This window comes from Gorilla gorilla, chromosome 5 (assembly GCF_029281585.2).
Source record: "Gorilla gorilla gorilla isolate KB3781 chromosome 5, NHGRI_mGorGor1-v2.1_pri, whole genome shotgun sequence".
NCBI classification, from domain to species: domain Eukaryota; kingdom Metazoa; phylum Chordata; class Mammalia; order Primates; family Hominidae; genus Gorilla; species Gorilla gorilla.
The window spans coordinates 132,459,837-132,728,126 of NC_073229.2; the positions used below are offsets into that span (position 1 = coordinate 132,459,837).

At 40.0% G+C, this 268,290-nt stretch overlaps 1 protein-coding gene, 1 non-coding gene and 1 pseudogene across 4 annotated transcripts; 2 read left to right on the forward strand and 1 right to left on the reverse strand.

Annotated features, from left to right (window-relative positions):
- Positions 1-2,126: 2,126 nt before the first annotated feature.
- AFG1L (AFG1 like ATPase) lies at positions 2,127-240,798 on the forward strand. Of its 3 annotated transcripts, XR_010134338.1 has the most exons (16): positions 2,157-2,484; positions 32,467-32,690; positions 55,118-55,169; positions 63,758-63,859; positions 64,794-64,924; positions 74,352-74,451; positions 111,693-111,751; positions 156,870-156,952; positions 186,674-186,744; positions 187,001-187,101; positions 220,027-220,167; positions 229,583-229,696; positions 232,186-232,310; positions 233,195-233,446; positions 235,717-235,855; positions 236,535-240,798. XR_010134338.1 is itself a non-coding variant. In XM_055390724.2 (14 exons), exons 1-14 carry the CDS (start codon positions 2,346-2,348, stop codon positions 233,229-233,231), a joined length of 1,479 nt encoding a protein of 492 aa, XP_055246699.1. In that variant the 5' UTR covers positions 2,141-2,345; the 3' UTR covers positions 233,232-233,348. The 3 variants fall into 3 exon arrangements, 2 of the variants coding, with proteins under 2 accessions (XP_004044542.1, XP_055246699.1); XM_055390724.2 differs by lacking the exons at positions 235,717-235,855; positions 236,535-240,798 and having other exon boundaries at positions 2,141-2,484; positions 233,195-233,348; XM_004044494.4 differs by having other exon boundaries at positions 2,127-2,484; positions 232,186-240,798.
- On the reverse strand, positions 80,899-81,054 carry LOC109027416 (mitochondrial import receptor subunit TOM5 homolog; annotated as a pseudogene).
- LOC115935073 (U6 spliceosomal RNA) lies at positions 102,039-102,143 on the forward strand. The gene has a single exon (XR_004070788.1). It is a non-coding gene; the product is annotated as a U6 spliceosomal RNA (small nuclear RNA).
- Positions 240,799-268,290: the final 27,492 nt, after the last annotated feature.

Below are 268,290 nucleotides of genomic sequence, written 5' to 3' on the forward strand. Positions count from 1 at the left end.
TCCCCCTCCTCTCCCCTCCCTCTCCCCTCCTCTCCCCCCCCCTCTCCCCTCCCCTCCCCCCCTCTCCCCTCCCCTCCCCCCTCCCCTCCCCTCCCCCCCTCCCCTCCCCTCCCCCCCTCCCCTCCCCTCCCCCTCCCCTCCCCTCCCCTCCCCCTCCCCTCCCCTCCCCTCCCCCCCTCCCTCCCTCCCCTCCTCTCCCCTCCCCTCCCCCCTCCTCTCCCCTCCCCCCTCCTCTCCCCTCCCCCCTCCCCCCTCCCCTCCCCCTCCCCTCCCCCCTCCTCTCCCCTCCCCTCCCCCCTCCTCTCCCCTCCCCTCCCCCTCCTCTCCCCTCCCCTCCCCCCCTCCTCTCCCCTCCCCTCCCCCCTCCTCTCCCCTCCCCTCCCCCGCCCTCCCCCCTCCCCTCCCCCCCTCCTCTCCCCTCCCCTCCCCCTCCTCTCCCCTCCCCGCCCTCCCCCCTCCCCCCCCCTCCCCCCCTCCCCTCCCCTCCCCCCTCCCCTCCCCTCCCCCCTCCCCTCCCCCTCCCCCTCCCCTCCCCTCCCCTCCCCCTCCCCTCCCCCTCCCCTCCCCTCCCCCCTCCCCTCCCCTCCCCTCCCCTCCCCTCCCCTCCCCTCCCCCTCCCCTCCCCTCCCCTCCCCTCCCCCCCTCCCCTCCCCTCCCCTCCCCTCCCCCCCTCCCCTCCCCTCCCCTCCCCCTCCCCTCCCCTCCCCCCCCTCCCCTCCCCCCCCTCCCCTCCCCTCCCCTCCCCCCTCCTCTCCCCTCCCTCTCCCCTCCCCTCCCCCTCCCCTCCCCTCCCCTCCCCCTCCCCTCCCCTCCCCTTCCCCTTCCCCCTCCTTCCTCCTTCCCCTTCCCTCCCCCTTCCCCTCCCCACCCCCTTCCCCTCCCCTCCCCTTCCCTCCCCCTTCCCCTCCCCTCCTCTTCTCTTTTCTTTTTCTTTTTTTGAGACAGAGTCTCACTCAGCCGCCCAGGCTGGGGTGCAGTGGCACGATCTCCACTCACTGCAGCCACCCTCTCCCGGATTCAAGCGATTCTCCCTGCCTCCGCCTCCCAAGTAGCTGGGATTATAGGCACCTGCCATCATGCCGGCTAATTTTTGTATTTTAGTAGAGAGGGGGTTTCACCATGTTGGCTAGGCTGGTCTTGAACTCCTGACCTCAGGTGATACGCCTGCCTCAGCCTCCTAAAGTGCTAGGATTACAGGCGTGAGCCACCGCGCCGGGCCTTCTCCTTTCTTTTTTTTTTTTGAGACAGGGACTCACTCTGTCTCCCAGGCAGGAGTGCAGTGGCACAATCCCAGCTCACTGCAGCCTCCACCTCCTGGACGCAACCCCCACCTCGGCCTCCCTAGTAACTAGGACTACAGGGCACAGGCCACCATGCCCAGTTTTGTATTTTTTGCAGAGACAGGATCTCGCTATGTTGCCCAGACTGGTCTCAAACTCCTGGGCTCAAGCGATTCTCCTGCCTGGGCCTCCCAGGCATGAGCCACCTAGCCCGGCCTGTATTATCTTTTCTGGAATTCATCTCGCTTACTGGATTGCCAGCCTCTTCTGGACAGCAATTTGTACTCCTAATTCGCTTATTATAGTATGTCAAAGCATTTATTGTTTAATCAAATTAGGGCAGATCAATGAGAAGTTACCCTTCGGATACACTGTCCCATGACTTCTCCGTCCACCGACAGTCCTTCTTAGGCCCTTGGCTTTCCCATGCCACTTATACAATCTTTCAAAACATTTGAGTGCGTACCATTTATATTATTCAAATACGAAAAGGGAAAGCGGTAGGCGCACATTTCAGGTACTCGTCAAAGATGAGTTGGACGCTGGAGATAAAATAAAAAATGGGCCTACCATTTAGGGAGGTGTGACGAAGTGACACCACTCTTCCGTCAAAACCCGAGGGCCCATTGGGTCACCTCCATTTTATTCAGGTTTCGGAATCTCGGTCATGTGAGCTAACTTAAAGGGCTCAAGAGTGGTTACCTGCCTACCCGTCATAATCACTTCCCAATTCCTTGAAAACTTCGGGTTCCTCGGCCGGCCGCCAGCGCCGGGCGGAGAATCGCCCTCCCTCCCACTGCCCAGACTGGAGCTGCCTGTTCCGTTCCGCCCCGCCCCACCCCACTGCATGCTGGGAGTCGTAGTCCCGGCTGGCAGCGTCCGGAAGGACGGGAGGGCACGGAGTGCAGCCCGCCCATGTGGCTACGGGAGGTCACGTTCCGTAACTGATCCCTTGGTTCTCTCGGGTGGAGCCTTCAGCGTGCACGGCGGGATTTGACTTTGCCACCGTCTCTCTTCTGGGTTTCAATAAAGTTTTCCTCTTCCTCTCCTCGTACGGAGTTCAAGATGGCGGCCTCCTGGTCGCTCTTGGTTACCCTGCGCCCCTTAGCACAGAGCCCGCTGAGAGGGAGATGTGTTGGGTGCGGGGCCTGGGCCGCCGCTCTCGCTCCTCTGGCCACCGCCCCTGGGAAGCCCCTTTGGAAAGGTCAGTGACTGTGCCATGAGTAGTCCGAGCCGACTGCATATGACTGGAGAAGGCTCTGGGGTTACCCTCCCTGTCCGATCTACCCCAGGTGTCTCCTGCTTTCGCGAAGCTGAGGGCTCCTGGAGAGGAGTTTCCATTTCTCTTGACCTTTTATACTGTCTGTGAATGAGCCCTGAGCACTGAGGGAAATGACCCTGAGTGACTTTCATTTTGAGGGTCAGAGGTCGACTCAGAGTTTGTTCCCTCCGGGACGTTTAGAGAGCTGAGCCTAGTGGGAGTGCCTGGCTTGAAGAGATGCAGGTGTGGGGTTGGGGCCTGGGGACCCCTACCCTCTGCGTTTTCCAGGCTCTCGGGGCTGGTGACTGACGGGCACTGGAGGAAGAGCCGCGCCTGGGACCTCTGCAGGCCCTGATGTCTCTCGTGATTCTAGGAAGGAAGGTCCACACACATTCTCAGATTGAGGGATCGATTCTTGGTGTTCTTTTCAAGTCACTAGAGGCTTCAGTGGAATTATTTTGTCACCGGGCTTTCTTTCTCCCTGGCTTCCTTCATTCAGTTATATGTTCATGAATGAATGAATGAATGTATATTCTGAGTGACGAAGTCAAGAGTGCCAGTTTTACTGCTCTATTCATATATTCGCACTAAACTGCACGTTTTTCAAAGACAAGGACATTGTGTCATTGTTTCCTAAGCACTTAGCGCAATGATTGGTACTTGATGTGCAAATATGATTTTTGAGTGAATGAGTGAGTGAAATTATTCTCATTGTCTCCCTCATCCACATACTCGTTTTCCTTTTTCTCAAATCCAAGCAACCCCTGTAATATACCTTAATAGATAGATAGACCTTAATAAAGTATATACCTTAATAGATTCTTATTTATTAATTTAGCTAAAAATATGACAATCTTTGACCCTTATCATCAGTGCGGTTGAAATTAATACTAGAACTTTGATTAGGTGACCTTAAACGTTTTTCTCCAAAGATTAGCATAATGCATTTAGTATAATGGAATAGGCTCCACACACTGCCTGGGGGTAGCCCTGATCTGCTGGAGTAGTCGTTAAAAGTAAATAAATAAATAAAGATATAATGGAATATTCTGGTAGTGTAAGCTGTGGATTATAATATAAATTTTATTTTTCATTTTTGGTAGTCAGTAAAAGCAAATGCTATAAATTTCAACAGGTGCAAGAAAGAATATGGCAAAATGTAAGGCTTTTTTCTATCCCTATCCCTTAGCTGCTTAGTTTTTCTCCTCAGAGGCAATCTGTGATACTAGTTTCTTATGTATTCTTCCAGATATATTCTGTGTATGTACAAGCATATACATATATAGATAACGGTATTAAAAAAATAGAAGTAGTAACATGCTGTACACATTGTTTTGTGTGTACAGCAGTTAATTCTGTTAATTGTTAATTTCTTTTTAAATTTAGTAGCTTGGAGATCATTCCATATCAATACCATATCAATTTCATATGAATAGAACTGCCTCGTGTTTTAAGTTTTAAAAATAGTATTCCATTCTATGTATATACCATGATTTATGAACATTAAAGATTTAAGGAGCATCATTATAACATATAAAATTCACTGAATGCTTATTCTGTGTCATACAATATACTAAGTACTTTCTACATACATTGTCTTATTATTCCTCATTATCCTCATTTTGGAGATCATGAATCCAAGGTTGCTGAAGATACATGGCTAGTAAGTGTCAGAACTGGATTCAAGTAAAGGCTGTGCTATTAATCTATACTCACACTTTCTCCAATACACAAAATTTAGCCAATTCTGGGTGTGAAGATTTGATGAAAATGCAGTTAGGTTAGAGGTCCATTTAATTGTATCTAAGGACGCTCCCTTCCCGTCTTTATTTTTATTTTGTTTATTTATTTTTTTGAGATAGAGCCTTGCTCTGTCTCCCAGACTGGAGTGCAATGGCACAATCTCGGCTCACTGCAACCTCCACCTCCTGGATTCAAGCAATTGTCCCTGCCTCAGCCTCCCTAGTAGCTGAGATCACAGGCGCCCACCACCACGCCTGGCTAGTTTTTGTATTTTTAGTAGAGATGGGGTTTCACCATGTTGGGCAGGCTGGTCTCAAACTCCTGACCTCAGGTGATCCGGAGCCTCGGCCCCCCAAAATGCTGGGATTACAGGCGTGAGCCACGGTGCCCTGCCCCCATCTTTAAATAAAAGGAAAATTTTAGTTGAAATTTTGTTCAGTATTCAGAGTCTGATTTACAAATCGATTTTCTATCCCTTTCCTGTTTTTTTGGGGGGGGGTACATTTCTGTTTTATCTTCATTTTTCATCTTGTGAAGTCTACTATTTAGTACAGTGTAATGTAGCTGGGTGTGGTGGTTCACACCTGTAATCCTGGCACTTTGGAAGCCTGAGGGAGTAGGATCACTTGAGCTCAGGAGTTTGAGACCAGCCTGGGCAACATGGCAAAACCCCCTCTCTATAAAAAATACAAAACTTAGCGGGGTGTGGTGGTGCACGCCTGTAGTCCCAGCTACTTGGGAGGCTGAGGTGGGAGGATCACTTGAGCCCAGGAAGTCGAGGCTGCAGTGAGCTGAGAGAGATGGCGTCACTGCACTGCAGGCTGGGTGACAGAGTGAGAACCTGTCTCAAAAAAAAAAAAAAAAAAAAAATGGAAAAGTGAATGAACCTGAGTTCTAGCCCTTGAATAGCCCATAGTCTTGAGAGGCATATGGAATTATGGTAGCCAGCATTTGATGAGCCCCTTCTGTGTTCTAGGCACTTTGCTAGCAGTTTCTGTTTCATAATTTAATCTTCATAAAACTCTATAAAAATTGTTGTCTTTATTTTATAGATGAATAAACAAGGATGGTCACCCAACTTGGATTTTAAACCCAGGTGTTTTTGCTTCAGAGTCACAAACTTAACTGCTATTTGTACTAGCTTTTTAATGTAACAGCGAACATTAATAACATATTGTACCATGATTTAAGCCTGTTTGAAGTGTTATAAGACTGCAGAGGAGGAAGCAGCTCTGCTTGGAGAGGGGAAGCATTTTTTTTTTTTTTTTTGAGACAGAGTCTCGCTCTGTCACCCAGGCTGTAGTGCAATGGTGTGATCTCTGCTCACTGCAACCTCTGCCTCCTGGGTTCAAGCGATTTTCCTGCCTCAGCCTCCTGAGTAGCTGGAATTACAGGCACCCGCCACCACACCCAACTAATTTTCGTATTTTTAGTAGAGAGGGGGTTTCAACATGTTGGTCAGGCTGGTCTTGAACTCCTGACCTCAGGTGATCCACCCATCTTGGCTTCCCAAAGTGTTGGTATTACAGGTGTGAGCCACTGTGCCTGGCCAGATTTTTTATTTTTAGCAAAAGTGTGGATGTGAGCTGTACATGGCCCTTATTGGTTTATGGTCTCTGAGAGAGCAGCTAGAGATGAAGCTGTAAAGGTGGGCTGATGTAGTTGAGAAGAGTCTCTTACAGTATGTTAAGATGTCTAAGTTCAGTGGGACACTAGTGGAAGTTTCTCAGGAATAGAAGTGATCAGATCTGTTTTAGCATGATTGTTCTTGTGGCCACCTGAAAAACAGACCAGAAATGCCTGGATGGGAGAATACTGGAAGCTGGGTGATTATTTAGGAGGAAGTTGAAGTAGATAGAGTGTTAGGGAGTGGTTTAGGGGCTGAATTACTGCTGTGGTGAAGGAGAGCAGGGCAGCTGAGGGAGGGAATTCAGAGACACTTCTTTGATAGAATTAACATACTTGGCCAGGCACAGTGGCTCATGCCTGTAATCCCAGCACTTTGGGAGGCTGAGGCTGGCGGATCACCTGAGGTCAGGAGTTTGAGACCAGCCTGGCCAACATGGTGAAACCTCGTCTCTACTAAAAATAAAAAAATTAGCTGGGCGTGGTGTTGCATGCCTGTAATCCCAGCTACTTGGGAGGCTGAGGCAGGAGAATCGCTTGAACCCAGGAGGCGGAGGTTACAGTGAGCCAAGATCACACCACTGCGCTCCAGCCTGGGGGACAGAGCAAGACTCCATCTCAAAAAAGAAAAAAAAAAAAAAATTAACATACTTGGACATACTTGGAGGAGACAAGGAAAGGGAGGAGTGAAGGTAAATTTAGGTTTCCTATTGCAGGTGAAATAATGACATAATAAGTAAAAAGTAAAACAATAAAAAAGCAATTTAGGTTTCTGAGTTTGGGCAATTTAATCAAAAGAAACAAAACAAAAACGAAACAAAATGATAGGGCCAAAGGATTTTAGAGGGAGATTCAATTTGGGGCTTGTTAAATTTGAGGCATTTATTATAGTTCCAGGTAAATAAGTCTAGTTAGTTGTAGGACACTTGGGGATCTGAGACTAAGAAAGAAAATATGAGGTATTGGGAGCCATGAGAATAGAAGAATGAGCCTGGGAATATATGTGTAGGGTGAAAAGAGCCTGTGGCTTGTGCCTGAAATCCCAGCTACTCATGAGGCCAAAGCAGGAGGATTGCTTGCGGCCAGGAGTTTGAGACAAGCCTGGGCAGCATAATGAGACCCTGTCTCTAAAAATAGAAGAGAAAAGAAAAGAAAAAGCAAAAGCTGAGGGCTAGTGCTTGAGGAAACTTGACATTCTGTGAGCAGAAGAAGGGGGCCTCATAGAGTGGTCTTAGGAGACTAGGAGAGAAGCCAGGGAGGGAAATGTTTATAGGTTTTCTAAAACCTAAAAAATTAGCATATCCGAAATTCCATTTTCTTTAAGCTAGCCTTAGAAATTAAATGTATTTCATAGAAGCAAGGTAATATGAGGATCACATCTTATGATTTCTTTTTATTATGCTGACAATATCACAATATTATATTTTTAGGTGCCTCTATTAAATGATGATTCATATTTAACTCCACAATCTCTTTAGTATACATACATAGGAGTTTATTCCCTATTAGGGTTTTTTTTTTTTTTTTTTGAGATGGAGTTTTGCTCTTGTCGCCCAGGCTAGAATGCAATGGTGCGATCTTGGCTCACTGCAACCTCTGCCTCCTGGGTTCAAGCGATTCTCCTGTCTCAGCTTCCTAAGTAGCTGAGACTACAGGCATGTGCCACCACTGCCCAGCTAATTTTTTTGTATTTTTAGTAGAGACAGGGTTTCGCCATGTTGGCCAGGCTAGTCTGGAACTCCTGACCTCAGGTGATCTGCCCAACTTGGACCCCCAAAGTGCAGGGATTACAGGTGTGAGCCACCAGGCCCATCCCCTGATTAGGTATTAATGTGAGTAGAACTAACCCTCCTATATATGAATTGGTATAGTTTATTTTTTATTTATTTGTTTATTTATTTATTTATACATATTTTGTTTCTCTTTTACATGTTACTTGCCAAGGTACAATTTATTAGTAGTACATATTACTAGTTAAGAAAATAGTCTTTGGACTTACTGTCTGTTTCCCTTAATACTCACTGGTTATAGCATTTGAACTTACTTTTTTTTTTTTTGAGACGGAATATCACTCTGTCATCCAGGCTGGAGTGCAGTGGAGCGATGTCGGCTCACTGCAACCTCCGTCTCCCAGGTTCAAGCAATTCTCCTGCCTCAGCCTCCTGAGCAGCTGGGACTACAGGTGCATGCCATCACGCCTGGCTAATTTTTTGTATTTTTAGTAGAGATGGGGTTTCACCGTATTAGCCAGGATGGTCTCGATCTCCTGACCTTGTGATCCGCCCGCCTTGACCTCCCAAAATGCTGGAATTATAGGCGTGAGCCACCACGCCCGGCCTGAACTTACTTTTTGTTATCCAATTAGATGAATATCTTTATGTGAACTTATTTCATGTTTCTTGGATTTTTGTTAATATTTATTATATTAGAAAAGATGTCATGCCTATCCCTGAGACTGATTATCTTTATGATAATGGAGGATTTTGTGGTGCTGGTGGGAGTATAGCAGTAAGGCCAACCAGGGGTCACTCTCATCGCCATCTTGGTTTTGCCTGGCTTCTTTACTGCAAGTTGTTTTATCAGCAAGGTCTTTATGACTTGTATCTTGTGCCAACCTCCTATCTCATCCTGTGACTAATAATGCCTTAGCCTCCTGGGAATGCAGCCCACCAAGTCTCAGACTTATTTTACCCAGCCCTTATTTAAAATGGAGTTGCTCGAGTTCAAATGCCTCTGACATTTCCCCCCACTCCCTTTTACAAGGGAACCCTTAATAAGTGTTGAAGAGAAACAAAGATCTATCTTCTGCAACTTCTTCAGGCTGAATAGGGGCAATGCTATTCCTGCCTAACTATTAGGGTCTCTTGTATTCAGGGTAGAAAGGAGCTCAGTCAGAAAGCATTGGTATGGCAAGGGCCATTCATAACTCTTGAGTTCTGACAAAAGGTGATATCTGGAAGATTAATAACTGTTCAGTTTAAGAGAACATTGAGTAAGCTTATCCTGCATTCCTTCACGAAGAGTACAATAGCGATATATTCCACAACAGTAAGGTAAAATAAATAAAATTATCCCAAGTAAATGAACTTAGAAGGCTTTCCATGAACTGGGCAACTGTTGGAACCAAGCTGATGTGGGGTTGCTAGGTGATTGCAATATGTGCCCAGGATTAGAATATTGATCCAGATTTTTACATTACCCATCCCTCTTGTTTCTTCTGAGTAGCAACAAGAGATCACTGATTGATTTACAAGAATAAGCAGAGCCAGTCTAAATTGCAGAAAAACCTTAAAAACAACTGATGAGACTAGATTTTTTTTTTTTTTTTTGAGACAGAATCTTGTTCTGTTGCCCAGGCTGGAGTGCAATTGGCATGATTTCAGCTCACTGCAACCTCCGTCTCCCGGGTTCAAGTGACTCTCCTGCCTCAGCCTCCTGAGTAGCTGGGATTTCAGGTGTCCACCACCATGCCCTGCTAATTTTTGTATTTTTAGTAGAGGCGGGGTTTCACCATGTTGGCCAGGCTGGTCTCGAACTCTTGCAGGTGATCTGCCCTCCTTGGCCTCCCAAAGTGCTGGGATTACAGGCGTGAGCCATCGCTCCCAGCCCGAGACTAGAATTTAATAAGAGGTGTACCACAGTTCTTGAAACACAATTTTTCTCTCCGGTCTCCCATTTTTACTAAAGACAAATCATGGTAAGACTGATTTGCTTTATTATACTTGGCCTGACATTTGTATAAAGTGCAGGAAAAATAATTATTTTTCACATAGGCTTTTAAAATTGACTTTGATGGAACTCTGTTCCATAGAAGGAATCTCAGATAAGACTTTTTTTTTTAAAGCTGAGCCCAGCCATGGGTTTGTACCCTCAAATACCTATGAGTTGAGTAAATACCTGTGAGTTGAGTAAATACCTCTTCTCTTGAGGTTCCGAGATAACTTGGGGCTCCTGGGCCTGTACTTTACTTATTTACTTACTACAGGTCAGGAACCCTGGGCAGGGACTGTGTAGACAAGATACGAGGCCAGTTTCCAAAGGAGCTTTTATTGGCGCTATAAGTCAAGTTTGATTCCTTAAAGGAAAGCACAGCACTCCAGTCAAAACCTTGGTAAAATAACCAATTTCTCCAATTGTGCCCTGTTACAAATGAAAACAGATTTTTATTGCACTTATGCAAATAACTATTGCCGTAAGTTAAGATACTCACTAATAGTTTTCAAGTTCTGGAGAAATCAGGTAGAGAGAAACAATTATGCTCCAAATTTTGTTTATAGGAGTATACTTTGCTTAATTGTTAAAATCTGTCAATAGCTCAAAAAAAAAAAGTTTCCTTGACTCTGGAAATCGGAGTTTCGCTCTGTCACCCACTGCAAACTCTGCCTCCCAGGTTCATGCGATTCTTGTGTTTCAGCCTCCTGAGTAGCTGCGATTACAGGTGTGAGCTGCCACACCCGGCTAATTTTTGTATTTTTAGTAGAGATGGGTTTTCCCACGTTGGCCAGGCTGGTCTTGAACTCCTAATCTCAAGTGATCTGTCTGCCTCAGCCTTCCAAAATGTTGGGATTACAGGCATGAGCCACCATGCCTGGCCTTTTTATTTTTTTAAATTAGAGACACAGTCTCACTATATTGCTTTCCCTGGTCTGGAACTCCTGGGCTCAAGCTATCCTCCTGCCTTGGCCTCCCAAAGTGTTAGGATTACAGGCGTGAGCCAACATGCCCAGCCTGGTCTCTAATTTGAGCTCAAGTGATCCTCCAACCCCAGTCTCCAGTAGTAGACTTTAGGTGTGCTAGCTCTATCTTCTCTCCTAAAAGCGTTATGGATGCTAGCTCTTCCTGGTGTCTTTTGCCTTTCTTGCCCAAGTTCTCTGTTGAGGACCATTTCTACTCCTTGCCTGGAGATACCTGATACTTCAATTTCCAGAATCTCTTTCATAACCTCTTTTTACCATCCTGCTTATCTTTCTTATTTCTTCTCTTCATTGCTCCCATCCCAGAAGCTACTCTATAAACATGTTATCTATCCATACTCTTGACCAGGTGGCAGTTTTCAACAAGTTTTTAAGCCTGAGCATGTAATTCTTTATAGTCGTTCCTCCATTTCTTCATAATATCATTTAAATGCAACTCCTGTAGATTCCATTTTGAAATTCTCATTTGTATATTTGTGTGTATAAAATTTAAACTAACATAACAAATGAATGGGTTTAAAAATCTTTTGAAAAAAATTAGATCCCTTAGATGTCTTTATTAAATACTATGTGAACAGGGTGAATATTAAGGAGTTACTCAGTATGCTGGGCCATGCCTGTAATTACTTCAGAATAGCTTTATTCAGATTTTTAGGCATTATTTCACTGATTTGTTATCATGAAATTTAAAGTACAATTTTTTTTCCTTTTGTAAAGTTATACACATTGGCACATTTAAGATTAACTAGCTTCTGAAGGAAAAGAATGATAACCACCAAGCATTTAGTTTTAATTTTCATAATTTTTCTATTTAAATCAAAAGCACCCTTTTAAAGCCCCTAACTAAGCCTTTTATAAATAAAGTAAATCATCTTGCAGTGCATTCCTTGATGATGGCTTATGTTGTTTTTCTAAAGAAAGTTTAATTAAGATTTGATTTTCTTCTGTACTTTGTTTATTCATCACAGAATGAAACATAGGTCTTTAATGTCAATGGTAAGTCTGACTTTTTGGGTCATTGATGACCATTGCAGTTTTCAAAAAAGCAGCTGAATATTTATCTTTTGGGTATGATTAGAACATAATAGAGCATAAAATGGGCTGCCTATGACCTTAGCATGGGCTTCTGTCATTGCAGGAGAACATTTCTGGTCAGTGGCCACTGTTTACAGTTTGTTAAAATCAGCACAAATGTACAAATAACTCATGAATAATTGTGAACACAGTATTTAAATGGATGTTTAATAAATATGCATTAAAAAATCTCATTACAGTAATGAAGTTTACAGCTGAAATTTTAATCCAGCCCTTTAGAAATATTAGAGTGCTTTTACTGATTGTGCATTTTTCTCACAGCAGTTGGGTAAACATTTTAAACTGGAAATCTGAATTCCTTATATAGTTTTGATTTCATTTAACTAAGCATGTGTTCTTTTTGGCAACCCTCTTCTTTCTCTTTGTGAAGAAGTGAAACTCCTTTATTCCATAACTGTTACTTTGAAGCATTTTGATCAGTTCTGTTTTAGGAATGGTGAACATATGGGATACCAGATGACTAATAAAACCTGATCTGGAAAAGACTAGATTGCGATTTTGGTTTCATTCTGCAGTGCTGGATCAATCATTTGATTTGGTATTTCCATTTGTCATCTGTAGAATGCAATGCATTTTCCTAACTCTACCTTCCTTGCAGGTAATTTATGAGACTCAAATAGGTTATTATGTGAGAAAGTCTTTTGAAAACTGTAAGAAACATTACATAAATGTATGTAATTGAAATATTAACAATGACATGCCAGAGGTGGTGGATTCTAGTCAGTGAGTAGAAATGGAATGTACTCAACTTTATGCAGCAGAATTTCTAGAGCCATTTTAATTCTGGAGAGGCTCATTATATTAACAATGGCCAAGGGCCTAGTCTGAATTCAGTGCTTTGAATTCCAGAAAATGCAGTTTTGATTTTTCTGAGATTGTGCAAAGGGCCTCTGTAAATAACCGGGGGTGGTTTTTGTTCTCCTGGACTTCACTACCTTTCCTCTGGATACTCTGAACACCTAGAGGTTCTTAGAAATTATGAATTACCTCTTTTTTGAGACAGAGTCTTGCTCTGTTACCCAGGCTGGAGTGCAGTGGCATGATCACAGCTCACTGCAGCCTCAACCTTCTGGGCTCATGTGAGCCTCCTGACAGGCTCTCGAGTAGCTGGGACCACAGCCACAAGCCACCACCAGTACGCCCGGCTAATGTTTGTATTTTTTTTTCTTGAAACTCTAAGTCTACTTTATAATTTTTTTGGGGGGAGGTAGAGACAGGGTTTCAGCATATTGCCCAGGCTGGTCTTGAACTTCTGGGCTCAAGCAGTGCGCCCGCCTCAGCCTCCCAAATTGCTGGGATTACAGTTGTGAGCTACCACACCAGGCTATGAATTACTTCTTTTGCCATTATGTTTCAAAGAAAGCTGTTGAAATTTGATTTATACTGTGCAGGTAAACTATCTTCATTTAGTAGGAAATGGATGCTGGTTTCAAAAGGAACTGGAGTGATTGTGAATTATTTGCTGTACAGTGAGATCTAAAGATAGCTTTTTTTTTGTTTGTTTTTTTGTTTTGTTTTGAGAGTTGTGCTCTGTTGCCCAGGTTGGAATGCAGTGGTGCGATCTTGGCTTACTGCATCCTCTACCTCCCAGGTTCAAGTGATTCTCCTGCCTCAGCCTCTTGAGTAGCTGGGACTACAGGCGCCTGTCACCACGCCTGGCTAATTTTTGTATTTTTAGTAGAGATGGGGTTTTGCCATATTGGCCAGGCTAGCCTTGAACTCCTGACTTTAGGTTATCCACCCATCTCATCCTCCCAAAGTGCTAGGATTACAGATGTGAGCCACTGTGCCCAGCCTCAAGATGGCATTTCACAGAAGCATAGAGTATTAGTGCTGCAGAGGGCCTCTGGGCCATATAGTCAAACAATGTTAGACATGTAGCTTCTGCCTTAACTGCTCTTTTTGAGGCTTCCTATTGATTTTTGGATTGCCTTAATTTTGAAAAAACTCTAAAGTAGGATGAAATTTGAGCATTTATGTAACTTCTCCCCATTCATCTTGAATCTTTCCTCAGGTGCGGTATATATAACACTAATACTGATTCCATGTGTGACCGCTCTTTTAACATATCAAGACTGATAATATTTCATTCATTTATTTATTCATTTACTTATTCATTTTTCAAAGTATTGGGTGCCACCTTGTCCCAATTCCATTTAATCACCTTTAAACATTAAAGGCTTATTATATCTCTCCCATTCATTCATTCATTTCCCAAGCACTTCTTGCTGCCATCCATATGCTACATGCAGGATGCTGGGATGTATGCTAAGTGTCTTGTTAATGTCAGCAGTCTTTTGTGCTGTCAGTCAAGTCTCACAACATAGTTTCTAGATCCTTGAACTCCTTCCCTTCTTGAGATTACTATCTACTTTCTGAATGACACTCTGAAAATGTGGCCCCCATATCACAATATATTCCTTCAAGTATGGTCAGCCTAGAGCCTTGTTTAGGTTACCTTTTCTGTGTCCTGTGGCATTAGCTTTTGGTGGTCAGGTCACATTCATATCTCACTTGCGACCCTTAGAGTTATTAAAACAGGTCTCTCCTGTTTGTATTTGATTTATTATTTTTTCTGTTTAAACATAAATTACTTTTTTTTTCTTTCTTTTTTTTTGAGATGGAGTCTTGCTCTGTCACCCAGGCTGGAGTGCAATGGCATGATCTCAGCTCACTGCCATCTCCGTTTCCTGGGTTCAGGAGATTCTCCTGCCTCAGTCTCCTGAGTAGCTGGGATTACAGGTGCATGCTACCATGCCTGGCTAATTTTTGCATTTTTAGTAGAGACGGGGTTTCACAATGTTGGCCAGGCTGGTCTAGAACTCCTGACGTCGTGATTTGCCCAACTTGGCCTCCCAAAGTGCTAGGATTACGGGCGTGAGCCAATGCACACGGCCTAAAAATAAATTACTTTTAATTATAAAAATACTACATCATGTTTACAGTAGAAAATATAGAAAAGACAACTGCTGTTAACTTAAATTTTTCTTTCCTCTTATTTTTTTTTTTTTTGGAAACAGGGTTTTGCCCAGTCGCCTAGGCTGGAGTACAGTGGTGTGATCACAGCTCACTGCCGCCTAAACCTCCCAGGTCCAAGTAATCCTCCCATCTCAGTCTCCTGAGTAACTGAGACTACAGGCGAGCACCACCACGCCTGGCTAATTTTTGTATTTTTGTAGAGATGGGGTCTTGCCATATTGCCCAGGCCTATATAGTACTGCTATGAATATGTTTGTACATATATTTGGTGCATATATGTATGCTTTCTGTTGGGCAGATACCAAATAATAGAATTGCTGGCTCATATTTTATACATATGTTCAGCTTTAGTAGACAAGGCCAGTTTTCTAAAATGGTTATATCAATGTATCTTTCCATTAGCAGTGTGTGAGATTTCAGTTACTATGCATCCTCACTAACAGCTGGTATTCTTTTTAATTTTAGTCACTCTAATAAGTGTGTACTGATATCTCATTATGATTTTATTTTGCTTTTCCCTGATACATTTTAAGGTTGAATACTTTTTTATATATTTACTGGACATTTGGATAGGCTCTTTTGTGACATGCACATTGTCTGTTTCTTAATGAGTTGTAGTTCTTTATATAATCTTGATGTAAGTCCTTTGTCAGATACATAGATTGCAAGTATTTTCTCCCAGTCTGTAGCTTGCTTTTTAATTTTATTTTTTCATTTATCTCTTATCTTATAAGTGGTGTAAGGCTAGCTTTTTCATTAAAAACATTTTTTTTTGAGACTAGATCTCTCTGTGTCATCAAGGCTGGAGTGCAGTGGTACAATCATGGTTCACTGCAGCCTGGACCTCCTGGGCTGAAGCAGTCCTCTCACCTCAGTCTCCCGAGTAGCTGGGATGACAGGCATGCACCACCACACCCAGGTAATTGTTAAAATTTTTTATAGAGACAGCATCTCTCTATGTTGCCCAGGTTGTTCTCAGACTCCTGGCCTCAAGCTATCCTCCCACCTTGGCCCCTCAAAGTGTTGGGATTACCAGCATAAGCCACTGTGTCCAATTTAGCTTTTTCATTGCTAATGGAGTCTTTTCATGAACAGAAGCTCCAAATTTTATTTTACTTATTTAATTTTAATTTTTTTAGAGATGGGGTTTTGCTCTGTTGCCCAGGCCAGAGTGCAGTGATGCAAACATAGCTCACTGCAGCCTCAAACTCCTGGGTCCAAGTGATCCTCCTATTTTAGCTTTCCAAGTAGCTAGGACTCTAGGGTTGTGCCCAGATGAAGAAGTTCTAAATTTTATTTATTTTATTATTTATTTATTTATTTATTTTGAGACAGAGTCTCACTCTGTCATCCAGGCTGGAGTACAGTGGCGCAATCTCGGCTCACTGCAACCTCTCCACCTCCCAGGTTCAAGTGATTCTTCTGCCTCAGCTTCCTGAGTAGCTGGGACCACCAGCGTGTGCCACCACGCCCAGCTGCTTTTTTGTATTTTTAGTAGAGATGGGGTTTCACCGTGTTGGCCCCGCTAGTCTCGAACTCCTAACCTCAGGTGATCTGCCCACCTCAGCCTCCCAAAGTGCTGTGATTACAGGTGTGAGCCACTGCGCCTGGCCAAGAAGTTCTAAATTTTAATGTAGTCCAATTTAGCAATCTTTTTGTGTGTGTCCTATTTAAGAAATCTTTGCTTACCTCAAGGTCACGAAGGTATTTTCGTATGTTCTTTTAGAAGCTTTATTGTTTTACCTTTCATGTTTAGATCTATGATACCTCTGGAATTAAGTTTTGTGTATGACATTAGGTTAGGGTCAAGATTTATTTTTCTTTGTATGGATATCCAGTTGATCCAGCAACATTTTTTATATAGAGCATCTTTTTTTTCTGGGCTACTGCAGTGCTGCTTTTGACATAAATCAAGTGACCGTGTATGTGTGGGCTTCTATTTTGTTCCATTGGTCTATTCTTGTACCAGTATCATACTGTCCTAACTCTGTAGCTTTATAATAAGTTTTAATATCTGGTTGTGTAAGTCCTCCAACTTTGTTCTTTTTCAAGATTGACCAGATCTGAGCTTTGATACCATCGCCATTAGCCACATGTGGACACTGAGCACTTGAAATGTGTAATATGACTGGGGAACTAAATTTTTAATTTCATTTAATTTTAGTTAAATATAAAATTTAAAAACGATATTTGATTCTGCTATTGGAAAACTGGTCAGCTATTGGAAAACTTTTAAATATTCTTGGAACATCTTGGGAAAGTGAATCTACTTTTTCTCAACTGTAGATTTTATGAAGTCTAAATACAGATTAAATATTTCCAATGAAAATTTAGCTTCCAAATTGAGATGTGTTGCAGGTGTCAAATACTTTAAGACCTAATAGAAAAAAGAACACAAAATATCTTATTAATAATTTAAAATTTTTTATTTTTATTATTTTTTTATTATACTTTAAGCTTTAGGGTACATGTGCACATTGTGCAGGTTAGTTACATATGTATACATGTGCCATGCTGGTGCGCTGCACCCACTAACTCGTCATCTAGCATTAGGTATATCTCCCAATGCTATCCCTCCCCCCTCCCCCCACCCCACCACAGTCCCCAGAGTGTGATATTCCCCTTCCTGTGTCCATGTGATCTCATTGTTCAATTCCCACCTATGAGTGAGAATATGCTGTGTTTGGTTTTTTGTTCTTGCGATAGTTTACTGAGAATGATGATTTCCAATTTCATCCATGTCCCTACAAAGGACATGAACTCATCATTTTTTATGGCTGCATAGTATTCCATGGTGTATATGTGCCACATTTTCTTAATCCAGTCTATCATTGTTGGACATTTGGGTTGGTTCCAAGTCTTTGCTATTGTGAATAATGCCACAATAAACATACGTGTGCATGTGTCTTTATAGCAGCATGATTTATAGTCTTTTGGGTATATACCCAGTAATGGGATGGCTGGGTCAAATGGTATTTCTAGTTCTAGATCCCTGAGGAATCGCCACACTGACTTCCACAATGGTTGAACTAGTTTACACTCCCACCAACAGTGTAAAAGCATTCCTATTTCTCCACATCCTCTCCAGCACCTGTTGTTTCCTGACTTTTTAATGATCGCTATTCTAACTGGTGTGAGATGGTATCTCATTGTGGTTTTGATTTGCATTTCTCTGATGGCCAGTGATGATGAGCATTTTTTCATGTGTTTTTTGGCTGCATAAATGTCTTCTTTTGAGAAGTGTCTGTTCATGTCCTTTGCCCACTTTTTGATGGGGTTGTTTGTTTTTTTCTTGTAAATTTGTTTGAGTTCATTGTAGATTCTGGATATTAGCCCTTTGTCAGATGAGTAGGTTGCGAAAATTTTCTCCCATTTTGTGGGTTGCCTGTTCACTGTGATGGTAGTTTCTTTTGCTGTGCAGAAGCTCTTTAGTTTAATTAGATCCCATTTGTCAATTTTGTCTTTTGTTGCCATTGCTTTTGGTGTTTTGGACATGAAGTCCTTGCCCATGCCTATGTCCTGAATGGTAATGCCTAGGTTTTCTTCTAGGGTTTTTATGGTTTTAGGTCTAACATTTAAGTCTTTAATCCATCTTGAATTGATTTTTGTATAAGGTGTAAGGAAGGGATCCAGTTTCAGCTTTCTACATATGGATGGGACGTATTTCAAAATAATAAGAGCTATCTATGACAAACCCACAGCCAATATCATACTGAATGGGCAAAAACTGGAAGCATTCCCTTTGAAAACTGGCACAAGACGGGGATGCCCTCTCACCACTCCTATTCAACATAATGTTGGAAGTTATGGCTAGGGCAATTAGGCAGGAGAAGGAAATAAAGGGTATTCAATTAGGAAAAGAGGAAGTCAAATTGTCCCTTTTTGCAGACGACATGATTGTATATCTAGAAAACCCCATTGTCTCAGCCCAAAATCTCCTTAAGCTGATAAGCAACTTCAGCAAAGTCTCAGGATACAAGATCAATGTACAAAAATCACAAGCATTCTTGTACACCAACAACAGACAAACAGAAAGCCAAATCATGAGTGAACTCCCATTCACAATTGCTTCAAAGAGAATAAAATACCTAGGAATCCAACTTACAAGGGATGTAAAAATTTTTATTATATGTTGATTACATGCCAATTACAATTCTTGATGTCAACATCTCTCAGGGGTCTGAGATTTTTACCCAGCTTACAAGACAACACTTTAGCCTGTTACTGTTTCATGGATGTTGGAAAAAGACATGGAACTCCTGGATCAGAGATAAAGAACTTTATCATGGACTAGCAGGCAACGTGAGCTTTATGTGTGCCTCAGTTCCCCTTGTTCCTCAAGTCCCATGGGGCTATTCAGAGATCGGTCCAGGTGGGTGATGTATACTCAGCAGGTTTGTGTCACAGTTTAGGAACCCCAAGCTTAGGAAACCTCATCTTTTATAAGGGTTGCAAACAAGCCTTCCCGGCTTTTGACCTGGGGGAGACGTTATTACACTAGACAGCAAACAAGCCTGCAGCATTTACATTTCCATCAGCAGTGTCTGAGGTTCTAATTTCTCTGCATCTTCTCTAACACTAGTTATTGTCTGTCTTTCTTATCATTGCGATCCTAGTAGATGTGAAATGGTATCTCATTTTAGTTTTGATTTATATTTCCCGGATGACTAATGATATTGAGTATCATTTCATGTGTTTATTGACCATTTATATATCTTTGGAGAAATGTTTACTTAAATCCTTTGTCCATTTAAAAATTGCATTTGTCTTTTTACTGTTGAATTGTAAAAGTTCTTTATATATTCTGGATACAGATTCCTTATCAGAGATATGATTTGCAAATATTTTCTCCCATTCTGTGGGTTGTATTTTCACCTTCTTTTTTTTTTTTTTTGAGACAGAGTCTTGCTCTGTCACCTAGGCTGGATTACAGTGGGGTGATCTCAGCTCACTGCAACCTCCACCTCCCGGGCTCAAGTGATTCTTGTGCCTCAGCCTCCGGGGTAGCTGGGAGTACAGGCGTGTGCCACCGCACCCGGCTAATTTTTGTATTTTTATTGGAGACGGGGTTTCGCCATGTTGGCCAGGCTGGTCTCAAACTCCTCGGCTCTGAAGCAATCCTCCCACTTAAACCCCTTGAGTAGCTGAAGGTACAGGCAAGTGTGTCATTGTGCCTGGAAGTTAATATTATTTTTATTCTAGAATTCTTATTGTAATTGTGAATGGGATCCTTTTTTTTCTATTGTATTTTCCAACTGGTTATCTATGGTATGCTGAAAGATAAAGATAGTAAAATGTGTTTTTCTGTTTCCAGTATCCTTCTTTTTGGCTTAAGAGAAGGCATAAGCCACTGCATTCTTTAAAACTTTTAAGTGGCTCCTGTGGCCTTTAAGGGTTAAATTCAAACTGCTTATCATTGCAATGCTCTGCCTCACCGGGCTCCCTTGTACTCCTCCAGTAGTTCATCTCTTACCTCTCTCCGCCTTTCACTTCACGTCTCAGCCAAACTGAACTTGTTCTGTTTTTTCTAGTGTTCCACACTGTCGTGTTTCTGGGCCTTCTTTCAGGCTAGTACATCTCCCTCCTTCCTTCCCTCCCTTTCCGTGGCACACTTCTGTCTGCCCTTCTGATCTCAATGGAAACATCATTTCCTCTGAGTACCCTTCCTAAACTCCCTAACCTAGATTACTAGCTTTGGCCCTGTGATCTTACAGCATCTGCCCGTTCCCCTTATGACATACCATACACTTTATTAGAGTTGTTTATCCACTTATTTGTGTCTACCTTTTTTTGTTTTGTTTTCTTTTTTTGTTTGTTTTGTTTTTGTTTTTCTTTTTTTTGAGATGGATGTGTTGGTGTGTTGCCCAGGCTGGTCTTAAACTCCGGGGCTCAAGCGATCCTCCCACCTCAGCCTCCTGAGTAGCTGGGATTACAGATGCACTCCATCAAGCCCAGCTGTCACTGCTTTGAGTGCAGTTAACAGCATCCATCCAGCTCGCCACTGATTGTATTTGCAGTTTCTAGCACAGAGCTTTGTACACTATAGACGCTTTATCATTATTTTTGAACCATTTATTACTTCACTAAACTCTCTATTTTATACTTTTTAAAACTGATTCTTTCCAGGATAATTAAGTTACTTATTTATTTATGTATTTTATTTTATTTTTTTTCAGACAGCGTCTTGCTCTGTTGCCCAGGCTTGAGTAAAGTGGTACGATCTCTGCTCACTGCAACCTATGCCTCCTGGGTTCAAGTGATTCTCATGCCTCAGCCTCCCGAGTAGCTGGGATTACAGGCATGTGCCATCATGCCCGACTAATTTTTGTATTTTTAGTAGAGATGGGGTTTCACCATGTTGGCCAGGCTGATCTTGAACTCCTAACCTCAGAGGATCCGCCCGCCTTGGCCTCCCAAAGTGTTGGGATTACAGGCGTGAGCCACCGTGCCCGGCCTAAAATATAATTTTAAAAAGAAAATGTTTACTTTCTGTTGAAAGATTCTGGTCCCTCATTTTTCCTAAGTTTCTAAAGCGTATCAAATATAGAGGCCAGGCAAGTGGCTCATACCTGTGATCCCAGCACTTTGGGAGCCGGAGGCAGGAGGATCACTTGAGGCTAGAAGTTCAAGACCAGCTTGGGCAACATAGTGAGAACCTGTCTCTACAAAAAAGTAAAAAAAATAAAAAATTACCCAGGCATGTAGTGCGTAACTGTAGTCCCAGCTACTGGGGAGACTGAGTTGAGAGAATCACTTGAACCCAGGAGTTGAGCCCAGGAATTTGAGGCTGCAGTGCTATGCTTGAGCCACTGCACTCTAGCCTGGACGAAGAGAGAGACCTTGTCTCTAAAATAAAGTAATAATAATAAAAAAGAATATCAATACAATAAAGATATTGAATCCAGTCCAACTTAAAGCACCAAAGAACACATAGGCCCCATACTCCCTTTGCTATTATCACCCTAGCTATGTGGAAACAGTGTCAATACAATTAAGCTTTATGACATATGTCAAGATTAAGATTATCTTGCCTGTGTCAACAATGTTTCCCCTTATGTTCTTTTTTTGGTTGTGAGATAGAGTCTCGCTCTGTTGCCCAGGCTACAGTGCAGTGGTGCGATCATAGATCATAGTTCACTGTGGCCTTGAACTCCTGTGCTCTAGTGATCCTCCCACCTTGGCTTCCTAAAGTGCTGGGATTACAGGTATGAGCCACTGCACCCAGCCTTCCTCTCATGTTCTTAAGATGCAGCAGTCCAGGTATCCTGATTTCACAGGTAGAAGTACAAAGGCAGGAAGGAGCGCGTCCCTGTCCTGGTCTCCTTTTGAAGAGCATCGGGGAAGACTTTGCCAGAAGCTAACTTCCCCATTAGGCATCACTGGCCAGGGTGGTGATCACATGCTCAGTCCACCATGGAGAACAACGTTATCATGATTTAGAGCTGAAACGGTGGAGTCAGGTGAGGAATCTGGAGGTTATTATTCCAGAGCCCACATTCCTTCCACTACTATAACATCCTGCCTTCCTGCTATACTGGGGGCCACAGATGCCACTTCCTGGCTTTGGGAACATGGACAAGTTACTTTGCCTCTCTGTGCCTCAGTTTCTTCATCTTTAAAGTAGGGATAATATTAGTACCTACCTCAAGGGGTAGTTGTGAACATCGAATCAGTTAATGTACAGACATTCCTTAGAAAAGTAACCTGGTACTTAGTAAATACTCAGTAAAGGTTAGCAATTGCTACTGTTAGTAACTACATGATCTTAGTCTATTAACCTACAATGCTAACTCCCTGGCCCAAATCATAGACATTGCTTTCTCTCTTTCTTTTATTTATTTTCTTTAAGACAGGGTCTCACTCTGTTGCCCAGGCTGGAGTGCAGTGACATAATCACGGCTTACTGCAGCCTTAACCTTCCTGGGCTCAAGTGATTCTCCCATCTCAGTCTCCTGTGTAGCTGGTACAAAGGTGTGCACCACCACACCTGGCTAAGTTTTGTATTTTTTGTAAAGACGGGGTTTCACCATGTTGCCTGGGCTGGTCCTGAACTCCTGGACTCCAGTGATCTGCCTGCTTCGGCCTCCCAAATTGCTATGATTACAGGCATGATCCACTGAGTCCAGCCCATAGATATCTCTTAACTCAACTATTTGAATAGTCTCCTAATTTCTACTTCCACATAAAAAAATACATAGTAGTTTTATTGAAAATAATTCACAGCTGGGTGCAGTGGCTCATGCCTGTAATCTGAGCACTTTGGGAGGCCAAGGCGGGTGGATCACCTGAGGTCAGGAGTTTGAGACCAGCTTGGCCAACATGGTGAAACCCCATCTCTACTAAAAATACAAAAAATTAGCCAGGCATGGTGGCGGGTGCCTGTAATCCCAGCTACTTGGGAGGCTGAGGCAGGAAAATTGCTTGAACCCGGAAGGTGGAGGTTGCAGTCAGCTGAGATCGCTCCATTGTACTGCAATCTGGGCAACAAGGGCGGAACTCCATCTCAAAAAAAGAAAAAAAAAGATAAGAAAATAATTCACATACTATATAATTCACACATTCTGCTTCCACTTTGCATTCCTAGTCTTATTTTCTAAAGCAATCTTTTATTATCAAGCTTTATTATCTTCAGTAATATCTTGTACCCTGATCAAAACCTTCTGCTGCTTTTTTTTTTTTTAACAGATAGAGTCTCGCTCTGTCGCCCAGGCTGGAGTGCTGTGGTGCGATCTCGGCTCACTGCAACCTCCACCTCCCAGGTTCAAGCAATTCTCCTACATCAGCCTCCCGAGTAGCTGCGACTACAGGCACATGCCGCCATGCCCGGCTAATTTCTTTTGTGTTTTAGTAGAAACGGGGTTTCACCGTGTTGCCTAGGCTGGTCTCAAACTCCTGAGCTCATCCATCCGCCTGCCTCGGCCTCCCAAAATTGCTTGGATTATAGGTGTGAGCCACCACTCCAAGCCCCTTCTGCTTCTTAGAGCGGTTAAGTTTAATAATAATAAAAAAAGGAAACAAAAACAAAACAAAACAGAAAAACCTCCTTGTTCTCAATCCTATTTACAAAATCTGCCTTACTTACCATGGCTTTTAAGGCCCTACATCATTTAGTGCTTGTATTTTTTTTTTTTTTTTTTGAGACAGTGTCTTGCTCTGTCACCCAGGCTGGAGTGCAGTGGGGTGATCTTGGCTCATGCAAACTTTGCCTCCTGGGTTCAAGTGATTCTCGTGCTGCAGCCACATGAGTAGATGGGGTTACAGGCATGCACTAGCATGCCCAGCTAATTTTTGTATTTTTAGTAGAGACGAGGTTTCACCATGTTGGCCAGGCTGGCTTCAAGTGATCACCGCCCGCCTCAAGTGATCTGCCTGCCTCGAACTCCTGGCCTCAAGTGATCTGCTGGCCTTAGCCTCCCAAAGTATTGGGATTACAGGTGTGAGCCACTGTGCTGGGCCTCTTATTGTCCTTTCCAACCTCTTCTTGTAGCATATACTCTACCTTGCTCATTTGCATCAACCATATAAACTTCCTTTCTCTTCCCTCGAAAATGTGAAGCTTATTTCCATTTCTACTTTGCCTCATCTATAACCTTAGGCTGGGATGTTATTGATATTTCTCATGGGTGACTCCCTTTGGCATTCAGGTGTCAACTTAATGTGTTTTTTCACAGAAAGGCTTTTTCCTGATGATCTGTAGGAGTCTCTGGTCATTCCCTGGCACAGTGCCTCTCAACCTTTAATGTGCATGTAAAACACCTAAGTATTTTGTTGAAAATGCAAATTTTGATTCAGAGGGCTGGGGTAGGGCCTCAGATTCTGTATGCCTGCCTTCCTTCCTTGTTCTCTTTTCTTTCCTTCCTTTTTTGTCGCTTTTTTAGAGATAGGGGCTTCCTTTGTTGCCCAGGCTGGAGTGCAGTGTTATAATCATAACTCACTGTAACCTCAAACTCCTGGTCTCAAGTGATCAGCCTCCCACAGTGCTGAGATTACAGGCATGAGCCACTGTGCCCAGCCCAACAGTTCTTTTTTAAACAGTGGTTCTTGGGCTGGATGTGGTAGCTCATGCCTGTAATTCCAGATCTTTGGGAGGCCAAGGCTGAAGGATCGTTTGAGCCCAGGAGTTTAAGACCAGCCTGGGCAACACAGGGAGAACCCCTCTCTACAAAAAATGAAACATGAGCCAGGAATGGTGGTGTGCACCTGTAGTCCCAGCTACTCAGGAGAATGGAGGGGAAGGATAGCTTGAGCCAAGAAGGTTGAGGCTGCAGTGAGCCATGATCATGCCACTGCACTCCAGCATGGGCCACAGAATGAGAGACCCTGCTTAAAAAAAAATTATAAAACATTGGTTCTTATCTTGTTTAAAAATCGGAAAGTTGTATATTTAGAGGACTTGCCTCAGATTAAACATACTCACACATAATTTTCTTTCTTTTATAGAACTCATAAATTAATTGACAAATAATTGTATATATTTATGAGGTACACTCTGATTTTTTCTTTTTTTGAGATGGAGTCTCACTCTGTTGCCCAGGCTGGAGTGCAGTGGTGCGATCTCGGCTCACTGCAAGCTCCGCCTCCCAGGTTCACGCCCTTCTCCTGCCTCAGCCTCCGAGTAGCTGGGACTACAGTCACCTGCCACCATGCCTGGCTAATTTTTTGTATTTTTAGTACAGACGGGGTTTCACTGTGTTAGCCGGGATGGTCTCAATCTCCTGACCTCGTAATCTGCCCGCCTTGGCCTCCCAAAGTCCTGGGATTACAAGCATGAGCCACCGCACTCGGCCCACTCTGATGTTTTAACAGATATATATGTTCTAGAAAGATTAAATCAAGTTAATAACATCCATCACCTCAACTCCTTATCATATGTTTGTGATGAGACCATTTAAAATCCATTATTAATTTTGAAATATACAATATACAATTTTCTTTTAATTTCAAGAGGCTCCAAGATACCTACCTCTCCTTAAGTCTGTCTTGGATGCCAACTCAGACCTTGTTAAGAAAAAAAGCCCTATATTTATTATATAACAATTCTTGTAAGGATATCAGTGACAGTTTGGATTGCCTCTTCTTTTTGGATGGTGCTATTAAGAAGAACATGATTATGAATTTGTAATTACCTGTTTACTACACAGACAAAATCAATCCCCTGAGACCGTGGCATTGCAGTAGAGAAAAGAGTTTAACTGATGCAAGGCAGTCCCACATAGGAGAACTGGAGTTGTCCCTCAAATCAGTCTCTCTGCAGGCTTCGAGCTGAGGGTTTTTATGGACAATTTCACGGGCAGGGGGCTAGGGAATGGCACTGTTGATTGGTTGGGGATGAAATAATAGGGGTGTGGAAATCGATCCCCATGCACTGAGTCCAACTGTGGGTGGGACAACAGGACCAGTTGAGTCATGAGTCATGAGTCCAGGTGGGGTCAGTCTGAAAGACATTTCAGCAAAACCAATCTTAGGTTCTATAACAGTGATATTATTTGTAGAAGCAGTTGGAGAAGTCACAAATCTTGTGACCTCTGGCCATATGACCCCTGAGCAGTAAGGGATTGTAGAAACTTGGCCTACATTTTAGCAGAGTTCAGGCTCCTCCCATAATTTTATTCTTGTAGGCTTTCATTAGTCTTACAAAGGTGGCTTTTGGTTTTTGAGAAAGGGTGGGGTTAGCCTAAGGGAGGGAGCAATAATATTGTCGTCATTATTTTAAAGTTAAACTGTAAACTAAATTCATCCTAAAGTTAGCTTGGCCTGTGCCCAGGAATGATCAGGGAGAGCTTGGAGGTCAGAAGCAAGGTGGAATCAACTATGTCAGATTTCTCTTGCTGTCATAGTTTTGTAAAGACAGTTTCAGTTTATTATATATTATTTGTTTAATGTAGTAAGATTAGTTAAGGGGAGCATATTAGCATAAACTTGGGACTCCACAGCTTCAGGAGAATTTTATTTGTTCCAAACTTATATTTTAAAGTGAAAATGGAAAAATTGAAGGAAATCATGTGTTTTCTTGTAGATAGCATTCCCATAAACATGGTGAATGTCTCTAAAACCCTCTAGACTTTCTGTAACATGTGTGGCATGTGCCAAGTACCAACTTCACGCCAAGATCAGGATAAGAAGGGCAAGGATTCTCTGTGTGCCCAAGGAAAGTGGCGTTATGATAGGAAGCAGAGTGGCTATCATCATCATAGGCAGACTAAGCTGATTTTCCAGAAAAAGGCTAAAACACAAAGAAGACTGTGCTGAGACTTGAATGCGTTGAGCCCAACTGCAGATCTAAGAGAATGCTGGCCATAAGAGATGCAAGCATTTTGAACTGGGAAGAGATAAGAGAAAGGCCAAGTGTTGATCTAGTTTCTAAGTATCATCTTTTGTTTTATTATGCAGATAATAAAATCTTGAGGTTACATTTACTTAAAAAAGTTGGAGAAAATAAAAGTAATTACGACTATACACAAAGCCTGAGGAAACTCATTTTTTCCCTGGGGAAAGTAAAACTAAATAGGAGTAATTTTTACCATAACAAGGAAGTTTTAATAGGTTATTCAGATGTAGGACACAAGATATTGATTAAATCTTTTAGAAAGTGGGCTGTGGAGTATAGAAGGGTCTTCCTCAAACTTAGTTTAGGAGAATATAGTGAAATAAGGTACAAAATTGAAGTATTCGAAAGAATAGCGCAGACTTTTTGGGTTCCTAAAATCTTTCATTTATGTTTGTAAATTAGTGTGTGGAACTTCCGAATGGCATTTTCCCACTGTCCATTTGGAGTACAATAAGACAAATTAATACAAATCAAAATAATATGGCAGCAGCATCACATAATTTGTGTACACTGATGTAGTAACAGATTTAATTTAATGCAGCTTTTGAGAAGTCTTTTGTATTTCAGTTTATACAGCTGCTATCCAGGGCTAAGCTGGCCAGTCTGTCAGCCTTGAGTATCTTGCCTGACTGATTCTCTTTTTATCTCTGCTGACTAGCTGAATTTATGCCTCATCTTCACTGTACCTTGGTTTTCTTTTCCAAAAACTGGGAATGAAGTCTACACTATTAAATCAAGATGTTAGGCTAGTGAAAATAAAAGTAGAAGGACTTTAAGCCTCTCCAAAGGCAGATGCCAAGATAAACAGTATGTTTTGCCCACAATACTGATATTTCCTATGAATAACTTTTAAACACTTTTTAATTAATTAATTAATTAATTTGTTTAGACAGGGTCTCGTTCTGTCACCCAGGCAGGAGTGCAGTGGCACGATCTCCACTCACTGCAGCCTCAACCTCCCAGGCTCAAGTTATCCTCCCACCTTAGCCCTCTGAGTAGCAATAGTTCCTAGTAGTAGTAATCCCTATAGGACTAGAGGCATATACCATTATGCCTGGCTAATTAAATTTTTTTTTTTTTCCATCTGTAAAGACAGAGGTTTCACTATGTTTCCCAGGCTGGTCTCGAGCTCCTGGGCTCAAGAGATCTTTTCACCTCAGCTTCCCAAAGTGCTGGGATTATAGGCGTGAGCCACTGTGCTTGGCCAAAACAATTTTTATTTATCTTATTTTTATTTTTTTTAGAGATGAGGTCTTGCTATGTTGCCAAGGCTGGAGTGCAGTGGCCATTCACAGGTATGATCATGGTGCTCTGCAGCCTCCAACTTTTGATTTCAAGGGATCCTCCTGCCTCAGCCTCCCAAGTAGCTGGGACTACAGATGTGTGCCACTCCACCCGGCCTCAACTTTAAGAAAATTAGGTTTTATTTATTTATTTATTTATTTTGAGACATAAGTAAATATGCTCTGTGGATGGTAGTCTCAGGCCTGTTGTGTTAACCCTTTTCTGCACATTATTTGTACTAAATATAATCCTCTGAAGTGAGGCTGTTGGGAAATAGGGGTGGTGTGGGTATGTGAATGAGGGGGATATGAAAAGGGTGGGACTTTGTGCCCCCCTTCCCACTTTTCTCTTTAATAAATTGAGGATTCTATGGAAGATTTTGTATGTAAAAAAGGTACAGCTATTAAAAAATAAAGTTGGAAAACCACTCCTTTAAACAGTGAGACGAATTTCAAGCCAAAGATTGATAAAATCACATTTGGATTTTAGTAAGATCAGCCCTGGAGTTGGCAGAAGATATTTGACAGATCGTGGTAGTGGTAAATTTGGCACAGTGGTGGTGATCAGAGTCATACATCAGTACATGGAGGCTATGCATTGATTTGACCTAAAGTAGTGGGACATCTTGAAGGGAGTGGCCCGCTGGTCAAAGCTGGATTAAAAGATTTTCTGATTTGCAATTGGTTAAGGAAACAAAGCTTTGTCTAAAAATTTTGGGTCAACAGAAAAGAATGTTAGCTCTGGCTGGTGAGCATAACCTCCTCCAGGCCCCTCAGGAAGAAATTTAGAACAAAGAATAATGGTCAGAATTCAGTCCTCTGTTCCCCCTTTTCTGAGGTCTGTGTGCCAGTGGATCCATTTGGTAGGGGTTGGAGTTTCTGAAAAACAACTCAGTGACGTGTATTAAGATGTTATCTTTAGTTTCTATAGGGTACATCTCTAACCTCTTTGGCCGTGATTTTGAGCTTCTATTATCTTCTTGCTTATCAAGTGGCTCATTTACTTCTCAGGGCTAGCTAGGTGTCTGGAATTTCCCTTGAAGAAATTCCAGATTTTTCTTTATTTCCACGTTGCGGGGGGCATGGCAGGCCCTAAGAGAGACCCCTGCTTCCTTTAAAGGGCTCAAGCTGGGGTGGTAGGATGAGGAAGGAGAGGAGGGAATGAATTAGAGAGTATTTCACATACAAAATTGAGTAGCATTGATGATTGATTGGCTGAGAACCTGGTTGAGGAGTAGAGAACAGGATTGTGGGAGGAAGAGGAATATATCAGTAATCACCCTGAAGTTTCTTACTTGGTTGACTCCAGAAGCCTAAAAGAGGGGGTAGAGAAGAGCGTTTTTCTCTTGTGAGATTCTGAAATCCTGTAACACTAACTGGGTATTCAACAGTTCAGTTTGATTCTGGCACTCTTTATTTGAAGTGAGCATCAGATCCCACAAGTAAAAGGGCTCAGTCCCACAGAATGCCCCCACTTCACATGCCAGCTGCAAATGGGGTATACAGGCTACCCATATATCTACCTGGCAACTACAAATTTGGGAATTCCCATAGCCTTCCTCCCCTTTAGATTTGATAATTTGCTAGAATAGCTCACAGAACTCAGGGGAAAATTTTGCTTATGTTTACTGGTTTATGATAAAGGATACAATTCAGGGAGCCCAGTAGAAGAGATGCCTAGGGGGATACCTAGAGGTTGAACGCACCTAGATGTGTTCACCAACCCAGAAGCTCTCCAAGTCTCCTTGAGTGTTTACAGAGCTCAATCTCTAACCCCACCTTCATGGGGTCAGTGCTTGGGGCTGAAAGTTCCAACCTTCTACCCACTTGGTCCTTCTGGCTACCAGCCTCACCCTAGAGTCACCTCCTTAACATAAACTCAGGTGTGATGCAATGAATAACAGAAAACACTCCTATTACTCAGGAAATTCCAAGGGTTTTAGGAACTCTGTGCCAAGGACCAGGGACAAAGATCAAATATATTTCTTATTATGCCACACTGGCAAATATCTCAAATTGCCGGGAACATTTAGGAACTCTCAACCTGCATCTCCAGCTTCAACATTGAACCCAAACCTTATCCTGGTACTGTGAGGCCCAGTGTTCCAGGATACCCTTAGATTCTGTTTTACAGGCCTTAAGCAACTATATCAGTTAGGGTACAACTTAGGCTTCTGTAACAGAGACCCCAATTATACAGTACTTTAAAAGCAAGATAGAAGTTTATTACTCCCTTTTAATTTCTTTTGGAGAGAGAGTCTCACTCTGTTGCCCGGGCTGGAGTGCAGTGGTGTAGGTCATAGCTCACTGCAGCCTCAAACTCCTGGGCTTAAGCCATCCTCCCACCTCAGCCTCCCCAAGTAGCTGGGACTACAGGCACATGCTAATTTTAAGCCTGGCTAATTAAAAACGAATTTTTTTTAAAATTTGTTATTTTTAGTAGAGATGAGGTCCTACTATGTTGCCCAGGCTGGTCTCGAACTCCTGAGCTCAAGTGATCTGCCTGTCTCAGCCTCCCAAAGTGCTAGGATTACAGGTGTGAGCCACTGTGCCTGGCCAGAAGTTTATTATTCTTTTACATAAAAATCCAGGTAGGCAATCCAAAGCTGGTTTGGCAGCTCAGCATTGTTGGAGAACCAGGCTTTGTGAATCTTGTTGCTCTGCTTCATTCAACATTCTGTGTGCATCTCATTGCCTCTTCCAGCTGCAGTCATTACACTTTCACTCCAGTTAGAGAGAAGGGAGGAAAAGGGAGCCAGGAGGATATGCCCTTTTCCTTTAATGGGGTATGTCAGAACTACACACATTTCTGCTCATATCCCATTGTTAGAACCTGCTCACATGGCCATACCTGACTGCAGGAGAGGCCAGGAGATGTAATATGTGTCTGGGCAGCCATGCATCCAGCTAAAACTTCTATTTAGAAAGGTGGAACAAATAATGGAAGACAGCCGTCCCTATCTCCAACATTCATGGTATATTTAAGGACTTTTCCCCCTCTTTTGGGGAAAACATGGACCTAACATTGTGATTGTTAATTCTTTTTGCTAAAGTAATTTTTATGTTATTGTGACAAAGGAAACATGATGTTCAATGAAATGAATAAAACGCTGGCAGAGTACCTTTGGGAAATCTTGTTCTGAAAAATGTGCCAGGTTGCTGCTGTTTATTGTTGCTTCTAAACAGTAGAGAAGGAGTTAGCTGCTTATTAAACCTGCCCCACATAAGGAATGGAATTATGGTTGGACCTCGCCACAATCATTTCTCTCCCAGGAGAGGCCAAAAATAGGATCAGAACACCACCCTGCTTTGAAGCAGACACTCTTGCTGTGTCTCAACTCCATGTCCAACTCCCTAAAGGTTATGGAAAACAGAAAAAGATCTTAGAAGCAGAGGGCTGAAATCGATGTGGTAATATCTGAATGTTGTGTTGTCTTTGGGTAGAGAATTAAGGAACAGTGGAAAACCCTTGGGACTAGTCTTCACGTCTTTGTCTTGGTGCTTAAGAACCAGAATTAGGGTTTACTCAAAGAAAGGCAACTCTCTTGCTTTGGGAAGGAGATGAGGAACCCCAGTGTCTCCTTTAGTGGACTGGAAGCAAAGCAGAAGCTGTAGTAGGAATAGGCCTTCTGGAAGAGAGCTTACAATTATAGTTTATGGGTTTGGGGTTTGTTTCCTTTTGTTAAAATAAAACAATTAGAAATATATTCATTGTTTAATTTTTTTTTTTTTTTGAGACCGAGTGTCACTCTGTCACCCAGGCTGGAGTACAGTGGCACAATCTCTGCTCACTTCAACCGCTGCCTCCCAGGTTTAAGCAATTCGTGCCTCAGCCCCCCAAGTAGCTGGGATTACAAGCATGCACCACCATGCCCGGCTAATTTTTGTGTTTTTAGTAGAGATGTGGTTTCACCATTTGGCCAGGATGATCTTGAACTCCTGACCTCAAGCGATCTGCCTGCCTTGGTCTCCCAAAGTGCTGGAATTACAGGCGTGAGCCACCATGCCTGGCTGAAAATGTATTTTATATTATTTTTATCAAAATGACATTTACAAAAACTGCTCCAATAGATATACTTGTAACTAGTTAAAAGTTTGAATTTGACCCTTAAGAAACATGTAGAGCACTGTGAAAATGTATTTAAGAAAGTCTAAAATTTTATGTTTTTGTTTATAGCCTATACGGTTCAGACATCCGAGAGCATGACCCCAACTGCCACTTCAGAGACTTATTTGAAAGCTTTGGCCGTTTGCCATGGACCTCTGGACCACTATGATTTTCTGATCAAAGCTCATGAGCTAAAGGATGATGAACATCAAAGAAGAGTCATACAGTGTTTGCAGAAATTACACGAGGACCTTAAAGGATACAATATAGAGGCAGAAGGCCTTTTTTCAAAGGTGAGGCTTGTGTGATATGAAAGATTAAACAGTTAAAAGTGTAAGCATTTTCTAAAATGGATGCAATGCAGTAGGACACAATCATGAAACATCTTGAAAAATTTTCACCAGTTCCTTTACACAAATTCTGTTGGATCCCCATTCCTGGCCTTTTGATGTTCCGTAGCTTTCTTTTGCCTTCAGGGGTTTGAATAGCTTCATATTTAGGTATTTAAAAAACGCAGTCCAGTCTAAATAAAAACTTCTATGGAAATCAAAGCTTTCCCTTTCCTCTAGCTCAGGCCTCATCCAGGGATCAGCAGTGGAAAAGGAGGAGTGATGTGTTCTTTCCCTTTTCTTCCTCCTTCTTTCTCTGTTTGCCTGACATCTCTAGGGTCAGAATGAGAAGAATGAAAGATTAGAGTGAAACAGCAGCCTTAAGTGACCAGTTAGTTATTGGGGCCTTTGTATGGCAGATGCTGACATGCTAGCTCTTTGTTGAGGGTCTTATTGGTGGGTTCTTCAAGACTCCCATGGGGACCTCCACACTTCTCCAGTCTTTGACTAACCTCTTATCACTCTGGGGAAGCAACTCACAACCCTGCATTCTGCCGACACCGCCTTGCCCTTGCCCTTAGCCTTCTTGGGTGGGGTCTTTTCAGGACTTTTTTTTTTTTTGAGACAGAGTCTCGCTCTTTCACCTAGGCTGGAGTGCAGTGGCGCAATATATTGGCTCCTGGCAACCTTTGCCTCCTGGGTTCAAGCGATCGTCCTGCCTCAGCCTCCCAAGTAACTGGGTTACAAGCATGGACCACCACACTCAGCTAATTTTTGTATTTTTAGTAGAGATGGGGTTTCACCATGTTGGCCAGGCTGGTCTTCAACTCCTGACCTCAAGTGATCCACCTGTCTCGGCCACCCAAAGTGCTGGGATTACAGGTGTGAGCCACTGTGCCTGGCCTGGGACATTTCTTGTTGGGTCATCTTTTATGGTGTCCGTGCAGGCCACAGGAAACATAACATCTCCTTTCGCCACCCCTTGCTGCATGGGCGGCCTCAGTCAGCCTCCTGTCCTCAGACTTCTGCAAGCAAGAAGCAGGCACTGGTTTCTGTCTTTGTCATGCATACCCCTTTCTCCTGGGGACTTATATCAAGCTCTCCCATGAACTCTTCCACACTCTGCTCTGGCAGCTCCTTGTGCATTTCCTTACCTAGGCAAGCATCCAGCTGGGGAGAGCGATGTCCATCTCAATTTATATTCAATCCTCATCTCTTTGGATGCTTCTCTTGGGAACCGCTCGTATTTGTTACGAGATATCTGAAGGGCACACCATGGCACTCTACCCAGCTAACAACTTTCTACCTTGATCACTTTCTTCAGTTTCACTTTGGTTTTAGGGCTGTTTTGCCTTTTTTTTTTTTTAAACCTAATTCCTGCATGGATGTGACTAGTGTGTATTTATTTATTTATTTATAGATGGATTTTTGCTCTATTGCCCAGGCTAGAGTGCAGTGCTGTGATCTTGGCTCACTGCAACCTCCACCTCCCAGGTTCAAGCAGTCCTCCTGCTTCAGCCTCCTGAGTAGCTGGGATTACAGGCACACACCACCACACCTAGCTAATTTTTGTGCTTTTAGTAGAGATGGGGTTTCACCATGTTTGTCAGGCTGGTCTCGAACTCCTGACCTCAGGTGGTCCGCCCACCTCGGCCTCCCAAAGTGCTGGGATTACAGGCATAAGCCACCACACCTGACCTATTTATTTATTTGAGACAGAGTGTTACTCTGTCGCCCGGGCTGAAGTGCAGTAGCGTGATATCTTGGCTCACTGTAGCCTCCGCCTCCCAGGTTCAAACGATTCTCCTGCCTCCCAAATAGCTGGGATTACAGGCACCTGCCACCATGCCTGGCTAATTTTTGTATTTTTAGTGGAGATGGGGTTTTGCCATACTGGCCAGGCTTGTCTTGAACTCCTGATCTCAAATGATCCCCCTGCTTCGGCCTCCCAAAGTGCTGGGATTACGGATATGAGCCACTGTGCCTGGCCTATTTATTTTTGGAGATACTGTCTCATTCTGTCACCCAGGTGGGGTGCAGTAGCACAATCATAGCTCACTAGTAGCCTTGAAGTCCTGGGCCCAAGTGATTCTCCTCCCGCAGCCCCCTGAGTAGGCTAGGGCTACAGGCATGCACCACTATGCTCCACTAATTTTTAAATTTTTTTGTAGAGAGAGGACCTTACTATGTTGCCAGGCTGGTCTTGAACTTCTGGTCTTAAGCAATCCTCCTGCCTCAGCCTCTAAAGCACTGGGATAATTGGTGTGAGTCACCACACTCAGCCTATGTCTTTCTTTAGAGTGAGTGGGGGCTTATTTTCCCTGGTCATCAGCTTTGAGCTTTTGTTGAAATTCTATGACAACAGGAAAACTCCTGTTCCTTATCGAATATAGAAGCCAATAGTCTCATCTTTAAATTGTGGAGGAAACATTAATAGTAGTAAGAGTTAAAATATGGTCCAACCTAAGAAACTAGTTTTCCTTTAATTGACTTTCCCCACCCCCTGCCAAATATGCTTTTACTGTAAAGTCTTTAGAAGAAAGGCACCATAGAACAACCATTAGTAGTACTTTATTTAAAAATGAATGAGGGGCCAGACGCAGTGGCTCACGCCTGTAATCCCAGCACTTTGGGAAGCCGAGGTGGGCAGATCACCTGAGGTCAGGAGTTCGAGACCAGCCTGGCCAACATGAGGAAACCCTGTCTCTACTAAAAATACAAAAATTAGCCAGGCGTGGTGGCAGGTGCCTGTAATCTCAGTTGCTCAGGAGGCTGAGGCAGGAGAATCGCTTGAATCCAGGAGGCAGAGGTTGCAGTGAGCCAAGATCACTTCAGCCTGGGTGACAGTGAGACTCCGTCTCAAAAAAAAAAAAAAAAAAGAATAAGGGCCAGGTGTGGTGGCTGAACCTATCTATAATCCTAGCACTTTGGGAGGCCAGGGTGGAAGGATAGCTTGAAGCCAGAAGTTTGAGATCAGCCTGGATGATATAGGGAGACCCTATCTCTACAATACAAATAAAAAACAAACAAACAAAAAATGAATGAAAGTAATTTTACTTTTTAATAAAGCTCCTGAGAGTATAGTTTTATTTTTATGTAAAGAAAATGTCTTCCCATTGTGTTAACACTATTAGTTGAAAGAAATAGAGATTCATTTAGATTGCAGAAAGAAATGGAGATTTAGAATAAGATTATATAAGAACATAGCAATGAAAGGCATCTCCATGACACAGCTAGGCCTTACAGTGCTCTGCCATTCATGTCATTCATTGTCTTGGTCCACTTGGGCTTCTATAACAAAATACCATAAACTGGGTAGCTTATAAACAACAGAAAAAGATTTCTTGTAGTTCTGGGTGCTGGGAAGGCCAAGATCAAAGTGCTGGCAAATTCAGTGTCTGGTGAGGGCCTGCTTAACTATTCTTGGACAGCTGTCTTTTCACTGTGTCCTCACATGGCTGAAGGGACAAATGAGCTCCCTCAGGCCTCTTTTGTAAGGGCACTAATCCAACTGAGGAGGGCCCCACTCTCATGACCTCATCACCTTCCAAAGATCCTACCTCCTAAGAGCCTCACTTTGGGGGTTAGAACTTCAACATATGAATTTTGGGGTGATGCAAGCATTGAGACCATAGCACCCACTTATTTTGTTGTTCCTTTTCTCTCATGTCTGCTTCCACTTCTGTTCACTCTACCAACTTCTCAATTCTCTCTGTGTGTCTGTAGTTTGAATTCCTGAGTAAGGATCTCATAGGCCAACCAATAACTTCATCCCTGTTTGGGTAGAGCTTTCACATTGGGTTTCTTAGAGGCCGTTAACCAGCGTAAAGATTGGCTTACCTATGGTCCCATGCAGGGCTGCTCCTGTGAGCATGGCAGTTGCTCTCAGAAGGGGACTGTGAGTGTGGTGGGCACCATGAGTGACCAGTCCAGCACAATGGTTATAGGTAATGATGAATTATTTCTTTTGATGACCAACCTCTTTTTCCCATATTTCTCAGTTTATAGTTGAGTAAAGAACCAAAAAGTTTGAAAAATATAGACTGCTTATGTACTGCATATCTAGTTATATGTGATATATATATAGGGATATATTTGCATATAGTATATAAACTATAACATATAAAACTATGTAATTATATAGTTTGTGATACAGGTGGGCATCCAAGTAAAATAACAATTTGGTTATGTGGCCTAGCCAGGAAACAACATGTTGTACTCAACTGGATATTTTGGTTATCTGAGACTTGAATTGCTTTCCTGAATTTTACATCTTGTTCCCTTTCTAGTCCTCTTCCTTTTGGAAATATATTCCTTTTGTTTTGTTTTGTTTTGAGACAGGGTCTCACTCTATTGCCTAGCTGGAATGCAGTGGCACAATCATGGCTCACTGCGGCCTTGACCTCCCGGGCTCCAGCAAGCCTCACACCTCAGCCTCCCCAGTAACTGGGACTACAGGTGCGTGCTACCACACCCAGCTAATTTTTTGTATTTTTTTTTTTAATAGAGATGGGGTTTTGCCATGTTGCCCAGGCTGGTCTTGATCTCTGGGCTCAAGCAATCCTCCCATCTTGGCCTCACAAAGTGCTGGGATTACAGGCATGAGCCACTGCTCTTGGCCCTTATAGTTTCCTAAACCCACTAAATATTTTAAATAAAGATTTTACTTAAAAATTTTATTGTTTATTTTTTTTGAGACAGAGTCTAACTCTGTCACCCAGGCTGGAGTGCAATGGTGCGATCTTGGCTCACTGCAACCTCTGCCTCCTGGATTAAAGTGATTCTCCTGTCTCAGCCTCCCGAGTAGCTGGGATTACAGGCGCCCACCACCACGCCTGGCTAATTTTTGCATTTTTAGTAGAGACGGGGTTTCACCATGTTGGTCAGGCTGTTCTCGAACTCCTGACCTCAAGTGATCTGCCCGCCTTGGCCTCCCAAAGTGCTGGGATTACAGATGTGAGCCACTGCACCTGGCCCCACTAAATCTTTAAAATACTGAAAGAGATCTAAACATCTAACATAATTTGAAAAAAAGTATATAAAACTTTAGTTTTTAAAGAGTATAAAGATGACATAGACCTATTTTTTTCTAAAAACAAACACTGATATGCCAATTATCAGAAAAGGAAACTTTGGGCTATTAGGTTTTCCAGTGATGGAAAAACTTTATTTGGAGAGTTCTTTATTCTGGTGCTATGGTTCGAATATTTGTCTCTTTCAGAACTCATGTTGACGTTTAATCCCCAGTGTGGCAGTATTGAAAGGTGAATTCTTTCAGAGGTGACTGGGTCATGAGATCTCTGCTGTCATGAATGGATTAGTCCATTCGTGGAGTAATGGGTTAATGGATAATGGATTATCATGGAAGTGGGACTGGTGGCTTTATAAGGGGAAGAGAGTCTTGAGCTAGCATGCTCAGCCCCCTTGCCATGTGATGCCCCTGTGTCATCTGGGGCTCTGCAGAGAGTCTTCACCAGCAAGAAGGCCCTCACTAGGTGGGGTCCCTCAAACATGGACTTCTCAGCCTCCATCACTGTAAGAAATAAATTCCTTTTTTTTTTTGCGACTGAGTCTCACTCTGTTGCCAGGCTGGAGTACAGTGGTGTGATCTCAGCTCATGGCAACCTCCCCCGGGTTCAAGCGATTCTCTTGCCTCAGCTTCCTGAGTAGCTGGGACTACAGGTGCATGCCACCACGCCCAGCTAAATTTTGTATTTTTAGTAGAGACCAGGTTTCACCATGTTGGCCAGGCTGGTCTTGAACTCCTGACCTCGTGCTCTACCTGCCTGGGCCTCCCAAAGTGTTGGGATTACAGGTGTGAGCCACTGCGCCTGACCCATAAATTCCTTTTCTTTATAAATTACTCAGTTTCTGAAGATAAAACTCTGACTTTGGACTGTAGACCTTTGTCTTGGGTATGAAACCTTGACATTGTTGAAAGAATAGTGGAAACTAAGGGACAACAAGTTTCACCACAGCACAGTCTTCTTTCTCTGATAGGCCATCCGAACAGCTAAGGAGAAGACAGATCACTCAAGAACTTAAGTTGTTTATTAGCTACAGCATGTTTGCTGCTTTGATACACATTCAGCCATTTTGGAGGAAAGCTAAGCAGTACTGACTGCCCATTTTCGTGAACTTTAAATAACAAATACTATTTCTCAAGGTCTTCATTTTATCATTAAATTCAGCTAATTACTACCTGTTTAAAAATAAATAAATAAATAAATTTCAGAATATCTGAAACTCAGTTTCAGATATTCTGTTATAAGCAACAGAAAATGAACTAAGACATGTGCTAAGTAGGATTTATGATTTTATGAACTTTGGATTTTGTTTTCAATACAGTTGTTTAAACTTCATTATAGGCTGGGTGTGGTGGCTCATGCCTGTAATTCCGGCATTTTGAGAGGCTGAGATGGGAGGATTGCTTGAGGCCAGGAGTTTGAGACCAGCCTGTCCAACATAGGGAGACCCCATCTCCACCAAAAAAAAAAAAATTAGCTAGGCATGGTGGTACATGCCTGTGGTCCACCTAATTGGGAGGCTGAGGTGGGAGGATCACTTGAGCCCAGAAGGTTGAGGCTGCAGTAAGCCGAGATCGTGCCACTGCACTCCAGCCTGGGCAACAGAGAGAGACTGTCTCAAAAAACAAAACAAAACAGAACAAAACAAAACACAAATAGACTTCATTATGGTGGACTTATTTTTTTTCCCTCATTATACTCCTAAGAAACTTTCTGTAAGTCTATGCTATAATATTAAAATAAAGTATACCTTCTTCATAAGATACCAAATTTATTAACCAAGGTGATAAAATTGGTGACAAACTACCAGGCTTCTTTCACCTACCTATGTAACAATGTTTTCTCTAGTAAATTAACATTTGAAGATGTTATGAACAGATGACCATGCCATATGGGCAACAAACTATGAAGAATGAACATTTATAAACACTTTACTTTTGTTATTGAATAAAATTTACAACCAGGTTAATCTGACACTTTTAATGTATGCATAATTGTTATTGTGCTGTGAGGTAATTAGGCATAAATGGTAAGTAGTTCATGTAAATCACTATAATTAGAATTACTTTTACACAGCCAAATCAAGCATTTCCAGAGTCAGGGAGGGAGAGAATTAAATAGAGTATGGAGCTACTCTGAAAATCTCTATTTCCATTAATCGGGGGTCTATAGGCAGCCAGGTTTTTTCATCTCTTGGGAGGAGACATCGTAGCCCAAGAGACCTGAGAATTGGGAGCCACAGAACTCCTTTCCTTTTTCTCCTGCCCTCTACCAGATAATTTTCAGTTTTTCCCTAATGAGAACTTATTTCCAACTCCCTCTTATATCCTACCATCTTTTATTTGGATATCCCCTCCTCACCCTTCCAAGAACAATGCATGAGGCAGATGGAAAAGAACTACTCAATTCTACCATTGCACTCAGAGCAGCCACAGGCAATACATAAATAACTGTATTCCAATAAATCTTTATTTAGAAAAACAAGTGTCATGCTGGATTTAGCCCATGGCCATAATTTGCTGGCCTTTGCTCTAGATGACTGCTACCTGACTAGATATGAGGGCTGGTAGATCATTAATTGTATTCAAAGTCCTGCTTGAACTTTACCTAGTCTAGCTTTCAAGTTTAATATTCCATTACTATATTGTATTCCTGCCTCTATTCAACAGGAACTATTCACTATTCCATTAAATAGACAAACAGACAAATATAACAAAATAGAAAGTTCAGAATATACATGGGAAGTTGATATATGATTGAGTTGACATTGTGAATTAGTAGGAAAAGGATTGTCTATTCACTAAATTAGCATGGGATCATTGGTTATCTATGTGAAGATTAAAATAAAATTAAGTACTTACCTCTAGAAATAAATGCCCTAAATTTAAAGTGAAAACTTTAGAACTTCTTAAAGAAAATATAGAGGAGTAACTTTGTGAACTTGGGAAAAGGAATAATTTCTTTTCTTTTTTTCGAGGTAGAGTTTTGCTGTGTTGCCCAGGCTGGAGTGCAGTCATGGCTCACTGCAGCCTTGACCTCCCAGGCTCAAGCAATCCTCTCAGCTTAGCCTCCCCAGTAGCTGGGACTACATGTGCATACCACCATGCCTGGCTAATTTTTTGTATTTTGTAGAGATGTGGTCTCACCATGTTGCCCCGGCTGGTCTTAAACTACTGGCCTCAAGCAATTCACCTGCCTCAGTCTTCCAAAGTGCTGGGGTTACAGGCTGAGCCATCATGCCCAGCCAGAAGAATTTCTTATACAAGATATGAAAGTCCAATATATATGTTCATGTTGTCCTGTAAATTAAAAAAAAAAAATAAAGTCCAACTTATAAAGGTAAGCACTGATACATTTGACTATGTTAAAATTTAAAACTTATAGTTAACAAAAGGTACCATAGAAAAAGTGAAAAGGTAGACGACAGACTGGGAGAAAAGATTTTTCATCAAAAATAATTGACTACTGGCTGGGCGCGGTGGCTCACGCCTGTAATCCCAGCACTTTGGGAGGCCGAGGCAGGTGGATCACCTGAGGTCAGGAGTTCGAGACCAACCTGGCCAACATGGTGAAACCCCGTCTGTACTAAAAATACAAAAATTAGCCAGGTGTGGTGGCGGGCACCTGTAATTCCAGCTACTCAAAAGGCTGAGGCATGAGAATCGCTTGAACTTGGGAGGCGGAGGTTGCAGTGAGGTGATATCCGCCACTGCACTCCAGCCTGGGTGACAGAGCGAGACTCCATCTCAAAAAAAAAAAAAAATTGATTATGGATCGCTCTCTAGAATACATAAAGAACCCTGACCAGGTACAATGGCTCACGCCTGTAATCTCAACACTATGAGAGGCTGAGGGTTGGGAGGATCGCTTGAGGCCAGGAGTTTGAAACCAGCCTGAGCAACATAGCAAGACCTAATCTCTGCAAATAATAATAATAATAAAGAATATATAAATAACATCTACCATATAATAGAAAAACAGACAACCCAGTAGAAAAATAGACAAAAGAGAGTATTTTTTTTCAGAAATAACTAGCAGATGCCACAAGACTGGATAAACAAATCAGAATGTATTTATAAAATGGAATGTTGCTTAGCATGGGGATGATTATATATTCAGGTGGCTAATACTGAGGAGGAAGGGGACAAGGGAGGCTTCAACTATACTTAATGGTTTATTACTTAAATTTGAAATAAATGTCAACATAGAAAGATTTGATAAAGCTGGAGGGTGGGTAACGAGGTGTTCCATATAGTCTTCAATTTTGCCTGTTTGTAATATTCCATTGTGAAAATATTTTACATGTGATTGCAAGATATTTCAACAGGTTAGTTTTGTTTTTGTTTTGTTTTGTTTTGTTTTGTTTTGTTTTGTTTTTGAGACAGAGTCTTGATCTGTCACACAGGCTGGAGTTCAGTGGTGCGATCTCGGCTCACTGCAACCTCTGCCTCCTGGGTTCAAGCAATTCTCGTGCCTCAGCCTCCTGAGTAGGTAGGGCTACAGGCATGTGCCACCACGCCTGGCTAATTTTTGTATTTGTAGTAGATGCTGTGTTTCACCATGTTGGCCAGGCTGGTCTCAAACTCCTGGCCTCAAATGATTGCCCACCTCAGCCTCCCAAAGTGCTGGGATTACAGGTGTGAGCCACTGTGCCTGGCAGGGTTAATTGATTTTTTTTTTCATTTTGAAAAAATTACAACTTTTCTTGAAAATATAATTTTAGAGTCTACTAGTTCAGCCTTTCCTTCTTACAAATAGACTGAGGGGCCGGGTGTGGTGCGTCATGCCTGTAATCCCAGCACTTTGGGAGGTTGAGGCAGGTGGATCAGTTGAGCCCAGGAGTTTGAGATGAGCCTGGGCATCATGGCAAGACTTCATCTCTAAAAAATAAAAATAAAAAAAATTAAAAAAAAACAAATAGACGGTGGAAGGGGAATTATTAGCACAGTCCTCAGGCATATGAAATATGTTTATAAGAGGGTTTTAGCAATGCAATGTTTTCCTCTTTCTGAAATTTCATAAACTGAATACTTATAAATCTGATCACACTCTTCTCCTGCTTAAAGCTTTCAGCCCCCTCAGGATAAACTACAAACTCAGCGTGTCCTTCAAAGTTCTTGAGAGCCTAGTCCCTGCATCTTGCCAGCCTCCTCTGCCATTGTTCTCTGCTGGCAATAAAAGCCCCAGCTATGATGACCTGCTTAAAGATCCTTGGACGAGGCTGAGACCTTATTTTGTCTCTGGGTCTTTGCTAAAGCTGCCCACCCTCCATCCTTTCGTTATGGCTCACCTCACATTGCCTGCTTGGTGACCACATGCTCCTCTGGTAGATATTGTATTTCTTTCTTTCTTTTTTTTTTTTGAGATGGAGTCTCACTCTGTCACCCAGGCTGGAGTGTAGTGGCACGATCTCAGCTCGTGGCAACCTCCGCCTCCCAAGTTAAAGCGATTTTCATGCCTCAGCCTCCAAAGCAGCTGGGATTATAGGCATTTGCCACCGTGCTTGGCTAATTTTTAGTAGAGATGAGCCAGGCTGGTCTTGAATTCCTGACCTGAAGTGATCTTCCTACCTTGGCCTCTGAAAGTGTTGGGATTACAGGTGCGAGCCACTGCCCCTGGCCGGTTTTTCTTTTCTTGGTCTTCTGGGCCTGAAGATCCCAGCCCACTGCCTAGCACAAAGTAGCTGCTCAATACTCAATTCATGTTTGTGGAATGAATGAAATGTGAATGAGTAACAAAGCCATCACTAAAGAGTCACAGAGCCTATCCATGTATCTGTGTGAGAGTGTAGGTGTCTCCATTGTGTGCCTATATCCACGTATGTCTCTGTGAATATGTCCTCTTCTCATTCCCTCCTTAACATCAGTTTTTAGCTAACCCTGAAATGCCTGGAAGGCCAGTTTAATTTCTCAGATTCAGAACAACAACAGCATTCAGAACAAGGGATATTTTCCACATCTTTCTTTTGATGAAGCCCAGATTGGCTTGAGAGTAATGCTCGTATCTCAGTAGTGGACTGAACTAGTAGAGGACTGGAATAGACCAGACCTAGCAGAGCTTCACCTAAGCTGGCCAAAAGCAGAGTATCAGGTAGGAGCAAAGTGAACATGGAAGGATTTGCCAGAAAACTAGCCTGCTGTCATTTGTCTCCCAGTGGTGCACACGGGAACTTATAAATGTTTGTGACTTGAATGCATGAGACGTCAAAAAGTCATTTGCATCTTTAAATTGTATTATAATCAGAAATTGAGCCATTTCTTACACTAGTAGTTTTAGAGTTTTAAGCACACCCCCAACTTATTTAGATACTTAAATAGGCTTAATTATGCTAGTAAACCGAGCAAGTTGGTGTATTATACTTTAGGCTGCCGAGATTCTTTTGCAAATCAGCTAAAGACATTTCAAAAACCATTTTCATTTAAAGAGAATTTATGGGTGCTAATATATAGTTCAGTTTTTTAGTTTTTAAAGATCTTCTTAGAAACCTGAAATGATCTACTTTTATCAAAAAGTGGTCCATGTTGAGAATGCTGTAATGCCAGTTTTTAAAAGATGTAATTATGCTCAGCATTCCAGCTGGAATCATTGTTTCTGATTCTATCATTTTGGGAGATAATAATGCAATGGTGGGGGGAATGGAGAGAAACAGGAAAAGTAGTATTCCTGCATTTTAAACAAATTGAAAACAACACTTTTTATTTTAACAGCACCACCCTTATTATCTAATTGTCCTAGTGGAAATGATGCCAGAGTAGCAGGTGGATAGTGACCCAGAAAGGCAGAGGACGTGCTATTTCAATGTATAACTTTGATGAGAATCACCTTGGATCATTTTTTAATGCTAGAATTTTAATATCATAGGGAACAAAGGATAATATTAAAATCATTAAATCAAAATATTTGGAATGATGGATGACATACATTCTTTTAGTTTGCAGTAAAGGAATAGTTTTGATAACAGTTTTGAAAGCAAATGTCTACAATACAAATATGCAGATTTTTTTGAATAATTTTAGACTTATTTCAAAAGTAAAAGTAATACAGTAGTCACCTTACCAAATTTTGTTCTGTTTTTTTCCAACTTTTCATTTTGAAAAATTTCAACAATATACTTAGATCCACTAATGGTTAATATTTTGCCACATTTGTTTAATTTTCTCTCTAAATATCTTATTTTCTAGAACCATCTACAAGTAAGTTGCATCATAACACTTGACCCCTAAATATATCACATATAACGCCTAACAAGGACCTTTTCCTGCATAACTATATTATCATCATCACATTCCAGAAATTTAACACTCATTTAGTAATGTTATCTAAAGTAGGGTTGGCAGATTTAGCAAATAAAAATACGGGCTGCCCAGATAAATGTGAATTGTATGTATGTATGTAAGAGATGGGGTCTTGCTATAGCCCAGGCTAGTCTCTAACTCCTGGGCTCATGTGATCCTCCTGCCTTGGCCTCCTGGGTAGCTAGATTACAAGTGCAAGATATGACATTTTTGAAAGGAATGTAGCATGATCTAACCTTGAAGATACGAACTACCTCAAGCTAATAGTTTACCTGATATACGAGAGATGTTGCTGTATCTTCCTGAAACATTTAAAATAGCCCTTAGGGCTCCTTCGAGTTTGCTGCAGTGCCCTGGGTGCCTCAATTTGAGAACTTCAATTCTTTGCAATGTGTTGTATTGACTTTTTAGTACATGCGAGCACTGTGTGTTCACTACACATGCAGTATATATTATGTTATATGCTCTGCGTGTTTTATTATTTGTGTTTTGTCCCCCCTTCTATTCCGTGAGTTCCTTGGAAACAAGGATTGTTTTCTACACATTATTGTATCCTCAGCACATAGCACAGTACATGCAGAGTACAGAGTACATGCCCATAAATGCTGGTTGAATTGTATGAAATTGAATCTAGGTTAATCTCCTAATTTTATTAATGAGACACAAAGGCCTAAGGTTAGCAGAAATATCTCGTGTTCAGAAATGTTTGTTAGTGATAAAGAGATCTTAGTTCTCAAATACGACCCTGACTTGAGCCTCTGCTTTTCAGTTAAGTAGAAACCTAAACTGGACATATATCATATATTATGGGTAGTAACAATGAGGTATATTGAAATAAATAATCAAAAAATTCCGAAGCTAAATATTATAATGTTCATCTTGGGATTGGTGCATGGTGGTTACATGAAAGACAGGGCTTTTACTAAAGCTTTTCTGTTTTTGTTACTAAATCCTCAGGGAGATGGTGTAATGAAAACATTTCACTGCAGTGGCTCATGCCTGTAATCCCAGCAATTTGGGAGGCTGAGGCGGGAGAATTGCTTGAGCCCAGGAGTTTGAAACCAGCTTGTGCAACATAGGGAGATCTCATCTCTACAAAAAATGTAAAAATTAGCTGGGCATGGTGGTGGGCACCTGTGGTCCCAGTTACTTGGGAGGCTAGGGTGGGAGGATCTCTTTAGCCCAGGAGGTCAAACCTGAAGTGAGCTGTGATGGTGCCACTGGACTCCAGCCTGGGTAACAGAGCGACACCTTGTCTCAAAAAAACAAAAGAATCATTTTGGACTTTGGAGTCAGATTTGAAGTGCATTTCCATTTTGGCTCTGACACTATCTTCATCTTTGTCTTAGTTTTGCCATCTAATTCATAAGTCATTTGCTAAGAGTGGGAATATTTATCTCTGAGAAAACTTTTTCCTCTATGATTACAAAATGTGAAATATTTAAGAAAGAGCTCTGTGATCAAATAAGTTTAGGAAATGCTATGTGAATAACTCTCAGAGAATCACAATGCCGTTAGTATATCAAAGACTCTGAGAAATTCTGCAGTAAACAAACTTTTTTTTGTTGTTTTTTATTTTTTATTTTTTTGTAGAGATGAGATCTCTCTATGTTGTCCAGGTTGGTCTTGAACTCCTGGGCTCAGGCATTCTTTCTGCCTCAGCTTCCTAAAGTGTTGGGATTACAGGAGTGAGCTACCATGCCTAGTCAAAGAAACTTTTAAACTTTGGTCCTGTAATTCAGTGTTTCTCCAACTTGAACACATGGCTTCTTTTAAAATGAACACCCATAAACATAATGCAGAAGTAATGCTTTATGCAATAAACTTTAGAAAACCCTACTTGCTTCATAGGAATTGTTTGATGTGTCTGACATGTAGTGAGATCTCAACAAAAGATGTGAGACCCCGTTACCAAGACACACATCCTGGATTCTGGCTTTAAGACATTCAATGCTTATTTATTTATTTATCCAGACAGAGTAGTCTTGCTGTGTCGCCCAGGTTGGAGTGCAGCGGCATGATCTCAGCTCGCCTGTCCCCCTACATCTTCGTTAATACAGTGTCCTCTCAAACTTTCAGATTTTTGCCATGATGGTATTTCATTAATATTTTAAATCTTACCTCTTGTATTGTGAATGAGAGTATTCTTTCAACGTTAAAGCCATTTGCATTTGTTTTTGTTACTGATTGATTTATAAAAGCTCTTTGTTTATTAAGAAAATAAACTCTTTTTTTTTTTTTGAGACAGAGTCTTGCTCTTTGGCCCAGGCTGGAGTGCAGTGGTGTAATCTCAGCTCACTGCAATCTCTGCCAAATGATTCTTGTGCCTCAGCCTCTCGAGTAGCTGGGACTACAGGCACGTGCCACCACATCCGACTAATTTTTGTATTTTTAGTATAGATGGAGTTTCACCATGTTGGCCAGGGTGGTCTCAAACTCTTGGCCTCAAGTGATCTGCTCATGTTGGCCTTCCAAGGTGCTTGGATTACAGGTGTGAGCCACTGCACCCAGGCAGAAAATAAATTCTTTAAATTTTTTTTTTTTTTTTGGAGACAGTCTTGCTCTGTTGCCCAGCCTGGAGTGCAGTGGCATGATCTCTGCTCACTGCAACCTCCATCTACCAGGTTCAAGTGATTCTCCCACCTCAGTCTCCCATGTAGCTGGGATTACAGGTGTGTGCCACCATGCCTGGCTAATTTTTGTATTTTTAGTAGAAACGGGGTTTCACCATGTTGGCTAGGCTGGTTTCGAACTCCTGACCTCCCGCCTTGGCCTCCCAAAGTGCTGGATTACAGGTGTGAACTACTGAAATTCTTTTAAATTATTTTTTAATTTTTAATTTTTGTGGGTATATAGTAGGTGTATATATTTATGGGGTACATGAAATGTTTTGATACAGGCTTGCAATGTGAAATAATCACATCATGGAGAATGGGATATCCGGCCTCTCAAACATTTATCCTTTGTGTTACAATCAAATTATATACTCTTTTAGTTATTTAAAAATCTACAATTATTGACTATAGTCATTCTGTTGTGCTATCAAATAGTAGGACTTATTCTTTCTGGTTTTTTTTGTACCCGTTAACCATCCCCACCTCCCCCTCCACCCCAGCCTCCCACTACCCTTCCCAGTCTCTGGTAACCATCCTTCTACTCTCTATGTTCACGAGTTCAACTGCTTTGATTTTTGGATCCTACAAATAAGTGAGAATATGTGGTGTTTGTCTTTCTGTGCCTGGCTTATTTCACTTAATGTAATGACCTCCAGTTTCATTCATGTTGTTGCAAATAACAATATCTCATTCTTTTTTTATGGCTGAATAGGACTCCTGTGTATTCTTGTCCATAATAACTGATGCAATTTTTTTTTTGCAGTTTATTTGCTGTTTTTCCTTCCTTAGGATTTTTTCTAACAGAAAGTTATAATTTCAGTGTTTTTTTTTTTTTTTTGAGATGGAGTCTCGCTCTGTTGTCCAGGCTGGAGTGCAGTGGTGTGATCTAAGCTCACTGCAACCTCCATCTCCCAAGTTCAAGCGATTCTCCTCCTCAGCCTCTCCCAAGTAGCTGGGATTACAGGCATGTGCCACCACAGCCAGCTAATATTTGTATTTTTAGTAGAGACAGGGTCTCACCATGTTGGTCAGGCTGGTCTCGAACTCCTGACCTCAAGTGATCTGCCCGCCTCAGCCTCCCAAAGTGCTGGGATTACAGGTGTGAGCTTTATAAGCTGTTGATAAGGATTACAAGAGAAGAGGAATTTGATTTGATGGGCCCTGGTTCCTGAGAAGGTAGATGGGGTATAAAATCAAACACTGATAGAAGGTTGGAAGAAGGACAGGAAGAGGAATCGTTTTCCTTTGTAACAGGAGGAATGTCACAGGAGGAGGGAATGGATGGGTGCAGACGTGGGTGGGATTGCAGTTTCACATAGGAAGTTGAAGGACTTTCAACCCAATGCCTTCTGTTCTCTTTATGAAGAAGTAGGAGACATCTTCTGAAAGTGATGAGTGAAATGTAGTTTTGCTTAATGGGAAGTAAGAAGGTTTCAGAGATTCTTTGTAGAGACACAGTGAACTCACCAGGAAAACAGAATTGTTGACAATATGGAGGGCCCAGAGAGAGGGTCCTCTCTGCATGACTGTCAGACTTTTTTCAGCAATCCTCAGCAATCTGGGTGAAGTTCATGGAAGGGTATATATTTTAGTATGAGATTTTTCTATTTTTAGCTATCTTTTTATCATTTATATATGATTTTATTAAATTATGGTTAGAGTACATTTGATTCTTTGGAATTTATTGAAGTTTTCTTTCTGGCTTAGCATATGGACTATATTTGAAATTATGCTGCTAGTTTTTGAATGTATTCTTGGTTTGTTGGGTTTAGAGTTTATATGGATGTAAATTGCTTGAACTTACTAATTGTATTGTTCAGATCTTTGAGAGGGATGTGTCAAAGGGTATGATGTTTCTTTTTTCACGAATTACAGGTCTGAGTATAAACAGGTATTGGTAAGCACATTATGCTTGCAGTCTTTGGCGTGATTACACATGCAAAGGTGAGCAGTGATGGGGAATTTCCCTGTGCTGGGCCCTGCACCCAACAGATAAGGAGACAGCAGGTTGGAGAGTTGAGAGGGCTTACCCAGGGTCACCTAGCTAATAAATAGCCAGCCAGGATTTGTACCTAGATCTTTTGGGTTCAACTCTAATACTCTTCTGCCATATCTCTTATGCTTGGTGGAGGTAGGTGGTAGGTTATCACTGTCTTCCAACATCATCCTTAAGCTTATGAGCTTATGATCTATCTGCACAATCTAAAAGGTGATGTCACTGGATCCTCATCAAAAGCCCATTAGAGAAGGTGTCATCATCCTACTTTACAAACTCCCTAAGATACAGGTAACTTGTGGCAAATCTTATAACTGGTCACTAGAGAAACTTAGTCATTTCAGATTTTGAAGTCTGAGTCTAATGTTACGTGTGTGCATTTTGGGAGTCCGGGATGTATCAGAGTCCTGGCAGAAAACAATTCACAGCAGATGTTTCAATAAAGACCAAATTTAGAGACTACTTAGAGAGGCATGGGCAGGCTTAAGGCAGCAAACAAGGGATGGAAGGGCAAAGGAGGAGACTGGTGAGAGCTGGAGCTGTGGCCTGAGGGATGGGTCGCTTGTTGGTCTGGAGGGATGCAGCTCTACTGGGACACAGCTCTGAAGCAGGGAGGGATGGGAGAGAACGACCCATCCCTTTCTATGCCCTCTGTCCTGTTTCCTGCAAGGAATGCCTCCCACGGGCTGAACCAGCCAGGAGCCAGCCAGAAAGGGCAGTCGCTTGGGGTACAGACAGGACAGAGAAGGCATCAGGGGAGGGGAGCACATGGAGAATGACCAGCACCAAGAAACAGTGTAAGGGTGGAGTTCACTGTGATTTCTGAGACATAAGGACAAGTTATAGGGAATTAAATTTAAGGAAGGAAATTTAATAGGATAGAAAAATAGCATTAAGTTGTGAGAAAATGTAAATTAGGAGCATGCAAATGATGTGGGTTCCTAAGGGACAGCCATTTTGAAGAAAACCGTGTAACCCTTCCTCTCCCTGAAATCACTACTATTAATAAATAATTCAAAAACTTCTTTAGGACCCATTTTATATCCTTCTGATTAGTCTTACTGTTCTCCATTTGATCCTCTGATTTTTCCCTTAAGACATAGATTTTTAAGCCCCTTAAAATAATTTCAATAATTATTAGAAAACTGAAATTTTTATTAGGAGAAGATTAGCTTGTTTCCCCAAGTAAAAATACGTGGAGTATATAATATTGTTTAGATAGACTATGTCTATGTCTAATGATTCTCGTTAGGAGGGTATTCATTTTGTTGATCAATTTACTTACATTAAAATCTCCGTCTTATACAGTATTCATGTGATATGAGGTATTTGTGATCTTAGATGTTTGAGGATCTTTTCTTTGGCACAGCAGTATCTCTTTGTCGTCTTCTGAATATTACTATAAAATATAATACAACATAACAGATTATATATGTAATATATAATGTAGTATTTGCTAAAGTGCTCTTTCTAAAATATATTGAGTTGAGAGGGAAAAATAGAAGAGAGGACCGTGAGTGCAACTTTTTCTTTTTCTTTTTTTTTTTTGAGATGGAGTCTTCCTCTGTTGCCCAGGCTGGAGTGCAATGGTGCGATCTCGGCTTACTGCAACTTCTGCCTCCCGGGTTCAAGTGATTCTCCTGCCTCAGCCTCCTGAGTAGCCTGCCACCATGCCTGGCAAATTTTTGTATTTTTAGTAGAGACGGGGTTTCACCATGTTGGCCACTGGTCTTGAACTCCTGACCTCAAATGATCTGCCCACTGGGGCCTCCCAAAGTATTAGGATTACAGGTGTGAGCCACCATGCCCGGCCAACCTTTTTGTTTTTTTTAGCAGCATTCAGCTCTCTCCATGCAATCTTTCCCCCCATCTTTCTTCATTCCTTTTCCCTGAACTTCATTTATTCAGCCTATCTTGAGTATATAATGTAGCAGTATTAGAATAGGCCTTAAACTATTCCCACAAAATGTATTGTGAAGAATTATGAATTGCTATGACACTCTCAGTTACCTAATAGAAAATGCTGCTTTCAAAAGATTTCACATACATAGAATATACTTAGAGATTATTAGGTTTTATGCAAGTTTTCCAATTTGAAGCTGTTCTAAAATTAAGAGCATAATGCTTTTTCTGGCAAGTTGAAAATAGAATAACCATTGCATGATAATGGTTCATATAAGAAACAAAAAACCAAGAAAAATTAAGAAGTTTTGGCAGGAGTAGAAAACTGTTTTGAGTGGAGATTTAAGAATAGATGGAGAGTTAACACGCAGAGAGATACCAGGAAGCCATCCAGATGGCAGAGTCAAAGCAAAGAAGATCCTTTTGTCTGGCCTAGACCATGAGTTAGGTCTAGAAGGCACAAGCTACATTTAGTAGAGAAAGAAAGCAAAAAGGAATAGGAAAGCAAGAGAGGTTTCTGAGGCAGGTTGGAATGAACCCATAAATTATAAAACAAAAACAGGCCAGGTATGGTGGCTCATGCCTACAATCCCAGCGCTTTGGGAGGCCTAGGCAGCAGTTTAAGACCAGACTGGGCAACATAGTGAGACCCCATCTCTACAGGATAGTTTGTTTGTTTGTTTGTTTGTTTTTTGAGATGGACTCTCGTTCTGTTGCCCAGGCTGGGTGCAGTGGTGTGATCTCGGCTCACTGCAACCTCCGCCTCCCGGTTCAAGTGATTCTCCCACCTCAGCCTCCCAAGTAGCTGAGATTATAGGCATGTACCACAGCGCCCAGCTAATTTTTGTATTTTCAGAAGAGACAGGGTTTGACCATGTTGGCCAGGCTGGTCTCGAACTCCTGACCTCAAGTGATCTGCCTGCCTTGGCCTCCCAAAGTGCTAGGATTACAGGCATGAGCCATCGCACCCAGCCTACAGGATAGTTTTTTTCATAAAAAATTAGCTGGATGTAGTGGTGTCCACCTGCCCCAGCTACTCAGGAGGCTGAGGCAAGAGGATTGCTTGAGTCCAGGAGTTCAAGGCTGTAGTATGCTATGATCATGCCACTGCACTCCAGCCTGGATGACAGAGTGAGACCCTGTCTCTAAAATAAATAAAATAAGACAAAGCCAAAAGCCTTATGGATGAGACCCTGAAAGCTAGGTTTTGAGAATGTTCTCTGCCAAATTATTGACCACTCTGGTTGATGCGAAGTGGCATAATCTTCACTTTTTTCTGTTTTACCCTCCCTTTCTGAACTCACTCCACCCTATCATACCTTGTTTTTTGCACAGGTGTTAGGAACTGCTGCAGAGTATGAAGGTTACTCGTCTAAGTGTAACAAAATTCAAGATGGTTATTTGGGTTGATAATAGCATTAGGTAAGATAAGTTCTATTTTGCTTCATCTCCAGAGCTCTTCAGTTTCCAGTTTTGCTCTGGACCTGACTGCTTTCCTGACCTGCAGTGCCACTGTGGTCCTGGAAGCAGGCCTCCCTCTGACAAGCTTTTTTCCCTCCCAGGGGCCCTCTACATTTCCCAGAGCCTATGTTTTCTTCTTGCTGAGTAGGAAGTTTTGTTCATACCCTGAATTTATGAAAGGACAATTATCCATTTTCACACTTGATGAATAGATTGGATGGATTGGTAGGAAATCATTTTTCCTCAATTGAAACAATTTCTTTTTTGTAAAAATGGTGTCTTGCATTGTTGCCCAGGCTAGTCTCAAACTCTGGGGCTCAAGCAATCCTAATGCCTCAGCCTCCCAAACATCATTTGTTGAAGAGACGATTTCTTTCTCCCACTATTCTTTATATAGTTTTAGTAGCTACTCTTATTTTTCTTCAGTATATTATTATATTGACTTCACTTTTATTTTTATTGATTGATTGATTGAGTGAGACAGGGTCTTGCTCTGTTGTCCAGGCTGGAGTGCAGTGATGTGATCTTGATTCACTGTAGTCTCCGCCTCCCGGGCTCAAGCAATCCTTCCACCTCAGCCTCCCAAGTAGCTGGGACTGCGGGAGTACATCACCATGCCGGCTGATTTTTGTAGAGATGGGGTTTTGCTATGTTGCCCAGGCTAGTCTCAAACTCCTGAGCTCAAACAGTCTGGCCACCTTGGCCTCCCAAAGTGCTGGAATTGTAGATGTGAGCCACCATGCCTGGCCCACTTTTATTTTTGAGGTTTTTTTGTTTTTGATGTCTGAATAGTCCTCTGTTTCCTCTGAGTTTATTCCCCTCTGCATATTTGTTCTGGTCTCTAACTTTTATGTTGGAAGTTTTTTCCAAATATCCATTGACCATTGGTACTAACAAGCTGATAGAAGCTCCAGCTTGAGAGGTTTGGTGACTGGTGTGCTTTACCAGAAGGTAATCTGGTAGGGATCTAGGTCTTTCTTTGGGAGAAACTTAACCAATGTAAGTGCCTTCTGGCCTTTTTATCTGGAGATCATTCAGTTTCTCCAGAAAAATTCTTCTGCTCTATTAATTGCTGAGAATGAACCTAGCTGCCATTGTTTGGGGAGCCCATCTGGGAAAGAAGGGAAAGACTACATGGCTGGTAAATGGTAGAGGGGATGTACATTCAAGTTGTGTGACTGTGAACCCCTCGCTGTGGGCTACTATGGTTATTGCCTCCTGTGTTGAATCCTAAGAGGGGCTTCACAGCATTTTTTCCAATTTTCTTTTGTGGTAAATACACACATAAGATTTACCATCTTAATCATTTTTTAAGAGTACAGTTCAGTGGTATTAAATACATTCTTAATGTCATGCAACCATCACTACCATTTATCTCCAGAACTACTTTCATCTTGTAAAACTGAAACTCTGAACCCATTAAACAATAATTCCCCATTCCTTCCTCCCTCCAGCCCCTGGCAACCCCTTTTTCTACTTTTTTTTTTTAATTGAGATGGGGTCTTGCTCTGTTGTCTAGGCTGCAGTACAGTGGTGTGAACATGGCTCACTGTAGCCTTGACCTCCTGAGTTCAAGCAATCCTTCAACTTCAGCCCCCCGAGTAACTGGGACCACAGGCACATGCCACCATGCCTGGCTAATTCTTTTTAACTATTTGCAGAGATGAGGTCTCCCTATATTGCCCAGGCTGGTCTTGAACTCTTGGTCTCAAGTGATCCTCCCACCTCAGCCTCCCAAAGTGCTCAGATTATAGGTGTGAGCCACAGCACCTGACTTCTACTTTCTGTCTCTTTAATTGTTCGCTGTTCTAAGTACCTCATGTAAGTGGAATGAGAATATTTGTCTTTTTGTGACTGGTTTATGTCACCTAGCATAATGTCCCCAATGTTCATTCATGTATACGTTAGAGTTTTTTCCCTTTTTAAGGCTGCATAATATTTCAGCTTTACACACTTTTATATCAAGTTTTTTTCTTACTTATTGTATATAATAGCCCCTCTTGGTTCTGTATATAGGACAGTTAGGAAGACTATGTATATGATTATATTTAATTATTTGCATGGTAGAGATTTATAATTTGTTCTTAATTTGCAGCTTTTTTCAAGGAGCAAACCTCCAAGGGGCCTGTATGTTTATGGAGATGTTGGTAAGTGTGTTAAAATAAGTTTTGGGTGGGCAAAACAGAAAGTTTCTCAGCTTTCTCTCAGGGATGATTTCTATTTCTATCCCTCAATCTGTTACCAGCAAGGGAATAGGATGAGGCAGGGTAAGGTAGGGAGAGAAGAAAAGGGAGAGAGGGCAGTTATCTCAGCTTTTACTTTACTTCTCACAGGATACAGCTGTAGTCTAGGGCAGAATTAGTCACCATGTTAGGGTGCAAACATTATTTAATGTATAAAGTAATTAATATCAGGGAAGGAAATCAACTACAGATAGGTTATTAGACAAATCAGGATTCCATGACTCATTAACTCAGCTTAATACTTTTTTAAAAAATAAGCTGTTCTTTTTTACTTTTAATTTCAATTAATATTTCTAGTCATAACCTAAGCCCTTAGATGAATAATTTAGTCATTATTATCTTTAATGTAGTTGATAGTAGATACTCTTAATGCATAAGTGGTAACATTTCCTTCGTCTCCCAGTTCTAGACATTGGGCAGAAAGACTCACCTATTGCTGGAAACCTGAGTGGTCACTTCTTTCTAGGTTTTCCTAATCATGTAGTGTCTTGCTTATGAAGTCTTCCCTGACCTCATTCTTACTGAAATATTCTGTTTTGTGGTTTCTATTTTCTTCAAACAAATCCTTTTCTCTTAGTCTTAAACCTCTCCTTGGCCACCCTCAGCCACTAATATCATGAAGGAGTTTCTACTTGGCTTTTTTGCCTCCTTGCTTTCAATTATTTCTTTGATGTCTTTTTTAATTTTTTAATTTTAATTTTTTCTAATCCCTCAGTTTACTGTCAATCAATTATTTCTTCTACTGGCATACTCAAACCTCACATTCACATGTAACGAGATCAGTTTTGGACCTAGACTAATATTCACACTCTAGGCTCCCCTATAGCCACAACACATTTGCGTTATGAGGGAGTGATGGCAGGGAATATTATCTTAGTAACATTTTTAGGAAAAGAAAAAAAAAGGGCATTGAATAAGTAGGTTTTGTTTTGTTTTTGTTTTGTTTTTTGTTTTTGTTTTTTGAGATGGAGTCTCTCTCTGTCACCCAGGCTGGTGCGGTGGCGCGATCTCGGCTCACTGCAAGCTCCGCCTCCCGGGTTCACGCCATTCTCCTGCCTCAGCCTCCCAAGTAGCTGGGACGACAGGTGTCTGCCACCATGCCCGGCTAATTTTTTGTATTTTTAGTAGAGATGGGGTTTCACCGTGTTAGCCAGGATGGCCTCGATCTCCTGACCTCGTGATCCGCTCTCCTCGGCCTTCCAAAGTGCTGGGATTACAGGCATGAGCCATGGCGCCCAGCCGAATAAGTAGTTTTAATGCCTTAAAGATTAAACTGTTCCTTTCTAAACTGTTCCTTCTTTTTCTAATTTGTTTACTGTTGCCTTGCATTGAATGTCCGTTTTGTATTTCCAGATTTAGCTAATCTAATAAGACAGAATAATTTAGTTCACAAAAGTGAACATTAGAGATTGCCCCTTAAAATTCTTCAGGTTCTTGAAATTACAGAAAAGAAGGTCAAACTATTCTTTTTCTTAGTTCATTGGCTAATTGGTACTTTTGAGACCAATGTATACTTACTTCTTATTTTGAAAGCAGTTATAACAGACACTTGATCAATTTTATGTTCCTGCACTTTGGGCACCATTAATGATTCTCATCTTGTCAGGTCTCATTCTTTGCCTCCTGAGAACATCGACTTCCAGTACCTTCACTTTCATATTAAGTCATCGCTAAAATCAACAACTTTGTTCCTCCTGTTACCTTAACCACCTGACCATAAATGGAGATGGTTAAAAAAGCGTAACTGCTTCCACTTCTGTAAAAGCACTTTTTTTTAAAACCCTATGAATGTTGTTGGATTTTAGTTTAGAAAATACAGCCATATGGTAACTAATTGAAGGGAAGCACATTACAAGTTATTCATCTGAGTGTTTGAAAGCAATAGAAAAGATGTGATGGTATGGGATGTTCATATAGTTTGGGTATGTGGCAACCTTTGTTTGGAAACATCCTTATAATATAGAGAGGGGAAGAGAAAGGAATTCTGAAATGGGAAGTGAGACGAACATTTTGGTGGCTATAATAAGTTTAGTTCAGACCACTTATAAAATATGTAATCGGCCAGGCATGGTGGCTCATACCTGTAATCCCAGCACTTTGGGAGGCCGAAGCGAGTGGATTGCCTAAGCCCAGGAGTTCAAGACCAGCCTGGGCAACATGGCAAAACCCTGTCTCCACAAAAAATACAAAAATTAGCCTGGCGTGGTGGCATGTGCTTATAGTCCCAACTACTCGAGAGGCTAAGGTGGGAGGATCACTTGAGCCTAGGAGGTCAAGGCTGCAGTGAGCCATGATTATGCCACTGCACTCCAGTCTGGGCAACAGAGTGAGACCCCCATCTCAAAAATGAAATAAAATAGGTAATAAAAGATCAAGTTTTCATTTGAGGGGCTCTCTGTATGGGAGAGTAGCCTCAAAATGCCGCCATAAGCTCTTATTCTTTATTCTTTTCCTTTGTTGGACTTGGGAAACAGGTATTAAATTTTAACAAGGCTGGGCATGCTGGCCCATGCCTGTAATCTCAGCACTTTGGGAGGCTGAGGCAGGATGATTGCTTAAGACCAGGAGTTTGAGACTAGCCTGGACAACCAGGTGAGACCCCGTCTCTACAAAAAAATTAAAAAATTAGCTGAGCATGGTGGTGTGTGCCTGTGGTTCCAGCTACTCAGTAGGATGAGGTGGGAGGGTCACTTGAGCCTGGGAGATCAAGGTTGCAGTGAGTTGAGATTGCACCACTGCACTCCAGCCTGGGCTACAGAGTGAGGCCCTATCTTAAAAATAAATAAATAAGTAAATTGGGCTAGGTGCAGTGGCCCACGCCTATAATGCCAGTAACTTTGGGGGGCTGAGGGGGGCGGATCATTGAGGTCAGGATTTCAGACCAGCCTGGCCAAAATGGCGGAACCCCGCCTCTACTAAAAGTACAAAAATTAGCCGGGTGTGGTGGTGGGTGCCTGTAGTCACAGCTACTCAGGAGGCTGAGGCAGAGGTTGCAGTGAGCTGAGATTGCACCACTGCACTCCAGCCTGGGCAACAGAGCAAGACTCTGTCTCAAAATAAATAAATAAATAAACATGCTTGAGCTCAGGAGTTCGAGACCAGCCTGGGCAACATAGGGAGACCTCATCTCTTATGTTTTTTTTTTTTTTTTAAGAAAAATTTAAATAAATAATTTTTAAGGAGACTTCATGGGATAGAGACTACCTACCTGGTAGCACTCCCTTCCCACTTTTCATTCTTGCACTCTATTTGGGCTTTGTCCTGCTCACTTCACCTCTTTCTTCGCAGATGTGTTGAGATGATTGACTCAGATGGACCCTAAATCCTGGGAACTGCAGTAGGGTTGATGTATGAGTTGGAGGGATTATTATCATGGTTCAATCTTGAAATGAATGATTTTTGTTATAAAATGTTTATCACATCTCATATAGAAGCCAAAAGCTGTGGTAGTAGTATTTTGTGACTTCATTCATACCCTACAGCTGGCTTTCTCACAACAGAGCCTCAGCTCTTGACCAGCTGACTGCAGTGGTGATGGCAGGGTTAATGATTTCTCTGGTACACTAGAAGAGAATAAAAGTACATTTTGCTTATCAGCCCCTTTTCTGCTGCCTCCTGGTTTCACCTCACCTGTTTCACATTGATTCAGATTCTAATTTCACCAGGTGAAAGGTAGGCTGGTTTTAAGGTTAGGAGTTAGGAAGCATAGTTCTCCCTGGCTTGGATGCAGGGATACATGTGCCTACTACACACCTAGGCTGTATTATAGAACCTATTGCTCCTGTGCTACAAACCTGTACAGCATGTTACTGTATTGAATACTGTAGGCAGTTGTAACGCTGTGGTATTTGTTTATCTAAACAGAGAAGGTGCAGTAATAATACAGTATAATAGATAAAATATGGGATGCCTGTTTGACCATGAATGGACTGGAAGTTGCTCTGAATGAATCAGTGAGTGAGTGGTGAGTGGATGTGAAGGCTGAGGACATTTCTGTATACTACTTTATACAAGATGTTATCAGTGCTGTGTACTTGGGCTACACTAAATTTATAAAAAAAAATTAATTGTACTTTCATGTTAGGATAGCTATGACATCACTAAGTGATAGAAGTTTTTCAGCTTCTTTATAATCTTTTGGGACCACCATTGTATATGTGGTCCATTGTTGACCAAAATGTCATTATATGCGTTACTGTTTATAGAAATACAGTGGATTTTTTGATGACCTTGTATCCTGTGATCTTGCTAAATTTAATTATTAACTCTAGTGGTGATTTGGTAGATTCTTTAGGATTTTTTTTTGTGTGTATACAATTAGGTCATCTGCCAATAAAGATAATTTTACTTCTTTAAATTTTTATGCCTTTTATTTCTTTTTGCTGCCTCCTTGCGCCAGCTAGGACCTGAGTACAATGTTGAATAGAAGTAGTGCATGTAGACATCCTTGCCTGTGTCAAATTGTAGGGGAGAAGTGTGCAGTCTTTTACAAATAAGCATATTAACTATATGTTTTTAAAAATGTATTCAATTGTTTTTATTATGGTAAAACACATAACATAAAATTTTCCCTTTTAAACATTTCCAGTGTATGATTCAGTATCATTAAGTCTATTCACATTGTTGTACAACTATTACCACCATCCATTTTCAGAACATGAGTGTAGACATCCTTGCCTTTGTCAAATTGTAGGGGAAAAGTGTTCAGTCTTTTACCAATAAGCATATTAACTAAAGGTTTTTAAAAATGTATTTAATTGTTTTTATTATGGTAAAACACATTACATAAAATTTACCCTTTTAAACATTTTCAGTGTATAATTCAGTAGTATTGTCTGTTCACATTGTTGTACAACTATTACCACCATCTATCTTCAGAACATTTTTATCTTCCCAAACTGAAACTCTGTGTCCATTAAACAACAACATCCTATTCTACCTCTCTCCCACGTTTTCCACATCCCACTGCCTGACTCCCCTGGCCTGGCAACCACCATTCTACTTTCTGTCTTTATGAATTTGATTATTCTTCAGTACCTTATATAAACGGAATCATATAGTATTTGTCGTTTTGGGTCTGGATTATTTTACTTAGCAAAATATCTTCAAGATTCATCCATATTATTGTGTATTGCATATGAGTTGGATTCCTTTTTAAGGCTGAATAATATACTTGGTATTCATGGGGGATTGGTTTCAGGATGCCCTTGGATACTAAAATTTGAGGATGCTCAAGTCCCTTATGTAAAATGGTGTAGCATTTGCATATAAACTTTGTGTGTTGTCCTGTACACTTTAAATCCTCTAGATTACTTATAACAATGTAAATGGTACATAAATGCTATAATAGTTGTTATACTATATTGTTTTTTGTTTATGATGATGATTATTATTATTTTGAAGCAGGGTCTCGCTCTGTCGCCCAGGTCCTGAAGTGTAGTGGCGTGATCTCAGCACACTGCAACCTCCACCTTCTGGGCTTAAGCGATCCTCCTGTCTCAGCTTTTCGAGTAGCTGGGACTACAGGCATGCACCACAATGCCCAACTAATTTTTATATTTTTTTGTAGAGATGGGATTTTGCCATATCACCCAGGCTGGTCTCGAACACCTGGACTCAAGTAATCTGCCTGCCTTGGACTCCCAAATTGCTGGGATTATAGGCGTGAGCCACTCCACCTGTTCCTTATATTATTTTTTATTTTAAAAAATATTTTTGATCCACTATTGGTTGAATCTGGGGATGTAGAAACTAGATACAGAGGGCCAACTGTAACATTTTATGTATACACCACTTTTTGTTTATCCATTCATCCATTAATGGATGTTTGGGTTGTTCCATCTTTTGACTATTGTGAATAATTCTGCTGTGAATATTGAAGTGTAAATATTTGTTTGAATCCCTGCTTTCGGTTGTTTTGTGCATATACTCAGAAGTGGAATTGCTGGATCCTATGGTCACACAATGTTTAATTTTTTTTTTTTTTTTTTTTTTTGGACACAAAGTCTCTCTCTGTTGCCTAGGCTGGAGTGCAGTAGCACGATCATAGCTCACTGCAACCTTGAACTCCTGGGCTCAAGCAATCCTCCCATTTCAGCATCCTGAGTAGCTGGGACTACAGGCATGCACCACCAAACCTGGCTAATATTTAAAATTTTTAGTAGAGATGAGATCTCACTATGTTGCCCAGGCTGGTCTTGAACTCCTAGGCTCAAGCAATTCTCCCTCCTCGGCCTCCCAAAGTGCTGAAATTATAGGCGTGAACCACTGCACTTGGCCTGTGTTTAATTTTTTTGAAGAACTGCCATACTGTTTTCCACAGTGACAGTACCATTGTTATTCTCACCAGCAATGCACAGGTTCCAATTTTTATACATCCTTGCTAACACTTGTTCTTTTGTTTTGTTTTTTTTAATAGTCGTTCTAATGTATGTGAAGTGGTATCTTGTAGTTTTGATTTGCTTTACCCTAATGATTAGTGAATGCATTTTTGGTTAGATAATTCATGACTTTATTCTGAATCTATAAGTATACTACACTGCATGCAGCAGAATTTGAAACTTTATTAACTTTTCTGGGTAAATATAATTATTTAAAATCTACTGCTAATCACTATATCAAGAGATACTGTACTGAATATTTTTGCAATGAATGACTTTCCATCAAAGTGACTTCTTTATTAAAAAAATGTTTGGTGGATTGTTTTTTCATATACAAAAGCACTCTGACATTCAAATGGCATGGGCCCAGTGTCATCTTGTGGCATGAAGGAAACCCAAAAGATAAGACTTAGATCTTCTTACTTTCTGAAGTGCCTTTGGATTCTAGTAATTGCAAAGGAATTACTAGACAGGAAGTAATCTTGTGGTGGTGGGAGACGGGGAAGCAGGGAGGATGTGAGACTGGACTAGCACATGCTAGCATGGCTTACTGAGGAATGCCAGGTACAAACTGAGCTTGGGCCACTGACCCGAAAGCCCTAGGCTTTCTGAGAGGGAATAAGGCATTTTATGCTACCTGCATTAAATGCTCAGGCTGTTGGATATTCAATTACAGTAGTTTCCCCTTATTCACAGAGGATAGTTCCAGTGGATGCCTGAAACCTCACATAGTACTGAACCCTATGTTTTTTTTTGTTGTTGTCTTTTTGTTTTTTTGTTTTTTAAGATGGAGTCTCTCTCTTGTCGCCCAGGCTGGAGTGCAGTGGCACGATCTCACTGCAACCTCCGCCTCCCAGGTTCAAGCTATTCTTCTGCCTCAGCCTCCTGAGTAGTTGGGATTACAGGCACCCACCACCATGCCCAGCTAATTTTTGTACTTTTAGTAGAGACAGGGTTTTGCCGTGTTGACCAGGCCTGTCTCAAACTCCTGACCTTAGGTGATCCACCCACCTTGGCCTCCCAAAGTGCTGGGATTACAGGTGTGAGCCACCACGTCTGGCCTATATACTATGTTTTTAACAGAGAAGGCCACTAAGTGACCAACGAGAGGGCAGTGAATACAGTGTGGATATGCTAGACAAAGGGATGATTTACGTCCTGGGTGGGATGGAACGGGGTGACATGAGGCCTCTTCATGCTACTCAGGATAGCCACACAATTTATTATTTATGAATTGTTTATTTTTGGAGTTTTCCATTTAATATTTTTAGACTATGGTTGATTGTGGGCCTTGAGTAACTGAATTCTCAGATAAGAGGGTTCTACTACTAATGCGATTGTAGTCATTAAAAGTTTTAGAGTGTTGAAAATTAGATAATTTAATTACAAGGATTGACTGTATCAGAATTTCCTCAAGTAGGCTTTATTTTGAGAGACCTATATTCTCAGCTTTTTAAAAATAGAAGTGTTACAATTGACAGTTCTCTAGCTCTAATCTACATATATGATTCATGTTCAATATTTATGTTAGATACTAATCTTTACATTTCATCTTTCTTCTCTTTTTTTTTTTTTTGTTTTGAGATGGGCGGTCTCGCTATGTTTCCCAGGCTGGTCTTGAACTCTTGGGCTCAGGCAATTCTCCCATCTTGGCCTCCCAAAGCACTGGGATTTTAGGCATGAGCCACTGTGCCCAGCCTCTTATTTTTCATTTTTGAATTTTCCCATAGTGCCTAAAACAGTTCCTTATGCATAGTAATGACCCAATAAATCTTTAATTAAGTTATTTTATTTATGCTAGTGTCTTTTGGAAGAGAAGACTGTAAATCTTGCCAGTTTATGCACATAGTTTTCAGGGGGAAATAGCCCCTGTAATGTTAACTAAATGTTGTATTTCCTATAAACAGGATTTTAACAGAAAAGAGCAATATTAACATTTTATTTTTAGCTAGTTTAACATACAAAGTAAGCTCCCCCTTCTAAAGAAGTGACATAGTCTTCAGCTTCCTAGCGGAAGAGTATGGTTTCATTATCTCAAAGCTAATGAACAATCATTATAGCAATCAGTACATACTATTTAATAGTATTCTTAAATTTTTTTTTATTTTTAAGGTACAGGAAAAACAATGGTGATGGACATGTTTTATGCTTATGTGGAAATGAAGAGGAAAAAACGGGTTCATTTTCATGGTTTCATGCTAGATGTGCACAAAAGTAAGCAATGATCTGAAAGAAGTGATTTTTTTAGTGGGGAAACACTACAAAATGGTTTTCTTCATTGAATGAACATATACTCTTTAAAAATTAGATTTTTGCTTGCAGTAAGATTTTATTTGGTTCCATTTGTTTTGTGCTATGTTGAAACAGTCAGTAATGTGTCCAGAGTTGGTCCTTAAGACCAATTTAATACTTTCAAATCAGAGAACAGAGATTGCTGTATGAAGCTCAGGCATTTTCTGTTTCTACTAAGGGCCAATAAAAAAATGTTAAAAATGCACCTGTTTAAATAAGTGATTCTTGATTAGGCCCTTTACTCTGTGTTACCTTAGCATGTAGGCATTCAGTTTGAGTACGCATGTAAGCTTTATTGCTTTGCTAGTGATCTTACGTTATTTCACTTTTGCATGATTTGTCTACCAGCTGCACTGTAACCTCCCCAGAGCAGGAATCATGTGTTTTTTTCCTCTAATACTTGCAGCATTTAGTACACACATAATGAATGAAGTGGACTGGCCTTAGCATATTAGGCTAGAGATAAGGGTGCATTTCGATTGCATATGCTAGACATAACATGCACTACTTGGGCAGGATCACATCCTCTGCTCTCATCCCTGAAATAAAGGACTAAGGTGGATGTGTTGATGCATCTAATCACTTGTCTATTACCTTGTCATTTCTGAAATGATTAAAGAGTAGAAATGAAATGACCTTGAAGTTTCCTTACAACTATAAGAACATAATAATATTTGAACCAACTTATTTTGTAGAGAAAATGCAAACAATTTCAATGATCAAATTTGATTTTACATGGAGTTTAAACTTAATTTTATGTCCATACTAAAGTTTCATTTAGAGATTTTAAAAATATGTTGTAATTGTCTAAAATGTACTAATATATTTCATCTGTGTTTAATTTCATGCATTTAAGGAATACATCGCCTTAAACAGAGTTTGCCAAAAAGGAAACCAGGATTCATGGCTAAATCATACGACCCAATAGCTCCCATAGCCGAAGAAATCAGCGAAGAAGCATGTCTCCTATGTTTTGATGAATTTCAGGTAAAGTAGAGATTTTTCATAGATATAGAATGGTATATTGAATGAGGTATGAAGATTTAAATTTTGCTCCTGATTTTATCATTGGTTTATAAGGTGATTTGACACATTATCTCTTACTGCTTCAATTTTACTATCTAGTTCAGGAGCTGGCAAATCACAACCTGCACAGCTGCACAGGGCAAATCTGACCTTCCTGTTTTTTTATGGTTAGTGAGAAAAGAAGAGTGTATACACACATACACACACACACGCACGTGCACACACACACATATTTTAAGACACAGGGTCCTGCTCTGTCACCCAGGCCCAGGCTGGAGTGCAGTGGCATAATCATAGCTCATTATAACCTCAGACTCCTGGGTTCAACTTCCCGCCTCAGCTTCCTGAGTAGCTGGAACTATAGGCTCATGCACCATACCTAGCAAATTTTTAAAAACAATTTTGTAGAGATTAGGTCTCATTATGTTTCCCAGGCTGGTTTCAAACTCCTGGCCTCAAGTGATCCTCCAGCTTCAGCCTCCCAAAGTGCTGAAATTACAGGCATGAGCCATGACACCCAGCCAAGTTTTTGTAATTTTAAAGGTAGCTGAAAGAAGAAGAAGAAGAAAAAGAAGAAAGTACAAAAGAGACCCTATATGGCTTGCAAAGCCTAAAATATTTACTATTCAGTCTTTTATAGAAAAAGTCTGCCCACCTCTAAATTTTGGTCGATGACTGTACATCTCCCCTACACCACAAAGATAATGTAATTATTATAAAACAATGTCTTTAAAGATGTTTAAGTATTTTTAAAAAGTGTTATATAAAGAACAAGTGATTCATCTCATTTAAGCCTCACAACATATGTATCTGTGATAAAGGGAGGGAATTGCCTTAGTTGAACTTTTAAAGTTTCTCTTAGTTTTAGGATTCTCTGAAATTATGCATTTAAATTGGTAGTGAGTTATTTCCTGTTCTTCTGTGTTTTATAATCTGGATTAGTGGGAAGATGATATGGCCAAGATGCTTTTATCCCAAAGCATGCATGATTGGTCTCCTTTAGCAACTGGTACACATAGCTAACAATAGTCTAGATTTATGATGGAGGGGAAAGAATTTTCACCAGCAATGCTGTTACACTAAACCATCTGGGGAAGAGGGATCTTTGCTTCTTTCTTCCTTCAGTCATAATAAGACAGACTAGACTCACCTTTGTATTTAGAACTGCAAAGGTCTTCCAAGGAAAGGCTTTATGGAAAAGAACAGATGCTCTCCTGCCGCTCTGAAGAGGCATACTAACCACATCAATGTTTTGCAGGAGAAGGGCCTCACTGAGTTGTTTGAAAAAGCACTGACTTAACAGTTATGCTGCTTTCAAGAACAAAAGTCAGTGGTGAATCAATAGAGGCCATTTCTCTTGATTTTCCATTACTAGCCTTTTAACCAAAATATCTCTAAATAAAACTGAACTGGCATAGTTACAATTTTGATTAAGGTATTGAAGTTAAATTTTTAAAGAGGTTTATTAATACCTAGCCTTTGTAAAATGATCCGTAGTTTACAATGTGTTTTTACATCCTTATCTCATTTAATTCTGCAAAATAGTTGATATCTCCACATGGAGATGAGAAATCTAAAGGCATTGGAATTTCCTAGGTATCATGTAAAAATCATTACCCTTAATTTTAAAAATGTAGATTTCAAAACTTTCAGAGAAATGATTGGCTTTTTTATTTTTATTTTTATTTTTTTTGAGATGGAGTTTCGCTCTTGTTGCCTAGACTGGAATGCAATGGCATGATCTTGGCTCACTGCAACCTCTGCCTCCTGGGTCAAGCGATTCTTCTGCCTCAGCCTCCTGAGTAGCTGGGATTACAGGTGGGCGCCACCATGCCCAGCTAATTTTTTTGTATTTTTAGTAGAGACGGGGTTTCACCACGTTGGCCAGGCTGGTCGTGAACTCCTGACCTCAGGTGATCCACCTGCCTCAGCCTCCCAAAGTGCTGGGATTACAGGTGTGAGCCACCACGCCCGGCCTGATTGGCATGTTTTTATGGCATAAGTGTATTGGAAGGCAAGACTAAGAAGGTTAGGATGCTATGAAAATCTGGCTGTGCAAAGCACATGATCCTGAAGAAGATACAGAGCAAGCAGGGCAACTTGCCCAGTCGGTGCAGCAGACATAGTGTCTAGGGCTCATGATACTTTTAGGGATCAAGAAAATATTTTAATTTCTTTTAAAGTTTGTGGACATAAATGAATATATCAATAATGACTGCAGCCTGTATCTGTCTATTTTGTATTATATTTGTCCTTATACCAACATAGTCGTAATGTTTTTTTAATTGAGGATGGGGCTTATGAAAGTAAAAGTTCCTAGGGCTTACAAGAGTCATAATGCCACCTTGATAGTGAAGTCCTACCAAAAACCTGCCTGGTTGTACTGACATACGCCATTGGGTTTAGATTTCGAAAGGTTGATATATAACTAGAAAGAAGGAAACAAAAACAACTGTCAGAACACTAATGTTCCAAATGAACTGAGTCTTGCAAAGAAATGCAGGCCACAGAAAGGATTTTTCAGATTACATGTTGAGTGTAAGAGAGATCCAGGGGAGACAGGCTCTTATAAAATGCTGCTTGCTGATGGAGAGAAAGCAGATGTGATAGAGATCCCTGTTATTGCCTGCCCTGTCCAGATTGCTTTGATATTTATTCATTCATTGACTCATTCATCTCAAGGATGCCTTGAAGGCCCTTATTCCGTATCATAGGACAGGGCCCTATCTGTCCCATAGCTAAATGGACCATGCCTGGACAGCTGATCTATAAGTAGCTAATCCACAATCTCCTCAGCAGCCTTGGACTTGTATGGTGTGGCTTGGCGAATGGGCCAGTCATAGACCCTCTCTATTGAATTTCAACTAAATGGCACAGAGGGAAGCTCTTCTTAGTAATGAAACAGAAACAAAGAAATATAGAAAGTAATGGAGCTCCAGTTCCCATAAGGTGCCATCAGTATTGTCCCTATCCTGGAGTTTCAAGTAAATCTCTTTTCTTCAGCTGGATCTCCAGTGCCTATTTCTTACAGTCTTGATGAGAATAGAACTATTCAAGTCATATTTTGCTCCCATCTGCTATGTGAAGACGTATTTCCCTATGATCTGTAAAAGATAGCATAAACATTGGTAAGAAGTACTGTGAGGAAATGTCACTTTCCTTAATATGAAATCTCTTACCTCCAGTGGAAGAATTAATCGGTGAGCTAAAGCCCAGGAAGAGAAAGATAAGGTATCTGCTAGGAATGCTTTTGGCCACAGGAAACAGAAAACCCAACTTAAAAGGGCTTGTACTCTAACGGGGAAATATTCTGTTATATAAGGTACTGTCATTTTCCTTGCTCAAACCCTTCTGCTTCCTCTCTGACCTTGTCTCCTACAGGTTCAGCCTCACTCATTGCTTCCTACTGTTCCCAATACTATTTTCTTCATAGATTAAGGAACCGCAGTTAGTAGTTGGGTATTATACCAACTACTTATTTCTCGCAGGGCTCTGAAGAAAACATGCACAGAGATGACAAAACAAGACAATACCAAATTGATTGCTTTCATTTGATCCCAAATTTTAGTGTAGCATTTTTTTTCTGTTCCCAATTATTGCATAATATAGCATTCTTGTATGTTAGAGTTGACAACATGGGAGACCCTATTCCCCTGAGCAAGTTTGGCCTGAATGTCCTAGAATGCAAAAATGTTAATAGTCTTGCTCTTTTATTTCCTTTACAATTCCAACTTGAATCTTGGAGATTACTGCTGCATGCAAGAAAAGGCTGATATCTGCATATACCCAGTGTTAGCAGAGCCAGAGAAAGTGAAAATATAAGGGCAAGAGTGTGCCCCCTAAGGGAAGAAGTGATCTCTGCTAGTTTCAGTATCCTGAACTGTCTTCTGCAGGTCTTAAAGAAGTTTCTCCAATACACCAAAATTAGATGATCACAAGTCCAAATCTCTACTTATCCCCCTTCCCTAAAACTCAAGAGGGTGAAATATACTCCAAAATGTTGCTGCACCAGCACTCTGATCCCCACCATCCACACAATGTATAACGAACAAGCAGAGCCTTTGCACTGGGGATTCTTTCTGCACAGAGTGGTCCCTCTGTTCTGAGAGCCCCCAGCTAAATTGGGGCTCCAGCACCAGAGCGGCTGGCAAGCCTGCCCTAACAGGAAATGCAGGGAGCTGGACATAGGTGTTTACAGCATGCCTTTCACAGGATTCTTCTTTCACCTGGAGGATGGCCTAATGCCTGGTTGTCTGACCCATGACCAGGGGGTCCCTCACACAGGAAACTTGTTTATACTGGCATATGCCTTTGTGGCTCTTGTCTGACCTATGTCCAGTTTATGCTTGTCTGACCATTGCTGTGGCACTGGGAGCCTGATCTTGTGTTCCTCCTGGCATCCCAGGAAAATCCTGGCCTGGCGCAGACCCTGGTTCTTCAGATGGAAGGTGCAAATCAATACACCACTACAATAGAAAATAAGTTCAAAGATTGATTATTTACAGATGCTGGGCAGGGAGGGAGCAATGAGTCAGAAGGCCAGTCTTTCGTCCCCGGTCACAGGAGGCAGTAATGAAGAGTCAGGCAGAGAGAGAGAGTATGGCAACTAGCAGCATGCGTGTATGTGTGTATTTTATATATATGTAGGAATACGATGGGGTAACTATGTTTGTGAGCAAAAGCCTGAATGGTTCATTTAAAGTAAAGGAAGCAGCAGGAAAAGTGAGGAGCCCCATCTTGTAAGCAAGAGCTATGCCTCTAAGCTCTTATCTCTGGCCACAGGCTTGAGCCATTGGGTTCTACTTTTAATGCCTAGGCAGCAACCATTGCTGTGTGGTTTCCCTCACACCCTTACATATTCCTAAGAGGAACTCCCTCATTTCATCATATCTTTGCTCAATTACCTCCTTAACAAGGCCCATCTTAACACCCTATTTGAAATTGCAGCTTACCGTTGACCCCCACGCTTCTGATGCCCCTTACCCACCTTTTTTCCCATATCATATATCACCTTTTAACATATTATATGTAATTTACTTATTTATTGTGTTTATTGTTTATCTGTATTCCCAGAATGTAAACTTGAAGGCATGAATCTTTATTAATTGATGTATCTCAGGTTTCTAGGACAGTGTCTGAGAATGAATGAATAAGTAGTGAATAAATAAATGAATGAATGAATGAATCTAATACCAAATGAAAACTGTGGAAGTGGTTCCCATATTAAGTCCCACTCCCCTTACATATAATAGCATTTCTCAAGCAAAATCAGCATTTACAGAACCCAAGGTATATTATAACTTCAACCCACATTTTTTCTTGTCATCATTCTGAATTATCTGAACATTTTTGTCTAATTGAATACATAAAAAATGGTGTCTTGTTTTAATTTGTATTCCTTTAGGAAATAATATGGTTTTTTTTTTCATGTTTGTTTACATGCTAGTTAAATCCATCTTTTATGAACTATTTGAGGTATTGCCCATTTATTTATTAGAATGCTTATATTCCATCTATTATATATGTACTATAATATTAGTTACTGTTTATCGAGTGTTTTTCTATGTGCCTGTGTTCTTAATAACTGTATAATGCTAAATATAATTCTAGCTACAGCTAAAATTCTATGTAGCTATACATTAATAATACAGAATTATGTTAATACTAGCATATATACCATACATAGGTAATAGTCAAAGTTAATGGTCTCTCATTTCTTGAGAGTTTACTTTATGTCTCATAACAATATTGCAAGGTAAGTATTATTACTGCTTTCGTTGCATTGATGAGGAAATTGAGGGTCAGAGAGGTTCAGTAACTTGACCAAGGTCACAGAACTGGTAACTAACAGTTTAAGTCCAGCACTAATGCTCTTGTTTACCAGTAACAGCTATGCTATACATTTTCCTTAGTATATAAAGTCTTGTATTATGTGTTTAAATATACAGTTCTAGAACTGGGTGGGGTTTTGGTAGATGTTTTAGTGATGGAACCTAAAAATTATCCTTAAGCCTATTAAGCCTAGTACAATACTTGCTGATTTATTAGAAAAGAGTTTTTAAGGCACTTTATTCTTAGTGACAGTATATCTACAATCACCACTTCACTTTTAAAATGGAATCGTATTAGTAGCCTTGATTTTTAGCTAGTTATTATTGGCCTTTAGGTAGTGTTAATTAATATAATATTTATTTTACTAGGGAGACGAATGGTAATTATTGCTGCTTAAAAACATGGATATACTCCTTTTTTGTGCTCTTGAATTTAAGGAATTTTAAAGATTATGTTTTGGTAAGCATTCAGATTACACTTGCAGAATGCTCTTCATTAGTTTGGTCTTCCTTACTAAGTGTAGAATTTCAGCTTTTTTTGACTTTTAGGTTCAGGGGTGTGTGTGCAGGTTTGTTATATAGGTAAACATGTGTCACAAGAGTTTGCTGTACTGATTATTTCGTCACCCAGGTACTAAGTCTAGTGGCCAATAGTTCTTTTTTCTGCTCTTCCCCCTCCTCCCACCCTCTACACTCAAGTAGGCGCATTTCAGTTTTACCTGAGGTGTTAGATACACGATTCTTACCTTGGTTGAGAAATGTGCTTGGATAGGTTTTTTTTTTTTTTTTTTTGTTTTGTTTAACATGTGTTTTGGTTGGTGAAATAAATAATAGCTTATCTTCAGAGTTCTCCTTAGGATCTTCATTATGTCCTCTTGGAATATTTATGTTACATGTTAAACTGTTTATGATTCTGAAGACATCAGATTAGTGAGGAAAACTGATTTTTAAAAATGTTATTTCTTCGTATCTCTTCTGAGAGGGACACTGAATAGATGTTTTACTAATAGGGTCCAGAAAAAAAAAAAAAAAAGAATTCTGATGAGCAGAAGATCATGCAAAATTCTCCTCTATCAGCTATCAATATCATTTAAAAAATAGGTTTAACCATTTTTATGAAGCAGGAAGAAAGCTATTAAAAACTGCTAATAAAAAATAGGTGCTTATTTTTGTGCTAATCCTAATTACTGATAATGCATGCTTATGTTTGTCACTCATTATATGGCACTGTACCAATCAGTGGATGACTGAGACTCAAGCACTCACACATGTAAATTAACCATTAGATTTTTTTTCTTTTTTACTTAAGTGAGTCATAATGGAAAGCAACTCTAGGTTATAAAAAAATCTTTTCTCTTTAATGCTAATGAAATGTCTCCACTCTCTGTATTAGCAGACTACCCTTATTGGTAATCTGTAGCCTTCTCTTTTGTTCGTGGTGGTAATGAAATGCTGGGTACTGAAAAAGCCAGCTCTCCAAGAATGTGTGGCCAATTGTCTTCTGTTCACTTATACTGTAAAATTACTGTTCCCCGGCAAGGCCGAACAAGTGCGGGGACAAGATCAAAAGAGTATACATTGGCACCCGGCTACAGCAAGTGACTCCTGCTTTATTAATTAGTCATAGCTTCTCCAAGCTAATTTACTCTGATAGGGCAAAAACATTCTGAAATATAAAAACAGCAAATTATAACTCAACCACAAGCCTTTACTGTTTGCTTTCTTCAACTTTCAGTTTAAACCTTTGCATTATGTTACAAGCTAAATGTCCCTTCAGTTTTCTAAACCTTAGGGCACAAAAGCTATTTTACATTTTTTTCAAAGACATTAATCATACAGTCAAATGACCATTTTTATTCTCTAAAATTGGGAACTTTCATTGATACTGTTCTTTTAAAAAGTCAGTGTATTGGCAATGTAATTTAAAAGTGCAGTTGCTATTAAAATGTGCAAGCTCGTTCTGTCCTCTCATCAGAAATGCCACTGGTGTTCAAGCATTTGAAAAGGACTTTCTCTGTCAGTGTTTTTGCGGAAGCCAAATTTGACAGTGATCCTAAACTCCAAATTAAATAATATCAGCACCACTTTCCTTTTCATTTAATCACCATTTTGAAGTTCCTGAAGTCTTTTTAATGTAAGGAATCTTTAGCAGTTTTTTAGTTATAACCTGAGACAGCCAAAAAAAAAAAAAAAAAAGTACATCTCTATTTCATGGTTTTGTTGTTTTCAGGTGGGAAAGAAATAATTAAACCTTTGAGGAAGATATTAGCTGTAAAAAGAAAAGTGATTTAGACCTGTGCAACCCAGGTTATTGTTAATTGCATTATAACCATTCGGTTTGTAACTTTTAGTATTTTGATTTAATTGAAAGAATTCACCAATTTTTATGTCCTCTAATGGGGTTTAAAAATAACAATGTACTATATCTTGTGGATATATGTAAAGCAAGTTGTACTGAGATTATTTGAAATGTGCTATCAAAGAAAGATCAAAACATTTTTACACTGGGAGTATCTAAAGTCCATGTTGTTATATACTTAGGGGAAGTTGCAATGATTGATGTCAATCTTCATTACACATTCATTTTTGGAGTCAACTTCTTTCCCTTCTTAATTGTTGTCTTTGTGAATTTTAAAAGCCTTTAGAAAAAGTTACATCATTAAGCTCACTTCGTAATTGTGAATTTAAAAAATAATTTTAGAAAAGATCAATAAACAACTTGGATGGAATAGTTTCATCTGTATTATGCATTTCTTGTATTGTCACGTTATTTTTTTAAGGGACTATATTAGCCATTCTTGAAAGGTTGTTTTTTTTTTTTTTTTTTTTTGGTAGAAGGAATATTTGTGTTTGTGAAGGTTAGCAGAGGCTGGCTGTGCTGGAAGTGACTGCAGTGCCTTTTGATTATTCATGGACAGTAATAGAAGGCACTTAAAAAGAACAATGAAATTGCTTATTTTTGTGATGGGCCATCTGTTGAATTGTTTTGTGCAACAATTGCACAATAGTATCTATGTCATATCATTCTATTTTCAACAGCAGCTGATTATGTCTCACTGGCTACTTGTCCTTATTTCTAAAGGCCCATGACCATTTAAAGTCACCTTTCCAGGGACCTTTGCCAGAAAGGTATTAGAAATCTCAAACAGCCTGTGTATTTTATTATTATTATTTTTTCATCTCTCTTTTTTGAGGGGGTGTGGGAAGCGGGTGGGAAGAGGAGGAGGGTGTTGGTCATGTTAGTTCTAATTAATTAGACTTCCTAAATGTTTAGGACAATTATCTATCCTTTCCACCTGTAGTTCTATAAAAGAAGTTATCATAGAACCATTTGGTAATTTGTGTAGAAATGATAGGCTTGCAAAAAGGAAGAGTCAAGTTTAAAAGACTGCTATACAGTGTTTCATGCTTTTAATTATCTACTCTTTTCTTCATGATGATAATTAGAATTTTTCTCTTGGAATTTACTTCCATCTTAAAAAAAAAAGATGATCCACTAGCAAATTTGTTATAGCAGAAGTGAAATTAAAATAAAACAAATGTGTTGTTGTCAATAGGTCACTGACATTGCTGATGCCATGATTCTGAAACAGCTTTTTGAAAATCTGTTCAAAAATGGGGTCGTCGTTGTGGCAACATCCAACAGGCCACCGGAAGGTAAAAACAAACATTGTGCTAGTCTCATCCAATTAGGTGGAAACTAACAAGCTTTTAAAAATCCATAATTTTGAACTAAATGTATTGTGTTAATAAATCTGATGACTTTGCTTATTATTAGTTTTATAACTGGCTTAATCTGAAAAATCAGTTGGTATTTGCATTTGAAAAGTTTTGTATTCTTAGCAAGCTAAATCCAGTTCATTCCCATGTTTGGTGCACTTGCTGTTTTTTTTTGTTTTTTGTTTTCCCTAAATATTAGATATGTCATATGTGCTTAGCAAAAAATGCAGGCCTTTTGGACTGCTTTTTATGGCCCATAAAAGAAACTCAACCAAATGAAAGATGAAACTCATAATTAAATTTTAGAAAAAGACCGAAAACTTGCTTGCATGAATAGTTTCTAATACTTCACTTAAATTATCATTTCTAAAAAAGCACTTGTGGCTTATTAGGAAAGTACTTAAAAATTAAAATACAAGTAATATTTAGATTAAAAACAACAACTTTAAAATCTTGCATCTTTCAGCCCATCATGTGCTCAGTTAAAGGTCTAAGAAACCACAAATATTTCCTGAGAGACTTAATGGGAACATCTTTCTGCCTGGAGTGCTATTTCTCCAGATATCTGCATGGCTAAGCCCTCACCTCCTTTGTCTTTGCTCAGAAGTTACATTGCCAGTGAAGCCTAGACTTGTCTCCCTGTTTGAACCTGCAACACATCCCTTTCTTCTTGGTACTGCTTCCCTTTATCCTGCTCTCTCTTTTACCCATAGCACTATGGACCTAGCATATAATTTACTTATTTATTATATTTATAGTTTATTGTCTGTTCCCTTCCAGGATACAAAAGCTTCATGAGGGCAGTGATTTTTATCTCTTCTGTTCTCAGATGTGTTCTCAGCACCTATAACAGTGTCTTACACATAGATGGTTCTCAGTAAATAGTCTTAGAATGAACATTGGATGATTGCATGTTTTAAAAAGATCTCTCTGGCTGCAGTGTTGAGAATAGAGTGTAGGTATGGGGTTTCAGGGTTAGAAGTAAGGAGACCTTTTAGGAGACTACTGCAGCAATCCCAAGGGGAGGGGAGGTGATGGAGCAGTAAAGTGGTGAGAAGAGGGCAGGTTCTGGATATACTATATAGGCAGAGTCAGCAGGATTTACTGATGGAATGGAGCTAGAGTATGAAAAAAGAGAGAGGGATCAAGAGTAACTCAAAGGTTTTGGCCTGAGCAATTGGAAGGATGAAGGTGCTGTTTACTGAGATGGGGAAGACTACAGAAAAAGCAGATTTGGTTAGGGAGGTGGAGGTAGGGGTTTCTGTGGTGACAAGGGGGATGCATATAAGAGTTTGGACTTCATTGGAAAAGTCTGGGCTGGAGATATACATTTGGAAGTCATCAGTCCTAAAGGAGGCAGGAAAGAGCAGCTGGTGAGGTAGGAGGAGAACCAGGAGAGTGTCAAGTGAGGAAAATAAAAGTAGTACAAAAAGAATTGATGATTACTTCTGTTAAGTGCTGCTACAAGCTGAAAATGAGGTTGAGAATTAACCATTGCAATTAGTAACATGGAATTCATTAGTGAGTCTGAAAAGAGTAATGTCATAGTGGGAACTTTTTTTTTTAAAGTAAGCTATGCCACATTGATGGTGTATATTGAATTTTAAATTGCTAATAGACCCAGATCTTACTATGTAGCCTGCTGTGAAACTAGGTCTCTCTCATTCTATGTTTGTGTAGTGGATTTCTTTTTCTTCTATTACATTTCAGCTTATTAGTCTATGTTGTTCCATTTTATTGATTTTTATTGAAGTATTTTTTATTTTTATTTTTGTTTTTTGTTTTTATTTATTTATTTTTGTTTTGCAAATGGAGTATGTTTGAAGTATTTTTGAAGTATGATTCTAACATAAATTTTTTTTTGGCTATCCCTACTATGATATTTATACATTTGATAATCATATTTCTATGTCTTTAGCCATTCCTTAATTAAAATGTGTAAATCAGATAGGACTAAATTAAGTTACTTGTTGCATACCACTGGAGGCCTTATCTTAGGAAGACATCAATTAACTAATCAACACCTTTTGGATCCAGTTATTCAAACAATTATAGTCATACCTCTTCCATTGTACTACAAAAGAATTATGAGTGATTTTGCAGATGTACTTATTAAAATCCATATAATGTTATATACAGCATTCTTGTGATTAACTAGTGTTAGCCACCCTATGAGCCAAGGGAGTGAGCTTTTTAATATTAGATCTTCTGTCTAGGTGGAAGTGAAACTTGTCTCTACTACAGCTGATGTGCTGATTTGACAGTGGCATCAGTATTACCTTTAGACATTCAGTGACAAGCTATGCTCGTAAATAGCAAAGAGCTAGAACAATTTTGGAAGCCCTTTAGCAAAGACTGCTGAAAGGATAATTAGGCTGCTCAGACTATGGCAGTGTGGTTAACTAACTGAGGATGGACAGCCACCAGGAGGGGTTAAGGAATGTTTTGCAGCTCCTAGCTTTGTAGGAGTGAACAAAGCTACCGGTGTGTCAGGGTAGCCTGCAGAAATCTGAGCTGGAGCCACCCTTCTGGAGAAGACTGTAAGTTCAAGATGCGGAATTGCAAAAATTGGACAAACTTAGAGAAAGCCTTTTCTAAATATAAACAGTGGAAGGAATGGGATGCTTGTCACAGACCAGGTTTTTTAGCCACAGCAGACAATCATCATAAATAACTTAATATTTTCATGTAATGAAGATGACATGTATATGTGTGCGTGTGTGTGTGTATAATTTTATTTGTGGAGAAAAAGACTCAGAGAGCCTAAGCATATCAGGAAGAGGTAAAACTGTAAGACGAAGAATGAAGCAGTGATTGCCAAGGTCCAGGGTGAGGAGGTGTTTGACTACAAAGGGGCAGGCTCAGGATGCAACTGCTGCATCCAGATTGTAGTGGTGGTTACATGTGCTAAAAACTCATAGAACTGTAGGCCAAAAAAGTTACATATTATAAGTAAATTAAAAACAAATCACATGGATAGTGAATGACAGAACAAAGACTAGAACTTAGGTTTTGTGACTCTTTTTACACATTGTTTTCTATCTTTTTGCCTTATGGTCATCACTGATCTCTGTCTATCGTGTTCCAGAGAAAGAATGTCCTTTTCTTAAAACAGCAGCTCAAAGTACTATATTAAAAAAAGGTGGGGAGGGGGAGAAGATAAAGAAGAGTGTCCTCTTTTCCAGCCATCAAAATGCGTTCAACTTTTTTTAGGTCACAATTTTTTGTTTTTTTTTGGAGACGGATCCTTGCTCTGTCGCCCAGACTGGGGTGCAGTGCGCGATCTTGGTTAACTGCAACCTCCGCCTCCTGGGTTCAAGCAGTTCTCCTGCCTCAGTCTCCCAAGTAGCTGGGATTACAGGCATCCACCACCATGCCCAGCTAATTTTTGGTATTTTTAGTAGAGACAGGGTTTCACCATGTTGGCCAGGCTGGTCTTGAACTCCTGACCTCAGGTGATACACCTGCCTCGGCCTCCCAAAGTGCTAGGATTACAGGCGTGAGCTACCGCGCCCAGCCCCAGATTGATCTGGCTGGCTGGCTGGCTGGCTGGCTATCTATCTATCTATCTATCTATCTATCTATCTATCTATCTATCTATCTATCTTTTAAAATAGAACCAACTTCTTAGACTGCTACAAGAGCTGGCAGAGGGTTGAGGCAAAGCTGAGTGGCTGGAGAAATGACCCATTTGAGGTAGCCAGTGGGGCTAGAGTGGAGAGTGAGGGGGAGAAGGATGCAGTAAGGTACAAGTTGAATCTGTAGAGGTAAGAGCTAATAAGGATTTTGGATTTTATTCTAAGAGAAACGCTAAGCCACTGAAGCTTATCTTAAGCAGGGACTGATGTGATCTGAGTTGGAAATATCCTTCTGGCTGGATATTTGGAGTTTGGAGAATAGGTTACTAGATGGGGTATAGTAATATGGTGCATGCAGGGAGACATATTAGGAAGCTGTTGTAGCACACTAGACAAGAAATGATGATACCTTGGTATAAGGGTATAAGGCAGTGATTTTCAGTGAGGGGCCTCTTTTGCTCACCAGGGAATATTTGGTAACATCTGAGACATTTTTGGTTGTCTCACCTGGTGGAAGAGGGCTGCTACTGGCATCTAGTAGGTAAAGGCCAGGAATATAGCCAAAGTATCCTATAATTTAACCCCTGCAACAAGGAATTATGTAGCCTGGGTTAAGAAACCCAGGTACAAGGTGATGGCAATGGATATGGAGAGAAGGATAGATTTGAGAGAGATTTAGGGGGTGAAGTAGACAGCACTTGGATATAGGTTGGATACTGAGGAAAAAGGAAAGGACACTTTCTAATTTTCTGGCTTGTACAGCTGGGTGAATGGTGTGTCTGCCATTGAACAGAGACAGAAAACTAGAGGTCAGGAGTCTAGAACACGCATTTTCTTTTTTCTCTCTCTCTATTAATCGTTTAGCCCTTCTGATTAATTCCTTCTGCTTCATTCATCTCATTCCCTCCATTTCTAGTTATAATGCTTCGGTAATTGGTGATCATGTAAAGCAACACCAAGTTTAGGAACCTAAGAGAGTAAATAGCTGTGGAGTGGAGTGTCTTGGAAGGTCTTGTGGAAGAGAAGGGGAAGTCATACTTGAGGCGGGTGGAGGGAATAAGGTACCAAAGACTGCTTTCCTGCACTTCACTGTTTTTTCTAGCCCTAACTTCCAGTTCATGCCTTGTTTGGGTCCAAGGCCTCACCCTCTGTACACCATGCAGCTGTTAAAACCCCAAATCAGTATAAGCTTGTGATTACTACTTTATTTTTTTTTTGTTTTATTTTTGTTTTGTTTTGTGACAGTCTCACTCTGTCACCCAGACTGGAGTGTAGTGGTGTGATACCATTACAAGACACTAGAAATGTTGTTTAAAATAAACTAAACAGGCTGGGTGTAATGGCTCATGCTTACAATCCCAGCTTTTTGGGAGGCCTAGGCAGGAAAATTGCTTGAGCGCAGGAGTTTGAGACTAGCCTGGGCAACATAATGAGACCCTATCTCTATAAAAAATTTAAAATTAGTTGGGCCCGGTGGCAAGTGGTACTGCTCACTGCATCCTCGACCTCCTGAGCCCAAGCGATCCTTCTGCCTTAGCCTTGTGAGTAGCTTGGACTACCAGGCCAAGCAAATTTTTAAATTTTTTGTAGATCTCCCTATGTTGCCCAGGCTGGTCTCAAACTCCTGTGCTGAAACTATTCTCCCACCTTAGCCTCCCAAAATGTTGGGATTATAGGCTTGAGTCCCTGTGCCTGGCATGATTACTATTTTAGTTTTTAGCTTTCTCTTTGTTTTTTGGTCTCTAGGGATTTTCCTTTCTGGCAGTCTCAAAATGTTTATTAAATTTAATTAACTAATTATTTATTTTTAGAGACAGAATCTTACTCTGGCCCAGGCTGGAGTGCAGGGGTATGATTATAGCTTGCTGTAACTTTGAATGCGTGGGCTCAAACCATCCTCCTGCCTCAGCCTCCTGAGTTGCTAGGACTACAGGCATGTACCACTGTGCCCAACTAATTTTTAATTTTTTTTGTAGAGTTAGGATCTCATTATGTTGCCCAGGCTAGTCTCAGACTCCTGGGCTCAAGTAGTTCTCCCTCCTAGTCCTCCCAAAAGGCTGGGATTGTAAGCATGAGCCATCACGCCCAGCCTGTTTACTTTATTTTAAATAACATTTCTAGTAGTAGTACTATTATGTATGTATATATACATATATATTTCACTTTATATAAATTATGTAAATTCACTTTTTTTCATTTATTTCAAATATGTGATGACATAACTATAAAATTAACATTTGGTTATTTTCTTTTTTTTTTAAATTTATTTTTATTTTTTGCTAGGAAAAGATTTTTATTTTATTTTTTTACTTACCAAATAGTTTTATATTTTAGCTATGAAGGTCAACTACCAGAGCCAAACTTGTTCTTTTTTTTTTTTTTGAGACAGAGTCTTGCTCTGCCATCCAGGCTGGAGTGCAGTGGTGCAGTCTCGGCTCACTGCAACCTCCACCTCCTGGGTTCAAGCGCCTCTCCTGCCTCAGCCTCCTGAGTAGCTGGGATTACAGGCGCTCACTACCATGCCTGGTGAATTTTTGTATTTTTAGTAGAGATGGGGTTTCACTATGTTGGCCAGGCTGGTCTGAAACTCCTGACCTTGTGATCCGCCCACCTCAGCCTCCCAAAGTGCTGGGATTACAGGTGTGACCCACTGTACCTGGCCCAAACTTGTTCTTAACAAGTAAAATTGTTATGTCCATTAAGTCAAAGAGTCTCTTAAACCTTTCTGGGCCTATTCACTTGCAGAGAGGAGTAGAAACTGTAACCAGGTTCTTCATGTCATGCATTCACATGTGATGCCCAATCTTCATATGCTGTCCAGTTTCTTTAAGATAAAAAGAGTGATTCTCAGCAGGGCCACGTACAGGAGGAAGTTCTATATGGAGGAGAACACATCCTCATGCATCTTCTCTTTCACCTCCTCCAGGTCCAGCTTTGGCATGAGGCCCTCCATCCAGAACATCATGGTCTGACTCAGCGTATGCCATGCTCTGCTCTTCTCAGTGGTTGCCTTTTGCCCAGAACTCAGCCTAGATTTTGATTTTTATTTATTTTTGTTTTTTACTTTTTTATTTTTCAACTTTTGTCTTAGATTCAGGGGGTACACGTGCAGGTTTGTTACCTATGTATATTGCATGATGCTGAGGTTTGGGGTACAAATGATCCCATCGCCTAGGTACCGAGCATAGTATCCAACAGTTAGTTTTTCCACCCTTACCCGCTTCTACCCTTCCCCTCTAGTAGTCCCCCGCGTCTATCATTCCCATCTTTATGTCCATGAGTACCCGATGTCTAGCTCCCACTCATAAGTGAGAACATGTGGTATATGGTTTTTTTGTTCCTGCATTAATTCATTTAGGCTAATGGCCTCGAGCTGCATCCATGTTGCTGCAAAAGACATGATTTCGTTCTTTTTATGGCTGTGTAGTACTCCTTGGTGTATATGTACCACATTTTCCTCATCCAGTCATCATTAATGGGCACCTGGGTTGATGCTATGACTTTGCTATTGTGAATAGTGCTGTGATGAATGTGCAAATGCATGTCTTTTGGTAGAATGATTTGTTTTCTTTTGGATAGACACCCAGTAATGGGATTGCTGGGTCAAATGGTAGTTCTGAGATTTTTTTTTTTTTTTTTTTTTGAGATGGAGTCTAGCTTTGTTACTCAGGCTGGAATGCAGTGACATGATCTTGGCTCTGCCTCCCAGGTTCAAGTGATTCTCCTGCATCAGCCTCTCGAGTAGCTGGGACTACAGGCATGCGCCACCATGCCCGACTAATTTTTGTAGTTTTAGTAGAGATGGGGTTTCACCATATTGGCCAGACTGGTCTCGAACTCCTGACCTCAAGTGATCCACTTGCCTCGGCCTCCCAAAGTGGTGGGATTACAGGCGTGAGCCACTGCGCCTGGCCGGTAGTTCTGTTTTAAGTTCTTTGAGATGTCTCCAAACTGCTTTCCACAGTGGCTGAACTAATTTACATTCCCACCAATGGTGTGTAAGCATTCCCTTTTCTCCACAGCCTCACTAGCATCTGTTATTTTTTACTTTTTAATACAAGCCATTCTGACTGGTGTGAGATGGTATCTCATTGTGGTTTTCATTTGTGTTTCTCTCGTGATTGGTGATGTGGATTTTTTTTTATATGCTTGTTGGCCACTGTGTGTCTTCTTTTGAGAAGTGTCTGTTCATTTCTTTTGCCCATGTTTTAATGGAGTTATTTGTTTTTTGCTTGTTCAGTTGTTTAATTTGCTTATAGATTCTGGATATTAGACCTTTGTCAGATGCATAGCTTGCAAATATTTTATCCCTTTCTGTAGGTTGTCTCTTTACTCTGTGGATAGTTGCTTTTACTGTGCAGAAGTTCTTCAGTTTAATTAGGCCTCACTTACAAATTTTTGTTTTTGTTGCAATTGTTTTTGAGGACTTAGTAATAAATTGTTTCCCAAGACTGATATTCAGAATGGTGTTCCCTAGATTTTCATCTAGGATTCTTATAGTTTGAAGTCTTACGTTTAAATCTTTGATTCATCTTGAGTTAATTTTTGCATATGGTGAAAGGTCCAGTTTCATTCTTCAGCATATGGCTAGCCAGCTATCCCAGCATCATTTATTGAATAGGGAGTCCTTTCCCCATTGCTTATTTTTGTCAACTTTGTTGAATATCAAATGGCTGTAGGTGTATAGCTTTATTTCTGTGTTCCTTATTTCATTCCATTGGTCTATATGTCTGTTTTGGTACCAGTACCATGCTATTTTGGTTACCATAGCCTTATAGTATAGTTTGAAGTTGGTTAATGTGATGCCTTTGGCTTTGTTCCTTTTGTTTAGGGTTGCTTTGGTTATTTTGGCTCCTTTTTGGTTCCATATGAATTTTAGAATAGTTTTTTCCAAATCTGTGAAAAATGACATTGGTAGTTTGATAGGAATAGCATTGAATTCATAGATTGCTTTGGGCAGTATGGCCATTTTAATGACATAGATTCTTCCAATCCATGAGCCTGGAATATTTCTCCATTTCTTTGTGTCGTGTATGTCTTTTAGCAGTGTTTTGTAGTTCTCCTTGTAGAGATCTTTCTCCTCCTTGGTTAGATGTATTCGTAGGCATTTTTTGTGTGTATGGCTATTACAAATGGGATTGCATTCTTGATTTGGCTCTCACTTTGAATGTTATTGGTGTATAGAAATGCTACTGATTTTTATATATTGATTTTGGTATCCTGAAACTTTCCTGAAGTTATTTATTAGTTCTAGGAGACTTTTGATGGAGTCTTTAGAGTTTTCAAGGTATAGAATCATACTGTCTGTGAAGAAAAATAGTTTGATTTCTCCTTTTCCAATTTGGATTCCTTTTATTTCTTCCTCTTGCCTGATTGCTCTGGCTAGCACTTACAGTACATGAATAGGAGTCATGAGAGTGGACATCCTTTCTTATTCCAGTTCTCAAAGGGAATGCTTCCAGTTTTTGCCCATTTAGTATGATGTTGGCTGTGTTTATGTCATAGATGGCTCTTATTATTTTTTAGGTGTGTTCCTGCGGTGTCTAGTTTCTTGAGGGTTTTTATCATGAAAGGATGTTGGATTTTATTTAAAACTTTTTCTGCATCTATTGAGATGATTCTATGGTTTTTGTTTTTAATTCTGTTTATGTGGTGAATCACATTTATTGATTTGTGTATGTTGAACCAACCCTGCATCCCAGGACTGAGGCCTACTTGACTATCATGAATTAACTTTTTTTGGTGTGTTGTTGAATTCAGTTTTCTAGTATTTTTTGAGGATTTTGGTATCTGTGCCCATCAGGGATATCAGCCTTTTTATTGTCTCTTTGCCAGGTTTTGGTACTAGGGTGATACTGGCTTTGTAGAATGAGTTAGGGAGGAGTCTCTCCTCAGTTTTTTGAAATAGTTTCAGTAGAATTGGTACCGGCTCTTCTTTGTATGTCTGGTAGAATTTGGCTGTGAATCCATTTCTGGTCTAGGGCTTTTTTGGATTAGTAGGTTTTTAATTATTGATTCAATTTTGGAACTTGATATTGGTCTGTTTGGTGTTTCGATTTCTTTCTGATTCAATCTTGGGAGATTGTATGTTTCCAGGAATTAATCCATTTCCTCTAGATTTTCTAGTTTGTGTGCATAGAGGTGTTCATATTAGTCTCTGAGGATCTTTTGTATTTCTGTGGGATTGGTTGGAATGTCACCTTTGTCATTTATGATTGTGCTTATTTGGATTTTCTCTCTCTTTTTCTTTTTTAATCTAGCCAGCAGTCTATAGATCTTGTTTATCCTTTCAAAGAACCAACTTTTGGTTTCGCTGATTCTTTGTGTGGATTTTTGAGTCTCAATTTTGTTCAGTTATGCTCTGATTTTAGTTATTTCTTTTCTTCTGCTAGCTTTGGGGTTAGTTTGTTTTTGTTTTTTCTAGTTCTTCTAGGTGTGATGTTGGATTGTTGGTTAGTATCTCTGGGATACGGCTTTTGCTATATCGCAGAGATTTTGGGATATTGTGTCTTTGTTTTTTATTTATTTCAAAGAATCTTTTGATTTCAGCCTTGATTTTATTGTTTACCCCAAAGTCATTCAGGAGCAAGTTGTTTAATTTCCATGTAATTGTGTGGTTTTGAGAGATCTTCTTGGTATTGATTTCTATTTTTATTCTACTGTGGTCCAAGAGTATGGTTGATATGATTTTGATTTTTAAAAAATTTATCAAGACTTGCTTTATGATTGAGCATGTGGTTAATCTTGGGGTATGTTCTGTGTGCAGATGAGAAGAATGTATATTTGTGGTCGATATATAGAGTATTCTGTACATATCTGTTAGTCCAGTTGGTCAGCTGTTAAGTCCAGAATGTCTTTGTTAATTTTCTGCCTTGATGATCTAATCCTGTCAGTGGGGCGTTGAAGTCCCCTACTATTATTGTGTGGCTATCTAAGTCTTTTTGTAAGTTTATAGGTACTTGTTTTATGAATCTGGATGCTCCGATGTTGGATACATATATATTTAGGATAGTTAACTTTTATTGAATATAACCCTTTATCATTATGTAATGCCCTTCTTTGTATGTTTTTGCCATTGTTGGTTTAAAGTCTATTTAATCTGATAATAAGATTTTTTTGGTCTTTTTTTCTGCCTTTTTTTTTGGTTTTCTTTTTGCATGGTAGATCTTTCTCCACCCCTTTACTTGGAGCGTATGGGTGTCATTACATGTGAGATGGGTCTCTTGAAGACAACAGATGGATGGGTCTTGTTTCTTTATCCAACTTGCCACTCTTTGCCTTGTAAGTGGGACATTTAGACCATTTACATTCAAGGTTAATATTGATACGTGAAGTTTTGATCCTATTGTGAAGTTGTTAGCTGTTTGCTTTGTAGTTTCTATTGTTTTTTTCTTTATAGGGTCTGTGGGCTATGTACTTAAGTGTGTTTTTGTGGTAGCAGGTATCATTCTTTTGTTTCCATATTTAGGACTCCCTTAGGGATCTATTGTAAGGCTGCTCTAGTGGTAACACATTCTTTTGGCACTTGCTTGTCTGGAAAAGATTTTATTTCTTCTTTGCTATGAAACTTAATTTGGCAGAATATGAAATTCTTGGTTGGAGTTTCTTTTCTTTAAGAATGCTGATAATTGGCTCCCAATCTCTCCTGGTTTGCAAGGTTTCTGCTGACAGGTCCACTGTTAGCCTGATGGGGTTCCTTTTGTACATGATCTGCCCCTTTTCTCTAGCTGCCTTTAAGATTTTTTCTTTAACACTGACCTTGGACAGTATGGTGACTATATATGTCTTGGTGATGTTCATTTTGTATATAGTATCTTGCAGGTGTTCTCTGGATTTCTTGTATCTGGATGTCTACCTCCCTGGCAAGATAAGGAAAGTTTCCTTTTTTTTTTTTTTTTGACATTTTTCACAAATTTATTTATCCATGTTCTAAGGACTAGGGAAGTTTTCTTGAATTATTGCCTCAAATATATTTTCCAAGTTGTTTGCTTTTTCTCCTTCTCTCTCAGGAATGCCAATAATTTGAAGGTTTGGTTGCATTACATAATCCCACATTTCTCAAATAATTTACTTATTTTACTTATTTTTTAAATTTTTTTATTATTTTATTTTATTTTATTTTATTTATTTATTTATTTATTTTTTAATTGATCATTCTTGGGTGTTTCTCGCAGAGGGGGATTTGGCAGGGTCATAGGACAATAGTGGAGGGAAGGTCAGCAGATAAACAAGTGAACAAAGGTCTCTGGTTTTCCTAGGCAGAGGACCCTGCGGCCTTCCGCAGTGTTTGTGTCCCTGGGTACTTGAGGTTAGGGAGTGGTGATGACTCTTAACGAGCATGCTGCCTTCAAGCATCTGTTTAACAAAGCACATCTTGCACCGCCCTTAATCCAATTAACCCTGAGTGGACACAGCACATGTTTCAGAGAGCACAGGGTTGGGGGTAAGGTCACAGATCAACAGGATCCCAAGGCAGAAGAATTTTTCTTAGTACAGAACAAAATGAAAAGTCTCCCATGTCTACTTCTTTCTACATAGACACGGCAACCATCCGATTTCTCAATCTTTTCCCCACCTTTCCCCCCTTTCTATTCCACAAAACTGCCATTGTCATCATGGCCCGTTCTCAATGAGCTGTTGGGTACACCTCCCAGACGGGGTGGTGGCCAGGCAGAGGGGCTCCTCACTTCCCAGTAGCGGGGGCCGGGCAGAGGTGCCCCTCACCTCCCGGACGGGGCAGCTGTCCGGGCGGGGGGCTGACCCCCCACCTCCCTCCCAGACGGGGCAGCTGGCCGGGCAGAGGGGCTCCTCACTTCCCAGTAGGGGCGGCTGGGCAGAGGCGCCCCTCACCTCCCGGACGGGGCGGCTGGCCGGGCGGGGGGCTGACCCCCCCACCTCCCTCCCGGACGGGGCGGCTGGCCGGGCGGGGGGCTGACCCCCCCACCTCCCTCCCGGACAGGGCAGCTGGCCTGGCGGGGGCTGACCCCCACCTCCCTCCCGGACGGGGTGGCTGCCGGGCGGAGATGCTCCTCACTTCCCAGACGGGGCGGCTGCCAGGCGGAGGGGCTCCTCACTTCTCAGACGGGGTGGTTGCCAGGCGGAGGGTCTCCTCACTTCTCAGACGGGGCGGCTGGTCAGAGACGCTCCTCACCTCCCAGACAGGGTCGCGGCCGGGCAGAGGCGCTCCTCACATCCCAGACGGGGCGCCGGGGCAGAGGCGCTCCCCACATCTCAGACGATGGGCGGCCGGGCAGAGATGCTCCTCACTTCCTAGATGGGATGGCCGCCGGGAAGAGGCGCTCATCACTTCCTAGATGGGATGGCGGCCGGGCAGAGACGCTCCTCACTTTCCAGACTGGGCAGCCATTCAGAGGGGCTCCTCACGTCCCAGACGATGGGCAGCCAGGCAGAGACGCTCCTCACTTCCCAGACGGGGTGGCGGCCGGGCAGAGGCTGCAATCTCGGCACCCTGGGAGGCCAAGGCAGGCGGCTGGGAGGTGGAGGCTGCAGGGAGCTGAGATCACGCCACTGCACTCCAGCCTAGGCACCATTGAGCACCAAGCGAACCAGACTCTGTCTGCAATCCCGGCACTTCGGGAGGCCGAGGCTGGCGGATCACTCGCGGCTAGGAGCTGGAGACCAGCCCAGCCAACACAGCAAAATCCCGTCTCCACCAAAAAAATACGAAAACCAGTCAGGCGTGGCGGCGCGCCGGCAATCGCAGGCACTCGGCAGGCTGAGGCAGGAGAATCAGGCAGGGAGGCTGCAGTGAGCAGAGATGGCAGCAGCACAGTCCAGTCTCGGCTTGGCATCAGAGGGAGACTGTGGAAAGAGAGAGAGAGGGAGACTGTAGGGAGAGGGGGAGGGGGAGGGGGAGGGAGTTATTTTACTCATTTTTAAAAATTCTTCTTTTTTTTTTTGGTCAGATTGGGTTCGTTCAAAAGACCAGTCTTGAAGTCCTGAAATTCTTTCTTCTGCTTGGTCCAGTCCATTTATAAAGCTTTCAATTTTATTTTGAAATTCCTTAAGCGAGTTTTTTAATTCTAGAGGCTCTGATTGATTTCTTTTTGAGATGTTTATCTCTTCATTTCCTGGATTGCTTTAGAAGTTTCTTTGTCTCAATTTTTAACTTTGTCTTGGATCTCCATGAGCTTGTTTGCAAGCCATGCTTTGAAGTTGTCTTTTTGTTTGTTTGTTTGTTTGTTTTTTTGATACAGAGTCTCACTCTGCTGCCCAGGCTGGAGTGCAGTCATGTAATCTGAGTTTACTGCAACCTCCACCTCCCAGGTTCAAGTGATTCTCTGCCTCAGCTTCCTGAGTAGCTGGGATTACAGGCACATGCCCCCACGCCCAGCTAATTTTTGTATTTTTAGTAGAGATGGGGTTTCACCATATTGGCCAGGCTGGTCTCGAACTCCCGACCTCAGGTGATCTGGCCACCTTGGCCTCCCAAAGTGCTGGGATTACAGGCATAAGCCACCACACCCGGCCTATGCTTTGAGTTCCTTATCTGTTATTTCTGAGTTTCTATTTTGGTTAGGGACCATTGCTGGAGATCTAGTGAAATTTTTTGGTGGTGTCACTACCTTCAGCTTTTTCATGGTGCCAGAATTCTTGTGCTGGTTCCTTCTCATCTGGAGACCCTGGCACTTCTGATTTTTGTAATTATTTTCATGCATGTAGGATTTTTTCTTTTTCTTTTTTTCCCTATAATGTTGTTATTATTATTATTATTATTATTATTATTAATTCTTCTTTCCTTTCCCTTTTCCCTGCTTGCCTAGGGGATGTGACTGTAGAGAATGCTTGGTAAGATCTTTTGGCTTTGCTTGAACAGCCGTATGCTGCTGCTGCTGCTCTTCTCCTTCTCCTTCTTTTTTTTTTTTTTTTTTTTTGGAGATAGAGTCTCACTTAGTCACCCAGACTGGAGTGCAGAGTGCAGTGGCCTGATCTTGGCTTACTACAACCTCCTCCTCCCAGGTCCAAGCAATTCTCCTGCCTCAGCCTCCTGAGTAGCTGGGATTGCAGGCACCCACTACCATGCCTGGCTAAGTTTTGTATTTTTAGTAGAGACAGGGTTTCACCTTGTTTGCCATACTGGTCTTGATCTCCTGACCTCAAGTGATCCGTCCACCTTAGCCTCCCAAGGTGCTGGGATTACAGGCATGAGCCACCGCGCCCGGCTGCCCTATGTACTTCTTTCAGCATGTTTTATATTGGGCTGTGGAGTTTGTCTTACAAGCCTGTAGATGGCATGCACAGGTGAGAGCCAGCTACAGCCAGTGTGTTTGGGTATATACTTGATCCTTATTTACTGGCAGAAGCTCTCTGTTGCTCCAGGCGATTAGCTGATTTGTAGAATGCACAGTGGTCTGCACTCCTTGTTCAGCTCTGGTGGTGACAGGGGTTGGGAGGGTGGCAATGGGAGCCATGAAGGACAGAGGCAGACCTGGCAAATCTGCCTGCAGGTCCCCTGATGGTAGGCACAAGCACTAGTGCCAAGAGATAATCCAGTGAGTGACCATGAGGTACCCAAAAGTTTTCCTAGGTGTGGAGCTGGGAAATCTGCTCAGCTCCAAATTCTCTGCATGAGGATGAGGAGATGCCCTAAGCTCCTAATCCAGGAGAGTGGGTGCTCCAGATGCCTGGTGCACTGCCTGGACATGGAGCAGAGAGGGTCTTGCTGCACTATGATCTATACCCAGGAAGCGTGGGGCAGCTTAGGCTGCTGAACCAGATGAGAGGGTGCTCTGAATGCCTGGAGATCTGCCTGGTTGTGAGGCAGAGAGGGCCTCTCCGTACCAGACTCTCTGCACAGGAAGAGTGGGGCAGGTCAAGCTGCTGATCCAGGTGAGTGATGCTCCAGATGCCTGGAGATTTGCCTGGGCATGGAGCAGAGAGGGCCCCCATGCACCAAGATCTCTACACAGGAGGGGTGGGGCAACTTAGGCTGCTGGAACGTGCACACAGGTGGTCTGAATGCCTGGAGATCTTCCTGGGCATGTAACAGAGAGGGACCCCTGCGCCAGGATCTCTGCTCAGGAAGGGTGGGGCAGCTTAGGCTGCTGAACCCGGCAAACAGGTGTTCTAAGTGCCTGGAGATCTGCCTAGGTGTGGAGCAGAGAGAGCCTCGCAGCACCGCAATCTGTGTCCAGGAAGGGTGGGGTGGCTTGGGCTACTGGTTCAGGCAAGTACATATTCCAAATGCCTGGATTTCTGCCTGGGGTTGGAAGAGAGAGGGCCCCGCTGCACCATGATCTCAGGGAAGCAGAGTGGGGCACCCAATAATGGCACACACAGATCAGTTGCAGGTTTCCAAGCTGGCCCTGGCTGCAAGTCTCGCCACCCAGGAGAAACTGCAGCTGTAGCAGCTCTCTTCCATGCCAGGCTTGTGACAGGGGAGAGCACAATTCCAGCACCTACTGCTGAAGCACTTTCCACAGTTCTGGATGTGGAGGCCCCCTATCCAACTCTGGAGCAGGTGTTCCAATCTCTGGCCTGAGACTAAAATGCCCGTACAGCCATGCTGCAGGTCACCAAAGAATGGCCCAGATTAAAAATGGTGTCCTGCTCTCAGTCTCAGATCTGGGAAAATGCCTGCAGCTTTTCCCAGTGTCTTTCCTTCACAGTGTCTCCGATCCTCTCCTCAAGTTAACTCTCGGGCTTGGGAGAAGCAAAATGCTTTCCCTTGGCCTGGGTTGCTTGGATCCCCAGTGGAAAGGTGAGTCACAGAGGAGACTTCTTCCTTTCTCACATACTGGGGCTTCACTCATCTCTATCAGCTGGATGCTATCATGGGGGCTGTTTTCTGGCATTCTCCTCCGTGGGTTCTGGGATGTCCTTTATGATTCTGGTAGATTTCCATTTTCCTCCTTGAATTAAAACTCACAGAGTTTATCTTTATATACTATCTTGCTATTTCCAGGTGTCTGAGGCATGCTGAAAGCTGCTAATCCACCATCTTGGAAAAAAAACCAACCAAAAACACTCATTTTATATTTCATGGGACAATCTGGTTAAGGCTCTTGAACCTGAAATAAAGAGGATCTTGGATCAGATCCATAGGAATAGGAAATTATTTGAAAAGTTTCAGTTAAAATATACGCAGAGAGAGTATGTATTTAATTTCTTATTTTTATAAAGCTTCAAGTAAATTATTCATTCAGCAATTTTGTCATTTAGGTAAATATCTTAATGTCTACATACAAGTAGATACATTTTCACTTTTTTTTTTTTAATCAGAAGAGACCTGGATTATGGTTTTTACTTTTCAAAGATTCTAGTGTGAGGAGCTAGGTGCATTTGCACATGTCTGTCATCCTAGCTACTTGGGAGGCTGAGGCAGGAGAATCGCTTGAGTCCAGGAGTTCAAGGCTACAGTGAGCTACAGTCATGCCTATGAATAGCCACTGACTCTAGCCTGGACAACATAGGAAGACCTTGTCTCTGGAAAAAAAAAAATTATAGTGTCAAGTCATCAGAATAGCTAGAAACAAAAATCCATGATTTGAAATTTCACATACGTGATTCTCACGTTTTAGGTACTGCAATAAAATTTTGTTAATTTCATGACATTCCAATAGGGAAATATAATATGACTGATTTAAGTGGATGAAGACTCTGACAACAAATTAATAATAGACTAGTAGGTTAAATTAGTTAAACATTTGAAATTAAATTAATAGTTCAACTTGAGAAATTTATTCAATCAAAAATAGAAATACATTTTTATGGGGAAATAGACTACATGAATTGAAATGACTATGCTTCTTTGGCAGATTAACACAAGGTGCTAAAAATGTCCCATGCTGACTGACCCTAGAACTGTAAGAGCAGTGAACTTTGGAGTTTCTGGTTTTTATTCACTGTTTTTTTTTTTTTTTTTTTTTGAGATGGAGCTTTGCTCTTGTTGTCCAGGCTGGAGTGCAATGGCACAATCTCGGCTCACTGCAACCTCTGTTGCAGTTAAGCGATTTTCCTGCCTCAGCCTCCCAAGTAGCTGGGATTACAGGCACGCACCACCACACCTGGCTAATTTTGTATTTTTAGTAGAAACGGGGTTTCTCCATGTTGGTCAAGCTGGTCTCGAACTCCCGACCTCAGGTGATCCACCCGCCTTGGCTTCCCAAAGTGCTGGGATTACAGGTGTGAGCCACCGCGCCTGGCTATTCACTGTTTATTATAATGAAAATGCATTAGATAGCATTAGAATGTCAAAATAATACTATTTTTCTTAGATTATCAGGCAATGGCATTATGTGATTCCTACTCAGACCAGCATATTCATACTAAATAAAAGACTGAATATCACTAGAAAGTTGACTAACAGTTATGGGTATGCACGTACACACACATACTAATTTTAATTTATTATTTTAATGCTTCTAGGGGGAAAAAATACAATGTTCATCACCTTAAAGGCCGACAAAGCATTTGGCAAAATTCAACATCATTTCTTCATAGAATCACTTCATAAAATATAAGTAAATGAATAGTTCCTTAATATGAATACCAAATGTATGTATCTTAGTTAAAAAGTCTGAATTATGCTTAGCAGGGAAACTATGGAGGCATTTCTGCCACAGTTATGAACACATCCAGGATGACAATGATTACTTTTTAATATTGAACTAAAGTACAGACAGATTATGACAACAACTAGGTGGGAAGTGAGGGAAACTAGGAAAAAGCCACATATCTTGATTGTAGAGTTGTATCAAAATTAGACCTTGTTTAAGATTATATACACTTGCTTAAGAAAATACCCTAATATGAGAACAACAAAAGATACTGCAGCAATAAATCTAATTCTTAAAAGGTGAAAGAAGCTGAGTGCCGTGGCTTATGCCTTATAATCGCATCACTTTGGGAGGCCAGGTGGGTGGATCACTTGAGTGCAGGAGTTGGAGACCAGCTTGGCCCACATGGTAAAACCCTGTCTCCACTAAAAATACAAAAAAATTTGTGGTGGTGCGCACCTGTAATTCCAGCTACTCAGGAAGCTGAAGCATGAGAATTGTTTGAACCCAGGAGGCGGAGGTTGCAGTGAACTGAGATCAGGCCACTACACTCCAGCCTGGGCAACAGAGCGAGTCTGTCTGAGTACATAAATAAATAAATTAAATTAAATTAAAAAGGTGAAAGAATAACATCCTTTTACAGATGATCTACTAGAGCAAAGAGAAGTATGTTTTAGGAATTTTTTGTCTTATATTATTCAAAAATCAGGAAAACATAGACTCTGCAATACGGATGATCCAAGCTGAGAAAAGACAACAGATTGAGCTGAAAACTGATTTACTGAGATCAGCTGTGATAAAAGAAAGCAAAATGAAATAGAAAGAGATTAAATTAATTAAAATTAAATAAATTAAAATTTTCAGTAGAAGCACTGAACTGTAGACTTAAAACTGAAGAAAGTAAAATCGGTCATGTAGGAAAACTAACATAAGAAGCTCTGCCAGAATACAGAAATAGAATAATAGAATGATGAAGAACGGAAAAAGTCCTTTGGTTATAAATGATAATTTTGTTCCCTTTGCAGGGAGAGTTTACAGATTTTGAGGGGCAGTGTCATCAGTTGTAACACTGGTAATTGGGGACAGATACAGTCAAGCATTTTAGAATTTGAAATATGCCTTCTGCTTTTCAAATTACTTGAAAATCTTTTCTACAAAAGTAGAAAAGATGAAAGATCAAAGAAAAAATATTTCTTAGAGCAAAAGCTAGAAAACAGCAAAAAAATATGAACAAAAAGTGTGAAACAAGATCAGATATTTCACTGACAGGGAATATAAATGGGTTGAGTTCCCTATTAAAAACTAAAACCTCTTCAGTATATGTAAGGCCATAGCCAAATGATCTTTCTGCAGGTAATAATGATAAATTCTGAGCAAAATACTCTACACAACTATGTGAAGGTCCTGGAGAGTAAAAAAAAAAAAAAAAAAGGCTGGCAGATTCTTGAGGAAAGACAACACTTGGAAGAATGTCCAGCCTGGAGAGTTTCCTGTTTTTCATGATACCAGCCTCAGGGCAGGGTGAAGTCAGTGCTGCATTGATACCTGCCATTCGCATAGAAAATCCAGTCTTTCTGGCCTGAAAAACCAGATGACAGAGTTTGCGGTAAGAACTACTGCTGGAAAATGAGAAATGGATCCCAGAGAGAACTAGATTGGTATAGCCTGAGGTTCTGTGTGTAACCCCTGCCCAAATCTCAGACTGACTTCTGAACCATGCATATGCAGGGCAGACTAACAGCTACGCAACTAGGGGTAGGTCCAGAACTGAGATTTGAGTTGCTGCCCAAGAGAAGAGCTTGTAGTTTGAATCCAAGCAAGATAATTGCCTACTAAAGCAAAAATATCAACACTCTTCAGTGAAGAAAATGAAATTCACAGTATAACATTCACGAGGTCCAGGATACAATCCAAAACTGAAAATGAGGAAATTGTGTCCCATTCTGAAGACAAAAAGCAGTTAACAGAGACTATCCCCCAATATGAACTGGATTAGCAGACAACTATTATAAAGCAGCTGGGGAAGCAATTGCTGGGAGAGGGTGAGGTAAAGAAAATATGTTCAGAATGAGTGAAAAGACAAGAAATCTCAGCAGAGAACTGAAATCATAAAAAATTTAAATTCTAGAACTATAAAATATAATATCTTATATAAAAATTCACTTGATGGGCTTAATAGCAGAATGGAGATAACAGAGGAAAGGTTCAAATAACTTAAAATTATCCCATGTAAAGAATAGAAAGAAAATAATTAGAAGAAAAGAAACAGAGCATTAGGAATGTGAGGAACTGTGCAAGCTTCTAACATATTTCCAATTAGAATCCCAGAAGACAAAGAGGAGAGAATGAGGCAGAAAAACTTTTGAAAAAACAGTGACTGAAAAATTTCCAAATCTGAAACACATAAATTTATAGATTCCAGAAACTTTGTGAACTTAAAGCAGAATAAATTAAGCACACTTTAGTAAAACTGCTAAAAACCTAAGGTAAAGAGCAAATCTAGAAAGCAACCAGAGAAAACATGACACATTAAATATAGAGGTTTTGGGAACAGGCCCCCAAAATCTGGCCATAAACTGGCCCAAAACTGGCCATAAACAAAATCTCTGCAGCACTGTGACGCATTTGTGATGGCCATGATGCCCACGCTGAAGGTTGTGGGTGTACTGGAATGAGGGCAAGGAACACCTGGCCCACCCAGGGCGGAAAACCGCTTAAGGCGTTCTTAAACCACAAATGATAGCATGAGCGATTGATGCCTTAAGGACATGTTCCTGCTGCAGATAACTAGCCAGAGCCCATCCCTTTATTTCAGCCCATCCCTTTGTTTCCCATAAGGAATACTTGTAGTTAATCTATAATCCATAGAAAAAATGCTTATCACTGGCTTGCTGTCAATAAATATGTGCGTAAATCTCTGTTCGAGGCTCTCGGCTCTGAAGGCTGTGAGACCCCTGATTTCCCACTCCACACGCTATATTTCTGTATGTGTGTCTTTAATTTCTCTAGAGCTGCTGGGTTAGGGTCTCCACAAGCGAGCTGGTCTCTGCATGGAGGAATGATGATTGGGAACTGATGACTTCTGTTAGAAACTTTGGAGCTCAGAGACAGTGGAACATCTTTAAAATGTTGAGAGGAAGAACCATCAACTTAGAATCTTATTCTAGAACTTCCTGCGAGAATGAAGACAGTAGCTCACACCTGTAATCCCAGTGCTTTGGGAGCCTGAGGCAGGAGGATTGCTTGGGGCTAGGAGTTTAAGACCTACCTGAGCAACATAGTGAGACCCCATCTCTACAAGAAATTTAGAAAAAATTAGCTGGTGTGGTGGCACATGCCTGTAGTGGGAGCTTCTCAGGAGGCTGAGGTTGGGGAATCACTTGAGCCCACAAATTTGAGGCTGCAGTGAGCTATAATTGTGCCACTGCACTCTAGCCTGGGCAACAGAATGAGACTCTGTCTCTCAAATAAATAAATAAATAAAAGAATGAAGGCAAAATAAAGACATTCTAAGATTAAAAAGAAAAATGCCTCTCCTGGGCACGGTGTCTCATGCCTGTAATCTCAACACTTTGGGAGACCAAGGCGGGTGGATCACCTGAGGTCAGGAGTTTGAGACCAGCCTGGCCAACATGGTGAAACCCTGTCTCTACCAAAAATACAAAATTAGCTGGGCATGGTGGCGCATACCTGTAATCCCAGCTATTTGGGGGGCTGGGGCAGGAGAATCGCTTGAACTTGGGAAGCGGAGGTTGCAGTGAGCCAAGATTGTGCCATTGCACTCCAGCTTAGACAACAAGAGTGAAATTCCATCTCAAAAAAAAAGAAAAGAAAAGAAAAGAAAAATACCTAAGAGAATTTATCACCAACAAACTTGTACTACAAGAGATTCCAAAACATGTTCTTCAGGTAGAAGGAAAATGATGGATGGGTACTTCAGTGATGAAGAAGTGAAATATATCAGAAATGAAAATGGTGAATAGTGGGGTAAATATAAACAGTAGTTTTTTTCTCTTAGTTTCTTTAAAATGTAATTGATTGTTTTACATAAAATTATAGTGTTGTCTTATAGAGTTTATAGTGTATGTAGATATGATACATGTGACACCAGTAGCAGAAAGGGGGATATTTAGATGGTTCTATACGAATGCAGTGTTTCTACATTTTTTTGAAGTGATATGATATTCTAAGTAGAGCATGAAAAGCTAAGGATGTATATTGTAATCATAGAACAACAACTAAAATAAAGGCTGATAGATTAAATTAAAAAGGAATTTTAAAATGTATTCAAATAATCCAAAAAATGTAGGCAAAAAGTAAAAGAAGGGACAGAAGGAAAACAAATAATAAAATCATGGACCTAAATATTAAATGTTAATGAACATTCCAATTAAAAGGTAGAGATTATCAGAACAAATTTAAAAAATACCAAGAGATATACTTTAAAAATAAAGACACAGATAGATTGAAAGCAATTGTATGCAAAAAGATATAGCATCCAAACAGTAATGATACGAAGGCTAACATGGATGCATTAGTGCCAGATTAAATAAACTTCAGGAAAAGCTGGGCTTCTCTTTCACAGCAAAGATGGATTCTGAGGTGGATGGGGAGGTCAGCTTCCCAGGGTGGCTTCCCAAGGTGGCGAAGGCTGTGGCCACACCATGGTCTCAGATGCTGAGGCAGGCCTACGTGACTGCCAGTGGGTAGGCCATGGTGAGTGGAGAAAACAGGCAGTTGTCCCCTCTGCATGCCCTGCACATACACCTGGGCTGTGGGCCCCACCAGCGGATGTTTGTGCAGGGCTCAGCCTTTCCCTCGTTGGTTTCTGGCAGCACTAGGCCTGTGTCCCTTGTTCCTGGGCCATAGTGCTGAAGTTTGTCTTCTAGGGATTAGGTTGTAGATAAATCAAGTATTGTATGGTGGCTTGTGGAAGACAGTTTTGATTCTAAGATCAGTTCAACAACCGTTAGCTTCAGCTATAATCATTTATGATATCAAAAAGAAGAAATATTTTCAACATTAAGGAATTGATTACATGATTTTTAAGGTTTTTTTTCTTTCTTGTATCAAGGGACAAGTCATAGATTAAAAAATTTTTGATAGCAAGCCCTATCTAATTTTATAGTTGACAAATGTGTGCTATTATCACAAAGGAGAAGCCAGAGAAAGATGCTACAGACTGCGCCAATTCATTCATACAATTTTTCTGTAGTTCAAAAACCACAATGTCTCACATTGTCTAGCAGCTAGAATTTTTTTTTTTTTTTTTTTTTTTTAGTTTAAGAAAAGCAAAAGACCACAATGAACTTAAATGAACTCTTTAAAGAAATGAGTTGAATAATTCCATCCACTTACACTAACACCCCATCTGGTAGTAAGGCCTTTAGACTCCAAAGACAATCTAGAGGCAAAGTGGAAGCTATTGTTGGCTGAGCCTCAGTCACTCATACTTCATAATGAAATAGATAGTTTTAAAAGTTAACAGGAGGATTCTGGTCACTGCCATTAGTTTGTACATGGGTTTTGGGTCTTCTTCACACACAAAGGATTCCCAGAAATGTCTAAGTTTTGTTCTCTTTATCATTTTTTATTACGTCTATTTGATTCTTCTCTCTTTTCTTCTTTATTAGTCTTGCTAGCGGTCTATCAATTTTGTTGATCCTTTCAAAAAACCAGCTCCTGGATTCATTAATTTTTTGAAGGGTTTTTTGTGTCTCTATTTCCTTCAGTTCTGCTCTGATTTTAGTTATTTCTTGCCTTCTGCTAGCTTTTGAATGTGTTTGCTCTTGCTTTTCTAGTTCTTTTAATTGTAATGTTAGGGTGTCAATTTTAGATCTTTCCTGCTTTCTCCTGTGGGCATTTAGTGCTATAAATTTCCCTCTGCACACTGCTTTGAATGTGTCCCAGAGATTCTGGTATGTTGTGTCTTTGTTCTTGTTGGTTTCAAAGAACATCTTTATTTCTGCCTTCATTTCGTTATGTACCCAGTAGTCATTCAGGAGCAGGTTGTTCAGTTTCCATGTAGTTGAGTGGTTTTGAGTGAGTTTGTTAATCCTGAGTTCTAGTTTGATTGCACTGTGGTCTGAGAGACAGTTTGTTATAATTTCTGTTCTTTTACGTTTGCTGAGGAGTGCTTTACTTCCAACTTTGTGGTCAATTTTGGAATAGGTGTGGTGTGGTGCTGAAAAAAATGTATATTCTGTTGATTTGGGGTGGAAAGTTCTGTAGATGTCTATTAGGTCTGCTTGGTGCAGAGCTGAGTTCAATTCCTGGGTATCCTTGTTAACTTTCTGTCTCGTTGATCTGTCTAATGTTGACAGTGGGGTGTTAAAGTCTCCCATTATTATTGTGTGGGAGTCTAAGTCTCTTTGTAGGTCACTCAGGACTTGCTTTATGAATCTGGGTGCTCCTGTATTGGGTGCATATATATTTAGAAGAGTTAGCTCTTCCTGTTGAATTGATCCCTTTACCATTATGTAATGGCCTTCTTTGTCTCTTTTGATCTTTGTTGGTTTAAAGTCTGTTTTATCAGAGACTAGGATTGCAACCCCTGCCTTTTTTTGTTTTCCATTTGCTTGGTAGATCTTCCTCCATCCTTTTATTTTGAGCCTATGTGTGTCTCTGCACGTGGGATGGGTTTCCTGAATACAGCACACTGATGGGTCTTGAATCTTTATCCAATTTGCCAGTGTGTGTCTTTTAATTGGAGCATTTAGTCCATTTACATTTAAAGTTAATATTGTTATGTGTGAATTTGATCCTGTCATTATGATGTTAGCTGGTTATTTTGCTCATTAGTGGATGCAGTTTCTTCCTAGCCTTGATGGTCTTTACAATTTGGCATGATTTTGCAGTGGCTGGTACCAGTTGTTCCTTTCCATGTTTAGTGCTTCCTTCAGGAGCTGTTGTAGGGCAGGCCTGGTGGTGACAAAATCTCTCAGCATTTGCTTGTCTGTAAAGTATTTTATTTCTCCTTCACTTATGAAGCTTAGTTTAGCTGGATATGAAATTCTGGGTTGAAAATTCTTTCCTTTAAGAATGTTGAATATTGGCCCCCACTCTCCTCTGGCTTATAGAATTTCTGCCGAGAGATCTGCTGTTAGTCTGATGGGCTTCCCTTTGTGGGTAACCCGACCTTTCTCTCTGGGTGCCTTTAACGTTTTTTCTTTCATTTCAACTTAGATGAATCTGACAATTACATGTCTTGGAGTTGTTTTTCTCGAGGAGTATCTTTGTGGCATTCTCTGTATTTCCTGAATTTGAATGTTGACCTGCCTCGCTAGGTTGGGGAAGTTCTCCTGGATAATATCCTGAAGAGTGTTTTCCAACTTGCTTCCATTCTCCCTTTCACTTTCAGGTACACCAATCAGACGTAGATTTGGTCTTTTCACATAGTCCCATATTTCTTGGAGGCTTTGTTCATTTCTTTTTACTCTTTTTTCTCTAAACTTCTCTTCTCACTTCATTTCAGCTTCATCACTGATATCCTTTCTTCCAGTTGATTGAATCGGCTACTGAAGCTTGTGCATTCATCACGTAGTTCTCGTGCCATGATTTTCAGCTCCATCAGGTCATTTTAGGACTTCTCTACACTGGTTATTCTAGTTAGCCATTCGTCTAATCTTTTTTCAAGGTTTTTAGCTTCTTTGTGTTGGGTTCGAACTTCCTCCTTTAGCTTGGAGAAGTTTGATCGTCTGAATCCTTCTTCTCTCAACTTGTCAAAGTCATTCTCTGTCCAGCTTTGTACCGTTGCTAGCGAGGAGCTGCGTTCCTTTGGAGGGGGAGAGATGCTCTGATTTTTAGAATTTTCAGCTTTTCTGCTCTGTTATTTCCCCATCTTTGTGGTTTTATCTACCTTTGGTCTTTGATGATGGTGACTTACAGATGGGGTTTTGGTGTGGATGTCCTTTCTGTTTGTTAGTTTTCCTTCTAACAGTCAGGACCCTCAGCTGCAGGTCTGTTGGAGTTTGCTGGAGGTCCACTCCAGACCCTGTTTTCCTGGGTATCAGCATTGGAGCCTGCAAACAGCGAATATTGCTGAACAGCAAATGTTGCTGCATGATCATTCCTCTGGAAGCTTCGTCTCAGAGGGGTACCCGCTGTGTGAGGTGTCAGTCTGCCCCTACTGGGGGGTGCCTCCCAGTTAGGCTGCTCCCGGGTCAGGGACCTACTTGAGGAGTCAGTCTGTCCTTTCTCAGATCTCAAACTCCATACTGGGAGAACCACTACTCTCTTCAAAGCTCAGTTGGAAATGCAGAAATCACCCGTCTTCTGCGTCGCTCACGCTGGGAGCTGTAGACTGGAGGTGTTCCTATTCGGCCATCTTGGAACCCCCATCACACCACAATTTCTTTATCTATTTGTTGATTGATGGGCATTTGGGCTGGTTCCGTATTTTTGCAATTGTGAATTGTGCTGCTATAAACATGCGTGTGCAGGTGTCTTTTTTGTATAAAGACCTCTTTTCCTCTGGGTAGATATCCAAGAATGGGAGGTAGATACCCAAGAGTGGGATTGCTGGATCAAATGGAATTTCTACTGTTAATTCTTTAAGGAATCTTCACATTAGTGGTTGTACTAGTTTACATTCCCACCAGCAGTGTAGAAGTGTTCCTTTTTTACCGCATCCACACCAACATCTATTATTTTTTGATTTTTTGATTATGGCCATTCTTGCAGGCGTAAGGTGGTATTGCATTGTGGTTTTGATTTGCATTTCCCTGATCATTAGTGATGTTGAGCACTTTTTCATATGTTTGTTGGCCATTTGTGTATCTTCTTTTGAGAATTGTCTATTCATGTCCTTAGCCCACTTTTTGATGGGATTATTTATTTTTTTCTTGCCAACTTGTTTGAGTTCCTTGTAGATTCTGGATATCAGTCCTTTGTCAGATGTATAAATTGTGAAGATTTTCTCCCACTCTGTGGGTTGTCTGTTTACTCTGCTGACTGTTCCTTTTGCTGGGCAGAAGCTCTTTAGTGTAGTTAAGTCCCACCTATTTATCTTTGGTTTTATTGCATATGCTTTTGGTTTCTTGGTCATGAAGTCTTTGTCTAAGCCAATGTCTAGAAGGGTTTTTTTGATGTTATCTTCTGGAATTTTTTGGATGAAACATTTTAAAAAGCCATCCAACAGAATGCATTTCTAGAGGATGCATTTCTTGGTCCCTCAACTGCTTCATGTCTTTTCTCACCTAAAAAATAATAATAATAAAAATACAGCGTACAGTACAAGGCTCAACATTGTAGGTAGAGACTGAAAGCCTGCCATTGTTAATGTTGTTTGCAACCAGCGTAGGTGTTCTGATGATGCTACCATGCTGCTTACTTACCATGAACACATTATTTTTTATTGTATTAATGATATGTCATATTTTTTCCTGTTGAATACTTATATGTGAATAACTATAAGAAAATGATTGCTGTGCTTGCTTTGGAAGCACATATATTAAAATTGGAATGATACAGAGAAGATTAGCATGGCTTCTGCACAAGGATAAGTTTTATTTAAAAGATGTAAAATTTTTTAAAAAAGAAAATGTTTGCTTATTGGTAGCATATAAAGACAGGAATGATGGTGATGCTTAACAACCACAGATTGTCCTCATGGGTGGCAGAGATAGTGATACCTTCGCTTTCTGATCATTAAATGTACACAGTCTTTGTTTCATGCACAAAATTATTAAAAATATTGTATAAAATTACTTTTAGGTGATGTATATAAGTTATATATGGAACATAAATGAATTTCGTGTTTAGACTTGGGTCTTACTTATTATGATTTGTGTACAGTGCCTGGCAAATTGTGTAGCTTCTAGTAGGTATTCTGTAAATCTTGGTTCCTCTTTTTAATTATCTTTTGTCTTCAGCACTCGTTTCAGTGAAGACATAGTAGAATTCATCAATGTGTGTTGAATTGAATATCAAGCTATAATATACTATCAAATGGGAACATTTAATGAGCTGTACTACCTACAGATTTAGTAAATTGTTGTTTGAACTTTAGTTCTTTTAAAAGAAGCTATTTCAGCAACAGCTGCTTAAATAGTCTATAGGTAGTCTTTTCTTTCAGTCTGTAATACAATAAGAATCTCCTAGAAGGATAAATCAAATTGGTTCCATGAAACCATAAAATTATTGTGTGATAATTTATAGGAAACCTCCTTTAACAACATGTTTTAAAAGTTTTTCTTACTCTAAATCGATATGTATATATATAAATAAGCATTATTCAGCTTCTTGGTTTGACACTTGGATTTTTAAGGAAAAGATCTGCGTATCCATGTGCATCTCCAAAATATTTATTTAGGTACTTGTAATTACTTTAAAAATCCTCTTTGCTTGTGTTTCATCTGTAGGTATTATAGCTATTCACTGTTGAGAATTTAGAGGTACTTATACCATTTTTTACAGAATGAATGTCCCATAATTCTAGCATTCTGTTTTATATGACCAAGTGCTCATTTCACTCTGTTTAGAGATCATGAAGGAATCATAGTCAAGAACTCCTGAATTTTAAAATAGTATTTAGTAATGACAAATGCTGATATAAATGTATTATGAAATCTTTATGTATAAGAAAAATAATATTAAACAGCTAATATTAAAAATTTTGGTGGCTAAATAACATTTCAAGAGATGGATGTATTGCATTGATAATTAGCATGATATTTGAACTACAAAAAACTCTTCAATTTAATGTGTATGGTCCATTTTCACTTGTGTTCTATAAAAACCTAAAGGTTCTTAAGCCAAATGATTTCTGTTTAGAATTCTGTTTAGAATACATTTCTCAGAGCATATAGTTTTGGATGATATATCCTTGTAAAGGCTGATTTTTTAAAAAGTTGATCCTTTAAAAAATTAAGTCTGTAAGACTTAAAGGCATTGGTATTCTACTTTAACTTTGTTGATGAGTGGAAATCTTTTAATCAAGAATATTACAAGTGGGTCTTTACATCTCTCATTGTCATTAATGAACTAAAAGGTGCATGCTTGTTAAACTACATCTCAGAGCCTTATACATCCATAAAAAAGATGTTATTCTACAAGTAGAACCAAAGTGTTACCTTAACATAGATGAACTTTCATTAGTGTAGTATCTTAGTTTTAATTCTATAACATTGTGCTCTTTAATAATCACTAATGATATGTATGGCTTTTTTCCCCAATAAAATTTTTAAAGGGCTTATTGAAATATAGTTGACATATAATAGGCTGCACATAGTTAAAGGATACAATTTTTAAAATACTGACATATGTATACCTTCATGAGACCATTGCCACAACTAATAGAGTGAACATTTCCATCACCCCAAAAAGTTTCCTCTTGCCCTTTTCTTTTTCTTCTTCTTTCTTTCTCTGTCTTTCGCCTTCCCCTTCCCCTCCCTCCCTCCTCCTTTCCTTTCCTTCCTTTTCTCTCTTTTCTCTTTCTGTCTTTTCTTTCCTTTCCCCCTCCCCTCCCCTCCCCTCCCCTCTCCTCTCCTTTCTTTCCAGAGTCTCACTCTGTTGCCCAGACTGGAGGGCAATGGCACAGTCTTGGCTCACTGCAACCTTTGCCTGCTGAGTTCAAGTGATTCCCCTGCCTCAGCCTCCCAAGTAGCTGGGATTACAGGCATGTGCTACTACACCCGGCTAATTTTGTTTTTTTTTTAGTAGAGATGGGGTTTCACCATGTTGGTCAGGCTGGTCTTGAACTCCTGACCTCAGGTGATCCACTTGCCTTGGCCTCCCAAAGGGATGGAATTACAGGCATGAGCCACCATGCCCGGCCTTGCCGTTTTTTTTTATCTGTCACTACCAAGCCTGTCGTCCCTTCCCCAAGCAGCTACTGATTAGCTTTCTGTTGCTATAGATTTGTTTGCATTTTCTAGAGTTTTATATAAATGGAATCACATAGTATGTACTCATTTTTTTGGTCTGGCTTCTTTTACTCTGCATACTTATTTTGAGATTAATCTATTTTGCTATGTGTATGATAGTCTATCCTTTTTATTGCTGAGTGGTGTTTCATTGTACAGATATGGCACAATTTGTTTATCCATTCCCCTGATGATGGATAATTAGATTTCTTCATGTGTTTGGTTATCCCAAATAAAGCTGCAGTTTTTAGCTTATTTATGAACAAAGCTGCTGTAAACATCGAGTATGATTTAAAAATTGTCTGATTTTCCATTTTTACCACTTCCCACAATCATGGCTATCAACTCTTAACATACACCAATGTTTTTATCCACCTTCCTCAGCAACTTGGCAATTAGGAAAGACTGAAAATATTTAACATTAAACCCATTTCCTGCATTTGAATCCTTTTACTCATTAGAGGTGTTTATTATAGGGAAGAAAAAAATCTCATTTTGAATCTTGAAATCTAAATAGTCTGGCCAGCATTATTTTACCTTTTATGACATTCCTAAATAAAATTTTTAAATATAACCGAATTGAAACCTGTAGTCTTTAATTACCCAAAGAGCTTATGCAAATACTTTGCTTACTATAATGATGTTGTGATGAATCTTTTCTAAAGAGAATAAATGTTTCCTAATGACCATATTTTATTTCCATAAGTATATGTGGCATTTGAAGTCTATCATAGTTATCGAATTTTCTCTAAACGAGGAAATATGGAAAAAATCCCATAATGCCATACTTTTTTAAAAAATTGAGACACATAATCTAATTTGTGTTTTTTATTATTGAAAATTTTTTACTATTCCTTTTTTCTTTTCTTTTTTTTTTTGAGACAATGTCTCACTCTGCACCCAGGCTGGAGTGCAGTGGCACTATCATGACTCACTGCAGTCTCAACCTCTCAGGTTCAGGTGAGCCTCCCACCTCATCTTCCTGAGTAGCTGAAGCTACAGGCATGTACCACCACTCCAGGCTAATTTTTCTATTTTTTGTACAGACAGAGTTTCACCATGTTGCCCAGGCTGGTCTCAAACTCCTGGGCTCAAACAATCCACCCGCCTTGGCCTCCTAAAGTGCTGGAATTTACAAATGTGAGCTAGCGTGCTGGGTCTACTAGTGTATCTATTTTCATAAAATTTTAAAAATCTCATAACTTTATAGAATGACCTTGAGGGAGGGAGGGAGATAGGTAGAGAGGGAGGGAGGGAGGGAAGGAGAGAGAGAGGGAGAGAGGAAGAGAGAGAATGGAGTCTTGCTCTGTCACCCAGGCTGGTCACCCAGGCTGGAGAGCAGTGGCACTATCCAGCTCACTGCAACCTCGACATACAGGGTTCAAGCAATCCTCCTACCTCACCTTCCAAGTAGTTGGGCCCACAGGTGTGTGCCACCACACTTGGCTAGGTGTCTTTTTTTGTTTGTTTGTTTGTTTTTTGTTTTTTTGGTTTTTTTTGTAGAGATGGGGTTTCCCTATGTTGCCCAGGCTGATCTTGAACTCCTGGGCTCAAACGATCCTCCCGACTTGGCCTCTCAAAGTGCTGAGATTACAGGCATGAGCCACCATGCCCAACCTATAGAATGATTTTTAAAAGGAATGTTTATATGAAATAAAATTTCAACCTCCATTTTTTTAAGAAAAATATGTAGAGCTTAAAACTTGTCCCTTTTCATTTATTTGTTCTTGACAATACATATGTTTACATGTATGTGTGTGTAAATATACATACACTGTGACAGTTACGTATATTAAAAAACATCTTCCTAAGGCGATAAATACTACCTGTTTATGATATAATTGCATTATATTTACAGCTTATTAAGAGTTTTTAAGAAATAGTTTTAAAATTTTCTGTGGATACATAGTGGGTGTATATCTTTTTTTGTTTTGTTTTGTTTTTTTTGAGGCAGAGTCTCACTCTTTTGCCCAGGCTGGAGTGCAGTGGTGCAATCTTGGCTCACTGCAACCTCCACCTCCCGGGTTCAAGCTATTCTCCTACCTCAGCCTCCCAGGTAACTGGGATTACAGGTACTCGCCACCACCCCCAGCTAATTTTTGTATTTTTAGTTGAGATGGAGTTTCACCATGTTGGCCAGGCTGGTCTTGAACTCCTGACCTCAAGTGATCCACCTGCCTCAGTCTCCCAAAGTGCTGGGATTACAGGCTTGAGCCACTGCACCCAGGCCATAGTAGGTGTATATCTTTATGAGGTATGTGAGATATTTTGGTACAGGTATGAGATTATTTGGTAATATTCACATCATGGAAAACTGGATATACCATCCTCTCAAGCAGGTATCCTTTGTATTACAAACAATCCATTATACTCTATTAGTTATTTTAAATGTACAATTAAATTATTATTGAACTATAATAATTCTGTTGTGCTGTCAAATACTAGGCCTTTTTCATTCATTCTTTTTTGTTTTCATTTGTTTTTTGAGACAAAGTCTTGCTCTGTTGCCCAGGCTGGAGGGCAGTGGCGTGGTCTCAGCTCACTGCAACCTCTGCCTCCCAGGTTCAAGCAATTCTCCTGCCTCAGCCTCCTGAGTAGCTGGGATTACAGGTGCACACCACCATGCCTGGCTAATTTTTTTTTTTGCAATCTCCACCTTCTGGGTTCAAGCGATTCTCCTGCCTCAGTCTCCCAAGTAGCTGGGATAACAGGCGTGTGCCACCACACCTGGCTGATTTTTGTATTTTTAGTAAAGACAGGATTTCACTGTGTTGGCCAGGCTGGTCTCGAACTCCTGACCTCAGGTGATCCACCCCCGCTTGGCCTCCCAAAGTGCTGGGATTATACGCGTGAGCCCTGGCTGATTTTTGTATTTTTAGTAGAGACGGGATTTCACCATGTTGGCCAGGCTGGTCTCAAACTCTTGACCTCAAGTGATCCACCCACCTCGGCCTCCTAAAGTGCTGGGATTATAGGCCTGAGCCATGACGCTCCGCCTTTTTTATTCTTTCTTTTTTTTTTTTTGTACCCATTATCCATCCCCACCTTCCTCCATCCCCCACTACCCTTCCCAGCCTCTGGTGACCATCCTTCTATTCTCTGTGAGTTTAATTGTTTTGACTTTCAGATCCTACAAATAAGTGAGAATATGCGATGTTTGTCTTTCTGTGCCTGGCTCATTTCACTTAACCCAATGACCTCCAGTTCCATCCATGTTGTTGCAAGTTCCATTCTTTTTTATGGCAGAATAGTACTCCACTTTGTATAAATAACACATTTTCTTTATCCATTCATCTGTTGATGGACACTTAGGTTGCTTCAAAATCTTGGTTATTGTGAACAGTGCTGTAACAAACATGAGTGTGCTGATATATCTTTGATGTACTGATTTCCGTTCTTTTGGATATATACCCAGCAGTGAGATTGCTGGATCATGTAGTAGCTCTTTTTTTAGTGTTTTGAGGAACCTGCAAACTCATCTCCATAGTGGTTGTACTAATTTACATTCCCACCAATAGAGTATTGAGGGTTCCCTTTTCTCCGCGTCCTCAGCAGTGTTTGTTATTCCCTGTCTGGATAAAAGCCATTTTAACTGGGGTGAGATGATACTTCATTGTAGTTTTGATTTGCATTTCTCTTATGATCAATGATGTTGAGCACTTTTTTGTTTGCCTGTTTGCTATTTGTATGTCTTCTTTTAAGAAATGTTTATTCAAATCTTTTGCCCATCTTTTAATCGGATTTATTAGATTTTTTCCCTATAGAGTTATTTGAGCTTCTTATATATTCTGGTTATTAATCCCTTGCCAGATGAGTAGTTTGCAAATATTTTCTCCCATTCTGTGGGTTGTCTCTTCACTTTGCCAGCTGTTTCCTTTGCTGTGCAGAAGCTTTTTAACTTGATGTGATCCCATTTGTTCATTTTTGCTTTGGTTGTCTGTGCTTGTGAAGTATGACTCAAGAAATTTTTGCTCAGACCAATGTCCTGGAGAGTTTCCCCAATGTTTTCTTACAGTAGTTTCATAATTTGAAGTCTTAGATTTAAGTCTTTATTTTTATTTTATTTTTCTATAAGGTGAGATAGGGGTCTAGTCTCATTCTTCTGCATATGGATATCCAGTTTTTCCAGCACTGTTTAATGAAGAGATGGTCTTTTCCCCAGTGTGTATTCTTGGCACCTTTGTCAAAAATGTGTTCACTGTAGGTATGTGGATTTGTTTCTGGGTTCTCTATTTTGTTCTGTTGGTCTGTGTGTCTGTTTTTGTGCCAGTACCATGCTGTTTTTGTCTATAGCTTTGTAGTATAGTGTGAAGTCAGGTATTGTGATTTCTGCAGTTTTGTTATTTTTACTCAGGAGAGCTTTGGCTATTTTGGATTTTTCTGATTCCATATAAATTTTAGGATTGCTTTTTCTATTTCTGTGAAGAATGGCATTGTGACTTTGGTGGGGATTGCATTGAATCTGTAGATTGCTTTGGATAGTATGAGCATTTTAACAATATTGATTCTTCCAATCTATGAATACGGAATAGCTTTCCATTTTTGTGTTTGTGCCCTCTTTAATTTCTTTCATCAATGTTTTATAGTTTCTATTGCAAAGATCTGTCACTTCTTTTGTTTGTTTGTTTGTTTTTTTTGAGAGAGAGTCTCACTCTGTCGCCAGGCTGGAGTTCAGTGGCACAATCTCAACTCACTGCAACCTCCGCCTCCCGGGTTCAAGCGATTTCCCTGCCTCAGCCTCCTGAGTAGCTGGGACAACAGGTGCGTGCCACCACACCCCACTAATTTTTGTAGTTTTTGGAGAGACAGGGTTTCACCATATTGGCCAGGATGGTCTCGATCTCTTGACCTCGTAATCTGCCTGCCTCGACCTCCCAAAGTGCTGGGATTACAGGCATGCGCCACAGCGCCTGGCCATCTTTCACTTCTTTGGTTAATTCCTAGGTATTTGATTTTATTTGTGACTGTTGTAAATGGGATTATTTTTTAAATTTGTTTTTCATATTGTTTACTGCTGGCATATATAAATGCTACTGATTTTTGTTATGTTGATTTGTGTCCTGCAACTTTACTGAATTTGTTTATCAGTTCTAATAGTTTTCCTTTTTTTTTTTTTTTTAAATACTGGGCATGGTGTCGTGTGCCTATAGTCCCAGCTACTGGGGAGGCTGGGGTGGGGTGTGGAAGTATCTCTCTTTTTTTTTTTTTTTTTTGAGATAAGGTCTCACTCTGTTGCCCAGGCTGGAGTGCAGTGGCAAGATCTTGGCCCACTGCAGCCTCTGCCTCCCAGGCTCAAGTGATCCTTCCACCTCAACTTCCTGAGTAGCTGGGGCTACAGGCACATGCCACCACGCCTGGCTAATTTTTGTATTTTTTGTAGAGATGGGATTTTGCCATGTTGCTCAGGCTGGTCCTGAACTCCTGGACTCAAGGGATCCACCTGGCTCGGCCTTCCAAAGTGCTAGGATTACAGGTGTGAGCCACTGTGCCCAGCCCTCTTGGGGAATCTTTAGGTTTTTCCAAATATAAGCTCATGTCACCTGCAAACAAGGATAATTTGACTGTTTCCTTTTCCTTTCCAATTTGGAAGCCCTTTATTTATTTCTCATGTGATTGCTTTAGCTCAGACATCTAGTACTATGTTGAATGACAATGGTGAAAGTGGGCATAGTTTGTCATGTTCCAGATCTAAGAGAAAAGGCTTTCAGTTTTCCCCCATTTCGTATGATACTAGCTATGGGTCTGTCATATATAGTTTTTATTATGTTGAGGTCTGTTATTTCTATACCTAGTTTTCTGAGGGTTTTTAGTATGAAGGGATATTGAGCTTTATCAGATAATTTTTTGGCATCAATTGAAATTATTATATGGTTTTTGTCCTTCAAAGAATGGAGTTTTAATTTTTAGGCAATTTCATTTAAAGCGACTTTTTAAAACCTTGATATCAAATATGTAATATAATTTGCATTATATATTTATATATAAATATATATTTATTATTATAATATATGCATTATATATTTATATATAAATATATATTTATTATTATAATATATAATTTATATATTTATATATAATTTATATAAAATAATCTATATAAATTATAATTTATATATTATATATAATTTATATATTATATATTATATAATTATATATATAATATATAATAAATATATAACTTATAATATATAATATCATATATAATATATAATATCTAATATATATAATATATAATATATATAATATATATATTATATATATTTATTATATATTATATAATTTTATATATAATATATATGACATATATAATATCATATATAATATATAATATATATGATATTATATATGTCATATATATTATATTATATAATTATATAATATATAATAAATATATATAATATATAAAATATATTTATATATAATGCAAATATATATAATGCAAATACATGAGCAATTCTATTGATGTATTTTCTAAAAAGGCTAACCGTATTACTCAGTGTTTAATTCTTTTTTTCTTTTTTTTTGAGACAGTCTTGCTCTGTCACCCAGGCTGAAGTGCAGTGGTGTGATCTTGGCTAACTGTAACTTCCACCTCCCTGGTTCAAGCGATTCTCCTCCCTCACCCTCTGAGTAGTTGGGCTTACAGTTCCCAACACCATGCCTGGCTAATTTTTGTATTTTTGTATTTTTAGTAGAGTTGGGGTTTCACCGTGTTGGCCAGGCTGATCTCGAACTCCTGACCTCAAGTGGCCTCCCCAAAGTGCTAGGATTACAGGCATGAGCTACTGAGCCCGTCCAAGTTCTTTACTAAGAATTTTTATTATAGATTGAGAAAAGGAGAGAATTTTTTTTATAGTAGAATTCTATATATTCAAGTATTAAATGCTTGATATCTAATCTTCTCATATTGGGTTATTGATTTTGAATTTTGGAAGTGATACCTTCCGAATTCTTTTATTGCCTCTTATTACAGTTTAAAACTAATTTGATTGAATACCTTTTTATCTTCTTTCTGTGGCTGTTAATTTTTTTCTTTTATTAAAATTATAATAAAATGTGTGTAGGACCCAAAGAGAAATCAATTTTGGTCTTTTTTTCTTTTTGCTCCTTTATCTTTTTTTTTTTAATCAGTAGAAAGCTTTATTTGCCAGGCTAAATGATAAATTAACATCATGATTTAGGCTAAACAAAAAACTAATATCATTTTTTTCTTTCAGATCTCTATAAAAATGGACTCCAAAGAGCTAACTTTGTACCATTCATAGCAGTCTTGAAGGTAAAAACAAATCATTTATTTGTGTTTACTAAGATCATACTTATTGATAATCAAGGGCTTTAGTAGGATTGTCTTAGTCTTGGCATTCAAGCAGAATTTATTTTGACATTTAGATAGTAATAGTCAGGGGCCGGGCACGGTGACTCATGCCTTTAATCCCAGCACTTTGGGAGGCCAAGGTGGGCGGATCACAAGGTCAGGAGTTCAAGACCAGCCTGACCAACATGGTGAAACCCTGTCTCTATTAAAGATACAAAAATTAGCTGGGTGTGGTGGCATGCACCTGTAATCCCAGCTACTGGGGAGGCTGAGGCAGGAGAATCATTTGAATCCTGGAGGCGGAGGTTGCAGTGAGCCGAGATCACGCCACTACACTCTAGCCTGGGTGACAGGGCGAGACGCCGTCTCGAATAAAAAAAAAAAAAAAAAGGAGACTAGCCAGGGCAACATGGCAAAACCTCTTCTCTAGATAGTAATAGTCAAAGACACTAAAGGAGAAAAGAATCTTTTGATATAGTATTCATCCATGTGTACACTGAAAAAATTACAAAATATAGTCTAAATTATTCTCTAACTGAAACATTGAATAGTTTGCATTTTATAAATTTTAAATTGAGGTACGTTCATAAATATTATAGTGGAGTATTTAAACTTATACATTTATTTCTGAAAAAAATGTTTAATGTTCCCTGTTTCCTTCAGGTTAATGGCCATTATTAACATGTTTTTCCCAGCTATTAAAGTTGCTATTCTAGAATAGCATTATTACAAAAATATTCTAATATATTTAAATGTGATTGCCATCAAGTTATGAAATTATGTCAAGTTGAGGCACATAAATTGTTTAAATATTTGTGTGTATCATCACTGCATAGAGTTTAAAATAGTCTTCATTACAATATGATTAAGAATAAAATAGCCTCCTTTTTTACTATTAATTTTAAGTAATATTTTACATGATTATTTAATGATTTCACATTCTGCCAATATTTGTTGAGAACCTACTATGTACAATGTGTTGCATTAGGCATAATGGATAATAGAATTATGAACTAAGCTGTTTTTCTGGCACATTATTTATAATCTAGTTGAGGATGTAAAATATATAAAAAAACCCTATAAGAGAAAGCAAAATTTGCCAAAATATAATTCCCATAATTTTAGATAAATACTTTCTCCCCATGCACATCAACAAATCTGAAGAAAGGATAAAGAATTTTTTAAAAATTGAAACCTTAAAAATTCTTACCCAAGAAGGGTTAAAATGTTTTACCTTCAGACATTCTAAAGACATAATCAGACAATCTTTTTGACGTGTACTTTGGTTGGAATTATTGTTCGTGCCAAACTTTATTCCCTATGCTATACTTAGGAGAATTCAAACATCTGTTTCCTTGACCAATTTTAGGTTCCCAAGGATTTTAATTTCTCGGAGATATTTATAGATGTAGGAAAAGTACTTTTGGAAGATTTATGCTGTTAGTAATTTTTTTCCGTTTATATTCATGCTTTGCATTTAGGGAGGACATAGACTTGCAACATTTTCTCCATGCTAGGAATCCAAAGTAATATGGTATACACAGATACCAAAATATAAAGAGGAAGCTAGGAAAAATAGGTGCTAAAAATAGTGTCTTCATATAGCATAAAATACACAAAATATAAAAAGAGAAGTCTCAGAAAGAAACAAGTTAAGGGGTTCTGAGGGAACAACTTTGTAGCTGTACTTTTTTTTTTTTCCTCCAAATATTTTGTTGTTGTTTTCTTTGGCCAGTAATTGGTCATGCTTCAATATATAATAGCAGTATTAACAGGCAAAATGAATAGTAACAATTGGAAAGTGAACATGAACTGAGAGATATAATATACAATTTAAAGTTGAACATGGACTGAACTTCCCAGGAAACTAAATACCAGATTAGATGAGAAAGGTCTAAAATGTCTAATTTATTCAAGAGACTTTTCGTATATGACAAAACATCAATGAAATGAAAACTAGAGCTGGTTTCTCTGAAGCTTTTCTGTTTGGGCATATAAAGTTTCTTTTGTAAGGAAAGGTAGTTTAATATTAACTTAAGTGACATTTTGCCTCTTCACAGATGCTAGTGTTACTTCTTCATTCTGGCCTAACTGAGAGAAAGGTATAGCAAAAGTCAATCTTAAAACAAATTGAGAATCTTAGTTTAATAAAAAGAAATTATTATAAACAAGATAGAAATTTGTTGAGGAAAAAGTATATTGTAAAATTCATTTTAAAAAATGTTCTTCTCTATAAACCAAATAGTTATAAGTTTGTAATTCACCACAGAAGCTTGTGGTTTGTTGCTTGGGATGTTGAAAAATAACAAAAACATATATAAGCTCTTAGTAAAGCCTGCTTTATGGCCCAACATGTGGACAATTTTTGTAAATATTTTCTTTAAAATATTTCTTCAAAATAGTGAGTACTCTTCAGTTGTTTTGTATTATTGTGTAGGTTTGTTAATTATGCTGTTCAAATCTTTATTCTCATATTTTTTTCCTATCAATTACTGAGAGACTTAGGGGATACATCTCTCACTATAATTGTGAATTTGTCTATTTTTCTTGTAATTCTGTCATTTGCCTTACATATTTGGAGGCTATGTTATAAGTTGCATGCAGATTTATAATAATTCTTTTATTTATTTATTTATATATTTTGAGACAGAGTCTTGCTCTGTCACCCAGGCTAGAGTGCAGTGGTACAATATTGGCTCACTGCAACCTCTGCCTCCCAGGTTCAAGCAATTTTCCTGCCTTAGCCTCCTGAGTAGCTGGGACTACAAGTGCACACCACCACACCAGGCTAATTTTTGTATTTTTAGTAGAGATGGGGTTTCACCATGTTGGCCAGGCTGGTCTCAAACTCCTGACCTCAAGTGATCTGCCTGCCTTGGCCTCCCAAAGTGCTGGGAGTACAGGTGTTAGCCACCACACCTGGCCAGATTTACAGTAGTTAAATACTGCTTGTGAATGGAGCTTTTAAATATTATTGAGTAGCATTGCTCCTTCTTTTCAAGTGTATTTGTAACCGTCTCTTGAAACATTGTTATCATGACTGCTTTAAAATCTTTATCAGATAATTCTAACATCTCTGCCATCTTGATGTTGCCATTTCTTTACATTCAGTTTGAGGTCTTCCTGATTTTTGGTATAAGTGATTTACAATGGAAACTGGCATTTTCATAATTTGTCATGAGACTTTGAATCTTAATGTTTTAACCAAATGTTTTATTGTGGCAAAATATACATAACAAAAATTACTATTTTAATACATTTTGAGATAGGGTCTCACTCTGTTGCCCAGGCTGGAGTGCAGTGGCACAATCATAGCTTACTGCAGCCTCAACCTCCCCAGGCTCAGGTGATCCTCCTGCCCCAGCCTCCTGAGTAGCTGGGACTATAGGCGTATTCCACCATGCCCAGCTAATTTTTGTATTTTTTGTAGAGACAGGGTTTCACTATGTTTCCCAGGCTGGTCTCAAACTCCTGAACTCAAGTGATTTGCCTGTCTCCACCTCCCAAAGTGTTGGGATTACAGGCAAGAGTCACCACACCTGGCCTATTTTAATGATTTTTAAGGGTACAGTTCAGTGGCATTAAGTGCATTCACATTGTTGTACAAGCACCACCATGATTCATCTCCAGCATTTTTCATCTTATCAAACTGAAACTCTGTACTCACTAAATGATAACCACCCATTGTCCCCCTTTCCCAACCCTGATTACCACCATTCTGCTGTCTGCCTCTGTGAATTTGTCTTTTCTAGATACTTCATGTAAGTGGAATTACCTACTATTTGTCTTTTTCTTTCTGGCTTATTTCACTTAGCACAGTGTCTCCAAGGTTTATGCATGTTGTAATATGTGTCAGAATTCTAATCCTTTTTATGGCATAATAATATTCTATTGTAAGGATATGCCACATTTTGTTTATCCATTCACCTGCCAATGGGCATTTGGGTTGTTTCTACCTTTCAGCTATTATGAATATTGCTGCTTCGAACATTTGTGTACAAGTATCTGTTTGAGTCCCTGCTTTCAATTCTTTTGTGTACATACCCAGAACTGAAATTGCTACATCTTATGGTAATTATATGTTTAATTTCTTGAGGAACTGCCATACTGTTTTCCGTAGCTGCTGTACCATATTACGTTCCCATCAGCAATACACAAGCATTCCAGTTTCTCTGCATTTTCCCCAACACTTATTTTCTTTTTCCTTTTTTTTTTTTTGATAATAACCATCCCAGTGGGTGTGAAGTGATATCTCATTATGGCTTTGATTTGCATTTCCCAAATGATTAATGATATTGAGTATCTTTTCATGTGCTTATTTTATTGATTGACTGATTGATTGACTGAGGTGGAGTCTTGCTCTGTCACACAGGCTGGAGTGCAGTGGCATGATCTTGGCTCACTGCAACATCTGCCTCCTGGGTTCAAGTGATTCTCATTCCTCAGCCTCCCGAGTAGCTGGGATTACAGGCACATGCTACCACACCCAGCTAATTTTTGTATTTTTGGTAGAGATGGGGTTTCACCGTGTTGGCCAGGCTGGTCTCGAACTCCTGACCTCAGGTGATCCGCCCACCTCAGCCTCCCAAAATGCTGAGATTACAGGTGTGAGCCACTGCGCCTGGCCTTATCTTCTCTTTTTTCAAATTGGGCAACATCTCATTCTACAAAATAGATTGTTATTCTGTTTGTCTTTGTGGATCTTATTTGAACTTTCTGTTTTAGTTAGCTCTTTTTAGACATTATTCTGTCAAGAGAAGGGGAGGCACTGCTTGCTTCCTTTACTACCGGATATAGCTAGAAATCCAGGTTCCCTATTCAGCCTCCATTGACACCTGAGCTGTGGTTTGGGGTGTGCTCCTTGTTACCTGTTACTGCTGGAAAGAGGGTTCTGACTCCCATGTGATCTCCACTGATATCACTGTGGGAGGAGGATGCTCATTACTGGTTGGCTGGGATGAAAGTTCCAGTTCCTACTTGGCCTTCTGTGACATCACCCTGGCAGTGGTGTTGGGATTCCTCATGACAGCCTTATGAGGGTGGAATTCTAGGCTTCCCTTAGCCTTTGCCGGCATGGTTGGGGAGGTGGAGCTACAGTTTTTCTCTGTGGTATTTGCTTTAGTTAGAACAGTTATTGTCTAAAAGTTTTATGTTTTGTTAAGTTGCCCTTTTCCTGCTCCTTTGGCTAAAGAGAACAGACTTTTATGGGGGCCTCATTTGTATATTTCCATCAGCATTTCTGGGTTGCTGGCTTCTTTAGCTCTAAGTCTGGGATATATAAGTCAAAGATAAACCCTGTGGCTCACACTTGTAATCCCAGTGCTTTGGCAGGCCAACATGGGAGAATCGCTTGAGGCCAAGAGTTTGAGACCAGCCTGAGCAACATAGTGAGTGCCCATCTTTACAAAAAAAAATTTTTTTTTAATTAGCCAGGCATTGCGGTGTGTACCTGTCCTCCAAGCTACTTGGGAAGCTGAGGCAGGAGGCTCACACAAGGCCAGGAGGTAGAGGCTGCAGTGAGCCATCATTGTGTCACTGTACTCCAGCCTGGGCAACAAAGCAATACCCTGTCTCTGAAAATTAAAAAAAAAAAAAAAAAAAAAATCAATCCCACAGGAGGGAACCTCACCATCTGTTGTTCTTCAGGTCTTGAACAGGTCTAGCTGTTTTTCCTTCTTTCTACTTTTCAGGGTCTCCTGATGTTTCTTTTATATATAATTTCCAGAGGTTTTAAATTGTACATATGAGGAGGGATAGGGAAAAGTACATCTCCATCTTCCCAGAAGCAGAAGTCAGCTTATTTAAGGTCCTTGTCTGCTAATTCCATCATTTCTGGTTTTGTTTCTATGGTTTGATTTTTTCCCCCTGGTTGTGAGTCCTATTTTCCTGCTTCTTTGCAAGTCAAGTAAGTTATGATTGGATGCTGCATGTAGTGATTATTACATTGAGTCTGTTACTTCCTTTAAGGGTGTCAAATTTTATTTTGGCAAGTGGTTAAGTTTCTTGCAGATCAGGTTGATCTTTTTGAGGCTTTTTTTTTTTTTCCCTGTGCAGGCGTCTCACTCTGTTGCCCAGGCTGGAGTGCAGTGGCGTGAGGCTTATTTTTAAACTTTGATAGGGTGAATGTAGATTAGCCATTATTCCAGGTCTGTTTTAGCCCTTCTAGGTGTTAGGTTTTAGGACCTTTATAAGCTCTTCACTGAATCCCTGTGGTATTCATTGAGGTATTTCAGCTTTGACTATATCAGAATGCTTATATCTCCCAGATTATGTGTATTGTTCTTTGCCCAACTCTGCATATGCAATTTGTTATTCAGCCAAAGATTACATTCCCTATGCAGATATCTGGAGCTTTTCTTTTGCATAGCATTTTCCTGTGCTGAACTCTACTGTGCAAATTCCAACTGTTTCAGCATCCCAAAACTCTGAGGACTGTCTCTTCAACTCATTTAGATTGTTCTATTGCAGTCTAGAAATTGCCTCTAGATAGAAAGCCAGGGAATATGGCCAGCTTGCTTGCCTGATTTTTTTCCCTCATATCTCAGGGATTGCTGTCTTTTGCTACCTATTACGTAATGTCTGGTATCAGCTGGTTCACATGTTTTGTCCAGTGTTTTAGTTATTTATTACAGAAGGGCAAAATCCAGGTCCAATTACTCTGCCTTGGCCAAAAGCATAAATCTCTTTCTTAGTTTTTAGTTATAAAGGAAAAGAAGATCAGGTTTTTTTTTTTCTTTTTTCTTTTTTTTTAGTAATTTAGGAACTTAGAGCCATATTTTATCATAGAAACAAAAAAATAAATAGGATAACAATAAAAAGACAGTTGTGGGCACAGGAATTTTGTTTCAGCTTTCTCTCACACATTTAAAGGAACAGTTAGGTAAATGATGATGCAGTCACATGAGGGGATATAACAGTTATACGGAATATTTTTCAAAAGCTTTCGATAATGTAGAATAATGCTTACAGATAACGTGAGTGGAAAAGTATGATGCAAGGGTACATCTATTCCTGTCTCAACTGTGGAAATAATACACATGCATCAAAAAATACTGGAAAGAAATATCCCAAAATGTTAATAGAACCTATTTAATAGAATCTGGATATTAAGATTATGAGTGATTTAAATTTTCTCTTTTAGACTTTTCTAAGATTTCTGGAATGATCTTGTATTATTTTTATAATGAAAACCATTTTTGAACAGGTGAATTTTGCTCACTCCTCTTTGGAAATCAGCAGACCTGACTAGGAGAACTCATAATCAAAGTTGAGAAATCAGCAAAAAGCAAAATGGATTGAACATGGGTCCTATCTGTAGAGACCATTATTACAAAAATAAATGGGATGGCAGGCACAGGGAGGAAGGAGCAGGAGCGGGGGGAGAGGCAGAGACGAACTAACAAGTAAAAGCATGTGATAGATATATTTTGGAGGAAGAACTACCTCAGGAAATGCGAGAATTTTTCAGGTAAAATTTTCTATATTCTAAGAGAAATTAAAGTAGTCATGGTACTGATGACATAAGAGATTAGACATGAAATAATTATAAGATTAGATGATAAGTGAGCTGGCAGAGCAGCTCTCAAATAAACTGAGAGCAGACCATTAAGAAAAGGAAAAGCATCTTAGAAAAAGCAAATGATAGAATCAACACTGCTGAAAATAAAATCAGTGATAAAGAGCCCAAACTTATGAAAGATCATATAAAATGTTGCTGGAATAATCAGACATGAAAACTACTGCAGAAAAAAATGCTAGATATGGAAAGCAGACAGCAGAGATCATACATTCACATAACTCATATTTCTAAAAAAGAAAACACAAAGATAAATCAGAAGAAAACTTTCATGAAAGCAAGTTAGGTTGAAAGTCTAGATTCAAAGTGTTCATCGTTTATTTCCCATTGTATGATCCCCCGATCAAGAATCATACATTTTTGGCTGGGTGCAGTGGCTCACACCTGTAATCCTAGCACTTTGGGAGGCCGAGGCAGGTGGATTACTTGAGGTCGGGATTTCAAAACCAGCCTGGCTAACATGGTGAAACCCCATCTCTACTAAAAATACAAAAAAATTAGCCAGCCATGAGGTGGGTGCCTGTAATCCCATCTACTTGGAAGGCTAAGGCAGGAGAATAGCTTGAACCTGGGGGGCAGAGGTTGCAGTGAGCCAAGATTGTGCCACTGCACTCCAGCCTGGGCAAGAGCGAGACTCTGTCTTCAAAAAAAAAAAAAAAAAAAAAAAAAAATCATAAATTTTTTGATGCACAACTGAACCTGAACCTGAAGGATTATAAAAAGAATCTTACAATCATATGGAAGAAAAATCAATGGGAAAAGAAGTCAAGCTGGCCTGAGGCTTGTAAACTGCAAGTAGATACTAGAAGAGAAGAGTTTTTACTAAATTCAATTTTTTAAAAATGTGACATCTGGTCAGCTAGGCTGTCATGTACCTCTACGCCCACAGATATATATTTTGGATATACGATAATTTAGGATTTATAGTCCTTAGTGAAGTTTCCTGAATAAACAACTTTAAGATTTTATACCACCAGTCAAAATTAATAACATAAATGGAGGTATTGTGGTAAGAAAATATTGGTGGTCATTGAATCTGACTAAACATTGTCTTCTTCTGATCTGTAAGTCAGACAATAAAAATTTTTATCGTATTATGTGAGAACTTCTGTAATTGAGTTAACTAAAGGATGCTAAAACATAAAGGGGCCCTAGGAGGTTGAAGATGGCCGAATAGGAACAGATCCAGTCTACAGCTCCCAGCGTAAGCAATGCAGAAGATGGGTGATTTCTGCCTTTCCAACTGAGGTATCGGGTTCATCTCACTGGGGCTTGTCAGACAGTGGGTGCAGTCCTTGGACCAGGGTGGGGCATTGCCTCACCCAGGAAGCGCAAGGGGTTGGGGAATTCCCTTTCCTAGCAAAGGGAAGCCATAACAGGCGGTACCTGGAAAATCGGGACAATCCCACCCAAATACTGCGCTTTTCCAACGGCCTTAGCAAACGGCACACCAGATTATATCCTGCGCCTGGCTTGGAGGGTCCCATGCCCATGGAGCCTTGCTCACTGGTAGCACAGCAGTCTGAGATTGAACTGCAAGGTGACCGCGAGGCTGGGGGAGGGGCATCTGCCATTGCAGAGGCTTGAGTAGGTAAACAAAGCATCCTGGAAGCTCGAACTGGGTGGAGCCCATCGCAGTTCAAGGAGGCCTGCCTGCCTCTGTAGACTCCACCTCTGGGGGCAGGGCATAGCTGAATGAAAGTCAGCAGAAACTTCTGTATATTTAAAAGTCCCTGTCTGACAGCTTTCAAGAGAGTAGGGGTTCTCCCAGCATGGAGTTTGAGATCTGAGAATGGACAGACTGCCTCTCAAGTGGGTCTCTGACTCCCAGCCTAACTGGGAGACACCTCTCAGTAGGGCCCAACTGACACCTCATACAGCTGGGTGCCCCTCTGAGACGAAGCTTCCAGAGGAAGGATCAGGCAGCAACATTTTCTCTTCTGCAATATTTGCTGTTCTGCAGCCTCTGCTGCTGATACCCAGGCAAACAGGGTCTGGAGTGGACCTCCAGCAAACTCCAACAGACCTGCAGCTGAGAGTCCTGACTGTTAGAAGGAAGACTAACAAACAGAAAGGACATCCACACCAAAACCCCATCTGTATGTCACCATCATCAAAGACCAAAGGTAGATAAAACCACAAAGATGGGGAGAAACCAGAGCAGAGAAGCTGAAAATGCTAAAAATCAGAGCGCCTCTTCTCCTCCAAAGGAACGCAGCTCCTCGCCAGCAACGGAACGAAGCTGGATGGAGAATGACTTTGATGACTTGAGAGAAGAAGCCTTCAGACAATCGGTAATAACAAAACTTCTCCAAGCTAAAGGAGGATATTTGAACCCATCTCAAAGAAGCTAAAAACCTTGAAAAAAAGATTAGATGAATGTCTAACTAGAAAAAACAGTGCAGAGAAGTCCTTAAATGACCTGATGGAGCTGAAAACCATGGCACAAGAACTATGTGATGCATGCACAAGCTTCAGTGGCCGATTTGATCAAGTGGAGGAAAGGGTATCAGTGATTGAAGATCAAATGAATGAAATGAAGCCAGAAGAGAAGTTTAGAGAAAAAAGAGTAAAAAGAAACGAACAAAGCCTCCAAGAAATATGGGACTATGTGAAAAGACCAAATCTACATCTGATTGGTGTATCTGAAAGTGACGGGGAGAATGGAACCAAGTTGGAAAATACTCTTCAGGGTATTATCCAGGAGAACTTCCCAAACCTAGCGAGGCAGGCCAACATTCAAATTCAGGAAATACAGAGAACGCCACAAAGATACTCCTCGAGAAGAGCAACTCCAAGACACGTAATTGTCAGATTCACCAAAGTTGAAATGAAGGAAAAAATGTTAAGGACAGCCAGAGAGAAAGGTCGGGTTACCCACAAAGGGAAGCCCATCAGACTAACAGCGGATTTCTCAGCAGAAATCCTTCAAGCCAGAGGAGAGTGGGGGCCAATATTCAACATTCTTAAAGAAAAGAATTTTCAACCCAGAATTTTATATCCAGCCAAACTAAGCTTCATAAGTGAAGGAGAAATAAAATCCTTTATAGACAAGCAACTGCTGACAGATTTTGTCACCACCAGGCCTGCCCTACAAGAGCTCCTGAAGGAAGCACTAAACATGGAAAGGAACAACCAGTATGAGCCACTGCAAAATCGTGCCAAATTGTAAAGACCATCAAGGCTAGGAAGAAACTGTATCAACTAATGAGCAAAATAACCAGCTAACATCATAATGACAGGATCAAATTCACACACAACAATATTAAACTTAAATGTAAGTGGGCTAAATGCTCCAATTAAAAGACACACACTGGCAAATTGGATAAAGATTCAAGACCCATCAGTGTGTTGTATTCAGGAAACCCATCTCAGGTGCAGAGACACACATAGGCTCAAAATAAAAGGATGGAGGAGGATCTACCAAGCAAATGGAAAACAAAAAAAAGCAGGGGTTGCAATCCTAGTCTCTGATAAAACAGACTTTAAACCAACAAAGATCAAAAGAGACCAAGAAGGCCATTACATAATGGTAAAGGGATCAATTCAACAAGAAGAGCTAACTATCTTAAATATGTATGCACTCAATACAGGAGCACCCAGATTCATAAAGCAAGTCCTTAGAGACCTACAAAGAGACTTAGACTCCCACACAATAATAATGGGAGACTCTAACACCCTACTGTCAACATTAGACAGATCAACAAGACAGAAAGTTAACAAGGATATCCAGGAACTGAACTCAGCTCTGCACCAAGCGGACCTAATAGACATCTACAGAACTCTCCACCCCAAATCAACAGAATATACATTCTTCTCAGCACCACATCACACTTATTCCAAAATTGACCACATAGTTGGAAGTAAAGCACTCCTCAGCAAATGTAAAAGAACAGAAATTACAACAAACTGTCTGTCAGACCACAGTGCAATCAAACTAGAACTCAGGATTAAGAAACTCACTCAAAACCACTCAACTACATGGAAACTGAACAACCTGCTCCTGAATGAACTACTGGGTACATAACGAAATGAAGACAGAAACAAAGATGTTCTTTGAAACCAACGAGAACAAAGACACAACATACCAGAATCTCTGGGACACATTCAAAGCAGTGTGTAAAGGGAAATTTATAACACTAAATGCCCACAAGAGAAAGCAGGAAAGATCTAAAATTGACACCCTAACATCACAATTAAAAGAACTAGAGAAGCAAGAGCAAACACATTCAAAAGCTAGCAGAAGGCAAGAAATAACTAAGAACAGAGCAGAACTGAAGGAGATAGAGACACAAAAAAAGCTTCAAAAAAATCAATGAATCCAGGAGCTTATTTTTTGAAAGGATCAACAAAATTGATAGACCACTAGCAAGACTAATAAGGAAGAAAAGAGAGAAGAATCAAATAGACACAATAAAAAATGATAAACGGGACATCACCACCAATCCCACAGAAATACAAACTACCATCAGAGAATACTATAAACACCTCTATGCAAATAAACTAGAAAATCTAGAAGAAATGGATAAATTCCTGGACACATACACCCTCCCAAGACTAAACCAGGAAGAAGTTGAATCCTTGTATAGACCAATAACAGGTTCTGAAATTGAGGCAAAAATTAATAGCCTATCAACCCAAAAAAGTCCAGGACCAGATGGATTCACAGCCGAATTCTACCAGAGGTACAAAGAGGAGCTGGTACCATTCCTTCTGAAACTATTCCAATTAATAGAAAAAGAGGGAATCCTCCCTAATTCATTTTATGAGGCCAAAATCATCCTGATACCAAAGCCTGGCAGAGACGCAACAAAAAAAGAGAATTTTAGACCAATATCCCTGATGAAGATCGATGCAAAACTCCTCAATAAAATACTGGCAAACCGAATCCAGCAGCACATCAAAAAGCTTATCCACCATGATCAAGTTGGCTTCTTCCCTGGGATGCAAGGCTGGTTCAACATACGCAAATCAATAAAAGTAATCCATTACATAAACAGAACCAAAGACAAAAACCACATGATTATCTCAATAGATGCAGAAAAGGCCTTTGACAAAATTCAATAGCTCTTCTTGCTAAAAACTCTCAATAAACTAAGTATTGATGGGATGTATCTCAAAATAACAAGAGCTATTTATGACAAACCCACAGCCAATATCATACTGAATGGGCAAAACTGAAAGCATTCCCTTTGAAAACTGGCACAAGACAGGGATGCCCTCTCTCACCACTTCTGTTCAACATAGTGTTGGAAGTTCTGGCCAGGGCAATCAGGCAAGGGAAAGAGATAAAGGGTATTCAATTAGGAAAAGAGGAAGTCAAATTGTCCCTGTTTGCAGATGACTTGATTGTATATCTAGAAAACCCCATCGTCTCAGCCCAAAATCTCCTTAAGCTGATAAGCAACTTCAGCAAAGTCTCAGGATACAAAATCAATGTGCAAAAATCACAAGCATTCCTCTACACCAATAACAGACAAACAGAGAGCCAAATTATGAGTGAACTCCCATTCACAGTTGCTTCAAAGAGAATAAAATACCTAGGAATCCAACTGACAAGGGATGTGAAGGACCTCTTCAAGGAGAACTGCAAACCACTGCTCAACTTAATAAAAGAGGACACAAACAAATTGGAAGAACATTCCATGCTCATGGATAGGAAGAATCAATATTGTGAAAATGGCCATACTGCCCAAGGTAATTTATAGATTCAATGCCATCCCCATCAAGCTACCAATGACTTTCTTCACAGAATTGGAAAAAACTACTTTAAAGTTCATATGGAATCAAAAAAGAGCCCACATGGCCAAGACACCCTAAGCCAAAAGAACAAAGCTGGAGGCATCACGCTACCTGACTTCAAAGTATACTACAAGGCTACAGTAACCAAAACAGCATGGTGCTGGTACCAAAACAGATATATAGACCAATGGAACAGAATAGAGCCCCCGGAAATAATTCCACACATCTGCAACCATCTGATCTTTGAGAAACCTGACAAAAACAAGAAATGGGGAAAGGTTTCCCTATTTAATAAATGGTGCTGGGAAAACTGGCTAGCCATATGTAGAAAGCTGAAACTGGATCCCTTCCTTACACCTTATACAACAATTAATTCAAGATGGATTAAAGACTTAAATGTTAGACCTAAAACCATAAAAACCCTAGAAGAAAACCTAGGCAATACCATTTAGGACATAGGCATGGGCAAGGACTTCACATCTAAAACACCAAAAGCAATGGCAACAAAAGCCAAAATTGACAAATGGGATCTAATTAAACTTAAAGAGCTTCTGCCCAGCAAAAGAAACTACCATCAGAGTGAACAGGCAACCTACGGAATGGGAGGAAATTTTTGCAATCTACTCATCTGACAAAGGGCTAATATCCAGAATTTACAAAGAACTCAAACAAATTTACAAGAAAAAGTCAAACAACCCCATCAAAAAGTGGGTGAAAGATATGAACAGACACTTCTCAAAAGAAGACATTTATGCAACCAACAGACACATGAAAAAATGCTCATCATCATTGGCCACGAGAGAAATGCAAATCCAAACCACAAAGAGATACCATCTCATACCAGTTTTAGAATGGCAATCATTAAAAAGTCAGGAAACAACAGGTGCTGGAGAGGATGTGGAGAAATAGGAATGCTTTTACACTGTTGGTGGGACTGTAAACTAGTTCAACCATTGTGGAAGACAGTGTGGTGATTCCTCAACGATCTAGAACTAGAAATGCCATTTGACACAGCCATCCCATTACTGGGCATATACCCAAAGGATTATAAATCATGCTGCTATAAAGACACATGCACACGTATGTTTATTGCAGCACTATTCACAAGAGCAAAGACTTGGAACCAACCCAAATGTCCATCAATGATAGACCGGATTAAGAAAATGTGGCACATGTACACCATGGAATACTATGCAGCCATAAAAAAGGATGAGTTCATGTCCTTTGTAGGGACATGGATGAAGCTGGAAACCATCATTCTGAGCAAATTATCGTAAGGATAGAAAACCAAACACTGCATGTTCTCACTCATAGGTGGGAATTGAACAATGCAAACACTTGGACACAGGGTGAGGAACATCACACACTGGGGCCTGTCATGCGGTGTGGGGAGAGGGGAGGGATAGCATTAGGAGATATACCTAATGTAAATGACGAGTTAATGGGTGCAGCACACCAACTTGGCACATGTATAGATATGGTATAGATATGTAACAAACCTGCATGTTGTGCACATGTACCCTAGAACTTAAAGTATAATAATAATAATAAATAAATAAAGGGGCCTGGGCTGGGTGTGGTGGCTCAGGCCTGTAATCCCAGTCCTTTGGGAGACTGAGGTTGGAGGATTGCTTGAGGAGTTTAAGATCAGCCTGGGCAACATGGCAAGACCTCATCTCTACAAAAAAATAAAAAAATTAGTCAGGCATGGTGGTGCATGCCTGTGGTCCCAGCTATTTAGGAAGCTGAGGTGGGAGGATTGCTTGAGCCCAGGAGTTCCAGGCTGCAGTAAGCCATGATTGCACCACTGGATTCCAGCGTGGGCAACAGAGCAAGACATTGTCTTAAACACACACACACACACACACACGCACACACACACACGCACACACACACAAACGGGGAAAAAAAGAAAAAGAAAGGGGCCCTGACCCTCACTGGCAGTTTGAGTGGAGGAGGTAGCACATGTCAGGAGTATTTTTCCAAAGAGCCGATGATGCTTAAACTGAGACTTAAAAGACAATTAAGTTACCAAGAAAAGTGGGAAAGGACGTTTACCATGCAGGGAAAAGACATAGAAGTATGAGAACTGTAATTAAAAATTTTATTTTCAGTAATCAGTTCATTGAGAAAAATAATTTTCATAAAATAACTGTCACTAGTCTGTTTACTTGAGGTTGGCAGATTTATTTAAAACTCAGATTTTTCTCCAAATAAAAGCAAGATATGTTTTGTATTGTATTTAAATAGAAAAATTTAGGTAATTCTTTTTCTCTTGGTTGTAATTATAATAATTGTCCCTCCTTCAATAAGTCTGTACTTTGACTTGAAATTTCCTTCTGATCATATGACATAGTATCTTGATTTTACCAATATTAATAAAACTTAGGTAATTCTCCTAAAGTATAAGAACAAATATAATTGTTTTATTTTATTTTATATTTTTTTGAGATGGAGTCTCACTCTGTCGCCCAGGCTGGAGTGCAGTGGTGCAATCTCGGCTCCCTGCAAGCTCCACCTCCCGGGTTCACGCCATTCTGCTGCCTCAGCCTCCCGGGTAGCTGGGACTACAGGTGCCTGCCACCACGCTGGCTAATTTTTTGTATTTTTAGTAGAGACGGGGGTTCACCACGTTAGCCAGGATGGTCTCAATTTCCTGACCTCAAGATCCACCTGCCTCGGCATCCCAAAGACAAATATAATTGTTAAAGCATTTGTTGGTATCTATATAGCATCATTTTATAAAGTTAAAGGCATTCATTTTACCCTCTGCCCTGAAAGTATTTTAAAGTAGCCTGTGATAGTTTATACCAGGGTGGACAAACTATAGCCAGTGGCCAAATCTGGCCTGCTGCCTGTTTTTATAAATCAAGTTTTATTGAAAAATTTTATGCTCATATATTTATGTATTACCTATGGCTCTTTTTGGAGTACAGTTGCAGAGTTGAGTAGCTGCAGTGGAGACTTACGGCTTTCAAAGCCTAACATATTTACTATCTGACCCTTTACAGGAAGTTTGCTGGCCCTGATCTATATAATATACAAAGGGCAAACAATTGCTTAAAACGACACATGTCAATAGCACCCTTTTTTTCTATGAAATATGACTTGTTTTATGTGATGAAAATCCTGTGTCAGCATAGATTTATTAGTAGGTCTTGGAGAAAGGGGCATTCCAAGAGCTTGCTGGATAAATGGTCGATCGAAGGGAGGAAGCTTGGTGAGTGAACCAAAAGCAAAGATAGTGGTTCGGTATCAATTTCAGATAATTTAGTAACTTGAGAAATATCAGCTTTGTTAGGATCAACTTTCTTAGAAATATCTTCAATTTCATACATTTAAAAGGAATAATATATCTTAAATGTACATTCACTGAACGATATTTATGGAGTATAATCTCACTGCATTTGTAAACATTATTTAAAATTAGTGTGGTTAAAAGGAAAAGGGAACCAGTTGATATTTTGAACAGAAGAGTAGTTTATTAGGTTACTTTCAATTTACTATTACTAGCCTTCTTGAAGATTAGATTGCCTGGCAAGCATTGCTATTCTCATCTGATCAAGGTCCAGCAATTCATGATGTTTTACACAAATTTTTCCATTTGGGTAAAAATCTGTTTACTCCATCACTTACACTTTCATAAGCCATTTAGTTTGTTTCATTCCATAATGAACCCTAAAAGAGATAAATGCTATTCATAAGTTTTAAGGTTAAAAAAATTATCAATGTGAATTTCATTAGCTTTCTTTTTATGATTTTCTTAATCAGTTTAACAGTGTGAAATAATCTAAAATAATCTCCCCAGGGGAAATGTTCCTGTGCAAGATTGTATGTAGTGTTTTTGCACACAATGATAGATCTTAATATCAGTAATTTAGCACTTTGATTCTCATTCACAATGACAGCTTAGCATGCTATCTTCTTTCTTAACTTTTAAATTTCTTCTTAAAATTAAATGTTTGATGATTAGATTACTGAATGATAACTAAACTGGTGAAAAATAACCAACAAGGCATTCTACAATAGAATTTTCTCTTGATGAATTTCAGATGGTTCGATTAGAGAAAAATAATTCCAGCATTAACTCTTATAAATATGAATTTTTCTTTTCCTAATAGAGAGTTGCCCATTTGGAAGGCATCACTATCTGATTTATTTGTTCGGTTTAAATATGTAACATAAAGAAGTGATACTTTATAATCTGAGGTAGTAACAATTTTGTTCTTATTATTGCTACTTTTGTAATTTGTTTAATGTTCAGGTAATGACATCATATCTTTTACTTGGTTGTTCGTGTTTCTTGACTGTTGTGCATCCTTTACATAAAACTTTAAAAAATTAAGTGATATATTAGTTTTTATGTTTTTATTTCCTGAGAAAATTTTTCCAACGATAAGAAAATTTTTCCTGATAGTTAACTAGAATATTCCCATGGTGTGATTTCCAGCTACAAACTTTAGAAAACTTGTTTGATTATAACCCTTAGATAAAATGCTTCAGTGTTCAGCCTTTGTCCAGCCATCTGCATTAGGATTTATAGACTTGCTAAATAAATGTATATTTGCCATTTTTCCTGCCAGTTTTCATTTCATTGGTGAAATTGATTTGTCAGTTTGTTCATTGTAACTTTCAATACCAGAGCTTTCAGAGTGCTAAATAATCAGAATCAGCCTTTGAGGTCAGTGTCACTCAGCCTCTATGACCTCTACTGCATTGTCACCTGAGTCAGCCTTGCAGGGATTAACCCTTTGTGAGTGTGATAATGTCTTTACTTATGAGTTGGCTTTTTAATACTTAAGATTGAAAGAAAAAGACAGAACAAAAGTAGCAGACAACTCCTGAATTGGAAAGAGTTGTTGCTTTCCCCCACAAACTGTATGTGGTAAAATATTTCTAAAATTATCAAGTTTTAGTCTAAGTCTAGGAAATCTACCCAAGATATTTTCTTAAATTAACCTATTCTATATATGTTTGAGAAAATTTATTTAAGAAAATTGGCAGTAGTAACAGGCACTAAAGTTTTATTTGTAATGGTGTTTTTGTGCTGTGTCCTTGCAATTAATAAATATCTAAGATGAAAATGGTTGTGATGTGGATTTAAAATACAGTCCTTTTCCATCTTCATAACAGAATGTAGACCTTGTATTAGTCAGGGCCTATCTATAGAAAAGTAATTTTAGGTGTATGCCTTTTAAAATATTTTCTCTAATTATCTCATATAAAATAAAAATAAAGATTTTTCATGACATATGTAAATTATATATTTGTAGTTATCTGGAAAAAAACAAGCTATTGCTTACATGTAAAATATATACTGTTTAGGACTTGAATTCTCTTCTCTTAGAACAATAAATAGTTATTTTTGGTTAAATCACAAGATATCAATTATTTGATGACAAAAATGGCTTAAAGGAAGTGTGTCTTAAATATGGATTAGCTAGTTCTTTGAATGATGAGATAAATTAGTTTAATTACACGTGGCAATTTTCTTGGCTAGTGATGTAATGTGAAATAAAATTCTCCCTTTCCCCTCCCTGAAAACTCAAGCCAATTAATAGAACTTTTAAGCTCTTTGTCATAGGCCACCATGGAGGTCTGCAGAGAAGAACTTTAATCCAATAAACATTTCATTTAGATCATGAAAAGAAAGCATGAGGAGAAGCTCCTGTAAGAGAGGGTGTTACTATGATTCCAACCATGAAGAGATGTGAGGAATTTGCCAAATTAACCAAGAGGTCCTCATATTGAACGCATAAATGTGTCAAAACTAACAGAATCATTATTTAATTTGCTTGAACTCTATATTGAGGAAACTCTAAAAAGCCACAACTGTTTTCTTCAAAGCCTTCACTGTTGGGCTGGATGGACAGGGCAAAGGGAGGTTGTGAGAAATCCAGATACCAAATAACACTGGCCGAAGCTGGTCAGAAAAGGGAATAGATAATTAGGCGTAATTAGCGTGTATGAATCGTTGTCTCTCTGCCCTTAGCTTGAATAAATTTTGAAGAAAAAAACCCTAGTGGTGAAAATCCTTTGATGTAGGAAGAGTCATTGTGGCTTGGCAGCATAAAGGCAGTGTTTTATACTTTTTACATAATGGTTGTGATACAGACAGAGTGAATGGACCCTGCACCCCCCCGTCTGCTTTAGACCAAGGACTTTTGGATTCTCTTGAAACAAAATGCATCACAAGTTTTCAGTTGTTCGTAATGAGGTAGCGGACCTCATCAGGGCTCAGAGGAAGCCATCTTTAGCTTTTGTTTAAACCTTAATCTCAGTTTTTTTTCTTTCTGGGAAATCTGTTTTCTTAAATCAACACTTCTTTTTTCTTCTTTGCTTGCACCTCCAATAAGAGATGGGAATCATGCTTAAGAAAACTAAATGGAAAAGTTAAACAAAAATTATCACATAAAAGATGTATACATTTTTTAATCCCACATGAAAAAGATGCTTGCTATATTCCCTTTTGCCTTTAAATCAGTAACATTCTAGTAAAGTTGTTTTATGATAGAAAATATAAGAAAACATATAGGGAATAATTTTAGATTGTTTTTGGAAAGAACTTGTTTTCAAATTGAAATTACACAAAGTAAAATGGTAAGTAGGTTACTGTTTCACAGAATTTAAGTTTTTAAGTGGAAATCAGTTTGGTTAAAAATATTAGTAGCTTTACTGCAAACTTTGTTTATTCAAGAGGCATAGTTAAAACATAGGTTTGAGAACCTGTGTCCAGAATAGTTAATTTGTCCGATATCCACTACTGGGAAGTCAAGAAATTATTCTTGAGAAAGCATTGCATTTATTCTGAGGCAGGTGGATTACTTGAACTCAGGAGTTTGAGAAAGCATTGCATTTATTTTGAAATTTTCTGAAGCACTGAAACAATAAATCACCTAAAATGCAGTTATCAACTTTTTCTGGCAGTTGAATTATGTTCACTTTGTCTATCCAAAATATTTTTTTAAAATTAGTCCTCAGCAAAAAAAAAAAAAAAAAAAAAAAAAAAAAAAAGAAGAAGAAATGCTCTATTTCAGAACTCTAAAGTAAATCAGGTATTTTGTTGGGGGAAGGAGGTGCTGAAATAATTTGTATATTATCCTCAATATCAGAATAGCACCTCTAAGTAAGTTTTATAATTCTGATAAATGTTCAATCTCTTTATTAGCTACTTTGAAACTACGTTTAAAAAAATCTACCCTTCAAATACTTCAGTGCTCAGGTTTCCGTCTAATTAATATTATTCTTTTAACGTATTTTAATTATAGGACTTTCTGCAGTAGTCATCCATGATCCATTCCTTAATGTGTAATCTGTGAAGCTATTTTTATAAGCATTGCCCTGCTTTAGAGTAGTTTTACTATGACGTTTTGATTCTGGATAGACTTCTTTCAAGCCACAATGCTCTGAGATGCTTTTGGCTACTTAACCCATTTTGCATATTGTGCCATTTGTAGAATAAAATAGCCTTTTATACTTGAAGTTGATTTGAACTCTGAAAGGCAACACCTGAGCATCTCACAAAACTGGATAATTATGGCTGATTGTGTTTTTCAGGTATAGGTCACAGGAAATTCATTTGGGGTAAAGTATGCACAAAGCTAAGAAATATGCAGATTTTCTGTTGTAGGACTGTGTAAAAATTATTTACAGTTAATACTTGCATAAAGGTTAGAAAGGTTGATGAAGTGATATTTAGTTTTGCTTTACTATTCACTGCATGTCAGAATGTAATTATGACTGATTCATGAAACTGTCTTAGAAACGAACCATCTTTATTAAAATGCTGATCAAGATAAGAGCTGACAGTAATAAAGAATAGAACATTTTAGTCTTGTTGCTTTTGAATGATTGCTAATTACCCCAGAGGTCATGTATAGTGCTTGGTAGGATTCATTGACATTATTTCTTTTAAGTCTGCTGTTTCAACAACATCTGAGCATGAAGACACAAACTGTGTGCACATTGAACAATAGTTTGGCTTAAGTTTTTAGGGCTTCAAGATATCTAAGAAATCTTCTGCCATGGTGAATTTAGTTTTTCTGTATCAAAATTATAGTATATTGGGGTGCTTGGTACAAAATACATTGTATATTTATTTACTATTGACTGTATCTACACCTCCCATTTTTAAGTTGCGTTAAATAGTATATATAGGTTATTGGGACAGTGTCACCTCTAAATATATACACAAGCATATACAAGTAATAAGAACAAAATGAGTACTAACATTTAAGTTAGAATACATAAAAGGACTTATTAATGTGTAATCAGAATATACTCATCAGAATATACAATTTGAACACTAACTACTGATAGTTTGGTTTTTATTAAATGTGAACTTTGTAATTTGTCTCTAAATGTACGTGGAAATCCTTATCATGTATTCCTTAGCCAATTATGATTGATAGGATTCATGTATTATAAATACATAGTTGATTAACTGAATAAACTCTGACATACTGTTTAAAATAACTTAAATCTTTATAATTATTAACTGAAAGTAGAAGAATGTGGAATATATATATGTAATATGCATGCATGTATGTGTGTGTGTTAGTATATGTATATATACAAACTACACAATCACATCACACTTTTCTTTTTTTCTGGTTTCCATGATGTAACAGAAAAATCAATGGGATGAGAAGGCAATCTTTGTGGACCTGGCTCTGTCACTGACTTTGCTCTGTCACTGGCAAGCCTCTTAAACTGTGTGAGCTCATTTCCTCTGTAAATGATGGGATTGGACTACAAGGTTGCTAAGGCTCTCATGAAGCTATTTATTTTCAAAAAGATTAAGTTTCAGAAGTTTACTTATAAATTATTTCTTTTAAACTGTGATAGATTTCTCCCTCAAATAGTGATCTAAATGTGATAATAAAGTCTTAGGCTACCTAGTCTACAAAAGCCTAATTGCCCCAAATAGCTCATATTATTTATACCCTTGTAAAATGAAGTAGAAGAAAGCAGTAGTTAGATTTCAACATGCATTTACGAAGGGCTTAGTCATTGGGGTTACAATGATAAATGTGTTACTGAGTTGAATCCTGCCATCAGGGAAATTAGGATGTTCTAGTAGGGGAAGTAGACAAAAAATGATTATTATATAGCATGTAAAAATATTATAATGTTAGAGATATATTGTAATATATATAATAGAGAATGTGTTAGAAGTGGTTAGCTGTGTGGTGGGAGGTTATAATACTAGCAATTATGTAAATTGGAATATATTAAATTAAAAGCACAACTTTTAAATACGTTTTCTCCCTCTGTGATGCTGGTAATTGTGGAGGAGGAAAGGATGAGATAGTAATGTTTGTGAATTCTGAAAGGACTCCTGTATGTGTTTACAAGTTTCAGAGGTTGGTGAAACTGGAGTTTTGTTTTGCCTTTTGTTTTCTTTATATAAATGTATCACTGCCATCACTCTTGGTTTAATAGTCATGCTTATGATACTGGAATGAAATGGAGATTTCCTAAGAAAACTGGACAAAGCTTAGAAGGGAGACAGAAAGAGCGGAGGAAGAAAGCTAAAAATGTTTCAGTGTATACAGAAGTTACCTGACGTAGAACTGAATAAGTTATGCATAGTGACAGCTGAGAAATACAGAGCAAGGCATATGTAGAAACTCTTTTTGAGGGGGGGCAGTGGGAAAGGGATGGCACTCTAGGTTGTAACCAGAGGTTAAGAGAGCCTTTTTAACTCCTGGAATGTCACTGTGTGTAGAAGGCAGAATACAAACAGAGGGTTACACATGGTAGACATTTTATAATTTAAGAATGCTTGTAAATAAGGATGGTTGTTCACACTTTTTAAAAACTTGTATAGCATTGACAGACCAAACATAGCAGATGCTAGGTTGTGATCAGTTGCCCCATACTGGTGTATGCTAGTGAGTACCAGCCTTACCTATAAATAGAAGTGTATGTGTGTGTGTGTGTATGTGTATACTCACAGAATTTGAAGGCACTTTAGAAACACTTATCCCACCACCTTATTATACAGTGGAGGCGACTGAAGCTCATGCCTGAGATCATCTTACCTAAGATTGCCTGGATAGCAGCAGAGCCAGGTCTACAATCCAGATTTCCCAGTTTTTATTGAGAGCTCTTTCCGCCAAACCATGTTGCACAATATGTGTGTGTGTATGTGTATGTATGAAGACATATATACATACACATATATACATATATTCACTATATTTACATATTGCATACCTTATTGTCTTTAGGTGGAATTAATTATATTCCCAATTGCTCTTATTGATAAGGAACTCTTTATCTTTCTTTTGTATAAAAGTATAATCTATCTTATTAATCTAGCTTTAGTCATACACAATGGTAAGTTAAATATAGTGATATCCAGATACTGTTTTAGATAATAGCTTAAAATTTACTCTTCAGATCTTTTATCAGTGATAACAATTGACTATTGTTAAGAGTGACTAAATTTGTCTCTTTTCATCTTCAGATAAAGGTACTAATAAGCAGTGAAATGACAAAAAGTTGAGCAAATACAATGAAGAAAGAACAGAACCAAAGTTTAGAATATTTATAAATGCTATCCTGGATACTAAAACTCTAAATAATGAAGCCTCTGTAAATGGGTAGGGGTCATTTTTTAAGCTAAATATTTTATTGAGATATTCTTTTTCTTGATTATTCCAGAGTGGTAATTACAGTGTAAATGAATCATATGCCTTATGGGCTTTGTGTAATTATAGTGCACTTTTTTTTTTAGTTAGAAAAGTTATGCTTACCTATGATTATTTGTACAGAAGAAGAAAAAATCTTGTGGGTAAATTTACTGGATGTTGAAAAACTAATTTTGCAAAGCTGCATATATAGTGGGAACTTCCTATTAGCTTGAAGCTGTATTGCATAGTTCCTTTCTGTGGGAGAAAATTAAAGCTTACAGGAGCTGCATTTGTGTGTTTGGTAGTATAGTTATAAAAAAGATCCTCAAAAAGTGCACATTTCAACTTCTTTGCAGCCTGTGGTGTGCCACTCTTCTACTTTTCTTTTCTTTTTCTCCCTAGGAATGAGGACTCTGGTTTTCTTGGATAAGGTAAACAGTGGGAGAAGAATGGAATATTAATTAAAATTCTGTTTGTTATGACAGTTGGAAATGTATAATGGTTGTGATTTCCATAAGACAGCTATCAGCTTTTTCCCAGCACCAGCACCAGTCTTTGGGGACAATACTCAAAGATCTTTCCTTTTGTAAATTTTCATAAGAGATAAATGAATGCATGATAGGCTAACAAATGCCAACATCACATAAATATATAAACTAAATATTAAAACTCCCCCTTCACCACTCTTCCCTCTTCCCATCCCTCCTCCACCTTCTACTCCACCTCATTCCTACTTCCCTCCCCAGGAGTAGCCACTATTAAAAATTTAGTTTGTATCTTTTCAAGCATTTTTCTTTACATTTATATGCATACATATCTATATATATGTCCAAACATATAGTTTTGTTTTGTTGTAAGTTAATGAGGGTAATATATATACCTTAGTCCGAGTTATACTTTTATCCCCAGAGATATCCTAAAGATCTTTTGATATTAGATATAACTCAATCTCATTTTTAATTTTTTAATTTTTATTTATCTTTTTGGAGACGGTGTCTTTCCCTATTGCCCAGGCTAGAGTGCAGTGGTGTGATCATAGCTCACTACAGACTCCATCTCCTGGGCTCAAGTGATCCTTCTGCCTCAGCCTTCTGAGTAGCCAGGACTACACACTTGGCTAACTTTTTTATTTTCTGTAGAGATGGTGTCTTGCTATGTTGCCCAGGCTGGTCTCAAACCCGTGGCCTTATATAATTCTCTTACCTCCCACTCTCAGTTTTAAATGGCTGCATTATTATTTTAAAACTAATCTGCTATTTTTGTATACTTAGGTTTATTCTAGTTTAGTTTACTTTTAAAGTAATGCCTTAAAAATATGTTTGCAAATGTGTTTTTAGTGCATACGAGCCAATATTTATGTAGGTTAGATTTCTCAAAATGGAATTTTTTTTTTTTTTTGAGTTGGAGTCTTGCTCTGTCACCCAGGTTGGAGTGCAGTGGCATAATCTTGGCTCACTGCAAACTCTGCCTCCCGGACTCAAGCAATTCCCTTGCCTCAGCCTCCTGAGTAGCTGGGACTACAGGTGAACACCACCACACCCGGTTAATTTTTGTATTTTTAGTAGAGACAGGGTTTCACCATGTTGGTAAGGCTGATCTTGAACTCTTGACCTCAAGTGATCCACCTACCTTGGCCTCCCAAAGTGCTGGGATTACAGGCGTGAGCCACCACCCCTGGCCTCAAAATGGAATTTCTAGGTCAAAGGCTCTTGTAACTAAAACTTTGCTGGATTTTGTCATATTGCTCTTTACTTGTGTATTAGCTAACATTAAAAATTAAATTATAAAATACATTTCTAAAAAGTTATTATATATTTGTATTTCAGTAGCTTTTGGGGTACAAGTGATTTTTGGTTACATGAATGAATTGTATAGTGGTGAAGTTTGAGATTTTAGTGTACCCATCATCTGAGTAGCATACATTGTACCCAATATGTAGTTTTTTATACTCACCCCTCTATAACCACTCCATCTTCTGAGTCTCTAATGTCCATTATATCACTGTCTATGCTTTGCATGCTGATAGCTTAGCTCCCTCCCACTTGTAAGTGGGAACATGTGGTATTTGGTTTTCTATTCCTGAGTTACTTCACTTGGAATAATGGCCTTTACCTCCATCCAAGTTGCTGCAAAAGACATTATTTAATTCTTTTTAATGGCTGAGTAGCATTCCATGGTGTATATATATACCACATTTTCTTTATCCACTCATTGGTCAGTGGACACTTAGATTAGTTCTCCATGTTTGCAGTTGTGAATTGTGCTGTGATAAACATAAGCATGGAGGTGTCTTTTTGATGTAATGGTTTCTTTTCCTTTGGCTAGATACCCAATAGTGGGATTGCTGGATAGAACGGTAGATCTACTTTTAGTTCTCTGAAATCTGTGTGTTATTTTCCATAGATGTTGTAGTAATTTACATTCCCACGAGCAGTATATAAGAGTTTCCTTTTTACCACATTTACACTGACATCTATTGTTTTTTGACTTTTTAGTAATGGCCATTCTGGCTGGGGTAAGGTGGTACCTCATTGTGGTTTTAATTTGCATATCCCTGGCAGTTAGTGATACTGAGCATTTTTCCATATGTTTGTTGTCCATTTGTGTATCTTCTTTTGAGAAGTATCTATTCGTGTTATTTTTCAACTTTTGATGAGATTATTTGTTTTTTTCTTTCTGATTTGCTTGTCTTCCTTGTATATTCTGGATATTAGTCCTTGTTAGACACATAGTTTATGGGTTGTCTGTTTACTCTAATGATTATTTCCTTTGCTGTTTAGAAGCTTTTTAGTTTAGGTACCATTTATTTATTTTTGTTTTTGCTGTACTTGCTTTTGGGGTCTTAGTCATAAATTCTTTCCCTACGCCAATGTCCAGAAGAGTTTTTTCTAGGCTTTCTTCTAGAATGTTTGTGGTTTAAGTTTTCAAACCGTCTTGAGTTGACTTTTGTATAAGGTAAGGGATAGGGATCCAGTTTTATTCTTCCACCTGTAGCTATCCAGTTTTCCCAGCACCATTTATTGAATAGTGTGTCCTTTCCCCAACTTATATTTTTGTATGTGTATTAGTCTGTTCTCATGCTGCTAATAAAGACATACCCGAGACTGGGTAATTTATAAAGGAAAGAGGTTTGACTCACACTTCCACATGACTGGGGAGGCCTCACAATCATGGCTGAAGGCAAATGACGAGCAAAGTCATATTTTACATGGTGCCAGGCAAGAAGAACTTGTGTAGGGGAACTCCCCTTTATAAAACCATCAGATCTTATGGAGACTTATTCACTACCACAGGAAGAACGCGGGAAAGACCCGTCCCCATGACTCAATTTCCTCCCACCAGGTCCTTTCCATACGTGGGAATTATGGGAGCTACAATTCAAGATGAGATTTGGGTGGGGACACAGCCAAACCATATCAGTATACTTTGTCAAAGATCAGCTAGATGTAAGTATTTGGCTTTATTTTTGGGTTCTCTGTTCTGTCCCATTGTCTGTGCATCTACTTTTATACCAGTACCATGCTGTTTTGGTTACTATAGCCTTGCAGTATAGTTTGAATCTGAGTAATGTGATACCCCCAGATTTGTTCTTTTTGGCTAGGATTGCTTTGGCTATTAGGGCTCTTTCTTGATTCCATATGAATTTAGGATTTTTTTTTCTAATTCTGTGGAAAATTGCTTTGCTGCCCAAAGCAGTTCCTATCAAAATACTGTAGTTTTTTTGGGCAGTATGGTCATTTTCACAATATAGATTCTTCCAATCAATGAGCATGGGAGGTAGTTTCATTTGTTTGTGTCATGTTATTATTTATTTATTTATTTATTTTTTTGAGATGGAGTCTCGCTGTGTTGCTCAGGCTGGAATGCAGTGGCACGATCTCAGCTCACTGCAACCTCCACCTCCTGGGTTCAAGCAATTCTCCTGCCTCAGCCTCCCGAGTAGCTGGGATTACAGGTACCCGCCACAACGCCCGGCTAATTTTTGTGGTTTTAGTAGAGATAGGATTTCACCATGTTGGTCAGGCTGATCTCAAACTCCTGACCTCAAGTGTTCCACCCGCCTCGGCCTCTAAAGTGCTAAATACAGGTGTGAGCCACTGTGCCCAGTCATAAGATGGTATTTTTTAAGAAGCCACATTAACCTTTCTAGAATACAGTAGGGCATATAAATAAATGACAAGAAATCATCTAAGCTGAGGTATCATACTCTGGAAATTTTATTGGGTGTTGCTTATACATATTGAATTAACAACAAGCTATTGCAAAATTATCATTACCAAAATATTTAAGGGTGGTGGAAGTTTTGAACTTTTATTCTGTGCCTTGTTCTGGACATGGGAGATGTGTGTAGTGGTTAAGAGCACATAGTCTGCAAACCTGATTTCAGCTACTGCTTCCCACACCCATGAACAGTCTTAATAACTCTAGACAGATAGAGATCAAAATACTTGATCCTTTTGAACCTCAGGTAATGCATTGATAAATTGGAGCCAATGAGCCTGTCTTTAAAGAATCTTATCTTTAAAGCTATAAAATTAACTGCACAATAAATGATTGCCCTTGTTATTTTTATTCTTCTGTAACAGTGTTATAAAGATAACTATGACTAAACATTTATTCTCTGGTTTAAAAGGCAGTGGGGCATTTTCTGTCTAACAGATAAAAACACATAAGCACTATATAGTGCCCCTTCTCTCAAATTTTACCATTTTGTAAATTGTTTGGATGAACAGAAGTAACTCTTCATATTAACATTAGGATTTTTTGTTTCATTTTCCACTCCCATGCCAAATAATTTGAATAGTATAAGGACAAGACTTCATCAATTCTTACTTGCTCGGCATCCTGGCACATAGCTATCAGAATGCAAACTAGTACCTTAGATCATTCACATCAGTTTCCTGAAATGCTAATAGACCCAAGGTCTTGACCAAGTTGACAATGTTGGTACAGACTTTTATTCTTTATAATTTCTTCTCTTTTTTTGGAGACGAAGTCTTGCTCATGTCACCCAGGCTGGAGTGCAGTGGCGTGATCTCGGCTCACTGCAACCTCCACCTCCCGGGTTCAAGCGCTTCTTCTGCCTCAGCCTCCTGAGTAGCTGGGATTAGAGGCGCCTGCCACCACGCCCGGCTAATTTTTGTATTTTTAGTAGAGACAGGGTTTCACCATGTTGGCCATGCTGGTCTCGAACTGCTGACCTCAGGCGATCCGCCTGCCTTAGCCTCCCAAAGTGCTGGGATTACAGGCATGAGCCACCGCGCCTGGCTATTCTTTATAATTTCTTACTGATATTCTAAAGATTACAAATACTATATTTTACAAGAGTCTGAATAATTTGTAGAAATTATTATGTCTAAGATAGAGTATGGAAGAAAAAGTAAGTCATTGGCATTCTGAACAAGACCTCTGGTTACACAGTAGCAGTTGCCACAGTCAGATGTTTCACTTTTCTTTGTTGCTTTTTTTTTTTTTGAGACTGAGTTTTGCTGTTGTAACCCAGGCTGGAGTGCAATAGCACGATCTCAGCTCACTGCAACCTCCTCTTCCCAGGTTCAAGTGCCCGTGTAGCTGGGATTATAGGCGCCTGCCACCACGCCTGGCTAATTTTTTGTATTTTTAGTAGAGACGGGGTTTCACCATGTTGGCCAGGCTGGTCTCGAACTCCTGACCTCAAGTGATCCACCTGCCTCGGCCTCCCGAAGTGCTGGGATTACAGGCATGAGCCATTGCGCTCAGCCCGGCCCTTACCTTTCTTTTTATAATTAGAGTGATGGTGTCTTTGAAGCACCATGGTCCTCCACAGAGTTCCAGACACTGACAGGGAGACCCTACAACTCTCTGTGCTGGTCTTCAGTGATACACTTGTAGTTCGATCTGGTATGCCATCAGGTGCCGGCGCTTTGCCTGGTTATTATTATTTTTGGTTCTAAGTACTTTGAAAATATTTTTAGTGACATATCCAGAAAGTCTTTGTTTCAGAGGGAGATTGGTATGTTCCAAATCACAGTGGTCCTCAAAAAGATAAAAATGTCACCTTATTTACAATATGGGTTGGAAACCCAACTGTATAACTTACGGTCATCTGGTTTGAGATGTTGAAATGTCTAACTGAATAATCTGTAGTATCTCACCACCCAGGACTTCTTCTACCCCTTCTGTACATTCTTATATGTTTTCTCAAGCCCTCTTTAAACTACTTCAGCTTTGGAACACTTCCTTAGCTTTACCAGTCCTTTGTTTCCACAGTACCCTACTCTTCTCAGTTTATTCAAATAGTTCTGGACTACTCATATACTTTTATGTCCTTTACCCCCATTGCGGAGTAATGGTGGTTTTCTTTTCATTTTATTTTATCTGAATATAAACCAGAAGGAAGTTATTGCCACCAATCTCTACCTCTATGGTTCTAAGATCACAAACACCAGCCCTCGATGATCCTATGGCTTTAGTTTCCACCCATGGTGGACATTGTGGTTGTCTACCCAAAATTCATTTCACTCTCTGCTACTGTGTAGTAGCCATGTGGTTTGGATGGAACTGATCAGAGATGGGGCCTGATTAGGCTAAGCCAGTGGTTCTCAATCCTGGCCCATTGGGATTACCTAAGGAGCTTAAAACAAAACAGAAAAAAATCAGCCAACCAAATCCTCCTCCCTGAAATGTCTGGGAGTGGGGCCTGGAGGTTGGCACTTTCTAGATACTTCCCAGGTGAGTCTAATGGGCAGCCAGTGTTGACAACCACTGGTCTACCATCTTCCCTGCCACTGGCATTGGTTCAGGAAATTCACACCTATGCCGGTTAGCTTTTGCCATTCCCCAAGCTACAGGAACTGGTTGTCGTGGTTATAATCAACATAATCAGGGTAGCTCAGGACTTTCGTTTTATAGACGTAGAAAAGTTCTCAGTCTCCTCTCTTTATTATGAGGAAATCCTGCCGTGGGATGAAATTGTTACTTTGAAGAGGGCAGAAATGATAGATTTGAAGAGAATAGAACCAGGGCCCTGATTAAACTGTTTTATACCCCCGGACTTTTCAGTTATGTGAACAAATAAATCTGCTTTATTATTTAATTGGTCTTCTGATACATGTGACTAAGTTAACCACAAACATTAACTTTATTATTGTTATTATTATTTTTTTTTTTGAGAGACAGAGTCTCGCTCAGTCACCCAGGCTGGAGTGCAGTGGCGCGACTTCAGCTCATTGCAACCTCCGCCTCCCGGGTTCAGCCGATTCTCCTGCCTCAGCTTCCCAAGTAGCTGGTACTGCAGGCATGCACTACCACACCCAGCTAATTTTTGTATTTTTTTTTTTTTTGGTAGAGACGGGATTTCACTATGTGTTGGCCAGGCTGGTCTTGAACTCCTGACCTTAGGTAATCCACCCACCTCGGCCTCCCAAAGTGCTGGGATTACATGTGTAAGCCACCACGCCCAGTCTTATTATTTTATTATTTTATTTTTTGAGATGGATCTCACTCTGTTGCCATCTGGAGTTGCACTGCCAGGCTGGAGTGCAGTGGTGCGATCTCAGCTCGCTGCAACCTCTGTCTCCCCAGTTCAAGCGATTCTCCTGTCTCGGCTTTCTGAGTAGCTGGGATTACAGGCACAAGGCACCATGTCTGGCTAATTTTTGTATTTTTAGTAGAGATGGGGTTTCACCGTGTTGGCCAGGCTGGTCTTGAACTCCTGATCTCAGGTGATCTGCCTGCCTCTGCCTCCCAAAGTGCTGAGATTACAGGCGTGAGCCACTGTGCCCGGCCACATACATTAACTTTAAAAATCACAGAAATGTAACTTTAGAAAAAGAGACTATTTCTTTTAAAGGGTTACAGCCTGCAACATGGCCATCCCGCAGGCTGGGAAGCATAGCCTTTGACAAAGACCAAGACAGGCACTTAAAGGGAACAGGAATTGGAATAGGAGCTTTATGCTGAATGGGTCGTCTAAATATACATATTGAACAGGTTATAGGAGGAGCTATGAATATTTATGAATGTGGTTCTGACACATGTATATTGAACAAACATGCATGTAACATAGTACCCATGTTCACCTTGGGATGGAGACTTAACATTTAAATGTATTACAGCTCTATGCTGATGGCTCCTAACTCAGAATTTTTGTCTTGGCTCCAACTCCTAGAGTGGCAAGCCTAATATCTAGGCTGGACATCTGCACCTAGAGAAGTCCCAAGATCCTCAAATTCACCATGCCACCGAACTGAATGATCCTCTTCCCCACTTGCTCTTATTCCAGTTCTTTGTTGAATGGCATAGCCATGTGGTTGCCTAAGCCAGAGACCCAACAGTCTTCTTGACTCTTTCTTCCTCATTCTTTACCTTTAAAGCAATCAAGCTCTGTTGATCTATCCACTTCTCTCTCTCCTTACTCTATTGCTTTTCTAGGCTACTTTCACATCTTTCCTAGATTTTTCTGACACCTGCTAACTCAGCAATGTTTATGCAGTTTTCTTCCCCCCTCCATTGTTTTCCCAACTCTGGAGCAGTGATCCGAGCCTGTCACCTCCCTTCCTAAATCTTTACATTACTTCCATTTTATGGACTTAGGATATTTAACTTGCAAAGCCCTTTACGACATGAGCTCTTGCCAGCTTCTATAGCCCCATTTTGGGCCACTCTTAGAATACATGCAACTGAAAGCATCCTAATGCTTGAACTCTGCATTCTTGCTATGCTGAACTAATTTTAGATCCCCAATTCGCTAAGCTGTCTTTTGCATCTCTAGATGTATAGGTGATATTTCTTGAGTTTGAAACATTCTTTCCTACATCTTCTCCCTCACCTGCTAAATGAGGCTACTTGCCACTTTTTTGGGGTTAGTTGTTACTGTTCAGTGTTCCAGAGCATCCTGTTCTGATTCTTAACCATCTGTCTTCCTTGCTAGATGGATGTTCTGATCACCTCCTATTTACCCTGTCAGTAAAGGAGGGATCCCCAACCAAATAGTGATTAAGATGGCCAAGCACAAGATGCCCGACATTGGACAAATGAGATTGGCAGCAGTGTATTAGTCACATGAACTCACAGCCTGAGGGATAGGGACACTACACACATAACGATTATAAACCAGAAGGGGCTATGGGAGGCAGGCTTTGTAGTAAGATGAAGGTGGGATACAGCTGGTCTGGCTGATAGGGATACTGGCCAGGTAGGAGGACTTTACCTCTGGGCATGGGAACCACTGGGTGTATCTGACAAGAGCAGGGAATGGCTCTGTGAGGCTCAAAAATGTCAAGGTAGCACCTGAGTGTTTAGGTCTTACAACAGGGCTGGGCACAGTGGCTCACGCCTGTAATCCAGCACTTTGGGAGGCTGAAATGGAAGGATCGCTTGAGGCCAGGAGTTTGAGACCAACCTGGGCAGCAAAGCCACACTCTGTCTCAACAAAAATTACAAAAATTAGCTGGGCATGATGACACATGCCTGTAGTCCCAGCTACTCAGGAGACTGAGGTGGAAGAATCGCTTGAGGCCAGGAGAGAAGATGTTTCCTCATATAGACTCGAGTGTATGGCACTCAGGGTGTGGGTAGTGAGACCTGATGATGAGTAGGTAGAGATGGGCTGTGAACTCCAGGGTGCAGCCTTTTCGAAATCCTGCCGTTTTCTCAGTTGCTGACCTTGTAACTGGCAGAAGATAGCTGGAAGAATGCTTCATTTTGTCATAAAAATGAAAAGCTCCTTGAGAAAGGGACTGCACTGGTTGGCTTCTTCCTGTAGTTCCTAACATACTAACTTGCACTAGAGCTTTACACATATGTGTCTGCTAATGGTTTGTTCAGTTAATAAATATTTACTGAGCATTTACTATGTACTATGTGCTAGATAGTAACTGCTGAAGAGACAATGATGACAAAACAGACATGATCCTGGTCACATAGAACTTACAGGCGTGAAACCCAAATCTGTCTCTACAATCTCATTCAGTATAGAAAAATGACCCATTTTGTTATGTTACAATGTAATATATAACAGCTACACAAAGTTTCTTGAAAGCTGCCCCATATCATTTTTGTATGAGATTAGGTTTTTTTTTAGACAGAGTCTCGCTGTGTTGCCAGGCTGGAGTGCAGTGTCACGATCTTGGCTCACTGCAACCTCTGCCTCCCGGGTTCAAGTGATTCTCCTGTCTCAGCCTCCTGAGTAGCTGGGACTACAGGTGCACACCACCATGGTCAGCTAATTTTTGTATTTTTAGTAGAGACGGGGTTTCACTATATTGGCCAGGATGATCTCGATCTCTTGACCTCGTGATCTGCCTGCCTTGGCCTCCCAAAGTGCTGGGATTACAGGTGTGAGCCACCGCACCCGGCTGAGATTAGGTTTTAAACAAATAAACCAATCTGTTTATTGCAACATAGCTATTTCTCAGGAAAGCAAGCAAGTTTGGGCCTTACTCAGTGAGCACAGGAGCAGAGGGCAACAGATGTAGGATTTTGTGAGGCAAGCTGTCAGTACTGTGAAAACCTCCCAACAAGCCCATGTGAATCTTCCATTGCCTTTTGCATATCCAAGCAAGAGCCATAGTTGCCTGAGCATATCATGGGCTGTGATGAAACACCAGAGCCAAAATGCCTGCGTTTGAATCCTGGTTCTGTCACTTTTGGGCTGTTTGACAATGGACAAGTTACTTAGCCTCTCTGTGCTTTAGTTTCTTTATCCATTTGTAAAATAGAATAATAATAATTTCTACCTCATAGAGTGGTTGAAAGAATTAAATGAATACATTTAAGGATCTTAGAATAGTCCCTGGCACATGGTAAGCCCTTATACCAGTGTTTGCTATTACCATGGCGTCTTAGTCCAGGCTGAGAAATCTAAGATGAGGGCACCAGCAGATTTGGTATCGGGTGAGGGCTCCTTTTCTGATTCCAAGATGTTACCTTCTAGCTGTGTCCTCACATCATGGAAGGAAGGGACAAACAAGCTCCCTCAGCCTTTTTTTATAAAGGCAGTAATCCCATTCATGAGGGATCTGCCCTCAGGACTTAATCACCTCCCAAAGGCCCTGCCTCCTAATATCACACTGGAGATTAGGTTTCAACATATGAATTCTGGGGGGACACAAATATTTAGACCATAGCAGATGATAATGATGGACTCATTTATTTACACCTCAAATTCCCTTACCAAGTTTATGCCAGGTCTTATTATGGGACCTATTAAAATGTGAGAGGAATTATCATGTGTATTTTGTGGAAGAGAGTAATTGTCCGAGATTACTTTGTACTTTTCATTTTGGCACCTCTGAGAGAGAGAGGGGAAATCATCATCCTTGTTAGACTCTCTTCTGCTTTGAAGGGTCTGTGAGTATATGGTGCTGTGTAGGATTAAGAGGCAGTCCCACTGTCTTGGAGTTTCCAAGACTGACGTCCTTGGTTTAGATGATCAAGTGAAAGCCATAGGAACAGTGGACTATGAGATGAGCAGACATTTTAGATAAACATAGAAAATGTCCTATGTAATGGAAATTTACTATAACCCATTATAGTATAGAATATAGTATGGGGTACATTTATCTCATACATGGTTTTGGACTAAATACGTAAAGGAAACAATATAAAATCATATTGTATGGCCCCCAGAAGAGTAATTAGTATATTTACACTGTGCAGAGGTAATTAATTTGAGATGGGAGGGAGAGGTGGAGGAGCAAAAATGAATTATGTAAGTTGTGTAAGACTAAAGAAAAATGGTCCTGTGGCTACTGTTGAATAACTCAGTGTGACATAGTGGGAGGACCATGGATTTGGTGGAGGCAAGATTGTCCTGGTCAAATCACAGCTCAGCCACCTACAAACTATGTGGCCTCTTTTTGGATGCACTGTGAATTGTGAATTTACTGTGATGTTTTCTTCTGGCTTTGGCTGCAGAAAGTGTCAGATTGTGACTCACCTCACAAGCAAGTGTATGGAGGTGTGCTTTTAGCTTCTGTCCTGACTTGCTTGCTTGCTTTTTTGAATCTTGCAATTATTCTTTCTTTTTTTGCTCTTTTAGAAAATGCCTTTCTGTATGCTTATTACTGGAGTAAGGTAGCATATTGGTGATTGTATTGGTTTCTTAGGACTGCTAAAACAAAATTCAACAGACTGGATGACTTAAACCATGGAAATTCATTTTCTCACGGTTCTGGTGGCTAGAAGGACAAAGACGTTGGCAGGTTTGGTCTCTCCTGAGGCCTCTCTCCGTGACTTGCAGGTGGCCACCTTCTCGCTGTGTTTTCACATGGCCTTTCTGTGGGGTACACACATAACTGTATCCACATGTCCACATTTCCTCTTCTCATAAGGATACCAGTCAGACTTCATTTTAACTGAATTAAAGGCTCTGTCTCCAAATACAGTCACATTCTGAGGTACTGAGAGAGTTTCAACATGAATTTTGGGGAGATGCAATTAAGCCCATAATATTACTTTTTTTTTAAGTTACCTCTCTGATCCTATGTTTCCTCAACTGTAAAATGGGGATTTAAAAAAAATATTGCCTTGCCCTGTAGTTGGATATTATGAGGAAGATAAGAGATAAAGCCAAGTCAGTTGCCTAGCCCATCTAAAGCACATGATAAGCACTTTATGATGCTTAAATATCCCCCTTCCTGCTTTTTGGAAGGAGAAAGAAATTCTGAAACTGCTTGATAAAAAGAAGGGATACAGACCTTACCTAATAAGTTAATCAGGTATGGGTATTTGAAGTGTGAGACAAGTAGGATAGCTAGGGAAAGAGGAGTGGGGAGATATGGAAAAAAATGTTTTTGATTTACTTTGGTATATGAGATGATCAAAAAAGCAAAGGAGGCTGATACAGCTTGAGGTAGACTCAGGCCGTGTGGTCTGCTCTAAAGTGAGGTAAGCCCAAGGAAGAACTCAGCCCTGAAGAGCCCTGAAGTGAGAGAACTTCACGATAATGTTAAAAATTTAGAGCTTAAAGGGATCGTAATCAATTCCTTTATTTTGTAGAGGAGAAAACTGACATCTGGAGAGGTTACGTAACAGGCTAAAACCATACAGCGTGACAATTGGCAGAGGACTTCTCAATTTATCAACTTGAAAAATTACGTCTATGATTGAGAGAAGAAAATGATAACTTGAACAAATATCTGATTATACCAGACTGTCAGAGCAAAAGCTATATCTTATTCATCATTATATCTCTAGTAACCAGGGAAGTGCCCAACCTGTAGTATTCAATTATGTTTGTTAGGTTGATCCAAAATAAATATTAAATTTGGAGGGGACTTGTTAAACCATAAGTGCACATTTTTGTGATATAAAACAGTGTGGCATATTTTATTAAATATATGAAACATCTTTAGTATCATCCTGTTCTTCCATGTAGATGGAAGAATCTCACAGACGTAAAAGAACCCTATCACAAAAGAATACATACTGTATGATTTCACTTATAAAAAGCTCCAGAAACAGGCAAAATTCTATGATGCTAGAATTAGAATAGTAGTTACCTCTGGGGAGTAGAAGGTGATATTAGTGGGGGCTTCAGAGATTCTGGTGATATTCTATTTCATGACTGAGCCGGACACTTATAATTTGTATACTTTCCTGTATTAAGTTATACTTAAATTATAAAAACCTTAAAATATGGAGCAGCTTATGTATTGAATTTTCTTATATATCATTGTTTAAGCTTAGAAGTAGTAGTACATGATTACTTTAAATATGACTCAAACAGCTGTCTTAGAATGTATAGCTGCCTCAAAATAAAATAAAAGACACTCTCCACTCAGTCTCCCACCCTTAAATTGTATTCTTAGCAAAAAAGTTAGTACAGTATGCAATTAAGCTTTTCTGTATTTAGGTGTTTATTTTCTTTCATAGAACTTTTAAGATATCAAAAAAATTAAGCATAGAACTATATATAATCTGATAGATGTCTACCTCTGTAATCTCCATATGTATAGGAAAAACTTATATAAGCTATAAACAAACTTTTTTCTGAGAAAGGGATATTCATTTCTACTGTTATGCTTTTAATATTGTTTGAATGTTTTATAATAAGCATGGATCACTTTTTCAGTTCAAAAAAGATACATTTTTATTTTATTTTTTGAGATGGAGTCTCATTCTGTTGCCCAGGCTGGAGCAGTCTCAGTTCATTGCAACCTCCACCTCCCAGGTTCAAGCAATTCTCCTGCCTCAGCCTCCTGAGTAGCTGGGATTACAGGTGTATGCCACCACACCCAGCTACTTTTTGTATTTTTAGTAGAGATGGGGTTTCAACATGTTGGGCAGGCTGGTCTCAAGCTCCTGACCTCAGGTGATCTGCCTGTCTCAGCCTCCAAAAGTGCTGGGATTACAGGCGTGAGCCACGGCACCTGGCCTAAAAAGGATACGTTTCTTAAAGAATCAAGTAAAATGATATATCTTAGTTATTTAAAATTTTATTTCCTGGAATAAGAAAAAGTCTCGACTGGGCGCGGTGGCTCACACCTGTAATCCCAGCAATTTGGGAGGCTGAGGCAGGTGTTCAAGACCAGCCTGGCCAACATGGTGAAACCCCGTCTCTACTAAAAAATACAAAAATTAGCCGGGCATAGTGGCGGGCACCTGCAATCCCAGCTACTTGGGAGGCTGAGGCAAGGAGAATTGCTTGAATGCAGGAGGCAGAGGTTGCAGTGAGCTGAGATCATGCCACTGCTCTCCAGCCTGCACAACAGAGTGAGACTCCATCTCAAAAAAAAAAAAAAAAAGAAAAAGAAAAAAGGAAAATTCTCAACCATTTTTTCTTTTTATTGTTTCCTCATTAAAAATTTATAAAATAAATTAGTTGACTGTTATCAAGAAAAACACTAATAATTTTGATTCTTTAAATGCCTATTTAATATAGTCCCTTAGATAAGGGATAGAAGTTCGATTTATGTAGTTGGGATTTTTTCCTCATGTTCCAAATTTCTATGATAAGTGAAATTGCTTTTATAATAAAAAATGCTAAGATGGGCAAATCTGTGTTTATTATTTCAATCTTTGCTTAAGAGGTTAGTATGTTATAGTTTTAAAAGATTTTCTCCACAATGTCTTTATTCTTTGTTCCAACTGGGATGGAGTAGAAGCTATATAAAGTTATTTTGTGAGATGGCTGTTTTTCTAATGGTATTATTCAGGATTGCTAAAAATACACACAATAGATTTTGGGGACAATATAAACTGCTTTAATACAGTTCCTTTAGTCATACATTTTTCTTTCCAAACTCAAAGGCCTTTGACACATGAGTACGCTCAGAAGGGTGTGCTAACCTCCCTCCTTTTCCTCTCCACATTTTCTAATTGCATTTTTTTTAGATTGTTTAATTGTATTTGTCCTTTGTATATATAAATATGCAAACTATTTTAAAATAAATTTTGTTTGCTGGCTAATTAGTGTTGTATATTAGAATCGGATGGTGATAAGAGGTCACAGGCCTTGTAAATATCACTGGAAATCAGGAAATTACTTAGAGATCATGCTCTTTTGACTAGATTCACTGTCAACTTGCAGCTTAGCTTCCCCCCTCCTCCACCCTTCTGCAAAGAGCTTTGAAGAATCTAGTGTAAGTGAATGAAATCTGAAAAAATGAGGTTTATTAAAAAAAAATATATATATATATATATACATATAAACTGAGTGTTAGTATTTTTCAGACAATTAAGTGCTAACATCTAAGCGCTTTGGTAATAGTTCTTTTGCTGCTGATTAGGTATTCCTCAGTGGTGATTAGTGAATGTACAAATGCAATCATTTGGTAGGTCTTAATCACTCATATGATCGAGAAGTTAGTTACCCAGAAAGAGAAATTGAAGCTGTATAACTTTCATTAGCCTTATTTTTTAATAGCAAAAAAAAAGAAAACTTTTTGACTAAATTAGGAATACTGAGTCATATAAGATAAATTGTAGTTTAAAAGAAATAGAGAACCTGGCAAATATATTTATATGACTGTATTGTGACACTGTATTTGATGTCTGTAGTAAAGACAGCTTATGAAAAATTGACCATTGCTTACCATAGTAGGGCAGGTTTTTCTCAGGGAGATTGAGTAAGACATGTTCCCTACATAAGGACATTTTTCCTTCTTTTTTTTTTTTTACTGGGTGACTGAGCTCTCGCAATTATAGCAGGAACAAGGGAAAGAAAGTATTTTTTCACATTTATGACATCAGGAAAAACACAGAACATCTTGAGGCAAGGGGAGAAATATATATTCATATATCTCTCTTCTTCTCAAGAAGTAATGTAGTATATATATATAACACAGGACATCTTGAGGCAAGGAGAGAGTACAATGCATGTATTTGGGCAATGCTGTATTTTCCTCTGGTGGGATTGGTTATAGGGCCCAGGTCCTAAAGGAGTGGCCTGGGGAGTTGGGTTTGGACAACTTGGAGTGATGAGCTAGGGATATCTGTATAGAGACTCCAACAGGTTGCTCATGCCAGCATTGCAGGGAGCCATGACTTTTGCTAGTTTTTCAGGGCTGTTCTTCAAATGTTAGTTCAAAAGCCTAGGTTTGTAGGCCTCCCTAGAGGACCAGCTTCTTGGGTGTTATTTTATGCTAATCAAATTCAGAATTGCTGATATATAATCAAAATGCTATACCTATACTAGCCACAACCCAGTCTTCTGGGTCTTCACTCAGGGTAACCAAGCATCCCAGATTGTCTAGGATTGTCCTAGTGTTAGCACTGAAAGTTCTATATCCAGAAACCCCCCTTAGTCTTGGGGAAACCCCTCATTTCCAGGGGATTGTTGGTCACCTATTTTACTCTCCTGAGCCCCTTAGCACCTGCAGCATGGGAGGAGGGGAAATGCAATCTATGCCCTGGATGCAGATGATAAACAGCCCTCAGCCCTTGCGTAACAGTACAACCCAGGATGCACTTTCAGGGAGGAAGAACATTGCTACTTCTCAAGTGTGCCCAGATATTGCTGTTCTGATTATCTCTTGCTGCATAACAAATTACTGTAAAATGACTGTAAAAGAGGTTTAAAAAACATTACTTTATTCTCTCCTGGTTTCTGTGGGTCAGGGATTTGGTAAAGGCTCAGCTGGCAATTCTGGCTCCCTCAGTAAGAGTGGCTACAGCTAGAACAGCTGGGGACTGTCGACACCTCTGTCTTCATGTCATCTCAGTGCCTCTCCAGGGCCTCCTCTCTCTGTATGGGATAGTTTAAGCTTTCTCACAGCATGTAGCCTCCAGGCAATTAAATGCTTAATTGGCACTTCAGAGTTCCGGAGCAAGCATTCCAACCAATAAGAAGCTGCCTCAAGTGTCACCTAGGATATTATTGCATAGACCATTTCCATCATAGTCACAACATTCAAGGAGTGGGACATAGACTTCACTTCTTGATAACTGGAATATCAACATCACATTGTAAGAAGAACATGTTGGGATGGAGAGATTATTTTACAATGTACAAGTCTTAAAACCCACCACAGTACAATTACGTTGGTTCCGAAGGTTTGAAAAATGCAGTTTTTGACTGGACGTGGTAGCTCATGCCTGTAATCCCAGCACTTTGGGAGGCTGAGGGGAGCAGATCACTTGAGGCCAGGAGTTCGAGACCAGCTTGGCCAACAGGGAGAAACCCTGTCTCCACTAAAAATACAAAAATTACCCGGGCATGGTGACACATGCCTGTAGTCCCACCTACTTGGGAGGCTGAGTCATGAAAATTGTTTGAACCTAAGAGGAGAAGGTTGCAGTGAGCCAAGATCATGCCACTGCACTCCACCCTGGGCAACAGAGTAAGACTCTGTCGAAAAAACAAATTGCATTTTTTCATTAATAAAAATAGTGATGTTGTTAAAATATATTTTTCCCATGAATTGCCGTTAAGACAATTTTCATTTTGAATGCAAACAAAATGTCAGCCTATAGTTGTTTCTGGACTTGTCCTGAAATTCCTTAGTCACCATTCTTCTACTGAAGTGAATATCTGTCTATCTATCTATCTATCTATCTATCTATCTATCTATCTATCTATCTATATCTGCACAGGCATACCTTAGAGATATCAAGGGTTTGGTTCTAGGCTACTGCAGTACAACAGTATTGCAATAAAATGAGTTGCAGGAAGCTTTTGGTTTCCCAGTGCATATAAAGGTTATATTTATACTATACTATAGTCTATTAAGTGTGCAATGGTATTATGTCTAAAGAAAACCTTAATTAAAAAAATACTTTATTGCTAAAATTGCCAATAATCATCTGAACTTTCAGTGAGTGGTCATCTTTTTGCTGGTCTTGCCTCGATGTTGATGGCTGCTGACTAATCAGGATGGTGACTGCTAAAGGTTGGAGTGGCTGTGGCAGTTTCTTAAGATAATGTTGAAGGTTGCTATATAGATTGACTCTTCCTTTCACAAAAGGTATTTATGGCAGATATAGCCTTACAAAATGTATTTCTTAAATAATAATACTTATAAGTTGAAATTACTTCTTGATTCATGGGCTGCAGAATGGATGTTATGTTAGCAGGCAGGGAAACAACATTTATCTCTTTGTGCACTTCCATCAGAGCTCTTTGATGACCAAGTGGATAGTCATGAGCAGTAATCTTTTGAAAACAATCTTTCTTCTAAGCAGTAGCTCTGAACAGTAGGCTTAAAATATTTAGTAAACCATACTGTAAACAGATGTGCTGCCATCCAAGGGCTTTGTTATTTCATTTATAAAGCACAGGCAGAGTAGATGTAGCAAAATTCTTAAGGGCCTTGGGATTTTCGGATTGGTAAATGAATATTTGTTTCAACATCAAGTCATCAGTTGCATTAGCCTCTAACAAGAGAGTCAGCCTGTCCTTTGAAGCTTTGAAGCCATGCATTGACTTCTCCTTTCTAGCTATGAAAGTCCTAGTTGGCATCTTCTTCCAGTAGAAGGCTGTTTCATCTCCAATAAAAATCTGTTGTTTAGTGTTGTCACCTTCAGCAATGATCTTAACTAAGTCTTCTGGATAACTTGTTGCACCTTCTGCATCAGCACTTGCTGCTTTACCTTGCATTTTTATGTTATAGAGATGGCTTATTTATTGAAACCTCATGAACCAACCTCTGCTAGCTTCCAGCTTTTCTTCTGCAGCTTCCTCACCTCTCTCAACCTTCATAGAATTGAAGGGAGTTAGGGCCTTTCTCTGGATTAGGCTTTGGCTTAAGAGAATGTTGTGGCTGTTTTGATCTTCTATCCAGATCACTCAAACTTTTCTCCATATCAATAATAAGGCTGTTTTGCTTTCTTGTGGTTCATGTGTTCACTGGAGTAGCACTTTTCATTTCCTTCAAGAACTTTTCCTTTTCATTCACAACTTAGCTAACTTTTTGGTGCAAGAGGCCTAGGTTTTTGTCTATTGTGGCTTTTGTCATACCTTCCTCACTAAGCTTAATCATTTCTAGCTTTTGGTTGAGAGTGAGAGATGTGTGACTCTTCCTTTCACCTGAACACTTAGAGGTCATTGTAGGGCTATTAATCGATATAATTTCAATATTCTTGTGTCTCAGAGCATAGGGACACCTAAGGTGAGAGAGAGAGAGAGAGAGAGAGAGAGAGAGAGAGAGAGAGAGAGAGAGAGAGAGAAACAGCCAGTTGGTATAGCAGTCAGAATGCAAACAGCATGTATAAATTAAGTTCACCCTCTTCTATGGGTGCAGTTTGTGGTACCCTAAAACAATTACAGTAATAGCATCAAAGATCACTGATCACATAATTAATATGTGATCACCGATCATATAATTAATGACAGATACAATTTTTAAAAGTTTGAAATATTACAAGAATTACCAAAATGTGATACAGAGACACAAAGTGAGCACATGCTGTTGGAAAATTGAGGCCAATAGACTTGCTTCATGCAGGGTTGCCACAAACTTTCACTTTGTAAAAATTGCAATATTTGAGAAGCACAATAAAGGGAAACACAATAAAATGAAGTATGCCTCTTATCTATGTAGAGATACACACACATACACACACACACACACACACACCCCTACATATATTCCTCTCATGGCCCCCAAAATCCAACTGACCAAGAAGATAGGTGTTGCAAAAGTACATTTGCCCTCAAAGTAAGAATTTGGGATGTGTGTGTATGTGTGTGGTATATGTGCTTGTGTGCACATATGCACCCTGGGGGAATGGAAAGAAAGGAGCACTTGGGAGAAGAGAAGGGCATTAGTGGCACAGGGTGACTCGGGTTGAAAGGAGGCATCCACAGCAGGAAAGCGCACTGAAATGTTGGTGGCCAGAGAGGAAACTAAAAGGGAGACATGGGCAGTGGCAGCCATTTAGAAGCGAAGGATGGGCATACCTACAACATCATTCTAGTTTGGTCATTTGGTTTAAAATGTGGACACTAATGTTCTGGCCCAACTCTCTCTCTCTCTTTTTTTTTTTTTTTTTTTTGTGTGTGTGTGTGAGACAAGGTCTTGCTCTGTTGCCCAGGCTGAAGTGCAGTGGCACGATCATAGCTCATTGCAACCTCCACCTCCCAGGCTCAAGCAATGCTTGCACCTTAGCCGGCCAAATAGCTGAGACTACAGGCGTGTGCCACCACGCCCAGCTAATTTTTGTATTTTTTGTAGAGATGGGTTTTGCTATGTTGCCCAGGCTGGTCTCAAACTCCTGGACAAACACAATCTGCCTGTCTCAGCCTCCCAAAGTGCTGGAATTACAGACGTGAGCCACCATTGTCCACTCCCAGCTCTCTTATGCTGCCTCTGCCCTCCTGTGGTGCTTAAGACCCATGAGTTATTCTTTCTGGTAGCCTCTAGTTTCTCACTCCAGGGTATTAGAAATTGGGCTATTTTAAAAAAAACCCAGATGAAGTTATTTGGGGAATTTGCTGACAGCACTTTTTGGGCAATGTTTCAGAAAACATGATGCAAATTTTAATTTTTTTAAACTGATATTTTAGTGGCTTGATACATTTAATATTGCAACTTTAGTTTTATGAATCTTGCATGAGTTCTGTTGTTTTCTTGTCATCTCATTATATTAGTTTTTGAGCAAACATTTGAAAAATTTTAAAAATGTATAGTATAAGGGAAGGATTGTAATTCTGAGCCACTACTTGTTTAAAAAGGCACTTTATTTGTTTGGATTGTAGGAATATTGTAATACAGTCCAGCTAGATTCTGGGATAGATTACCGGAAAAGGGAACTTCCTGCTGCAGGAAAACTCTACTACCTGTAAGTGTTTTTAATTTTTAAAGTTTAATGTCTAATCGTTAATCAGAAAAAGAACATAAAAATAAGCAGTTTAATTATTGGAACGTGAAAGGCTGGTTCTGAAGCCCATGATTTTTAAATTGCAAATGTTCTCATGTTAACTTCTTCAACCCGTGTCTTTACCATCCATATTTGCATCATTTATAATGTGTGATTGGACAAAACCCTAATTAGTTTTTTGGGGTGGAATGATGACAGATGGTTAGAATGTAATGAGTATCCTTTTATAAGAGACTCTATTATTATGAGAATATCTTTAATGTGTGAAGTAATTAATTATTTGTGGATATCATCTGACAAGTGTGCCGTTTCCGTTCCCCCCAAAATTGTTGTTTTGTCAATCTGTTTGTATTTATCATTGTTGATTGACTTCCATATATAACTGATATACAATATATATACACAAATACAACTGGATATATTTTTGTCTTTTAAAAGCTAAGATGCTTCTGAGTAGGAGCAATTTATAATAATAGGTGTATTCAGCACGTACAGTTAATACTGAAAAACAAATATTTTAAAATGTCCTTTGTGAGAACCTGAAAAGGAAAAAGTGCTTTAAAAAAGCAAACTTGTTTAGTATATGCCAACAGTGTTGGGCACATAGCAAATTCTCAGTAAATAGATCTGTCTAAGGACTAATTGTAATTTAACTAAAAGGCATGTTTCTGGTAATTTAAATTTTGATGACAACGTGCATTTGAGAGGTTGAGAAAAGTTCTTGTCTCTGCCACCTTGTAAGCAGAAGTACTTTACTGTTTTTGAAGCAGAAATTAGCTAGAAAAATCACATAATTAAAATTGCATACTTTACAGTGTACCAAGGGGACTATTTTAGTTTATTATTCAGATCCTCATGATTATTATAGGAGATTCTTCATTTACCCTCAAGTACTTTGTCTTTAAAGTACTTTATAATTTAAAAAAATTCATAGAGCACACTTTTCTGCTTTAACTTGGACTTTTTCTTCCCAGTTTCTTTTATGTTTGTGTTTACTGGATATTTTATTTTTCTAATATTCACAGCCTTTCCCTGATTTTTTGCTACCTGTGTCTTGATATTCCAGATGTATGGTACCAATGCATTAATTAATTATTATTCTCTTTATTCTTTTTTTAAAGGAGATAATTCTTGTTCTCTGTTTTTTTTCAAAAAGTGTATCATCATGTGGAAAAATAAAAATATTTTCCTGATGGGGAGTTCCTTAAATAAAGATGGTAGTCTGAGTCTAAATTATGAAATTTGTTTCATAGTGCCGAAGAGGTCTTGGAAGTTACTGGAGGTGAAAAGGCTACTTTTGCTTGGAGCATAGCCATTTTTTGTCTCTGACTTACCCTGTGTTACCCCTTCCTTTTCCTGATAAAAGTAATAACATTCTAACCCAGTGAAGTTCAGTTTTGATCTTTAAAAATATGCTAGAGGAAAACCAACACTAACAATGTCCAGAGTCCAGGAAACCAGACCTACAAAGGACACCAGGAAACTCTGGACCAGCTTTCCTGAGAAGTATATAAATTCAAAGGCCAGGCACAATGGCTCATGCCTATAATCCAGGCACTTTGGGAGGCTGAGGTTGGAGGATCACTTGAGCCCAGGAGTTTGAAACCAGCTGGGCAACATAGGGAGACCCTGTCTCTACAAAAAATTTAAAAAATAGTGGGTGTGGTGGCACCTGCCTGTAGTCCCAGCTACTTGGGAGGCTGAGATGGGAGGATCGCTTGAGCCTGGGAGGTGGAGGCTGCAGTAAGCTGTGATCATACCACTGTACTTCAGCCTGGGCGACAGAACAAGACCCTGTTTCAAAAAAAAAAAGTATATATATATATATATATATATATAAGTGTATATATATACACTTATATATATACACACATATATATACACACACTTGTATAGATATATATAGATAGATAGATGTCTATCTATTATCTATCTATCTATTCATTTAATCCTCAAGGAAGATAAATTTGTTCCTGAATTTAACATCCAAAGGGCTTGACCATAGTCAAGAATAGAAAGCCTGGGGGGACCCCTCAGTCAGAGGAGAAGGCAGATATGTAAGTATCCCTGAAGGGAATTAGCAATTAAAATCATCTCAGAAGTGGGAAAATAATATGAGTTACTAAGACAGGATGCTAGAGATGTGTATTATATTGTTTCACATGAGGACTTGGGTAGAACTTCTTTCATGAAGATTTTCTGAGGTTATGTTAACATTTGATTTAATTAGGTTTCTTTTTATCTTGTTCTTGTAGAAAAACTTTTTTTTAATTATTATACTTTAACTTTTAGGGTACATGTGCACAACGTGCAGGTTTGTTATATATATATACATGTGCCATGTTAGTGTGCTGCACCCATTAACTCCTCATTTAACATTAGGTATATCTCCTAATGCTATCCCTCCCCCCTCTCCCCACCTGACAACAGGCCCTGGTGTGTGATGTTCCCCTTCCTGTGTCCATGTGTTCTCATTGTTCAATTCCCACCTATGAGTGAGAATATGCAGTGTTTGGTTTTTTGTCCTTGCCATAGTTTGCTGAGAATGATGGTTTCCAGCTTCATCCATGTCCCTACAAAGGACATGAACTCATCCTTTTTTATGGCTGCATAGTATTCCATGGTGTATATGTGCCACATTTTCTTAATCCAGTCTATCATTGTTGGACATTTGGGTTGGTTCCAAGTCTTTACTATTGTGAATAGTGCCACAATAAACATACGTGTGCATGTGTCTTTATAGCAGCATGATTTATAATCCTTTGGGTATATACCCAGTAATGGGATGGCTGGATCAAATGGTATTTCTAGTTCTAGATCCCTGAGGAATCGCCACACTGACTTTCACAATGGTTGAACTAGTTTACATTCCCACCAACAGTGTAAAAGCATTCCTATTTCTCCACATCCTCTCCAGCACCTGTTGTTTCCTGACTTTTTAATGATCGCCATTCTAACTGGTGTGAGATGGTATCTCATTGTGGTTTTGATTTGCATTTCTCTGATGGCCAGTGATGATGAGCATTTTTTCATGTGTCTTTTGGCTGAATAAATGTCTTCTTTTGAGAAGTGTCTGTTCATATCCTTCGCCCACTTGTTGATGGGGTTGTTTTTTTCTTGTAAATTTGTTTGAGTTCATTGTAGATTTTGGGTATTAGCCCTTTGTCAGATGAGTAGATTGCAAAAATTTTCTCCCATTCTATAGGTTGTCTATTCACTCTGATGGTAGTTTCTTTTGCTGTGCAGAAGCGCTTTAGTTTCATTAGATCCCATTTGTCAATTTTGGCTTTTGTTGCCATTGCTTTTGGTATTTTAGACATGAAGTCCTTGCCCATGCCTATGTCCTGAATGGTATTGCCTAGGTTTTCTTCTAGGGTTTTTATGGTTTTAGGTCTAACATTTAAGTCTTTAATCCATCTTGAATTAATTGTTGTATAAGGTGTAAGGAAGGGATCCAGTTTCAGCTTTCTACATATGGCTAGCCAGTCTTCCCAGAACCTTTTATTAAATAGGGACTCCTTTCCCCATTTCTTAAGATCAGATAGTTGTAGATATGCGGCATTATTTCTGAGGGCTCTGTTCTGTTCCACTGGTATTAAAAAAAAAAAAAAAAGGAAAACTTATTAACTTTACCCTGTAACAGACTTTAATGTGCTATGCTAAATATTGCCCTATTAAAGCATGTGTTTCTCTTTATTACCATCTGGCCAGACATCTGGAATCGATTCCTGAATATGCAAGTCCAGACTACCCCCTTGTCAGTTTCACTGGCGCCCCAACTGCCAGAAAACAAACAAGCAAACAAACAAAAACATAAAAAACAAAATTTTAGCTTCCTTCTAGGGGAACACCAAGCACTATCTCAGAATTTCATACAAGTAGAATCCCACATAAGATCTTTAATGAAACAGAAATATTAATATTCATCAACTCAGTATTTTATTAGTCTGATTTCCCAACACCAATTAAGAATATCCAAAATACAATCCAAATAATATCAAGAATTACCACAGATTTCTAAAACTACCCAAAAAGTTGACATGGAGCAATTTCTGTAGTTCATAATATTGCCTGAGTCCCACAAGAACTAATTCACATAAGACATTGCATGTTTGTATGTAATATATATCACATTAAATTTAGGAATCCTAGAGTACCTTCGTAAGTAAGTTTCAGACGTTTTTGGCCCTGTAACAACCTCATATACAGCAAATTCAGAGAATTTAAATTTAGCAAGCTACAAAACAGAGACCTTGATTGCAAATATCCAAACTTTTGCATAGATTAAAACACCCCATGCTTGTCCAGTTTTTTATTCTGTACTAAATGCATGATCACTCCAGAGATGAGCACAGTTTGTTTCTTTTTATTTTATTTTCATTTTTTTTTTTTGTGGGGGACATGGAGTCTTGCTCTGTCACTGGAGGGCTGGAGTGCAGTGGCATGATCTCGGCTCACTACAACCTCTGCCTCCCGGGTTCAAGCAATTCTCCTGCCTCAGCCTCCTGAGTAGCTGGGATTACAGGCACACGCCACCACACCCGGCTAATTTTTGTATTTTTAGTGGGGACGGGGTTTTGCCAGATTTGCCCGGCTGGTCTTGAACTTCTGACCTTAGGTGATCCATCTGCCTCAGCCTCTCCAAGTGCTGGAATGACAGGCATTGAGCCACCATGCCCGGCCAGTTTGTTTCTTTTCTAGTTGCTTGGTGAATAGCACTCAACAAGGTCCCCATGCTGAAGTCCAAACAGATCAGTCAAGCACTGGGCTTCCATTTGCATCTGGATGGAGACTTGGACAGTAATCTATTTTGAATTGTCTGGTACTGATCAAGGGTGACCCCATCTCATGCTTACAGAGAATTTAACTGCTTCAGATTAGCTCTCTGTTTGGGGGCTGGTAATACTAGAGGTTGTTATTTTATATATGCGTATCTTTTTAAACAGGAAGCACCATTGCTGAAGGATCCATGATATGCTGCCCCAGGCCATTTTGCTGTCCCTATTGTGAAGCGTTACTGGTTTCCTGGGGAGAGGAGTTCACATCACCCTGGACTCACACTTGCTGTCTCTTTTTTATTCCAAGGCTGAGTCCTATAGGTTCTTTTCTCTACTAAGTCTGTTGAAGGGAGGGTTCTATTCAAACACCATATCTTTCCATACTCACATACAAACACTCTGCCCTCCACACAGATGCCATAACCTCAAGAGAAGTTTTAAACTGAACCAAAAGGGATGGGGGCAGGCATTGGTCCTGGGATTTTATTTTACCCCACTTACGAGCCTAAACCTAAAATAGGTTTGCCTTTTATTATTTCATAAGTGCTGGCAGAAGACAACAGAGACCTGGGTCAGAGACACAGGATCTTATTAGCCTTGGCACAGATAGCAGTATGAGCATTAGCATGTTGTGTCAGTTCCCTCCTTGCTCCTTAGTCCCATGGAGTGGAGGGGAGGGTGTTTTGCTGAGGGCCTAGATAATTCCTGCAACAGGCAGTGAATTGTGTTACAGGAAAAGAGCTCTGAGCTTGTGAAATCTGCCATTTTATAGCCAGACATAAGCAAGTCTGCTTTTTGTCTCGAGGGAGACATTGTCTCATCTTTCAAGGTTGCTCACTACACACACAACCTTGAGAAATGGTTAGGGCCTCGCATTCTTGGCATACTCAGCAAGATGTGATGGAGTGACCCATGGAGGGGCTTGTCTCTCCCAACAGGGGGCATTTACCAGACATTAGACCTTAAAGAACCAGGCTTCCTCCCTTTGTTTCAGCTGGCTTCTGTCCACTGAAGTCATCCACCACTTCAACAAAACTACATCTGAAGCACATTGTTCAGTTGCTTAAAACTTAAATTGTCTCAAGACCATTTCAATATGGGGATTTTGGATCATCCTGAAAATGGTGAAAAATCTAATTTATGGCTTTTTAGATACAGCCCAAATATTCACATATTTGTACTTGGCTAATATAATGTATTTACCCATCTTTTGAACAGATTTCAAAAAAAAGTTTTTTCTTAAATACTTTTACTAGTGGAAGTTTTATGTCTCAAGCACTCTTGGTTTTCCACTTGGGAAATATCTATTCCAAATAGAAAATCATTTTGGAGAATATAAAACTTTGAACACCATTTTTAAAAAGAATAACAATTAGCTGACAGAAAGACACACAGCTTCAAGGTTATAGCTCTGTTTCAGAAGAAAGGTCTGTGAAAACTAAGACTGAAGCTTGTATGTGTTAAAACATACTTCCCCATAATTAAAAACTTCATGTTTCTTGCCTGTGATATTACTTACAAACACTCCTCTGCTCTCAACTGTGAGAATCAGATTAATGCAACTTAAAAACATTTCTTAGCTTGATCATCACATCTTCCCGTACCTAAACTTTGGCTGAGACCCAGCTTCTGCCTCTAAGGTTGCCACCTTCTGGTTTAGTGGAGTGTCTAGGACAGCTTGGTACCTTCTCTCCATCACCCATCATTACCATTACAATTCTGTCCCAGACACTGGAATCTGCAGTTTCAGTCTCAGTTTTTCTTACCAGTTAGACAGCTAGCCCAGTCATTTCCCATTTCGATTCCCACTGAAGAACCTCTGAAACATTCACCAGTGCAAGCAACTTGAAAATGCTTAAGTCCGGCCCCCTTCCTTTTAGGCTGTCATTTGTTTCAATACATTGTGCTAGACTGCCCAGAGTCCTGTAGCAGGCAGTATGCACACCCCATTGAAATATTTATTTCATCCTCTACAACAAAATTTTTATGGTCTTATGCCAAATATGAGCTGGCTCTACTCCTCCTCCAGTTCCTTAAATTCTCTCATGTGTCTTTTAGACTCCATTATATTCCTATCATTTCTATTTCTCACACTAGTTTGCATGGTGTCACAATGGAATAGTGATGGTATCAATGGAAAAATACTACACAGTTTAAGACTATAAAATTTATTTAGCAGTCAAGGTTGCAGAAATGTATCCACATGGAGACACTTGCACAAAACAGAAGATAATAGAGCATATTCCCAGATGAAGCTGTAAGTTTTTTTGGCCTTTGAGGGCCCATTAGGTGACAAAGATAGCACCTGATCAAGATAAGGATCCCATTAGATCACCTTTGTCATTCTTAGGTGAGTGGGTTTATACCCTCCTGGTAAGTCTTGATTGCTGTGGAGACTCTGGCTATATGCCTGCCTGCTTGCCAGGTACAATTACCAGGTGCAAACCTTAAGCCATGACTGAATGTTTATTGTCAGTGTAAATCAAAGGTCAGTTTCCCATCCTTCAGCAGCACCAGTCACTGGGCCTTCCTGAAGTCTGTTCTTTTTTATTATTATTATTGAGACAGAATCTCACTCTGTTGCCCAGACTGGAATGCAGTGGTGCGATCTCAGCTCACTGCAACCTCCGCCTCCCAGGTTTGAGCAATTCTCGTGCCTCAGCCTCCCGAGTAGCTGGGATTACAGGCGCATGCCACCACGCCCAGCTAATTTTTGTATTTTTAGTAGAGCTGGGGTTTCACCATGTTGGCCAGGCTGGTTTCAAGCAGTCCGCCTGCCTCGGCCTCCCAAAGTGCTGGGATTACAGGAGTGAGCCACCGTCCCTGACCCTGAAGTCTGTTCCTCAGAGAACAAGAGATAGAATTTCTGTCTCTGGCAATCAAAGAAACTGTCTACTTTCTTGAGGTTCTGACTGTTGTCTGGCTAATTCCTCAGTCTGGGGAAGGGATGAAGATATTTGGGATATTTTTGATGTTTACAGATTATGTTTTACTTCTTCTTAGCATCATGGCACAGAAGAACATTTAGGTTTTTCTACATAAGAAATAATCAGAAATGAAAATATTTACAGATGAAATAATACAATGTCTAGGATTTGCTTCAAAATAATCCAGTGTAGGAGAATTGAGGGGAGGTATAGAGGAAACGAGATTGACCATGCCATGTATTGAGTGGGTGATTTTACATTGGGGTTTTAATAGAACTATTCTCTTCACATGTGTTTATGTGTAAAATTTTTCATAATCAAAAGGTTTTTAAAAAGATAGCCTTTCTGTTTTTTTCTGATCATGCTTACTGCAGTTTTAAGTCTATTGATCTTCCCAACGAAACTGCTTTTGTTGTGTTGATTTTCTCTATTATTACTTTCTGTTTTCTATATCCTTAATTTCTGAACTTTCATTATTTCCTTTCTTCTGCTTAGTTTGGATTTAATTTGCTCTTCCTTTTCTAGTTTTTTAAGGTAGAAGATTAAGTCCTTGATTTTAAACCTTTCTGCTCTTATATAAGCACTTTCAAACTATAAATTTTTCTTTATTACTTTAGCTGCATCTCACATGTTTTATTATGTCATGTTTTCTCTCGTGATTTATTTTTTGGCCCATGGGTTATTAAAAGTGTGTTATTTACTTTCTGAACGTTTGGTGATTTTTTTATACATCTTTCTGTTAATGATTCCCAGATTTAACTAATTATGGTTACAGAATCTATGTTGTATGATTTGAATCCTTTTGAATTTATTGAGGCTTGCTTTATGGCCCAGAATATGATGCATCTTGGAACAAGTTTCTCATGCACTTGATTATGTATTCTGCTATTGTTAGTAGTGTGTACTTTAAATGCCATTGGGTCAAGTTGGTTGACAGGGTTGTTCTAGTCTCCTGTATTCTTACTGATTTTTTGTCTTCTTTTTCTATTAAGTATTGAGAAAGAGGTGCTGAAATTTCCAAGTATAATTATGGATTTTTCTATTTCCTCTTACAGTTCTTTCTGGTTTTGCTTCATGTATTTTGAAGCTCTGTTATTAGGTATATAAATGTTTAGGATTGATATGTTCTCTTGATGAATTGACCTCTTCATAATTATGAAATGAACCTCATTATTCCTGGTAATATTCCTTCTACTATGCTTAATATTAATGTAGCCACTTCAGCTTTTTTAAAATTAGTGTTTGCATGATATATCTTTTCTCATCTTTTTACTTTCAGCCTATCTGTGTCTTTATATTAAAATGGGTTTCTTGTTGGCAACATATATTTGGGTATTTATTTTTTATGCAATCTGACAATCTTTTTCTTTTAATTGGGGATATTTAAACCATTTACACTTGATGTGATTGTTGATATGGCTGGATTTAAATATACTATCTTGCTACTTTTTTTTTTGTATTTTTTAGAAAAAAATTATTGAGATACAATTCACTCTTTTAAAGTCTATAACTCAGTGGTTTGTTAGTATATTTAGAGTTGTACTACCATCACCACTATCTAATTTCAGAACACTTTTATCACCCCAGAAAGAAACCCATAACCGTTAGCAGTCATACCTCTCACCCCTCTACCCTCTGCCAGTCTACCTTCTCTATGGAATTTGCCTATTTTATACATCTCATATAAATGGAATCACATAAGATGTAATATAATCATGCACCGCATAGTAATATTTTAGCCAATGATGGACCATAGCATAGATATGATGGTGGTCACATAAGATTATAATACTGTATTTTTATTGTATCTTTTCTATGTTTAGATACACAAATACTTGCCATTATATTACAGTTGCTTACAATATTCAGTACAGTAAAATGCTGTATAGGTTTATAGCCTAGGAGCATTAGGCTATACCGTACACCACAAGTGTGTAGCAGGCTATGCCATCTAGGTTTGTGTCAGTATACTCTTATCATGTCTGTATGATGACAAAATCACCTAACAACACTCTTAAAACATATCACCATTGTTAAGTAATGTGCCACTGTATATACGATGTATATTACTTCTCAGTCTTTTGGTTAAGATCAAGTGTGTTATCTGTTGTTACCAGTTTAATACTATAAGATGTGGTCTTTGTGCCTGGCTTCTTTCACTTAGCGTAATGTTTTCAAAGTTAATCCATGTTGTTTGCTGTTTGTTTTCTATTGTCCCATCTGTTCTTTTTTCCAATTTTCCCCTTTTTCTGACTTCATATTAGTTATTTTTTTAAGATTCCCTTTTACCTCTTATTAGCTATACCTCCTTGATTTTTTTCTTTTAATAGTCACTTTAGGGCTTAGTGTAAGCACCTTTAACTTATCATAGCTTGCCTTCAAGTAAGAGTATAACACTTGATGTATAACATAAAAACCTATAGTATACTTCCATTTTTACTATCCTGGGCTTTGTGCTTTTATTGTCTTTTTTGTTATTTTATTATGTAATTGTGTATTTTGTTATATAATATTATTATATGCAGTGCTTTATTATCTTTTTAGGTTATAAACTCCATAATACATTGTCATTACTTTTGCTTAAACAGTCAATAATCCTTTAAAGAGATTTTTAAAATAAGAAAAAGTCTTTTAATTTACCTACATATTTACTATTTCTTGTATTCTTCATTCTGTTATATAGATTGAAATTTCCCCCGATATAATTTCTCTTTTTCCTAAAGGACACGGTTTAACATTTCTTATAGTAGTGGTCTGCTGGTGATGAATTTTCTCATATTAAAGTTTTTGTTTTGCTTTTATTTTTGAAAGATTTTTGCTGGATAGAGAATTCTAGGCTGATAGGCTGGCTGGCTGGCTTTCCTTTCTTCCTTCCCCCTTTTCTTCCTTCCTTCCTCTCTCTTTCTTCCTTCCTTCACTTTTTCTCTATAGTACTTTGGTGATGTTGCTTTCTTCTCTTCTGGCTTGCATTGTTTCTCATGAAAAGTCCACTGGCATTCTTTGTCCTTCTCTGCATAAGGATATAAGTCTTATCACTGGCTGCTTCTACAATTTTATTTTTATCTTGGTTTTAAACAGTTTTATTATGATGTGCATTGGTGTGGTTTTCAGCATGTTTCTTTTGCCTGGATTTGGCTGTGCTTCTTGGATGTGTGGGTTTATAGTTTTCAGTTAGTTTGGAGAATATTCTCTTATTTCTTTACAATTTCTCCCCATCCCTTCCCCTCCTCTTCAATTTCTGGGACTCCAGTTACACTTATATTAGACCTCTTCATATTATCCCACAGCTCACTGATGCTCTGTTCACTTTTTTCATTCTTTTTTTCTTCCTGTGTTTGTGTTTCATTTTGGGTAGTTTCTTTTGCAGTGTCTAATCTGTTATTAATTATAATCCAGTGTATTTGTCCATGTTAGAGGTGGTGTTTTTCCTTTTTAAAAGCTAAACTTGGGTTTCTTTCCCTTTTCTTTTCTTTTTTAAAAGGCAAAGTCTTGCTATGTTGCCCAGGCTGGTCTTGAACTCCTGGACTCAAGAGATTCTCCCCCCTTAGCCTCTCAGTAGTTGGGACTATAGACACACACCACCATGCTGGGGGGGGGTTTCTTTTTTATATCTTCTTTGTTTGTTCTTATACTCATGCCTTCCTCTACCTTATTGAGCATATGCAGCATATTTATAATTGCAGTTTTAATGTCTTTGTCTACTAATACTATCATCTATGTCATTTCTGGGTCTGTTTCTATTGATAAATTTTTGTCCTTTTTATGAGCTGATTCTCCTGCCTTTCATGCTTTTTTTTTTATTGCGTTTCAGATACTGTGAATTTTATATTGTCGGGTACTGGAGTGTTTTGTGTTCCTTTAAGTACTTTGAGACTTTGTTCTGGGACACGGTTAAGTTACTTGGAAACAATTTTATCCTCTTGAGGCTAGGCTTTGTAAAGCAGAACCAGAGTGCCTTTATTCTAGGGCTAATTATTCCTGAAGCAATACCCTTCTGAGAATTCCACCTGATACCCTATGCTTTAGTAGGACTTTCCTCTGACTAGAGGGAAGATGAACTATTCCTGACCATGTATGAGCTCCAGGGGTAATGCTTTGTGATTCCAGTGGGTCCTCTCCCACCTGCCCGTTTCAAGTAGTTGCTTCTTATGCATACACAGTTTAGTACTCAACTAAAGACTCAGGGAAGCCCTCTGCAGATCACTGGACTTCTGTCTCTATATCTTTTTTTCCAGTATTATACCTTGCAAATTCTAGCTGTGCTAGCCTCCCCAGATGCTGAATTCTATTTTCTCAGTCTCCTAAATGCTGAGCTGTATTTGTGTCCCTATTCCTGAAGTCTGGAAACTCACTAGGCAGTAAATTGAGGCTGAACTGATTTGTTTCCCTTCCCTGGGGATCGCTGTACTGTGCTTTTTGTTATCCAGTGTCTGCAAACCATTGTTTCATATATTTTAGATTGTTTCGGTTGTTTAAGGCAGATAGGTAACTCTGGGCCCTCTTATTCCCATCATGGCCAGAAGTGGAAGTGTCTAGACCATTATTCTGAAAAACTGGTAAATAAAAGGAAAGAATCAAGTATTTTTTCCTGCCTGTTTTAAAATAACTGATCCATAGTATAACAAAATAGTTGATGAGGGGAAGCTTCTCTTTATAAAAGTTTTCTAGGTAGCAATTGAAAAAATGTTGAGAGAATTATAATAGAATTAGAATATCACCATTTTGTAAAACACTCATAATTTAATGGATCTAGTTAATGATCACAAATTCTATAATAATTGCTACAAAATGAAACCTGAATTTTATCCATTTACAGGAAATATAGGGGCAATGGAATATGTTCAATAACATCACAGGAATACATCCATCAAAATGTAGACTGTAGATTTTTTAAATGACATAAATCAATTGCTTCTTCAACAAATAAATAAGAAAGAGAGAGATGGATAGGGAACCTTTAATTTAAAGGAGACGTAGAAACATATCAACAAATTACAGTGCATGGGCCTTATGTGGATCCTGAATCACACAAACTATAAGAATGAAAACAAAGACAAAACAAAAAAAAAGCTACAGCACAATAAAAAATGCAAATACTACAGGATGTTTCATGACATTGAGGAATTATTGTTAACTTTGTTAGGTGTGATAGGGTATTATACTTATTTTTTAAATTTATTTTTATAGCTTTATCAAGATGCAATTTTAAATGACATAAATCAATTGCTTCTTCAATAAATAAATAAGAAAAAGAGAGAGAGATGGATAGGGAACCTTTAGTTTAAAGGAGACGTAGATAATAAAGATTAGTAGAAATTAATGAAATAGAGAATAGAAAAACATCAGGAACCTATTTGTATCTCTGAATCTAAAACCTGTCTCCTATAGACAGCATGTAGTTGGGTCTTTTTTTATCCAGTGTGACAATCTCTGCTTTTTGATTAAATTGTTTAATTCATTTGCAAATTATGTTATTATAGATGGAATTAAATTTACATTTGCTTTTTACTTTTTGTTTTCTTTATGTTTCTTCTTCATTTCCCCTCGTCTGTTCTTCCTTTACTGCTTTCTCTTACATTAAGTGTTTTCTGTTTTTTGATTTTTTGAGACAAGGTCTCACTATGTTGCCAAGGCTACTCTCAAACTCCTGGGCTCAAGAAGTCCTGGCCAGGCGTGGTGGCTCACGCCTGTAATCCCAGCACTTTGGGAGGCCAAGGCGGGAGGATCATGAGGTCAGGAGATCGAGACCATCCTGGCTAACACGGTGAAACCCTGTCTCTACTAAAAATACAAAAAATTAGCTGGGCATGGTGGCGGGTGCTTGTAGTCCCAGCTACTCAAGAGGGTGAGGCAGGAGAATTGCATGAACCCGGGAGGCGGAGCTCGCAGTGAGCTGAGATGGCGCCACTGCACTCCAGCCTGGGCGACAGAGCGAGACTCCGTCTCAACAACGACAACAACAACAACAACAACGACAACAACAAAAAGAAGTCCTCCTGTCTCAGCCTCTCATGTAGCTGGGGCTAAATCTGACTTCTTAGTAACATTTTAATTTTTTGAATAATTTTTTTCATTGTATTTTTGTTACTTTCTTAGTGAAGAACTATTTATTTCTACGAGAAATACAAAGTATTCAAACTGAAATGTCTCAGATTCAAATCAAAGCGTTGTGTGTTGCCATATGTTTTTGATAAGTAGCTGATCAGTAATGGTAATGAATCTGTGCTCAAAGAACACCTGGGAGGGGGAAGGGCTCTGTGGTGGGGAAATATAGTTGGTTCTCAAAAGTAGATGCACAGTAGTATCTTTGTCATAAGAACTCCTGTTGATATTTTATGAATGAGTAAAGCCCTGTTGTACACTTATAACTGTATATTATAAACAACTACAAAACAACAACTTTTTGTTTTGTATTTTATAGGACATGATCCAGTAGGCTGTTTCTTCTTGTTTGTTTGTTTTTGAGACCGGGTCTGGCTCAGCAGTAGCCCAGGCTGGAGTGCAGTGGTGCCATCTCAGCTCACTGCAGCCTCGTCCTAGACTCAAGCCATTTTCCCACCTCAGCCTATTGAGTAGCTGGGACTACAGGCACGTGCCACTATGCCTGGCTAATTTTTGTATTTATTTTGGTAGAGATTGGTTTTTACTGTGTTGCCCAGGCTGGTCTCAAATTCTTGGCCTCAAGAAATCTACCTGCCTTAGCCTCCCAAATTGCTGGGATTACAGGCATGAGCCACTGTGCCCAGCCCAAGTAGACTGTTTTAAAAAATTGTTTTATGTCTATTGAAAATCACAAAAGGCTGGCAGTGCACGGTGGCTCACACCTGTAATCCCAGCACTTTGGGAGGCCGAGCTGGGCGGATCACGAGGGCAGGAGATCAAGACCATCCTGGCTAACACGGTGAAACCCTGTCTCTACTAAAAGTACAGAAAAATTAGCCAGATGTGGCGGCAGGCGCCTGTAGTCCCAGCTACTCGGGAGGCTGAAGCAGGAGAATGGCGTGAACCTGGGAGGTGGAGCTTGCAGTGAGCCGAGATTGTACCACTGCACTCTAGCCTGGGCGACAGAGCAAGACTCCGTCTCAAAAAAAGGAAAAAAAAATCACAAAAGGCTGGATGCAGTGGCTCATGCCTATAATTCCAGCACTTTGAGAGGCTGAGATGGGTGGATTGCTTGAGCCCAGGAATTTGAGACCAACCTGGGCAACATGTAGAGACCTTATGTCTACAAAGGTTAAAAAAAGCTAACTGGGCTTGGTGTTGTGTGCCTGTGGTCCCAGCTGCTTGAGAGGCTGAGATGGGAGAATCGCTTGAACCCAGGAGGTCGAGGATGCTGTGAGCCATGATTGTGCCACTGCACTCCAGCCTGGGTGACAGAGTGAGACCTTGTCTCAAAAAACAAACAAAAAAACCACTCCCGAATCACAAAATTGTACATTTGGTATAATTTAGATGTCCTTCTAAATCTTTATTAATTAATCTTGCATTAACTCAAAAACTACTGAACTAGAAATTAATTTCACTATTTGAAACAGCATCTATAAAGTGGTACAGCAACAAAAGAAGTCCATCTAATATAGACTTCAGTACCAGGTTCCACCAGTCAGTTTAGTATGCCTTTTATCTCCTATTCCTTTACTGAATAGTGTTTGTTTTCCAGCAGGAGAACCAGAATAGAGCTGGCCCACTATATCCAGCTAAACACATGGACAAAATATCCAATTGTATGGCCACAGTCATCTAGTAGAGTGTAAATAATAATTGTGTATATATATAATGTGTGTATTAGTAGATAATATGTATTCTTATACGTATAAAAAATACGGAAGAGGGTATTTAGATTTCCTTAGAATTTTCATTGCGTTATTTCATCTCCAAATAGATCACAGTTATAACTGAAGATCAATCTGCTGCATAAGAAAAGCTGATCTGGCAAAAACCCTAGGTCTTTAGTTATTTGCTGTGTTCATTTTTAGCTATTAAAACTCCCTGGCCTCAGCCAGGTGCAGTGACTCACGCCTGTAATCCCAGCACTGTGGGAGGCTGAGACTGGTGGATCAATTGAGGTCAGGAGTTCAAGATAGCTTGGCCAACATGGTGAAACCCCATCTCTACTAAAAATACGAAAACTAGCCAGGTATGGTGGTGCATGCCTGTAATCTCAGCTACTCAGGAGGCTGAGGCAGGAGAATTGCCTGAACCTGCAAGGCAGAGGTTACAGTGAACTGAGATCACGCCACTGCACTCCAGCCTGGGTGACAGAGTGAGACTCTGTCAAAAAAAAAAAAAAAAAAAAATTCCCTGGCCTCTGGCCTCTCTTTCCCAAGTGGATGTGACCATCTTTTTCTCCTGAAGAGGGGTTAGAGCTTTTTACTCTCCAACTTCTTCTCCCTGTTTTTTTTTTTTTTTTTTGAAATCTTCAATCATTATATCCTTTCTGAAATTCCATTTTAAAAAGAAGTATTTTTATATCTACCAAGTTGCAATTCTAGATGTTATGGCACTGATTTATTTGGGGAAAAATACAATATATAGATTTGATAGAAATTTTATATGGGAGTTTGTGGCTGAGAAGAGGAGGTGAAGGTCTGGAATTTGAGAGCTAAGGGTGCTAGATACCACTTTCTGCATAATGTACAGGTCAAGATTAATGGAACCAGGTAAGTTACTCTCCAGGTGATTGAGAAGGGTGGGAAATTTAGAGACTGAAATGGATCTCTGAACAGTCAGTTAAGCCTTTGAGTGATTGAGAAGATAAATACTCAGACAAAATCCATTCTAACAACTGATTTCGTTATGTAAAACAAACCTACAGGATTTGAAATGCAACCAAGTCTGTTTTATATTAAGGCGAGTATAAACCAACTTAATTTTAGACCTGCCTCCAGCCCCAGATTATGTTTGGTATAAGGACAAAGAGCTGTACAGCATGAATGCGCAGGCAATCAGTAGAGTGAGAAGGCTCACTGCCAGGGAAGTTTGGCAAAGAACTCTAAGAGGAAGGGGAAATTTCTGCGTCGAATCAACTTTGGCTCTCTGGAATAGAGAACATGGAGAGAGAGGGACTAAGGAAAGCCAACCCTATTCTACTTGTTGATACCTTAACAAGCTGTTGATTTTTGAAAAGGGATAAAGAAGCAAAGTGTGGGTAGCATTCTGTTCCCTTGAGTCAATCCTAATGAAGTAGGAGGTTCTTGAAGAAATTAATTTCCATTTAAATTCATGCGTGACCCTCTTCCAGAAACCCCCAAGTGTTTTGGAATTTTTGTTGAGAATTTCAAATGATCCAGCAATAATAAGGTCTTTTTTGACATGTTCTGTTTCTTTGAGAGTCTGAGTTTTATGTTGAATGCCTGATTTTAGCTGTAGAAATTTTCTCAAAATGGAAATGACTTGATTACTTTCCTCTCTGTTCACTAATTTAATATGGAAAAATAAATCATGATTCTCATACTCCCAAAGCACTCAGGCTTTTCATCCAGGGTACTGTACTCACAGGATTCCTGTAGGAGTTGATGCCAAATTTCCTGGCAACTGAACAGTTGTCGATTCCAGGGTTTTTCTGACTTAAAGACACAGTGGTACTACTCAATAGAAAATAGAAACCTGCCCCTCCGCTGCAGTTTCTGAGTTTAACAAAAGGTGACAGAAGCAATGAAATGGATGGGTTTTATCAGGGCATTGCACAACAAAAGAAAAAAGAGCCCATCTTCTGTTGAGCTTTGCTCCTCAACCCTACCTCCCAACCCCCCCCCTCAAAAAACAAAAAACAAACAAAAAAAAACTTGAAAAGAGTGACTCTGCTTCTTCATCAGATATGACTTCAGTTTCTTTACTGTGATCAACTTTTGATTATCTGTGGGTAGCCTTTCTTGTTTGCATTATCTGCACAAAGGCCTACTTTATAGTAGCATCCCACTGATGGGGCAATTACTCAGAATGGAGCTGTTTCACAGGAATGAAAGGAAGTCACTTAAATTCTTTATCCTTACTCAGTGTCTGTCTCTCCTTAGGAGAAGGAAGAGGAGATGATTTATAGCATCTGAACTTAATTTATTTATTTCCACCTGATCATTTTTATGCTACCCAGGTCACTATTACTCAAGATACTCTTCTTTGTGGTTAAAATGGAATTATACAAAGCTGAACGGGATATTTTCTTCTATGCTATGTGACATTATATTCTTGTAGCCCCAAAAGAAAACTCTAAATTTAGCTCCTTATTTACACTGAAAAAGAAAATCATGTTAAATTTAGTGCCGTCTTCATGCTGTGGTCTTTCCATACAACTACTGTTGACTACCAGATGTCTCTACTTCCTCAAATTTTACTGGTTAGGCTGGAATATCTTTCAATTATGTTTACAGTTTGAGTTTAATTTTAATCACTGTTTGTATTTTTATATAATCTATATCCTTGCATATTTTTTGTACATTTGTTTTTCATATAGGCTTGTTGCTGACCTTAGGTCTTATGTCCCAAATACCAGATTTTTAAAAATGAGATAATCCTGGTCCTTCTTTAGAGCCTCACAAGCATGGATATATTTCAGATTTTTAGTGTAAGGCAATGTTACTATCTTTTTAAATGGTTTCACTACAGAACTAACAAGAGGGCCCTAGAGTCATAGAGTCACTGCTGCTGCTGCTGCTGCTAAAGTTTTTACAATAAAGTTGTGTTCTTAAATTTTCCTACTTTAAAAAGTGAAGATATCTTGAAGCACGGGTTTTAAAATTTTATGTGTATCATGACAATTGAGAAAATGTTTCTAGATTAACTATTTTGTTTATTTTTAATTTTTAATTAATTAGTTCTTTTAATTTAATTTAACTTTTTTAAAGAGTTATGTTTAACACTTTAAAAGATAGTGACACTTTTTTAAAGTGTCACTATGTTGCCCAGGCTGGCCTCAAACTCCTGGGCTCAAGTGATCCTCTTGCCTCAGCCTCCCTAGTAGCTGAGACTATAGGCATGAGTCACTACACTATGGATTAAGTCTTTTGTTAATTAAATTATATTTGTGTTTTTATGCCCAATCCTTGTTAAAAAATAAACTTGAGGCAACTTATATTGAAGTCATTTATAATTTATCCACCATAATCACTAAAATGGAAGAGATGGAAAATGCCAAGTATTGGCAAGGATGTAGAGAAAATGGAACTCTTTTTTGTATCACTGGTGGGAGTATAAATTGCTACAACCAATTGGAAAACTGGCAACATCTCCTACACTGAACATAGGTATACCCCATATGCAGCAATTCTAGCCATATGCCCAACAGATATGTATATATGAGTTTACCAAAAGGAATGTACTAGAATGTTCATGGTAGCACTATTCACAGTATCCCCAAAATGTGAACTACACAAATGCTCATTGTTGTGGACTGAATTGTGTCCCCCAAAATTCACAGGTTGAAGCCCTTACCCCAGTGGAACTATATTTGGAGATAGGGCCTTTAAGGAGGTATCTAAGATTAACTGAAGTCATAAGGATAGGGCCTTAATCCAATAGGACTGGTGTTCTCATAAGAAAACGCAGAGACCCCAGGAGTGCGTGCACACAGAGGAAAGAAAGGCCACGTGAGGACATAGTGAAGGCGGCCGTCTGCAAGCCAGAAAGAGAGCCCTCACCAAAAATCGATCCTGGCAGCACCTTGATCTTGGCCTCTAGCCTCCAGAACTGTATGAGAAAAAAATATATATATATTTTAAAAAATATATTTTAAAATATATATATATTTTAAACAATATATGTATATAAATATATATTTTTTAAAAATATATATATTTTAAAAAATATATTTAAAAATATATATATATTTAAAAAATATATTTAAAAAAATATATATTTTAAACTATATATATATATATATATATATATATATATATATATATGTTGTTTAAGCCACCCAGTCTGTGGTATTTTGTTATGGGAGCCCTAGTAGACAAATGCACCCATCACCGGTAAAATGATAATAAATTGTGATATTTTTATGCAATACAATACAGTGACAAAAATAAACAAACTACTTCTACACACATCAATATAGATGAATCTCACAAACATAATATTGAGTGAGAGAAGTCACATACATGTGAATAAGGGAAATGAGCTTATGTGAAGCAATATGTACTTATGCCCAACTTGAAATTGATTTAGGATGCACCCTTAGAGATTTGACCAATGTCAGTGCAAAATCAAAGAATTTTCCTATGTCTGGAATATTTGTCAACCAGCAAAGATCAGGACTGTCAGGGTAATTAATGCATTGTGTTTCAGAAGTTTTTAATTTTAAAAATAATAACTTTTACATATTAAATATTTGAGGTACTTACTTTTTTTTTTTTTTTGAGGTGAAGTTTCGCTCTTATTGCCCAAGCTGCAGTGCAATGGCGCGATCTTGGCTCACTGCAACTTCCTGCTTTCCGGGTTCAAATGATTCTGCCTCAGCCTGCTGAGTAGCTGGGATTACAGGCCCCCGCCACCATACCTGGCTAGTTTTTTTAATATTTTTAGTAGAGATGGAGTTTCGCCATATTAGCTAGGCTGGTCTCAAACTCCTGACCTCAGGTGATCCACCCACCTCAGCCTCCCAAAGTGTTGGGATTACAGGTGTGAGCCACTGGGTACTTACATTTTAAAGTAATTTTTACTTAGCATTTATTTTGTGTTAATGGTCTTATGTTTTCCACTTTACATGTCTGTATCAGGTAGAGATCACTTTTACATATTATTGCAACATATAATCTTGTCACAGTACATTGATTTATAATAGTGATAAGCCATGCATTTATTATTATACTGTTATTTTACAGAAAACTACTGAATATAACCCTATGGTAGAGAAATGATTCACTATTATTATGGGCATGCATTATTGTTTGAAAACACATAAAATAATAAATACAGAATAACATGGTTTCAGGATATTTTTTAAGATTAGTATCTATTGGGAATTTGGGAACATATTTTCTGGGATTCCCCAACTTTCAGCTTTCCTCTGGTTATTCATGTCAGAAGGACTGCAGGTTTTCTACTGGAGTTTTAGTTGACCTGAGCAGTACTGACTGCACTGTCTTCAGTCTGAAAGCTGTAAGACTGGGTAACTAACCCCATATTTATCCCTTCTCCCAAGTGTCAGCACCACACCAGAATCTGTTCACTTCTGTCCACTGTCCCATGCCTTCAGATGCCTGTTTTTATATTTTTCCAGAGTTTACATATAGTTGTTATCAACAGGGAGGGTTGGTTGAAGCAGAGCCAACTTGGTCCTATTAGAAGCAGAACTCTTCTCCTTGTTCTAAATAGAACACACCCTTGAGTATCATCCTGAGAAGGGTACATGGGAAATATATATTTTGAAAACTCACATGTCCTAAAAATGTATTTGTTTTACTTGATTAATAGTTTGACTGATCATGGTTATCACACAATAATATTCTCTTAGAATATTTTAGACACTATACCATTATCTTCAAGCTTCCATTATTGCTGTTACAAAGTTGGATGTGAATCTGTTTCTTGACTTTTTATATTTGACCTGTTTTTTCCTCTTGAGGTTTTTAGAATAGTCTCTTTGTTCCTGGTTTCCTGAAATTGCTTAAGGATATGCCTTGGAATGGAGCTTTTTTCCATTCTTTGTGCTGGGTATCCATTGAACCCTGTCAGCTTTAGAAAGTCATGTCCTGCAGTTCTAGGAAAGTCAATTTTATTCTGATTCTTTTCTTCTCCCCACCCCTCCACCCCACCTCATATTCTCCGGAACTCCTCCTGAACTTTGTGAATTGAACTGAATCTTGTGAATTGATCTTCTAATGTTCTTTTGTTTTCTCTTCTATTTTCCTTTTTTTTTTTTTTTTTTTTTTGGTCTTTTTGTTCTATTTTCTGATATGACCTCAACTTTTTCCTTCAATCCTTTTCCTGCATTTTGGATCTAGCAGTCCTATTTAGAGCTCTTCCTTATGCCTTTGTTGTTCTTTTGGTTTACAGCATTCTTCTTTGTCTTATGGGTGCAATATCTTATTCTCTCCAAGCATATTATAGTGTGTTCTTCCCTTTCTGCTCTCTTATTTTTTTCTTTGCTTCCTCCAGGGTCCTTTTAAAAATGTCTTTATTTTGGGTCTTTGTCTTTTACCTTTGGAAATACTTGGTTGTCCATTCACATGTAAGAATAAGGCATTAAAAAGCTGATCAGAAGTTCTGAGTGCATAAGCAGAGTTTTATTGATTGGTGGGCTTCACTGGAGGGTGATAAGGTGGCTGGTCATGTTTTTCACTGGAGATCTCCATATGTGAATATCTGTAAGTCTTTCTTTTGGCTATTCAGTTTCCTCCAAAGGTAAATCTTTCTGTCTAATTCCTGGGATAGAAGTTTTGCTGGTAGGGTTCTGGATGCTGAAAAGGTACAGATTGTTAGTTACACTATTTAATATGTAGGATTTTATACAACTCAAGGGACATTAAAAAAAAAAAGAAAAGAAAATTTTAATGTAGGCTTTCAGCATGGTATCTCTCCCTTTTTCTTCATTGTTAAATCTACCCCAGCTGCTAAACTTACTGTTGTGGGTAATGACTGTCTGGCTGGTTGTGTGAGTGATAAGAAGACAGTTGTGGGTAAAGAAAGACAAATGTATTAGAGAAAGTATGAAAATTCGTTGTAAGGGTGCAACAGGCAGGTCAGCAAGAAAGGAGGTGGCTGCAAGGAGACAGAGGCTTGCTGGGGATTTTATAGGCTGGTACTTGTGCTGTGTGCTGAAGAGGGCTTTGTGCAGTGATAATGCCAAGGTTGCAGTGAACTAACTTGCATTTTTCTATCAACTAAGTGGCTGGTGATAGCTGGGCATAGGAAGATTTTGAGTTATTTGCACAGGAGGAGTATGTGTCCTGGACCATCAAGAAAGGCAGACTTATCTGCTTTCTCTTTTTGCTTTCCTCTGGTCCTGCCAGCCTGACTTTTTTCCCTTAATTAGAATTCCAGACTTGCCAGTTTCTGCTGGAGTGGAGGAGGGCAGGAATCTGGCTATCCAAGTGGAAGGAGAGAATCTAAGGAACTGTCTTTATCTTATTTTCAAACAAATACCCGTTTGCAGCCTAACTCCTCACCTGTACATTCAGTTGTATCTGCTAGTGCCAAGCTTTTGGAGAGTTCTTTGGTGAGAACTGGTCTGCTTCATTTTGGCTCTGTACTCCACGTCTCACCTTCTGATTTCCCATCAATTAAGGTTCTGCTCATCCAAGTGAGGAAAGCAATGCCAGTCATTCCTTCTTCTAGGCTCCCTAATGTTTCCAAGTCATTCTCTTAGAGAACACTTCCCTCATCACTTGCCTTTGGGGAGGATAAGTCGTCATCCTCTTCTTTCCCAAGGGGAAGGCAGGGAAAGGCTCTTATCACACATACTATACCCAAAAGCTGGTGACTGTTGTTCCATTTCCCCCTCCTTATAAAGACACTGTGTTGTGGGGTATAACAGGAGATGGTGGAGGAGGGGTGGCAATAGAAGTGGCACTGCTTATATAACCCTGAGGGCTTATATAGACCTAGTGGCTGTTGGCACTAGGTGGCTCATTGGCAGTTCTGTTTAGAAAGTAGGGGATACTTAACACTCTAACCATCAACTTTGTGCCTTAATTGTAATTCTAGGACAAGAGGGAAATATTACACTTACAGAACTGCTTACTCTTCCATTGTATAAGTGTATCCAAATGTACTTAACCAAATTTCCCATTGTGGGGCACTTCTTTTTCACTTTTGTGATGCTAGGAACAGTATTACAGTGATCACCCTTGTAGTAGTTAACCATTATTATGTCCATAGGTAAAATTCCTATGAGTTTCATATTTCATAAAAACATACATGTTTTTAGTACTTTCATTAAATATTATCTGTTTGCCTGAAATCTGGTACTATTTTTATACTCCTCCCAGCTGTACATAAGAGTGTTGTTTGAGATAACTGAACAGGAGGAGATCGACAGGAACATGAACAAGAACTCATTCACATGTTAGGAGGGTGGCACAGCCCAGCTCCAAGGGCACAGATACTCCTGTGCTAAGGACCCTTGCAGAGCTCATTGTATGTATCTCTTCATCTGGCTGTGTATTTATTTCCTTTAAGATATCCTTTGTAATAAACTATTAAACAAGAATCTTGGTCGACCAGAATCTTGGTCGACCATGAGGAGGGAGAAATGTGAGGACATGCTGACAGAATCATTTCAACTCTTCTCAATTGATCATCTTCCTAAAAGGTGACTAAGTGGAATGTAGTGAATGTGAGTGAATCTTTCTTGAGGGCGAGATTTGAAACCTCTGGAAATAATTAATGAGAACATAAAATTCTCAACCTTCAGAACTATGACGAAGGCAGAGACACTGTATAAGACTGAACTAAATACCACTGGCCCCAGGACTGGACCTGATCATTTTTCTTGGACTAAACCTCTGATGCAAATATGTTTTTATCAATACTCTTGGATCTCCCATCACTCCTAAGATAGTATTGGGCCATAGAAATGAAATTCAGAATGTTTCATTTAAATTGATGTTCTATCATGTTCTTCTTCTTTTTTTTTTTGACACTGTTGCCCAGGCTGGAGTGCAGTGGCACGATCTTGACTCACTACAACCTTCCCCTCCCGGGTTCAAGTGATTCTCCTGCCTCAGCCTTCCGAGTAGGTGGGATTACAGGTCCCGCCACCATGCCCTGTTAAGTTTTTGTATTTTTAGTAGAGATGGGGTTTCACTATGTTGGCCAGGTTGGTCTTGAACTCCCGACCTCTTGATCCGCCCACCTTGGCCTCCCAAATCCATTGTGTTCTTATTAAAAATTTGAAAACATGCTGCCTCCTATTTACACCAGAGGATACTTCGACAAGAAATATAATTATGGGACCATGTTTTCATCTTGCCTTCTTGCTTCATTCCGAAACTTGCTTACTCTTCTCTTTTCATATTCCCAAGTTCCTCTGGAGTCATTATACAGAACAGAGCATACTGGGAAAGCATTATGTTTAAAAGTCTCTAAGGACGCAGTGTCCATTGATGGATAAATGGATAAATTGTGGTCTATATACACAATGGAATATTATTCAACCTTAAAAAAGGAGATCCTGCAATTTGCAACAACATGGATAAAACTGGAGGACATTATATTAAGTAAAATAAGCTAGATACAGACAGAAAGATACTACAAGATCTCACTTGGATATGGGATCTTCTAAAAAAGTCAAATACTTAGAAACAGAGAAATCAAATATGTAGAAATAGAATAGAGCAGTAATTACCAGGGATGGGGGTTGAGTGAGGAGAAGGGGAAGGGATGAGGAGAGGTAAGTTAAAAGATAGCAAGTTGCAATTACAAAGGATGACTAAGTCTAAAGATCAAATATACAGCATGAGGACTATAGTTGAAAATAGTGTATTGTATACTGGAAATTTGCTAAAAGAATAGATTTTAGGTGCTCTTACCACCCCCAACCCCTCACACACAAAAGGTAACTGAGATGATGGATATGTCAATTTGATTGGCTGTAGTGATAATTTCACTATATATATCAAAACATCATGTAGTACACCTTAATATATACAACAAAAAAGTTTAAAATTTTTTTTAAACGAATGTCCATTTTCTTTGCTTAGGATAGTTTATCTTTTTCCTTCTCTCTGCCAATTTGGATAGAAGAATGGCATCTTATTATTTTACTTTGCATTTGTTATTACTTGTTAAAAACAGAATGATTTTACATATGCTTCTTGTTCACCGAGCTATCTTTTTTTTTTTTTTTTGAGACGGAATCTCGCTCTGTCGCCCAGGCTGGAGGGCAGTGGCACAATCTCTCTCCCTCCCTCCCTTCCTTCCTCCCTCCCTCCCTCCCTCCCTCCTTTCTTTTTCTTTTCTTTTCTTTTCTTTTTTCTTTCTTTTTTTTTTTTTTTTGAGTCATGGTCTCCCTCTGTAGCCCAGGCTGGAGTCCAGTGGCATGATCTTGGGTCACTGCATCCTCCACCTCCCAGGTTCAAGGATTCTCATGCCTCAGCCTCCTGAGTAGCTGGGATCACAGGCACGCACCACCATGCTGGCTAATTTTTGTATTTTTTGTAGAGATAAAGTTTTGCTGTGTTGGCCAGGCTGGTCTCCAACTCCTGGCCTCAAGTAATCTGACCACCTCGGCTTCCCAAAGTGCCAGGATTCTAGGCATGCGTCACCATGCCTGGATTACACCAATAAAATTTTTTATTTTGCATTTTGTAACTTCTGAGTGATTATAATAGAATTCTTATAAGACACTGTTATAATAAAAATAATTTTGTGATATTTCACATGTAATTTCACTATATAGAAAATCAAGTATTGTAATTTCACAGGTGACTTAGGAGAGGTGACCTGATTGAAGTTTATTGAGTCACATTTTGATAATATAGTATATACGAGACCATAGAGTAATAAAGAAATCACCACTGAGGAAGATTGCAAGGAATTATTTATTCACCAAATATGCTTTTGGAGGCCTGTCTTCTTTCTTGGTTGTTTTTCAGAATTCAGTTTTACTCCTATGTTGAGTAATGTGCCTGTCCTAAGGAAAGATTAACTTTCTAAATGACAGCAGACCATACTGAGTGGGTGGTGTTGCTCTCTTTTCGCTATGTTCCTTAAAAAGCAGCTCACTTTTTTTTAATTTTTTTTATTTTTTGAGACAGAGTTTTGCTCTTGTTGCCCAAGCTGGAGTGCAATGGCACAATCTTGGCTCACTGCAACCTGCGCTTCACGGGTTCAAGCGATTCTCTTGCCTCAGCCTTCCGAGTAGCTGGGATTGCAGGCGCATGCCACCACACCCAGCTAATTTTTTGTATTTTTAGTAGAGACGGGGTTTCACCATGTTAGCCAGGCTGGTCTCGAACTCCTGACCTCAGATGATTCGCCCACCTCAGCCTTCCAAAGTGCCAGGATTACAGGCATGAGCCACCATGCCCGGCCAGCTCACTTTTTAAAAATATATATTTTATTTTAAGTTTGGGGATACATATGTAGGATGTGCAGATTTGTTACATAGGTAAATGTGTGCCATGGTGTTTGCTGCACCGATCAACCCATCACCTAGATATTAAGCCCCACATGCATTAGCTATTTATCCTGATGCTCTTCCTCCCTCTCCCCCTGGCTCCTGACAGGCTCTGATGTGTGTTGTTCCCCTCCATGTGTCCATGTGTTCTCATTGTTCAGCTTCCACTTTAGAAGCGAGAACATGTAGTGTTTGGTTTTCTGTTCCTGTGTTAGTTTGCTGAGGATAATGGCTTCCAGCTCCATCCATGTGCCTGCAAAGGATGTGATCTGCTTCCTTTTCTGGCTGCAGAGTATTGCATAGTGTATGTGTACACATTTTCTTTTTCCAGTCCATCACTGATAGGCATTGGGGTTGATTCCCTGTCTTTGCTTTTGTGAATAGTGCTGCAACAAATATACGTGTGCATTTATCTTTATAATAGAATGATTTATATTCCTTTGGGTATATATCCAGTAATGGGATTGCTGGGTCAAATGGTATTTCTGGTTCTAGATCCTTGAGGAATCACCATACTGTCTTCCACAATGGTTGAGCTAATTTACATTCCCACCAACAATGTAAAAGCGTTCTTATTTCTCCACAGCCTTACCAGCATCTGTTGTTTCTTGACTTTTTAATAATCGCCATTCTAACTGGTATGAGATGTTATCTCATTGTGGTTTTGATTTGCATTTCCCTAATGACCAGTGGTGTTGAGCCTTCTTTCATATGTCTGTTGGCCGCATGAATGTCTTCTTTCTAGAAGTGTCTGTTCGTGTCCTTTGCTCACTTTTTCATGGGGTTGTTTGTTTTCTTTTTTCTTGTAAATTTGTTTAAGTTCCTTGTAGATTCTGGATATTAAACCTTTGTCAGATGGGTAGATTACAAAACTTTCTCCTATTCTGTAGGTTGTTTGTTCACTCTGATGATAGTTTCTTTTGCTGTGCAGAAGCTCTTTAGTTTAATTAGATCGCATTTGTCAATTTTTGCCTTCATTGCAATTGCTTTTGGTGATTTCATCATAAAATCTTTGCCCATGCCTATGTCCTGAATGATATTGCCTAGATTTTCTTCTACGGTTTTTATGGTTTTGGGTTTTACATTTAAGCCTTTAATCCATCTTGAGTTAATTTTTATATAAGGCATAAGGAAGGGGTCCAGTTTTGGTTTTCTGCATATGGCTAGCCAGTTTTCCCAGCACCATTTATTAAACAGGAAATCCTTTCCCCATTGCTTGTTTTTGTCAGGTTTCTTGAAGATCAGATGGTTGTAGATGTGTGGTCTTATTTCTGAGATCTCTGTTCTGTTCCATTGGTCTATGTGTCTGTATTGGTACCAGTACCAGGCTGTTTTGGTTACTGTAGCCTTGTAGTATAGTTTGAAGTTTGCTAGCGTGATGCCTCCAGCTTTGTTCTTTTTGCTTAAGATTGTCTTGGCTATATGGGCTCAAAAGTAGCTTACTTTTAAGCTCTTTTTTTTTCTTTTTTTGCTTGTGTACACCAAAGGTGGTGTTGGTTCCAAATGAATTCTCAAGAATAATGTCTAAACAGACATGTGCTTGGCATGAGCATTGACATTTACATTGGTTTGTGTGATTTCTTTTTCCTTTAAGATTGTTTCTGTCTCTAAAATTACTTTCTATAGTGTCATTTCATTATTTTAATACCACTCTATTTGAATATGACACTAGACCTCATGGAAGTCAAATAGCATTTCTCCTGCAAAGTTGGCCATTGCAAATGATGTTTTTAACGTCCTTTGAGGTGGAGTGGTTATTACTTGGAATGTGACAGTTTCAAACTTTTCATAATAACTATATGCTTTGTTGCATTTTAAAGACATTTGCTCTAGAACAGTTGAAGAATTGGGTGCTTGTGTATTAAATGCCTACCACCTGATAATTATCTCAAGGGAGAATTTGTTTAGTTTAAGCTTAATCTAAATAAAAGATAACCTGTCACACTAATTTTCAATAAGACTTTAGTAAGATGGATGTCCAGAATTTAGTTTAATTGCTTCCACTACTACGTAAGAGTGATTTGTGTGTCAAAATTAAGCATATTGGCAGGTCAACCTGTAAAAGTTTGTATGTGGAGTTGAAGTAAACTTACATTTTTACTTGAAGCTCTTTTTAACAGTTTATTTCTTCTGCCAGTTATTTTATTGACTGTTAATTTACCACCCCTCTTAAAAAAAAAAGGTGAGAGGAAAAAGGCCATAGCATCATCACATTTATATATGAGTTCCCTAAACCATATGGTGATTTCTAATTAGAATACAAAAGATTCTGTGATGAGACTAACTTCATAGTAGCTGTAACAGTGGGCATCATAGAAGGAGAGAGTTTTCTTCAATTTCCAACAAGGAGACTTTTGAGAGAAACTGTGTGGTCTATAATTGTCCTTATACTAGAAGTCTGACAAAGTTATTGATGTGCAGATCAAGTTGGCATTTCGAAGGTAGTAATTTAATTCTGGAGGTTTGATCCTCTCGGTCAGTGGCTTGACTTGATTTTTTTAAAATGCAGCTTCAATATTTAATTTCACATGTACCCTCTCAGTAGTGATTTCAAAGGATACTTTGCTGGATGCTTGACTGCCTTGTCTATTTGCTCTTGTTTTGCATGCAAGAGAGAGCCAGAAGCTTTCTTCTCATTGTGTACACATGGTATTAATGGATTTACTCTGCCTGTATCGTCTCATTACTGGAAACAGCTAGAAGCACAGAAGTCTTTCAGTGTATGCAAATAAGGCAGAATCATCTACCTGAGAGTTAATATTCTCTGCTTTTAAGTGTATTCTAAATCTAATGTTTGTATTTAGAGCATAACATCCTGTTCTTTTTTTTTATGGGCAAAAAGCTAAGCAGGCTCAGGCAGCTGTTTGATGTTGGCTTCAAGTGTTATTAATTTCATATTCTATTATTCTTTTCACTGTAGCACAAGTGAAGCTGATGTGGAGGCTGTCATGGATAAGTTGTTTGATGAGCTGGCTCAGAAACAAAATGATTGTACGTAAGTTAATTTCTCTTGAAAGAGAATACATTTAGAACACAATGCCCAATCTCCACTGACCAATTAATAAGTTCCATTGCTGTATATGGGTTGATGCCACGCTCAAGTGGCAGTCATTGTATCAGCATTTTGTCTAATTTATGTGTTGAATCATGTGCTATTATTCATCAAGCTATGCATTTCCTATCTGTAAGAGATGAATTTTATAGTAATTATCCAGACAAGATTGAGTCTTTGTTCATGTTCCCATAGTAACTAGACCAAGGATTCTAAAAGTGCAAGGCAGAGAGCTGCGCCTGAATAAAGCCTGTGGAACCGTTGCCGACTGCACATTTGAAGAGCTGTGTGAGAGAGTAAGTATCCAGGCACGTCCAGACTCACTGGCCTTTTCACATGTTAAAATACTTCGTGTTTTCCTCTCTGCCCATTTCAGATTTTAAAATACCATTCACAGAGTCAGAATTGATTTAAAAGTCTCATTAAGGGAAATACTCATCTATTTTTGCCATGTGCTTTTTATAGATATTGGCACAAAATTTGCACTTAGAGGGGCTCTAATGCAAAATTAGAAATGCAGAGAGAACTGTCAACTGTTGCTAGAAGCAAAAATAAAATCAGTTTTGGGGCTGTTTTGTAAAAGTCAAACCTAAGAGATTTTGGAAAAATATTTGAGGTGAGAGTTAGGAAAAAGGAAGATGAAATAATGCTATCATGATCCAAGGAAGCATCACATAAAAGAATTTCCACTCCTTGTACTCATTGCCCATCTGATATTGCCATAACATTGGACCTACTAGGGCCAGGGTCAAAGAAGGTGAATTTCTATAACTGTGGCATCTATATTATATATTAAATAATATGTTCAACAGAGAAAAAATGTTTAGCTGTATATGCACACATTCATATAACTGAGAAATATCTTGACTGCAGATTCATTATAGATATGAATTCTGTCTTTTAAAAAATCTGGAATTCTCAGTACTCAGTGGATATTCAATGTATTTATTGATTGCAAATCTTGAGGAAAACAAATCCAAACTAGATATAATTTTAAGCATAATTTTTCGATTGACATGCTTAATTTATCATTCTAGCTGGTCTCTGATTTATCTTGACTTTTAGGTAACTAAAGAACAGTTGCTTTTCAGTAAGGGAAAAGACAAAATACTTATACCTGCGGCCATTTTATGAGTGCTTTTCTTAAAAGCTAGTGACGGCCGGGTGCGGTGGCTCGCGCCTGTAATCCCAGTACTTTGGGAGGCCGAGGCGGGTGGATCATGAGGTCAGGAGATTGAGACCATCCTAGCTAACACGGTGAAACCTCGTCTCTACTAAAAATACAAAAAATTAGCCGGGCGTTGTGGCGGGCGCCTGTAGTCCCAGCTGCTGGGGAGGCTGAGGCAGGAGAATGGCGTGAACCCGGGAGGCGGAGCCTGCAGTGAGCCGAGGTCGCTCTACTGCATTCCAGTCTGGGTGACAGTGTGAGACTCCGTCTCGAAAAAGCAATTATTTAGCACTTCAGAACCAGTATAGTTTAGGATCAATGAGGATCCTCCGACAGGGTGGTAATGTTGATCTCTGTTAGTGAAAGTCATTCTGGGTGATATGGACCTTTCAGACCTCTCCTGGATCAATCTTTAAGGTCCTGATAACCTAACATCTCCTGACAAAATTCTATTAAGGCTCCCACTTAGGTCTGACTTATTTTGCAAGGAAAATAAACTTGAGAAGAATCTTGTATATCCAAAAGATGAAGCTCCTCCACTTTCTGCAGAAGAGGGGAACGGGAAAAGACAGGCCTGTTGAATCTTGGGGGAGGAAGGAAAAGATGGTCTCTTTTGGAGCAGACACTGAGTTTTATCTACATTTTAAAAATATGCTCATTGTTTTAGGAGTTTTAGTAACAGGAAAAGGCCACTTATCAGGAACCAAAATCTTCAGTTTATTTACTGTCTGGGGGTGATGGGGAAGAAGATTGATTGAGACTTTATCTTGAAAAATGAAATAACACTTATAAAAATAAATTGTTTTGTCTTATTTGACAAAAAATATGGATTATAATAGCAACTACAAACTAAACTCTTAGATTAAACAATGAACAAGTGCAGTGGCATGATTATGGCTCACTACAGCCTCGACCTCCTGGGCTCAGGCAATCCTCCCACCTCAGCCTCCCTGGTAGGTGGGACTGCAGGCACGCAACGCCATGCTTGGCTAGTTTAAAAAGTTTTTGTAGAGATGGGGGTCTTACCATGTTGTCCAGGCTGTTCTAAAATTCCTGGCCTCAAGAGATCCACCCACCTCAGCCTTCCAAAGTGCTGGGATTACAGATGTGAGCTACCATGACCAGCCTTGTCAATTATTTTCTTTTGAAGTTTTTGTGGTGTTATTATTTGTTGATTTTTTTTTTTCTCCAAGTTGGCCAGATCTTCATTTGTCAGTGAGTTTGCATGGACAGGTTTGCCCTTTATCTAGACTGTAATTGTGGGGTGTTTACTACATTACACAAGCACTGAATGACCTGCAAAAGGCATTGATGTGATAAGTGGGGTTAGGTCGCAGTGTTAAGCTATGAGGGATCTTTCAGGAAGGGCTGAGTTTTTAAGTAGCTAGTTTGTTTGTGACTATTTTCTTGTTATGATGATTTTGCATTGCTTTGCAACCTTGTAACTGCAATTCAGATATTGATTTCTTGCATGAAGAGGACAATTGAAATCCTTCAACTTCAGATGTAGCCTAAAACTCTTGAGTTATAATGATCTTATGAGCCAGGCTAAATAATTGCCAAAAACCATTAAGTAAAGATAAAAACACATCCAACCTAAGGTAAAGAAGCAGGCATCTATCTGGTGTGCCTGGAACAGTCCCAGCTTTGGATCATCTTTCATAATTTTCTAGAAGGCTCTTGAAGCCCAAGACCTGCCCAGTCACCTGATACCATCATGAAAAAGTCTTTGGCAAGGAGTAGATTGGTTAACAGTCCATAATGATTATTTTTGAGCCATGGCCCCTTCCAAGGAAAAAATAATACAGAAACTTACCTGTGTCTTGATAAGGTAAAAGAAGGTTTAGATTGGAAGCCCTTGACATATGCCATAAGTAAAATGAAAAAGCCTGGCACATTCTGCTGTTTGCACACCTCTTCCCTCACTGTTCCAAGCACAGTTCCTCAGATTTAGAATCCTGCAGGTTAACATCTAGCCTCTTGGTATCTCCTGGATTCTCTTTCTTCGTAAATTTGTAATTCAGTACCGTCATGTTCAGCAGTCTGAGTTAGGAGACCCTGCAACACATACATAATAATAATAACAAATATAGCCACACATCAGGTATCATTCTAAACGCTTTTATATATTAACTCATTTGATACTTACAATAGGTAGGCACTAATATTGTCCCCATTTTATAGGTAGAGAATTTGAGACACCAAGATGTTAAGTTACCTTCCCAAGGTCACAAAGCTAATAAGTGGTGTAGCCAGAGCTCAGACTTCTTGGTAGTTTGGGAGTCAGATTCTGTGCTTTTAATCACTACATTGTATCTGAAGATGTTCTGGACAAGTTTTTCCTCAATCTTTAATATACTTTGGACTCTATCTTAAAGTGTAATCATTTGGGAGGCCGAGGCAGGCAGATCACATGAGGTCAGGAGTTCAAGACCAGCCTGGACAACATGGCAAAACCCCATCTCTACTAAAAATATAGAAATTAGCCGGGCATGGTGGCAAGCATCTGTAATCCCAGCTACTCAGGAGGCTGAGACATGAGAATCATTTGAACCCAGAAGGTGGAGGTTGCAGTGAGCCAAGATCACACCACTGCATTCCAGCCTGAGTGAGAGACTCTGTCTCAATAAATAAATAAATAAATAACAACAACAAAAATAAATAAAGTGTAATCATATAATTTGTGAATTCTCACATCTGAGCTAAGCTTTAAGAATTTTATGGAGCATGAAGCTGAATGGGGAACAGATATCCTCCAGTCCTGAGAGCCTCCCTCTGTGTTGAAAACCTTAGTACGGACCTGCCCAACTCATGTGTGTTGGCATACCCACTGGGAAGTCCAGCTACGAGCCCCTCTGCTCTTCTGAAGGCTGTACCTCCAGGGTTTGTGGCTCCAGGCAAGAGGCCCCAAGCCTTACGCAGCCTCATCCCTTTGCCCATTAATAAAAATACTTTCTCTTCCTGCCATGACAAAGGTTGGGAAGTGCTGCCTTAGAAAAGTGTGGGAGGGTGGAGGAGAATATGTTTGGGTGGTCTTTGTTCCCTGCCGTTCCCTCCATATCAGAGCTGTGGCAAAGGAACATGAAGCAGATCCATCTCTGTGGACATGACATGAGCTTTCAAGTTTCCTTTCCTTACCTTGATACAGCTACTTGGTTTAATCCAAGGGTAGTGGAGAAGTCAGAAATATGGTTATTGAAGACAGTGGTTCTCAAAATGTGGTTTATAGACCTCTAGGGGTCCCCGAGACCCTTTTAGGGGTCCTGGGAATCTAAACTCTCTGTAACACTTCTTGCCTTTTTCACTCTGGTAGTATTTACAGTAATGATGCAAAAGCACTGATAGGTGAGACTGCTGGCACCTTAGCAGGAATCAAGGCAATAGCACCAAAAAATACTATATTTTTCACGGATCATAAACTCACAGTAAAAATAAATAAATAAATAAATAACCCAGTTTCATTTAAGAATATCCTTAAAGAAGCAGTAACAATTATTTTGTTAAATCTCAACTTTGAGAACATGTCTTTTGAATATTCTTTGTGATGAAGTGAAAGTACACGTAATAAAACACTTCTGCACTATATCAAATATGAAGGCTGTCCTGGGGAAAAGCACTTGTACGGTTGTTAGAGTTGCAAGCTGAACTAGCCACTATTTTCACAGAATACCATTTTTACTTGGAAGACTGCTTGACAGACAAACTATGGTTATTCAGATTTGGCAGACATTTTCTCACAATGTTTGACAGACATTTTCTTGAAAATGAATGAAATAAGACTGTCATTTCAAGGAAAACAACTGACAATATTTGTTGCCAGTGATAAAATTTGAGCAAACAAGTGAAAATTAGAATTTTGGAAAACTTGTTTCTGCCATCATGAGCTTGACAGCTTCCCAATTCTTAAACATCTTTCAGATGAGATTGATGGTGATATTAACACATGCAATGTTTTGATAATTGTTTAATTAAATGTGTCAACATTTGGAAGATCTGCATAACTCAATGAACCAATACTTTCCAATAACCAATGCTTGCTCTTACAAAATCATACATGACAAAAGATCTACTTAAAGTGCAGGAAAGACTAATGGATTTTAATATAACAGAATTCAAAAAGTATACTGATACTACTTCAGTTTCTACATTGCAACTAACAGTTTAAAAATGACCTCCTTTCAAGTTAAAATTTTTTAATAGATTCTATTTTTTAGAACAGTTTTGGGCTTATAGAAAATCAAGACTCTAGTACAGAGAGTTTCCATATACTTCCTAATCTAGTTTCCCCTATTAACATCTTACATTCATGTGGTATATCTGTTACAATTAATGAACCAATATTAATATATTATTATTAACTAAAGTCCGTATTTTATTCAGATTTCCCTAGTTTTTACCTAATGTCCTTTTTCTGTTCCACAATACCACATTACCTTTAGCTATGTCTCCTTAGGCTTCTCTTGGCTATGGCAGTTTCTCACAGACTTTTCGTTTTTGATGATCTTGACAGTTTTGAGGAGTACTAGTTAGATATTTGTAAAATGTCTCCCAACTGGTATTTGTCTGATGTTTTCCTTATGATTAGACTGGAATGATGGTCTTTGGGGAATAGACCACAGAGATCAAGTACTACTTTCATCACATCATGTCAAGGATTCATACTGTCAACATGGCTTATAACTGTTGATGCTAACCTTCATCATACTTGTCTGAGATAATGTTTGTCAGGTTTTTTTTTGCCCTAAAGTTATTCTTTCTCCCCCTTTCCACAGTGTACTCGTTGGCAGTAGCTTCTTGTTGAGTTTTTATGTAGCATCAAAGAATATCCACAATTATCTGATAAGGCTATTAAAATACATTTCCCTCTTTCAACTACATATCCACGTAAGGCTAGATTTTCTTATATACTTCAACCCAAATAACTGAGTTGCAATAGACTGGATATAAAAATGGATATGAGAATCCAGTTATTTTCTATTAATCCAGATATTAAAGAGATTTACAAAAATGTAAGACAATGCCATTCTTCTTAGTTATTTTCATTTCAAAAAACAGAAGTATTTTTTCATAAAAATGTGATTTGTGTTAATTTGATGGACTTAATGTAATGGCTTTATCATTGTTGCTTTAAATGAATTAATATTTTAAATTTTTCTCAGTTTTAATTTCTATTACAGTAAACACTGGGAGAAATAACCCATATAAGCAAACATTCCTTGGGTTCCTCAATAATTTTTAAAAGTATAAAGGAGTCCTGGAGCCAAAAAGTTTGAGAACTCCTTGCTTTAGGGTTAAACTTTCATGGACCAAAAATGAAAGAATCCTACCGAAAGAAAACAAGCCAAAGCTAAATTCTAAAGGCTTAATGAGTAAACTGACTAGACCTGAATTTTCCTTGTTGAGAAATATAATTTTTACACCTGCAGAAAATTTTCCTTAACTGATAACTGTGCTGAAAAGTAACTGTTTGCAAGAGCAGTTTGTTATTTGTGTCTTAAAAATAATGACAGGTGGCCAGGTGTGTTTGCAAAAAGTCTAGGCAGAAAAATATATCAGTTGATGCATATGCATGGGTGTACGCATTGCTCACTATCAACTTCTTGTTTATTACCTTTATTCTTTGGTTTTTAGTACTCAGGAAATGAAAGCCCATCACATAAGTGTATTGGCCTCCATTTTTCTATTAATCTTGATTATATCATATTAGTGTATATATCCTTAGACTTATAAGTATACCATATAGTATCCCTTAGGGAGCTGTTAAGTGACATTTCCCTTCTCTTGCTCTTTTTATGCTTTATTTAGCTTTATTCCAAGTGAAACCACTGATTGGGAGCTACTTCTGGTTTGTGTCCTGTGCTTCGTTCACTCTCAGTAAATATCATACTAAACGATGAATCGCTTTTATCTCTACTACTTGGCCAAGAGTCAAGGCTGATGGTGTTGGGATGCCAACAGTGGTAATTAGCATCAAGGAATAAGGGCATTAATCACCAGAGCTGAGGCAGCCCAGGATTCTCCTTGGCCTTTTACCTTCCCAGAAGCAAAACCATTTTTATAGCATTGCTGATCTGTGTATGCTCATTTCCCACATTTCCTGATTTCTGGCCTTGCCGTGTCCAAATAAGGCAGCCAGCCAGCCTGGCCACAGCATAGTGACAGGGAGGACAGAAATGAGATTGCAAAGAGCTTAATAGAGAATGGGTCAGATTCTTGTAGGGAGGAATATGAATCCATTGTCACAAATGAGCCGTAAGTCTTTTGTCTATCTTTCCCCATCCACATTCCTAGTCAATCCTTAAACTAAAGAGTCATAGTCTTGGTGTTGCCAGGCACCTCAAGGGTCACCTTATCTAACCATTCAACCAACCCTGAATCCTACAAGACCCCAGGCCTCCACTTGCCTTGCATTGCCAAATTGGGGAATGCAGTTAAATATGTGAGAAGAAATATAGGACATGTTCAGATAGGTGCAAAATTTTACCATACACACCTAGACCTAGCCTATTTCACGAGTCCTCAGAATGATAAAGAAGGTTTTTGGAATAAAATCCCATAATTGACTTATAATTTGATTTTAAAAAGTAAGATGTACACAAGTAACTTCTTATATAAATTTATTTTGTTCTGATATTTTGTACATAAAAGAAAAAGTGAACTCTGTGAGACTGGAGATTGGACTGAGGGATCCATTTTTGCTAATTGTTGATTGATTATATCTTCCAAAGAAATCACTGTATATCAGGTTAAAAGTTATTGATTTTTTTTTATATCTTACTATTTAAAGGAAAAAGAAATGTCTGAAAAAGAAGGTCTGGATTAGAAATTTGAAAACTATAGCCTCTTAGAATAATTGTGAACGTTTCCATGATGAAAAGGGAGTGAAGAAGGATTAAAGGAATGAAGAGAACACCTTCCTCCTTTCTTCACTGGCAAATTTTCTGTAATAGGACACATAGTGAGGCTGGACAATCCTGCCCAGCTTCTGTTCCCAAACTGAGGCAAGAGCAGCTTCTTAGATGATGCCACTCAGGGCTGCAGATTTTAAGCTCTGCAAGCCATGGACTTCTCAGACTCAGCAGCCTGAAGCTCCTCTGCGGGAGAAAACGTGCTTTCATTTTCTGTGAATATATTTATGTCATGTTGTTAGCTGAAATGGTTCAAAAATATTGTCTCTCCTGTAATGGGGAGAAAATGCCCAAGGATTCCCAGAGGGTCTCAATGGAAGAGTAAGTGTGCCAAAAACTGTATACTTGCAATATGTTCTCCATAATATTATTTTGAGGATTGGATCTAGTAGTAGACATAAGTCCTCATGTTTGTTTTAAGGTCACTTCTACTCTAGGAAAGTATGAGAAACTAATATTTAATATTTGCCTCAGTCTTTGAGAGGAATATGTCATTCATTTGCTGAGACAATAATTAAGAAGTACAAAGATTAAGAAATATGAATTTAAATATATATATTATATATATATATATATATATTTTTTTTTTTTTTGAGAGAGGGTCTTGTTCTTTTGCCCAGACTGGAGTTCAGTGGTGTGATCACTGCTCACTGCAACCTCAGCCCCCCAGGCTCAAGCAATCCTTCCCACCTCAGCCTCCCAAGTAGCTGGGACTACAGGCGTGCACCACCATGCCCAACTAATTTTAGTATTTTTTGTAGAGACAGGGTTTTGCCATGTTGCCCAGGCTGGTCTCGAACTCCTGGGCTCAAGCAATCCACCCTGCCTCAACCTCCCAAAGTGCTGGGATTACAGGCATGAGCCACCATGCCCATGGTCATTAATTTTTTAAAAATAGAATTTGTTTTTAAAGATAAATTGTCTCATTTGACTTTTAATAATAAATGTATCAGAGCTCTAAATAATAATTAAGAATAGCTCTCTAAACAGAAGACCTGTATGAAGAGATTGGTAAAGTGCTGAGAGAAAACAAGTCTAATTCAACCAATTAATATGAATATAAAACACTTTAAAAGTACTTGTTTGATTTTTTTAAAAAGCTTTAACACTGATGGTTTTTCTATTGCTTACCTGTCAACTGGCCTGGTTTTTCTTAAACAGAAATTTTTTTTTAATCAAGTAATCCTTAAGTGTTTGTTTCCTATCATAGAGTATGATTTGCTATTTTCCATAGTACCTTCTCCCAGATTAGCTCAGTTGACCCAAAATTAGTAATTACTTATTACATTGCCAATTAGAATATTTAATAAGGTATATTCCATTTTATCACTTTGAAATATATTTTACGGAAAAAAGTTTAGAAATTGTTAGAATATGCTATTTTTGTTTTTTAAAATGGCTTGGTGAAGATATTATTCAGTCAGGCAAAAGATTTTGAGAAAAAACTAGAAAGGCGCAAAGGAGCCATAATAGCTTAAGAATTATAAGATTTTTACATATTTTAGGGTTAAATATTGCTTCATTCTTTTCTCTTTTATTGTTAATCAAGAAATATATGCTATGTAAGATCCAGCCCTCCAAGATTACTACATTGACTTTGGTCAGCAACTATTTCTTTTTCTTTTTCTTTTTTTTTGAGACAGAGTCTTGCTCTGTCACCCAGACATGATCTTGGCTCACTGCAACCTCCGCCTCCCAGATTCAAGCGATTCCTGTGCCTCAGCCTCCCAAATAGCAGGGATTACAGGCACACCTCACCACGCCCAGCTAATTTTAGTATTTTTAGTAGAGATGGGGTTTCACCATGTTGGCCAGGCTGGTCTTGAACTCCTGACCTCAAGTGATCCACCCGCCTCAGCCTCCCAAAGTGTTGGGATTATGGGCATGAGCCATCATGCCCAGCCAGTCAGCAACTATTTCTTAAGTACTTCTCTATCTGTATGCCTATGTTATGAGGAATATAAAAGAAGTCAGTAAGAAGTTTCTCTCAAAGAGTTTACAGTTTAGTAAAGGAAATAACATGAGCCAAATATTATACAGCGAAGCAGAGTAGAAAGAGGCCCAACTGAGTCAGGAGATATCAATTCCAGTCATTAACTCAAATACTGTTTAGCTGACACTGGGTGGTGTGGCACACACTTGTAGTCTCAGCTACTTGGGAGGCTGGGGCAGGAGGATCACTTGAGTACAGGAGTTCTTGGCTGTCTTGTGCTATGATCATGTCTGAGGATAGTCAAGGCACTCCAGCCTGGGCAACATAGCAAGACTCTGACTACCCCCACCAAAAAAAGATACTATTTTGCTGAGTTGCCTTAGGCAGATCACTTAACCACTTCACCATTCTGGGTCTAAGTTCCTCACTTGTGAAATGCATGATGTGATCAGCACATTTCTGTCATTCCTTTTATTTTATTTCATTTTATTTTTATACCATCAGTTTTGATGAATACTGATCTGTCATTCCTTTTAGCTGTAACAGTCTCCTTTAAAGAGCAGTGCTCACTAGTTAACTACATAATATGAGTGTATCAGGAGTTCAAAGTAAGGATGCTAAGGGTTGGAAAGGCTCCAACAAGATATGAAATTTAAAGAGGAAATTGACCTTGACCTGGAAAGGTGAGCAGAATTTAGATGAGTGGAGTAAAAGTATTTCAACCATAATCAGAAGCCAAGCATCACGTGTTTCAGGAGGACAGACTGATGCCTAATGAGAGCAGAGTGCATGTTGGGGAGGAAAAGGAAATAAAGATGAAACAGATCTCAAACAGATTCTACCATCAAAATCAGGCAGAGAAATAGTCTTCTTACTGTAATCCAGAAAGAGTCATTTTAGGTTTTGAGCAGGAATGTGGTACCTAGAATAATGTTTTAGGAAGATTAACAGGTCAGTATACTCTGGGAGAGGTTGTAACTTTCACCAACATGTCCAGTGGACCAGCAAATAGTATCTCCTCTTGGGAAGATTCTTCTTTCCGGAAGGAAACTTGGTTAAATAAACTAACATGCTAGATATTTGTTTGTTCCCTTATGCAGGGTAACAGACACAGTCCTACCCTTTTAATATTTTACTCACACTTCTCCCTAATCATCCACCAAATATTTATAGAGTACTTAATAGAAGGATGTCATATTTCTAGGAACTGTAGTGGGTACCAAGATGTGAGTAAGAGTCTCCACTTTTATGGAGTCTTAATTTAGAAGAGAAAATGAGATCAGTACATAGATCACTAGAATGTGAGGCAGATTATAATTAGTACTACAGGATCAGTATGATCAGAATGCTATGGATGATCGAAGTGGAACTGGGCCTTGAAGGCTGGAGGGTTGGAGATTCTGTTGGTGCAAAGGTTGGGGGGAGTATGAGGCAGTAGCTGTTTGGTTTTTCCTAAGCAAAGGAAATCATGAGGGGCATCTTTATCATCTCTTCCTTCTCTGAAGTTTTATGTTTCTGGGGAAAACACAAGAGTTGGGGCTGGGCGCAGTGGCTCATGCCTGTAATCCTAGCACTTTGGGAGGCCGAGGTGGGCAGGGCAGATTGCCTGAGCTCAGGAGTTCGAGACCAGCCTGGCCAACATGGTGAAACCCCATCTCTACTGAAATACCAAAAAAAAAAAAAAAAAAAAAAAAAATTAGCTGAGTGTGATGGCACACATCTATAATCTCAGCTACTCAGGAGGCTGAAGCATGAGAATCACTTGTACCCAGGAGGCCAAGATTGCGCCATTGCACTCCAGCCTGGATGACAGAGTGAGACTCTGTCTGCAGAAACAAACAAACAAACAAAAAACCGGAGTTGGCAATTACAGAGTATATTCAGAGAACTACAGACTCAGAAAGGTTCTACTTCCATTTATGTCAGAGTAGCTCCTATTTGATCAAATTACCTATTGATCACCTCTGCAAACTCTGGACAAAATCTGAAAAATAACTATCCAGAAGGCACTGCTTATCAAAAGCAGGGAGAAAGTAGAGCACAGCCAACACTTGGAAGAAAGGATTGATACTGGTGAGTTTCTCATTTTTATAGTTTTTCTCCTGAGGGCAGATCACAGTTAGTCTTATACGGATGTCTAAAACTCAGTAGAAACCTGCTGTTTTTAGCTCGAAGAACCAGAGAAGAGCAAATCAGTGACCATAACAGCTGGAAAGTATAAGGAGAAATCTGGGAAAGGAGAGAACCACAGAGGAATAGCCTGAAATTTTTCCTGTAAACTCTGCCCAAATCTTGGGCTGACCTGTGAAATATACATACACAGCAAATGCTGAAATAACTGAATGGAGATTTTCGCTGCTATGCATCATGGAGGAGACAGAGTTTGGAGCTTGAGGCTAACCAAGTTAATTACCTGCTAACATAGCAACAACAACAAAAAATCAATATACTTAAGAATCCCAAGTCTCCACGACATACCATATACAGTGTCCAGAATACAGTCCCAAGTTACCATGCCCCTCATCAGGGTACATGGCTGGACAGAGTATGGACTGGATTTCAGCTCCTAATTGCTGCCTCGAGGAGGGGCATGAACCAGGTATACTTGAGAGATTGCACGAAACAAGATAAATAGAAGAGAAATCAGAAGATAGGGCATGGAGGAGGTCGGGGACGAGGACAAGCCACCTAGGGCTCCAACGGTTTCAGTTTGAATAACCAGAGAAATGGCAGGACCCTTAACAGACAAACCAAAATGCTACAGGTAGGAGAACGGGGCTTACAAACAGTTGGAAATTTAGGACTGAAGATAAAGATGTAGAGGTCATTTATAAAGGTGTGTTAGTTTGGAGCCTAAAGGAGTCAATGATATCATCTGAACTGACATAGAAAAAGGAAGAGATGAGGGTGTGGGTGGGGTTGAAAAGTATGTTTTCACTAGAGTCAATGGAAGGAAACAGAGCCAGAGGACTAGTATAGTTTAATCAAAGGCACAGGAGAAACTATACATGTTCCTCACCATTTTTACTGAAGACTTTTAAAACATAGAATTAATTTACTAGGCTAGGCACGGTGGCTTACACCTGTAATCCCAGCACTTTGGGAGGCTGAAGTGGGTGGATCACAAGGTCAAGAGATGGAGACCATCCTGCTCAACGTGGTAAAGCCCCATCTCTACTAAAAATACAAAAATTAGCTGGGTGTGGTGGCGCATGCCTTTTAGTCACAGCTACTTGGGAGGCTGAAGCAGGAGAATCACTTGAACCCAGGAGGTGGAGGCTGTAGTGAGCCGAAATCGTGCCATTACACTCCAGCCTGGCGACAGAGTGAGACTTCGTCTCAAAAGCAAACAAACAAACAAAAAAATGGAAGTAATTTACTAGATCAGTAATATCTTAGGGTTTGGATGTTACTTTGTAGAAAATCTTAATATAGTAAGCCACTGTCATAAGTTTATTAATTACCTAATCTTACTGCTTTTTAGCCTTAGCATATGTGAAAAACTGTAAGTTGTAAATTACTATACACATTTACATGGGAATATAAAAATTATCTTGCATACATGTTTGTATTGTCAATTTCTTTCCTGAACTTTCTGCATTGTCTCCCTATCATGTCCTATATAAATCCAAATAGTTACATAGTCACATCATCCGAACTGCAGCCTTTGCAATGCACTTCTTAATCTCCCTCTTCACTGCTTTACTAAAGCCAACGATGCTTTGTCTTTCTCAGGCTACTTCTTTATGCCAAATTCCATTCAATTTCATGTTCATGAAATAGATTTCTACTTCCCTACACTGGGCTAGTTCCCTCTGTTGAAAACCCACCTTCTCTAAGAATATCTCTCTCTACTGACGGATGCTCAGTACATACTTGGTAACTAACAAAATCAAAAGAGGCACTGCTATTTATTATCTAAAATTCTTACTGACATTTTATTTCCCTGATTCTCTTTTGCCTCCTGTTTAACTGAAAGCAGATGAAATAAGCTTTAAGCAGAAATAGAATAATTTTAGCATGGATTTATTTATGTCTTATCTGATTCCAAAAAGTATTTTATATGTGTGTACAGATACACACACACAACCATATACACACAGAATTAAATTTTTAAAAAATCAGGACGAAGGGAAAATAATGAATACTTAAGCTGAAAGACAGAAAAGTTAATATACATAAATCTACGTCATAAACTTCTACATAGTTCTTAAAATCAAACAATTAAGTCAACACTCAGCCTTCTATCAGCCAAAGAGGGGAAAAGATATTCAGTAAGTTAGAAGATAAAAACAAACCAGTTACTCAGAAGTGATGATTTTTACTGGCACTTGTACCTTTCATAAATGGACTTCTGAAAGATGCCAGGAGACATTTCCTCAGCACCATTCCTGCTGCCGACATATGCTTGTATCCAATAGATTCTTATATCCAAGCTGAGAACATAATGACAAAGTAAAGTTTAATGAAACTATGCTATAAGGGCAAAAATAGTACTTTACAGCTGAGCTTTTCTCTTTATTTATCTGGCTTGATCCAGAAAAAATAGTTCTAAATGTTTAGAGATTGAATAGATGCATGTTGTTCTGGCCTTTCATGGATGTTTTTATCTTTTAATAAAATTTGGGCAGCAGATAATTCAAGGTTGTCTTTTGGCAAGAAGATGAAGTGAATAATTCTGTTCGTCTTACTCATAGTTTGAAGGGCTTGGCCCTTTATTCCAGCAGCATGGGGAGATATTCAGTCTTGCCCTGATTCACTTTTTAATATCTTTTGAATATGAATTAGAATTTTTAACTGAGTATTTCCATGATTTGGAAAGCAGAAGAGTGGGAGGAAGAAAGCAACTCTTCAATATCCACTTCTTTTCCAGCTCTGATTAAGCTTTTCAAATATCCAAGCCTGAGAGAGTTCCATTTCTTTCCAATGGACTCTCACAAAGAAAGCAAAACAAACAAAAACAACAGCAAAAAGCAAAACAAAAGTAACAAAACCTCTGCATTTACAAGACTTTAACGTGTTCAGAAGTTACAGTTCTCAAATTTAAAATAACTTATTAGCTATTCTAAAGCCTTTTCTCCTTTTTCATTTTGGGATCCTAAATATCTCTTTTCTTGCCACTTAGCTCTGATTTCCAAAGGAAAAAGTTAACACTGGTTCACCTTTCATGTCACATGCACATGCAAGACTGGTGTCAGAAAGTCTAGAACCTGACCTTGCACTATGCAGCTCATCTTTCCCATTTCTTCTGGGTAGATCTCAAAGCCAGACAAACGTACAAGTCTTTCCTCCCACGGAGATGTAGCAAATACTGCCCTCTACTGAGGATACAATCAGGATGGCTTGATTATGTTAATGATTAAGTACTGATTTCAATGATTATGGTAGAATAATGCTGGTACTAATTACTTCATCATTATTATATACTTTCTTATTAAAATCATTATATTCAGAAAGAGAATACAAAAGTGGTGGAAACATATTTCAGCCTTGGCCACATTCACTTATTATGTTCTGTAGTCTGGACAATCAGATATCACAGCACTGTGTCTGAGGCATTCATGATAATGTTTAAACTTCCTTTTGTTTTGAACTAGCTAAGAAAATACCTTTTCCAGTGGGAAATTAGAAGGAGTTATTACAACATTATTTTAATAAAGGAGCTTGTGAAATAATTCTAGCAACAGTTGGGCTATTTTTCTTCCCCTTGCCAGTATTTTTTTTTTTTTGTATCTACTGGATTGCTAATATTCAGAGTAATTTCACAGGACTAGCTATTAATGCAGTTACAATAAATTTTTTCTTTGTTCTTTATGACTTTAAAGGGTGAATTGTACATGTTTAACAGTACAGGATCATGTTAAAGTAAATGCCTTTTAACAAAAAGCTTCTCAAAAATATTAAACTAACCAATCAAATAATTATACACACACACACATACACACACACACACACACACACACACACACACACACAGAGACATACATTTGTAATGGCATGTTTTTAAAAAATGTTATATTATCTATGTTCCTGGATCTGGAAAGTATGGGTTCTTTTATTAGGCTAAATGCTTACTGTAATGTACTATCCAGCTCACTTGTGCTGTTCCTGTTTTTCTAGAACAGGGTTTGCTTAGGATTGGCCTGAAGCTAAACAAATCTTAGCAAGGGAGCCGTGAGAATCAAAACCTAGTGATCCGAAGTGTTCCCACAGCATCTGATAAACTCCAAAGCTTAAACCTCTGGTTTCTTTAATTCAGAAACCTTAGATACTGTGAGAACTAGGAGGAGAGTCGAGCCAGGCTAAATCGTCTGGTGGTGAAGATAGCTTCCAGAACATGGTGAGCCAAGGTGTGTGAAGACCCATTTCCTCCAGCCTCACAAACCAAAGCAGCAGCCTTGTTCTTCACAGGCTCCCTCTGCCTTCTGACTGCCCCTCACACTACAGTTAAGCTGAAAACTTAAGCAGAATAAAGTAGCTAGGCAAGACTTTCTAACTCTAGAAATATGGAGGGTCTTTCTGAGTGTGGGCTCTGAGCTACACTAGCTCATTTGCTGTTGTTAATTCTGTTGTACGGTCAAACCCAGTTTATCCCATTTCCAAAAGGAGCAACTTGACTTTTCCTAGATTTTAGATGTCTACCAAACAACAGATACCAGGTAATTAGCAAGGTATAGTCTGGTTCATTCAATCCCAGGTGGTTAGTACAACCCGTTCCACTAATTTTTACCATGTCATGGATATGCTTTTGCAGTTGTTATGTATTGTCTTGGAGTTGTATTGATGCTTACATTTAGCGATGCTCATTAATGATGATGATGCTAATTAGGATGATTTCCTACTTCTTCATCTTCTTTTTGTTCTGTTTTTGAGACACAGTCTCACTGTCACTCAGGCTGGAGTGCAGTGGCATGATCTCAGCTCACTGCAACCTCCGCCCTTCAGGTTCAAGCGATTCTTGTACGTCAGCCTCCCGAGTAGCTACAGGCCTGTGCCACCATGCCTGGCTAATTTTTGTATTTTAGTAGAGATGGGGTTTTGTCATGTTGGCCAGGCCAGTCTCGAGCTCAAGCAATCCGCCCTTCTCGGCCTCCCAAACTGCTGGGATTAGAGGTGTGAGTCACCACACCTGGCGTCACATTTTCATTTTGGTTTTCTGTTTTTATGCCAATTGTTTCCATCCCCGCTCCCCCTGCTCCCCTGCCCCAATGAGTCCAGCACGGTGCTTTTCACCTGGTAGATCTGATTCGATAGACCTGACTTGATGTGGCTTGTGTCTTGAGAAAATTGTCAGTTCCAGGATCCCCAGAATTAGACATCTCCAGAATTTGGAGATCTCTTTATTACATACACAAAGCTGGTCAAGTAGAGTAGAGGAGTGTACCCTCCTCTAGTTTGTCACATTGATTTTTTTGTTAAGTCATTGTTTCTACAAGCAAAATATGCCCCCCCACCCCGCAAAAAAATACTGTATTAACCATTAAAAGGGGATGAGAATTTAGCAAAAATCTGGCAGATTTAGGTAGAACCAGCCTCCTGCCATTGAGACTGTGTAAATCAAATGGCAAAACTTTCTCTCAGCACTCCAAAGAACACCCTGAGAAGCAGAATGTGTTAAGAATTGGTGATATTTTCTAGAATGGTGAGATATTTCCCAGCTGGGTGTTTGGACTTCATATTCATGAGATTTCTCATATTGAGGTGCCATATGAATCTTGGGAAATTATTTACTCTGCAAATACACACATTTCAGTGCTCTGCTTTTCTTTTTTTTTTTTTTCTTTTCTTTTCTTTTTTTTTTTTTTTTTCAGACAGAGTCTTGCTCTGTCACCCAGGCTGGAGTGCAGTGGTCCCATCTCAGCTCACTGCAACCTATGCCTCCCAGGTTCCAGTGATTCTCCTGCCTCAGCCTCCTGAGTAGCTAGGATTACAGGCGTGCACCACCCTGCCCAGCTAAATTTTTTTTGTATTTTTAGTAGAGATGGGGTTTCACCATGTTGGTCAGGCTGGTCTCCAACTCCTGACCTCAAGTGATCTACCCATCTCGGCCTCCCAAAGTGCTGGGATTACAAGCATGAGCCACCATGCCCAGCCTTGTTTTTCTAATTATTATATTTATTATTTTGGAATCTGGCACATAAAAATAGTCTTAACATCAATTCATGTGATATTTTCAGTTTGTTTTGAAAAGGATACATTCATCCTAATTCCATTCAAGCATTTTCTATTAAAAGGTACTTCTCTTTAAGATATGAAGTATTGTCATTGCCATGTAAATAAAGTAAGATACCATGCATGTTTGTTTAATGAACAGCTATCAGCGTATTCCTACAAAGGGTTTATAAGGAGGAGTCTATACAGATAAAGAGTAACCCTTAGGACCGTATAATCTAGATAGAGCTTGAAATCATAATCGTCCTACTTCAGCTGAAATAATGGTAGCAGAGCAGAGCATTAGTGAGGCAGAGAAAAAAGAAACTCCAGCTGACAGCTCATTTGGGTATACTGAAGTGGATCATTGTAGGGCAGAAGGTGGTCTGATGGTAATGCTCGTGCATTTCACATTGGTGTAGCATTGAGAAAATTTCCGCTTCTGGCACCAGGGTCAAAACCAAAGCAGACAACTGGACCGTTTCACATATAGGAGAAAAAAGACAGCAAGCAAGCTCTTTATTTTTAAGTTTGTTAGAGAAACTGGGCTACATATAATCAAGCTGTATACTCTTGGTAATTAAGGAAAACAAATACTCTTTGCAAAGTCATTATAGATTTAAAGTTCTTTAAGTTTTCATCAGGTTTCCACAGAAACAAAGAGTTTGAAACAATAGTGGAGAATGCACAAACCATCGAGTAAGTGGATTTTAATTGTTCCTGTTAAGAAAATTATTCAGATAACCAGCCACATCAAAGACTATTAAACTTTTTAATTGCTCAGGTGGAAAGATGGAGAATGTCATCATTATCTATCATAAGAAGAATCAGCCTTAGATAATCCTACTTGAATTTTGAGTTAGAATAACATACTCAAGGATGCTACTAACTGAAGTGCCATTTAGTACTCAAAAGTAATCATATGCTTTAATTATTCATAGGGCACAATGCATGAATTCACAATACTAATTATGGTTTCAAAAAGTGTATTATGCTATGGTTTAGTTACACAGGAGGATCAACTAATGCAAAACAAAAGTATAAATATTTGCAACTGCCGTAGATATACTGTGCATGTAATTTAGTTGTTTGTGTGGTCAAAGGAGTAGAGAAATGTCTTTTCCCTGTGTTTTGCAAAGTTCTTGTAGGATTTAATACAATGCCTCATATTTATTAAGCATTCAATAGTTATAATTGATTTTGAAGACTTGGTGATAGTGTCTTTATTTATTCATTAATTATGTATTATGCAAAACTCTGTTCCCTAGTCTGTGCTAGGTGCTGGGGACACTGAGGTGAATAGAACTCCCTGTCTTGTACAATGACGTAAATGAGTGTGGCAACAGCAAATGTAAATGGCATTGTAGCTCCTCAAGGTCTTTAGTATATGCTTTGTGTTGAATATTTTACATATTCATGATGTATTGTAATATTAGGGAAGATGCAGCGGATGAAATAGCTGAAAAATAAAAACGCACAGTGAATATACTTTGGAATTAATAAAAATCTTTAATGTTGTTTTTCTACATCATTATTTTGGTTTGACTCTTTTCTGTCATTATTTTGCTTCTTTCTCCTTTGGAAAATACTGACAGATCTAAAAAAAATGAAGATTATTAAACATACGTCTAAGTCTTTCACTCCAACCATTTAGAAATAACAAGTAACATTTTAAATATATTTACTTATGCTTTTTTCTGCATATATATTTTGAGCAAAACAAATATATAATTTTGCATTATGCTTTTTCACTTAGTTTTTTTTAATCATGGCATGTTTCCATATCATAAAATATTTTTCATGGACACCATTATTTGTTGGCAACATATTATTTTATTATATCAATGTGCCTTAATTTATTGAACCATTCTTCTGTTATTAGATATTAAAGTTGCTTTTTGGTGACATAGTTATAAAGAATCTTATGTATAACCTTCGGTTGAATTTCTGATCACTTTCTCCTGATTGATTTCTAGAAGTGAAATGACTGGTGTAAGTTTATAACTTTTTTTTAGGGCTCTTACTACAACCCATCAAACTCTTTTCAGGAACAACTAAACTGATTTGCTCTTCCAGCAGCAATGGATGCTGCATTACATGTTTGCCGGCATCAAATTGCATAATTTATTTTTCTTTGCCAAATTGCTATTTGAAAAATGATATAACATTCTTATTTCTTTGAAATAAGAATTTCTTTACTACTACTGAGCTTGACTATTTTTTCATTTGTTTATTAGCCTCTTTTACTTACTATATTCTTTGCTCCATGAATTGTCTATTCAAATTCTATATTCATTTTTTTCTGTTGCAATGCTCTTACAATTTTAGTTTTATTGTAGTCAATCCTTGTCTCACTTAATTCCTTTTTCGTATCAGTTTGCTCTCTCCCTGCATTTCTCTGCTTGTATTTGATTGGGTCCATGTCTTGTATTCTAAAACGATACCACAAAATTTACCAACTTTTTCCTTCTAGTTCTTGTATACAGTAAATCATAAGTTTTATTTCCGGAAATAAGTTTTATATTACACCATAAAAATTCCAAAATTGATTATAAAAATAAATGAACATAAAATAAATGATGATATATGTTTTTAAATATACTTATCAATTATGCAAAACTAATTCTTAACTATAAAAGCTGGATCATATTTTTCTGCAGGGGCTGGACTTGCTAATGACTTAAAAGCTTTCACTAGTAAATCTCTGTAGCAAGTATAGTGTTTTCGTTAGCTCTTGCTGCATAATAAATCACCCCAAAATTCAATGACATAAACTGAGTAACAATAAGCATTTGTTATTACCCTCTAGTCTACAGGCTATGGGTGAGTTCTTTGGATCTCTGTTGGGTTCATATGTGCATCTGCAGTCAATTTGCTGCACTGGGCTAGGCTCTTCTCATCTGTGTGGGGCCAGCTGGCTGTATGCAGCCTAGGATGCTCTCTTGGCTTTTGTCCTTCTTGTGTTCTCTCCTCCTCCAGCAGGCTAGCCGAGGTATTGCAAAAGAGTGAACAGAAGCATGCAAAGCCTCTTGAGACCTAAGTTCAGAACTTGAAAACTGTGACTTTTGCTTCATTCTGTTGGCCGTGGTAAAGTTGAGCCATGGTAAAGAATAGACTCCACGTCACAATGCAAGAGCTGGAAAGTTACAATCCAAAGGATATGGACAAGGAGGCAAGAACAATTGCAGCCACTACTATAATCAGATGATCCCCCACCCCACATAGGCCTTCTTCAATTCTCCAGTGGGTTTTAAATTATCATAATTTAGTTCTAGAGAATTTTTTAGTTAATCCAAGTAAACATCTTTAAATAACCCAAACATTTTTAAATAATGAATGCTCGGGAACAAAAGGGTGAGTGGCAACATTGTATTTAAATCAGTATTGGTCACAGTGATCAAGATCGCACACATCAAAAATGATATCCTTTATGTGATACACAGGGTTATATAAGATGATTTGGCAGCATCGATATGTAGTTTGGTGAAAACATTCATTATATTTCTGTATATTATATAATCATGAGAAGAAAAATAAACTTACAAATATATTTTGAAATATATCGGCCAGGCACGGTGGTTCATGCCTGTAGTCCCAGCACTTTGGGAGGCTGAGGCAGGCAGATCACCTGAGATCAGGAGTTCAAGACCAGCCTGACCAACATGGTGAAACCCTGTCTCTACTAAAAATACAAAAATTAGACAGGCGTGTGGCATGCACCTATAATTCCAGCTACTTGGAAAGCTGGGGCAGGAGAATCGCTTGAACCCAGGAGGTGGAGACTGCAGTGAGCCAAGATTGCACCACTGCACTCTAGCCTGGGTGACAGAGTGAGACTCTATTTCAAAAAAATATATATACATGAAATATTGAATTGAATAAAACTATCAAATAAAATGTTTTCGAATTTGTAATGAGAAACTTCCCTCCATAAATGTAACTTTTTTTTTTTTGAGACAGGTTCTTGCTCTGTCGCCCAGGCTGGAGTACAGTGGCGCCATCTTGGTTCACTGCAACCTCTGCCTCCTGGGTTCAAGCCATCCTCTCACCTCAGCCTCCCAAGTAGCTGGGACTACAGGCATGTGCCACTACATGTGGCTAAGTTTTGTATTATTTGTAGAGATGAGGTTTTGCCATGTTACCCAGGCTGGTCTCAAACTCCTGAGCTCAAGCAATCCACCAACCTCAGCCTCCCAAAGTGCTGGGATTACAGGTATAAGCCACCGTGCCCAGCCCATAAACATAACTTTCTAAAAGTCAGTTTTGATACTTGAAATGGGATAAATGAAATTCCTGATTAAGACTTTTAAAATTTTAATCCAGGCCAGGCATGGTTGCTCATGCCTGTAATCCCATTTCTTTGGGAGGCCAAGGTGTTTGGGATTGCTTGAGCCCAGCATTTTGAGACCAGCCTTGGCAGCATAGCAAGACCTCATCTCTACCAAAAAAAAAAAAAAAAAAGCTGGGCTCCATTGGTAGGTGCAGTACACCTGTAGTTCCAGCTACTCAGGAGCTAAGGTGGGAGGATCACTTGAGCCCAGGAGGTCAAGGCTGCAGTGAGCTGAGATCACGCCACTGCACTCCAGTCTGGGCAAAAGAGCTAGAGCTAGATCCTGTCCCCGTCACCCCCAAAAAAAACCTGAAGAAAATTTGAAGAGGAATTTTTTTAAAAAAAAATAGATTCAGGGGGTACATGCAAAGGTTTGTTACATGGGTGTATTGTATAATGCTGGGATTTGGGCTGCCAGGGTGCTTGTCATCTGAATAGTGAACATAGTGACCAATAGGTAATTTTTCCAACCCTTGCCCCCTTCTCTTGCTCCCTGCTTTTGGGGTCCCTAGTGTCTATTTTTTCCATCTTTATGTCCGTGTGTACCCATTGTTTAGCTCTCATTTACAAGTGAGAACATGCAGTATTTGGTTTTCTGTTTTTTTGTTAATTTGCTTAGGATAATGGCCTCCAGCTGCATCCATGTTGCTGCAAAGAACATGATTTCATTCTTTTTTATGGCTATGTAGTATTCCATGGTGCGTGTGTGTGTGTGTGTGTGTGTGTGTGTGTGTGTGTGTGTGTACATATAAGTATACCTGATCTCAGGTGATCTGCCTGCCTCGGCCTCCCAAAGTGCTGGGACTACAGGCATGAACCACCATGCCCAGCCGATATATTTCAAAATATATTTGTAAGTTTATTTTTCTTCTCATGATTATATAATATACAGAAATATAATGAATGTTTTCACCAAACTACATATCGATGCTGCCAAATCATCTTATATAACCCTGTGTATCACACAAAGGATATCATTTTTGATGTGTGACATCTTGATCAATGTGACCAATACTGATATATATACATATATATTTACACACACACACACATACATTTTCTTTATCCAGTCCACCACTGATGGACACTTAGATTGCTTCCATGCCTTTGTTGTTGTGAATAGTGCTATTATAAACGTGAATGCAGGTGTCTTTTTGATAAACATGAGTGCAGGTGTCTTTTGCACTACCCTTTGGGTAGATACCCAGTAGTGGGATTGCTGGGTTGAATGGTAGTTCTATTTTTAGTTCTTTGAGAAATCTCCATACTGTTTTCCATGGGGGTTGAACTAATTTGCATTCCCACCAACAGTGTATAAGCATTCCCTTTTCTCCACATTCCTCACCCACATCTGCTATTTCTTGGCTTTTTAGTAATAGTCATTCTGACTTGTGTGAGATGATAGCTCATTGTGGTTTTAATTTGCATTTCTCTGATGATTAATGATGTTGGGCATTTTTTCCTATCTTTGTTGACCACTTGTATTTCTTGTTTTAAGAGGTGTCTGTGCATGTTTTTTGCCCACTTTGAAGATAATTTTTTTTTTTTTTGAGACAGAGTCTTGCTCTGTCACCCAGGCTGGAGTGCAACGGTGTGATCTCCGCTCACCGCAACCTCTGCCTCCTGGGTTCAAGCAATTCTCCTACCTCAGCCTCCCAAGTAGCTGAAATTACAGGCACGCACCACCATGCCTGGCTAATATTTTGTATTTTTCGTAGAGATGGGGTTTCACCATGTTGGCCAGGCTGGTCTTGAACTCCTGACCCCATGATCCGCCTGCCTTGGCCTCCCAAAGTGCTGGGATTACAGGCGTGAGCCACCGCACCCGGCCGAAGAGAAATTTTTGATAGTTACCATCTATGTGAACAAGAATCCTCATTCATACAAGGAAACATTAAGAAGTTTTGTATTTTCAGTAATGGTCGACTCTCTGTAATTTGCACCACATTTTTTGTTAGGGCAATGAAGGAAGCTAGATGAAATTAGTAGTAGGATAGGCTAACTGCTGCAACAAATAACCCCCAAATTAGAGGATTAATAAACAAACATGTATTTCTTGATCATATTACTGTCCAATGCAGGCTGACAAGGAAATGTAGCTCCATGCAGTCCTTCATGGACTCAGACTTCATCTCTCCTTTAAGTCCTTAGAGTCCTCTCTATTCACCTGCAGCTGAGGAAAAGAAGGAAGATTCTGTGTAGAGTGTTTTTATGGGCTAGACCTTGAAGTGATCATATTACTGTCTCTCTCACTCCCTGGTCTGAACTTGATCACACAGCCACACTTAAATCCAAGGGAGGCTGGGCAATAATACAGACATACCTTGGAGATATTGCTGGCTTGGTTCCAGACCACTGGAACCGATGAGTCGCAGGAATTTTTTGGTTTCCCGGTACATATAAAAGTTATGTTTATACTGTAGTCTATTAAGTGTGCAATAGCATTATGTCAAAAAAATACATACTTTAATTTAAAAATGCTTTATTACTAAAAAATGCTAACAACTATTTGAGCCTTCAGTGAGTTGTAGTGTTTTTACTGTTGTAGGCTTTTCTTGCCTCAATGTTTTGTTTCTTTTTACCCAGACAGAGTCTCACTCTGTTGCCCAGGCTGGAGTGCAGTGGCATGATCTCGGCTCACTGCAACCTCTGCCTCCCAGGTTCAAGCGATTCTCTTGGCTCAGCCTCCTGAGTAGCTGAGATTACAGGTGCAGCCACCATGCCTGGTTTTGCTTTTTGTTTGTTTGTTTGTTTGTTTGTTTGTTGAGTTGGAGTTTTGCTCTTGTTGCCGAAGCTGGAGTGCAATGGCGTGATCTTGGCTCACCGTAACCTCTGCCTCCTGGGTTTAAGTGATTCTGCTGCCTCAGCCTCCTGAGTAGCTGGGATTACAGACATGTGCCAGCATGCCTGGCTAATTTTGTATTTTTAGTAGAGATGGTGTTTCTCCATGTTGGTCAGGCTGGTCTCAAACTCCCTGCCTCAGGTGATCTGCTCGCCTCGGCCTCCCAAAATGCTGGGATTACAGGCATGAGCCACCGTGCCTGGCCTGGTTTTGTATTTTTAGTAGAGACAGGGTTTCCCCATGTTGGCCAGGCTGGTCTTGAACTCCTGACCTCAAGTGATCCGCCCACCTCGGCCTCCCAAAGTGCTGGGATTATAGGCATGAACCACCATACCCAACCTCTTGCCTCAATGTTGATGACTGTTGACTGATCAGGGTGGTGATTGCTGAAGGTTAGGATGACTGACAATTTCTTAAAATAAGACAATGAACTTTGCTGTACAATGGACTCTTGCTTTCACAAAAGATTTCTTTCTAGCAAGTGATGCTGTTTGATAGCATTTTCTCACAGCAGAACTTCTTTTGAAATTGGAGTCAGTCCTCTCAACCCCTGCCACTGCTTTAACAACTAAGTTTATGTAATAGTCTAAATCCTTTGTTGTCATTTCAACAGTGTTCACACCATCTTCACCAGGAGTAGATTCCATCTCAAGAAACCACTTTCTTTATCATCCATAAGAAGCAACTCCTTATCAGTTCAAGTTTGATCATGAGATTGCAGCAATTCAGCCATATCTTCAGGCTCCACTTCTAATTCTAGTTCTCTTGCCATATCTCTCTACCACATCTGCAGTTACTTCCTCTTGAACCTCTCCAAGTCATCCATGAGGGTTGGAATCCTCTTCTTCTAAACTCCTGTTAATGTTGATATTTCGACCTTCTCCCCATGAAGCACTAATGTTCTTCATGGTATCTAGAATGATAAATCCTTTCCGGAAAGTTTTCAATTAACTTAGCCCAGATCCATCAAAGGAATCGCTATATGTGGCAGCTATGGCCTTCCAAAATGTATTTCTTAAATAATTAGACTTGAAAGTCAAAATTACTTCTTGATCCATGGGCTGCAGAATGGATGTTGTGTTAACAGTCATGAAAACAACATTCATTTCTTTGTACAGTTCCACCAGAGCTCTTGGGTGACCGAGTGCATTGTCAATGAGCAGTAATTTTTTGAAAGAAGTCTTTTTTTCTGAGCCGTAGCTCTTAAAGGGGGCTTAAAATACATAGTAAACCATGCTATAAAAAGATGTGCTGTCATCCAGGCTTTGTTGTTCCATTTTTAGGGCACAGGCAGAGTAGATTTAGCATCATTCTTAAGGGCTCTAGGATTTTCAGAATGGTAAATGAGCATTGGCTTCAACTTAAAGTCACCAGCTGCGTTAGCCCCTAGCAAGAGAGGCAGTCTATCCTTTTGAAGCTTTGAAGCCAGGCATTGACTTCCCTCTAGCTATGAAAGTCACAGAGGGCATCTTCTTTTGATTCATCTGCCTTGAAAATCTGTTGTTTAGTGTAGCCACCTTCATAAATGATCTTAACTAGATCTTGCTGCAGCTTCTACATCAGCACTTGCTGTTTCACCTTGAACTTTCGTTATGGAGATGGCTTCTTTCCTTAAACCTCATGAACCAACCTCTGCTGGTTTCCGATTTTTCTTCTGCAGCTTCCTCACCTCTTTCAATCTTCATGTAATTGAAGAGAGTTAGGGCCTTGCTCTGTGTTAGGCTTTGTCTTAGGGAAGCATTGTGGCTGGTCTGATCTTCTATCTAGACCACTCAGACTTTCTCTAAATCAATAATAATGCTTTTTTACTTTCTTGTAGTTTGTGTGTTCACTGGAGTAGCACTTTTTATTTCCTTCAAGACATTTTCCTTTTCATTCACAACTTGGCTAACTGTTTGGCTCAAGAGGCCTAGCTTTTGGCCTGTCTTGACTTTTGACATGCCTTCCCCACTAAGCATAATCATTTCTAGCTTTATCTTTTATATGAGAGATGTACAACTCTTCCTTTCACTTGAACACAGAGGCCACTGTAATGTTATTAATTGACCTAATTTTGATATTGTTGTATCTCAGGGAATAGGGAGGCCTGAGGAGAGGGAGAAAGATGGGGGAACAGCCAGTGGTGGAGCAGTCAGAACACACAAAATGTATCAAGTCCACCATCTTATAAGGATGTGGTTTGTGGCATCCCAAAGCAATTACAACAGTAACATGGAAGATCACTGATCCCAGATCACCATACCAGATGTAATAGTAATGAAAAAGTGTGACATATTGTGGCAGTTAACAAAATGTGACACAGAGACATGAAGTGAGCACATGCTGTTGGAAAAATGTCACCAACAGACTTACTTGATGCAGAGTTGCCACAAATCTTCAATTTGTAAACAAAACAAAAGTATCTTCAGAATGCAGTAAAATGAAGCACAATAAAATGAAGTGTGCCTGTAGTCTATCTGTGTGCCCAGCAAGAAGAGAAAAACATGGATATTGGTATGCACTAAGCAATCTTGTTTTCAAAATGAGGTGAGCTGAGCTTACTTTTGGCAGCCTTATTGGGTTAGTGGGACAAAAGTCAGAGACTAGGGCCATCCAAGGATGGGAACCTATTTAACTGCCTGTATCCCCCACTTTGGATAAGGTCCTGAGTGGATTTCATCCTGAAGTCCTGAAGGACTGCACTTAGGAATCAGTGTAAAGCAGAAATAAGCCAGCCCTCTCATGGACTTTAGCCAGATTTTCAGCTGAATACTTAGAAAACCTCAAGCCCTGAGCTTGGATTTTTTTTTTCTTTTTTCTTTTTGAGATGGAGTCTCACACTGTCACCCAGGCTGGAGTACAATGGCACGTTCTCAGCTCCCTGCAACCTCCGCCCCCAGGTTCAAGCGATTCTCCTGCCTCAGCCTCCCGAGTAGCTGGGATTGCAGGCGCCTGCCGCTGCACCCGGCTAATTTTTGTATTTTTAGTAGAGATGGGGTTTCACCATCTTGGCCAGGCTGGTCTTGAACTCCTGACCTCGTGATCCACTCCCCTCGGCCTCCCAAAGTGCTGGGATTACAGGCGTGAGCCACTGCACCCAACCAGATTTTTTTCTATATGTATTTTTTTTCAAAGGTAAAATCCAGGATGTACAAAGATAACCAGGCATATGAGGAGACAAGACATTGTGAATGAGAACAAACAAAAACAACAGACAATAAAATTAGGAACTCCAGATATTGGAAGTATGAATCTATATTTTAAACAGCTAGACTTACATATTCAAAGAACTTTTTTTAAAAAAAAGTGGGCTTGGAACTACACTTCAGAAGGGATCTAGAGATAATAAAAAGAGACATCTCGACCTTGAAAAAGAATCAGTGGAAATTCTAGAGCTACAAAGTGCAGTAACCAAAATTAAGGGCTCAAGGGATGAGCAGATTAAACACAGCTAAGGAGAAGCACAGTGGATCAGAAAAACTATCCAAAATGAATCATGGAGAAGTAATAAAGAAATATACAAAATAAAGGATAAAAGGAGAGTATGATGTTTAACCTAGGTGCATTTAAAGTATCAGAAGGAGAAGAGAAAGGGAATGGAGCAGAGGCAATATACATATGTAGATGTACTTGATATTGTCTGACATTTATGGAGAAAAATACAACACACTAGTCATCATGCTTACATGGGGAAAAATTGCTAAAATTAAGACATGCTATAAATGGGAGCATATTGACCTGGACTGTGGTCACAGGTTTTGACTGGTTTACTTTAAAGTACAGTCACCCCTCTGTATCCATGGGTAATTGGTTCCAGGACCTTCCACAGACACCAAATTTGCAGATCCTGAAGTCCCTGATATAAAGTGGAGTAGTATTTGCATATAACCCATGCACATCCTCCCATATTTTTTGTTTGTTTGTTTTTGAGACAAGGTCTCTGTCGACCAGGCTCGAGTGCAATGGTGGTGATCTCAGCTCACTGCAAACTCAGACTCCCAGGCTCAAATGATCCTCCCACCTCAGCCTCCTGAGTAGCTGCAACTACAGGCACATACCACCACACCTGGCTAACTTTGTGTATCTTTTGTAGAGATGGGGTTTCACTATGTTGTCCAAGCTGGTCTCCAACTCCTGAGCTCAAGTGATCTACCCACCTCAGCTTCTCAAAGTGCTGGGATTACAGGTGTGAGCCACTGGGCCTGGCTTCCTCCCGTATTCTTTAATTATCTCCAGATTATTTATAATACCTAGTGCAATGTAAATGCTATGTAAATAGTTGTTATAATCTCCAACTCCTGAGCTCGAGTGATCCACCCACCTCAGGTTCCCAAAGTGTTGGGATTACAGGCGTGAGCCACTGGGCCTGGCTTCCTTCCATATTCTTTAATTATCTCCAGATTATTTATAATACCTAGTACAATGTAAATGCTATGTAAATGGTTGTTATAATGTATTGCTTTTTAATTTGTATTGGTTTTTATGTTATATTTTTTTCCAAATATTTTGATCGGCAGTTGGTTGGATCTGCAGATGTGGAACCCACAGATATGGAGAGCCAACTGAATTGTTTTTCTTGTTTATCTTTCCTATTTATTATTCTTTTTTATTTTTGACTTTTTTGAACTTTTCTTTTTAGAAATATGCTTACCCATGAATTTATTGAAAACCAAAATGTCATTATTTTAAATTAGTCCTATTCTTATTGGATCTGATTTTTTTGGGGGAAAAAACTTCCTTCTTTGATAAATACATTTCATTCTTCTTTCTCATGTTTTTAAAGAAAAAAGTAATATTGCTATCTCTCGTGGCCTAAATTGAGAGAGATCTCTTTGGCAATGAATAACCTCTCCTTGTTTGAATGACTTTTTTTTAATTGTAGTAAAATACCATATAACATAAAATTGACCATTTTAACTAATTTTAAGTGTACAGTTCAGTGACATTAAGTACATTCATATTGTTGTGCAGTGATCAACACTGTCTACCTCTAGAACTTTTTCCTCATCCTAGACTGAATGTATTAAACAACAATTCCACATTCCCCCAATGACTGTTGTCTTGAAAGGAGAAAGATAACTCTATTGAGCTTTGTTTTCTTTATGTGAATGAGCATGTAAATGTTTTAGGGATACGAGGGGAAGGAATAGTTGCTAATGTAATGGCAAATGCAGAACCTACTGACAAAGGTATGTAATTTGTAAAATAGCTGAATGGGCAAAATTCTGATTTTTCAGTTGCCCTAGGCACTTCAGTGCACTTCTGATAATGATTTTCCTTGGGCATGTAGTTATTCTGATAGAAATCACATCCATGCATAACGAGTGAGCTTAATTATACATAACTACATACATAATATGAGGTTTTACATTTTTTTATGTATACTTTCTGGTTTACAAAAGATGAGACACTAAATCCTAACTGATCTCAAAAAAAGTAATGTACCCTCAGAGCATGAGAGTCTTAATGTATGAGTTTTCCTTTTTACAACAAGACATGTATTTTGCCCTCCCCTCTCTCCCTTTCGGGGATTGTTTTCACTATTTGGTGATTCCACAGTCTCATCTGGTGCCTGCTGTGACTCCCAAGACAGACAAGTGCACAAAGGCTGATTTAGGGTCTTGGATTCCTCTTGAGAATGACATACTCAATTCATTTGTACTGATCCCAATCATTTGAGCTCAAAATAATAAAAATAAAAGTAGCCAAGATGGTTTGAATACTAATGTATGCCCCAGGCACTGTGCTAAACGCTTTGCATATATTATTTTGTTTAATTCTCACAATTCTGTCAGATAGGAATCAAATCCCCATTTTACAAATGGGAAAACTAAGGAACAGGAAGATGATGTAACTTGCCAGTGGCACCCAGTTGATAAGTAGCAACTGAGGAGTCAGATCCAGGCCTTCCAGAGCCCTCACTCCCACCTTCTCTATTAACACGTGCTCCTGGTCTGTATTGGGCTCAACAGCAGGATTCTCTTGTAACAGAAGTAGGTTTAAACCAACCCCACCCCACTCCCAGAAAAACCCACAGCATGCTGGAACCCTCCATGGCTGAGGTGAGTGGCTTGTCTCAGCTAAGGCCAGGCACGAGGTCTGGAGGCAGAGGCTTTCCAGCCAGGGAAGGAAAATGGGAAGGGCGGAGCTTGCCTCCTCCTGGCTGCCATTTGTTATCTGGTTGGTGAGAAGAGATGGGAGGAAGGGGCACTGTCAGCACATTTCCAAAGGACTCGGGTCATCCTTGGTGCTCTTTGTCTCTGGTTTTGTGCCCATTGCCTAGGTCCCATAATTGCTGCATCCTTCTTAGAACTGCTCTCTATTTAGGGAACCACTTCTCCAGAACCTAACTCTCTGGATTTACTTGTACTTCCCCACACCTCCATGCAAATTCTTCTTTCCTGAGCATAACTGATTTCAGCTGGTTGGTAGGAGAGTGGTAGGCTTAAGTGAATGGACAAAGGTGAGAATGACTCTCCTCCTCCTCACGGTTTCCTAATTCTCCCAGGAATATCGTCATATCAACATTTCTGAAAGAAGTTTCATGCAAAGGACTTCCCAAATGAGATAGACATTTCTGGACAGGGAGGAATATTGATGGATTCTTCCAGAAACTGAGGAGGCTCAGCCACCTGTGTCCTAGAGGTCGGTCAGGGTGACCCAGGAGCTTCCAGAGGGACTTCAGAGCAGCTCCTGGGCCACTCAGTCTCTGCCTTCTCCCAACTCCAGCAGGGCCAGAAACACTCTCCCAACATTTGCTCATGGTTTGCTGCTCACAGAGTACAGTCATCCACAGGCAGCTTAAAATGAGCAGAGGTAACATTTCCTGGGAGTGTTCCTAACCCCAAAGAATGTGTTTGCAGATTGTGTTCCTAATGTTCAGGAGTTAAATTCATGTTTCAGAAACAAGCACTTTACATCTGTAGGTGGCACTTTTGTGAATAATATTGTGGACCTTGAGTCCCATACTCTCCTCGTATCAGGAGGCAGTGTACTGCCTCCAGTTATTCTGGAGCTCTCATCTGCTCCTGCTTATTTAAGCCCTTCGGTATTTCCCACAGAGGTTAGCAGTGTTGCACTTGAATAATTGTACCTTAAATTAAACTAAAAATAATTTCTGATGATTTTCATACTGAAGCACAGTCTTTATTTCAAAATGGTGGCATAATCTTCAGCATGCCGTTATCAAATAGCTCCATTGACCAATAGTGGCAGTTTGCAGTTGAGTCACGGGAAGGGTTTATTAGGACATGTTTAAAGTGATGTCATAGAAATAAAAATATGGACAGGGACCTAAAGACTACCAACTAAGGCTGTGGCTAGAGATATTCTTTAACTCCCCACCGCACTCTTGTCTTCTCTCTTGCCCCTTTTTTACATCACTATTAAGGCAACACAGTGTATGTTATCTGTGTCCTTAGCCTACTCTGAAAACACTGCCCTTGATTTCACCAAATAATGAAAACAATCCCCAAAAGGGAGAGAGGGGAGGGCAAAATACAGTGTCTTTTTGTAAAAAGGAAAACTCATACATTAGGACTCTCAATGCTCTGAGGGTACGCTACTTTTTTGGAGCTCAGTTAGGATTTAGTGTCTCATCTTTTGTAAACCAGAAAGTATATGTAAAAAAATGTAAAACCTCATGTTAGGTATGTAGTTATGTATAATTAAGCTCGCTTGTTATGCATGGATGTGATTTCTATCAGAATAACTACATGCCCAAGGAAAATCATTATCAGAAGTGCACTGAAGTGCCTAGGGCAACTGCCTGTGGGTAACTTGGTCAAGTTACCCACAGCTACCACCTAGATCACACCATGACAAGAAAGAGGTGTTTTTACACTAAATCAATCCAAAGGCAACCAGAATTGGTTTATTTTTTAATTTTCTTTTATTTCATTTTATCATAGCCACTTGGAGCCAGTGACTATTTGGAACTATCAAAGAATTTTGATACAATATTTTTACGAAACATTCCGCAATTTACTCTGGCAAACAGGACTCAAGGTCGAAGATTCATAACTCTCATCGATAACTTTTATGACCTCAAGGTAAGGATGTAGTACATTTTCTTAAAACTAAACACTTTGTGTTGCGGAGCCAGATTGCCTGGGCTGGAAATCTTGACTTAACGTACTTCTATCACTTACTTCACCTCTTTGTGCCTCCATTCCCTCATGTGTGAATTGGGGATGATAATATTATTTACTTCTGAGGGTTGTTGCGAGGACTGAAAAGGCAAATCCATGTAAAGCATTTAAAACATTTGGCACAAGCTGAATGCTGTATAAGCACTATCAGTAGAAGCAGCAGTAGTACTATAGTAAAGCTCCCATCACAAGACACTTTGCTATATGAATGATTGCATCATTCTACCAGACAGCTTATGCGCTTCATCTGTCACGTTCTAAAACACAATGTCTTGCATAAACTGAATGCTCAGTAAGTATTTGTTGCATGAATAAATGATTGCACTGATAGAATAATGCATGAGCAAGCCAGGTGTGATGGCTCATGCCTATCATCCCAGCACTTTGGGAGGCCAAGGGAGGATCGCTTGAGGCCAGGCGTTCAAGACCAGCCTGGACAACATAGCAAAATCCTAGCTCTACAAAAAATAAGAAAATTAGCTGGGTGTGGTGATGAGGGCCTGTCATCCTGCCTACTTGGGAGGCTAAGGTGGGAGGATTGCTTAAGCCCAGGAGTTCAAGGTTACAGTAGTGAGTCATGATCACGCCACTGCACTGCAGCCCTCCAGCCTGGGTAACAGAGTGAGGCCCTATCTCTCAAAAAAAAAAAAAAAAAAAAGAAGAAGAAGAAGTAGAAGGAGGAGGAGGAGGAGGAGGAGGAGGGAGGTAGGAGGAAGGAAGAAGGAAGAAGGAAGAGAAGGAGAAGGAGAAGGAGAAGAAAACAAATGAGTGAATGACTAGAGGACCCTTCTGAATATTGAAGCTCTCTCTCTCCCTATGACCCAGAAACCCCAGTAGCTAGCATTATACCATCTTGTTGTTTGTTTGTTTTTAATCCACATGTTTTAGTGTGAATTGCCAAGTCACTGCCCATTCATCAAAGGCAGCATGGCCTACTGGTTCAAGAGTGGGCCCTGGGGTCAGGCTGTCTATCCTAAAGACCATCTTAATCTCTCTGAGCTTCAACTGCCTTTTCTAGAAAAAGCAGATAATAATGGTACTTATAAAGTTGTTGTGAGTATTAAACAAGCATGTAAAGCACAAAGAATGTTGTCTGGCCTATGGTACGCTCTCAGTAAAGGTGAGCTATTAGTAGAATATATCTGTAAATATAGATTCATAGCAAAAGTACAATTTGAAATTAGAGTTAATTTAAATATTATTTTACCATTAGATATACTTTTTTCTCCCTATTCTTTGCACAGAATTAGATAGAGCAGTGATTCTAAATTGAAGGGGCTTTGTGGGAAGAAGATAAGCAACAGAATCTGCTGGGAGGGAGAGGTGACAATTTAATGTTTCATTTGCTCATTCATTCTGTAAACTTCATCATGCCAAGCACTAGAAATTCAGTGGCAAGTGAAACTAGATGGTGCTTGCCTTCAAAGAGCTTAGATAGCCTGATATCAGAGAAACGTGAATCAGATGTCCACAGAACTCAATGTAAAATCACCACTGTGGGATGACCTGTTAGACAGAGAAGGAGGCATATGGTGCTGTGAGAGTCTAGCAGGGGAGAGTGCACTGATCTGTGGGGTGGGAAATCCTCTGAGGGCCACCTGTGGCAGAACCATGTGGCCTACTTAAAAATCCAGATTCCAGAGCTCACCCATCCCCACCCCAGCAAATGAGTACCAGGCATGGGGCCAGGAACTGCATGTTCTCATGTTTCTCAGGTGCTTCTTATAAACGCTGAGAAGAGTGAGGGCTAAACTCTATGCACAGAATGAAAATGGGTAACCAGCATGGGGAGTTTGCAGCAACCGCTCTGGGATGGGCCGAGTGTGAAAGGCAGCAAGTGTGGCTCTGATGCAGAAGCTGAGGGAAGCCCACCTAAGGGAGTGCTATCAAAAGCTGCTGTGCATCCCCGCAGAGCCCACACACATGTGATGGGGAATCTGGAGAGGCAGAAGGCTGAGGACACAGAGCTGGGGGATGGAGGCCCATCAGCTGTGAGTGGTGGCCTTCCACAGACTCGACTCTACAGTAATGGTGGGGAGGGCAGGAGTGGAATGAAGGGCAGGGGCCTGGAGGCTGCTGTTTTTACAGGACTAGGCTTCAAGAAGAAGACAACAGAGGGGCATGAATAGGATGGCTCATAGTGGAGGATGGAGAGACTCGTTATTTTGATATTTCAGCTAGGAATGCCTTACAGAAAGCTTATGGTCCCCATCCCTCAGTCCCACCCCCTAACCCTACCTCACCCCCACCTTTTCACTTCTTAATCGAAGGAAAAAAGAATTTTTCTGGCAATATGATAGAATATTCAAACTAACCTCCTAACATTCCCTTTAACTAAATCACACATTTAGAGATTACACTTTTTATTAAAGTGTAGTCAAAACTATTTTATTTCAAAAATTGGTAGCATTAAACAGACATTATTCTAGAATGTATTCATGGAGATTTGTGAAAGAAGGATATACCCATGTAAATAATGAAAAATTGTCTTTGATTAAAATAACTTATAAGAGGAGGTAGAAGGCCATTTGGATATGGAAAATCTAGTGTCAAATGTCAACACATGATTTTTAAGTACTGGTGTATTATTATTTAAATAATGATTTTAAAAGATAGCTATGAATCCTGAAGACAAATTCAGGACTTTTAAAACATCAAGAAGAATATGTTTTGTATGGTGGAGCCAAGATGGCCAAATAGGAACAGCTCCAGTCTACAGCTCCCAGCATGAGCGACGCAGAAGGTGAATGATTTCTGCATTTCCAACTGAGGTACTGGGTTCATCTCACTGGGGATTGTCAGACAGTGGGTGCAGGACAGTGGGTGCAGCGCACCAAGCGTGAGCCGAAGCAGGGCAAGGCATCGCCTCACCCGGGAAGCACAAGGCATCAGGGAATTCCCTTTCCTAGCCAAGGAAAGGGGTGACAGATGGCACCTGGAAAATCAGATCACTCCCACCCTAATACTGTGCTTTTCCAACAGTCTTAGCAAACGGCACACCAGGAGATTATATCCCACGCCTGGCTTGGAGGGTTCCACACCCACAGAGCCTCGCTCATTGCTAGCACGGCAGTCTGAGATCAAACTGCAAGGCGGCAGCAAGGATGGTGGAGGGGCGCCTACCATTGCCAAGGCTTGAGTAGGTAAACAAAGCGGCTGAGAAGCTCCAACTGGTTGGAGCCCACTGCAGCTCAAGGAGGCTTCCCTGTCTCAGTAGACTCCACCTCTGGGGGCAGGGCATAGCCATACAAAAGGCAGCAGAAACCTCTGCAGACCTAAATGTTCCTGTCTAACAGCTTTGAAGAGAGTAGAGGTTCTCCCAGCACACAGCTTGAGATCTGAGAACGGACAGACTGTCTCCTCAAGTGGGTCCCTGACCCCCAAGTAGCCTAACTGGGAGGCACCCCCCAGTAGGGGCAGACTGACACCTCACACGGCTGGGTACTCCTCTGAGACAAAATTTCCAGAGGAAGGATCAGGCAGCAAAATTTGCTGTTCACCAGTATCTGCTGTTCTGCAGCCTCCACTGCTGATACCCAGGCAAACAGGGTCTGGAGTGGACCTCCAGCAAACTCCAACAGACCTGCAGCTGAGAATCCTGACTGTTAGAAAGAAAACTAACAAACAGAAAGGACATCCACACCAAAACCCCATCTGTACGTCACCATCATCAAAGACCAAAGGCAGATAAAACCACAAAGACGGGGAAAAAACAGAGCAGAAAAACTGAAAATTCTAAAAATCAGAGCGCCTCTCCTCCTCCAAAGGAACGCAGCTCCTCGCTAGCAACGGAACAAAGATCGGGTTACCCACAAAGGGAAGCCCATCAGACTAACAGTGGATCTCTTGGCAGAAACTACAAGCCAGAAGAGAGTGGGGGCCAATATTCAACATTCTTAAAGAAAAGAATTTTCAACCCAGAATTTCATATCCAGCCAAACTAAGCTTCATAAGTGAAGGAGAAATAAAATCCTTTACAGACAAGGAAATGCTGAGAGATTTTGTCACCACCAGGCCTGCCCTACAACAGCTCCTGAAGGAAGCACTAAACATGGAAAGGAACAACCGGTACCAGCCACTGCAAAAACATGTCAAATTGTAAAGACCATCGAGGCTAGGAAGAAACTGCATCCACTAACGAGCAAAATAACCAGCTAACATCATAATGACAGGATCAAATTCACACATAACAATATTAACCTTAAATGCAAATGGGCTAAATGCTCCAATGAAAAGACACAGACTGGCAAATTGGGTAAAGATTCAAGACCCATCAGTGTGCTGTATTCAGGAACCCCTTCTCACATGCAGAGACACACATGGACTCAAAATTAAGGGATGGAGGAAGATCTACCAAGCAAATGGAAAACAAAAAAAGGCAGGGGTTGCAATCCTAGTCTCTGATAAAACAGACTTTAAGCCAACGAAGATCAAAAGAGACAAAGAAGGCCATTACATAATGGTAAAGGGATCATTTCAACAAGAAGAGCTAACTCTCCTAAATATATATGCACCCAATACAGCAGCACCCAGATTCATAAAGCAAGTCCTTAGAGACCTACAAAGAGACTTAGACTCCCACACAATAATAATGGGAGACTCTAACACCCCACTGTTAACATTAGACAGATCAACAAGACAGAAAGTCAACAAGGAAATCCAGGAATTGAACTCAGCTCTGCACCAAGCGGACCTAATAGACATCTACAGAACTCTCCACCACAAATCAACAGAATATACATTCTTTTCAGCACCACACCACACCAATCCAAAATTGACCACATAGTTGGAAGTAAAGCTCTCCTCAGCAAATGTAAAAGAACAGAAATTATAACAAACTGTCTCTCAGACCACAGTGCAATCAAACTAGAACTCAGGATTAAGAAACTCACTCAAAACCACTCAACTACATGGAAACTGAACAACCTGCTCCTGAATGAACTACTGGGTACATAACGAAATGAAGGCAGAAATAAAGATGTTCTTTGAAACCAACGAGAACAAAGACACAGCAAAGCAGTGTGTAGAGGGAAATGTATAGCACTAAATGCCCACAAGAGAAAGCAGGAAAGATCTAAAATTGACACCCTATCATCACAATTAAAAGAACTAGAGAAGCAAGAGCAAACACATTCAAAAGCTAGCAGAAGGCAAGAAATAACTAAGATCAGAATAGAACTGAAGGAAATAGAGACACAAAAAACCCTTCAAAAAATCAGTGAATCCAGGAGCTGGTTTTTTGAAAAGATCACCAAAATTGATAGACCACTAGCAAGACTAATAAAGAAGAAAAGAGAGAAGAATCAAATAGACACAATAAAAAATGATAAAGGGGATATCACCACTGATCCCACAGAAATACAAACTACCATCAGAGAATACTATAAACACCTCTACGCAAATAAACTAGAAAATCTAGAAGAAATGGATAAATTCCTGGACACATACACCCTCCCAAGACTAAACCAGGAAGAAGTTGAATCTCTGAATAGACCAATAACAGGCTCTGAAATTGAGGCAATAATTAATAGCTTGCCAACCAAAACAAGTCCAGGACCAGATGGATTCACAGCCGAATTCTACCAGAGGTACAAGGAGGAGCTGGTACCATTCCTTCTGAAACTATTCCAATCAATAGAAAAAGAGGGAATCCTCCCTAACTCATTTTATGAGGCCAGCATCATCCTGATACCAAAGCCTGGCAGAGACACAACAAAAAAAGAGAATTTTAGACCAATATCCCTGATGAACATCAATGCAAAAATCCTCAATAAAATACTGGCAAACCGAATCCAGCAGCACATCAAAAAGCTTATCCACCATGATCAAGTGGGCTTCATCCCTGGGATGCAAGGCTGGTTCAACATACACAAATCAATAAACGTAATCCAGCATATCTACAGAACCAAAGACAAAAACCACATGATTATCTCAATAGATGCAGAAAAGGCCTTTGACAAAATTCAACAGCCCTTCATGCTAAAAACTCTCAATAAATTAGGTATTGATGGGACGTATCTCAAAATAATAAGAGCTATCTATGACAAACCCACAGCCAATATCATACTGAATGGGCAAAAACTGGAAGCATTCCCTTCGAAAACTGGCAAAAGACAGGGATGCCCTCTCTCACCACTCCTATTCAACATAGTGTTGGAAGTTCTGGCCAGGGCAATCAGGCAGGAGACAGAAATAAAGGGTATTCAATTAGGAAAAGAGGAAGTCAAATTGTCCCTGTTTGCAGATGACATGATTGTATATCTAGAAAACCCCATCGTCTCAGCCCAAAATCTCCTTAAGCTGATAAGCAACTTCAGCAAAGTCTCAGGATACAAAATCAATGTGCAAAAATGACAAGCATTCTTATACACCAATAACAGACAAACAGAGAGCCAAATCATGAGTGAACTCCCATTCACAATTGCTTCAAAGAGAATAAAATACCTAGGAATCCAGCTTACAAGGGATGTGAAGGACCTCTTCAAGGAGAGCTACAAACCACTGCTCAATGAAATAAAAGAGGATACAAACAAATGGAAGAACATTCCATGCTCATGGGTAGGAAGAATCAATATCATGAAAATGGCCATACTGCCCAAGGTAATTTATAAATTCAATGCCATCCCCGTCAAGCTACCAATGATTTTCTTCACAGAATTGGCAAAAACTACTTTAAAGTTCATATGGAACCAAAAAAGAGCCCGCATTGCCAAGACAATCCTAAGCCAAAAGAACAAAGCTGGAGGCATCACACTACCTGACTTCAAACTATACTACAAGGCTGCAGTAACCAAAACAGCATGGTACTGGTACCAAAACAGAGATATAGACCAATGGAACAGAACAGAGCCCTCAGAAGTAATGCCACATATCTACAACTATGTGATCTTTGACAAACCTGACAAAAACAAGAAATGGGGAAAGGATTCCCTATTTAATAAATGGTGCTGGGAAAACTGGCTAGCCATATGTAGAAAGCTGAAACTGTATCCTTTCCTTACACCTTATACAAAAATTAATTCAAGATGGATTAAAGACTTAAATGTCAGACCTAAAACCATAAAAACCTTAGAACAAAACCTAGGCAATACCCTTCAGGACATAGGCATGGGCAAGGACTTCTTCATGTCTAAAACACCAAAAGCAATGGCAACAAAAGCCAAAATTGACAAATGGGATCCAATTAAACTGAAGAGCTTCTGCCCAGCAAAAGAAACTACCATCAGAGTGAACAGGCAGCCTACAGAATGGGAGAAAATGTTTGCAATCTACTCATCTGACAAAGGGCTAATATCCAGAATCTACAATGAACTCAAACAAATTTACAAGAAAAAAAACAACAAACCCATCAAAAACTGGGTGAAGGATATGAACAGACACTTCTCAAAAGAAGACATTTATTCAGCCAAAAGACACATGGAAAAATGCTCATCATCACTGGCCATCAGATAAATGCAAATCAAAACCACAATGAGATACCATCTCACACCAGTTAGAATGGCAATCATTAAAAAGTCAGGAAACAACAGGTGCTAGAGAGGATGTGGAGAAATAGGAACACTTTTACACTGTTGGTGGGACTGTAAACTAGTTCAACCATTGTGGAAGTCAGTGTGGCAATTCCTCAGGGATCTAGAACTAGAAATACCATTTGACCCAGGCATCCCATTACTGGGTATACACCCAAAGGATGATAAATCATGCTGCTATAAAGACACATGCACACGTATGTTTATTGTGGCACTATTCACAATAGTAAAGACTTGGAACCAACCCAAATGTCCAACAATGATAGACTGGATTAAGAAAATGTGGCACATGTACACCATGGAATACTATGCAGCCATAAACAATGAGTTCATGTCCTTTGTAGGGACATGGATGAAGCTGGAAACCATCATTCTCAGCAAACTATGGCAAGGACAAAAAACCAAACACCGCATGTTCTCACTCATAGGTGGAAATTGAACAATGAGAACACATGGACACAGGAAGGGGAACTTCACACACCGGGGCTTGTTGTGGGGTGGGGGGAGGGGGGAGGGATAGCATTAGGAGATATACCTAATGTTTTTTTTTTTTTTTTAATTATACTTTAAGTTTTAGGGTACATGTGCACATTGTGCAGGTTAGTTATATACGTATACATGTGCTGAGATATACCTAATGTTAAATGATGAGTTAATGGGTGCAGCACACCAACGTGGCACATGTATACATATGTAACAAACCTGCACATTGTGCACATGTACCCTAAAACTTAAAGTATAATAATAAAAAAAAATATGTTTTGTATTTAAACTAGTGGATATAAAAAATATAAAAGCTGTTTCCAATATATGATCACATATGAACACTCATTCAAATACTTATGTAATCAAGAGATATTAATGTAAATCTTAGTCTTTTTGAAGAATGTCCTAGCAGGATGCTAAGATAATAAATGTAGGTTCTGGACACTCACTGGCCTAATTAGAATAGCAATGCACTGAACTTAGCAGTCTGCTGTGCAGCAAAAGCGTAACTAACCTCTTTACAGTGTCCCTGGGGAGCGTTTTAGGTGCACAGACCAGCTCCAAACAGCCAGGTATAAATGTCAACATCACAGTGTAATCATCTTAGTCAGTATGTGGTGCTATAACAAAATACCATGGTCTGGGTAATTTATAAATAATAGGAATTTATTTCTTCCAGTTCTGTGAGGTCTGAGATCAAGGAGCCAGCAGGTTTGGGTGTTTGGTGAGGGCTACTATCTGCTTTGTTGCCACCAGAGGGCACAAATGTTGTTCTCGCATGGTGGAAGGAATGGAAGGCAAAAAGTGGTGAACTCCCTCCATCAAATCCTGTATAAAGGCACCGAATCCCATGCATGAAGGCAGAGCCTCATGACTCAATCATATCCTAGAGGCCACACCTCTTAATCCTGTTGCATTGTGGAGTAAGTTTCAGCATGAATTTTGGATGGGACAAAAACATTCAAACCAGAGCAGTAATGGCAAAAGCATTGGACTAAGAACTGAAGATCTGGGCTGACATCTTGAGCTGAGTCCTCTCCAGCCCTGAAGTCTCCCAATAAACCTTTGTGCCCTACTTCACAGGGTGGTATGAGTTGTGTGGAAATATTCTGAAAAGTACTATGCAGTTTTAAAACACTGCTTTAAAGAGATAAACAATTAGGGGAAAAAAATGGACGTCTTAAAAGCAAAGATCCAAGCTCCTGTATGTGAAAAACAGACTTTTATTTTGTGAGATTTTTCTTACCTTCAACTTGTGAAATGTAAAGAGTAACACATTTACCCATTTTCTTCTATTTCAGGTGCGTATAATTTGCTCTGCGTCGACTCCTATATCAAGCTTATTTTTGCATCAACATCATGACAGTGAGTTGGAGCAAAGCAGAATACTGATGGATGATTTGGGGCTGAGCCAGGTAGGCGATATTAACATAATCTCTTTTTATTATAAAACAGCTTAATTGTTTTTGGTTTGATGCATGGCTACATTTTGAAGAAGAAATGCAGTGTATAGTTAACCATTGATTGGCGCTTCTTCTATAAGCCCATGTAACAAATTTATCATTCTCAATATCACTGAATATAGAAAATTATAAACTTACAGTGGAAGGAACCTTAGTGGTCATGTAGTTCAGTGCTCCATTTTGCATGTGATAAAAATGAAGCCCACAGAGGTGGACTAAGGTGCCCACAGTCACACTGCTGAATAATGGCAGGCCAGAGCTGGATGCCAAACTACCTGTGCCTGGTTCTGGGCTTGCTCTGCTATACCATGCTGCCCTTTCTGGGTATCTTTCTAAATGATTGCTGGATTTGTAGAGTGCATGATACAGTATCCAAGCATGTAGGCTGGCTAGTCCAGGACCATGGAGTGCCTAGCAAGGCCCCAGGCTTGAAAAGAAATCCCTAACTAATCTCTCAACCTCCATTCTGCAAACATTTATGGAGTACCTGTGGGTGCCAGGCTCTGAGGACACTCTGTAGGGAACAAACAGATGCTAGCCCAGTTCTCCTGGAGCTTGGAGTCTGGTGATTCACCCCAGGCCAACTAGAAGTGACTTTGCGTTTTCTTCTTCTATAAGAACGTTACAGGATGTGTTTCTCAACTATCGACAACTGAAATATTAGTCAAAAGTTTACAACTATCAACACTCACCCCATGAGGGGAGCCCAATTCTTCCAGCCCCACAGGTGAAAGACCTCTGGAACAAGGAAACAATTCCTTATCAACCTGAATAGAAATGAGGCATTTTCAGGAGTTTGGGAGAACGAGGCCAATTTAAAAAGTGAACTTTCCAATATGATGACTTAAACCTATGTGTATGTCTTAGTCTGCTATAACAAAACACCATGAACTGGGTAGCTTACATACAACAGAAATTTATTTCTAACAGTTCTGGAGGCTGGGAAGTCCAAGATCAGGGTGCCAAATCTGGTACCTGATGAAGGCCCACTTCCTAGTTCCTAAGCCTCTGTCTTTTCTGTATAAACCTCACATGGTGGAAGGGGTGAGGGATCTCTCTGGGGCATGTTTTATAAAGGCATTAATCCCATTCATGAGGGCTCCACCCACAAGACCTAATCATCTCCCAAAGGCTCCGCCTCCAATACCATCACCTTATGGGTTAGGATTTCAGCATATGAATTTTGGATGTACATAAACATTCAGATCTAACCTAGAACAGTTTCATCCTGAAACCATCCCCCTGCCCCTGGTCCATGGAAAAATTGTCTTCCACGAAACTGGCCCCTGGTGCCAAAAGGTTGGTAAAGTTTACATCATTGGCTCTTAAAACTTTTTTCCCCTAGGCTGGTGCAATGGGTCATTCCTATAATCCTAGCACTTTGGGAGGCCGAGGTGGGCAGACTGCTTTGAGCTCAGGAGTTCAAGACCAGCCTGGGCAACATGGTGAAACCCCATTTCTACAAAAAATAAAAAATAAAATAAAAAAATTAGCCGGGTGTGGTGGCACACACCTGTAATCCTAGCTACTGGGGAGGCTGAGGCAGGAAGATCCTTTGAACCCAAAAGGCAGAGGTTGCAGTGAGGCAAGATGGCACCACTGCACTCCAGTCTGGGTGACAGAGTGAGACCCTATCTCAAATTCCCCTAGGATCAAGAAAAAATAAGCTCAGCAGACAGAGCCAATCATGCATGAAGAAATCAGGGAATGTGATCTCAGGGTCATGAAGGTTCACAATGGATCAGTGGAGAAGATGGACTTAGGAATCTAGAATTTTTCTCTGAAAAAGCATACTAGCAAACCCCTAAGGAAAGAGAAAAATTCCAAGCCCACTTAGTGGCCATGAGTCTGTGTTGGTATCACCAGTCTGGGGTTACCAGCCTCACAGAGACAGAGTTTCCCAATTTGGTCCTAGATGGTGGGATCAGTTGTCCCAGCAGCTGAAGACTAAAAACAGCCCTGCCTTTCAGCCCTGGCTTTTAGATCCCAGGCACATTCTCCAGAACCCAGACCCACTGCTTATTTGCATTTGCTCTCCTTTAGTCATTGGTTGGATTGGAAAAGGCTCTCCAGAGGTTTGTCCTTAGGGCCTCCCCCTTAGGCACTGGGACCCTGTCTGGAGGCCTACACCAGCCTCTTTCTAGCTTCTCAGAACTACTGGTTTGTTTTTTTTTTTTGCCATTACTTATTTCTGGTGTACACTTTTGGAGAAAGTTTTCCCTTTTAAGTTTTCTCTCTGATAATTTGATGTGTTTACTGCCTATCAGTTTAAATTGGTTGACTCTCTAGTCTCATTTAAGAGATTGTATATGGAAAAAAAAGTTATAAAAAAAGGCATAATCTAAACTGGTAAGCCTAAAAAGTTTTTTTAAACCTGTACTTAGGTTCTGTAAATTTTCATTTGTGATAGCTTTATTTTAATTTCTTTGTTTTATAACCAGGATTCAGCAGAAGGACTCTCCATGTTTACCGGAGAAGAGGAAATCTTTGCATTTCAGCGCACAATTTCCCGACTCACGGAAATGCAGACTGAACAGTACTGGAATGAAGGAGACAGAACCAAGAAGTAACTGTCACTTTTGCATAAATAAAACTCTAGACAAATGGTTAACGCAGGCAGAACTCCTTATTGTGGGACTTGAAGGAATCATTTTCTCATCATTAATTATGCACTTTGTCCTCTGGACCATTTTAATCTAAAATTGCTCTCAAGGATCTAGTGGATTAGCAAGTTAAACACTTAACATTTTTTAGGTCTGCTTTTTCTTATTTGGCCTTATTTCTGCACCATGAAATTAAAATCATCTCATTCCTGAAGATGAATGTAGGACCAGACATTTTAGCTTCACATTAAACCACCTGAATGAACCTTGAATGCACAAGTAAATGCAAGACATCTGGATACCTTCAAGCTTTGGCTGCATGGTGGTGGCATGTTAGAAATACATCTTTTATAATGGGGGAAGAATGCCCTATGTTTCAATTCAAAACAAAGACAGTTTTCCAATCTGATATAAACTAAAAGGGATAATATTTTAGAATATGGGCTTATATGTGGGGTTTTTTTTTTTTTTGGTTATGAATTACAGTAAATCTCCCAGGCCTTCAGATTTCTATGTAATGGAAGAATATGTTTTTAACCCTGAGATCAAGTTTAGAAGGCAGGACTTGATCTCAAGTGGTCACAAAGTTTTCTAAAAAAAATAGAAAATTATGATGGGATCAAATAAGGAGCAAGTGTCAAATTCCAGCCAACAGGCAGATCTGCAGGCAGAGCTACAAACTCTGCAGCCAGGAATGGGGACCAGTGAGAGAGTGTGGGCGGGGGGGTAGGTGTCAGAGTCGTAGGCACTCCAACAGCAGAGGAGACTCCCGCTCACATGAGGCCGGCCGTACCCCAGTGGACAGCAGGCTCCTTCCCACTGTTATAGACACTTGCTCTCCTTGCAGCATGCTGCCCCCGCCCTTGCCGCCGACTCTGCCGTGAGATGGACCTAATAGGAAATAGGAAAGAACGCCTGACAAGCCTGCTTCACAGGAAATCTGATTTGTCCTTCACTGAGCTCATTTTTTGCTTCTTTGAGTAAAACCTGGCTTTACTAACTATTGTCACAAAGTGGATCGTCAGCTGTGGATGAGTGTGAAAAACAGAAAAAATATAAAATCCACAAAATCTTGTGAAAATTAAGCATTTGGGGGAAGGTAAGGCATAGGTGAGTCAGTCCAATGAATACAATGGTCAACATAAGTAAGCTCTTTGAACCTATTTATTTTTTATTTATTATTATTTTTATTTTTTATATCTTGGCCACTCTAGCCATCTCCTGGCAGGGGTAGTGTGGCACAGCATGGCCCTATTTAATTTCTTAGTCAATAATCCATCACATAGTCTCTTTTAGGTATTAACCTAATTAAGGCAAGCAGGTGGATGGATGAGTACCCAAGCCTAGAGAAGAGTTTAAATCAAGCCTTCTGTAAATGAAATGTGGTTTAAAGATATTTTTATTGAAGTGAAACACAGTAATTTCAAAGAGGTTACGTAATAGGGAGAAAGGATGGGAAATAACCACTTTGTGCTGGATTGAATGCTACATATTTACATTAGCTCAGTTAAAAAAAATAGTCTTAGAAAGTGAATATTATAACCCCTGTTTAAAAATAAGAAAACTGAGTCTTGGGAAAGTTAAGTAGCTTGACCTGAGATTCACAGTTTACAACTACAAAACTCATATACTATATTTTATACCACACTGTCTCTTACTCTTACTATTTAAAAAAAAGAGATTGTTTTAAAAATTGATTCATTTAACTCAGTGAATGAAGTTGAAGATAAATTTACAACAGAACCATTGATTTGAACTCAGTGAATATAAAATGTTTAACTTTATTCTTTAGATCTTAGCTTTTTACTTTTCACATTCCTTTGGTAATTATTCTGTATCTTAATTTTTTAAAAAATCATGTGAAGGGACAGACAGATAGATGGACAGTATGACCGATAGACAGACCTGTCCCTGAGTGTGAGTGTATGTAGAAGAGTCCCCCTGTCAAGTTATGTTATGAAAGTTCATCTGAGGTCAGATATTGGGAATAAAGTTTCATTTTTCCATTGAAACAATCACGTAATGTTAGTTGGGGTGCTGGTCAAACGCATAGGAGCCTATGTAATTCTCAGTGTAGCTTCCCTACAATGTCATTTTGGTACGAAAGAACTTAAACCCTGAGAAAAAAACTGTAGCTCAGTCTCCACCTAAGTAACTAGAGCATGTGCCCACTTCTGTGCCCCCAATCCACAATCTCCTTCCCCAGTTCCAGGGGCCTGGTGGGATTGGCTGCAGTGGAAGAGGCTCTTTGAGCTGGGAGAAGGGTTTATGCAGAAAGTGGGGCTAGAAGGCTTTGACTGGATCTCTGGAGGGGAGGGAGTTCCATGGTGGCTGGAAATCTCCAAAGTTTGTTTCATAAAATAGCATGCAAGAAAAAAACCCAAGTCTTCAAGAATAGCCATCACTAGGAAACAGTATGGTAGCTCTACTAAAAGAAAAGTAATGCCAACATGAAAAACAACCCCTAGATTGGAGAGCAACATTTCACTTTGTATGTCTTTCTTCTGAGCCCTGCCCCTATTGCATTCTCAGCATTCCAGTCTTTCTTCATAGAAGTCTCTCAGCAAATGCTCTTTTTTTGAAATGCCTTAAATGTATACTTTGAGACAGAGGTTTGAGCTGAGTACTGCTGTGGAAAGCTCCTGCTCAATTCAAAACACAGACGGGGAGATGTCTTTAGAGTCAGGAGAAAACATCATGTGCCAAGGGTGCTCTCCAAACTGATGACTAGTTCCCAGACTTAACAGAGGTCAAGCGGAGAAAAAGGAAAACTTTCTTTAGAGAAGAAAAAGAAAAATCTTATCACTTCTCATATTTCTTTAGGCAGTGTATGAGCTTATTTGCTGATATCACTAATCCTGAGATGAAAAACAGGATGGACTTAAGTAATTTTTAACCTATTTCTGAGGCCAAAAAGACTGTAGTATTATTTTAATCAAATTTATGCATTTTCAGCGGGACTTCAAATTTCAATAATAAGGCAATACTTTTATCTTCTTAAAGTATATTTCCTGCACTTATAAGTGTGCAAATGACATAATTTTAAAATTAGTTGGAATATTGAAAAAAATTAAAATTTCACTTGTAAAAGAAGTGGATGTGCTTATATCCATTTATTTATTTAAGAAACACATGATGTTTTCTGTGTCCTGGGCATGGTTCTATGTGCTTTATAAGTAAACTCTTTTGATCCATATAACAGTCTTATGAGATAGGTGCCATTATAATCATTTTATAGACAGGGAAGCTGAGACACAGAAAACAGCTAAAACAGATTAATAAATTGCTAAGATATAACTGAAGTCAATAAAATTAGCAAAGTGCTAACGTATTAAATTTTCCATTTCATTGCCTCTGTCCTGAAAACAGTATTGCTGGTCCATGTAACTTGAATCTACACTTGACGGCTGCTTTACCTGAGATTAAAAACATGCAGAAGGATTGGGCGCCTGGGTCCCTGACATTTGGGTTCCTGATCAGTTACGGGAATCTGTCTTGCAGCAAGTCTGTAAGTTACCTTTATTAGATTTACTAATCTCAAAAGAAGTCACTTGCTGGTAGGAAAGGATTTTCTTTGGAAATGAGTTTATAACTTCTTTTACAGTCAGAATTAAGATGAATGTTCCCTATTGGCATATAGCAGTTCATTTTTCTGGAACAGAAAATTACAAATGTTAAAATCTGCCCTCTTGTCGAGTGTCTACTGACTCAGTCCAGCAGCTCACTAGGACCCTCACATCTGTTGCCCTAGCTGGTCATTCGGTCCAGTCAAACATGCCTGTCCACTGGCCTTTCGTCTGTGCTGCGTGGAGCCATCAGTCTGTCTTACCTGCTTGCCTAGGGGGCTTTCCGGATGTCGTCCCGAGAATTTTCCCGTCTCAGGGCTGTACTTTCTGGGTTCCCGGTGGTTGATTGCTGGTCTCTAATGATGCAGTGGGAAGGGCTTGAGATCTGGCACTGGAAAATTCAGTTCTGCTAATTATTGTTTTGTGACCTCGACCAAGATAGTGCTCTGAGCCTCAGTTGTGTCATCTTATAAATGGGAATCATAATGCCCATTTCATAGAGTTACTATGAGGATTGTTGGTGAAAAGCGCTTTGCAAATGGCAAAGGATTAAACGAACATCAGTTGTTATTGATACTAATGATTATGATCATAAATCCTACTTTCTGCTTTGTGTTATAGCCTTTTGAGGAATGCAAAACAGAAGACACATTCCAACCCACTGGTTTCTAACAGAAGGGAAAAGATACGCATTAAATGGCTAGACACCAAAAGCACACGGGTCTGGCTTAATGAGATGCTGGAGAAGATTGTTAAATTCAAATCCGTGTTTTCAGGATTAATACAGAAAATGAATTGTTGCTTGTTTGGTGAACATCAAAGATTTCCCAGAAAGAGGGCACCATCTTGTGGTCAGTAGGATGAACTGACAGGAGAAAAAAAAGGCCAGTGGTTCTCAAGGTTACACATTCCTAGGCCTAGGTCCACCTCCAGGGTCAGATATGGTGGGTCAGATGTGGGGCCCCAGCATCAGCACTTGTTAATGTTCCTTGTAAGATTCTAAGGTGCAGCAGGGTTGATCACCGCCAATCAGGCAGGCCGTGGAGCTCTTGCCTGTGACTACACAGCCGGTACGCACAGAGAGCCCTGCCTGCAGCTGGGTCCTGACTCTGGGCGCCTGATGCAGAGACCACGGCACTTTCCAGGGAGCAGAGGCTGTTGCTATGATTCCTGGAGCCCAGGTCATCAGCACACTGGCACACACAAAAGCACCTCCCAGAGCCCACCCCTCTCCTCCCTGGAGACCAAGGCTCCTCTGCCTTTCTTCTCCACCCACACTAACAACGTCAAAATAGGTAACCACGCAGCACTTCCTAGTTTAGAAAGCACTTAAGGAGGCCAAGGCGGAAGGATCGTTTGCTCCTACCATATCCGTCGTCCACAGCAAATTCTGCAAGGGAGATGCGATTATCCTACTACCGATGAGGAAACTGGGGCACTCGGAGGGTAAGTGGTTTCACAAGCATATCGAGTAAGCACATGTCTTCTGGATCCCAACCCTGTGCTCTGCAGCCCTTCTGGTAGTAGTAATAATAGTAGCCCCCATTTTAAAGTCGTCGTGGGTCTTGAGGCTAGAACAGGAAAGATGTGGGTGTAGGGGTATGCACAAGGGTGTTGTTTTGCACAACCCCATATGTGATGGCAAAGAACTGGAATCAGTGGTTGGCAAACTTTGAAATATTTAATCTTCACAATAATTGAGAGAGTGTCCTACTTTGTCACCCAGGCACAATCATGGCTCGCTGCAGCCTTGACCTCCCAGGCTCAAGTGATCCTTCCACCTCAGCCTCCCAAGTAGCTGGGACTACAGGTATGCACCACCATGCTGAGCTAATTTTTAAAATTTTTTTAAAAACACAGATGGGCTCTGGCTATGTTGCCAGGGCTGGTCTCGAACTCCTGGGCTCAAGTGATCCTCCCACCTTGGCCTCCCAAAGTGCTGGAATTATAAGCATGAGCACCACGTCTGGCCCCACTTTCCACTTTCAAAATGCTTGCAGACCCCAAAGAGCTTTTATGTGGGTGGGATATATAATCACCAGTATTAGAAATCAAACAGAAATTGTTAGATATTTAATTCATTTAAAAATAACAATAAGCACATGAAATATTACCTAAATAGCATTATGAAAAATAACAGCATTTCCAAAACAAAAAACAAGTTAGTGAGAAAAGTGGCATTGTTTTAAATTTTTGCCAATGTCTGGTTTAGTAAAATACAGACAGATTCTCATACCTGCCTCTGCATTCAGTCTGTTGGAATATCACACATCATGTAGCTCCTGAAAAAATCAACTCTGTGCATGTGGGAGAATGAGTGAGAAAGGTAAATAATGTCTTAGTGGTTTTATGGAAAATGACTTTGACCTCATGGACTCACTAGGAGTCACAGGTCCCTCAAGGGTCCCTGGACCACACTTGGACAAGGCTGAGTTTATTGCTAATGGGATGAAGGATTCCCATGTGCCCACTGGAGACCACTGGTAAGAGCTGGTATTGGCAACTGGAGTGGAGAGAGGGTGCTAAGCATGGGAAGGGTGGGGCCAAGCTGGATGGGAATTTGAATACAGGAGAAGATGGTAGCCAGTCTACCCATTGAGACCCCCTAGCCACTGCCTCACATCATCCTTGTTGCTGCCTGCTGCTCTGAGCCCTAAGCACTTTGCCAGCCCAGCCCCAACCTTGCAACTCTCTTCTTTAGCTTCTCCTGTGTCTCAGCTCCTCCTTCTCTGAAAGCTTCTGGTTCCTTTTCCTTTTCTCACCATCTAAGTTCTTTCTTGGATCCACATAAAAATGGTGATTATAAAAAACAACACCCAATATTATACAAAGTACTTTCACACATAACGTCTTTTTCACACTCTTTTCTTGATGTCCATAGCAACAAATACCAGCCGATGCCAGTTATTCTCAAGTGTGTCTTCCCATCCCTGACTCCACCAGTCTCCTGTTCTGTACTTCCAATTGCCTACTGGATCTCTCCTTTTGAATGTTGCTTAAACTCAGTGTGTCTCAAATAGTTACCCAACCCAATCCTCCACACTGAAATATCTTCTGGCAGTGCTACACCTTTTGCAATGATACTGTCTCAGGCACTCACACAGCTGCAGTACTCTAATACTCTGCCACTGGCCCCTTGGCAGTCGACAAGAGCCAGTGATGTTGGGAACAGAAAAGAAGGGATAGACATTAGAATCATGTTACATGATGGAGAAAGGGTTCAAGATAAGTATCAGTGCAGGACAGGACTTGGAGAATGGTTAGTTATTGGAATGAATGGCAAATTCAACAATCTGAAGACAGGAGCAGTTTGAGCAAAGGTGATCCCAGGACTTTCAGCCTGTCCTGCATGTTTCTACGGTTTCATCTACAGTGACTGGATCAGTTCTGGAGTCTCCCAGTTCTCATTATCCACCTGGGGGCTGGGGATAAGACTCCAGAGAGTCCTAGGACAAGCTGGCCTTTGGGAATGCAGTAGATAGTTCTCATTTCTCTGATTCACTCTTTAGTTTATTGAATAAACACTGTCAAGTGCTTCTTATGACAAGGCACTCTGCTAGATGCTATGTGGGACATAATGAAGTTTAAAGCTTTAAAAAAAAAAAAGTCATTATTTTGGCCAGGCATGATGGCTCACGCCTATAATCCCAACACTTTGGGAGGCCAAGGTTGGGGGATCACTTGAAGCCAGGAGTGAAAAGAAAGAAAAAAGAAAAAGAAAAAGAGTTATTATTTTAATAGGAGAATCTATAGGTTGGTTACATTGCTCCTTAAGGAAAAGTCAGCAATTTAAATCAAAATTAAAGCTTGAATCTCTAAAACTGGCTAACCTCATCTGGAACATGTGGCTCCCGCTTGCACCTAAGATCACCTTCTCCACTGTCTACCAGGCTAGCATGAGCCACACCTGTTCAGTTTTCCAACTCTCAGCTAAGAGAAAGACTTCATTAATATTTGGAGGATACAGGCCGGGCACAGTGTCTCATACTTGTAATCCCAGCACTTTGGGAGGCTGAGGTGGGTGGATTGCTTGATGCCAGGCATTCAAGACCTGCCTGGCAAACATGGTGAAACCCCATATCCACAAAAAATATGAAAATTAGCCAGGCATGGTGGTTTGTGCCTGTAATCCCATCTTCTCGGGAGGCTGAGGCAGGAGAATCACTTAAATCCAGGAGGTGGAGGTTGTAGTGAGCCAAGACTGTGCCTTTGCACTCCAGCCTGGGCAACAGAGTGAAACTCTCAAAAATCTATATATATTTTGGGGATACAGATAATAAATTCAGAAAATACTTGGAATCTAGATGATATGGCTAATAAAATTTAATGTGATCATCTTCAGCATGAATCTCCACTTTGTTCTAGCTCTCCTTCCAGATTCCAGATACCTCTTCTATCCCCTCCACAAGACGATACTCACAGACATACATATACCTCTGAGTGCTTCCTGGAAAGGGCAGAGTCCAAAAAGAAGCCTCTTCTCCATGACAGTCATTGCTAGAACTTGCCCATAACCAGTTCTCTCTTTCCAAGCACACAGGTGGGGTCACACTTTCTGGCCCCTTGGCAGTTAGGCAAGGCCATGTGACTATTTCTGAGCAGTTAGTTGGCAGTGAGTGGAAGTGATGTGACGTGTCATTTCCAAGGTGAAGCTCTTACTAGCTGGCTTGAGAACTTTTAGATCTCTTTTCTTTTGCATGGAAAACCTGGAAATACCATGTTGAGACAGAGACAACCAAGATAAAATTGCCTGGAAGGCTGAGCCACCACGTGAAAATGCCAAACTACCCATGGCAAATGCTGTGTGAGCAAGAAATAAAATTACATTCTGTTTTTTTCTTGGAGAAATAAGGGAAAAAATAAAAATAAATTACATTCTAATAAACCATGGAGACCTTTGGCGTTATTTGTTATGGCAGCATAATCCAGCTTGTCTTGGCTATACACCAGACGGCCCGCAGGCCAGCCCCTTCAGGGTCTGTTTCTTGTCTGAGGACCTGACCCTTCCTTGGGAATTGACACTAAGAATGGCTGCTCTCCTTGGCTTCATCTCCAGACCCATGTGGCTTGCCTCTGGAGGGCTTAGCAATAGCAACACATCTCTCTATTGCCCCAAACCTCAACATTCACACATATGCTATAACTGCCCCAAGAAGAACCCCCCTGCATCCCTTAACTTTAAATACTGTCTTACTTGGGTTTTGTGTTTTTTGGGTCACAGTGAAAATATTAGGTAGACAGGTTTAAATGTATCCGATGACTTTAAACCTGACTTTGATACTCAAATGGCCAAGAAAGCTGCTTCCAATTCTTTAGGGCTTGGACTTGAGCCGTCAGTTGTTTAAAACTCTAAGCAGATGCAAATTATAAAAACCATTTGTTCACATATGAAGTCTGCATCCATAGAAAACCATTTTCAGAGTTGAAATCAATCTAACCAAAGAAGAATAGGCAGGGCATAAAATCAAGCAGTGCCAAGGCACATGCTTACCTTGACCCATAAGGAATCCAGCCTTTCATTCCTCCAGCAGGTGGGGATCCAGAGGCATCCTGAGAGAAGGGGCAGGTGGGAAGAACAGAGCACCATGAGGAGTCAGGAGTGTATCTGAGATCCTGTACTGCTACTAACCATATATAATCTCATGCACATAACTTTGGGTAAGTCACTTAATGTTACTCTTTGGGCCTCATCTAAGACCTTTATTTCTGTGAAGCTCTGATGATTTATAGTTTGATCAAACGGTGTATACAGATGGCCCATACACACACGAAAAGATGCTCAGTATCATGACTCATTAGGGAAATGCAAATCAAAATCACTGTGAGACACCACTTCACACTACTAGGATGGTTAGAATCAAAGAGATGGAGAATAAAAAAGGCTGGCAAGGATATGAAGAAATTGGAACTCATATGCTGCTGATGAAAATGTAAAATGGCATAGCTTTGGAAAACAGTTTGGCAGCTCCTCAAAATATTAAGCATCTAGCAATTCTACTCCTAGATACCTAAGAGAAATAAAAATATATATCCGCACAAGAACTTGTACATGAATGTTTGCAAAAGATTATTATATTCGCCCCAAAGTGAAAACCCAAATGGCCACTACCTGATGAATGGATAAATATGATGTGGCATTACATACAAAGTAGTAGTATCCAGCAACGAAAATGAAGTCCTGATACGTGCTGCTACAAGGATGGACCTTGAAAACATTATTCTCAGTGAAAGAAGCCAATCATGAAGGGCACACATATGTATGGCTCCATGTGTATGATATGTCAAGTAGGCAAATCTATAGCGATAAAGAGTAGGGCCTGGGGGTGAGGGCAGGAATGAGGAATAATTGCTAATGGGTACAAGATTTCTTTTAGGGGTAATGAAAACATCTGAAATTAGATTGTAGTGGTGATCACGCAACTCTGTGACTAGACTAAAAATCGCTGAACTGTGTGCCTTACATGGTTGGATTTTATGGTATGTGAATTATCAAGCTATGAAAAATAGTGTACAGGGCTGGGCACGATGACTCACGCCTGTAATCCCAGCACTTTGGGAGGCCTAGGCAGGTGGATCACTTGAGGCCAGGAGTTCAAGACCAGCCTCGCCGACATGGCAAAACCCTGTCTCTACTCAAAATACAAAAATTAGCTGGGCATGGTGGCGCATGTCTGTGATCTCAGCTACTCGGGAGGCTGAGGCACTAGAATTGCTTGAACCCAGGAGGTGGAGGCTGCAGTGAGCCGAGATCATGTCACTGCACTGCAGTCTGGGTGATAGAGTGAGACTCTGGCCAAAAAAAAAAAAGGTCTACAGATATTCACCATTCATTCATTCATTCATCATTTACTTGCTGTCTACTCTGTGCCAGGAGCCGGGCACACTGAGAATAATGAGACAAACTCCCTCACCATGACAGGCTTGTAATCTTTTAGGGACAACACACAGACATAATGTGGTGTCAAGGAAGAGCCTTGCCCAGGTATCCTGGGAAGACCAGGGCACTCAAGTCAGCCAGGAAATGTGGTAAAAGGCATAGAAAGGACCGAGGGACAAACACTGTGCTGGGGAGGAGAGATGCAGAATAACAAAACCCATCCCTAGTCTCCAGGAGATGAAAAGAGTTGAGAGAGCACCAGTGCAGGGCCGAGTGTCATCCATACAACGAGAAATTACAAAGTGCTCTGGCAATTCAGAAGAGGGAGCTATAATGAATGTTATTCTTCTGAATGTTCAGAGAGAAATTAGACATAATTTGGTCCTTCAAGACATAACAATTCCCCTTTAGAACCCAAAATTCAGGGTGCACAGTGTAAAAACTGCTGCTATCATCAAAATGTGTCCCTCATTTTGCACTAATAACCTATCATATTTTAACCAAACTTTGAAAAGGCAGAATATTAAATTCAATTGCTAAAGAAGTATCAGTTGATTTCTATTGATTAGAGCAACATAGTTTGTAGAATTAAAAATAATTGCTTATGCTTTTGTGGTACTGACATAATTAGATTTAACAGCACAAAAATAATGCTCAAGCCATGACAAAGCAACTTTAAGTCCAGGGCAAAATAGACAGCTGATGTATGGATGAGCTAAACTCCCACCTTACCATCACCACTTTGTAGCCCATAGTTACATGTGGGGAATAAGGAAGAGAAGGGGCCACGTGCAGTGGCTCATGCCTGTAATCCCAGCACTTGGGGAGGCCAAGGCGGGCGGATCACCTGAGCTCAAGAGTCCAGCCTGGGCAACACGGTAAAACCCTGTCTCTACAAAAAATACAAAAATTAGCCGGGCGTGCTGGTGCACACCTGTAATCCCAGCTACTCAGGAGGCTGAGGCAGGAGAATTGCTTGAGCCTGGGAGGTGGAAGTTGCAGTGAGCTGAGATGGCACCACTGCACTCCAGCCTGGGTGACAGAGCGAGACTCTTTATCAATGAAAGAAAGGAAGAGAGAGAGAGAGAGAGAGAGGAAGGAAGGGGAAGGGGAAGGGAGAAAGAGAAAAAGAAAGAGAAAGGAAGGAAGGAAGGAAAAGGAGGAAGGAAGGAAGGAAAGGAAGGAAGGAAAAGAAAGAGGGAGGAAGGAAGGAAGGAAGGAAAAGAAAGAGGGAGGAAGGAAGGAAAAGGAAGGAAGGAAAGAAGAAAGAAAAGAAAAGGAAAGAAAAGAAAAAAGATGAAGAAAGAAGAGAGAGAGAAAGAAAGAGGAAGGAAGAGAGGATTTGCTGTGGTGGTTGGGAGGGGACTCCTTCATGGAGATGGAGAAGGAGCAGGCAGAATATTGGCACTCAGAGCTCTTGTCATAGCATAAGTTAGAGGGCCCCACGGCAACCTGATGACAGCTAAAGGCAGGTCCCTCTTCTTGCTGTGACCCAGGGCACCGTCCTTATTTAGACTGAACTGAATCTGCAGCCTGTGTGTGCTCTCTAGACCCACCTTGATGCTTGGTTTGGGGAAGGCTTTCTCCTCCAAGGCTCTGGTTTGTCCCCAGTTTGTGCCACTGAGTTTCAGTCCCCTTCAACTGTGCCTGAAGGCTAGAATTTATGCCCCAGGGGGCAGGGGGCAGGGAGGGTGTCCTCAGCCTGTTCTTTACTTGACAGCCTGCATCTGCCCCTATTTACATCCTCTGCAGAGCCGAACCTGCTTTCTGTGTTCATTCATTCTTTCCAAGCTCCACATGTGGCAGAAGGGTCTGGACTGGGATCAAGAGAGGCCGGCTAGGTTCTCAGCTCCATGATGGGCAAACCCCAGTTAGTATGGAGCTCGGCTTCCTCACTCACCCAGCTTCATTTGGATTCAGACCCGGGTTAAATACCTGCTGTGTGACCTGGTGTGTTAGCCAAAGTTGCTCAACCTTCATCTCCCCATTCGTAAAATGGGGGAAAGAATACCAACCTTGCAGGGTACTGTGGGCATCAGAGATCATTATTCACAGTGCCCAGCACTGCGCATTCATTCATTAGCCAGCAATTGTTATCTACGATTGTCCTCAAACCCCCTTCCTGTTCTGAGAGAGATGCTGGGTCACAGGCTCCCATTCTTCAGGCTGGCATTTCAGTTCCAACTGGAAGATGAGTAGAGGCAGCCCTGAGGAACCTGCTAGGGGCTCAGAGGCACAGATGATGGCCAGATGTCACTCCTCCACTCCTATTCTTGGACCCTGGCCTGGGGTAGCTTGGCCTTCACCTTCCGGCTTCTCTGCGCAGCACTCACGGCCCTTCATGTTTGCACGTGTGCCTTCTGCTCCCTCTGCCTACATGAAGCAGAATGGAGGGTGGGCTTTAGGTCCTCCTCCCAGTGCAAACCTTCTCCTGTGAGACAGACTGCAAAGGGCCGAGGATAATCTGCGCTTGGTGACGTGAACTCATTCTCTAAGCTGAGGCCCTAACCTTTTGTTGTCATGGGCTCCACCAAGAAGCTGAGGATGAATGCTCAGAAATCTCCACTGTAACCAAGTTCTGCACAAAAATCTGCTGAGGTTTTGCATAGATTCTCCAGGGGCTCATGACCACAAGTTCAGACACCTGAGCTCTGGTCCCTCCTCATGTGTGTGCGGCAGCCTCTCCCAGGGTCTTGGTGCTCGCCTGCTCTCTGGAAGATTAACAAAGTCAGGGTGTTGGTTTTTCCAAAGGCTGAGTTGCTGCGGTTGGAAGTACTGAGGGTGACCTGTACGACCCTCCTCTCAGGTAGGGAGGACTGGGGGTCCTCGGCCACCCAAGAGGCTCCTGAAGAGGGCACCCTGAGGTGCCGGCATGTTCTGGACATCATCATTCATTGGGAGAATCTGACCAAATATGTCATTACATTACATATCAGAACATTATAATCAGCACATTCTCAGCAAAAATGTTCACTTCTTTAACACTATTTTCTTCACACTATTGAGCTCTCATGCAAGTAGAGTTCGCCATTGATACTGTTTGCTGGATGATAATTAAGGATGACTTCCTACATTGTTCCCCAAACCTAGTGAACCATCAGAACCACCTGGGAAGCTAATACAGACTATTCAGCCCCATGCCAAACTTATTGAACTTGGATCTTCTTTGGAGAGGCCCAAAAAACTGTACTTTTAAAATAAGTGTCATCAGTGAACCTAATGATTAACTAAGATTAGGAAACAAGGACTTAATATTGAGTAACATTTAACCTTCCTAAAGAAGGCTTTTTTTTTTTTTTGAGACAGGGTCTCACTGTGTCACCCAAGCTGGAGTACAGTGGCATGATCATGACTCGTTGCAAGCTCAAGCCCAACCTCCTGGGCTCAAGTGATCCTCCCACTTCAGCCTCTCAAGCAGCTGGGACTACAGACACACATCACCATGCCTGGCTAATTTTTTTTTTTTTTTTTTTTTTGAGATGGAGTTTTGCTCTTGTTGCCCAAGCTAGAGTGCAATGGTGCCATCTCGGCTCACTGCAACCTCTACCTCCCAGGTCCAAGCCATTCTCTTGTCTCAGCCTCCCAATTAGCTCGGATTACAGGCATGTGCCACCACACCCAGCTAATTTTTTTGTATTTAGTAGAGACGGGGTTTCACCATGTTAGTCAGGCTGGTCGTGAACTCCTGACTTCAGGTGATCCACCCGCCTTAGCCTCCCAAAGTACTGGGATTACAGGGAGGCAGGGCCGGCTACTTTTTTTTTTTTTTTTTTTTTGATTTTGTAGAGACAGGGTCTCCCTATGTTGCCCAGGCTGGTCTCAAACTCCTGGGCTCAAGTGATCCTCCAGCCTTGGCCTCCCAAAGTGCTGGGATGACAGGCATGAGCCACCGAGTCTGGCCTAATAAAATTGTTTGAGAAATCAAATAATTGATGTTATATCCCCAAAGTATTTTAAATATATTTATTAGTTTGATCACTGTTCTCTGACAACTTAAGGCAGCTTTGATACATGAAGCACAGTAAGTTTTTGTTTGTTTTGTTTTGTTTTTTTTTAACTGAAGCTAGAGAAATGAGGCAAAGTAGACTGAAACAGGCATTAAACTAAAACTGCGTGGTAACCTCACACATCAAATTTCACTAGAGCAATCCAACTCTTTTATATTTCTGTCTCACTCTCCCTCTCTCCTTTTCCATTAAGTGGTTTTGAGGTCATCTCAAGTGAGGCCATTTCATCAAACTAGACTTTATAACAAAGTACTTTAAGAGGACCAGGGTGAAGCCACTCACTCCATTTTTATGGTCAGTGATCACAGCATCCCTGACCCTTATAGTCTGTGGAGGTGGTGGGTGGAGTGGGGGAGACAGACAGTAAACAAATCACCATAAAAATAAATGAGACAACAACAGGGTGTGTTTAGGACTGAGACAAAAATGAAGACGGGTGCTGTGCTGGAAAGTGCCCAGGGTGCCCTGGGATCAGAAGGTCAGAGAAGGCCTCTGAGGAGACAGCTTTCGTGTGGAGCCCTGCAGGGCATGGGGCCCAGCTGGGTGACCCTCGGGGCAGAGCATTCTAGTCAGAGGGAAGCTGGCACAAGGGCCCAAAGGCAGGGCTGTGTTTGGGGTATGGGAGGAACAGGAAGAACATCTGTGAGTTGGCAACTAATGGCTTTTTTCCCCAGCTGGGTAAAAAGTATTATTAAAAACCCAATGTATCTGGAATATTGTAGCGGGTGCTACTGCCACATCCCAGGCCACCACCTGTGGATTTTTGTTTGTCCTTGAGAGCGATCTGGTGAGGCCTTCACCCTTCCTCCTCCCTTTGTACTTTCCCCTGATGGGTGTCCCTCTTTGATGGCATCTCCAAAACTTCACCTTATCACCTTTTGTTGGTCCTTTTCCTCTTGCTGCCATAATACAAAAGCCTGTACCACTGAGCAGAATGCCACCTCCTCCAGGAAGCCTTTCTCAGTCCTAGTCAGCATGAACCAGCAGTAAGCGTCTTTGACTCCAGTCTCCCACAGCACTCTGTGAGTATTTCTCCAGCAGCTCTTGCTTCTCTCTACCCTGGACTGTATGGCATGTCTTGCAAACACTTCCCTCATCCCAGTACCTCAGGCAGCCTCAGGAATGGGATCTGGGCTTTATTCTTCACTGTGTCCCACCTATGCTGGGTCCGAATGGGTATCTGCAAATTATAGAGCTTATTGGCTGTTCACAGGCAGTTCGTGAAGCCAGTGTCATGGAGCAGCTGAGTTTTGCTCACCCTGGGTTAGGCGCTTGGGAGGGATAAGAAGGACAAGGCACAGCTGTTGCTCTTAAGAAGCTTAGAAATCTCTGGTGGTGGGGGTAGGCAGGCAGGCAAGGCCAGCACACTGACAGTACCAGTGTGGGGCAGTGGTTGCCAAACTGAGGCAGGAGGGGCACACCACAGAGCACTTGACGACCACGGGTACCCAGCAGGAAGAAAGCACAAGAAATTCTATTTTGTTGTATTAGTGATCTGAAAAATTAGAAATAAAAATTGTTTTACTCATTTTTGCCATCTGGATGGTCCTTAGCACCTCTCTGTGTCCATTGTGAGCCAGCCATGGTCTAACACCTTTCATCCCCAAGGAGACGTGGCATTCATAATGCTGAGGGCTTGAGGATGGCATCGTCACTTGTGCACTCACCCACAGTGAGTCACCTCACACTAGTTTACGTGCTACAAGATGTTATGGACATAAGTAATTTTATAAAGACAAGACTTTAAGAAATTTTTTTAAACTTTTTTCTTTCCCATTAACTTTTACAGAAGGCACAAGATCTTTATAGCAGAATCTTTACAGTATTTTGTAAATGAAATGGTGGGGGTAGGGGTGGCCATGACAATCTTTTGTACCACATAAAGGGTTTTGGATTGCTCATGGCAGTGTATAAATGAATTGTTGGACTTAAAGATGAATTATGCACTTTCTTTGAAAAACAATTTTTAAAATCCTTGATTGTCCTAAATTTGCCGACCTATCCTATAGGAAGTAGTTCACTAGTATGCTACTACAAGTATTTTAAAAATTAGTACTTTCAAGGTATGGGTGATGTTATTTATTTATTTATTTATTTATTTTTGAGACAGAGTTGTGCTCTTGTTGCTCAGGCTGGAGTGCAATGGCATGATCTTGGCTCACAGCAACCTCCGCCTTCCAGGTTCAAGTGATTCTCCTGCCTCAGCCTCCTGAGTAGCTGGGATTACAGGCATGCGCCACAACGCCCAGCTAATTTTGTATTTTTAGTAGAGATGGAGTTTCTTCATGTTGGTCAGGCTGGTCTTGAACTCCTGACTTCAAGTGATCTGCCCGCCTCAGCCTCCCAAAGTGCTGGGATTACAGGCATGAGCCACCACACCTGGCCGGGTGATGTTTTTTAACAAGAGTGAGAAAGAAGGGCCCTTATAACATCTGTGACTGCTGCTAGAAAGAGAACATCTGAGCATCTCTGGAAATGTTGCATCATGATGTGATTTTTAGCCAAAAATTATATTAGGTATTATTTATTTTAAAACTCCCACATCTGCACACAAAAGGATAATAAAAAAAAGACTGAACATCTGTACACACATAAATTTCACAACTTAAATGAAATGGATTTATTCCTTGAAAAGCACAAACCACTGAAACTCACCAAATATGAAACAGATAATTTGAATAGCCCTATAACTATTAGGGAAATTAAATCACTAACTAAAAACTTTCCAAAAAAAGAAGTCTCCAATCCCAGGTGATCTCACTAGAGAATCCTATCAAATGTTCAAAAAAGAAGTAACACCAAGTTCTACTCAATGTCTTTCAGAAAATCTCAATCTCTTCCAGAGGTAACACTTCTCAATTCATTTTATGAAGCTAGAATTACTATGATACACAAACCAAAGACAGTATGAAAAAATAAAGCCAAAGATCAATATCCCTCATTAGTGTAGATACAAAAATCCTCAGCAAAATATTAGCAAATATAATTTAGCTATATATAAAAATAATTATACACCATCATCAAGAACAGTGTATTTCAGGATGCAGGGCTGGTCCAATCTAAGACCAGGATGTCTATTCTTTTAACTCTTATTCAGTATAGTAGAGTTGAGGTTCTAGCTTGTGCGATAAGGCAAGAAAACACAAACAGATCAGAAAGAAAGAACAAAAATAAAAAACCTATCCCTATTTGCAAGTGCTATTATTGTCTATGTAGGAAATTGAAAAAAGTCTACAAAAAGTTTCTAAAACTAATAAATTCAGCAAAGTCATAGGATACAAGATAGACATACAAAAGTTAAGTGTCTTTCTATATATTGACAATGAATACATGGATACTCAACTTAAAAATATGATACCATTTACAATTGCCAAAGAAAGAAAAAGAAAAAGTACTTTGGTCCAAATCTAACAAAACATGTACATGATTCGTATGCTGAAAACTATAAAATACTAATGATAAAAGATCTAAATGAATGGAAAGACATACCATATTTATAGATTAGAAGACTTGGCTGGGCATCTGTAATCCTGTAATCTCAGTACTGTAGGGAGCCGAGGCAGGAGGATCACTTGAGCCCAGGAGTTCAAGACCAGCCTGCACAACATACAGAGACCTCCATTTCTACAAAAAAATATATATTTTTTAAATTAGCTGGGCATGGTGGCATGTGCCTGTATTCCCAGCTGCTCTGGAGGCTGAGGTAGGAGGATTCCTCAAGCCTGGGAGGTCAAGGCTGCAGTGAGCTGTGATTGTGCCACTGCACTCCAGCCTGGGCAACAGAACAAGTCTTTGCCTCAAAAAATAAAATAAAATAATTTAAAAAATAGAATAGAAGACTCAACATAGCAGAGATGACAATTCCAAAATTGATATATAAAATTAATGCAATTCCTATCAAAATCCCAGCAAGATTGTTTATATATCTGGACAAGATTATTATAAAATTTACATAGTTGGGAGGCCAAGGTGGGAGGATCATTTGAAGCCAGGAGTTTGAGACTAGCTTGGACAACTTAGTAAGACCCCCATCTCTACAAAATTTTTTAAAAAATTAGTCTACCATATTGGCACATGCCTGCAGTCCCAGCTCCTCAGGAGGCTGAGGGAGGAGGATCACTTGAGCCTGGGTGTTTGAGGCTGTGCTGAGCTATAATCATGAAGCTGTACTTCAGCCTGAGTAACAGAGCAAGATGCCATCTTAAAAGAAAAATAAAAATTACATAGAAAAGCAAACAAAAAGCTAAAAAAGGTAAAACTATTGAAAAATAAAAATAAAGTGAGAGTAATCACTCTACCCAATTTTAAGACTTATAACTATAGTAATGAAGACTGTGTGGTTTTGGTGAAGGGATGGTCACAGAGATTAATGGAGCAGAATAGAGAACTGGAAAATAGACCTACACAGATATGTCCAACTGATTTTTAGAAAGTTGTAAAAGCAGTTCAATAGGAGAAGGATAGGCTTTTCAACAAGTGGTGCTGGGACAACTGGATAAACATAGCTATCAACAAAAAGTAAACAAATCTCTACCTGGAACTCATATCTCATACAGAATTTAACTTAAAAATCAATCACATACTTAAATGTAAAGTGTAATTGTTTAGGAAAAAATAGAAGAATATATTCAGGATCTATGACTAGGCAAAGAGTTCTTAGACTTGACGTTTAAAACACAACCCATACAAGGAAAAACTGATTAATTGGACTTTATCAAAATGAAAAAGTGCCCTGTGAAAGACTGCTGTGTGTTGAAACAGTACCTTGCTTTTCAGGATAATAAAATACCGTCTAAAATGAATGTTGATAAACTACTCTAGAGCAGTGGATCTTTTAAGTACCCATTTTGCAGACCAACCCTTAGCGTAGTGTCCAACACCCAGCAGGCACTCCACAAAATGTCAATGGGACTGAATGGCTCGTCTGCACCATACACTGACGGTTCCCTGTAGCTGAATGGAGGGTGAGGGGACCTAAGGAAGAACATACAATGAAAGCCGCAGGTACGTGCCTTTTACATTTTCTCTCCTCCTTTTCCTCCTCTTTCTCCTCCCTCTCCCTCCTTCTCTCTCTTTTCCCTTTCGTCTCTCCCCTCTCCCTTTATCTTCACCTTTCTCCCTTTCCTCCTTCCCTCATCAAACCTCAGAAGATCACGGAGCATGGGAGTTTGAAGTAAGGAGTACAGGAAATGAAGATTGAAATTTGCATATATGCTCAGCTCACAGCCACCAGATGGCAGGAGGAGATCAGGAAATTCAGGCAAAGCCCTTCTGCTCCAACTTAAAGAAACCACAACCAGCCAGCACCTGGCCAGCTTGCTTTTCTGGGTAAGTGACTATGTACAGAAATATTTTTTGTTTTCCATAACTCTCTGTAAAGCAATACAGGTACTGGCCAAAGCAAGTAGATGCTGTGTAATTTGATAGTGAATGTACCCATAGGAAGGGACGGTGTGTTTCTGCTTCTCCTTCCCTCTGCCTTTTCTTTCTGCATCTGCAAAATAGGGGTTCTGGTTGTGACCTGCCTCACTGTGATAAGTCCGCTGAGAGATAAAATGAGCAAAGTGCCCTGTGTGCCACAGATGACAGATGTTTTTCTAGGAAGAATGGCATCAGTGCACCATGTGTGTCTGACCACCACCCCCCACAAGGAACACATGAAGTGCCCTGGTACTGTGGTAGCTGTGAACCTTGGGGTGATCTCTAAACATGCTTCCAATCCTGATGTAAGGATTGTAATAGGAGAAGGATAGGCTTTTCAGCAAGTGGTGCTGGGACAACTGGATAAACATAGCTATCAACAAAAAGTAAACAAATCTCTACCTGGAACTCATATCTCATACAGAATTTAACTTAAAAATCAATCACATACTTAAATGTAAAGTGTAATTGTTTAGGAAAAAATAGAAGAATATATTCAGGATCTATGACTAGGCAAAGAGTTCTTAGACTTGACATTTAAAACACAACCCATACAAGGAAAAACTGATTAATTGGACTTTATCAAAATGAAAAAGTACCCTGTGAAAGACTGCTGTGTCAGTGGGTAAGACAATGACACCCACTGAGTTACACTCACCAGAAAAAGTTGCCCCATGACAGGTACCAGAGTCAATGGAGAAAGATATTTTCTTGGTAAGAATGGTTCTGGGAGGGACAGATTTGGAGCCAGGGGCTGTAGGTGAGATTTCAGCCTTGCTCTAACCAAGTGTGACCCTCCGGCCTCACTCTCCCACCTGCAAATGAGAGTGATGCCTGTCCCTTAGCAGAGATGATGTGGAAGCACTCATTCTGACCTGAATAGACTTGGTATATATACCATGTGTGGAAGTTAGAGATGTTTCCTCCTCATTCTTCGTGTTGAATTTCACCCTTTTCTGAGGATATCTGAGTGTCTGCACTAAGGAGAGGTGGAGTCCACAGGCTGAGAGGTGCCTCACCATACTAGAAGCATGCCGAGTAGGCACTGTCTCAGGCCAGCTGGTTGACCAGTTTTGGCTTCTTTCTCCTTCTAGTGGGTAACTTCATCCTGTTTTACAAATATCATGGTTATTTCTTGGAATATTAAGCTGTGAGATGAGCAATGTAACTGGAGTCAATGTATGTTTTCATTTTAATCAGGAAATTCTTGAGACTTCACCAAAGGTCTTTCTGTTCCCATACTGTCCCTCCAAATATCTTACACATGGCAGATAGGAGGTAAGATTAAAAACAAATGGTAGGAGATGCTACAGTTACTATGATGAAAGCCCTTGGAGCAGGTGGCAGAGTGCTCAGGCCTCGAATGGGAGTCAAGGGATCTGGTTCTCCAGGTGCAGTCAGGGACAGCCTCAGACTGGCCCTTGGGAAAACCAGAAAACCTGACCTGAAAACACGCCCTTCTTCAACAGCAATGTTTTCTGGAATGAGCACTTGGAGAAAGTTTGGTGGTTCAAAGGAAAGGAACCTAAGGAACAGAATGAAAGTGAAGGCATGTCATTGGTCAAAACAACTTTGCAACAAGGGAGGCACTGGCGGAGGCACCTTCTAGAAGTACACTGGAAGCCTGAAGAGGGCTACAGTCCAATGCACAGCCCAGCTGCTGGCTTGCAGCACAAATTGCTGCCTCCCGCCATGTGGCTGAATGCACACAGGGGTGCCCTGACACTGGCCATTTTGCAAAGATCCAGGGGACAATGGCAGCTGGTAGCAGCAGGAGTGGGGAGCCCACAGCAAGGGGATTAATGATGATCCACAGGGACCCCTGTGGAGAGATGTCAAACAGCATCTGCAGATGATTCTAGCAAGTACAGCAGTAGCCAGGGGTATTAGCAGTATTAGGATAACATGTGGCTCAGGTTGCAAAGTGGACCAATCCACCCTGGTTAACTGTAGGGTTCACTCAGGCAAAACAATGGTGCAAATACCACTGAGGCCTCCATTGACAAGACCCAGTTTCACCTCCCAAGATTGTTGTGAAACATCATCCCTTCAGGAGAAAGATGCTCCAACCTTGGGTCTCATCCCTGAGGTGAATCCCTTTTCAGCAACTATTCAATTTTTTTAAGCTATGCAAGATTAGAATAGGGTGATGGTGGTGGTTATAAAACTCAGAATAAATATTAAGCTTTATTATATAGCTCGTCTCTTTTTTAAAAGGGATATTTTTCTCCAATGTTAATCTTTCCTGTGACAACAGTTATAGGTCAAGGAAGGCAGAACTACAAAGACATTAAGTCCATTCTCTATTAGGGTAGAATTCCCTTGCTGATGCAAAAGTGCTGGCATTTTTTTCCTTAGCCTCATCCCCAAAGAAAAGGAAGCCAGGGATATGGGCATGGACTAATCGGCAGTCAGGAAAAAAAAAGAGCCATTGATAGTTTTGCCCAACTTTTGTAAACAAGATAGCCCTTTTTAATGTCAGACGGTTTCAAGGCATCTCCCATGATTGCTTTTACCCATTGATTGAGAAAAATTCATAATGATAAATATTTATAAGGCATATAAATACCATTCAAAAATAGTAGCACATGGTTGTGTGAGGTATGGTTTCTCAATCTCAGGCAATGTTTGGAGGCCACTGGCAGAGCTGTTGTAACAGCTCCAGGAAACCCAGAAGGGAAAAAGGCTAAGACACATCCCTTCCCCGAAGAACTCCACCATCTGGTTTTTAAAGAATGGGCCTACATAGGGCTTAGCTTCACAGCCTTGACATTAGCACGGCATGCATGGGGCAGACAGGGACCTGGCACTTGACAGAATGCCTTCTCCGCAGGGTTCCTCTGGAAGTGTTCAGTGCTAAATAACTGAGGACTACTGAGGAGAGAGGAGGGGAAGAAAGGGGAGGTGGGGGATTACCATAATAAAACTGCAGCCTGATAGGCCAGCAGCTGCTGCAATGAGCCCCCCACCCCCTACCCTAGGGGAGCCAGACCGGACAAAAGCAAGATGATGGACCCATTCTCTTACCTTAGGACCTCAACTCCTGACATTAGCATAGCCTCGTATAGAGCTGAGGACAGTTCGCCCCCTGCACTCCCACGCCACATCAGGGTAAAGGCCAGAACACCTGTGGTCAGATGCTGTCTCAGGACCCCAGAACCTCAAACAGGAGAGGAGCAGGTGGCTGTGAGTGGTTCCATGGCTGAGGTCTTCCTTCGGAACCTCTCCAAGGCCCAGCCGGCTAGAGAGATGCAAGCCTTGTGAGATAGGAACTTAGCCTGAAGCCATCGATTGGGCTATATTACAGGGTCATTCCAGCACTTTGAAAAACAGATTTCACTTCTCTACCTAGAAATGAGTCCTCTTATCTTGGATACCTTAGAGGGAAATGGTAAAGAAAAAAATTAATCAGTGACCTGATCCTCCAAGCCCAGCCAGTGATCAGATTTTGGTTGGGGATGGGGGCAGTCTGTTTCCCACCCCCTGCCATCCAGGAGGAGCTCTATAGTCCAAGGCTTCTTTTTGGGAGGGCAAGGGGTTGCCATGTGAGTGCAAGCAGGTACCCTGGCTAAGCACAGAAGAACACAAGAAAAATTTTATATTTTATGTTCAAGTGAGGGGTAAAGTGGTAACTATGGGAAGGAAAGCTAATTGGGGCAGATTATAATAAATCACAGATCACCAGGAAGTTTGAACCCACAGCTGGATGCAGGTAAAGAAAATGAGGTCTTCCTAAAGAACATCTCTGAAACACTCTAACAAAAACTAACAAGAACCGGTTGCCTTATGGCAATGCCAATTCAGCAGAAATGAGGATCTCCCAGAGCAGTAGATTTTCTATGATTAGAAGTCAAATGAGTCCAATAAATTAATTATAATATTTTTCTCTCCTCTTTTGCACTCAGGAGCACTTGGCATCCTTTATCAGGGCCATGATTACATTAGGTACCTGCAAAAAGCTTTGATAAAAATAATCTGATTTTCTATAGCTCCGATGATTTGCTGATTTGGTAAAAGGTCAGAGCCTGCTACCAATGGCACCCTCTGTGGTCAGGAACTGTGGCTTAACTACCAACTGTTTCTTGTGCCCAGTGATATCATAGATATGAGAAGAGTTCAAGGATTAAACCTTCCTTCCTCCCTCCCTCTCTTCCTTCGTTCTACATTTTTTGAGTGCCTGCTATGTGCTGAATATACAAAGACCAGTTAGACACAATGCCTGGCCTCAATGAGCTTCCAGTCTAGTGAGAAAACAGCCCTTGCTAAAAAATCAGCTAAGTTCAGAGGTTAGAAATAGCTAAACCATGAAGAAATAATGAACATTCACAAACATGTAAACAAGGGAAAACACAACAGCTTTGTGGAATTTTACCTGTCAGTGATACAGGCCAGAAGTTTTGCTTGTAAATTGGTGCACACAGAGGGTTTTGGGTAAATGCTTGTTGAAAAAATTCATTAACATAGTCACAGAAGCTAGCCCTAGAAAGGGCGTCTGAGATTCTCTAGTTCAGCACTTTCATTTATAAAAGAGGAAACTGAGACTCAGGGAGGTCAAATGTGTTGGGTGAGCCAAGGATGGAGCAGGGTAGAGCAGCCACATCTCCTGGTTCCTGTGCCCTTTCTCTCACATTGATTCCTGACCTGGGCAACCTGGGCAACCTGGGTCTTCAACATGTGCTTTTCTGAAAAGGGATCAGGAGACAGACTTTACCCTCTAGTAGCTCAGAGTAAGAGAGGAAAGATCCCACTGCAAAAGGACTTAACAGAACTAAATGAGGCTGAGGCTGTGAGAGAAGGAAGTGGGTTTCTCAGCATTCAACAAGACAGAATAAACAGTTAAAGGTGGCTGGGCGCGGTGGCTCATGCCTGTAATCCCAGCCCTTTGGGAGGCCGAGGCAAGCAGGTCACCTGAGGTCAGGAGTTTGAGACCAGCCTGGCCAACATGGCGAAACCCTGTCTCTACTAAAAATACAAAAAGTAGCCAGCGTCATGGCTCACGGCTATAATTCCAGCTACTTGGGAGGCTGAGGCAGAAGAATTGCTTGAACCTGGGAGGTGGAGGGTGCAGTGAGCCAAGATCACGCCACTGCCCTCCAGCCTGGGCGACAGAGCAAGACTCCATCTCAAAAAACAAACAAACAAAAAACAGTTAAAGGAGTATCTAAGAGAAATCATTTCTAACAGGAGAATTGTGGTTCAACTGGGCTAGTGCAGCATGACCCTCCAGCAGCATTTCCTTGGGTGGTAAACTTCGTTAGTTAAAGCAGAGTGTCTGTGAGGACAGAGCCAGGGCCTGGTCCCCAGTGAGGGGCTCATGTGGGCCAGAGGCAACATGCCTCCAACCCGGTCAGTTGTCTTCCAGGTGAGGATAAGGGGAAGCAGGGTGCAGGGATGGAGACTGTAGCAACATGGGGAGAGTGTGGTCTTTACAGTCAGCCAGGCCTGGGTTCAAGTCTCAGCTCTGCCAGCACCTCAGCTGGGAAATCTCAGGCCTGTGGCCAAACTTCAATCTCCTCATTTATATAATGGGGATAAAATTATCTCCTTTATAGGGATGATTTTATAATCCTTTGTATTATGATTTTTATGATGATTAAATATATATATTTAGAAGCTTCTAGTTATAGGCACTACTTCTTAGTAGGTATGCAGTAAATCTTAGTTAAATCTGAATTGTTTAAATCCATCATCACTAAAAGAAGAAAACTTAAACAGTCCAACAATTCCAAGTGCTAGTGAGAATGTGGCCAAGTAGATACTCACACAGTGCTGTGGAGAGTATAAACCCTACAGCCACTGTGGAGAACAATCTGGCATTGAGTGATGTAGAAGATGCATAGGGCTATTACCCAGAAATTCTTCTATTAAGTATATACTAAACTCGGGTCAGGCATGGTGGCTCACATTTGTAATCTCAGCACTTTGAGAGGCTGAGGCAGGAGGATCACTTGGAGCCAGGAGTTCGAGACCAGCCTGGGCAACATATCGAGTCTCCATCTCTACAAAATTAAAAATAAATAAATAAGTAAAAGCGTATATTAAACTCATGCACATGTGCCCAGGAATGTTTAGAACAACAATGTTTGCAATTGCTCTAAACTGGAAACAGCCCAATTAGCCATCAACATTAGAATAGATCAATAAAGTAGTATAGATTAGGGATAGATAACTATTCATATAATGAAATATCATACGGCCATGAAAATGAATGAATACAGCAACACACAGCAACCTAGGTGAATCTCAGGAACATAATATTGAGAAGCAGCAGCAAGACACAAAAGAACACATGCAGTGTGATACAATTCATATGAAGATCAAAAACAGGAAAAAAATGAGATTACAGTGTTTAGGGATGCAAACACAGCAAGCTATAAAGAAAAGCAAAGAGATGATTACCACAAAAGTTAGGAAAATGATTACTTTTAGGGAGAGAGAAGAGGGGTTTGTTTAATTGGAAACAGGGAGTCTCGCTCTGTTGCCCAGGCTGGAGTGCAGTGGCACCATCATGGCTCACTGCAACCTTGAATTCTTGGGCTCAAGTGATCCTCCTAACCTGGCCTCTCAAAGTGCTGGGATTACAGGTGTGAGCCACTGCACCAAGTCGAGAGGATGGTTTTGATGGGGAAGGGCACTCCAGGGATTTATAGGGGAATAGTAAGGTTCTATTTCCTGATCTGGGTGATAGTTACACTTGGTTGTTCTCTTTATAATAATTCATTAAACTGTACTGTTAACATAAATGTTTTTCAGTTTTCTATATGCATGTTATATTTCTTTTTTTCTTTTTTTTTTTCTGAGATGGAGTCTTGCTCTGTCATCCAGGTTGGAGTGCGGTGGTGCAACCTCTGCTTACTGCAACCTCTGCCTCCCGGGTTCAAGAAATTCTTCCACCTCAGACTCCCGGGTAGCTGGGATTACAGGTGCCCATCACCATGCCTAGTTAATTTTTGTATTTTTAGTAGAGACAGGGGTTTCACCATGTTGGCCAGGTTGGTCTTGAACTCTTGGCCTCAAGTGATCCACTTACCTCGGCCTCCCAAAGTGCTGGGATTATAGGCATGAGCCACCGAGCCTGGCCTATATGCATATTTCCTGATAAAAAGTGAAAAAAAAATGTGTATGCTGAAGAAGGAGACAGAAGTACCATCCTCATAGATGTGGGACAAGTAAAAAATATAGGTGTTTTATAAAATATTTCTTTGTTTCATTTTGCATAAGTTGAAAGATGCAAGGTTAATAAACATTTTTTACATATGAGAGAATAAAGTAGCACTAGGTAGGATACTATTAAAGACTTCTAGACAGAATTTTCCAAGCCATCTAACATTCTCATCTTCTGAGTATTTCTTGAATGCAGAAATTAAGCAACACGACATATAAATTTTGACCTGGTCTCATTCCAATATTAATGTACAACAATTGTGAAGAAGTGGAGAGGGACTAACTGAAAACATATATAGACAAACCAGTTTTTATGCTTTTGTGAAAGGAATGCAATTCTCATTGTTCACTTGGGGATCAATTAGTTTGACAAGAATAATTTTTTTATAATATCTAGTTTATAAGAGGGAAATGGGTCAAGATGGCTGCCTCTTTTGGACTGGGCCTCATGGAATTCTTCTGCCAGTAGTTTTCTTCAGATCTGATTATTTAGCAGGTAAAGAAACCTGATTTTGCTACTTTACCCAGAGTTTTCAGATCTGGGGGACTGCTGACAGTGGTTTTTGAGGCCACTGACATTTCCTATAGCCCCTACTCTGCTGCCCATCCACTGGAAAAAGGCGAGCCTGTGCAGGCCACAGCCTCTCTGGTTCCCAGGCTCCACGTAGGTCACATGGACCCTACTGGTCATGGTTGTCATGACAACCTACTCCCTCTTCAATAACACATTAATATTTTCGTGGCACAAGTGAAAAGAAAGGGCCCAGCTCAAACCTCATCTTTTTACCGAATGGCAATATCCCCAGAAACTCCAAGAGGGGTTTCACTTTCCATAGAAAATAGGAAGGCCTGACCCAAAGTGACTGGATTTGGTCAAGTTCCCTAAATAGGATGAGAACCACAGGGATTGTGTTTGTTTATGGAATTACTCACTTGGCTTCATTATTTGTTTCCAAAATACAGATTTTATAAAAGTCATTTTAAGTGTAAAAAAAAAACCCTTCAGATTATACATTTGAGAAGTGAAGTTGCAAAAGGACTCTTGATACTGTGTGAATGTGTGAGGTTCAGATGTTATGCTTTCATAAAATAACTTGTGTTTGAAGGCCTGGAGACTTCCTCCTCACAGATGTCTCACTTAGTGATTCTGTCACCTATTTTGGTGGCTTCAGCTGTCTCTCCAGAAATGAGCACAAGGAGCCCCTAAGGAGACACAGATATGGGATATTAAAGGAATGTGAACTATGCCAGGGAGTGGGAAAGGAATGGAGGTAAGCCTTTCTGACACGTGGAGCAGAGCTGCTTTCTGAGGAAAGTGAATCTGACCCCCAGCCAAAACCACTTCTCTGGTGAAAACTCCGACGGTCTCAGGCCAGATGACTTGGACACCATCTCTTGGAGTGGGAAGACAAGGCCTCACAAGCTTGTCCCACTAACACCATTAGGACCTCTACTCTGAGAGACCACCAAGTAGGGCTCAACCAGGACCTGAACTGAGAGAAAAGTTCCTCCAACAAAGGAAAAATTTTCTTCTGAGACAGTTGAACCATCGCTAATGGATAGCATTCAGACTCAAATACACCATCTTTATAGTGGCTGTGGCAGCTTGACTTGGTACTTTTCTTTCTTTGTCTACAGGTAAACAGAACCCAATGCAGCTGGAGAAATGAAAGGAAAGGGTTCCCCATCTGTCCATGGGACTTGCCTTTCCCCCATACTCATGCTCTTCTATGTGTGCCGCTGTCTTCTGACAGGGGCAGGAGAGGCCTTGCAAGGCTGAGGACTGTCATTTAGCTCCATTTCTTTGTTTCTTTACTTCATTCTGTGCCCCTGCTATTAGTTGATCTTCTTGTTGACTCTCTACTGGGTTATTACACCATCAACCAGGGTCATTTACACTGTCCTAATATCAGGACCTACGGTATTTTCTACGTCACTGGAGGCTTTGCCTTCCCCGGGCACTCTACGTGTGTCCTCACCTAGAGGTTTATAGATTTATTATAAAGAATATTACAAAGGATACAGAAGAAGAGGTATAGAGGGCAAGGTATAGGGGAAGGGGTGTGGAGGTTCCGTGCCCTCCTGGGTAAGCTACCCTGAAGGAACCTCCTTCTGGTCAGCTATCTGGTAATTCCTTTACTTAGCAGTTTTCTATGCCAAGATGTGCTGTCACATGCACACAGGCCTCATGCTAGCTTGAAAATTTTAGACTGATGTTTACATCAGAGTCGCAAAACTTGCCAAACATTTTATTTTTCCTCTGCTGTCTTCCAGTTTCACAGGTTTACTCCATTTCTAGATATGGATGTGGGAGGAACAATAATCAGATTTAATGTCCCTGGAGCCCCAAATCACATCCTTTGGGGGGCTTTAGTACCAGGTTATTCCAGGAAACTTTACACATAAGTGGACATGCCAAACCAAACCAGGGAGATGCAATGTATTGTGCAGAGTAATGAATGATTCCACATGGCCTTGATTTCTTTGAAGTACCACATCAATTTTTTTTTTTGGGTAGGGACAGAGTCTTGCTCTGTTGCCTAGGCTGGAGTGCAGTGGCACAATCTTGGCTCACTGCATCCTCTGACTCCCGGGTTCAAGCGATTCTCCTGCCTCAGCCTCCCGGGTAGCTGGGACTATAGGCGCGCGCCACCACACCTGGCTAATTTTTCTATTTTAAGTAGAGACGGGGTTTCACTATGTTGGCCAGGCTGGTCTCGAACTCCTGACCTCATGATCCGCTCGCCTGGGCCTCCGAAAGTGCTGGGATGACAGGCGTTAGCCACTGTGCCTGCCCCACATCAATGTTTTAAAGTAATTTGTATTTAAAGTTCCAATTACTAGGCATTTTATTTATTTATGTATTTATTTTTGAGAGTCTTGCTCTGTCGCCCAGGCTGGAGTGCAGTGGCATGACCTCAGCTCACTGCATCCTCTGCCTCCCAGTTTCAAGTGATTCTCCTGCCTCAGCCTCCCGAGTAGCTGGGATTACAGGTGCGCACTACCACGCCCAGCTAATTTTTGTATTTTTAGTAGAGATGAGGCTTCACCATGTTGGCCAGGCTGGTCTCGAACTCCTGGCCTCAAGTGAACCTCCCGCCCCTGCCTCCCAAAATGCTGGGATTATAGGGGTGAGCCACTGCGCCCAGCCAGCATTTTAAATAGATTTTCTAACAAGTGGACATGGACACATGCTCACTTCACAAGTTTTTGCAAGATGAGAAATGGAGTAGATGGACCACTTACAAAGCTCAATGCCATCTGCTGGAGGCCAGTAAGCCGGAAGCACTGCATTAATTTTGATTTTGTCTTCCTTTCCTCTAGAAGAGACTGATTAACATTTACAACAGGAGTTTTTACATTTACATTTTAAAAATGTAGTCACAACTCTCATTCTTACTGCTGGGTTTCAAAAAAAATTGACTACTTTGTTTCTAACTTCCTTCAATTGACAAACGATAACATATAGTGTTTAGCCTGATCCCTGTGTCTTCAAGGACATAATATCTAGTTGGGAAGAAAAACAAAGAAGTATTTTGATTTCAAATCTACTCAGTTGTTTTTTATAGACTCTTGTTCCTTTCTTCTATTTTCAAACTTCCTTTTTGTTTAAACCTATTAAGTACACTTATTTTCTGTGTCAGCTTATTCTCATACCCAAGCCTTTGTGTATCTGACCTTACATTTTGTTTCTGTCTGCTCTTACATGGAGCCTTGCTTATTATATGTTTTGTGTTTTCTGATTATGATTATGGAAGTTCTTTGGGGCCTGGGCTCAAGATAGCCCTCCAAGAGGATGTGTCTTTCCTTCTGCCAGTTGTTAAAAGCACCACAAATTGGGGCTCATGAAGTTTTAAAAATAATTCCATGGTATCATGAATTTTGGTCATAATATTACATACGGACCACACCATAGTTATGAATTTTCAAGGAAGAATATTTTTTATACTCTTTTATTCAGGACTTTGATCAAGACAGACGATTTTTCCTGGGATCCTCTTCTGCAAAGCCAGTTAATTTCACATTCACCTTTACTTTGGCCCTTTGGACTTCTGGTTTTAGGGGGGTAGAGTCTTCTTATTCTCCTGATCTTGGACAAGACTGAGGATTTATCTTCTGTGTCCCAGACTCTGCACGCCTGTCAAAGTAGAAGCTCAAATGTTGTCAGATTTTCTAGGAGTGTGCTCACTTCCCACCTTAACTTTGTTTTTGGTCTCTGTGGGTTTCTTCCTTTTTTGCCAGCTCAATAAAATCCATTTAAAAAATTTTTAAAAATCTTATCCAGCTTTAGTTTTCATCAGGAAGTTTGTTCTGGTTATTTGCTCCATTGTGTTAAATTGAAGTACTTTAAAAACAAGGTTAGATAATGTATAATCAGTTGCTAAGCAGAATCGAGGTACAGTTTCTCCAGTGCTTCTGTTTCCTTTACTTTCTATTCAGAACAAATCTTCCTCCTCAGAATGCAAGACAGTGGCTGAGTGGAGTAGGGGCAATGGTGTGCTGGCAGACTGGCCCTCCGAAAGAAGAAAAGGAAAGAAAAAAAAAAGCAAGCAAGCCTTGATGGATTTGCCAATTTCTGTGGTGTAAATACTCCCATAATAGTCCATTTCAAACTACCAAGATGTGCACAGTCTTCTCTCATGAACTGGAGCGGGTCAGTGCCACTATGAAGGTAAAAGATCCAAACCAGGGTGGCTAAGTCACCCAGAGATTGGTGGGGAGAGCCTGATGAGGAAGAGGTGAACTAACTAGAGCACATACCAGCTAACTGTTACCCTGTGGGTATAGTGCCAGTGTTACCATATCTTCCAATTTCTCAAGAAGAGCTAGAAATCCAAATTTTAGGTGAAATCTCTTCCTTTTAAATGTTGGCAACAGACTAAGAAACTTTTTTTTTTTTTTTTTAAGAGATGGAGTCTGTCTCTGTCATCCAAGCTGTAGTGCAGTGGCACAATCATATTTCACTGCAGCCTTGAATTCCTGGACTCAAGTGATCCTCCCACCTCAGCCTCCCAAGCACCTGGGGGACTACAGGTGCATGCCACCACACCTAGCTAATTTTAAAAGATTTTAGAGATGGGGGTCTTGCTATCTTGCTCAGGCTGGTCTTGAATTCCTGACCTCAAGAGATCAAAAATTTAAAAAACACCAGAGAGAACCAAAAACTAACCCTATTGGGGCAGATTTGGCCAGATAACCACTAGCTTTAGACAGGTTGGGGAAGTGTCTCGGGTTATGTTTGCTTATCTGGTTCCAGCCCTTTTTCTCCAGGCCAAAAGGCTCACATAAAGCCCCCTTTCTTTAGGCCCATTTTGGAGAGGCAGTGCAGTACTGGGGAAGAGGAGAATGCACGATGGACTCAGAATTCTCAGTTCGAATCCTAGGCCTGCCACTCACTGTGTGACCTGAGGCAAATCCTGGTAAAATGAGAGGGATGGTCCCTGCTGTGGTAGGTTGTTCTAGAAACAAACCGAGATGTTTTGTGTATGGAAGCTGCCCCCTGTGTGTAGTCAGTTCATGGCTCTGTCCTCATTCTAAGCAGGAACCAGAGAGTCAGAGCTGAAGGCAAACACTGGCATGTGCAGCACAGAGACCTCTATCTCAGGGTTCTCAACCTTCACTGCCTTAGATTCACCTGGCAAATATTTAAAAACAACAACAACAACAATCAGTCAATGCCAGACCCTGCCCTCAGAATTTCTAATTCAGTTGGTCCAAGGTGGAGCCTGGGCATGACTATTTTTAAAGCACCCCCTAGTGCTCTAATACTAAGTGCTTTAGATTCATAATTTCAATTATCCCAATCCTTCCAACAATCTTAGAAGGTATTCTCATTTTAAAGATAAAGACATGAGGCTTCATGATTAAGTAATATCCCAAGGTCGCATGGCTGGTAAATGAGGAATCAGACTTAACTCAGAGCCTGAATTCTCAACCCCCTGCCACTTAGCACTATTGTATGTACCTCACATGGTCTTTGTGAGGTCTAAGCACTGCAAATAAAGTGCTTAATTCAGGACCTGCAACTTACTGACAAATCAAGGTTGGGTAATGACAAATATCATTATCTCATTACCAAAACAGAGAATTCTTCCCAATTTCTCTTCTATCCAATTCCATTTCAGGTAAATGTTCACTCTTTTTTGGAACCTCGGCTTTTTTTTTACCCTGCAAGCATACATACTTGCCCTCCAAATGCATCATCGTAACAACCTAGGGGACGCTTTGCCAGGGTTTGTCATGCCAAGGGAAGAAAGGGAAAGAGAGAGGACAGGAGCTGCAGATACTTGTGGAGAGCGTGGTGATGAAACCTGTCTGGAATGATGCCCCAAAGGGCGAGCCACAGCTCATAGCTGTTTGGTACACGGTGTTCAATAAAGACACACTGCATGAGAGTAATTTGCTGAGGAGAGGGTAAGCAGAGAAAGGGTCTAATGAGGGTGTCAGACATAGACTGGGGAGCAGCTATATCAGATGGGTCACATACTCGTTAGGAACCTCATCCTACTGGTTTCCTGTCTTCATTGAGATGGACACAGATGCCAACCCAAGAGGAAAATGTGCACTTGCTGAAGGGCAGTAGGCTCAGTTCCTAGAATGTGGGCTCTGGGGTCAGAGGGAGGCTCCAGCTGGCCTAGGTACAAGGAGAACTGGGCTAGCACACAAGTGCTGAGTGAGTGGTGTTTCCTCAGAGGGAGAGCCCTGGTCTCTACCACGAATCCCCTCACAACTAGGTGTTTGAAATGGTGATTTTACCCAGCTTACTTAGGTAAACATCTTAAATTTTGTCCCTCCAGTGACTGGATTTGCAAAATAGAGTGAACAATCACCACCTTAAATTATTAATAGAAATAAATAGGATATAAAATTGTTCAATAAGAGGTGGGAAAAGTTTTGACCAAAAATTCTGCCTTGAAGGGAATGCTGGCATTTCCTCTCAATTAACAACCATAACTTCTGGTAGGAAGAAATGGAGAAGGAACAAGCAGGCCTACAAGAGGAAGGCAAAGGTCGAGGCAATTTGTGGCTAAAAGAGAACAGTCTCTGACATTCAACCTCTTAGTTCTCAAAGGTTTGCCCATATGCACAAATTACAAGGGTAAGGTGCACATTTACAAAGCTGCAAGTTTATAGTCACTTCCAACTGAAGCTTTTTGATCTTCAATTCACTTGAAACTTACCCAACACTCTATGTATGACCTCTTGTATTTGTCTTCTACTGTTTTTTTTTTTCCTTTGTGGTGAGGGAGGGAGGACAGGGCCTCACTCTGTCACCCACGCTGCAGTGCAGTGGTACAATCGTGGCTCATTGCAGCCTGGACCTCCTGGGACCAAGCGATCCATCCTTACACCTCGGCCTCCCATAGCTGGGACTTCTTGTATTTTTTGTAGACACCTAGGTTTCGTCATGTTGTCTAGGCTGGTCTTGAACTCCTGGGCTCAAGGCATCCTGCTGCCTTGGGCTCCCAAAGTGCTGGGATTACAGGTGTGAGCCACTGCACCCGGCCTTCTACTATTTTTAAACTTGCAATATTTCTTTTTAACATGTTTTATACCCCCAAGTAACATGTCTTATACCCTCAAGTAAGCTCTTTGAGGGAAATGGCTTTATCATGTGCCTGCCCCCCCATTCCTCACTGTGAAGTGAAGCTCACAAGGCTCTGTTAATCCACTGAATCTTTGACTCCTCCACTCTTTTGGAATGCCCCTGGGATATGTGTTCTGTAAATGGACACTCAACATGTTTATAGTGAAAATCTAATGGCCGAGAGCCCAGCCACTGTAAACACATTCTTTCTACTTTTGCAGGTCTGCACTCTAATGACAAAAGATTGCTTAGATTTAGAGAAGAAAACGCGTGGATTTCTTCTACAGTGTTACAAGTATTTAAAGCCAGCAACGAAAATTCTTGGAATTTTATGCTGCATCACGATGCACGGCCCTGGGTGATCTAGCCTCCCAGTTCTTCGTGCAAAGCTGAATACCAGCTTTTAACCACCACCATTCCCAACCCGCACCCCAAGCACTGGCACTTGAAGCCGAGTTGTGGTCGTACATCACCATCCACACTCCCAGGCTGTAAACCCAATGCAAACCCGGGGCTTCTCAGTGGGACAGGCCTACAAGGAGAGGAGAGGTGCCTCGTGAGGAGGAGCCACCGCAGTAAGCAGTCAGAGCCCCCTTCCCCAGACTTCCCCTTCCAAGGGCAACCCGAAATAGCAGAAACGCTTTTATATGTGGGCAGAGCCGCATGCCCACGAGACAGGCACATGTGGACTGCGGGCATTCGGTACAAGGAAGCGAGGACACAGAGTACGTAGGGTGCTGAGGGTCCACCTCGCGGCCAAAGTATGTGTGCCAGTGAGTGTGTGCGCTTGTGAGATCTGCTCTAGAAACCGTGGCCGCGGACTGGCGCGGCCTCCTGGGCGAAGCACAAACAGGAGGCTTTGTTCCCTGAATGTGAGAATGAGGGAGCCGAGCTGGGCGCAAAGACGGCGGCGTTCCGCGGCGGGAAACCGTCGTCTCCGCCGCGGCTCGGGCAGCGCGCGAAACTCTCAATCAGGTTCCCCGGCCCCGGCCGGCGCGCAGTGGGGACAGCCTGGCTGTCTCGCGAGCAGCGCCCGGAGAGGCCGCGCCGCGGGCCCCGCCGCGTCCCTCCGCCAGCGCGGGCGGCCCCACGCGCCCGCCACTCGGCAGCGCAGCCAGCGCCACATTCCATTTAAAAATAACACCCACGTGCGCTGGTAAACAAGCGCGCGCGGCTACCACGGCCGCGCGCCCCGGCCCAGTGTGTGCGGCGCGCGCCCGCCCTCCTCCCGCACGTGTCGGCCGGCGCCGCTCAGTCCCCGCCCCCTCGGCGGGTCGCGCCCCGCCCCCGAGCCCCCAGCCCCGCCGCTCCGGGCCCTAG

What these genes read in the sequence shown, in the direction of transcription:
- AFG1L (XM_055390724.2), top strand. Translation starts at nt 2,346, where the DNA reads ATGGCGGCCTCCTGGTCGCTCTTGGTTACCCTGCGCCCCTTAGCACAG. An exon ending in ATCCAACAGGCCACCGGAAG is followed by an intron (nt 74,452 to 111,692) that starts GTAAAAACAAAC and finishes TTTTTCTTTCAG; the next exon opens with ATCTCTATAAAAATGGACTC. An exon ending in GCAGGAAAACTCTACTACCT is followed by an intron (nt 156,953 to 186,673) that starts GTAAGTGTTTTT and finishes TTTTCACTGTAG; the next exon opens with CACAAGTGAAGCTGATGTGG.